Source organism: Neolamprologus brichardi, chromosome 7 (genome assembly GCF_056152115.1).
Source record: "Neolamprologus brichardi isolate AB-2024 chromosome 7, ASM5615211v1, whole genome shotgun sequence".
NCBI classification, from domain to species: domain Eukaryota; kingdom Metazoa; phylum Chordata; class Actinopteri; order Cichliformes; family Cichlidae; genus Neolamprologus; species Neolamprologus brichardi.
The window spans coordinates 60,950,701-61,211,675 of record NC_142110.1 but is presented as its reverse complement, the minus strand read 5'-3'; the positions used below and the strand labels follow the sequence as shown (position 1 = coordinate 61,211,675).

The window sequence follows — 260,975 nt, the reverse complement described above, 5'->3', positions numbered from 1 at the left end:
CGACTGTTTCAATCTGACCACAAACCTTTGAGCAGTAGTGTGTATTGTATGCATGTGTCTTTCTGTATCTGATCAGGATTTTGTCATCAGTGTCAACAAAACGCTCAATTTTTTAGCTGTGTCTGTCATCAAAATTGAGTTGGAGTGTTTTAACTCTGATGGCAATCTCTCCCTAACAAGTCCACTTTATTGCATGCTCATTTTCTCCTATTAGTGGCTCATAGGAGTCTAACCAATGAACTGTATGCATGTTTCCTAATCTGTCACGCTTATCAGTGGCTCATGGTCGCTTAAGGCCTATGTCTGTACTTGACCACAGAGGCAGAGCATCATTCAACCTGCCAGCTGCCTATCTTGGGAGCTTTTCAAGGATGACAGACTCCACTTTCTCTGCAGCAAGACAGCTCATAACTTTTTTACAGTGTCTCCCTGTCCTCATACTTCTATATATTCCTCTGTAATAGATAACTATACACTATCACACTATATTTATAACCATGTGATCGGTCCATACAGCAGTGATTGTTATGACATGCATAGGTTCTTTCTCTTCAGCACCCTCTGCTGGTCATAGTTGGAATAATCGCCAGCTTTTATTTTGGTGGGGTTTTTCTGTGTTCCTGTGGGTAGAGGAAACAGGAAGCTGGTCGCTTGTTAGCCTGCAGAATATGTTGTTGTTCTTTAAAAGTTTCTGCCTTGGAGAGTTATTGCTTTTGAGTGTTAATGTACAACATGTTTACAAGTTTATTTGGTGCATTTCTATTACATAGATTTGTTTAGAAACCAGTTATTTCATCTGCTATGTTTATCTTTGAGGAAGCTAAACTTGCTAAGTTGTATTGTGATCAATACTGAGTCGCTGTTGATTACACATACTATATAACAGTATAGTTCATATCCTAGAAGTGTGTGTAAAAAGGAAAAGACATCTTGTGACATTTACTTTGTGTTTGTTTTTAGTTTTACGGGAAGAAAAGGATGTCAATCATTGAACTACTGACGAGGTAAAAAGCCTTAAACTTACTTCTGTCTCCAATGTTCATTGAAACCGTTAGCTGTCTGTCAAGTTGGGCAAAGGGACGCACAATAAGGACAGAACAGTAAAAAAGCAGCTTCTCAGCGGGCAGAGATAATCAAAGACAGCAACCTCGTCTGCCAGCACGTCTCATCTCTACTACTGCTTACTCTCGCCACACAGCAGCATTGTGGGATGGAGGACATACAACCCACAAAAGAAATAACGCAGCTGTCGGCTCTAGAGACCAGGTCAGTGGCCTCTATAGCATCTAGTGGATCATCAGCCAGTCGAGCCGCTGCTGCAGCTCGCGCTAAACTGGAGGCAGCTCGAGCACGAGCCGATTATGCCAAAATAGAGTCAGAAATGATGATTGAGAAGGCTCGCATAGAAGCCAAATTGAACACTTTACAGTATGAAAAGGAGGTAGCAGCAGTTATGGCTGAAGCCAGCATCCTTGAGGTTGCAGCAGAGGAGTCTGTCAAAACTGAGAGGAAACCAGCCTTTGAAGAGACTGCTGAAAGGACACGGCAGTATGTGGAGCAGCATCTACAGCCAACTGAGAGCGCTAAACCAGAGGCAGAGCATAGAGAGTCAACTGTTCATGAGCTGAAGCCCACGATTCCACCCAGGCAAAGCTTTGGTACTCCATATGTTGAATCTCACTTTTTCAAAATGAGAAACAAAGCCATTCCAACATCAGGGTTATCTCAGGAACCAAAGTCTGGTATTTACCCCCACTCAACACCGCACCCACCAGAGAGCACAAGGGAAAGGTCGCCTGATCGAGTCACACCACAACTCCTACCAGATGGCAGTGCTCAGGTGGGTGACATAGCAAGGTACTTGGCACGGAGGGATCTTATTAATGCTGGTCTCACAAAGTTTGGTGATTACCCTGAAAATTACTGGGCGTGGAAATCCTCCTTTCTGAATGCAATCAGTGGACTAAAACTCAGCCCCAGTGAAGAGTTGGACCTCCTTATTAAGTGGCTGGGGCACGACTCAGCATGGCATGTGAAAAGAATAAAGACGGTGCATGTCTGTCGTCCTGAAGTTGGACTGGACAAAGCCTGGGAGCGCTTGGAGGAATGTTTTGGCTCTCCAGAGATAATTGAAAAAACACTGTTCAACAGGCTTACAAACTTCCCAAAGGTTAGTAGCAAGGATCCTGTGAAGCTGCGAGAGCTTAGTGACCTGCTGCAAGAGGTTGAGGCAGCAAAATCAGAGGGTTATCTCCCAGGGCTAAGCTATCTTGACACTGTACGTGGTGTCGCTCCAATTGTGGACAAGTTACCACACAATATCCAGGAAAAGTGGCTCTCTCAGGGTTTTAAGTATAAAGTTGACCATAGTGTCATTTTTCCGCCATTTTCCTTTCTCTGTGACTTTGTCTGCAGAGAGGCACAAGCCCGCAATGACCCAGGCTTCAGGCTCTTAGCATCTACAACAGACCACTTTAGATCAGATACTACAGTGAGGAAGCCCTATAAGGGTTTGGTCTCTGCTCACAAGACGGAAATATCACAGGAGAAAGCTGGCCAAGACAGCGTGAGAGAGCAAACCTGTGATGTGGAAAGGCAGTGTCCTATTCATAAAAAGCCACATCCCCTCAAGCGCTGCAGAGGGTTTCGCAATAAACCCATTGAGGAGAGTAACGGTGTGTTCACACCGAACGCGATGGACGCGAACAAAAACGCCCCAAACGCCCCTAATTTGACGCGTGCACATTCGCGCCTCAACGCGTGTCCAAGAAAAATCCATCGCGCGTCAAAATATGATATTTTGACGCGCGTGAACCGGAAATGTGGGAGGGATGTGGGAGGAAGTTGTGCCAGACCGGTATCTTTGCAAGATGGCAGCTGTCGAGTTAGCGCTTGAAGAGAGAGTCTCCCTTCTCTATGTACTGTGGAGAGCAGAGCAGCGGCGTAAAAGACGCCCTCGCCGTACCTGGGTCCATCAGGTCCTCCAGAGGCGTGAGCAGTTTGGTGAGTTTCACCATTTGCTCCAGGAGCTGCGCCTGGATGACGGCCGATTCCAGCGACATCACCGTCTTTCACTCGGCCAGTTTGAGGACCTGCTTCCCCGGGTCGGTCCCAGAATCGCCCGCCTAGACACCAATTACAGGCGCTCAATCCCACCTGCAGAGCGCCTGTCCATCTGCCTGAGGTTAGTAAAAGTATTTAATACGGTAGTCCTTTATTGATACCTGTGCTAATACATGCTAAACCATCCATTTTTACACTGCTAACATGGATGTGCTATGCTAACAGTGAATGTGGTACGGAGACGACTGTTTATAATATTTCTAGTGATACTCAGAAGGTCTCATCAAGTCCCGATTTAATTCGATTTATGCTGTTATCAGTGTTTGAATGATAGCATGTCTGTGGTGTCATATCAATGTATGCGCTCGGTGTTTGCTGGTATCAAACTGTAGCATTAGGACCACTGAGTTAACCTTTGTAGTGATACTCACTCCTTTTTATTTAGACCTGGTTTAATTCTGGGATAGTTGAATATTTGTATATAATCCCCGCAGACTGTTTTAGATTATATCTAATATATATCATGTAATTATCCTTATAATTACAAAAGGTTTTATGTAAGATTTATGTTTTGCAATTTGTAATTTTGGAATTTCAATAATGTATTTTGTAACTGCAGTACACATAATACTCATTTTAAACAATTTTGTCCAGGTTCCTTGCCAGCAAACAACTCCTCCAGAGAGGCTGTCCTGGTGAGGGAGAAGTTCATGGCTCACTTCTCGGTGGAGGGAGCTGTGTCTTGGCAACCAAAGGAGTAGCCTGTTTGAAGTCCGAGTGACTTCCCCACAACGGCTCTTTTAAGAGCCACCCACAAACCTCTAAAGAGTGTTCCTGTCTTTTTAATTTTTTCTTAATAAATGGAGCTCTACTCCAAAATAAACTAACCTCTTTTTACTCTCTTAAGTAACTTGTCTTCACTATGTTCCTATATACAGTGTGGTGGAAAAGTTTGGGCAACCTTATTAAAAGTCATTATTTTCCTGTATGAATCGCAGTTACAATGAAAAATGTCAGTTACATATATCATATAGGAGACACACACATTGATTTACACTAAATATTTATTTCATTTCTCTTTTTTTGTGTCGCAAATTTATGCACCTGCTTGATTTAAACAGTTATTGCACACTTTCTGTAAACTGCATTTCACTTCTCAAATATCACTGTGTGTGTCTCCTATATGATATATTTAACTGACAATTTTTATTGTGACAACCAATAATTTGTACAGGAAAATAATTACTTTTCACAATGTTGCCCAAACTTTTGCATCCCACTGTATTAGTATGTTTTGTCATTAGTATAATATGAAATAAATTCTACTTGTGTCAAGTCGGGTGCCAATATTTGCTGTGTAGTAGAACAGAGACATTAGTCATTATAAATGTTTATTTGAAAAAATATATAAATTCATTAACAAAAACATTTATCATAAATATATGAAATTTAACTATTTACAGAGAGACAGGAATAAAAAGGACCCAGCTTGGAGTGGAAGAGCCTCAGGGAGAAGGAGGAGAAAAATAAGAACATTGTTTCTGCCCTGGAGAGCCTGCTGCCTCATCAGAAAACTACTGATCATTAGGGTCCAATGTTTCCAAATTTAACACAGCTGTGCTGTTTTCAAAAACTAATTTATAAATTTGAAATTTCACGAATTCTCGTGTCTGAGGCGGCATGCTCTCCAGAACAGGAACAAGGCCGAGGAGGAAATGTTCTGTTGGAGACGGGCGTGGCCTCTTTAGGGACTCCAGGATGGCCAGCTCCACCGCCGATGGACCGTCCTGGGACCCGTCCCTCGCCCGCCTTCGAACTGTCCTCCTCTGTGGGCCTGTAAAACACAGCACAAAACAACACAAAGTAATGAGAAGGCTGCTACTAGATTTTCATTTTCAAAATTGAAAAAAACAGGATATAAACAGATTGGTTGTAGATATTTAGTAAAGGTGATCACAAGGGAATTCAAGCGAGTAAAAAGCTGTCAGTGCTTGATGTTCATACCTGTGGGTGCAGCAGCAGGAGCTGAGGGACCAGGGACTGGAGAGCCAGGAGAAGAGACAGTTGAGGACTCTGCTGCATGATTACTTGACTCTATCAAGACAATATTAGATGTTAACAGGTTGAAAACAACAGTCATAGAGAATATTATATTATTATATACTTATATACTTATTATTATTATATACAGTGGTCTCTCATTTATTGCAGCACATGAACAGTAGTCACAGTTCTCACAAGTTGATTCTCAAAGTGAAAACCTTTGTCGATTTTAAAACGTAAAAGTATTATGCCGCGCTTTTTCTCCGTCTGCGGCGCCACTTTTGTGCGCCTTTTTTGCTCCCGGTGCAGGTGTGTATTTCCGAATAAGGGTCATAGTTATGAGTGTTTTTGTGCTGTTTTTTTCTATTGGACGTGATGGTTATCAAAACCAAACATGATAAGTTTGGCAAGCGCAGGAGACACGACACGGAGGAGATTTGTCATTTGGGCTGCAGAATGCAATGCGCATCGTTGAAAGCTGTACGGTGCAATAAATAAAATCAGCGAAAAGGCGAGGCAGTGACGGATGAACAGCGGGACTACTGTATACTGTTTATTAATAAACAAAATATGTTCCTGTATGACAACACGCATAAATTAACTGCCTACATTAACTCATTGTAAACATACCTTCTGACTGACACTCCCCTGCTGCCTCTTCGGGCTGTCCCTGGTCCTCGGGGGAGAAGTTCTCCACGGTCCGCACCATATTACCGCTAGTCTCCCGCGGGGTGAGGAAGGGGTCCAGAAACCCCATGACCGCGAAGAACTTCCATTTTCTCCCCGATCCTGCTGCAGACCCACTCCCCTTCTCCTTCTCTGTCTTCTTCTCCTTATTATAAGAGTCCCTGAGGCTCTTCCACTTTCTCCTGCAGATGTCCTCTGAATAAACGCATTATCTTGTTAGCGGAAAGGTATTTGTACATCAGTGGGAAAATAGCGGGACAGTAGGCGGGCTTGCTAGCTTTTGCGCGGGTACATCGGGTCAGTCTGAAAATTAAAAAGAAGAAGGAATGAACTTACCAGGTTGCCCGATCTCCTCACTTATGTGTCTCCAAGCTAGGTCCTTTTTATTTCTGTCTCGGTAGAAGTAGTAGCTAGCATCATATAACTCCGGGTGATTAGCCACGGCTCTGATTAGCTTTTCCTCCATACTGAATGAAGAATGAAGGGCTTTGGCTGGATCTGCCCCTTTGACCTAGGTCAGAGCCACGTCACCAGGCTCCTGATTGGTTGTCGCGGCGCGATTTGACGCTGGAGTTCAGCTTTTTCCAACTCGAGCGGTAGACGCGAAACGCGCGTATGCACAAAATGCAACACAAAAACTCACGCGCGTGGTTTTATTCGCGAGTCAAACGCGCCAGACGCGCTACACTGACGCGCGTTTCACGCGTTTTGGCGTTTTCGCGACGCAAATCTGCTTCCGAATTTTCGCGGGACCCACAATCGCGCGTCATCGCGCTTTTCCATTGACTTTACATGTAAACCTGACGCTCTATTCGCGTCCATCGCGTTCGGTGTGAACACACCGTAAGACCTTCCTCAAGGACAATGGTATCTGTTTTAGATGCTGTTCTTCCACTAGTCACATGGCCAAGAACTGTAACACAACAATCAAGTGTACAGAATGTGAAAGCAGGAATCATATCTCTGCCCGTCATCCAGGACCACCTCCTGCAACTCTCTTTGGTCATGGCGGGGAGGGCACAGAAGAGACAACTCAGCCTGCTATAACATCGACTTGTACTGAAGTATGTGGAGAGGCTCAGAGAGGAAGATCTTGTTCTAAGATCTGCTTGGTAAAGGTTTTCCCAAAAGCGCAGCCAGAGCGAGTGACAAAGGCTTATGTCATGCTCGATGATCAGAGTAATCAGTCACTTGCCAGGTCAGAATTTTTTGACGTTTTTGGCATAGAGGGGTCAGAGTCTCCATTCACACTTCTTACATGTGCGGGAACGACAGAAATGACGGGTAGAAGAGCTATAGGCTTTGTAGTGGAGTCACTAGATGGAGCCACATCAGTCACGCTGCTGACAATAATTGAATGTAATAACATTCCGAGTAACAGAGCTGAGATACCTACCCCTGAGGTGGCAGCAGAACATGCTCATCTAAGGCCAATAGCCCATCTCATCCCACCACTCGATCACAAAGCTGAGATCCTCCTTTTACTTGGACGTGACCTACTTAGTGTCCACAAAGCGAGGCAGCATAGAAACAGTCCTCACAATGCCCCATATGCACAGAAACTGCACCTGGGGTGGGTCATCATTGGTGATGTCTGTTTAGGTGATGCTCACAAGCCTGCAGCTGTGGATGCCTATCACACTAATGTGCTTGAGAACAATCGCCACCCTATTTCAGACCATGTCCAAATATGGTTCATATCAAAGAGAATTATGGGTCCAAGTCTGAGCGTAAAGCCTTCCCTACCACCGAAACAACTAGAGTTAAGGCATGCACTCTTGGAAGCACCATCTTTGATACATCCGAGGACGATAACAAAATCGGCCTTTCTATTGAAGACAAACTGTTCCTAGAGATCATGAAGAGAGAGATGTTCATAGATGACAGCAACAGCTGGGTGGCGCCACTTCCATTTAAGGGACCTCGCCAGTGGCTGCCCAACAATCGCGATCAGGCCGTCAAATGCTTATCCTCTCTTCAGCGCACCCTTGAAAAAAGGCCTGAAATGAAGAAGCATTTCTTTGCTTTCATGCAGAACATATTTGATCGTGACCATGCTGAACTGGCTCCTCCACTTGAGGTGGACAAGGAGTGCTGGTACTTACCTACGTTTGGGGCACCATCCTCAGAAGCCGGATCAGATCAGGGTTGTGTTTGACTCAAGTGCAAAGTGCCATGGCGTCTCTCTCAATGATGTTCTCCTCTCTGGACCTAACCTCAATAATAGCTTATTGGGAGTATTGTTGAGGTTCAGACGTGAAAGTGTTGCAGTAACCGCTGACATTGAACAGATGTTTCACAGTTTCATTGTAAGAGAGGACCATTGAAACTATTTGCGCTTCCTCTGGCATGAAGACAACAATCCTGCCAATGACATCTGTGAGTATCAAATGAAGGTTCACGTGTTTGGCAACAGTCCCTCACCATCCGTAGCTATATACAGCCTTCGATGTGCAGCAGCTCATGGTGAAGAGGAATTCGGATCAGATGCACAACGCTTCGTTGAGAGGGAGTTCTACGTTGATGATGCGCTTATGTCAAGGCCCACAGCCAGTGAAGCTATTGATCTAATGAAGAGAGCACAGGAAATGCTTGCCACATCTAACCTTCGCCTGCATAAAATAGCATCAAACAGCTCTGAGGTTCTTGATGCATTTTCTCCAGATGACCGTGCAAAGGGGCTTAAGGAGCTAAATCTGGAGACTGATGTGACACCTACACAGCGAAGTTTTGGTCTGATATGGGACCTAAAGAAAGACGCCTTTACCTTTCGAGTAGCAGAGACAGTGAAGCCCTTTACAAAGAGAGGCGTCTTAGCTACAATCAATGGTCTTTTCGATCCCTTAGGATTTGCTTCACCGGTTACAATCCAGGGAAAGATGCTGCTGAGAGAACTTTCAAGTGAGGCCCTACACTAGGACACTCCACTGCCTAGAAAAAGGGAGGCCGAGTGGGATACATGGAAAGAATCTCTTGTCGATCTCAAGAATGTACATATTCCAAGAACCTACGCTTCTGCTACGATGTCAACAGCAATCAAAAAAGAGTTACACATCTTTTCAGATGCCTCCACTAAAGCCATTGCAGCAGTTGCTTTCCTAAAGACCACTGGCGAAAATCAGAACCATCAGGTGGGCTTCGTTCTAGGGAAAGCAAAATTGGCCCCACAATCTGCTCATACAATTCCAAGACTGGAATTGGGAGCTGCTGTGTTAGCTGCAGAGCTTGCTGAAGTCATCACAAGTGAACTGGACCTACATCTTGAGGCAGTTGAATTCTACACAGACAGTCGTGTGGTTTTAGGCTATATAAGCAACCAGACGAAGAGGTTCTATGTATATGTTGGCAACAGGGTGCAGCGAATCAGGAGGATTTCAGAACCAAAACAATGGCACTATGTCCCTACGAGGTCTAACCCTGCTGACATAGGCACACGCTCGGTGCCTGCTGCCATGCTTGGTGACAGTGCCTGGCTTAAAGGACCTGCCTTCTTGTTACAAGCTAGTGTTACAAGAGAAGCTGAAACCTATGACCTTGTGGACCCCGAGTTGGATGATGAAATACGTAGCTTTGTCACTCACACGAGTATTGATGGGTCTCTGCTTGGATCGCAAAGGTTCAGACGATTTTCCTCTTTGAAGAAACTTCTCAAGCCCCTTACCTTGCTCATTCATATTGCAAAGGTCTTCAAGAGCAAAGGTGAAGGTCCCTCTTGCAGTTCATGGCATCATTGCAAACAGTCTCACACAGCAGAGGAACTGACAAAGGCTGAGATTGTCGTCATCAAAAGTGTGCAGAAGGAAATGTTTGAGGAGGAACTTGCCTGTATTGCTAATGGTAAAGACATACCAAAACACAGCTCTTTACAAAAACTCAGTCCCTACTGTGATGATGAAGGACTCTTGAGGATAGGTGGAAGGCTCAAACACGCCAACATCGACTACAAGGAGAAACATCCTCTCATTATTCCAGTTGATAGTAGAACACCATCACCAGCGAGTAATGCATCAGGGACGGGTGTTCACAGAAGGTGCAGTCCGTACTGCTGGATATTGGATTACAGGAGCAAGGAGGCTAATCAAACAGATTATCCACAACTGTATCACCTGCAACAGACTTAGGAAGAGAGCAACTGAGCAAAGAATGGCAGATCTGCCTTCTGATCGTGTCAGCACCGAACCTCCTTTCACCTTCGTGGGTTTGGATGTATTTGGCCCTTGGTCTGTGGTCACAAGGCGCACAAGAGGAGGCCAGGCAAATAGCAGAAGGTGGGCTGTTCTTTTTACGTGTCTTAGCACACGTGCTGTGCACATTGAACTGATTGAGTCGATGGACACATCAAGTTTCATCAATTCCCTGCATCGATTCTTCAGTTTGAGAGGGCCTGTTAAGCAGATTCGATCCGATTGTGGGACTAATTTTGTCGGTGCTTGCTGGGAGCTAGGTTTCACACTGACAGACCCCGACGTGTCAAGCATTAAAACATACCTGGGAGAAGAGGGATGCACCTGCATCTTTAATCCACCTCACTCTTCTCATATGGGAGGAAGCTGGGAATGTATGATAGGGTTGTCCCGACGTATCCTGGATGCAATGCTTCTCCAAACCACGCACTCTCACTTGACACACGAGGTGCTTTCCACTCTAATGGCAGAGGTAACAGCCATCATTAATGCTAGACCTTTGTCTCCTATCACAACAGATCCTGACACACCCTTCCTGTTGACGCCTTCCATGCTTCTCACTCAGAAGGTGTGCACTCCTCTCCCCTCTCCGGGAAGTTTTATTGAGAAAGATCTCCATCGACAGCAGTGGAGGCAAGTTCAACACCTTGCAAACACATTTTGGACCAGATGGAGACGGGAGTACTTAGGGACACTGCAAAGCCGGAACAAGTGGCAAAGTAACCATGCAAACCTCAAGGTGGGAGATTTGGTGCTCATCAAAGACGCACAAGTGAGGCGCAATTAATGGCCAATGGGACTTGTCAACCAGATCTTCCCGGATACGGATGGCAGGGTCAGGAAGATTGAAGTGAGGGTCTCAAGAAATGGAACTATTAATACTTACCTGAGACCTGTATCAGAGACAATGTTATTGATGTCCCCAAAGGACTGAGAAGTATGTGTGTCATGATGGTAAACATTGTATTCAGATAGAATCTGTAAAATCTTGCAGTTTATGATGTTTCAGTTGGTTCATAATGGTATTTTACAATACCAGACGGGGAGTGTTATGACATGCATAGGTTCTTTCTCTTCAGCACCCTCTGCTGGTCATACTGGGAATAATCGCCAGCTTTTATTTTGGTGGGGTTTTTCTGTGTTCCTGTGGGTAGAGGAAACAGGAAGCTGGTTGCTTGTTAGCCTGCAGAATATGTTGTTGCTCTTTAAAACGTTTCTGCCTTTCTGTTATTGCTTGTGAGTGTTAATGTACAACATGTTTACAAGTTTATTTGGTGCATTTCTATTACATAGATTTGTTTAGAAACCAGTTATTTCATCTGCTATGTTTATCTTTGAGGAAACTAAACTTGCTAAGTTGTATTGTGATCAATACTGAGTCGCTGTTGATTACACATACTATATAACAGTATAGTTCATATCCTAGAAGTGTGTGTAAAAAGGAAAAGACATCTTGTGACATTTACTTTGTGTTTGTTTTTAGTTTTACGGGAAGAAAAGGATGTCAATCATTGAACTACTGACGAGGTAAAAAGCCTTAAACTTACTTCTGCCTCCAATGTTCATTGAAACAATTAGCTGTCTGTCAAGTTGGGCAAAGGGACGCACAATAAGGACAGAACAGTGATGGTTACTAAAAATGGGCCTATGTATAAGTGTGTAGACATTTCCTAATGCGTCATGGGTGATTTAACTTAAATGATTTATTAAACACACATCTGTGAAAACATTACTGGTAAACTTTGTGTAATATATATCTATATATATATATATATATATATATATATATATATACATATGTATATTATGTTAAAGTAAATGTAAATTATTGATTAAAGGACGACTGTTTCAGTCTGACCACAAACTTTTGAGCAGTAGTGTGTGTTGTATGCATGTGTCTGTCTGTATCTGATCAGGATTTTGTCATCAGTGTCAACAAAACGCTCATTTTTTTTAGCTGTGTCAGTCATCAAAATTGGGTTGGAGTGTTTTAACTCTGATGGCAATCTCTCCCCAACAAGTCCACTTTATTGCGTGCTCATTTTCCCCTATTAGTGGCTCATACGTATATAATTAGAAAACATGCATTAAGTGGACTAATTTCTTACACTTATCAGTGGCTCATGGTTGCTTAAGGCCTATGTCTGTACTTGACCACAGAGGCAGAGCATCATTCAACCTGCCAGCTGCCTATCTTGGGAGCTTTTCAAGGATGACAGACTCCACTTTCTCTGCAGCAAGACAGCTCATAACTTTTTTACAGTGTCTCCCTGTCCTCATACTTTTATATATTCTTCTGTAATAGATAACTATACACTATCATTGCAATCTACACTACAGCTCAAACGTTTGAAGTCAATTTTCACCTGGTTTATAACCATGTGATCGGTCCACACAGGAGCGATTGTTACTAAAAATGGGCCCATGTTTAAGTGTGTAGACATTTCCTAATGCATCATGGGTGATTTAACCAATAAAAGATTCATTAAACACACATCTGTGAAAATATTTCTGATAATTTTCATGTAATATTATGTTAAAGTAAATGTAAGTTATTAATTAAAAGACGACTGATTCAGTCTGACCACAAACTTTTGAGCAGTAGTGTGTGTTGTATGCATGTGTCTTTCTGTAACTGATCAGGATTTTGTCATCAGTGTCAACAAAACGCTCATTTTTTAGCTGTGTCCATCATCAAAATTGAGTTGGAGTGTTTTAACTCTGATGGCAATCTCTCCCTAACAACTCCACTTTATTGCGTGCTCATTTTCTCCTATTAGTGGCTCATAGGAGTCTAACTAATGAACTGTATGCATGTTTCCTAATCTGTCACGCTTATCAGTGGCTCATGGTTGCTTAAGGCCTATGTCTGTACTTGACCACAGAGGCAGAGCATCATTCAACCTGCCAGCTGCCTATCTTGGGAGCTTTTCAAGGATGACAGACTCCACTTTCTCTGCAGCAAGACAGCTCATAACTTTTTTAGTGTCTCCCTGTCCTCATACTTCTATGTATTCCTCTGTAATAGATAACTATACACTATCACTGCAATCAATCTACACTACAGCTCAAAATTTTGAAGTCAATTTAAACCTTGTTTATAACCATGTGATCGGTCCACACAGGAGCGATTATTATTAAAAATGGGCCCATGTATTAGTGTGTAGACATTTCCTAATGCATCATGGGTGATTTATCGTAAATGATTCATTAAACACACATCTGTGAAAACATTACTAAAATTGAGTTTATGGCAAACTTTCCCTAACATGTTCAGTTTATTGCGTGCTCATCAATCTACTCTACAGCTCAAAAAAGTTTGAAGTCACTTAGAAACGTGTTTTTTTCTTAAAAAAACATGATTTGCTTTTAGATTGTGTAAATTAATTGTGAATGCAAATAAATATTATTCCTTAAAACTTGCATAGATCACCAATTATGAATGATGATTGATTATATATTATATTAGTTTTCGTCTCTCTCAATAAGAAAGTCAAATCTTCAAACCCTAAAGCAATCTTTGTTTCTTTCAATCATTCCAATATTTTTCATCTCCTGTTATATAATTGCAGTTAACCAGGGCTTAGCTACTCTGATCTACAGTAATTTTGGGGGTGTGGATACCTTTTTTTTTTCACAGGTGCAGAGCCTTTTTCTACAAAATTACGAATAAACTGCATTTTTTTAAAGTACCATTAACATAAATGTAGACTGACAAGTAACTCAACCTTTAACACAGTGATCAATAGAGAAGAAAGAAAATAACCCATTTCAAAATGTCTAGTTCAGATCAAAATTATTGTTCTGATTAAGAAAACAGTAAATCTGGCTGCATTATTGTCCTGATCCTCCAATTTTCCCTTTCCAATGTGACTAAATAAAATTCAACTTTTTTTTAAATAAAAGCAGTTGCACACCCAGATATTTCTTACAGTAAGAATCCTCCAACAACCTTTCAAAAGAAACATTTTTTGTCTTTCCTCAATTTTGAGACCAACTGAACCCACAAACCTGAAGCTGCAGACCCCAAACTAACCAAATTTAATGTTTCCTTAATCAGCACAGTAAGTCTTTATGTGTTATGTTTACTCACAGTTTTGATGCTTGCTTCTTCGACTTGATCCACGATTAGCTCTGCACCATCGCTCTGCTGTTTCCTCTCTCCTCATGCTTCTCCTTCATGCGTCCTGTCCTCAGATATAATCCAACCAGCCTCCTTGTTTCCTCCTTGACTTGTATTTGCAAAATTTCCAGTTAAATTAAGAGTAATCCAGAAAAGTTTTCTTGCTTCAAAAGCTCTTCCAGTTGCCTGTCTTCTTGTCCTCCTTCAAATGTGCATTTTATATATTTGTATTTATTTGACTTCATATTGTCATGACAACACAAAAGCAGGTGGTTCTGTCCTCTGCTGGTGTTCCATAATGATGTAAAAGTATGTTAATCAGGCCCATAACAAAAGCCGAAAGTCAATTCTTAACTTCATGAAGGAACTACATTTGATTGACATCTGGAGACAGTTAAAACCTGATGATATACTTTTTTCTTGCCATTCAAAAACATTTAATACATATTCCAGAATAGACTATTTCTTAGTATCAGCGAGCCTCCTATCAAACATAAAGACATGTTCATATGACAGTGTATTAATATCGGATCATGCTCCCTGCAATATCATATATACACATAACAACTTAATAATGGAACATAGATGGTGCTTACACCAGAAATGGCTGAATGATGAAGGATTCCTCACTTTTGTAGGAAAAGAAATAGATGAATATTTTACTATAAATAGCTCACAAACATCAGCTAGTATTAGGTGGGAGGCATTTAAGGCATGTTTAAGGGGAGTTATGATAGCATATACTTCATCGAAATCTAAAGAAAAATGCAAAACAAGACAGCAAATGGAAAAGGAAATTAAAAAACTAGAGGAACTAGCGTTCAAAAGTAGAGACCCATTAATAGAGAAAGACTTGCTAATACTAAAAGCACAATATAATAAAGAATCGGCAGATAGAGCAGCTTTGGACATTTTGAGATTAAATCAGTCTTTTTATGAACAAGGAGAGAAACCTGGAAAAATATTGGCATGGCAAATTAAACAATTGGAAGTGCAGAAAAATATAACGTCGATTAAGAACAGCAAAGGGGAAATGATAATGGATCCGATTGAAATAAACAAGGAGTTTAGAAACTATTATGAAAAACTTTATGAATCCCAGGATAGATCAGATCAAAACTCCAGAAATGCGTTTCTGGATAAAATTAATATTCCTACTATCGCTGACGACGCAAAACAACAATTAGATGCAGAAATCACCGAAGAGGAAATAATCAGGGCAATTAACAACATGAGATCAGGTAAAAAAGCTGGACCAGATGGATTCCCAATTGATTTTTATAAAAAATTTAAAAGTAACTTAATGAAACCACTATTGGAAATGTATCGGGAATCATTAAGCAAAGGAAGTCTTCCTAAATCAGGAACAGGTTCACTAATCATTTTGTTACCTAAACCAGGAAAACCGAGTAATGAATGTGAAAATTTGAGGCCGATAAGCTTACTTAATTCTGATTTTAAGGTGTTGGGTAAAATATTAGCAACACGTCTGCAAGATACTCTCCCCTCAGTAATTCATAGAGATCAAAACGGTTTTATATTGGGGCGCCAAGGTCTACATAATGTAAGAAGAGTCTTTAACATTATAGACGGACTAAACGATTCTTCAGAGAGGGCCTTACTCTCCCTGGATGCTGAAAAAGCATTCGATAGGGTCGAGTGGCCTTATCTTTTTGATGTTCTGACTAGATTTGGTTATGGAGATGTGTTTTGAAGATGGATACAGTTATTACACTCAAATCCAACTGCTGAAATCTTGACAAACAAAAATATCTCTAAACCAATAAGGGTGAAACGGGGATGTCCGCAAGGCTCACCGATAAGCCCACTGTTGTTTATATTAGCTATGGAGCCCTTTGCTATAGCCGCACGTTCAAGTTTATCATTGACAGGAATTATGGTAAATGAAGTAGAACATAGGATTTCGTTGTACGCAGACGATGTAATAGTATATATCTCTAAAATAACAGAATCTATACCTGCTTAGATTGATAGGGGAGTTTGGTCAAATATCAGGGTATGTCATTAACAAATCTAAATCATCCGTTTTATTACTAAATAAAGAAGAAAGGAGAAACCCACCCATAGTAACATCTCATTTTAAGACAGTAAAGGACTTTATGTACTTAGGAATAATGATTTCGCCCAAATTAAGTGAGATCGTGGAAAATAACTATGAAAGACTTTCTAAAGAAATAACAGAGATAGTGGACAGATGCATATCTCTACCAGTTTCTTTAATTGGTCGGATTAATATATACAAAATGAGTATACTGCCAAAGGTGCTTTATGCGTATCAGAACATCCCCCTGCCGCCTCCTGTTGATTGGTTTAGCAGGATCAAAAAGCTTGTTCTCGGTTTTTTATGGAAAAATGGGAGACCAAGGATAAGATTATCATTGTTGCATCTACCATACAATGAGGGTGGTGTCATGTGTCCAAATATTGAGTGGTATTACTGGGCATGTCAAATCAGGTCTATAAGATACTATTCTGACTTAAATAACGCCCTGCAATGGTCAGAGATGGAAAGTATTAATTTGCATCCACCTTTACCTTTATATTTTTTCTCAGACACAGCAATAAACTTGATTAAAAAGGCGAAAAATCCAATGGTAAAGAACATGGTCAAAGTGTTGTATGATGTAAAAAGATATATGAAGGAACCTGTTGTATTGTCACAGTTTACACCGATGTGGGGAAACCAGGATTTCAGACCAGGAAGAGAGGATGAAGTTTTTAGACAATGGTCAATTAAAGGACTCCAAAAAATCCAAGATTTGTATGCAACAGATTCTCAAGATATGATGTCCTTTGATATGCTTAGAAATAGATATAATATAGATAGAAAGCAATTTTTCAAATATCTCCAAATTAGAAGTTACATTCGAGCAAATCAAAATAATACCTGCACCAAACCACCAAAATCAGAATTGGAAGACATAATTAGCAAAAGCAGTTCAAAAAAAGGGGCAATATCAGAAATATATAAATTGATTAGGTCCAAAACATCTGACAATTCGTAGGGAAGGTTGAACGCCTGGAAAAATGATTTAAAGAAGGACATATCCATGGAACAATGGGCATTGGTTTGCGCAAAAGCTCATAAACAAACTATTAATTCTAGACTAAGGTTGTTGCAATACAAATGGTTAATGCGAATATATGTTACTCCAGAAAAATTAAATAAGTACAACTCTAATATTCCAGACACTTGTAATAAATGTAATGAAGATAAGGGTAACTTTTGGCATTGTATTTGGGATTGCAGGAAGATTGGCTCCTTTTGGGTTGCAGTAACACAAACTATGAAACAAATATTATCCAAGGAGGTTGTTTTGGATCCTGGCTTCCTTATTCTGGGATTGTACCCAGAAAACATGAGGTACACAAAAAGTGACAGAATGTTTATTGATATGGGTTTGTTACAAGCAAAAAGATTAATTGCACTAAAATGGAAAAAAACAAGGGAACCGAGTATCACACAGTGGATAAAACAAATGATGGTGGCTTTGCCATTGGAGCGGATAACATGTATACTGAAAAGGAAATTGGATGTTTTTGAGAAGGTGTGGAGACCATTTGTGAATTTTGTAGAAGGATTTGTATTATCTGAGGAGGACAAGGACTGAGGGCAATGACATTTGATTTGGGATAATGACAAATTTAGGCCTTTAATGGAGTAATAAATCTGACGACTTTTTTGTTTTCTTTTTGCTGTCTGAGAGGAGTGTATGTTCATGTAGTATTTAGAATGTTGGACTGTTTGTAAGTCATTAAAATGTAAAAAATAATAAAGATATTGTTGGGGAAAAAAAGTATGTTAATAATCTTTAAACAGACACTCACTGATCCTGTAAGAGCAGGAATTTAACTACAAACCCTCATAGTTCCCATCAGTATCATTCATTCTGCTCTGCCTCAATGGTCACAGTGGCTGGTTTTAAGTATGTTTGCCCCATAGAAATCCACTGATGTTCAGTGAGTCCCTTTGATACATATTTAGACCTTCATAATTTTCAGGGTGCATGAGTGTTATATCTCCATCTCATCCTAAACATTTTACCAACATGTAAAAGGCATACGTCCACAAGATTTTGATTTGTTTGGTTTCAATTGAAACTTGTTTTTTTCTGAATAAATGTGTGAGATGGCCCTCAGGCCTCTAAATCCACATCCAGGTTTGGGTGACTACTTAGATTAGGGGAGTATTATTTAGAGCAATGTTTGTCACTTTGGTTAATTGCTCAACTCAGGCCGTTTTTGTTTTGGAGTGTTTTAACTCTGATGGCAATCTCTCCCTAACAAGTCCACTTTATTGCGTGCTCATATTCTCCTATTAGTGGCTCATACGTATATAATTAGGAAACATGCATTAAGTGGACTAATTTCTCACGCTTATCAGTGGCTCATGGTTGCTTAAGGCCTATGTCTGTACTTGACCAGAGAGGCAGAGCACCATTTAACCTGCCAGCTGCCTATCTTGGGAGCTTTTCAAGGATGACAGACTCCACTTTCTCTGCAGCAAGACAGCTCATAACTTTTTTACAGTGTTTCCCTGTCCTCATACTTCTATATATTCCTCTGTAATAGATAACTATACACTATCACTGCAATCTACACTACAGCTCAAAAGCTTGAAGTCAATTTTCACCTGGTTTATAACCATGTGATCGGTCCATACAGGAGCGATTGTTACTAAAAATGGGCCCATGTTTAAGTGTGTAGACATTTCCTAATGCATCATGGGTGGTTTAACATAAATGATTCATTAAACACACATCTGTGAAAAAATTACTGGTAAACTTTGCGTAATTTTATCTTAAAGCAAATATAATTTTACAATTAAGACAAGAATATTTGAATCTGACCACAAACCTTTGAGCAGTAGTGTGTGTTGTATGTGTAACATAGTTAAATAGATTTGAAGTTAAATCCCGCTAAATGGGACATTGGCGCCACCTACTATTGAAAAAGTCACCCTGCAATATTCACAAAGGGCAAGGGATTCTGGGTAATCCTCAGAATAATGGAGGATTCCTGCGAGGTAAGGAATGCCCAAATGTCGTTGGGAGGAAAAATCATATCGCAGGCTGTTTAAGTAATACAGTCTGACCCGATTATTTTTGTTGTTTATACATCATTTGTTGCGGGTTATTTCTCCAGTCTTTCTCCAGTGCACGTTTATGTGAGATTTCTTTATTGGGAAGAGAGGAAACAAAATGGGAGCATAGTTAGCTAACTCTGTTGTTGCTTTCCCGTTTAGATTTTGTGCTGATTGCTCATGACATTAAAAAGAGAGCATTCTAACCATTGCCTTTTTGTTGTGAATGCAGGTATGTGACTGTGCCACACTGTTTAGAAAATTCATATTGTTTCATGTACAGTTTTAAAATATATTTCTATATTCCTTTCATTTGGGAAATTTAACATGTAATGTTAATGGTGTTGAAGATTTTCTTTTTTGGTTGTATAAATTTACCACTATACGATCACACTGCAAGTGGAAATGTAATCCTCAGAATAATGGAGGATTCCTGCGAGATTTTGTGCTGATTGCCCACGACATTAAAAAGAGAGCATTCTAACCATTGCCTTTTTGTTGTGAATGCAGACCAGAGAAGACACTACACAGAGGTCACATTGGTGCCGTGACTCGTTCCTGACGCTGCTGAATCGGGCTGGTGTCTTCTCGTCGCAGCATCATCGTGGAGCATCAGCTTCCTTATTGTTTAGTCTGTTGGGTAACGGAATCAAACTTTGGGGACTGTTGGACATACTTTTATATTGGCTTTGTATATTGCCATATTGTATTAAGCCCACCTTAGCTCTATTAATATCCTGCTACATATGGATCTGAGTGACTCTGATGACACCCCAAATGTGACTCCCCTTGTTGTGGGTAGGGGTAGAGGGTTCACAACTTTTCCTTTTTCACTGGGTGACTGTCGGGTGGGGCATAGAGCAGCAGATAGTTCTTGTGGGCTTGTGGCTGAGTCGCAGTCAGTACAGTGCACTAAGGCATCTACCTCAGACCCCCCAATAACTGATGTGAGTCTAGTCGACCAAATGAGCGACATTGTGCAGCAAATTGGGCAACGCCTGGCTGATAGCATTCCTTCACACCTGACTACGCCACACACTTCGAGCCCTGCACCTGCTACATATACATGTCCTGAGGTGGCGCATGAAACAACAGATCTCCCCTCTGGCCGCTCACTAGATCTTTCTCAAGTCCAGCTGGTGGCTCCACGACAGGTTAAAGACCCACCTGTGTTTCGGGTGGAGAGTTCGGACTCATTGTCTGTTGATGAGTGGCAAGAAGCCATGCAGAGTTACATAAAGAAGAGTGGCATTCTCCCAGAAAACCAAGCTGAGGAGATTTTGATGCATCTGAGAGGCAGGGCAAAAGATGTTGTGAAATTTGGTGTGAGGAATGGTGGAATTGATGTCCAGCATAATCCACAAGCTATCTACAGACTTCTGCACAAACATTTTAGTTCAACTCAGTGCTCGTCTGTGCCCCTGGCTGACTTTTATTCCACCCTGCCGAAGGACCAGGAGGATCCATATGAGTATTGGCTGAGGCTGAACAAGGCTGCTGATGTTGTTGGCAACTGTCTTAAGGAGCAGGGGAAATCTTTTGAGAACTCTGGTGTGGAGGTTGCATACATGTTCATCAGACACTGCCCCTGCAGAGACTTGGCTCTTATTTTTAGAACCAAAACATGTGATAAATGGTCAGCTCGTGAAGTTCAGGAGGTACTGGATGAGTATCACCTGGGTAAGGGGTTCCAGTCTCCTCCACAGAACTGTGTCTTTGTGAATAAGGCAGAGGTTAGCACAAATGCTACTCCTTGCTTGGCTAACCATGAGCAGAGGCCAGCTGTGAGTCAGGATAGCTCTGCTATTGAGAGGTTGATCAGCATGCTAGAGAAGGTGCTGCTTCAAGCCCCAGGCTATGCTCGAGCTAATGCCAGGCGACAGAGTGCCCGACTGCCGAGAATACCGGGCTTAGATGACACACCATGTTCCATCTGCAGAGATAGCTCCCACTCCACACTCACGCACTGTCGGGAAAACAGATTGTGCTTCCTGTGTCACCTACTTGGTCATTCGACACGTAACTGCCCAGAGGGCAAGTGTACTCCTTCCAGTGGTCATCAGGGAAACTGAACGATCTGCGTGGACGGGAGGACAGCGCAGATCCAGCAAGTAAGCCTCCCAACTTGGACTTGACTGGTATTAATGATTATGACACTTTGTATTCCACTTACAGTGGCATTGTCCCGCCAAATGCAACACTGTTTGCGCAGGGCTTGCATAGGCTCTCAAACACTGATAGCTTATTCTACTCTGCAGTGACTACTAGTAGTGGACACTTTCTTAAAGCATTAGTGGACAGTGGATCTATGGCGTGCACCATAAGTGAGACAGTTGATGAGAAACTTTCACAATCGATACCTGATATTGAGCCCAGATATTGATACCCAGGATGATGCTTTTCCTCATTTGGCAACTTTGCTGTCCTATTCTGATGACTGTGGTGGCAGAGCAATGCCTCCAAGTTTTGGCACTGCAAAGCTTAAGAGACGCGTCACCTTGCAGCCCTTGTCTGAACATTTAGTGTGGGCTAAGCTCCCTGCTCCTGATGCCTCAGCGGTGGGAAGTGCTGTCATTATTGAACCCACTCAGTCTCAATCCAAACCTGCACAGATCCTAGTGGGGCGAGTTGTCACTTCCTTGTATGGGGATGGCTGGGTCCCTGTTAAAGTGGTGAATCCCTCCGACAAGCCCCTCACTCTCAGGAGAAATGCTAAGGTTGCTGATGTGTCCCCCTGTCTTTCTGTGCAGGACTTACGTGAACCTGTTCAAATTCGATCCAGTACACAATACACACAGAACTCGTCGCCCGCACCGAGATCAGAAGCGGAGATGTCACAGCGCTTGTGTGATTTGGGCCTGCAGGACCTGGATCTCTTGTCCTGTGAAGTTTCCCCAGAATGGAGAGATAGGCTGCTGCGACTCATTGAGCAGTATGAGTCCATCTTTTCAAGGCACAAAATGGACTGCGGTGAGGCTGCTGTCTTTGTCCACAGAATCCGCCTGGTGGATGACAAGCCCTTCAGACTGCCATACAGACAGGTCCCACCATGCCATTACGAGAAGCTTCGCACTGCTCTAGATGAGATGGAGGAGTCAGGGATAATCCGTAAGTCCCAGAGTGAATTCTCGTCCCCCCTTGTCTTAGTTGTTAAGCCAAATGGTGACCTGCACATATGCAATGACTTTAGATGATTAAATGCAAGAACAGTTAAAGATGCACATCCATTGCCTCATCAGTCAGACGCCCTCGCAGCACTTGGTGGGAATGTTTTTTTTTCTACAATGGATCTCACATCGGGGTTTTACAATGTCAGGCTCCACGAGGACGACAAAAAATACACGGCATTCTCCTCCCCATTTGGCCTTCATGAATATAACAGGATGCCTCAAGGCCTGACAAATAGTCCTGCTACTTTTATGCAAATGATGATGTCCATTTTTGGTGATGAGAACTTCACAAGTTTGTTGTGTTATCTGGATGACCTTATGGTCTATGCCCCATCCGAACAGGTGGCTCTTGAACATCTGCAGATGGTTTTCTCACGACTTTCTGCTAACAACCTGAAGCTCTCACCTAAGAAATGCCACTTTCTTCAGCGGTCTGTGAAGTTCCTGGGACACATCATATGTGGTGAGGGTGTGAAAACAGACCCAAGTAAAGTGCAGGCTATAGACAATGTGCAGGAAGCAGACCTGATGGAGACTGACGGGGTGACACCATGTGCAAGGAAAATCAGATCCTTCCTGGGGATGGTTCTCTACTACCATCATTTTATCGAGCGGTGCTCTGCAAAAGCTAAGCCACTGTTTGATCTTGTGGCTGAACCAGCTGCGCTACGCAAGAGAGGTAGAGGCCGTAAGCCTAAATTTAAAAGGGGCCACGTGAAGCTGTCTCCAGCTGACTGGACTGATGAGTGCAGGGAAGCATACAAGGCCCTAAAACATGAACTTGTGCATAGTGTCACATTAGCCCATCCAGATTTTACTGCGCCCTTTCTCCTTGCAGTTGATGCTTCCTTTGACGGCCTTGGAGCCGTCCTCTCACAGTTGCCCCCTGATGATCGCCAGACCAGTGGCATTCGCCAGTAAGACCCTGTCACACTCTCAGCTAAACTATCCAGCGCATCGTTTGGAGTTTCTTGCTCTGAAGTGGGCAGTCTGTGACAAGTTTAGCCATTGGCTGAAAGGGAGCCACTTCCCAGTGTGGACGGACAATAATCCGCTGACATACATCTTAACCAAGCCTAGGTTAGATGCATGTGAGCAACAATGGGTTTCAAAGCTTGCAGCATACAGTTTTGAACGGAAGTATGTCCCTGGCACCAAAAATGTTGTCGCGGATGCATTGAGTAGAGAGCCATTTGTCCAGTTGTGCATAGGCCACAGGCTAGTGACTGAACCTTATGCTGCCCTATTGAACCAAATGCACGGTCTGGTGGATGGGACTGTGCAAGATATGTTTCGGTGTGCTGCAAACTGCCAGTTGGCCGTGGATCAGTCTGAGGAGGAAGCTACCACTATCCTAGCTAACCCTCAGAGTTGCCTCTCGTCACAGGATGTTTCTGCTGTGTTGGCTGCACATGACACTGGTGGTATCAGCCATGTGAGAGGTGTGGGATCTGATATCCCTCAGGTCCCAACTATTGCCTGTCCTGCCTGTACACCGAGAAGTGAACCTGCAGGAACAAGATGAGGTTTTGGGCAGAGTTTCCTTTTATATCTGGCGTCACAAGAGGCCCACCAGGCATGAACGTGCTGGCGAGTCCCGTGGTGTAATGAAATTACTCAGACATTGGTCCAGACTCTTGATTAAAGATGGTATGTTGTATAAGGTGAAGAAAGACAGGAACATGAACGTGACGATTTACCAATTTGTTGTCCCAGACACTCTGAAGACTGAAGTTCTCCGAGGCATCCATGATTAGAGCTGGGCGATATATCGAGTTTTTAAAAAATATCGATATATTTTTATACGAGATATAAGATGTGACAATATCGTTTATATCGATATAGTCTATGTTACGTTATAACTAGTGGAGCCGCAAGTTTGCCTCTCTTTCGTCCACTTTTGTCTTTACGCAACATTACTCGGCCTCGCCCCTCCTTCACTGAACACAACTCCCCCTCCTCCCCCATCGCTTCACCTGCAGGAAGCGACAAGATGGACACGGCAAATCTCCGTTAACGAGTTACTGCGCATCGTTGGATGCCGTCAACGTGTTAGCTAGCTAACCACGCTAACAAGCTAACCACGCTAACCACGCTAACGCCATGCAGCCCAGAGGCGCTGCACAGCCTAAAATCCGTTCATTTTCTCAAAAGTTGACAGTGCGCCTAATGTATGAATTCTGGTTGTGCTTGATGGCCGCGAACCGATTTTATGTGGAACACGCTCAGCAATCTGTCAAAAAATGTTTTAGTACAACTTTGCTAAGCTACGGAGCTGCAGCGCTTGATGGATTGTCAGAGCATTACGGCTACCGAGGAGCCTCGCGGAGTGATACTACTGTGCTTCAACGTAATATTACCCTACTGTGTATAAGGACCATAAATGGCACCTGTTAAGAGACGTGGTTACGAAGAGGATTTCAAACTCCAGGCTGTCAGTCACGCAGTAGAAGTTGGGAACAGAGCAGCTGTGAAATCTGTCTTTGTTATTATGCTCAGCGTCTTTTAGTTTACATTTTGACTGCACAATTGTGAGCTTTTTGTTATGCACAAAAACAACATTGTTTTCTTTTATTTATGGAGCATTATTATTTAATAAATGCTCATAATTTATTTTTGAGTAAATTTTATGTACATCTATGCTCTATGTTAGTAAAAGTGCCTGTGTGACATCTGGGACACAGCTTTGACTAAGAACTCTCTTTTTGTTCTTACTTTATGGCTTTAAAAAAATATATCGAGATATATATCTTATATCGCCGTCCAGGTAAAAAATATCGAGATATGAATTTTGGGTCATATCGCCCAGCCCTATCCATGATACGGCGGGTCATCAGGGCCAAGTCCGCACCCTGTCTCTTGCAAGGCAGAGATTCTTTTGGACAGGGATGGAGCGTGGCATCATCAATCATGTGAAAAGCTGTTTTCGTTGTGTGGTTGGGAAAACCCCGGAGCCGAATGACCGTGCCACACTGGAGAGCATTTGTACCACTGAACCGATGGAGCTAGTCTGCATTGACTTCTGGACTGCTGAACAGACTGACAAGAAGTGCGTTGATGTTTTGGTTGTCACAGACCATTTTTCCAAATTAGCGCATGCATTCCCTTGTAAGAATCAGTCTGCCAAGCAGGTTGCTCGTGGAATGACTTTTTCTGTGTGTTCGGCTTTCCCAGACGTATACACTCTGATCAAGGAGCCAACTTTGAGAGTCAACTCATTAAGGAGCTCCTGGACATGGCTGGCATCCAGAAATCACACCACTCCTTACCACCCAATGGGGAATGGTATTGTCGAGCGATACAACAGGACCTTGGGGACCATGATACGGGCTTTGCCCCCCTTAATCCAAAGCCAGGTGGCCGCAAATGCTTCAGATGTTGACGTTCTGCTATAATTGCACTGAACATGAAACAACAGGTTTCGCACCTTTTTTTCTCATATTTGGGAGAATTCCTCGTCTGCCTGTTGATGTTGTTTTCCAGCATGTTCTCCCTGATGGTGCCGTTGTTGACCACGGTGAATTTGTCGCCCATTTGAAGCGTGACGTTTCTGAGGCTGCCCGCATTGCCAGGCAGAACAGCCGTATTGCCCAGGCCCGCCAGGCAAAGAATTATGACCGCAAGGCTAAGGGTGCGCCCCTCTCAGTCGGTGACAGAGTCTTGCTCGCTAATCGTGGTGAGAGAGGAAAGAGGAAGATCGCTGACGAATGGAAATCCACAGTTTTTGAGGTGGTATCTGTGAAACCTGACATCAATGTGTACCACATCAGAGACCCTGTGACACTCAGGGAAAAAGTTGTTCACCGAAACCTACTACTTCCTGTGAGTTTCATTCCTGCAGGAAACAAGTGCATACCAGTGTCAACCTGCCCCTCAGTTGCAGATAGTGGACAAGGTGAACCAGAACTTCCAGGTGATGTGCAGGATGGTGAGAAGAAGACGGTTCGCTGGCTCATGCAGATGGACCAAACAAGTGACGAGGACTCTGTGGTTGGTCAATCTGGTTGTTCTCTTGGTGTGGCTTTGAGCATCCCAACCTCTGAGGCAGAATTGACTGTGGCTCCGCCTGCTGTGTGTGACCCGTTGGTTTCCCGGTTGCCCTCCCCTGCCCCCTCTATTGAATCTGTTGTGTCCCGGAGTGCCTCCTCGCAGCTTCTGGCGGGAGATGCTCAACATGTCTATTCCCCTGGTCTTGTGACTGACACACACCTGAGTACAGAGGCCCATGTAGTGCATACACAGCCACCACCTCTTTGTACTAGATCAGGTAGACCTGTGAAACCTCCAATACGTCTCATTTGTGAGATCAATGAACAACAGGTTGATGATTCAGTGTCGACAGTTGACTCCTTGTTTTCATTTGTGCGAAATATGTTTTCAGGATAGATTACTAGCCGTTTTGCAAATGTGCTGTTACTCAGAACGTTTTGGGTAATACCTGCTTGGAGCAATGTTCACATCATGGGAGGTGTATACGGCATCTTTCATATCTGGGTTGGCAGGGGAATTGGCCGCTCTCTTGCTCGCCTTATTCCATATGGAAAGTTTTTTTAACTGACTTGAACTATATTGTGCTCCCATGGTCATACTGTTGTGTTTTATGCATTGGAAGTTTCTGTTTTTCTGTTGTCATGCCCCAATTTAGCAGGATTTAAGGGGTGTGTGTGTAACATAGTTAAATAGAGTTGAAGTTAAATCCCGCTAAATGGGACATTGGCGCCACCTACTGTTGAAAAAGTCACCCTGCAATATTCACAAAGGGCAAGGGATTCTGGGTAATACTCAGAATAATGGAGGATTGAGCAGGTATGTGACTGTGCCACACTGTTTAGAGAATTAACATTGTTTCATGTACAGCTTTAAAATATATTTCTATATTCCTTTCATTTGGGAAATTTAACATGTAATGTTAATGGTGTTGAAGTTTTTCTTTTTTGGTTGTATAAATTTACCACTATATGATCACACTGCAAGTGGAAATGTAATCCTCAGAATAATGGAGGACTCCTGCGAGATTTTGTGCTGATTGCCCACGACATTAAAAAGAGAGCATTCTAACCATTGCCTTTTTGTTGTGAATGCAGACAAGAGAAGACACTAAACAGAGGTCACATATGCATGTGTCTGTCTGTATCTGATCAGGATTTTGTCATCAGTGTCAACAAAACGCTCATTTTTTTAGCTGTGTCCATCATCAAAATTGAGTTGGAGTGTTTTAACTCTGATGGCAATCTCTCCCTAACAAGTCCACTTTATTGCGTGCTCATTTTCTCCTATTAGTGGCTCATACGTATATAATTAGGAAACATGCATTAAGTGCACTAATTTCTCACGCTTATCAGTGGCTCATGGTTGCTTAAGGCCTATGTCTGTACTTGACCACAGAGGCAGAGCATCATTCAACCTGCCAGCTGCCTATCTTGGGAGCTTTTCAAGGATGACAGACTCCACTTTCTCTGCAGCAAGACAGCTCATAACTTTTTTTTTACAGTGTCTCCCTGTCCTCATACATATTCTTCTGTAATAGATACACTATCATTGCAATCTACACTACAGCTCAAAAGTTTGAAGTCAATTTTCACCTGGTTTATAACCATGTGATCGGTCCATACAGCAGTGATGGTTACTAAAAATGGGCCCATGTATTAGTGTGTAGACATTTCCTAATGCATCATGGGCAATTTAACTTAAATGATTCATTAAACACACATCTGTGAAAACATTACTAAAATTGAGTTTATGGCAAACTCTCCCTAACATGTTCAGTTTATTGCGTGCTCATCAATCTACTCTACAGCTCAAAAAAGTTTGAAGTTAGTTACAAACGTCTTTTTTTCTTAAAAAAACAAGATTTGCTTTTAGATTTTATAAATTAATTGGGAATGCAAATAAATATTATTCCTTAAAACTTGCATAGATCACCAATTATGAATGATGATTGATTAAATATTAACTGGTGTATGGATTACAACAATAATAGCGAGTGTGTAGATTATATTACCTTTCCTCAGTTTATCACATTAAATCTCAGCTTACTAGTGACCCAGCAGTTTTCCAAGTACAGAAGCGCTAATCAACATATTTTTTTCAAGTAACATAAAAATCAATTTTATATATTACCTTTTTAAACATCCCATTTTTCTTTCTAATGTCATTAAAACAAGTTTGTACATTTGTATAACAACAGCTGGACCTCCAGATCTTTCAAGCTTTTAGTTTTTTTTTCTCAGTGTCACACATGGATTAGTTTTTGTCTCTTTCAATAAGAAAGTCAAATCTTCAAACCCTAAAGCAATCTTTGTTTCTTTCAATCATTCCAATATTTTTCATCTCCTGTTATATAATTGCAGTTAACCAGGGCTTAGCTACTCTGATCTACAGTGATTTTGGGGGTGTGGATACCTATTTTTTTTCACAGGTGCAGAGCCTTTTTCTACAAAATTACGAATAAACTGCATTTTTTAAAAGTACCATTAACATAAATGTAGACTGACAAGTAACTCAACCTTTAACACAGTGATCAATAGAGAAGAAAGAAAATAACCCATTTCAAAATGTCTAGTTCCGATCAAAATTATTGTTCTGATTAAGGAAACAGTAAATCTGGCCGCATTATTGTCCCGATCCTCCAATTTTTCCTTTCCAATGTGACTAAATAAAATTCAACTTTTTTTTTAAATAAAAGCAGTTGCACACCCAGATATTTCTTACAGTAAGAATCCTCCAACAACCTTTCAAAAGAAACATTTTTTGTCTTTCCTCAATTTTGAGACCAACTGAACCCACAAACCTGAAGCTGCAGACCCCAAACTAGCCAAATGTAATGTTTCCTTAATCAGCACAGTCATTTTTAAGTCTTTATGTGTTATGTTTACTCACAGTTTTGATGCTTGCTTCTTCGACTTGATCCACGATTAGCTCTGCACCATCGCTCTGCTGTTTCCTCTCTCCTCATGCTTCTCCTTCATGCGTCCTGTCCTCAGATATAATCCAACCAGCCTCCTTGTTTCCTCCTTGACTTGTATTCCCAAAATTTCCAGTTAAATTAAGAGTAATCCAGAAAAGTTTTCTTGCTTCAAAAGCTCTTCCAGTTGCCTGTCTTCTTGTCCTCCTTCAAATGTGCATTTTATATATTTGTATTTATTTGACTTCATATTGCCACGACAACACAAAAGCAGGTGGTTCTGTCCTCTGCTGGTGTTCCATAATGATGTAAAAGTATGTTAATAATCTTTAAACAGACACTCACTGATCCTGTAAGAGCAGGAATTTAACTACAAACCCTCATAGTTCCCATCAGTATCATTCATTCTGCTCTGCCTCAATGGTCACAGTGGCTGGTTTAAGTACGTTTGCCCCATAGAAATCCACTGATGTTCAGTGAGTCCCTTTGATACATATTTAGAACTTCATAATTTTCAGGGTGCATGAGTGTTATATCTCCATCTCATCCTAAACATTTTACCAACATGTAAAAGGCATACGTCCACAAGATTTTGATTTGTTTAATTTGAATTGAAACTTGTTTTTTTCTGAATAAATGTGTGAGATGGCCCTCAGGCCTCTAAATCCACATCCAGGTTTGGGTGACTACTTAGATTAGGGGAGTATTATTTAGAGCAATGTTTGTCACTTTGGTTAATTGCTCAACTCAGGCCGTTTTTGTTTTGGAGTGTTTTAACTCTGATGGCAATCTCTCCCTAACAAGTCCACTTTATTGCGTGTTCATTTTCTCCTATTAGTGGCTCATAGGAGTCTAAATAATGTACTTCATGCATGTTTCCTAATCTGTCACGCTTATCAGTGGCTCATGGTTGCTTAAGGCCTATGTCTGTACTTGACCACAGAGGCAGAGCATCATTCAACCTGCCAGCTGCCTATCTTGGGAGCTTTTCAAGGATGACAGACTCCACTTTCTCTGCAGCAAGACAGCTCATAACTTTTTTACAGTGTCTCCCTGTCCTCATACTTCTATATATTCTTCTGTAATAGATAACTATACACTATCATTGCAATCTACACTACAGCTCAAAAGTTTGAAGTCAATTTTCACCTGGTTTATAACCATGTGATCGGTCCATACAGCAGTGATGGTTACTAAAAATGGGCCCATGTATTAGTGTTTGGACATTTCCTAATGCATCATGGGTGATTTAACCAATAAAAGATTCATTAAACACACATCTGTGAAAACATTACTGGTAAACTTTGTGTAATATTATTGTAAGGCAGTGACTGGAATAGGTCATAAGGTGTCGCTGTTGAGCTGCATATATCTTGTAAATTTTAGCAATTTTGACCATTTGTCCTCTGCAGGACACCGTAGTTCAGATTTCTCATTCGCGCGTGCGCCATCTTGGTTCAGTGTCTACTGTGATTTGCAAAGGTAAGCACTAGGGGTGCAAAGATACTCGTATCGACATTGAACCGTTCGATACAGTGCTTTCGGTTCGGTAGGCATATGTATGAACAATACAACATTTTTAATTTATTTTATCAACTTTCCTTCTGACGGTGCTGTCTGTGTTGAGCGCTCAGTGGATCTGCGCTTGACAGTGCAGCCTAGGCGGAGTAGTCGAACGCAGATTCACTGAGCACAGGGCAAGCTAGCGAGACAGAAGTTAAGCTCTCCTTGCAACATGGCAAATTGAATCTCCCCCACCCTCATTCAGATCTGGCATTTGGAACTATTTTGGTTTTCAAGCGCATCATGGACTAAAGTAAAACAGTATGTTGGATGTGCCAGCAATGCTCAATTACATGGGTGGGAACTAGTGTGTTAGCGCAGTTAGCTCGTTAACGTGTTGGCCGTCCAGCCCCACACAGGCGATCCGAGGTAGCTCGTTAACAGAGATTTGCCTTGTTGTGGCGTTAACCTCATTTCAGATTAACGCTGACAGCACTAGTGGAAACACAACGAATATGACTGCACATTTACGCTGACATCATCCTAGTGCAAAGACAAGTGGAAGCAGACAAAAACAAGCACGCATGCTACAAACTTTACCCGAGTCATTTAGACAGCCGTTAGCACATGATTCTCCTTATGGGGACCTGATATGTTTAATATGCTGCTGAGAATATAGCCCAGAAGAAGCGTATAGTATAGCTTTTATTTAGGAAAGAGCCATTTCTCTGTAATAAACTCTCTTTTCCAAAGATGAGTGATTCCTCAATCAGATACAGGGCTCGCAAAATCGCTAGCCCGACGTCCAGGGGCTAGCGATTTTTCCAGTCGGGCTACCAAAATCTATCTCTGCCCTGCCCGTCGGCCTATCGTAGGAAGGAAAAATATATGTCAATGCTTTTGCATTCTTTCGGAAATGTAGCTGGGTAATTATGTCATTGGCATCGGTGAGCCACTGTCAATATGTGACATATTGAAATCCCGTTTGAATTTGCGCTTGTTTTTTGCTTTCACTTTGCAATCGTGAACTGTGTATAGAGAGCGACAGCACTGATTGGTGAGCGATGATAATTTGCGCACCAATTCCTCTGACATCATCTTATCAATCATTAGCTTACTATGCAAACATGACAAGTGAAATCTCCCGCAGCTTAAACATGTGAGAGGTTGATTGCGCAGAGAATCGCTGAGCGTTATGTGAGTGCATGTGTAAAAGCAGCAGGATATATATTTTAGTTCTGCTGAGCCAAATAAGACAGGTCAGGGTGAAGAAGTGACAGCCAAAGAAAAGCTTACCACAAAACAGAAAAGTTATGACAAATCAGACTATAAGGCGAAAAGAAAGTGCAGCTTTATGGTTTCATGGACAAAAGAATTTCTGTGGCTGCAATATGACAAGCTAAATAACCAGGGGTGCACATAAGTGGTCCGCAGGTGCGCATTCGCTGTCAAAATAAAAAACGCGCACAAGATAAGAAGTTGCAACCCGTGTTTGCGTACATAAGATTTTCCGGAGGAGGACAGACATTTGTTTAGAACTCTTAAAGATGTCGAAGAAGCTCCTTTAAGCAATTACTTTGGTGTTCCTCCACCTCCAAAGAAATGTCAGAAGGAGTCCGAACCACAAAAGAAGCTCGTATTCTCGGAAAAGTGGTTGCAGGAGGTGAGCTGGCTTCAAACAAATGATGAACGCACAGAGATGTGGTGCAAAATGTGCCGTAAAAATTTAATAAATGACAAATTAAAAAGGCATGAACATTTTTTTTTTGTATCGAAAAAATATCGAACCGTGACACCAAAGTATCGAACCGAACCGAACCGTGAATTTTGTGTATCGTTGCACCCCTAGTAAGCACTGTCAGTGGTGTACTGCATTGGTTTTTTGTTTAAAAATAAGTGTTCCACTGTGTAAAATGGCGGTTTGCTAAGCATATATTTTGTTTATTGAGAGGTTCATGTGCTGTCTGATGAGAGTATGAGCAGTTTGTGTGCATGTTCCATTTTGTAATTGTAGGAGCCATAATTGAATGTATTGAATTTTTTGATGATCACTTGGTTTTTCATTTGTATTGGTTGCTATGGAGATGTGTAATGGGAGTCACGTGGGTGCTAGCGGTGACATTAAGAGGGCGTTGTCAGTCTGTCATTCACTGGTTTTGATTTTGACAGAGAGGAGGGCTGGGTAGCCGTAGTTTTTGTTGACCGCTGCACAACATGTTTTGTCTTGTCATATTAGAACCTGTGACATTGTAAGAGTCCAAATCGCGAGATGACATTACTCTGTAAACACTTTAATAAACAAGAAAACAATTCCACCTTTCGCATTTTTGCGTAAACTTGACAGCGCGTCAGGCAAATAGGCGGGCTCCATCCCCGGCCTCTAGCGACTGTGGAAGTCGCTACATCTTTAGTCAACAAAAAACGGCATTCTGGAGAAGCAAGCCGCAAGCAGGATCAAAGAAATCAATCAAGGAACCTGAAAGACGCCAAGTAAGTGCAGCGCATCTGAATGAGTGAGCCAGCAGCACCGACACACCTGACGCAATTCTGAGGAGCGCAGGTAAGAGTACCTGTGCATGTCTGGTTGTGGAAAAGGAAGCCACATTGCATTAGCGCTGAGATGTTTCAAGAAGAGACACTGAATGGAATGAATGTTGGTTAAATGTGCAACGTTTTTGGCTGCGCTCTTGGATTGATGTCTGCGCTGCGTCTTATTAATTATGCTGCTTGGATGACGTTCAAATGGACAATTAAAGTGCCGTTACGTTGAAAGGATTTTATGGTCAAAGTCTATTGTGGCTTCCAGTGGATATGTTTTAATGGATGATCACTGAGGATTAAAATAAAAAAAAAAAAAAATCGAACAAACAAACGGGGAAAGTCATGAGTCAAACAGGTGGTGATGATTGTTCCTCTAATGATTTGGGGGGAAAGAGAGAAAGAAAAATGACTGGAAAGGCATTGTTGAATAAAATCGAAAAATTACAAAATGAATGCAAAATATATGTCAATAAAATGAAAGGACTAATACAAAAAATGAAAGCGCTAATGCAACACAATGAAAATCTTTCTCAAATTAAACAGTATGTGGTGGATCTAAAAGCACTGTGTGAAAAGGCTTCAAGTTCACATGTTGAGGTGTTGCCTTTGGTGCCAGAGAAAGAAGTAATAAAACAAGAGGAATGGTTTTCAAGTATCATGAAATACACCAGTGTGTTTTTAAATGAAATTCAAAACTGGATAAATCAAAGAGAACAAAACCCTGCTGTTTGTCCAAAGCAAATCAATTTATTGGAAAACAATGTTGCATCAAATACTGAGATAGAAGTGGAGGATGATATCAAGCCAAGTGATAGTGTTTCTAATGTTGAAAGCCACAAAACTTCTTCATCAAGATCATCAACTTCATCTGTTCGTATGAAAGCTGAGGCAGAGTTGGCAGCTTTAATGATAAAGCAGAAATTATTGGATGAAAAACATGTACTGGAAGAAGAGGAGGAACGTCTTCGTAAAAGAAAGGAAAGGCTAAAGTTGGACACTGTAATTGCTGAAAAAATGGCAACAATAAATGCCCTTAAAGCTCAAAGTATAACAAGCAAAAAAGGATCTTCAAAAGTTTCAGATGGAATGAATTCATACATTTCCAATGAAAGATCTAAACAAACCCTTAATGTTGATGTATTGGAATTTATACCTCACATTTCTGCAAGACAAAATTCATTGACTAATGCTGAAACTCAAAATAGGAGAAAAGAAAAAACCCAGGAGTGTGTCATGCAACAAGCAGTGTTGACTGAATCTTCTCAAAATAAGCATCCTCGACAATATTCAGTTATTCCTTCAAACCCATCTGATGCAAATGGACAAAATGACTGTCATACAAATGGTATGGTGGAACTGGAACCACAAAATGATGTTATTGGAATAATGACTAAACAAAATGAAATAACAACACTCTTAATCCAACAACAAAGCCTCTTTTCTTTACCAAAGAGAGAAATACCTCATTTTGATGGAGATCCACTTCAATATTATTCATTTATTAAAGCATTCGAGAATGCAGTTGAGTGCAATACGAAAAATAACAGTGATCGTTTATATTTTTTGGAACAGTACACAAGAGGCCATGCAAAGGAATTGGTGAGAAGCTGTCAACAAATGAACTCAGATCGTGGTTATCGCAAGGCAAAATCACTGTTAAAGGAGCACTATGGCGATGAACAGAAGGTCGCAGCTGCATATCTGGACAAGGCACTTTCATGGCCATCGATTAAAACAGAGGAAGTAAAAGCTCTTCAGAACTACAGTTTGTTCCTCAGGGGATGCTGTAATGCAATGGAGGAGGTGCAGCATCTGAGTGATTTGGACATGCCTTCTAATATGGTGAACATTATTAAAAAATTGCCGTATAAATTTAGGGACAGATGGAGAAGCCATGTTTGTGATCTGCAAGAAAGGCATAAAAGAAGAGCCAAATTTATGGATATTGCAGACTTTTTGGAGAAGCAAATAAGAATATTAACTGATCCTGTATTCGGTAATATTCAAGATTCTCCACTTTCTTTACCAACTAAAGGAATGAGTAAACCCAAGTATCAAGGCAGACCTGGAAATAAAGGAACAAGCTTTGCCACCACTATGCAAGCTGTGGAGAGTACACCTAAGCCTGTGGAAACGGAAATGAAAAATAATCAGGTTGGAAGGAACGTCTGTATTTGTTGTGGAGGAAGACACATGTTGGACGTATGTGCACAGTTGGGAAAAATGGCTCATGAGAAGAAGATAACCTTCTTAAAGGAAAATGGCATCTGTTTTGGCTGCTTGTGTATAGGACACATCAGTAAAGATTGCCGTAAGAGGATTTCCTGTTCCAAATGCAGCCAGAAACATCCCACCATCCTGCACAAAGAAAGTTCACCTTCTGAAAGGACCGACAGGAACACGCAGCCGCATGTGAGCACATTGGTGTCGAGTGGTCTTACAGGGGCTGGAGACCAGGACTGTAAACTGCCCATTGTGCCTGTCCAAGTAAAGTCAAAGAAAGGAAGCAACATTATTACAACATATGCTTTTTTGGACCAAGGGAGCACAGCAGTTTTCTGCACTGAGAGTCTCATGCGCAGACTACACCTTGAGGGAAGGAAAGGAAACATCCTCCTCAGAACCATGGGCCAAGAAAGAATTGTGAGCAGCAACACTTTATCAGGACTGGAGGTTGCCGCTTTTTGTGGTGACGAATTTCTGGAGCTGCCAAAAGTATACACACAGGAGTCCATGCCTGTACATAAAGGAAATATTACAACACCAGGAGATATTGAAGGATGGGCACATTTAAAACACATAAACTTGCCTCGAATAAATGCAGGAATCGAGCTTCTGATTGGAACCAACATTCCTAAAGCCTTGGAACCTCTGGAAGTGGTGTGTAGTGTTGATGGAGGACCGTATGCCGTAAGGACGAGGCTTGGCTGGACCATCAATGGGCCACTTTCAGGAAACTGTGAAGCTACAGGTGATCAGAAGCATCCACAAGTTACAGTCAACAGAGTTTCTGTTGTGACCCTGGAGGAGCTTTGGCAGCAACAGTTCAAGAACGACTTTCCTGAGAGTAAAGTTGATGAGCAGGTTGGATTGTCAAGAGAGGATCAGAGATTTCTGGAAATAGTGACTAACTCTGCCAAATATGTGGGTGGTCATATCCAGATAGCATTACCTTTTCGGAATGCCAGTATCAGTATGCCAAACAATAAGAAAGTTGTTCAACAACGTCTGCGCTTTCTAAAAAAGAGATTTGAGAGAGACGCTGTGTTTCATACTGAGTACAAAGTCTTCATGAATGAGCTCCTGGCTAAAGGTTATGCTGAAAAGGTCCCAGAAGAGGAGATCGATCGCAATGATGGCAAGCTGTGGTATATACCACACCATGGTGTTTACCATCCGACCAAGAAGAAACTCAGAGTTGTGTTTGACTGTGGAGTGAGTTATCATGGAACATCTTTAAACTCCCAACTCTTACAAGGACCTGATCTTACAAGCTCTTTAATAGGAGTGGTCACAAGATTCAGGAAGGAGACAGTTGTAATTATGGGAGATATTGAATCCATGTTCCACCAAGTCATGGTTCCAGCTGAGGATAAAGATCTATTGAGATTTCTCTGGTGGCCTAAAGGTGATCTGGAACAACCAACATCTGAATACAGGATGAATGTACATCTCTTCGGAGCAACTTCATCACCAAGTTGCGCCAACTTTGCACTCAGAAAGTGTGCAGCTGACTTTGGACATCTCTACAGTGAGGAAGCTGTGAAGACGTTGTTGCACTGTTTTTATGTGGACGATTGTCTGGTGTCCGTTGGAACTGATGAGGAAGCAGTGTTAATGTACCAAGAGTTGGTTTCTTTGTGTGCCAAAGGAGGATTTCTGCTCAAAAAGTGGATCACCAACAAGCCTGGAGTGCTGGAATCCATTCCTGAAAGTCACAGAGCAACAGGCATGAAAGAGTTGAACATGGAATTGGATTCCTCAATGATCGAGCGAGTTTTGGGTGTGGAGTGGTGCATAAAATCAGACTCCTTTAAGTTCAAGATTGTGCTTAAGGACAGACCACTCACCAGAAGAGGAATCCTTTCAATTGTCAGTTCTATCTATGATCCTCTTGGAATGCTAAGTCCTGTGGTCTTAACTGCTAAGAAAGTCCTAAGAGATCTATGCCAGGAAGGAATCGGCTGGGACGATAATGTACCAGAGCTGTTTTCCAAAAGATGGTTAACATGGCTCCAGCAGCTTCAGCTATTGAGCAAGTTTGAAGTGAGTCGATGTCTGAAACCTGATGGATTTGGAGAAATCACGAGTGCTCAGTTGCACCATTTCTGTGATGCCAGTGAGGATGCGTATGGAACAGTGACCTATCTGCTGATTGAAAACATCTGTTCAGAACGACACTGTGCGTTTGTTATGGGAAAGGCTCGTGTTGCTCCTCTTAAATCCTTTACCATCCCGAGAATGGAGCTCATTGCAGCAACCATGGCCAGTCGATTGGATGTACTCTGGAGGAAAGAGCTGCAGATGGAACTTCTGGATTCTGTATTTTGGACAGATAGTGCTTCTGTTCTTAAATACATCAGGAGTGAGACTTCAAGATTCAAGGTTTTTGTGGCCAACAGAGTTTCACAAATCTTAAGAGTTTCATCTTCCTCGCAATGGAGATATGTGGAAACAGCCAGTAATCCAGCAGATATGGCCTCAAGAGGAGTGAAAGTCGACGTTTTTATGAAGCATACAAAATGGTTGTCCGGGCCTCAGTATCTTCTACAATCTAGGAGTGAATGGCCTGTCTACCCAGATGACATCAGTCTGCTTGCATCTGATGATCCTGAGGTAAAAACAGTTGCCACAGTGAGTGTTGAGCAAGCTGGAGAAAATTCTGTTACTCGCTTGTTTAAACATTTTTCCACCTGGACACGTCTTAAGAAGTCAGTGTCATGGCTGTTAAAATTTAAGGACTTGCTTCTGTCCTTTGTGAAGAAAAGGAGAGAATTGTGTTCAAGCTTACCACAGTCAGAGGTCAGCAAAGAGCAACAGATATCATTTGTGGAAGACAAGCTGAGGAATTTCAAGAGGACATCTGTGATTAAGAATCTTACAGTGGAAGATCTGGACAAAGCTGAGGTTGTCATTATCAAGTTCTGTCAGAGGATGAGATTTTCCTTGGAGCTTGTGAGTCTGGAGAAGGGACAACCCATTATAAAATCAAGTCCTCTAAGAAGACTCTGCCCACAGCTGCAAGATGGAATTCTCAGAGTGGGTGGGAGACTCAGTAGATTATTGATGCCGGTTGAGGTGAAACATCCCATAATACTAGCAAAGGATCAACACATTTCCGAGCTCTTGCTTAGACACATACATCAGGAAGTTGGACATGGTGGTCGTAACCACATGCTGTCTAAGCTAAGAGAAAAGTACTGGTTGATTGGAGCTAGTACAGCAATAAGAAAAGTGTTATCTAAATGTGTCATCTGTCGACGTCTTAATGCTCCACCAGTGAATCAACAGATGGCGGATTTGCCCAATGAAAGAATCATTCCAGATGAACCTCCATTCACGCGGGTGGGAGTGGATTACTTCGGACCCTTCAGTGTGAAAAGTAGGAGGAGCGTGGTGAAGAGATACAGTGTTATAATCACTTGCCTTGCTATCCGTGCTGTTCACATTGAGGTTGCTCCATCACTGGATACTGACTCATTCATTAATGCATTCAGACGTTTCAATGCAAGAAGAGGTCAGGTTCGAGAACTGCGTTCTGACAACGGAACCAATTTTGTAGGTGCTGAACGTGAACTTAGAACTGCCATTGAACATTGGAACCAGGCGAAAATCAATGACGTCTTTCTGCAAAAGGGAATTAAATGGACCTTTAATCCACCTGGAGGTTCACATCATGGAGGAACCTGGGAGCGACTGATAAGACTGGTTCGCAAAGTACTTAATTCCATAATGAAAGTACAAAACCTGGATGAAGAAGGTCTTCATACAGTACTTTGTGAGGTTGAAGCCATCATTAACAGCCGCCCAATTACCAAAGCCTCAATGGATCCTAACGACCTGGAAGCTTTGACCCCTAATCATCTTCTTCTGTTAAAGACCTCACCAATATTACCACCAGGATTATTCCATTCCACTGATATGTACACACACAGAAGATGGAAACAAGTCCAATACATGTCTGACTTGTTTTGGAAAAGATGGGTGAAGGAATACCTACTACAGCAACAGGAACGTCAGCAATGGATTGGAGTAAAAAGGAATCTCATCGTGGGAGATCTGGTTCTCATCATGGACAGTTCGGCACCTCGAAACTCTTGGCCAATGGGACGTGTGATAAAGACTTTTCCGGACCGAAGAGGATTCGTTCGTCAAGTTCGGATTAAGACTCAGACTAGTTACCTGGATCGCCCTATTACCAAACTGTGTCTACTGCTGGAGGCAGATCGCAGTTAAAGACTTCTGGGTCCAATTATCAGACTTTGATTGTATTTGGACATAAAATGTCTCTCATTTTTCTTTAAAGATAGACTACCTATAGGATTCCTGTGGGTAATATTGAAATACAGTAAATGATTGACTTTTCTCTGCATGTTTTATGTCTCCTACTTGGTTAATTATGGGTAATTATTAGAAGGGATCCTAATAATTAGGGGCTGGTGTGTAGGAGCCATAATTGAATGTATTGAATTTTTTGATGATCACTGGGTTTTTCATTTGTATTGGTTGCTATGGGGATGTGTAATGGGAGTCACGTGGGTGCTAGCGGTGACATTAAGAGGGCGTTGTCAGTCTGTCATTCACTGGTTTTGATTTTGACAGAGAGGAGGGCTGGGTAGCCGTAGTTTTTGTTGACCGCTGCACAACATGTTTTGTCTTGTCATATTAGAGCCTGTGACATTGTAAGAGTCCAAATCGCGAGATGACATTACTCTGTAAACACTTTAATAAACAAGAAAACAATTCCACCTTTCGCATTTTTGCGTAAACTTGACAGCGCGTCAGGCAAATAGGCGGGCTCCATCCCCGGCCTCTAGCGACTGTGGAAGTCGCTACAGTAATATCTGCCACAATTTCGGGCTACATTCCCGCTAGTTGGCAGAGCACTCATTCGGGCAAAGTAATGCAAGATGAAGCATTAGCTTTTCAGCTACAATTTGCTGGTAGTCCAGCTATGTTAGTTTTGTGTCATACACATTCCTGAGACTGAGGAATTTTGTAAAGACATGATTATTTTTGCTTAATGTGTTTTTTATATATTTGTTGTTGGCTTTTACTATGTTGATAATCATGCAGTGTTTACTGTGATTTGCAAAGGGCCAGCAGCAGAGTTGGAGTGGTGTTTGCCCCAGCATCTGAATAAACGGCGCGGTCCGAGCCACAAATTGAATGCCTGTGTCTGACTGGTCTCTCTACTGTGCACCCCAATCCAACACAAACTTACACAACGCAGAGTCCGGGGTGTAGGGAGACCCCTGCACTGGTTGGGTTACATTATGTTAAAGTAAATGTAAGTTATTAATTAAAAGACGACTGATTCAGTCTGACCACAAACTTTTGAGCAGTAGTGTGTGTTGTATGCATGTGTCTGTCTGTATCTGATCAGGATTTTGTCATCAGTGTAAACAAAACGCTCAATTTTTTTTTTAGCTGTGTCCATCATCAAAAATTGAGTTGGAGTGTTTTAACTCTGATGGCAATGTCTCCCTAACAAGTCCACTTTATTGCGTGCTCATTTTCTCCTATTAGTGGCTCATAGGAGTCTAACTAATGAACTGTATGCATGTTTCCTAATCTGTCACGCTTATCAGTGGCTCATGGTTGCTTAAGGCCTATGTCTGTACTTGACCACAGAGGCAGAGCATCATTCAACCTGCCAGCTGCCTATCTTGGGAGCTTTTCAAGGATGACAGACTCCACTTTCTCTGCAGCAAGACAGCTCATAACTTTTTTACAGTGTCTCCCTGTCCTCATACTTCTATATATTCTTCTGTAATAGATAACTATACACTATCACTGCAATCAATCTACACTACAGCTCAAAAGTTTGAAGTCAATTTTCACCTGGTTTATAACCATGTGATCGGTTCACACAGGAACGATTTTTTTCTAAAAATGGGCCCATGTATAAGTGTGTAGACATTTCCTAATGCATCATGGGTGATTTAACGTAAATGATTCATTAAACACACATCTGTGAAAACATTTCTGATAATTTTCATGTAATATTATGTTAAAGTAAATGGAAGTTATTAATTAAAAGACGACTGATTCAGTCTGACCACAAACTTTTGAGCAGTAGTGTGTGTTGTATGCATGTGTCTGTCTGTATCTGATCAGGATTTTGTCATCAGTGTCAACAAAACGCTCAATTTTTTTTAGCTGTGTCTGTCATCAAAAATGAGTTGGAGTGTTTTAACTCTGATGGCAATCTCTCCCTAACAAGTCCACTTTATTGCGTGCTCATTTTCTCCTATTAGTGGCTCATAGGAGTCTAACTAATGTACTTCATGCATGTTTCCTAATCTGTCACGCTTATCAGTGGCTCATGGTTGCTTAAGGCCTATGTCTGTACTTGACCACAGAGGCAGAGCATCATTCAACCTGCCAGCTGCCTATCTTGGGAGCTTTTCAAGGATGACAGACTCCACTTTCTCTGCAGCAAGACAGCTCATAACTTTTTTACAGTGTCTCCCTGTCCTCATACTTCTATATATTCTTCTGTATTGGATAACTATACACTATCATTGCAATCAATCTACACTACAGCTCAAAAGTTTGAAGTCAGTTTTCACCTGGTTTATAACCATGTGATCGGTCCACACAGCAGTGATTGTTTCTAAAAATGGGGCCATGTTTAAGTGTGTAGACATTTCCTAATGCATCATGGGTGATTTAACATAAATGATTCATTAAACACACAACTGTCAAAACATTACTGGTAAACTTTGTGTAATATTATGTTAAAGTAAATGTAAGTTATTAATTAAAAGACGACTGTTTCAATCTGACCACAAACCTTTGAGCAGTAGTGTGTGTTGTATGCATGTGTCTGTCTGTATCTGATCAGGATTTTGTCATCAGTGTCAACAAAACGCTCATTTTTTTAGCTGTGTCTGTCATCAAAATTGAGTTGGAGTGTTTTAACTCTGATGGCAATCTCTCCCTAACAAGTCCACTTTATTGCGTGCTCATTTTCTCCTATTAGTGGCTCATACGTATATAATTATGAAACATGCATTAAGTGCACTAATTTCTCACGCTTATCAGTGGCTCATGGTTGCTTAAGGCCTATGTCTGTACTCAACAACAAATGCAGAGCATCATTCAACCTGCCAGCTGCCTATCTTGGGAGCTTTTCAAGGATGACAGACTCCACTTTCTCTGCAGCAAGACAGCTCATAACTTTTTTTTACAGTGTCTCCCTGTCCTCATACTTCTATATATTCCTCTGTAATAGATAACTATACACTATCACTGCAATCTACACTACAGCTCAAAAGTTGGAAGTCAATTTTCACCTGGTTTATAACCATGTGATCGGTCAACACAGGAGCGATTGTTACTAAAAATGGGCCCATGTATTAGTGTGTAGACATTTCCTAATGCATCATGGGTGATTTAACTTAAATGATTCATTAAACACACATCTGTGAAAACATTACTAAAATTGAGTTTATGGCAAACTCTCCCTAACATGTTCAGTTTATTGCGTGCTCATCAATCTCCTCTACAGCTCAAAAAAGTTTGAAGTTAGTTACAAACGTCTTTTTTTCTTAAAAAAACAAGATTTGCTTTTAGATTTTGTAAATTAATTGGGAATGCAAATAAATATTATTCCTTAAAACTTGCATAGATCACCAATTATGAATGATGATTGATTAAATATTAACTGGTGTATGGATTACAACAATAATAGTGAGTGTGTAGATTATATTACCTTTCCTCAGTTTATCACATTAAATCTCAGCTTACTAGTGACCCAGCAGTTTTCCAAGTACAGAAGCGCTAATCAACATATTTTTTTCAAGTAATATAAAAATCAATTTTATATATTACCTTTTTAAACATCCCATTTTTCTTTCTAATGTCATTAAAACAAGTTTGCACATTTGTATAACAACAGTTGGACCTCCAGATCTTTCAAGCTTTTAGGTTTTTTTCTCAGTGTCACACATGGATTAGTTTTTGTCTCTTTCAATAAGAAAGTCAAATCTTCAAACCCTAAAGCAATCTTTGTTTCTTTCAATCATTCCAATATTTTTCATCTCCTGTTATATAATTGCAGTTAACCAGGGCTTAGCTACTCTGATCTACAGTGATTTTGGGGGTGTGGATACCTATTTTTTTTCACAGGTGCAGAGCCTTTTTCTACAAAATTACGAATAAACTGCATTTTTTAAAAGTACCATTAACATAAATGTAAACTGACAAGTAACTCAACCTTTAACACAGTGATCAATAGAGAAGAAAGAAAATAACCCATTTCAAAATGTCTAGTTCCGATCAAAATTATTGTTCTGATTAAGGAAACAGTAAATCTGGCCACATTATTGTCCTGATCCTCCAATTTTCCCTTTCCAATGTGACTAAATAAAATTCAACTTTTTTTTAAATAAAAGCAGTTGCACACCCAGATATTTCTTACAGTAAGAATCCTCCAACAACCTTTCAAAAGAAACATTTTTTGTCTTTCCTCAATTTTGAGACCAACTGAACCCACAAACCTGAAGCTGCAGACCCCAAACTAACCAAATTTAATGTTTCCTTAATCAGCACAGTAATTTTTAAGTCTTGATGTGTTATGTTTACTCACAGTTTTGATGCTTGCTTCTTCGACTTGATCCACGATTAGCTCTGCACCATCGCTCTGCTGTTTCCTCTCTCCTCATGCTTCTCCTTCATGCGTCCTGTCCTCAGATATAATCCAACCAGCCTCCTTGTTTCCTCCTTGACTTGTATTCGCAAAATTTCCAGTTAAATTAAGAGTAATCCAGAAAAGTTTTCTTGCTTCAAAAGCTCTTCCAGTTGCCTGTCTTCTTGTCCTCCTTCAAATGTGCATTTTATATATTTGTATTTATTTGACTTCATATTGCCATGACAACACAAAAGCAGGTGGTTCTGTCCTCTGCTGGTGTTCCATAATGATGTAAAAGTATGTTAATAATCTTTAAACAGACACTCACTGATCCTGTAAGAGCAGGAATTTAACTACAAACCCTCATAGTTCCCATCAGTATCATTCATTCTGCTCTGCCTCAATGGTCACAGTGGCTGGTTTAAGTACGTTTGCCCCATAGAAATCCACTGATGTTCAGTGAGTCCCTTTGATACATATTTAGACCTTCATAATTTTCAGGGTGCATGAGTGTTATATCTCCATCTCATCCTAAACATTTTACCAACATGTAAAAGGCATACGTCCACAAGATTTTGTTTTGTTTAATTTGAATTGAAACTTGTTTTTTTCTGAATAAATGTGTGAGATGGCCCTCAGGCCTCTAAATCCACGTCCAGGTTTGGGTGACTACTTGGATTAGGGGAGTACTATTTAGAGCAATGTTTATCACTTTGGTTAATTGCTCAACTCAAGCCGTTTTTGTTCAGTCTTTTTCTAACTGAACTTTCACATTTAACATGCTAACTGATCTTTAGAGTCTGAGATGTAGCTCTTTTATTTTCTGTATTGTACAGTCTGACTTAGGGGTGAATTTGCTGGGATTGGTGACTGTGTTGCATGTTTTGAATAATCTTCTTCAGAGTAGACTTTTGGTGTAAGTAGGATTAGGGTTAGGGTTATAGCGATAGTGAATAAAGAAAACTATAAAAAGCTTCTGTGGTTTTAATTTTCCAAGAGAGGTAATGCACATAATGCAGAGACGAGCGCACGGGGGATATCCAAATTCTAGGAAGGCAGCCTGCTGCTGTACACAGGCGGATTCTTAACAACTTGACTGTTTTCTCCAACCACACAAAGAGTGCTGTTCCCATTCTGGGAGGTCTACTCATTGGTGTAGGCAGCTCTTCAGCAGTAGCTATATATGAGCAGCTGTATTAGCTTTGACTTAACATATGTTAAATATTATACTTTCCTGGTTTATAATTTATGATGGCTCAAAATTAAAACCTTACAAATTAAAGTGACTGAGGGAGGGTCACTGCTCGACATCTCACAGTGCAGTATAAGAGTCCCGCCACAAGGAGACACTAAAGGCTTTCAAACCAACAGTTTCTTCTTCCAAAGTGGCGCCAGCCGTCACTTATATATATACTCATCGTACTTATATAACATAGACTGTGGATGCATGTTTGAGTTGATACATCACTTAAAGCCACCACTGTTCAGGCATCACATCTGTCCATTAGGTTTCCCTTTCATACTCAACATTTTTATTCCTGGGTACTAACTTTTTTGTTTTTGCTGACTGTTTATTTATTTGTTTGTTTGTCTAATGCTCTTGTTGCACTGCTAAATAGGCTGTAGCCAACATGATTTATAAAATGATTATAAAATCTAAGAAATTACTGCATTATTTTACCTACTCTTATTAAACTCACTTTCCTAAAAACTGATTGCAGCTTCTACTTTGTTTAGTCAATGTTATGTCTTTAAATTATTTCATATCATTCATGGGAGATATGTTTGATAAATGAGAAGTTAACAAGTCACTGCTACCAGCTTAATCAATTCATTGGGGCGACGTGCGTGTTGTGTTGCATTGTCTGATTTGGTCATAGTGTGTAAACACCTCTAGAGGCCACTGTTGTATAGCTGCTGCAAACTGAATGTGCCCGTACCAGAGGTTATACTTAAAATGGCAGCTGCCAGGAAGTCTCTTTGGACATTTGTGTTCGCCCTTTATGAAATAGATATAATGTATTACAAGGTACTAATGCACCCTTGCATTGGTAAATTAAATTCTACTAGAATAGCTGATACTCCCTTACAGAAGATTTATTTTGACCTTTCTAAAGCCTTCTTTAAAAATGAGAAAATAAAATGAAAACAGGCATATCAAAACCAGCCTACTAGAAATACTACTCTGCATTACATCCTAACACTTGGCTAAATCCTAATATGTAATTCTGGTTTAATAGTTTATTACACTAAATGTGATTATGCACTAAAAAAAAATCATGTTGGGTTTACTTAATTCAATAGTGGACACTGGTTGCACACAGATGTTTTGCTTTGGCAGGAGCTTAAACAACTGAGGTGAATTAACACAATAAAGTTATTCATATTCAATAAACCTGTGCAATTTGTGTTGATACAATTTGATTGAAACAAAATATCCAATTTGAGCTCTTGGATATTTTAATCCTTCACAATTTTCACACTTTATTCCGACAATGTTCAGTAACTTTTACCCAAATACTATTTGGTCACTGAAATACTATATGTTATCTTCAAATTGCATGTTGGTATTATATTCCAAATACACAATTTTCACAATTTTCCTTATAACAGATTGTATTGTTCTCTTCCAAGATGGTTGCCAGCATCCACTAGTAACCTTTCAAAACAAAAACACTAATTTCACTATAGTGACAGTAGGTAAACCAGGGGTCTGAAACTCGCGGCCCGGGGCCGACTTGCGTGAGGCCCAAGTCACCCCTTGTCACGCCCTTGAAGTTAGTTTTTGTTACGGGGGATTTTGTTGTTGAGTGCAATGTGAAAATAACTTCTATAAAAAGCAAAAAATGATTTAATATGAAGGCAATATGAGCAGAGAGTAAAGCCATGTTGAGGGATTGGCTGTGTTAGTTCAGTGAGAGTTATTTGTAAAGAAAACAATTTTCACTAGCAGACGTAAATGTACACTTATGTCTATTTTGTTAAATAAAACAAAAATTATAGCAAAGTGCTGCCACATGTCTGAGTGCCAATTCTTTTTTATTCAATGAAAGGTTTTAGTTAGTTAAGAGTGAGGAAAAAGAATTTGCATTCACATTTGCAGTTTTGCCTTGTTATACAATATTTGAAAATTAAAACAAACAAAACACTACATTTTCTGAAATATTAGTGAGTTTTTTCTTGTTTAAAAACAAACGTTTTTATACTACTTGAACACTAAAGTGACCCTCCAATGTGATGACAGTGCCAGCAGTGGCCCACAGCTCATTTAATGCTTTCTCCTAATTGGCTCATAATAGTCTCTCATATGTATGAACTATGTAGGCTATCTCTATTTTGAAATAATGAGTGGGCAATGAGAGCATCTCCTCACTGTGTACAACAGGACAACAGTGAATACAGAGAACTGACTGAGGACTTTGTCAACTGGTGCCAGCAGAACCACTTCCAGATCAACACTCCGAAAACCAAGGAGCAGGTAGTGGACTCCACCTACACCAGTGAACATCCAGAGAATGGGCATTAAGATAGCTGACTCATATAAGAGATCTGATTAATAAACGGATCTGGAGTAACAACAGAGAGTCCATCTACACAAAAGGATAGAGACGGTTGTATTTGCAACAGAGAAGTCTTTTGGAAGGGAGCAGGGAGAGCTCCTGAAGACCTTCTCAGACGCTGTGGTGGTATTGTCCATGTTTTATGGTGTGGTCTGCTGGGGATAGCAAGAAATTGAACAGGTTCATCAAGAAAACTAGCTCTGTTCTGGGATGCCCTCTTGACCCAGTGGAGGTAGTTATCCCTGTCAGATAACAGCTCCCACCCCATACAGGTCACCCTGACAACACTAAGCAGTCCCTTCGGTGACAGGCTGCTGCACCCACAGTGTGCCAAGTGGACATTTTGGAGGCCTTTCCCTCCAGCTGCTGTCAGACTGTACACTGCACAACAGCAGTGAATGTACACCACATATGCACACACTGGGCTCTTTACATATATCAGTGTGCAATACCTGTTAATACCTATTAACACCCAAACACTGCACTGTGAAATGTTTCATTCTTCTTCTAATAGTAATCTGTATTATTGCATCATATATAAGTATATGTATGTATGTAGATATATATATATAGATAGATGGCTATAGATATAGATATATAGACTTACATATATAAGTACTTATCTATTTCTTAGTCTATATTTCTTCTATTTTTGCAAAGCATTATTGCTGTTAGGTATGCTGTGTGTGTTCATTTGTTCCTGCCTTGTGTACTCAACAATTGTGTAACAATTTGAATTTCCCAACTCTGGGACTAACAAAGGTTATCTTATCTGAAATGTATCTAAACCCAGCTGATATCTGGCTACATTTTCTGCTGAGCATCCAAATCACACTGAAGTTTACACACTGTATAATGCCTGATTTCTTGTAAATATTTAACGATGGCCTTATGAAATATATATTGATAAAATGTTTACCAGGCCACAGTGAACAATGAAAAATAAACAAAATTAAAACAAATAATTAAAAACACTGAAAAACACTCAGAAAAACACTTTAGAGATGTCTTAACCTGGTTATGCTGTACCATCCAGATGGAAGACGTGAGCCAAAGATCCTTTAAGTTTCATCTAATGAACTTACCTTTTCCTACATATGAGAAATGATCTGGTGTGAAGTAAATGGGGTTTGTATATATGTAGCCTCAGATGAGCATGAAATTTCATTTTTGACCTGCTTAACAGCAGTCTCAAATATTAAAGTCTTGGTGTTACAAAATCAATTAACATGTGCAGCAACTGAAATATGACACCAAAGGCCACTCTCAGAAGTCAGGTTGTCAAAAATCTCCTGTTCTGCTTTTTGTATTCTGAACTTCTTGAGTGGACAGCCAACAATCCAAAAATAGACTAGAGGATGTGCCTGAAATGTTTGTTAAAACAAATAACTGGGCCTTACTTGTTAAGCTCATTGTTCTCACTGCCACATGGAGACTTTCAGGTTGTTACACTTGTTACACATTTACTAGCACAAATGAATGTTTTTGACTAATAAATATACATTAATTTTAAGTCTAAAGTGTCTAAAATCTGTAGTGTTTGAACTTTGAATGTGGGATGACAAAATAAAAAACAAACAAATTATCCATGTGATGAAAGACTGGCATAATTTGATTCATAAGACTTTATTTGATATTCACATACTGTAAGCAGAAAACAGCTTTAACAAAGAAAACTTGGTGGAAAAGACTAACACCAAGCTTATCCATCTTTTCCTGTAAAAAAAACAGGATCTATTCAGCTGGGTATAAAAGTTATTATAGTTGTTCCAAATTCATGTAACACGTGTCATGTGGAATAAAAACTGTCTCTGGCCTGAAAATGATCAAAATAAGGGTGTAAACCTTTATTGTTTTGATGGATGGAAATGTGTGTTATACGAAACCATTTTAATGAAAGAAAAATAAATTCTGAATCAGTTCTATACACAATAAAACTGTTGTTCTGCATTCACAGACAATACAATAATAACATAAAAAGCAAGCATAAAAATAGGGGGTACAAAAGTTGCAAAACACTTGTTCAGCACAGTAGAAACTTTTCACTTCTGAGTTATCAAATATCCATTTTTTCATTTCAATGAACAAAGTCATTTAGGAATCATCTCAGCCTTCGTTTAACAATCAGTTTCCGTGAGTAAGTCGAAGGTATGGCATCCAAGAGTTAATGGTGGCACTGATGGCAAGATCATCATCCATGTTACACTCCACACAAACTGTCTCACTGGCACGTGAAAATTAAAATCTGGTAACACCGTGAGCATTAGAGAAGGTAAACAATCTACCATTGTAAGAAAAATTCTAAAATACTTTTCTAAAGTTAAGAACAAGTTTTATGTTGCACAGCAACTGAAAGAATAACGCTTCTTCCAAATGGCAACATTTAAAAAAGAGGAATAGCACAATTAATTTTACTTCATCACTTACACAGGGGTTTGAGAGGTACAAACATGGGACATCATATACAAAGACATTTATTCACTGTTGTGGAAAAATGGCTCCCTTCATTCAATGTGTCCATAGAATTTTGGGCAAAAATAGCACAGCTGGCATATTATTTCAGATCTACTGTCCTTCAGTTATGTGTCAGACAAGTGGATCACCAATTCCTCAGTCTGAGGAGCCTCACTTTCACCTAGTAATTCTGTTTCTGGCACTGCCAAGTCCTCGTTTTGGTTCAGTTCTTCCTCTGATGCCCCATCGGCCAATTCTTCATCGTTGGCCTTAGAGTCCTCATTTACCATTGCTGTTCTCTCTGTGGCAGAAGTGTTGGAAGGGACAGTGGTCACATATCCTGTAGATGTGGATCCACTGCCACTATGCTGAGAACCTGCTTTGGTAACCATTTGTTGTGGGTGGTGGATCTGCTGGTGTGGCATTGCCATCGGTATTTGCATGGGATAAAAGTTCTGCAGGTATGGGTAAGCTGGAATTGGGTGATATCCATTGACAGGGATGTAGAGCTGTGGGGGCACCATTGGCCGATGTAGTTGACCCTTTATTGGCATGAATTGGGGCTGATGGAATGGTGAGCTCTTTTTAGGGCTGGTGTATCTTGATGCACTTGTTGTATTTATGCTAAGGTTGCTAACAGGGCTGGTGCTAAGAGAGCTGGTCTGGGTAGTATTATTGCTAGTGCCAGACACCTGAGCAGAGCCATTATAGTTGGACAGGCTCTCCCAGGAGCGCAGACGTGCATGGATGTCTTTGAAGCGAGTTCTCCGGGCTGGGACTTCACTCCAACACTCCAGCATAAGGTTGTAAATCCAGGACGGGCAGTCATCTGGACAGGGCAGTAACTGGTGGCTACGCACCATGTCAATTACATCCTGGTTAGAGTAGCCACAATATGGCTGAAGACCATAACTGAATATCTCCCACAGCAACACTCCATAAGACCAGATGTCAGAGTCGGTGGAGAATTTGCCATGCTTAATAGCTTCTGAGGACATCCAACGAATAGGGAAAGGACTTGTTCCCATGAGACTGTAGTAATCAGCAGAGTAAACATCTCTGAATAGCCCAAGATCCAGGATTTTGATACCGAGTTTTTCATACACAAGAATGTTTCGAGCAGCAAGGTCTTTATGGACTATCTGGTGGCTGGAAAGGTACTCCATTCCAGAAGCAATCTGGGTGATAACATGAATAAAATCAGCTTGCTCTAGAGTGGATTTGATTGTCTTGTCGTCATCTGAGCTGCCAACATCTGAGTTAGGGGAGCGCATTACCAGATACTCATGCAAGTCACCAAGGCTGGAATAGGTGAAAATCATGCTCATTGGCTGCTCTTTGGTGACCACGCCAAGCAAACAAACAATGTTTGGGTGCTGCAGATGGAAACGGACCATAGCTTCATGGTGAAATTCCTCACAAAGAGCAGAATCTACCTTGTCCTTTAAAGTTTTTATGGCCACCACTTGGGTCTGCTCACCAGGTACTGTGCCATATAGGTGGCCCTTGTACACCTTGCCAAACCGGTCCTCACCGAGCCCCTCCATAAATCGCACTGCTGACATGTTAATCTCACGCAGCTTCGCCTGCAGCCATGAAACAATAAATACATGTCACCAAAGACTCTGGCCACCAGAATTCAACAATACTTAAACAAACGTATGTAAATCACATTTACTGTGACCATATTTAATGTTACCTTGTTATTATTATTGCTACCTGTTGTTTTTGATGATTCAGGGGTGACAGCTCCGTGTCCTGGGAGGGTGAGCTGCTGAGCTGGGAACGAGGTGGTGTGTCATTTGAAGCCTTATGTTTATTGCGACACAAGCAAACCAGAAAGAAGAGGCAAGCGATAACCAATGGGATGGCAACTGCAGGTATTAAAATAAACAGGATCTCCTTCCTGGGGTTTTCTTGTGGCTCTGAAATAATAACAGAAACAAGGTCAAATTATATCCAAAATGAAAATTATTTTATATTCACTGCCACTCGCGCAGTTAAATTCCTGGTGCGCGGAACTCTGGACACACGTGGAAGTGTCTGCTTTACGCATGCTGCTGCAGGTAGCTGCAACTGACTTTTAAATGTCTGGAGGCGGAGCCCAAAGGAAGGAGGAGTGTCCTAATATGATTGGTTATGATGGACACTTCAACGTGGCAGCAACATCAGCACTGTTTTACACCGCATTTGTTTACAATTTGGAAAATAAAGTGTGCCGAATTAGATATCAAAAGTTATTGTTTGCTGTGGAGCACGGGAAATACTGACAACTATCACTAAGAAGTCTTTAAAGCCGGAGATTTCAAAGGCATGTTCTTAACCATCCACACTGCTTTCCCATTAATCTGTTATACAATATTGCATACCTTTTATTATGATTTTTCTTTTAAATCATCATATTGAGCAGCAAACATCATTCTTAAGAAAAGGGAAAAGCAGTTTTCATAGTCAATTGAGTAAACTTAATTTTCAAAAATGAAAAAAAAAAAAGTGCTTTTGATGCTGCCAGTTGGTCACTAGGTGAAACAAATAAGTACAACTTCTGGCTGCAGAGCTCAAGTCACTGTGGATTCAGGCTCCGCTACAATAATTCATCTAGATCAGGGGTGTCAACCATTAGTACCGGGGGCCAGAATATACCCGGCAAAGACTCTAATCTGGCCCTCTGAACAACTTATATTTTTGGACAGCTTTTCCTCCTGACAAAGACCTCCCCCACAGCCAGCCACTATACACCAAAGTAGTGAAGTAAAAGATAAACAATGATATGACAGAAAAGCTCCCGTTTTTCACTGTCTATTATAGAAAGTTTGGTTTTATAAATATGGGACAGTCTGGGCAGTGAACTACCAGAACTTGCTCTGTAATTTTACACATTTATCATATCAAGAAAGTCAGTTGTACTTCTTTAGCCTATATTAAGAAATCTCAGGGATTAAATGTGTAGTTAAGCATCTTTATGTTGACAGAAAGTGGAGTTTTACCCGTCTGGCCCACTTAAAATCAAAGCAGGTTGTACGTGGTTTGAGTAGTATGGTATGAGTTTGTCATCCATGATTTAGATATTTTAGATTCTCTGTAACAATATTGTGTAACAATATTACACAACATCTTTGCAGCTGCTCCATACCAAATACGCTAAGTGTTATTCTTTGTGGTTGTATCTGTGCAGCTAACCAATCAGATTAACTTTATTTACGTCTGTTGTAGACCCATCACTCTAGTTTTCTGTCCTGAACCTAAAGACCACAGGGAAACACCACACATCTAAGGTTGATACGTTTATATTTTTGTTTATTTAGAAATCCAGAAATACTGTTCATAAAGAGACTAGCAAAAAAAAACATTAAAGAACTGATTTGGGTAGGTACTTCCATCTATGGTTATTGGTAAAATTATTGTTCACTGTTTTGAAAATTAGTGAACAAATGCTGATAAGTAACTTTTTACAATTGTGGAAGAAGTACACTAAATCCCATGCTTAATTATAAGCAATAATGCTACAGTATATGTTGTACATTTTGTAAATAAAAGTACAAAGGTTTTGCATTACAATATACTTTAAATTCTATATAAGAATCAGCACAACTGAGAACTAATTCACTGTAGCCAAACTACACCATCATTTATTAGCTCATTTGTATTTTATGCTAATCTAATTCTGATAAATGGAGTTCACAGTGAAATATTTGCCTTTGTATAGTATATCTTTTCATGTATAAATAAAAAATTTATAAGAAAGATTTGCTCTGTGATTCACATCAGAAACTTGTTTTCTCAATTAAAGTAAAGTTTGCCAGTCTGCACATAGCTGTTGTTTCTATTGTACTGATTTATCACTGACTTCACTTTGATGGTATGTGCAGTTACATGTGTCCGCTGCAGGCTGAGCAAAAACTTTTTGTTGGCAGGTTTAAATGTCTCTATTATTATCATTTCTAAGTACCTGGGTAGTTTTCCTTTTTTTAACTAGAATTTAATTTTCTGCTGACCCTTGAAATGTTGGAAAAATACATTAAAAATTATTTTCAGAACAGACTATTTAGCTAACAACAGCTTCTAACTTTACTTGCTTTCACTCTAAAAGAAAGATTTTTGCTCTAATCAAACAAAAGAGTGTCTGTTTCACACGTTCACTGAGGGACAGAGATGCAATAAACTGTTCCTATTCTACTGCTTAAAGACTGCAGCACCTTTTGTTCACACAGGTCATTTTTAACACAATTTGACATTCACACACAATCGACTGGTAACACTAAACTACGCTGCACACATGGTGACAAAAGATCGTTATATATAACTGCCCTATTAGCTATCATGTGCCTGGAGAGATTTGGACATGAGATTTACTACCATCATGTAGCTTTTCACATTACTCTGGCAAAATGCCAATACCCACAAAGACTAACCCCAGTTTTGGGGAAACACACATTTGTTACTTACCCTTTCAATACATGAGTACAGTACAGTCTTAAAACTGGGTTTTCTTGATGGGGTCTACATTGCAGAAAAAATGCTGCAGATTTCTAGTCATGACGATCAATGTTTTGTATTATTTTTCTTAATCCTACGTTCTTTTGTTATAGCTTTAAACATAATCTGAGAAAATATCTGTTTTGTAGAATATTTGTAATATTTCAAATATTGTGTGAATAAACATTTAATAAAAGTATTTAAGTATTTCTGAAATATCTGAAAAGTGTACCTGTCAAAATGAGATTCATGGAAAAAATCTCAAATGATGCAATATCAAAACCCATGTTTTTTGTTTTGTTTACAAAAAAAACAAATGATACCGCAGCACCTTCCATTTCACAACATTGTCCATGTCAGTGGGCTAATTCCTGTAAATATTTTTGGGGAATTTTGCTTTTGTCTGCCCTTGCTGGATTTGTTTGCTTAGCTGCTTCTCTTCCTGTGAATGAGAACTGCCTGCTTCTAGATTAAAAGATTTAGAACGTGATAATCCCCGAACGAGGTGGTGGACACAGAAGATGAAAAGAGCCATTAAGGAGAAGACGTCATCCTATCAGGCTTGGCTAGCCTTTGGGACTCCTGTGGGACTAGCAGAAACAAACATTTTGTTGGCCTCTAAACAATTCTGGTAAACCGTCTTAGTAGGGGTGACTTAGGAGTGGATGGGAATATGGAATATGGATGTTCTACAGACTTAAACTGAGGATATAGCCAAGTGGTGGAAGGAATACTCATCTCTTTAATCCCACATTCAAAACTTCTCTAGAGGAAAGTTTGAGGACGAGGGGATGCTTTGCTCATCACTGGAGGGAAGGTCAATAAGGGAGGTTAAAAAAACGAACAAAAAAAACTCCCTGGTGGCATGGGCCCAAAGGGGTGTATGAGATTTTCTTAAGTAAGTTTGTTAAAGCCCTGGGTGGGACATCTGTATTGTTGGTTACCATCTTTAAAAAGGAGGACCAGCGGCTGTGCTCAAGTCCTAGAGAGATTGTGCTATTCGGCCACCTTGATAAGGTATACACAAAGGTATAATAGGTGGAAATCATCTTTCAATTTCAGGAGGAACAGTTCGGTTTTCCCCTCGGCCGAGGAGCACTAGACTAGCTCTTTAGCCACTCTATAATAGGGTGCATGGGACTTTGCTCAACCAGTGTACATGTGCTTTGTGGACTTGCGGAAGGCATTTGACTGTGTCCTTCTTGGAACCTGTGAGGGATTATGTGACTCAGTGACCCATTTGATGCCTGCTCAACTACACAGAACTTGAGCCCCATTACTTGCAATGAGCCATGGATCACATCTACCTAATGGACTCCCAATTTATTAATGTAAATGGGGAGTCCTCTTCACACACAAAGTTTAATTATGAGCACCACGGGGTTCTGTGCTAAGACCAGTTCTGTTTACATTAAACATCATTTTTTTAGGCATATCATTCAAAGGTCTAGTATACATTTTGATTGCTTTGTACAAGATTGCTTCATTGACAGCTCCAAATGTCAATGAAACAAGATGACATACACCAGTTAGTTAAACTGTACAAATATCTTAAAAGCATAAAGATGTTGATGACAATGATGATGTTGATAATTTACTGCTTATAAATTCAGATAAAAGTAATGTTGCTGTACTCAGCCCTAAACATCTTAGAAACATGGTGTCGAACCAGATATTTACTCTGGTTCGACACCATACTGTGAAGAATCTTCACAGTCATAGGTTCTTCAATCCATATTAAACAAATATGTAGGACTGCTTTTGTGCATTTGTGCAATATCTCTAAATTAGAAACATCCTTTCTCAGAATGATCCTGAAAAACTAGTTCATACATTTATTGCCTCTCAGTATTGTAACTTAATATTATCGGCTGTCCTAAAAACCTACTTTTTTTATAAAGCATGTAGTTAGGGCTGGATCAGGTGACTCTGAATCCCCCATTAGTTTTTCTTACTCACTCAACTTCTTCATTCACTGTTTGTTTACACACCACTCTGTATTTAATCATTAGCTATTATTAATCTCTAGCTCCCTGCCCTCTTTAATCTCTATTGGGGTTTTCTCTCTCTTATTGTAGTCTTTACCTTACAATATAAATCGCCTTTGGGTGACTGTTTTTGTGATTTGGCACTACATAAATAAAATGTAATTGAATTGATTCTTGTGTCTGCCTTTTGTGCATAATGTGATTCTGTTGGCTCTGTCAGGTAGTGGCTTCAATCTCACACTGGGACAGTTTGCAGTCAAGTGCAAAGTGGCAGGAATAAGAATTAGCACCTCTAAGGCTGAGGCACCTAAGGCACCTCTATGAGCTCTGGATACACTGAAAGATTAAGAAGTTTTATTTGAAAAGTGGCTAAGGTGATTAGGCAGCCAAGGTTTCAGGTGAACACATTGTGAGACCTAGCACTATCTTATCTTGTGATTTAGTGAGATCACGTGGCCCAGGATGTGAGTTTGCATTAAGGCAACTGGGAAGGGATCTCATAACTGGCGTATAGATGGCAGACAGTCGTGTTGTAAACCCCGCCCTCTGATCAAAGATGGCCGTTCACAATGGACATACATGGCTCCACTCCTCTTTCAAACCATCTGTCTTCTCTGTCCAAAATGTGGACATTGGCATCCTCAAAGAGCGACGTTTGTCCTTTAGATGCAGATGTACAGCTGAGTCTTGTCCTGTTGAGGTGGCTCTTGTCTATGTTGTGCCATGCATTTATGAAGTGGCTGTTTGGTCTCGCCAATGTAGCATTCCTCGCTGCACTGAACAGCATATACTATGTAGTTTAATTTGTGTTTAGGAGTTTTGTCCTTGGGATGAACCAGTTTTTGTCTGAGTGTCCCAGTGTACTTCAGACCCAGCCATATACTCAGACAAAAACTGGTTCAAAAAAAACAGCCTCTCACAGTAGATGTCAGGTTCTCAGATCGATCATCCTTTTGACAGGAGGTTAATTTATTCCCACTGTTGAAAAGTGTTTGTTCATAGGAGAACATCTGATTGTTGGGTTTTACTCTTTAACAATGCAAGACCCTTACCTTGCAATATAAAATCACCTTGAGGCACTCTAAAAAAAACTAAATTACATTTAAATAGATAATATACAGACAGGTCAGGAAAACCTTGAGCCCTCCCATGAGGAAATCCGGTAGGTCCACTTTGTCACTTAGAGGGAAGGGTCATTGTAAATCAACACAGAGTTGTTCTAAGTGATCACCTGATGGTTGTAGCTTCTTGATGGATGATAATGGCCTCTTTCACAGAGCAGGAAAGCTCACTGAATTGTCTTATGAAAATGAAAATGATGTGATTCACATGCCATAGTAGTCTTCATAGTCAACTCATTTAAACACCAAGGTATTAAGAGAGCACTTTCCACAACCAGAATCAAAACACTAATGAGGGAATAACCTATGAAACAATGATGTTCCACCCCATCAGTATAGGTACTTTTAAAACTATGCTTGAAAAGTTAATGCCAAGGTGCATTGCAGCACTTCTGGAAACAAGGGGTGGCATAAAACCAAACCAAGACACTATATATTTTGGGATTTCCTTAATCAGCCCTTATGATACTTACTGCAGGGCTGGATTTCACACAGGTCCACCCTGACCAGAGGGTCCAGGGTGAAGCACCAGGGTGCCTGCATTAGGCCTCCTGGATTACGACAGAAGTTGTGACTTCCCCAGAGCTCAGGATACTCCTGGGACAGGTGGTGACTGTGCGGGTACTGAGCGCTCCATGGCTGGCAGTAGTGACCAGATTTAGTGATGCTGATTGTGCCCTTGTAGTCAACTCCACTTCCATTATAGCAGCTGTGATCTGAGGGGGAATCTGTAGAACGGACAATGACAGACAGACAATGAATTTCAGGTGTCTGAAATTTGGAGAATTTAATGAGTGCTAAATGATGTATTAATTATAATTTAAAGTAAAATATATGATCCTCTGCTCCTAGTTCTATGTTTACCCTTGCAGGTTATTTATTGACTCAATTTTTTAAAACAAAAAATTGTATTAATTTGTGAAATAAAATTAAAATAGGTGCAACATAATTTCTAAGGATAATGTGAACCGCTATATTTATGAAATGCATCAGTCTCCCATCAGTTGTTTAGACAAAAAATACACTTTTATTTAGGGAAATTTGGTGGTTTAAAATTAAACTGTGTATGCCACTGTAGACCTCTTGTGCATTAAAGAGATAACCACCATAACCATAATAACCAACCAGAATATAAAAATATATAAACAATTAAAATGGTACCTAGAATTACAAATGCAGGGCTGGAAGTTATGTCTATGATACAGCTTTGGTCAGTGTTACAGTGAGTGAACCTCCCTGCTTAATACAGTTAGGTGAGTAAGTTTTTTGGACAACACATAATTTTTTGTAATTTTTCCTCTCTACACTACCAGATTGGATTTCAAATCAAACAACCAATATGGGATTGGCTGGTTGGCTGGTTAACAGCTATGAAATGCATCCATATGAAATCATCTCTAGATCTTTTATCTGCTTATTTTATCATGTAATAGTCCCTGAAACTGCTTATCAGGTAGATGTCCAATTAGTTTGAAAATATGAGACTATGAAGCAAAATGGTGGTGTACAGAAGAATATTTACAAAAATAATGTCAGTATCTAAATATTTATGACCCTAACTGAATATAGTACGCAGTAATGGGGTGTATGCTTGCACATTTGTTTCATAACTGGGGTATTTTTACATATTTTTGTGTGTGCATTCATCCACCTACATGAACCCAATTTTTCTGGTGGTACTCCTATCCTCATACAGGAAGCTGCAGCAGGTGTTCCTGGCTGTGGCAGCAAGTGACAGCTTGGGAGCTTGAGCTGCATGAGTAACATAGGATTCGATCTGGCAATGGTGTACTCAGCAAGACAAAGGTCATTCTCCAGAGCCTCGCACTCATCTCTACAGAGTTGACGGCGCCGAGGGCCCCGAGATTGCTCATCACACAGAGGGAAGACATAGTAGCAGAAGGATGGGATGGCGAACTCAGAGCACTGATCAGACAGGTGGGTGGATGTTCCAATCATAGTGAGGGCAGCTTAAAAAAAAGTGGAAAAAGTTTTAACTGTTTGCTTGGAAATTTCAGATATTATTAAAGTTTAGAACTAAGGAATATATCATCCATGAAGGATGCCTAATTTCCTCACCTGTAATGCGGTTTTCACTCTCCCCTTGCATCTGCAGAGACTCAACATAGATACTGCGGTTACCGATGAATCGAGCACAGGCAATGCCTCGATATGGCTGGCAAAAATGTTTTTCACGTGACCTAAAGAGGAAAAAAAAACAGGTTTAAATGCTTTAAATGACTTCAGGAGAAAATGTGATGTAATATGATGTGCAGGGCCTTTATACGCCCTGCACATCTTTGCTGTTTGTGGATGTAACCTGTTGCTTCAAAAATATACGTAGTCTGTTGCAATGTAAGCTGCACATTACATATGCATACTGGTCTTCTGTAATAAGCATATTTAAATAATCCATATCAAGCATGAATGTCAGCTGATATATTATACAGTTTTTGTAAACTCTTAAACGTTACCCAGAAATTCAGTATAATTTAGATTCTTATAATTAACCAGGGAAATGTTTGGACAAACCTTCTCGTTTAATGTTTTTTCTTTATTTTCACTACTTTCTACATTGTAGATACTTACTGAAGACATCAAATATATGAATCATGATAAATGGAATTATGTAGCAAAGAAAAAAATTGATAAATAATTCTAAATGTGTCTTATATTTTAGATTCCTCAAAGATGTGAGATTAGAAATTAGACCAGTGGAAATCTTTGAAATCTGTGTTTTGGTCTGATGAGTCCAAATTTGAGATCTTTGGTTCCACCCGCTGTATCTTTGTGTGACAGAAAAGAACGGATGGCCTCTCGTGCATGGTTCGCACCGTGAAGCATGGAGGAGGAGGTGCTTTGCTAGTGACACTGTTGAGGATTTATTCAAAATTGATGGCACACTGAGCCAGCATGGCTACCACAGCATCCTGCAGCAACACGCCATCTCATCTGGTTTGTGCTTAGTTGAACAATCATTTATTTTTCAACAGGACAATGACCCCAGACACACCTCCAGCCTGTGTAAGGGCTATTTGACCAAGAAAGAGAGTGTTGGAGAGCTGTGCCAGATGGGCTGGCCTCCACAGACACCTGGCCTAAACCCAATCAAGATGGTTTGGGATGAAATTGACCGCAGACTGAAGGCAAAAGGGCCAACAAATGCTCAGCATCTCTGGGAACTTCTTCAAGACTGTTGGAAAACCATTTCAGTGCTAGTTAATGAGAACAGAGCCGACTAGATGATGTTGGTCCCTTAGGCTAGCCTGATGAAGTCTGTATGTTATTGTTTAGCCAGAGACTTTCACATCAGTGCCTAGTGGATGTCAATTTGAAGGGTTCTGGCAGTGCTCATCTTGTTTGTTCTGCCATCATGAAGGAGATGGACTACCTGTAAAACATCTTTAGGGTCCAAGTATCAGCTAATGATAGCAGTAGTGACACTAGCCCTAGCCAAATGCAGAAACTAGTGAAAAACAGAAAGGAGCAGCAAAAGAGGTCAGTGGCTTCCACCACTATTAATTTACCGTTCATACTTTGAGCTATTCAACCTCCTTATATAAGACTTTCCTCAACAGTAATTTCAGGTCACCTAACATTACAAAGATTTATGACACAAAAGTTTAATGCAACACAGTTGACAAAGTAGACAGAGAACGCGGTATTTAAGGTAAATGCACTTGGGGCAAAAGATTTATATACACTACACTCATCTCATGCTAATTTTGGGCTTTGAATTCTTTGAAATGTTCTTTTAGGGTGTAATGCTTGTACGGCATCCATTTTTAATCAACTTTTCTCTAATATTGTAAGTATGCATATATACTCAAATATATGCATACATTTTATATATTTTAATAAGTGTTGCTAGAGGTTGTACAGGTTCTTTTAACTTATCTAGACCAAGGTGTATTAACATCTTGTTAATGATAATGATTAACTACTAGTTTCTTTTTGCCAGCAGTTTGAAAGCACTCATTGGATTGACCAATACTCACAAAGTCCAAGGAACTCAGTGATGATCTAAGAAGGAGAATTGTAGATTTATACAAGTTGGAAGTTTCACACAAGTTTAAACCACTGCACATTCTGAGACCAGCAGTTCAAACAATTGTGCCCAAGTTATTCAGATGTGTCACCACATTGCCAAGGTCTGGAACAAGATCCAAACGGTCGCACTCACGATAGAGAAAATTGGTAGGGATGTTTACAAGCAAGGCTCACACCTAACATGAACTGAAAATTGCTGGGATACTACTGTCACTCTCCACAGTGACGTGAGTTTTACATCACCATGGAGTGAGAGTGTACTGACCATGAAAGAAGACCCTGCTCCAAAATGGACACCTTCAACCTTAACTGAAATTTGAATCTACCCAGAAGAAGCCAAATGCCTTCTGGAGAAAGGTTTCATGATCAGATGAGACCAACTTTGAGCTATTTGGCTGCAATGACAAAAGCCATCTCTGGAGGAGCAAAGGTGAGGTTTTTAAACTAGTACAAGCACAAATGCCAGCAACAATGGCGTCCACTTACAGCTGCAGAAGTCTAAATCAGACATTACTGGGGATCTATGCTTCAAGGGGAAATCTGCAATGTAGCTATGTAATAACTGCAAGCCCACAACCCCGCAAACCCATCAAAACATTGTAACTACATGTCCAGTCAATGCCGCATGTGGCTACTGTTATTGGCTTGGTCAGTAATGCCAATTTTTCTTGCGCATTTTTTCACTGCAGGTTTGGAATTTATCAGTAAGAGACAACAATCTTGGTCTTAATACAAGGACTAACAATCGTAGCATTGCTTGAGGGAGACTGCTGAAACTAATTTCAATTTCCATTAAATTTTACAAAAGTATGCAGGGAGTTCCTGAAGGACAAATAAACTGATACCATCTGGCCACGGTTGCTAATGTCCATCAGCGACTGTACAAACACATAAAGGCACTAACATCTTATAGCCACAATCTGTGTGCCATAGGTTGACACTTAAATTTCGCTATTTTTTTCTCTCTCGCTAATTTCTAAAAAAAAAAAAAAAAAAAAAAAAAAAAAAGCAAACAAACAAAAAAAACCCCAACAACAACAACCCAAACCCCAAAACAAAAAAAAATAAGACAAGCAAAAACTGTTAAGAAAAAATAAAAATACTTGATTAAAAATATTTACAAAAATATAAACACAAACAGACAAACACACATAACACACTATTAACAAGAAGGTGGCCACTTACGGTTCAGCTGGGCCTCGTGTGGGCATCTGTCCTATAAATCAGAAAGGAAACAAGTACATGAAAATAAGGAGTGACTGGCTCTACAGTCAGAAACATTGCAGTTTTTATGATTAGTAAAAGCTTCCTGCACAAGCCACTGACCTCACTGAGACTTGTGTAAACAGAAGTTGTATAAATAAACACTTAATATTAATTATTTAACCCATAAAGTTTAGGCTTAAAATTAAAAGTTATAGTACAAATAAACTTCAGTCTTACCTAGTTTGACATAAAGAACACCTGTGGCAGAAATGACTTTGACTGAGTTAGATGCAACACACTGATAATAGCCCGTATCTGTTGTGTCCAGGTCCTGGATGCGGAGCTTTGAGCCTGCCTCTGTCTTGCGGATGGTTAGGCGTCCCTGTTCCTGTACTACAGGGGCATCATTCTTCAGCCAGCGGATAGACGGTCGAGGATTTCCTGCCACTTTGCAATGAAGGGTGGCTGTCTGCCCCTGAAAGAGGGTGATGTTGTTGACTGGCTCCTGGAACTCCAAAAAATATCCTTGAAGAAGTAAAACATTGGTTTTAAGCCTGATAATAGCATTCTGTCTAATAAAACATCTGGAGCATCAAGTTTGTTGCATTTGAATGTTAATTGGTACAGTGTGTCTCGGATTTTATTCTTTGCAGTGAAACCTATTTTAATAATTGTGAGCACACAAGCAGACGGCTCCCCTGAAGCAGCAGCAAACTGGGATGCAGCCAGATCAACCCCTGAACCATCACATAATCATAGTATTACTGCTCCAGCTAGGGGGTGTGAGACAAGGGTATAGGAAGATGTTGGAACATCCTTTGTCCTTTCTAGTGTGGTTCTATGGAGAATCTCGTATTGGACAAGTTGTAAGTTGGGGCTTTAGTCGTTTTGAAGGTGTTTAAGCATATTTGTGTCGAGAAGTTTTGATCTGGATTGATGGAAAGACTTATCCGTGATGGTTTATTTTTCCATAAAAACTTTGTTCGTTTCAAAGCTCTGCAAAGCTTTGAACCATACTTGGGGTAATTGTCTTCATGGTATATAAACCCATGACCAATCAATTTTAGTGTAGAAGGGATGATGAAGCACTAAGATATTGTGGTAGACCATCTTGTTCGTGATACCATCAATTTTCATTCATTTGCCCATGAAGTTTACAGAAATGGAACTCCATTTCCAGGTCTTAAAGTCTCTTTGAAATGAAATTTGAATCTCAGTGAGATTTTTACCTGGATGAATAAAGGACTAATAATAATTTAAAAAATAATAATTCCACATTTGAATCTCCACTGTGTTTCACTGTGGGTGCAGGACATCTATAATCAAAACAGTCTCTAGGTTTACTGCGGACATAAACATGACAATGCTGACCAAAGAGTTTAAATTTGGACTCATCTGTTCAGAGCACCTTCCTCCAATCATCTACAGTCCAGTATTAATAAACCATGTACACAATTAAAAAAAAAAAGTAAATAACTAATGTATGGTCTTAGTTTATTGTTTATACTTTATTGTCTCCACTCACTTGGTATCATGGTAGCCTTAGTTCTTGTTATCTGTTTTGCTCATAGTAACCCACTACGAGACTAGCAAAGTAAACCCTAACTTCTGAGTTTTCCTTGATATCCCATTATATCAAGTCTGTGTTAGGTTTTAACTTCTTAATTACTTGTAGTTTTACTTTGAAAGTCTTTTGTCTTGTGTACTGAGTGTCATTTCCCTTTTTTTTGTATCCCTGATTTGTTCTCAGTGTGTTTTCCCTAGGCTCATTATCTTTTGTAGTTATTGTCCGATTCTCCGCTTGCCCCTTGTCGCATCGCCCCTTGTGGTTGTGTGTCCGTTAGTTCATGGGTTCCCTGATGATTCCTTGTATTATGATTCCTTGCTCCAGCGCTGCTAGGTCTTTTGTTTGTTTGTTTGTTTGTTTTGTTTTTTAATTCTTTGAATTTAGCTTTAAAGCTTCTTTTCTGAGTCAGTTCCCCTTTCTCGAGTCTTGCACTTGGATCCACATCTCGTCTGCCACACACCCACTCATGATAGAATTAAGCTTAATTTTGGAAGATGTTAAACTGTATTTTATGAGTGTTTTTGTTATTTAGCCCAATTTCACTGGAATAATGGGTGTGACAAAACAGAAACCCAATCCATGTGAACAGTCTCACAAACGGCAACTTTCAAAATTACCATAATTGCACGGTATATCAAGCTCCTTTCAGTAAACTAAAAATAGTTTGATTCTCTGGATAAATCTGGACTGAGGATATTTACAAAACATGATAGTTTTGTATGACAGTCTTCACTCTAGGAACTGTGAATTGTTGTACAATACCTCAGTTATTTGCTTATAAAAACACATAACAACAACAACTGATCTTACTGTCCCCCACCTGCTGCGCCCCACTTTTTTAAAAACACCCGACTGTACTCATTTTTCTGTTTAGATGTAGAGGCAAAGTCACCGGCCAGAATATACACAACAATAGTTCTTTTTTAAATTTTCTCTTTTCAGTGTGTCCTACATAATAAATTCAATCTTAGAAAATTCATTGAAGTTAGAAATTAGATTCCAATAACATTTGTTTGTTTGTTTTTTTGTCATAACATTTTGACCTACTTTTTACAGTCTGTATCACATTTCAGAGCCTGAACCTTTTCAGTTCTACTTGAGTAAATAAGTTGATTCAGGACTTTTACCAAAATATTTTTTAACACAAGTAAAGAAAGGGAATAAAAAGGAATAGGTGCAGAGATAATGATAAATACACACTAAGATTATGGCTATTGGTACTTCTGCTTTATGAGCAGCAGACAGATTCTGGAGTTCATGCAGTGGAAAAACAGATCTGTGGCCTATTTCCCATCCTGACACAGCACTTCTATTCACAGGCTACAGAAGAGTAATGTTACCATTTAAGCTCTTTAATCACAAATTGTTAATTTTTCTGTTATGAAAATAAGTGTGTAAGGGCAGCGTAGTTAGGAAAGGAGAAAAAAGCATTAGTGATTAAAGGAGTCAAAACAAAACTGCACAGTTGCCTCTCACGCCCCCCAAAAACAAAACCCCACACTCCCTTGTATGGGTCAGTCACAACCTCACAGTTCTTTTGACCATATCATTTTCATGCAGTCCTGGCTGCTACTCCAGTGACTGCCTGACTTGAAGTTGTGGTGTGACCAGAGGTCCCTGCACTATGACGGTCTTGGTCCAACACTCAATCTAACCTGTGCATAGTGTAAGGGCATCCCCGGCTTTTTAGGCTAATTTATTCTTTATTTTGACAAATGATAATCTGTCAAAAATACAAAACTCTGCTGCAATTGACAACACAAAAAATGAAAACGTTAAGGCCACAGCTAAGATTCCAGTTCAAGAGTGTTGCCGCATAACTTTATTGTGAAGCAACATTTTTAATTCTCTTATCAGTCACTTACAGAATATAACGTAGTCCAGCAGAGGTTGGGGCAGAAAGCCTGCCGGCCAACACTCAGTGATCCACAGGGCCATCATCATTCTTGGCTGAAGTCCAAACTACTTTGGGACTAGTAAGGTATCAAATATCAAAGCTCAAGTACTTGATTGATTAGGCTTATCCCTGCGAGACAGAAGTAATGAAAAGCAGCTTTCTGAAAAAACAGACTTTCCTGCAAGTTTCAAAAGCCTGGTCCACTAAGAGCAATAGCTTGTTTGTCCCAGAAACAACTACTCAAGGAATGCAGCTGATAACTGCACAGAGGAGCTATTCCTAAATCAAAGATACTGAGACAGCAACAGAAATTGTGAATTATAATGTTTTGATCTGCTGATGGGAGTCTGACATATTACTATGAAATAATTATTTAAATCTGCCATGTGCTTTACTCAGAGTTTGGGTTAGCTCAGGGCCTATGGGTCACAAGACAATGCTGTATATATTCTAATTAGGAATGGAAACACTCGACTCAGTCTTTCTGCAACAGTGTTGAATCGTTCCCTTAAAGTACTGACACTACTTGCAACATTCCCAACTAATTGTTAGCATACAGACCAATGGGTTCTTCCTTGATTAACAGTTTATCTGTCTACTCACTACTTCTGAGTAGCTCTCCAGATATAATCTACATTGTCAGATGTAGCTCGTGACCACAGCATTTGATTTTAGTCTCTAGACAAGCTCAAAAAGTCCAAATGTGACATTTTGATATGATGACAGAGGTCAGTAGGATGAAACCAAGTCATTGGGTGAAACTATAAAGTGATATTATGGCTTGGTGAGCTATGTCAAGCTTAAAGTCAGAGTTTTCTGTCTCTTGAATGTGGCTCTCTTTTAAATTGGCTAAATCACTGTGAAAATCACAACAGAAAGAAGTGCATAGCAACAGCAAACAGCAAAATACTTCTACAAGTCATTTTTGATATGGATTATACAAACAGTCCAATAGTAATTGAGCTTTAGGTGTGTACATAACTGACACAAACAGCATCAGAAAACAAAAGGAATTTCAATCTCACCTTCGACTGTTGGCGCAGCTCCACTCTGAGCTTCAGCCACACCACCTATGCCTACTGAGAGGCCCGGATTATCTGGAGGACAGAATTTGAGGGAATGAGTTCAAGTGAAACCTAAAATAAAAACAAGACCATGCAAACTGGTGGAGGTTCCAAGATGTTGCAAAGACTTAAAAATACAGACTAACATTTTGCATTCTATCCTTGAAATTTCCCACTCATGGGACTAATAAAGGTATATCTTTTCTTATCTTATCTTATGGTGGTGCTTAAAATTCTGCTTTGTCCCAAGTACTGAGAATGTAAAAGTGCCTCGCAGAATTTTAAATGCGGAACTTTCATTTGATGTAAATGAAGGAGGCCCTCTGCAAACTAAACTAAAGTGGATGCCTGCAAAACTGCAAAACCCCTCCACAACATGTAGCCCATGCAAAAATATGCTTGAGGAGGTAGGCATATCATTGTTAAAGGTAAGACGTGCCTTGATAAATGTGAATATATTTTTCATGGTATACCAAGATATAGTGACAAACAAACAAATATGTGCTATGTCTGTTCAACCATTTATAAAAATAAAATAAAATAAATAATAATAATCAGCTATAAGAGGGCCGTTGACCCACTATTAATCATGTGCTTCATCACATAAGTCAAGGTGTGAAAACAGGTGTGAGCCATTACCACTACAGGCTGGATGAGAGGTGAAACATCTTTGATAATTAAAAAGATGACTGATAACCTTCACAGACAAGCTAGTACAATGTTGTAATTTTTATTTTTTATTCCTGCACATTTGTGTCAAATGAGAAATGCCATTTCTGTTAAATCACATTCAGTCCTGAATTTACATTTTACATCATCCACTACAAGAAAGAAAGACAAAACCTTAGAAGACAAAACCATCATCATGAAAACCTCTAGGATCCACTTAATGGGGATACAGTCAGGTTTAATAAGTGCTGTCAAAGGTCTTTATAATTGTGTTCCGAGTAGTATTAAGGACTCTAATAAACTAATGTTTTTTGCTGCACTATAGTAAAAACCAAGAAAACCAAAAACTGAGTTAAGCTTCCTAAGGCCTGGTCAAACCAGGCAGCAGCTGTGATTGATTACATGTATCAAATGCCTTGGAAAATGAGGGACTTGGGGCAATGGGATGCTTTTCCATCCACAGCTGAATAGGGCTGCTGGCTGCTGCATTCCAAGAGCTTGCTGCCTCTGTCATGAAAAGGCCCTTTGAGCGCTAAGAGGCCAGGCTACGGCTCTATGTGCTGGGGTTTTGACTGAGGGCTGTCTGGCACACCACAACACTTTCCTTCCCTCTCCTGGCTATCTTGCTGAAAATGTGTGTGCTGATCTCCTCCTGTAGCATAGTGTATTGACCCTTGTCTTTGTTATTCTTCATCCTACACTCATCTACACTTTAATCCCTTTTTTATGCCCTACACTTATTCTTTGAGATTTCTGATATTTTCAGAGAGCAGGCTGGAGTTCTACAAAAATGTACTGAAAGCAGAGCTACTTCAGAGAGAAGTTATGTTGCTAGTTGAATGAAATCTCAAGTTTAGTAAGGAGAGGTAAATAACCACAGCATCAAAGGAGGAAATCATGATTTGAAATCTAATCACTGTCTTCAAAGAATGAAGACAGTGTCGATTTCATGCAGAAAGCCTTTAAAACCGATCAGCTTAGGTTCATACCAATCGCTGTGATCTGTTTCCTTTTCATCATCGTTCAGCAATTTTTGATCTGCAGTCTGTAAGTCCATAAACTCTCCCAAATAATCATCAAATGTTTTCATGTGTTCATCTATGGAAGCTTTTGATTCTCCAGCATCAATGAGAGCATTAATGTCATTTCGTTTTTTGTCAGAACGCCAAGTTTCGCTCTGCGTTTTTTAATCAAATTAAAAAGCTCTCTTTCTTGTTCCTCCATTTTAACCACAAAATTCGTTTCACAAGGTCCAAAAGATAATTGTTTAATACAAATGTTTCATGTTGCAGCTCAGCGTCTCGGCTTATCCAAACAAAGTTTCGCATTTACTCACGAACTTTGCGTCATTTTTTCAGTCCATTCTGCGAAGATCCAATCTTGCATGTTTTTCCCAGCTTCCAAGTTGACATCCAAGCTGGAACGCACTTTTGAAGTTGTTAAAGCAAATTGAGTTAACTTTCATTTAATTTTAAGTTTTAAGAGGTTATTTGGTTGATTTTTCTTTATAATTTTCCACTAAATAAACGGCATATGATTTTTAAACAATGGAGTCAGAAGTGCGTTCTAAAACAAACCTCCCGTTGCCACCCACGGCCTTTTCTTGGACTTTTTTGGTGTTTGGAACATAAAAGGCCGTGACATTTAAGTCAAAAAATCATTTGATTCGCTTGGATGTCAACTTGGAAGCTGGGAAAAACTTGCAAGATTGGACTTGGAAACATTTGATGATTATTTGGGAGAGTTTATGGACTTACAGACTGCAGTTCAAAAATTGCTGAACGATGATGAAAAGGAAACAGATCACAGCGATTGGTATGAACCTAAGCTGATCGGTTTTAAAGACTTTCTGCATGAAATCGACACTTGGATAAATGCAGACCCTGATCCACAAAAGGATGATGTTGCAGCCTCTAATGTTGAATCAAAGGTAGCGTCTCATGACAGTGACATTGTGCCGCATGATAGTGTCTCACAAGTAGCGCAAGAAACGAGCGACATGATTTCTGAACGAGTTGCTAAACCTGTCAGCAAGGGCTCTAGTAAAGCGCCCAGTAATGTTACTGCAGCCTTAAGTTTAAGGAGTAAAAGCTCGCGTGCAGCTTCAATGGCGCTGATGGAAGCTGAGTTGGAAAGAGCCGCTTTGAAAGCGGAGGTGGACGCACTGCAAGAAAAACATGCGCTCGAACTGGAAGAAGTTCAATTAAAAGCAAGAAAAGAAGTATTGGCTCTAAGAACTAAGTTGGTTATGGCAGATGCAAAAATGCAAATTTTCACCTCTGCTCAGGATCAGCAGAGCCTTGATTCCAGGGCTGAGGTTGAATCAGAAGGCAGGATTACAGCTCCTTCTGGAACATCTACTGAGTTCATACCTGCTGCTACAGCTCAAAAGGCTCCAAAAACAAAGAAAGCCCCTTTAGTTCACTCACCTTTGCCAATGCAAATGTGACATAAAAGGCCGTGACAGAATGCTTGTGGTTGAAGGAGTTCTGCAAAGCCACAAGGAGCATACTGAAAGTGCAACAATACATATTTTTGTTTAATTAATACACATTCCAGAGAGCTACTGAGAGCTGTTGATCAGCTAGTATGGTGTCATCTTGTCACCACCTGATGAAATTGTCAAGAAGTGATAATGTCAGCTAAATAAAAAAAAATAAATAAATAAACACACGCCCAAGGACAGAGAGGAAACAACAGCAGTCGGTATGGTGAGTCACATGGTGAGGATGTCCCCATTCCCATCACGGCCACCCAAATCACCAAAGACAGAACACTAAAACATATGGTGGTGACAGACAGCCACAAAAACCTAGAGACCTCAGGCCTTGCGACCCACAGTAACGATCAAGATCAAACCCAAAACACCCTCACCAAGATCTAACAGAGGCCAGACAGCTCATCGAAGACCCACACAGGAAGCACAAACAGCCTGGAAGAAAAGTCCAAAGCACTGCAAAGAGCCAAGAGACAGCTAATAAGAGCCCAGGAAGGACATCATTTGGCACAACCATGGCCGCGAGGCACAACCCCATTCGTCCCCGGTGACCCTGCCATTAGGGGAGGGCAAAAGCAGCATGAGCAACACCCCGGCTCTAGGCCAGCCCATCCCATTCACCCAGCATCCAAGGGAGCCTACAGCCCCAGTCCAGCAAGAGCAAATTGCTCTTGGAATAAAAAGTTCTTATCAGCTTTATATATGAATGAGCATCATGCTCTTCAGTAAACATTGACACTGTTGTTACTTAGATCTGTAAGGTTATGTATATATCACTTTGAACTCAATTAAATTAAATTTTAGTGATGTCAGCGGTAATCTCTGCACGGGGCTAACCACGTTGACGCCATGCAGTCCCGCACAAAGGCCGATCTACGCTAACTCACTAACGGAGATTTGCAGCGTTAATGGGGTTATAGCATTAACGTCATTTTAACAAGATTAACGCTGACAGCACTATTCAATTTACATAACACCAAACCACAACAATAGTTACCTCAAGGAACTTTCTAGTGTAAGGTAAAGACCCTACAATAACCTACAGAAGAAAAAAAATGGGGAAAAAAAACAACAAAAAAACGGAGAAAACATTGACAATCAGAAGAAACACTATGCTCTATCTATAATCATTGTCAAGAAGTAAAGTTTTAGCCTAACTTTAAAAGTAGAAAGGGTGTCTGTCTACCAAATTCAAAGTGAGAGCTGGTTCCACAGAAGAGGGGCCTGAAAACTCCATTCCGCTTTTAAATTTCCCAGGAACTACAAGTAAACCAGCAGTCTGAGAGTGAAGTGCTCTATTGGTGTCATACGGAAATATGACGTCTTTAAGATAAGCTGGGGCCTGATTTTTCAAAACCTTGAATGTGAAGAGCAGGATTTTAAATTCGATCATGGATTTAACAGGGAGCCAATATAGAGAAGCCAAGACAGGAGAAATATGCTCTCTTTTTAGTCCCATGCAGTACACTGGCTGCAGCATTTTGGATCAACTGTAGGCTTTTCAAGCAGTTTTTAGGACAACCTGATAATAATCAATAACAATAATCCAGCCTAGAAGTAATGAATAGATTGACCAGTTTTTCAGCATCACTCTGAGACAGAATGTTTCTAATTTTAAGGATATTGTACAAAATGAAGCAAAGCAGTCCTGCATATTTGAAGTACAAGAAAATGACTCAAAGGTTCTTCAATGTGACTGGAGGCCAATCTAAAGTACATATCTGGTTAGACACCACGTTTCTAAGGGCCAAGTGCAATAACCCCAGTTTTATTTGACTTTAAAAGCAATAAATTAGAGGACATCCAGGTATCACTATTATTAATGGAGGCCGAGGAGTGGGTAAACATCTTACACACTGAGCAGGAAAGGTACATGAGGGACAGGTTAATAGACCATCAGCTATGAGCTGTGAATATAATTAGCAGGTGATTAAAAAGAGTTTGCATTGGATAAAGTATGTGAAGATTGTAATATAAAATACAAGCTTTTACATAAAAAAATTTATTTAAAAAAAAGATTACACAGAACACCGCTGTGCATTGTAACAGAAACATTAAGCAGTACTTTACCGCAAAGAGAACCGGAACCAAGTCTGGTTACATGATTTTATATACATGATGTACAGTGACTAAGGAGAAGGTGCATGACATCCACTAATCAAAGGGTCCATAGGCACTAATAAACGCCAAATTGTCCGTGATATATTTACTAAGGTTTAGCATTTTAAAAGGTAAAAAATACAAAATAAACAAAAAAACCTGTTTGAATATCAGTCCATTTACTATTTTGATCAAAGTAATCATACAAAAGCCTCAAAGATGCTACTTTGTACAGTTTCTTTCTTCTTTTTCAACATGTGCTACAGGCTTAAACTAACCTCTGTAAATGCACTCTTTTTATTACCTCACTCACGCTGCCCAATCTTAAAAGTTTTCCATCTACTAGAGTTTGAAATGCTTATAAAATACACCATTAATACTAATATACTATCCATCCATCCATCCATCTTCTTCTACTTATCAGTGGCCGGGTCACAGGGGGCAGCGGCCTAAGCAGAGAAGCCCAGACCTCTCTGTCCCCTGCCACCTCTTCCAGCTTGTCCGGGGGAACACCAAGGCGTTCCCAGGCCAGCCAAAAGATATAATCTCTCCAGCGTGACTTGGATCTGCCCGCTTTTACACACTCTACAGGTCTGGTGATACGATTGCAAAATCGATCATTGACCTGCGGCCTAGCGTGTCCTGGTGCCACGTGCGCTTATGGACACTTATTTTCAAACATGGTGTTCGTTATACCAAATTATGGTTTGCACAGAAGTCCAACAACAAAACACTGTTTGGGTTCAGATCCAGGAGGCCATTCCTCTCAGTCACGCCCCTCCAGGTCTCATTGCCATTGCATACATGAGCATTGAAGTCTCCCAGTAGGATAACAGAGTCCCCAGGCGGAGCACCCACCAGCACCCCACCAAGGGACCCCAAGAAGGCCGGGCTCCAAGAAGAGTGGCGCACTGTCGTCATCACTTATGCGCCGAGTGGCACATAAGTGCAGACGACAGTCAGGACCCAGTCCCGACCCGAAGGTGCAGGGAACAAACCCTCTTGTCCACTGGGAGAAACCCCCATGTACAGGCAGCAAGCCGAGGGGATACTAGGATACCCACTCCACCCCACCGCCAGGGGCAACTCCACACTGAGACCAGCCCCTCTCCAGGAGACTGGTTCCAGAGCCCAAGCTGTGGTGAGCCCAACCATATCTAGCCAGTACCTCTTAACTTCACGCATCAGTTCAGGCTCCTTCCCCACCAGAGAGGTGACACTCCGTGTTCCAATTGCTAGTCTTGGTAGCTGGGGATTGGTTCGCCAAGGCTTCCTCTCCTGGCTGTGCGCAGCACACAATGCACGCAAAAACTACGGCACCTCCTGTGGGTAGTGGGCCTGCAGGAGGTGGGGCTATGTCCCTTTTTTGGGATGTGCCTGGCCTGGCCCCATGGACTAAGGCCTGGCCACCAGATGCTGGCCCTCGGGCACCCTCCCCGGGCCTGGCTCCAGGGCGGGGGCCCCGGTAACGCAATCCTGGGCAGGGTGAACTGTCCCCTTGGTGTTCTGTGTGCCATGGGGGACCCTACCATGGGTCAGAAGCCCCCGGACAACATAGCCCCTGGGATCCCTGGGACACCCAAACCCCTCCACCACGATATGGTAGCAATTCACGGAGGGCTAGAATAATGACTTACTAATACAAAGAAAAAAGAAAAAAGAAGAAAAAGAAAACAAATAAAATTTGTGTTTAGGACATTAACAAGAGGCAAAATTATGTTTTGTTGTTTTCAGCCTATTTTACATCTCCAAGGCTAAAGACTTATATGCATTTACACATATGGCACAACAGTGGCAACTTCACAAATTACTTTTAAAAAGTTATCCTGATCACAATCTAATAGCATCAGGCAGGTGAACTAAGAAAGAGTGACAGTTTAATTTACAAACTGTGTGTTCATTTAAGCATTTTGATTTACTGAAATTAACACCATTTATTATTTACCTATAATTACATACATAACCACACATACTCTATAATTAAAGCAAATGCCAAAAGAAAGAAATCTTCATTCTGTCAATATTGTGGGATAACGCTTTGAGTACCCAAGCCAGCAACGTTATGTATACTTGGTATGTATCACATAAAGAAAACAAACAAACAAACAAAAATGGTTACATTGTAAAGTTGGTTCTCTGAATGAGAGGCTCCCTCTTCAGTCAGTTACATATTCCATAGGTATGAAGCAACTCTTTAAGGCACCCAGAGAGGAAAGAGTACTGGTCAGCTGGAAGAGTAAAAGGAGTGAAGACATAGAAGATAGTCAGTGACCCCTAGCCACTTTGATTTACTGAAAATCCTGAAAATGTTCCAAAACTCTTGACCATTAGTCTAAGTTAGCTGTTTAAAACTACTCTTTCAAGAACTTTTCAAATAAAAGGAAGGTTGGAGATTCACCAGTTAGCTAGAACATCTATGGCTTTTTAAGTAATGGTCTAATTACTGCCACCTTAAAGGCCTGTGGTACATAGCCCATTAATAGAGATGGGTTGATCATTGGTAGGTCATCTTTAAGCATCTTTGGCAGAATGGGGTCTAACAAACATGTTGATGCTTTGAAAGAAGTAATTACTGAAGTTAACTAACTAACGATCAACTGAAGACAAAGAGTCTAGATAAGTATCAGAGGCAATGAAAGCAGTTGTATATAATGTAAATGGATAATTGATGGAACCCGTCTCCTAGATATTACACATTGAACTGAACCTATCACTTTCCATTTCTGGTAACAATACAAATCCAATTATATCTATTCAAAGCACCCGTATACCACAGTTATTAGGTCATCCATGGCTGAGTAAATATAACCATCATATTGACTGGACTTTTCGAAAAACCTTTAGCACTCTCGCTCCCACCACGCTATAGACCTGTTTCCTAGTGCTTCAATTCCTACAAGCGGTCTTCATAGATACTTCCAAAGACAAAATTCTCCCTCAGTTCAGCACTACTGGCTCCTTAAGATGGAAGCACAAATCTCTGAGGAGAGTTCATGGATGGCATGGTCTGCTATCCCTGACAAAACCAGAGGCATCCCGATAAGCCAGTGAGTTGCTGGGAATCTCCTATAATGAGGAAGATACTGTCATGGTTCCCCAGTCTAGAGCCTTGCATTGGGACTGGGATCAGACCCAACGCACATTTTGCAGGAGCAGTTATAGGGTCACCACAGGCGGTAGTAGGCAGCTAAAAATAGATAGCAGGTCCCAATATTGTTAGAAGGATGGAGAGTGCAACAGAAATTTAAGAGACCATAACTGCAACAACATTTTTGGAGTATAAAAATGGAGAGGTTGGAGAGTATAAAACTAAAAAAAAGAGGAAAATTGGATATTTGGAAAGGTTTTTAAATTGCTATAAATCAAGAAGGCAAAGAGCTAGACATTGTCACATTTCTCAAAATACACAAAGTTCAGCCATGTGACGAGCTTGCTATCTTGGTGGGCAAAACTACTTCACCATGACCGCAAATAGAGGACAGTCAGTAGTACTGCAGGACTACAGTGTATTTTTTTTCACCTGTCTCGAGGCAAGAGTACTTGGATCATCTATCCATGGAGGAAAAACAAAGATACGAAGGGAAAACATAAATTTTGCGGTCTTGTGATCCATATTCTGCCCCGATAGCTTTAATTAAATCCCTGAAAGTGGCAACATCCCTCCCAGAGCTCCTTGCTCAGTAATATCTACATGTATGTTGTAGAGAATCCCATCTTTGTTGTTACTGTTGTTGTGTTACTATAGCCAGGAGCTCTTTGGTTAAAGCTGTAACCAGAAGCTGCTCTGTATATTCATTTAGTGACTTAAACTACTGCCAGGATGAAAGCTAAAGTACCGACAGCTACTTGCATTTTTGATCTGAATGGGTAAATAATGCCACTATGTAGGAGGTAAAGAACAAGGAATCGTTCATCCGTATATAAAAAAAGATAAGCGCTACTTAACTAGCTTAAGCAAACTACCAAACATAAATCTTACATTATGTTTGCCTGGACATTTACAGTTTAGGGCCAGGAAAGTTCTGGTAGTATTAATTTTTTTTACATTAATGTTGTGCCATAGCTGTAAGTTGACCAAGTATTTTTCTCATGTCTGTAGATCATTTCTACAGTTTAAATGAGCCACCACTGACAGTTGGGGTCTGTGCAGTGGTCTTCTGGCTTTGATTAGTGTGGAGAGATACTGTGTGGACTGGATAAACATGTTTGAACATGTACCTAAGTGTATCACATACATCTAGATTGAAGATTAGGTAACCACAGGATCAAGAATTTTCCAATGATTATCATGAGATGAAAGATCTGTTTGATCTTTTGTTCATTTTCCCTCATTTTTTTGGTAGAAACTGGAGCAAAAGTGCTGTGTAATTAGGGTAAGCACACAAAATGGGTTCAGCTTTGATACTGGTTAAAGGCAGGAAGCAAGAAATGGTCATTTACCCTTCCAAATTAAAAGGCTATTTTTATTCAGAAGTCATTTACACACATGCAACATCCAAACTGCTGAGCTGAGCTACCAGGGGACGATGGTAAAATCAAAAGCCAAATTAGACAGGGAAAAAATGAGAGCGGAAATCCAAAATTGTTACTCCCCTAAGCCAACTGTAGACTGGAAACTCCGAATCTAACGTGCCAGAATGTGTGGTAGTACAACAAATCATTTCACTGGTCAAACATTTATCGACTCACCACTGAGAATAAGGACACATAAATGATTATGATAATTCATAAAAGTTAAAGGTTAGTGTGGCTGACAAACACACCACAATACCCTGAAGCATCATACCAAGTAGCCACTCAGTCGGGTTGCTATGTGGCTCCAAAAGAAGACACATCTATTAAAAAAAAAAAAACAAAAAAAAAAAACACTACTGTGTGCATTCATGGTTCTGTTGCTATGTACCATGACAAATTACTACTATTATTGCTACTATGTCATAGCAGCCTGTTTATTATTTGCTGATTGTTAATGTCCAATTGTTTAGTAAATTCTATATTTAATTCATCTACTTCTACACACACTGGTAGATAAAGCTAATTTAAGTTCAATCTCTGATCACTGATTCGGGCAGTTCATTTAAAGCATTTTATCCAAATCACTTTAATTTCCGTTGTCATTAAAGTTGACAGTTGTGATTCTTTGTGTATTGTTCGCTCTCTTTATAAGAGAAAACTGCAAAAAAAAACAACAACATATTTAAGCGAATTAAATATTTTACTTTTTAAATCTGAAATCTATTTATAATGGTATTTTGCTGTTGATATTAGTTAATTATTGCAGGTGAATAATTTGCTCGTTTTTAATCCATTTTAAAATGTATACTATACAATAAAGATGTGTGCAAAATGTGAAAAGGGGATGGAAACTTTTAGACAACTGTATATTGTAAGCACTTTTTGAGATTGTAGGACTAAATTCAAACTGGAAATCAAAGGTGGTGAAGTTCTTCTTTTGCACAAACTATATCCAGATGTGACCAACAGGGTCATTCACGCTTATCATCTACACATAAACATGTATGAAAAACTATGTTGCAGTCTCTCTCACATAATGTATCATGGATTGTCAGATGGTATCACTTGCCTGCAATGGAATTTCCCCTTTCTCTGATGCTATCTTTCCACGCTACAAGCCCTCATCATTGAAGCTTACACAAGAGTAACTCCATCCCCGTGACTGAGTTAAAACAACAAAAGACAACTCGTTTGAAAAAAACAACAACAACAACAACAACAAAAAACACCAAAGAGTTTTTTTTAATTTATTTTACCGTTTGGGTAATCAAATACAAGACAATACATGGCACTGGGAAGGTTGTGATGAGGACTGAGCTGAGTTATTTCCATTTCATTGGATCTTAGATAAGTAGGTGCATACCATTTTGGCTCTGTTTAAAAGCCAGAGTTAGCTGTGGAAAAGAGGCCGTTTTGATGCACATGGAGCACTACTATGTGCCAATTGTTTATCTTTCTCCAAACCAGTTATTAGTCATTCTTTCCTTTCCATCCAAATAGTTTGAGGGAAGAACAGTAAAGCAGAACTGAAAAGCAGCAGCAGAATTTCATTTAGTTGTGAATGAAACTCCTATTTTCTTTAAAACCCTTTGGCCCAGTCTCTGACCTATGATTAACTAAGCATCTGCTGGATGTTTTGGAAGAGCAGCAAGAAGAGGAAGCATCCTTTCTACATTCTACAGACTCCTGACAGACCTCCTGAGAGTGTGGCAACCACAGGATTTTTCAGCTAGAAAGGAGAATTCATGATTGACAATGATGTCCTTTTTATGCAATTTTGTGTTAGTTTTCCACCATCCAAAAAGTTCTTTTTCCCCCCTCTCTCCACAGATTATTTTCCCACAAGTCTGTGGGATCATCAAGATATTTATTTTAAGAAATGTGAGATAATCCTTTGGATTCTTTTTGATTAACAGTGGTTTTTGACTCAGGACTGTCCGATGGATCCCTTTTTACCCAGCCTCTTTCTTTCTTACTGTTGGGTCATGAACACTGACCTTAACACGGCCTAAATTTTAGTCATCAACTAATAATTATGCACCTCCATGTGTACATCCACATGCCTGCCCTTTTTTCTGTGATCGCACACTTTTTTCCATGCAGAATTTACATTATAAAGGACTAATGCACCTCAAACAGAAAAATTCAAGCGGACATCGAAGTTGAATAATAGGAATAACTTCCTATTGGGTTTCCAGTTGTCCATGTCAACAATAGAGTTTAATAGCTGGAGTAAGTTAACATTCGTTTCCGCTATATTTAATCAGGCTGACAACAAGACTTCGTTATCATAGGTATAATAAAAGCTTACTAACAACAGTTACACCAAACCAACATCCTCCTAGCATCTTACATAAGGTCTCTGAACATCAATAGAGTGAAGGTAAATGAGCAAAGAAAAAACAAAACATCATCATTAGATCTTTTGTGTCTCTTGTGTAAGCTTACTTTGACCATTTTGCAGTTAAGTGAAAGACTGTAAATATATAAAAAGAACCTGTTGGTGTAGCAGTCGGAAAAGCCTCGCAACTGTTATTAGCGTCCTCCATTAGCTCTGCCACAATATGCTGTTGACTTTTGTATAAGCAGAGTTGTTAATATTACTATATACTAATCTTGTTAATAATTTTGGCTCCTCACTGCGTATGATTCTGGATACTGTAGATCCTGTGAAAAAGAGAGCCTCAAATCACAAGTACTTGGCTCCCTGGTATAACTCTCAAACACGTACCTTAAAGCAGATAACTTGTAAGCTGGAGAGGAAATGGCATATGACCAATTTGGAAGATTATTTAGCCTGGAGAAATAATTTGCTGCTTTAAAAGGAAGCCCTCCGTAAAGCTAGAACATCGTAGTATTCATCATTGATTGAAGAAAATAAGAATGACCCTACGTTTCTCTTCAGCACTGTAGCCAGGCGGACAAGATGTCAGTGCACTGTTGAGCCAACCATTCCTTTAACATTAACTAGAGATGACTTCATGAACTTCTACACAAATAAGATTTTAACCATTAGAGAAAATATTACTCATATTCATCTTACAGATGTAACAACCTAACATTCTACAGCTGCTTTCAGTACCATTGACATTCATTTAGTCTTTTTCTCCAATTGATATTTGGGAGTTAACTTCAGTAACTACTTCCTGCAAACTATCAACGTGTCTGCTCAAAGAAGTCCTAACATTAATGCTTCAATCTTTAATAGTCAGCTATGTAGCACAGACCTTAGCGCTGGCAGTAGTTAAACCGTTACTTAAAAAGCCATCTCTAGACCCAGCTGCCTTAGATAATTATAGGCCAATCCCCAACCTTCTACTCACCTCAAAAATTCTTGAAAGAGTAGTTGTCACACAGCTAACAGATCATCTGCAGAGGAATGGCTTATTTGAAGAGTTTCAGTCAGGTTTCAGAGCACATGACAGCACAGAAACAATTTTAGTGAAGGTTACAACTGATCTTCTTATGGCCTCTGACAGTGGACTCATCTCTGTGATTATCCTGCTAGACCTCAGTGCAGTGTTTGATACGGTTAACCATAATATCTTATCAGAATGATTAGATCACGCTGTGAGTATTACAGGTAGTGCGTTGCAGTGATTTGTATCAGATCTATCTAATAGACTCCAATTTGTTCACGTAAATGAAGAGTCCTCTTCAAACACTAAGGTTAATTATGGAGTTCCCTTAGGCAGTATCATCAGAAGGCATAGCATACATGTTCACATCCAACTTTATCCATCCATGAAGCCAGATAACATACTCCAATTAGTTAAACTGCTGGATGACCTCTAATTTTCTGCTTGTAAATTCAGATAAAATAGAGGTTATTGTATTTAGCCCCGAAAATCTTACAAATATGGTATCTAACCAGATTCTTACTCTGGATGGCATTACCTTGGCCTCCAATAACACTGTGAGAAATCTTGGAGTCATTTTTGACCAGAATATGTCCTTCAGTGCACATTTTAAGCAAATATGTAGGATTGCCGTCTTCCATTTACACAACATCTCTAAAATTAGAAATTTCCTGTCTCAGAGTGATGCTGAAAAAAAACTAGTTCATGCATTTATTACTTCTAGGCTGGACTACTGTAATTCATTATTATCAGGATGTCCTAAAAACTCCCTGAAAAGCCTTCAGTTAATCCAAAATGCTGCAGCAAGAGTACTGACAGGGACTAGAAAGAGAGAGCAGATTCCTCCTACATTTGCTTCCCTTCTTTGGCTCCATGTGAAATCCATAATTGAATTCAAAATCCTGCTCCTCACATACAAGGTCTTGAATAATCGGGCCCCATCTTATCTTAATGACCTTGTAGTACCATATCACCCTATTAGAGCACTTCACTCTCGCTCTGCAGGCCTACTTGTTGTTCCTAGAGTATTTAAAAGTAGAATGGGAGGGACAGCCTTCAGTTTTCAGGCCCCTCTTCTGTGGAACCAGCTTCCAGTTTGGATTCGGGAGACAGACACCATCTCTACTTTTAAGATTAGAAAAAAGGACATTTTTAAGCTTAAAGCATATAGTTAGGGCTGGATCAGGTGACCCTGAGTGTTCCCTTAGTAATGCTGCAATAGGTGTAAGCTGCTGAGGGATTCCCATGATGCATTGAGTATTTCTTCTTCGGTCTTTCTCACTCACTATGTGTTAATAGACCTCTCTGCATTGAATCATACTTGTTATTAATTTCTGGCTCTCTTCCGCAGCATGTCTTTTGTCCTGTCTTCCTTCTCTCACTCCAACTGGTCGTGTCAGATGGCCGCCCCTCCCTGAGCCTTGTTCTGCTGGAGGTTTGTTTCTTCTTGTTAAGGAGGTTTTTCCTTCCCACTGTCACTAAAGTGCTTGCTCATTAGATGATGATTATTGTTTTTTTTCCCTGTATGTATTATTGTAGCGTCTACTTTACAATATAAAGCACCTTGAGGAAACTGTTGTGATTTGGCGCTATTTAAATAAAATTGAATTCAATTTACCGAAAGTCAAATGTAATCAAAATACTACAGTTCTGATAACCTTTGACTTCAACTGACAAGTTCATCAACTTAAAAACTTAAAGCAATGAGTTCCTTAATGTTTTTAGGTTCTGCTAACTTTACCTGACAGATTTTCAGTGGGACTCAAGCAAACAGAAACGGTTTGTTCGTTTGTTTTTAAACCAGGATTAACATATATTGCGGGTCATTGTCATGTTGGAAGACAAAGCAACAACTCAAACTGAATTCTACTGTTTACTACTTGAGGTTTTTTGTTTGTTTGATTGTTTTGCGGTATTTTGTTTTATGCTGCGTTTCAGTGTGGGGAATGTGTTGTTTCAGTTGTGTCCTTGCCTTTCTTTCTCCAAACATAAGCAGCGTCTCTATGGCCAAACAACTCTAGATTTATCTCAGGTGACCAAAAGACGCTTTTATACATAATGTTTCTCCAGATTGTCCTTAGCATACTTCAGTCTGGTTTAAAGGAGTCTCTTCTGCAGAAGTTGAGCTTTTCTTGGTTTCAGTTTTTCAGGGGACTAATAATATTGACCCTGGTAATTTTTTGTATTTTTCTAAATAATTATTTTATTGTGCAAAGAAAAATAATGTATGTTTTCTAAAGAAAACTAATATGTTCAGAAATGCTATGTTGAAAATCCCTTGCTCTGTTAAAAACTCACAAAAGAAAAAGAGTTACAAAGGTAGAGAAATATGCACCATAAAAAATAAGAACACATCCTGGGACACTTTAACAGGATAATTACGAACAGGCTCAACAACAGTGCCTGTGGCTCCAAATATCTTACAATGTAAACAGACATTGGCCGGGCAGATGCTGGACTTCAGCAAGACTGAAAACATCCGTAATCTCTTCCTGGAGACACAGACCTGACAATCCACATTTCAGTTCCTACAAGCAACATATTTTTAATTGTGTGTTCTGATAAGATGTCATACACATTCAAACTACTTCACAAAAGCTCTGGCCTTGAATAGATGTGTTGATGGGATGGACCCTCTCTTACTTAACAGACAGATTATGTAGCACATTTTAACAGCTGATCCAGCCAGGTAACCAAAGAATTGAGAAAACCTCCCAAATGCAATAAGGGAGTATAATCTATGATGTGTTGCTCTGCTGCAGACTAAGTGTGTATGGCTAAGGAAATCAAGCCAGACTAAGAAATACATGCTCTACCTTCAAGTCTCAGCACTCTATAGATATATTTATTTTCATAAAGAACTTTCTTGGGAGGAGGGGTGCTGGTGGAAAATCCACTGTAAACTAGAAAAATCTAAATGATATTTTAGTTAAAGGTTCGTCCAAAGCCCAAAGTAAGAAATCCATCTGCTTACAGCCTCTTCACCACCACCAGCCCCAATTTTTGCCAAAAGCCATCACATTGAATGTGACTGAAGACCCTCACCAACTTTAGTGGGGTGGTCCAAAAAAACATTTATCCATTTGCAAGAAATATGTCTTTGGTGCACAGCTGTTGTACATATTTAGCAGCACAGGTAAATGAAACTTTATATCATTGTAAGTTGGAACCTTGAATCTTTGTGTAAAAGAAGATTTGTGTTGTCTGGATATTGAACTGGTAGCAGTTGGAATATGCCCATATTACATAAATTATTATCATTATTACCCTTGACTTTAAAAATGTGCTACGGGACAGAACTTAACCTTTTAGCAGTATCCCAGCTGTCCCACTAAAGAAAACAGAGTACTAGACATGTATTCATGTATGCCACCAATGCAAACAGTGCCATTTCAATCCCTCCTTTGCATTTCTGACCAGTCTAGTCCAGCTGACCCCAAAGTATGTTCCTCTAGTTAATTGAAAAATCTGTATCCTCAAGAGTTGCTAGGATGTGAACAAATGAAACTATTGGGGCACTGTAGGAATGTTTTGAGTACCTACTCAACTCGGCTTGACTCTTTCCTTTTCCTTTAAGTGGTACAACCTGTTACCAGGTACTTTTTTTTAGTACCAAGGTTTTTAAGGCCAAGGTTCCAAGTGATCCGAAAATGTGACATCAATAGACTGCATGCCACCTATTGGCTAGTCACTGATGTCACTCAAGTCATGAGAGCAATGCATTCACAAAAATCAAAACCACCATTTAAAAAAAACAAAACAAAATACAACAAAAACACAAAACAACGTAGTGGTTCCTGAGTCTGACAAAAAGCCATACACCTAGCAGCAGGTATAGCATCGCCTTGATGTGCTCCATTGTTTTGCTGTATTTGTGTCCCGTGCAAATGACTTTATGGACTTTTGCCCGCATTGCTAATAACGACATTAGGTGGTACTCAATTGTAATATAAAACAGCCAAATCAGAGTAGAGCCGAGTCGAGTCGAGTAGGGAATACTGGAAAAGGGCTATCTGTGAAACACATGAAGAGGACATTACCAGTTTTACTGGATCTCTAACAAAAAATATGAAATTCCGTGAACACAAACTCATACCAGCTCTGACTGTTGTTTTGAGAACAACAATCCCTGGATCACCTGGATCAAATTCATAGACTCCTACAGGAGGAAGCGGGGGGCTAAATTTGAGCCAATTAGCACAAGGGATTTGTGGAATTTTATTTTATTTATTTATTTATTTATTAGTCCTGTATTTATCCAGGTAAAAAACTGATTGAGATTAAAAATCTAGTTTCCAAGAGAGACTTGGCATCATGGCAGCAAAAGTCAAAGTGTGAAATAGCCTGAAATAAATGACTGGGTTTAAGGTGAGAGACACCAGTGAGCAGCCTAGAGAGAGCAAATAAGCTAAACAATTTCTTTAAAAAAAAAAAATCTAACAGGATTAGTTCTGCCTCCTTCCAACCACACACCTCAACTGCATTCAGTGATTTTGACCTTTTCCCCTCAAAGTGAACAGATTGTACTGGAAGGCCAACACCAAAACTGGGGTTGTATACAAGAAGGGAAAGATCCTTCAACATGTGCACTATTGCAGATTTTTTTCATCTGTCTGTTGTAGCAAGTTCTGCAGTCTGCAAGGAGAGCAGCACAGAGGCTGACGTCACCAACAAACTGAAGAAAAGACAAATTTATCAGAAAAGCTGTGCCTTGTGGTTTCTAACAAACTGGATACATTTGATGATGTGGTTGACGTAGCGACGACTAAATTATGCTTCAGCAGGAAATCTATGTCATAACCAGAAACCCCTTTAAACACCACCTTCCACGTACCCTGATGTGCACCTCCTGAGAAATGTAAGGACATGTCAGGTCAACGCAGCCTGCAATAACCGAATAGCACGGAAGGTTGCGGTGTAGGGTTAAGAGGGGTTTCCAATTACCTCGCAAGTTACGACGTAGATTTCCGCGTAAGTCTAAACTGGGTTTAACTCTCTGAACAACTTACTGGACAGTCAGCAGGGCACTTCCCATAACAGGCTGATATAGCAATGGGGCTACAAGGACAGCTACAGGAAACTTTTCATACCTACTGCAATAACTCTGTACACTGAAGCACATCTGTTTGGCAGATAATCATCTGTTCTTTCAACCAAGCCACAAGTGTGATTTCTCATTTGTATACAAAAAGCTCCCTACTTTGGGAAACTTTCTTTTGCAGCCTTTTCATTGTTCCTGTTAAACTAGTCAGTATATTCCCTCTGATACAAAATGTCTTCCTTGTTTATACTCCACACATCAGCACTCAGACATATACAGATTGCTGAAGCAACACATTTTAGCATTAGGCCTCAACAGTCTGACTATTTCATACTGCTTTCACTACTACAAACATGTGTTTTCCTGATCCTCTGGTTTCACCTAGTCACTGGAGTAATGGGGAGATGTGAATATTATACTTGCATGGTTCTGTATGTCTGAAATAATTAAAAAAAAACAAAAACACACAACTAACATATGGACCGATACATCTATTTTTTTTAAATAATCAACCATCTTTATCCAGCTCTTAAAAGTCCTGTTGTATTATTCTGTCAAGAACAATGAATGACGTGTCCATCTATATTTAAGGATCTGACAATTCAATCACAAATAAAGATCTTTAAGCTTCTGAATCTGTTGTATTTCAGTAGAACAAAATGTTTTGTGGCTAGAATACATTTTTAAACTGTCATTTGACATGATTTGTTACCATGACAACAAAAGAAAGAGAACTGTCCACTCCATTTTATCTAAAACTGCATGTTTTCTAATCTTAATCAAGTGGGTTTGGTACCTTGATAGCACCGAACAACTAGTAAAACACACTTTTGTGGAGATAGTATAGGGCTGTTTTTTCTCCAACTGCCATGAAAATAGGGTAAATATTTACTGAGGATATTTAAAAGATTGGTTATGATTGTTTGTAGTTTATTTGCTCACATCTCAGCTTCTTTTACGTGAGGTTGCTATCAATTAAATAATTTTTTATGAACGTTCACTCCAAAAGTGGTATCAGTGATCATTGGCTGCAGGCTAAAAACATGTCCAATTTTATAAGAAATGACCTGCCTGCCTTGAGGCCATAGTAGGTTTGAAATGAATTAGGTTTTGTTAGCGCTTACAACACCTAACTAAAATTATGGTTATGGGTGGTTCTATGCTTTCTGAAAGACTACAGAAGATGGCTAAATTAAAAATGTACAGAATGATTTTAAATCATTCTGTAAGTTTTACAAAACAAATTCAGAGGCTGTTAGCCGATCCAACAAACACTGTTTCAAAGCACATTAAAGTCTTTACACCTTTTACTTTCACAAGCCTGTTATCAATGCATCTGTGGACTCCTCTTAGTCTCAGTAATTCCAAGCATGTCCCTTTTCAGCCTCCTGTGTTTAACTTTAGATAAACAGCCGGTTCATTTCATACAATCCCTGCTCTCTCCAAATATGAACTTGAGAGACATGAACTGTTAACATAGGATACATGTCTGTAGCTCACTTTGCAGTACTGCAGTATAGATGCAATAGGGAGGATATTTCAAGTCCTAAACTTTACACTCATTTTCCTTGTAATACAGCTGTTTGACAAGGAGAGGGGTCAGAGGGCATCAGACTGACAAAATAATAATGCAACCCTGTAGTGTTTCTGAGGATTTGGTATGGCTCGTCACCCTAAAATGCATCCAACTTAACTAAAGACCAGGAGTTCAAGTTTTTTAGCCTGACATCAATTAAATATGCTTGTGGATGTATCTAGAAATGTAAAATTGAACTCTGCTCTGCGTATTGTCAGAGAGACTGAGATTCCCATAATGAAATAAAATATAGCAGTTTTTCTGTTTCTTTTAAATTCTTCTTTGAAATCTGTTCAGTATCACATGCATTGTTCTTAGCACATATGAAATTCCTTAAGAATGTCAGAAAATATATCGTAGTATGGTTAAAGCAGGGATCCAACACATTGCAATGCCTCCATTTTAAAACTTTAAAAAGTCAAGTTAAAACAAGAACAGAGTAAGTCGAGGGTTATGTATGTACAAATGTATGAGTTTTAAAACTACTAAATGGAAAAAAAGAACTCATTTTCCTTATCCCCACCCCACGCAAAAAAAGAGAAAATCCTTAATGTTCTCATCTATTTATTTATTTATTTATTTTTAAATCGGAGACCTCTGCGCAGCTTCTTCATCCTAGTAGCCAGAGTTAAAAAGAAATGCCGCGACAACGCCAAACAGCAGAGAGCAGGAGGAGAATGTGCTAATCATTTAGCTCTCTGCACCCCACCCCCACCCTTTTCCCTTAATACCAAATGGTAAGTCCTCAGAGCGAAAGCTGAAAACAGGAAATCTGCAGAGCTCTCACCTCCCACAGGGGGAGTAAATTAATTAGCATGACTGACAAAGACGTGAGATCACCTCGAGCTATGCGTTCAATTAACATGACAACTACATAGTGGTCCTTTGAGTCCAACACAAGCACCCCTTTTTATGAAGACTAGGAGCTGCAAGAACACACGTCAACAAGCTGAAAGAGGACAAAGAGTGCTTAAGTGGTCACAGATACTTACGGGAGACCCCCCCACCAATCCAACACACACACACACACACACACACACACACACACACACACACACACACACAATCCTTCCATTTAAAATCGTGAAACGTGTATATTTAAAAAATATAAATACACAACTACAAAATTCAACCAGCATAAAGGGCAAAGTTCGAAAAGATTAAAGGAGAGAATGTATAAAAAATATTTAGAGAAGAATCTTCGTTATATTTACTGTGTGTGTCCAAGTTTGGGTAAAGTAGGAAATTTAAGCGGTAGTAAGCCATCCGTGCTCTCTGCGAAAATATTGGTATTCTCTTTAAACAACGGAAAGTCCATTTCTAAACAGATCTCTTAACTCGGACTGCAAAAGCGGTCAACAAAATCTATTGTGTGTGGAGGAGTGGAAACAACGTGGAAACATCACAAACTCAAGCCAGAGAATTCTAAATGTGTAGGACTCTTAAGCAAATCTTTACCTACTGGCCGGTCTTTATGTTGTGTAGCCCATCACTTCTCACCTTAATCCAAATTCTTTTGGAGTTTGAAAGAAACTCACCTTCACATTTCAGACTGGGCGACAACACAAGTATCCAGAGCAAACTCCTTAGGAAGGTGACCATGGCGTACGTTTTCACTAAGGAAACTTTACAACAAGACTGATAACTTTATTATCCCACTGTTTGAGCCGATGCTCTTCTTTTGACTTCTCGTTTTCTGTCCACAGTCGTAGCTGGAGAGAAAGCTTACTTTCCAAATCGTCAGAGAGTCAGACGCGAAGGTGCGGGACAGATGCGGGTTCGGAGAGGGAATCAGGCGGTCGTTCATCCCATTTACAGTCCACAAGAGAGACGGGCTGAGCGGCTGCCTCTGAGCTGCTAGTCCTGCGTTGGCCTCTGTCCTCGCGTTGAAATGCGAGCAGTGACGCGCACATGAAGTGCAATATGGCAAACCACGTTTTAGGAAGAGTGCACCATCTAGAGACAGAACCCAAGAATCCTAACAACCAGACTGCCAGATCTACAAACCTTATCCTGTTAATAGCCTATTTACAAATACAAACATTAACACGGGGAATCTAGAGTCTGCAGTGCTCATTTTGGGAAAGCAAATATATTAGACACAGCGTAGCGTTCAGACCATACCTTTGCTTGTTACAACTGCTGGACAGACCAGGTTTAAAAAAAATCTGGTAAATATTTCATGGTTCTATCATTTTGCATTATTTTAACTCTATTTTATAGTTTGGCATCTGAGTTATGTGTAGTAGTTTCTTGGTCAAGTCACAGTTATTTTCACTGTAGTTCCTGACTTCTCCTTTAGATCATTAGGTCTCACTTCTATTCTTTGTTCTTGTCATTTCTAATATTCATATTTGTGGATTTTCTTTGTTTCAGTTCTCAGGTTCTGTTTATTTCCTTGTGTCATTCTGCCTCCCCTTTGCCTTGTGAAGTCTCAATCACATTTTTTGTTATTTTTATTTCATGTGTTTCATGTTTAGCTTTGCTTTCTTTCTTAACTGTTACCAGCTGTTTTTCCACTGGCTTCCTGACCACTTGTTATCCCATACTTGTATTTATTGTTTCACGTTCCCTTTGTTTTTTGTTATGTCCTCCCTCGTGTTGTGAACTCCATGCATCTGTATTGATTCCACACATCTCAGTAGTGATGGCAGAGATAGAACATTATTTTGAAACATTTTAAACACATCACTTATTACATATGGTGACCAAATAAATGTGATTTAAAAACATTGCACTCAATAAACTGCAATGTTTTTGTGTGTCTTGTGTCTTTTTGTCTCTAACCTTTGTGTCGGTTTATAGTATTATTTCTATGGATGGATATTTTATTTGAACCAGTCAGTATTTGCATGGGGCTCTTCTATATATTTGAGTATTTTTTATTAAGAAAGACAATCTGTTCAACAGTACTCAAGCTGAGAAGGTTTCATGTCTTGCACTCTCCTGCTTTGGAGAATATTCTTTCACAGGGGGACTGATGTGGCTGGAGTGGAAAGCTATGTCTTGATCAGGTGGAATAGATGAGAGAATATGGTGGCATGCTGGGTTCAGTAATCTAGAGGGTTATCTCCTCTTGGTAGATATGAGGCTGAGGGATAGTGCTGAACCTCAACAGAAGCATCAGCAGTAAGACTCTGTTTTTGGTTGGTTTCATCTACCCTGCAGTCAAAAACGTCCCACGGCCTCTCTTGATGATGTTCACTTGCCTCTTGTACTATAGTGGCTGATTTTGATGGTACACAAGCACTTGTTTGCGCTTGAGAAGTTGACTGTTTCTTGGTCAGCACTGTTGAAAGGAGTCAAAGTTGTTTTCAGGGAGGACAAGGCTGCTGCAGCTCGTTCACAGGCGCTGAAACTTATTTAATAATAATAATAATAATGGATTGGATTTATATAGCACTTTTCAAGGCACCCAAAGCGCTTTACAATGCCACTATTCATTCACTCTCGCATTCACACACTGGTGCAGGCAAGCTACGGTTGTAGCCACAGCTGCCCTGGGGCAGACTGACAGATGTGCTGTTCCATCTAGTCTCAACTTCCTGTAGGAGAGTTTCTTAAATGGTTTTTTTTCACAAACAAATTCAGTGTGTGAGCAAAATAAGGCATGTGTCACACTTGTAAAAGTTGTGCACAGGCTATCATGTTGAGCACATCATCAGTGATTTAACATGTAACCTCGTTCTGTATCCCCCCATGAATGCAGAAGAACAACCTTGGCTTCCTTCAAATGCTCAGTGGCGTGCATCACCAAATATGTTAATTGAGGTCCACATATACACTACCAGCCAAACAATTTAGAACACCCCAGTTTTTCAAGTAGGGGTGACGTGGTAGTGCAAGTGGCCCCCGGGCCTCAAGTTTGAGACTCCTGATGTAGAGGAAGTGGCTGATGATTGTGCCAGTAGTCAGTATCTGTAACCAGTCTTGTCAGGGGTGTCACTTATGCTCAGGCCTATGCAGAACAGCAGTGGGGACTGAGCATCTCCTGGGTAAATCTAACACTTGGTGATGACTTGTGCTATTGTGCTAACTAGTGTTTTTCGCCACATCCCCACTGATTTCCTGATGAAGGATCTTAAGGGCTTGTTGATCTTATACAGTTCTAGGCACTCCAGAGTTCATGTGTGAGTCATAGACTTTCTTGTAAGCAATCCAAGAAATGTTTTGCCCCTCTGTTTTTTCTGTTAATTCCTTTTTGTGCCCTGCTCATGTGTTGAGTCATATGCCTATTTATCTTAGCCGCTATGATGTCTGAAAGAGCTCCTACTGAGTCAGGTTATTGGCTGGTATGTAACTAACTGCAGTTAGCTTCTTTAGATAGGAGGTGTAAATCATATCAGGGCCTAGTGCTGACCAACTCTTCATGCTTCAGACCCTTTCTTGGATGTCTGGCACTGTTCAGAGAGGTTGCTGTTATGATCTGCTCTAAGATCTGCAACCCACTGAACATTAATGTTATGGATGGATTACTCCATCTGAGCACTTAAAGCGCTTTACACAACTTGCCTCACTCAGCCATTCACACCCATTCACACAAGCAGTTTTTTTCTATGCTTTGTCTAAGTGCTTTCTATCTAACATTCACATGCATTCATAATCTGATGGATGCATCAGAGAGACTTGGGATTAGTATCTGGCCCAAGGAATTTTGGCATGCAGACTGGAGCACACGGGGATGAAATCACCAACCTTTTGGTTAGTTGGTGAACTACAGCCACCTCAGGATTATGGCAGGAATATGCAGGCAGTCCCTGGAGTATGAAGGAATTGATATCATGCATGATATCAGATAGTTAATCCAATAGCTAATATAATAGCTAATACATGAGCTAACAGGAAAGGGAAAAGAGAGTAGAATTTTAAATGTCAGAAATAAATCTTTGATTTGATTTTTTTAATTTGGAATTCAAAAATGGTTTTTGAAATGAGGTTTTTATTGAGAGTTTTTTACTGGTATTGGGTGGGCTCTGAATAGCCACTTGAAGTGTTCACTTCACAGGAGTACTTTACTCCCTGGTATAACTCACAAACTCACGCCTTAAAGCAGCAGAGGTGGCAAAACGTACAGATACTTTTGTCAAAAAATTACTCTGGTAAAAGTTGATTCAATTACTTTAGTTAAGTAAAAATGAAAAGCACAGGCTCTGAAATTTACTCTAAGTAAGAAAGTAAAAAATAGTTCTTTTAAGGATGTTTCTACCAGCAATTTTTGTGAAAAGCTAACTCAACCTTGTGCTATATAAATACAATAAAAGTGTGGCAGGCTGTGCTTTGTGGCTCAGCTGCAGGGAAGTGGTGGAGCAGCGGGTTAAGGGTGTGGTGTCAGGGGAGGCCGAACCACATAGCTGTCCACCATCACCAGGTTATGCCTATTTCAGTGACTGAATCTACGCATCATCAGCTTAAATTCAAATGAATCTCTGCTATCCGTTATATAACCCAGGAACACCGCATCCATAGTACACCAGTATAACACACGGTTCTTTACTTTAAATTGCAGTTACATCACAAAACAGAAAACTAACCTGTTTATATTGCATTAATCTGCAGAGTATTTTCATGCAACCCTTCAATAACAAACAGTTTGTTATATATTAGTGTGTGTGTGTATATATATATATATATATACATATATATACACACATATATACACATATATATGTGTGTATATATATATATGTATATATATATATATATATATGTGTGTGTGTGTATATATATATATATATATATATATATATATATATATATATATATATATATATATATATATATATATGTGTGTGTGTGTGTGTATATATATATATATTCTAAACTTCACGCAAAGAGTTTGTCTGTTTGCTGATATTTGTTGAGCAGACAAACATTGCATTTGATATTACCTGCCATGTTACTTCCTTTATGTTCCTCTTTTTTGAAACAAACTAAATGCTGGAGTCATTTTGCTATCTGGGTATACATTAAATATATGATTTTTTCTCTTCTCTTTAGGCTCAATTCAGTCTGATGTTCTAAGGTCCGCAGTCATGTTGAATAATAATGCCGTTTAAATGTCTCAAATCAAAAGTAAAAAGTTGTTAGAACAATAAATGTTGAGGTAAAGTACAGATAGCTAAGGATGGGAATAGAGTACTGGTTCTTGTAGAGAATCAGTCCCCAGTGGTTCACTTCCTTGGAATTGTTCATTCCTATCAATCGCCCTTATTAGTCTTACTTGCACTTGCAGCTGATTTCTGTCATGGTCTGGTGAGTCACAGTATTTTTCCACACTGTCTGCTCTCCTTTTCGGGGCGGAGCAGTCATCGCCCGTCCAAGTATAACCACCTGGAGCTGAATTTGAGCTGTATTTAAGACCAGTGTTCTCCACCAGCCTTTGCTAGACTGTCTGCTAACCTATGTTAGTTCATGGCTTCATGTGTCTCGTGTTTATTCATAGTTTTCATACCTACCTTTGCTCTCGTCTTCTCAGGTGTTCCCCGGAAAATCATTCATCCTCGCAATTTAATTATTCAAACTTGCTTTAATAAATAATAAAAAGAGGAAGTGTTTTACTGGTGATTCCTCAAGGTGGATAAACAAACACCCCGTCTCAGAATTAAAAATAAATATGCTAATGCTAATAAAAACGATTTTATTACTTCTAGGTTGAATTATTGTAATTCGTTATTATCAGGTTGTTCTAAAAGTTCTCTGAAGAGCTTCTAGCCAGAAAAGTTACAGGACATTTCTATTGGATTCCTTTTATTGGCTCCCTGTTAAATCAAGAATTTAAAAATCCTCCTTACATACAAGGTCTTGAACAATCAGGCCCAATCTTATCTTTAAAATCATAGTACCATACCACCCTAACAAAGCAGTTTGCTCTCAGACTGCAGGTTTACTTGTGGTTCCTAGAGTATAGAATGAGAGCAGAGCATACAGCTTTCAGACCCCTCTTCTATGGAACCAGCTCCCAGCTTGGATTTGGGAGGCAGACACTATCTCTATTTTTAATATTAGGCTTAAAATGTTCCTTTTCAATAAAGCATATTAATTAGGGCTGGATCAGATAAACTCTGAACGAGGGATAATAAATCACATTTAGGCAAATGCTGTTGTGATTTGGCACTTTATAAATAAAACCAAATGGAACTAAAATGGTTGCACAATTGAGAAAGGTGAACTATTGTATAAAGAAACCATAAACATGTGAGAAGACATCTAAAAATAAATGTTCACAGGTAGAAACAACAGCCAGTCAGTTTTATCTGAAATATTTCAATTCAGCACATCAAAATCTTTTAGCAGTTGGGCACTGTGTCTTCAGTGATGCTATTTTCTGAAAAACTGTTGAATAGTGTTATTAGCAATAAGAACTCAGTTTCTACTCCAGTCTTCTATGGATGTCCTCTCTGTCTCAGTTTGGGCCTTGAGAAAACTCAAAGCTAGTATTTTCACATGTCACATCGAGTCATATGCTGGACTCCAGGCAACATCGAGATTTCTCTTTGAAAACAAAGAGCTTTCCAAAATCTGTTATGCGTAATCATAAACTACACAATGCAATCATCTCAATTCTCCTGAAAATGATCCAAGGTGTAAAAATCTGTATTTATTTGTTACAAAAGTGGAACAACTGTGCACAGTTCAAGTAGGAGTAGACTGCAGACACAAATCAATCAAAAAGTACAACAGGCTTTTTTGGTCATTAATTAGAAAGGCAACAAGTCATTTGTTTTGTGGAAATCAACTTTAGTTCTAACTGAAAATGTTCTCTAATAGTGTTTGGGGGCATTCAGAGCAGAAAGGCCCACACTAACTTTCAACATGTAGAACATATAACACAATATTAATAAGGAAGAAAATGAATCATTAACATTCATTCATTAGTAGAGATCTCACGAGTCGGTCCGCATCTTGCGGATCAAACTGTTGTTTTACCCAACCAGTGGTGTAGACTTCTGTTAAAGCTCCAGTGATGTCTGCTAACTTATGAGGAGCGCTGAAGCTGCCTCTCTGATACAAGCCACAGCCTTCTGGATGTCTTCCTCTGTTTGTTCAATGGTGACCACCACTCTGATACTGGAGACACACAGGTGGAGCAGTGAGACACACTGAGACTGTGTAAAGGTAATGTTATTTACACAAATTATTTCAATCAAATGTTTGAATGCTTCAAACAAAATCACCCTCAAATGAAACTTTAACCCATCAAATAATAAAGCACGTACAACCCCAACGGGTCGTGGCAGATGGCTACCCCACGCTAAACCTGGTCCACCACCAAAAAAGCTATGGACCATTGAGATACAAATGTATTACAGTACTAAACAACATTAAACCCCATGACAGAACTCATAATGTGCCAGGTGCATAGAAACGTAGGGTCTTTTACCTGGGAGGTGGAAGAAAGCGCTCCTCTTTTTCCAGATACCGAGCTAGGGTCAGAGCCACGTGTCTTTCCATACACTATGACAGAAATCATGGAAACTCGATGAGAAACTAAACATATTTTTATACAGTATTCCATCACGTGATCGATGGGAACGCGAAAGTGAATTATAAGAATGGTCTGGGCATAAGACAATACAGATACTAAAAACACTGTGTACTACTGATCAAATGATGAAAGCACTATGCAGTCGCATCCTATTACTATGTAGTTCCAGTCTTAACCATATACCATACTATTCACGCAAGTGCTTACTGGGTTCATATTATGCGGAGCAATAAAACCAGCTTTTCTGTCAAGCTATTGGCAATCTACAAAACCATTGAAGAGTGTGAAATAATAATAATAATAATAATAATAATAACAACAATAACAATAATAAACATGATAATAATAAACATGGTATGGCAGTACTGAAAAAAGCAAAATAAGTAAACAGGTTGAATTTGTTAAATTTCTCTTTCCTCTTTTAGTGACTACCCCTGATCATGTGGTCCACAGGTACAAGTGTATTATGAAAACATACCAGAAAGCCCAGAGTCTGTCGCAGAAACAACAAAGTAACCAGTGTGAACAAGACAAGCCTAACACATACCAGCATCACTGTTGGCTTTTTAAAAAAACAAAACAAAACTATATTTGTAAAGTTATGGTACTATCTTGCTGTCATCTAAAATAATATGTGCCAATAACATGTCCATACTTTTTCGTTTTGATGGGGACACACCTTAAACTTAACCCCATTGGGGATTAAGTGCAAGAAGGTAGTTACAGTGAATCGTTTCATTGTTTCTTGTGTATTTGTGCCTTAGTGGAGGGTTTTACAGTGAAAATTGTTTTATTGTTTTCTGCAACAACCTGACTTGTTGTCTGCAAAATGCACACAAGTACAGGGTACTTGCGCCTTATTCACAGGTCATGTTATTGGATTTCATCTTGACTTTGACACTCTCAGTCTGAAGTTATATATGAAATCCCACAACGGTCTCCAAAAACTTTAAATAACAGTTTCAGTGTGCGTCTGATGGAATCATCTGGTACTGTTAGACTTACATAATCGACAACTGAACGGAGCTGCTTCATGTCAGATTCCCTGGAGCCAGAACTTCTCTCTAGCTCCAAGTGAAGAGCTGGGGCCACTGGAACTCCAGCTAACTTTAGACCTGGTGTTCTGTTTCACATAGAAAATAAAGCAAACATATACCAAAACACAATTTATTATGGACACTGTAAAGGAAGACAAAGCCAGAGTATAATTTGAATGTAAGCCAATGTGTTTCCTCTATGTGTGAAAGGCTGTAGGGTCTGGGGATGCAAATAATGATGCTGAATCAGAAAACTGATGTGGAGGGACACCTCCCCCACCCACAGAAGGAAAAAAAGAAATCACCATAAACACAAACATACTCTTGTAAAGCGTTGTAGACATGTTTGCACTTGTCTCTGAGGACTCGAAAAACATCTGCAAAACAGAAGAAAAAAAATTACAAAAATTCTAATAAAACATGCTTCCTAATCAGTAAGAAGTAGAAATGGAATGCTCAATCTCCAAGAACAGGTTATCAGCTGAGATAATGTATTTTTCTGGAGCTGGAGTGGATGAGAACAGATTGTGTACCTGGGTCCTCCTCCATGATGTTGAGAGCCTCGATAGCAGCAGCAGCCAGCATGGGAGGCAGAGAGGCAGAGAAACAGTAGCCTTGACCCGAGAGACGCTACAAAATACATTAAAAAAAATTTAAAAAAAGTTTTACTAAATCATATCTTCATGATTAACGCGCTAAAATTGATCACCTTAAAAATACCCATTGATTAATGGAATAACAAACCAGCAGTTCTGGCCCATATCAGTATAATCTCAGCTTACGTTTCCCCAGATTCACTTCACTCAGCTAGGTGTAATGACTGAGGTCTGAGTTTACAGTTAGGCCTAGAAACTGTTGGCACCTTATTAAATGTGTCTTTAAACATTTCCCAAAAGATCTGAGAACACATCCACAATGAAAGTAGTTTACTTTTGTTTCATATTAAAAGAATTTAGATACCATCCAGGAAAAGTACAGAGCATTATGCAATAATAATTATGCACTCATTATAAATGTTCATAAAATTCGACCAATTGAGATGGAATGAGAGGAGAGACACCATCCTGTTCTCGGTGCTCGCTTCAAAAGCCTGCATCTCTACTTCACCTATTAAGACAGCAAAGCTTCATAATAGAAGAGTTCTGGTGCTTAACCGGCCTTCTTGTAGTCCAGACTTTTCACCAATTAAAAACATTTCGCAAAGTCACAGCAACTGGTCTCCTCAGTTCACAGACATTTGTGGCGCTGCTACACAGTAGGGGTGATGTGGGCCGCGAGTTTGAGACCCCTACTCTATATCGATTAAAATATGGGTCAATGAGATTTGCAAATCATTGCATTCTGTTTTTATTTAAATTGTACTTTAGTGTAAAATGTAATTAGGCTTGTAAATAAGTGAAACGTTACAAAAAAGCAACAGATATATACTAGATATAATGATTTGTCAAGCATGGGATTAATCACTAATCTTGACAACGACATGTAAAAATGCTGGCTGATTATCTGATGATGCATTACAAGACAGACTCCCAACACGGCTGTTACAGTACCTGGTGGTCGATGACAAAGGAGCGGCCGCAGCAGAAACCTCCGATGGAAGCCAGAGCATTTTCCATGTTAGCACTTATCAGGTCAATGTCATCTATCTGCAAGAAACAGTTTTTTTTATTTTGCTAAGATAGATTTAAAATGAAGCAATCAAAGTGAAATTTAATAACAAACTGTCTATTAATTTAAGTATTATTATTAAGTATTCTACACATTTTATTTTTGCATCCTTGTGAAATAAAACTATACACCACTCAAAACTGTCACTAGCTGTCTTTTGCAATGTGAAGTTTATTATTAGTCCCTCTGCAAAATACAAGACTGTAGAGGATGGATTTAAAGTTTTTGTTATATTTTAACAAGTCAATTCTGAGCAACTGATGCATCTATTGATCTATCTGTCGTGATTCACTCCCCTTTCTTACCACTAAAATGAAAGTTTGAGACTTTTATCTTTAATAGCTTTTGAGACATTCATGTTTAAACATTGCCTCAGATTTCAATGTGGGAGGAAACTGCCTGAAAGTAGGCTGACAGAGCATTTTTCAAAAATGCTCTGTCAACCGCACACACACGCACGCACACACCAGATACTTGGACCACAACATTTTTATGGCAATCAGAAAATGGTTGAGCAGAAGGCCCACATTAGATTCACTAATCTAAATGAAGCAGGCTATCATTAGACCTAGCCAAACATCTACAGGCCTACTAAAGAAAGTTCAGAAACTTTAAGCGTGGCTGTAACCGACTGGTACACCACGGTACGCCAAAGTGCTAGAAGACAGCTAAAATAGATGGCTGCATAACTTTTCCCTTTGCAAGTAAAACCCCTTCATAACATACAGCCAAGTCAAGAATACTGGCGAAGAAGAGGTCCACATAAATGAGGAGACACACATTTCTGTCTTTTCTCTTTTTCATTAGTGCAAATCACTAGTCTGCTAACCTGCTAAAGATTCAGATACTGCCATTAACAAAAATGAGTCCTAAAGGATTGTGCATTTGTGCAAGAAGCTCAATGTAATGGTAAATCTTACAAAGCTTTACAGCAAATAAAATTCAGCATTTGATCATGTCCATAGATTCCAGACGTTACATAGCCATTGTCTGCAAAGAAACCTTCTATTTATATTTCAATCACTTTTATTTATTTGATTGCATCAGCTGACCTAGACTAGTTTGACTATGGTAAAGCTACCAAGAGAGAAAGATAGTAACACATTTTGAATCAGCTGTTAAACTATTTACTGCCAGTATTAAGTATTTTTGCATTTCAAGCTAAACTACTCACATTGACCCCAAAGTGTTCTGTGACTCCTCGGCCATGGTCTCCCAAAACACCAAATGACATGCTCTCCTCAAGAAAGATCCGCACCTTGTATTTGTACTTGAGTTTTACCTGGAAGTTAGAAAAACATAAAAAACAAAACATAAAGTCAATAAATGGCAAAAAGTATCTATGTGTACACTATCTGGTATAATCAAGAATCAAGCGAGTGGTGAACGATGTTAAGCCATAATATTTGCCTGTGCTTTGGTGAGGTTTTTAACCTTTTTTTCTGCAAAACAAACAAAATTAAATTGGAAACAAAATTGTTTTCCATTTACCAGTTCAGGCAGAGGACAGATATCTGCAGTGTTGATGTAGAGCCCCTCCACTACAATGAACTTCCGGGTCACTCGAGCTTTGCGAGGATTCTGCAAGAGAAACATTCTTATTTGGAGATTTTTTAAAAACCCAATGAAAATAGAGAGAATATGGAAGCATTTAACATCCTGTACCACCTGTAACACCATTACAGCACATTTGTGACACTTGAGTTTCTCAAACGGTCCTAACCTTCAGGTCCTCTAGCTCCTGCTCCTTAAGCAACCTCTCCAAGTCCTCCATGTCATTGTGTTTGAAGTACTTGATTAAGCTGCGGGATGCCTGAAGACCTTTTTGTATAGCGAAACAGGCTGCTTCATCTCTGAACAGAAAATAACAGAGAAAACATTAAACTATGGAACCAAAATATCACACACTTGGAGTCAGTCAGACTTACACATTTGCAGGCAGGTAAATCAGTCTGTGCAAACAAAATCTGACTGACAATCACTTCATCCAGTCCATCAACATGTCTATGAAACCCCACCCCTACAAGACTCCTCAAACAATTCTTAATAGTAATTACTGCCTTTCAGTATTATCAGTTTATCTTTAATAACAGGTTACATATTACAGGCTTTTAATGTGGTTAAACCATTACTTAAAAAGCTCTTACATAATCCAGCTTAGTCAAATATAGATCAATTTCACAGACCAAAACCTAGTGAAGCTTAATAATCGTCTTATGGCTTCTGGCAGTGGCCTGAAAACGGCTTGTCCTGTTACACCTCATTCAACCGTTGATCACAGCAGTTTACAGAGACTAGCAAAACACTGTGCTGTTGTCTGACAGATTAAAATTTGTACATTTAAAGAAGAAGTCTCCTTCACATACAGAAGTTAGTCTTGGAGTTCCACAGAAAACTTTATGTTAGACATGCTTTTCTTAGGCAATTTATTTAAAAAACAATTTACACATTTCTGTTGCTGTACAGATGATACCCAGTTATTATCATCTAAAATGTGATCCAAAAGTTTTGAGCAGCCCATGATTTGAATGATTTGACTTTTTTTTTTAAATTATTTTGTTTGATCATATTGGTTCCTCAAAAAGCCCATCCTCGACCTGGCGGTAATTATTCATTTTTTCATCTAAAAACACTCCTCTTTTATTGATTGATCAGTTACATCTAGCTCTGGCTCATGTTTACGTGTAACTAGTTTCTGGGGATGGTATTACACTGACCTCCAGTAACACTTTGAGGAGTCTTAGGGGCGTTTTCTTGTCTAGGATGTGTTCTTCCATATTCACATTAAACTAGTATGTAGGAGACTGCTCTAACACCTCTATTTAAAGCTTTCATTTGAATCACAATGTCACAGTAAGGGTACTAACATGGACTAGAAAGACACCTTAGACATGTTTCCTATTTTAGTTTCTTTTTGAGTCCCTGTTAAATCCAGAACTTAAAATGGTAAATGGCCTGTATTTATATAGCGCTTTACTAGTCCCTAAGGACCCCAAAGCGCTTTACATATCCAGTCATCCACCCATTCACACACACATTCACTCACTGGTGATGGCAAGCTACATTGCAGCCGCAGCCACCCTGGGGCGCACTGACAGAGGCGAGGCTGCCGGACACTGGCGGCCACCAGTAGGCAACGGGTGAAGTGTCTTGCCCAAGACACAACAACCGAGACTGTCCAAGCTGGGGCTTGAACCGGCAACCTTCCGATTACAAGGCGAACTCCCAACTCTTGAGCCACGATCGCCCCATCTCTGAAAATCTCTGTCCTCACAAAGGCCACATAAAATAAACAAAACTAAAGCTAACTGAAGATTGGTTTAATTGAGTGAGGGGTGTTATATTGGTTTAATATTGGTATAAATATTATGAGAAACAACACTCACACAAAGATGATGTCACCCCTCTTGGAGTAGGCAGGTATTGCACTAGCAATAGTCGCAAAGCCATATGAATAAAGAATGGCCTCTTCAGTCTTCATGAATTTGGAGAGACGACTTTCCAGCTCCAGGTGAACATCTGGGGGCAGGGAAACAACATTAGTTACTAATTGGTTACATTTTTTAGATGTCACTTACCATTACCTTTAGTATTTCTGAGTTTTTAGTGGATGTGGTTTAATCAGAGGTGAAAAACTACTGCACTTTGAAAGAAAGACTGTCAAGACACCAAACAACAGTATGATTTTAAATATTTGTGCTTGACTGAGAAAAGTCTCAGTTCATCACTTAGCATTAGATACATTCACTTGCTTATCCCTTGACAGCTTAACAAGGCTCATTAAAAAATATGATAGGGCTGTCTATCCCATTTATCATGGCAGAAAGACTTAAGGGTAATGACAAAATTATAATACCAAGAGAAAATCTGAGAAACTGCAAACTCCAGTGAACTTAATAAGATATACTTGGATATATAGTTGCGCGAGTGACTCTAAAACTATGGTTTGCTCTGAACAGTGAATGTTTCTTGGTGTGTGAAAGAAGTTGCCGCGGTGATGGAAAGTAAATGTCCATACTAAGGTAGAATGAGTATGACTATTGGTATTTGCTTTACTACTGAGGTTTCACTAATTCATTTGAATTAACTTGTTGCATGATCTGATGATTGAGTCATTAGGTCTTTTTCCAAAATTATCCTCCTTGTATTATCCCCAGACGGCTGGAATTTCGATTGCAAATCAACAGCTAACATATAAATGCTTAAGCTAACATAACGTAACTAATGTCATGCCCTGTAGTAATTAGGCTACTCAGCAGCCATCCTAATATTTCGGTTTTTGTTGTTTCAAAAAAATATAATGTTAAAATCTCAAATAAATAGTCTGACACCAATATGTCACAGATTTAAAAACGATCTTCAGTTTTCGTGTTTGCAACATCTTCTGAAAACCTGACCTCTGACTTTAAGGTCGATCCAATCTAAGACTTCTAAGAAATGGTGTCAGTTTAAAAATCCAACAAAAGCGAGTGGCCATGCCGCTCAGTCGTTTAAGGCTGAGCTATAACTGCAGAAAAGAAGTTGTCCTATAGTTAACCCTTGAGGTAAGCCACATTTCTGTATAAATGGGTTTGATTTCTCTGACAACACATCGTTTTACGTCAGCGATATTCATTCAAACCAAGAAAAGAATAAATTAAGGGTATATTTAGGAAATAATTAGATTATCAAAGAGTTTAATTACTTTTCTTGCAAGTGTAGCTTAACATCAAATGGTGGAATGTTAATAGAAGATAAAAGTACCCCATCAGCCTTTTACAGCTGAGGGGTGAAAAGCTGAACTCACCAAAGGTCCCATAGAAGCCTCTTGGACCACAAGTGCCCACACCATATTTCTTCAGTGATGCCAAAGCCTTTTGCTGTAATGAAAAATGAGCTTATAATTCTAAAATTAGAACAAATTCAAGTTTTAATAAAACTCATTGACTGAGGCATACTGTCAATGTCATGGTAAATGGTAAATGGACTGGTTCTTATATTCATTCATACTCCGATGGATGCATCGGAGAGCAATTTGGGGTTAGTATATTGCCCAAGGATATTTGGCATGCAGACTAGGGGAAGCCAGGAATCGGACCACCAACCTTCCGATCAGTAGATGACCTGCTCTACCACCTGAGCTACAGCCACCCCAATGGCTGTGTTTGTGCATAATTCAAAGAATTATTGTTGCTAGCAATAATACAACTTAATAGTTGCTTCTGATAAAAACTGCACTGCCCACTGGGCAAGTCATTCACTGGGCACACCTAGCTGTGTGTGTGGCTGTATTAAATGAGGGATTTTCCCTTCAAAACATAAATGTTGCCTAGATAAAGATTTAGGTATAACAGTAAATGGATAATTTAGCACATTAGAGGAAGAACATATCGTACTGAAATTACAAGGTTGCCTTTAAATAATAAATACTGACCTTAACCCGCTCATTATCAAGGAGACCCAGGAAGTTGAATGATGCAAAGTTTATGCAGTCTTTTCCATTGATTGTGATTTTGTGGCTGGGAGGGCTGTAACAAAAATTTTTGCATTTGAATCTTTATTTTATCATCTTACATACTCAAGGCACAAATCTGATATTTACAAAAATCTGATATTTTCATTTTCATCCAAGCTGTCAAGATGTAATTTAAGTTCAGATTGATTTTTTTTTCCTTTTACTTTTTCTCGAGTATATGAAAAATATTATCATTTAGTTTGAGATCAAGTAAGTGACTCAGTCATTTACAAGTATTCAATTTTTGCCTGAATAAGCCCTTGGCCTGCTTTTGTGAAGGTAATTTAGCTGAATCTCAAATGCTACAGCCTTCGTATTATCCTGCTACTATCAGCAGACACACAGCAGTTTTAGATATTATATAGCAAAGACTAACCCGGGCTTCCTGTTCTCGAGCATAAGCAGTGGTTTACACTTTGTTTTAAATCTTCATTCATTATAGTGACTTTTGATTATAGACTTTGGAAAAGATATGCTCTCTACATCGAGTATACTATTTGAATAGATAGTGTCATGTTTTTTCTTAACCAAGGAAAGACTTCTCCAGTGATGCTCTTCATCTTCTGTGGTCTTTTAGACATTTCCGTCTGTCTGAGCTTGACCAGCTTCCTTGTTTGTATGAATGTGCTAGATAACTGATTTGGCCACTTTAAATTTTTGGATATCTACCTGATAGATTTATTTGGGGTTTTCAGCTTAGGCATCTCTTGATACAACTGCCTATTACTTACAATTGTTCCTTACTTCCCTACCTGTTTTTATTGTCTTTTTGATATAGCCCTGTTGAAATCTTGTACCATTTCTGATGGGTATGTTTAGCAACTTAATTTTAGGTTCTTACCCTTGCATAAGCTTTGGACTGCATATTCAAAGCACCTATGATCACCATGTGTGGAAAGGCAAAAAGATAAAAACTATCGTTGTTCAACTGCTTGTGGAGATCCCTAGCAGATTACCCATAATTATATTAAAGAACTTTTTTTTTTCTTAAGAGTATCAATGAAAAATCTTTAAAAGTAATTAGGGAGAGACGTTTCTCAAGATCCCAGAGCAACTGCCAAGACACTACTGAATCACTTAGCCAAGTCAAAAATTGTAGTCTTAAAAAAGGCAATCACTTGAACCCTGAACATAAATGAACTGCAGATCAAGAAAACCCCTGCTTCTGCAGAAGAAACATCTTCAAGCTAGACTGACACATGCTAAAGATAACCTGGAGAAAGGTTAATCACACTGGAAGTACATCCTTTGGTCAGATGACTAAGGTCCTTTCCAGAAGACCATAAAAGAGTTTGAGAGATTTGCCAAAAAACAATGGGATGTGATTGCTTAGTAGATAAGTGCAGGACTGCTTGAAAACAAAACAAAACTGTCACTAGGCTGTCATCCAGCTAAAAAGAAACAAAATTAACTATTAGCATTTTGGGTGGGATAATTCTGTTGGCAAATTAATGTAAGCATGCAAACTGAAATTAGTATATTTAGAAAAGTCATGCTAATCCTGGTTCAGAGGGAAAAAACCTAATAATACTATTTTCACAGGGGGGCTAATATTTCTTTTGTCATCTGACTCTTATAGACATTTAAATTTAGTGAATACATAAAACCTGTAAATAAAGCAGTGAGGTAACAGAGTGTTTACCCTGTGACAACATCATAGTTGAGGGTGGGATAGTCTTTGGAAACGGGAGGAACTAGCGCCTCTGGCTGCCATTCCTCAATCAGTTCCTCCTTTTCCTGTAATGTAGAATCATGTGAGAGGAGTTTGGTAACAAAAAATAACACTGTTTGATTTTCACCGCACGGTTTACCTTCTCTGTCAGTTTATACGTCTCATGAAGTTTGTAGGTCTTAGAGAACAGAAGCCTAATTATCCACAGTATGAGGATCCCCTCCAAAATAAGGTGGTAAGCAGGAGCCTGAGGGGAAAAAAAAATACTTGTTTTTGAAACATGCTCCAAAAAAATGCATTTTTACATAGGAAAGAATTAAAATAAGTGGAAACATTTCAGAAACATTGCAAATGCCTGAATGAAATTTAAATGCAACATAAACAACTAAGCTGTAGAGAACTTAATACATCCATCGGATAGCTGTATAAAATCCCACAAAAAGCACGTACCTAGCCAAGAAATGGGCCTTTTCAAACATTTACAAATGAATGGGTTGCTCTAACGAGATTACTGAATTGAGCATGGTACTGTAATGTCTGTGAAAGTTCTCAGTCATCCAGGTCATCGTAGTCAAATGAGCTTGCAAAGAAAAGCATCTGGACTTCTTTAAGTTGCTTGAAGACGTTTCACCTCTCGTCCGAGAAGCTTCTTCAGTTCTAAGGTCAAATGGTCCATGGTCCATTTGACCTTAGAACTGAAGAAGCTTCTCGGAATTAAGTAGCAATTAAGGTCGCATTGCCACAAGTGTACAAAAAGCAAGTACCTCGCCAAGAAATGGGCCTTTTCAAACATTTACAAAAGAATGGGTTGCTCTAATGAGATTACTGAATTTGAGCATGGTACTGTAATATGATGTAGCAATTAAGTTTGTGAAATTTCTTGCCTCTGAGATATTCCATAATTAATTGTAATCGGTATTAGTGCAGAGTAGTAATGTTTATAAACCAAAGAAATTTAGCTGTGACGCTGCAGACCATGTAAAGTTCTAGAGCGGTAGTGTTACGTGCTAAGGCACACCACTTGTAAAAGTTGAGCATTCCAAACCTCCTCTTAGCACATGGACTGTGCATCATTCATGGCATGTATTTCCACGGCCAAGCACCTCTTATAAATGTAGTTGGCCCAATACTTTTTGATGTAGTAAAACAGGACATGTAAGGGGTAAGTGTAACAGAGTACGATGCTGACCAGGAGGATGAGGAAGAAGAGGAAGATAACTGAAATGGCAGTAAAAACAAGTTCAGCACTGTTGAACACTCATGTCTTCAACCCAATCATGCTGGCTGCACCACCATGTGCAAGGTTACAAAAATTAAGAGGAACACAATCAGCTAAAACAACAGTGAGGTCCAAAGCATACTGCTGCATTTTTTACTAGGGCTTCAACAAATAAAATAACTCAATTATAAAAAATCCTCAACACAAATGTTTTAATCCAATGCTTCGTTTAATACATGGCACTGTAGTGTGCAGTTGTTACCATGTAAACGTGAGCTTTTCACCCATGTTTGTGACTAAAAATAGACTTGCAATAGGAACATATCTAAGAACAAGCATGTGAATAAGTAGTATGAAGACATTAAGCCTACGCAGCCCCCAATTTTTCAACGAAAAGACTTATAACACAACAGCAGCAGTGATAAAGTCAGGAAGAGTGAAATAAAACGTTTTTCTAGTGTTCAAAACAGCAGTGCTGCTCCTGTAATTGCCATTGAAACCTTTACTGGGAAAGGGTAGTGGTCCTTAATGAAAGCACCTGATCAACAAACTCTGACATGAAGAAAAGTGAAATTTGTAGCTTCTCCATCCACCACTGTTTGCTTTATACAGCGAGAAGCTACAGTAAAGCTGCAGAAATTATATTAAAATATGCAGATGAACTGTTAACTTAGTCTGACACATGTTTAAATTAGGCAGCCTGTTGAAGGCTGATGGCAGCCTTTCTATCGCAGTGATAACTGCAGCAAGCAGGGGGGAGTCAGTTGACAGTTGACAGTTGAAATGTCCCAAAATTAATGTCTTATGTTGGACACTGAATTATTATTAACATTCTTTATTAACCTCATACACCATCATAACAGAAAAATAAAGATATGAAGATGTGACAAACTGAGGATGAGGATACTTGCATGTCCAAGTCAACATTTTTCTAACTGCCTAGATTGGGAATCTAGAGCCTAACTGACATAAAGAAAGAAAGAGGCAACAATTCACAAATACAGCCAATTTAAAATCAACAATTAATGTAGCTTGCATGAATGGACCGATTCTTATATACTGCTTTTCTACTCTCTCTGAGCACTCAAAGTGCTTTATACAACATGCCACACTCACCCATTCACACAAGCACTTTCTTTTATGCTTTAAGTTCTTTCTATCTATAAGCATTCACACACTCAAAGTAACTTGGGGTTAATATTTGCCCAAGGATACTTGGCATGCAGACTGGGGCAACCTTCTGATTAGTAAGTGACCTGCTCTACCTCCTGAACTACAGCCACCCCACAGGACCATGCAAACTTCTGCAGAAAGGCCACAGCTGGCTCTCTTATTCAAATCCAGAGCCTTCCTCTGAAGTGATAGCACTAACCACTGTTCTACTTGTCATTGCTTAAAAAATGTAACATGGACACGTGTGAATAGTTGAAGAGATCTCAAAGATAAAGTATGCTCCTACTTCATTCCATCATGACGGTGCCCTACGAAATGACGGAAGAGACGCCCTCTACACACACAACTAGCCGATCACTCTGATAAGTTTCCCCGATTACTAACCAAAAACATGTGAAGGAAATAATAACAACAATAATAATATTAATAATAATAAAACAGCCAATCATAGCACTGATAAACAAAAGCTACAACACCTCCAAAAGTTGATTCTGTTCATTTGGACGTAGCGTTTTGTGAACAGAATCAACTTTTGGAGATTTACTTACCTGGATGATTTAGCGTGCATCAAGACGTTAAAAAGCTACAACGGTTAGCCTAACATCATCAGCATAATTTGAAGCGCTTATCGTAGCAGCTCTATCGTACTATGTGCATTTAGAAACTTAACTCCAGCGCTGTAGCTCACCTAATGTGTAAGTAGTAGCTAGCTACTACATACTTCCTTGATGAGTTACCTCTTCGCTGAACAGCTACGGGCTGAGCCTTTCATCGGGTCGTGACCGAGAACTTTACAGTTAACAACCTGGGACAAATTTAACAGCACCAACGTATAGCCAAGCATAAGAAAAATCGAGTAAACGTCAGGGAATAATTCGGCCCAACAACTGAGGAAAAGAAACACTTACCTCATAAAACGCCTGGACCATTTCCACCAACACCCATTGCTGTCCGGTCGCCATGTTTGACTTCCTAAAACGTCACTCGCAATCATGCCACACCCCTATTACGTCACCCACCACTGCTATGACTTTATTTTTATATTTCTTAAAAAATAATAATAATAAAATAAAATAATTAAACCGCCCACGTATAATTGCACAGCTTTTTATTATAATAAAAATAAAAAATAAAAACTCTTACTCTATGCAATACTGTACTAAATGCCACTTTAAATCTTGTACTGCTCTAAAAATTTGCACTGCTGCTCACTCTTGCCACTTTATCTCATGTGCAATCACGTTGTCCGACCCCACCTCAATACATGAATATTGAGGTAAGGTGGTCCATTAATACATTTCTATTTTCTTTTATTTCTTGGAACTGTAATTTTAGTGTTATATTGCATTATAATTTTAACTTGCAGTGCTATATTGTACTATGCTGCTGAGAGACTTGTCTTCTGCTCGTCTAACACATTTCATTGCAATGTTGACCCTGTGCTAACTTGCTTATGACAAATATAGCTGAAAACTGAAAATATCAAAAAGGTGATTGAATGATTAAATTTAATTAAAATGAATAACTACATAAAGCATTAGTGTGATTAATGAATTTAATACTCGAAACTGACTGACTGTACTGAAACAAATTATCAAAGAACAAAAGTAAAGTTTAGTAAATGCTGGTTTCTACAAGCAGTGCTTTGGCACAGGATTTGAAAAACAAAAACATTCCAACAAACTAAATTTGGGTCAGAAACTTGGGTCAGATTTGTTTTAGTCCAGACGCAGTAATGACACACAATATTATCTCTCTGTGATTGATTGTAGATACAAATTCATGCAAAATGGCTCATGGCTAACAAAGTGTCCTTTATTTAGCCCAACAATTTTCTGTGGCAAAATACAAAGAAAACATACAAAGAGAAACTGCAGCATTATCAGAATGCACCATCAGAAGAACATCTCATGCGTGAAAGACGCCAGCGAAAAATAGTTTTATTACAGGTGCTAGAGGTCTGCCTGAACTGACAGGAACAGGGGTGCCTCAAAATATTTACACCAGAAAGTGCTGCATAATCAGTCAACCAATCAAAATGCTTGGCCAAGAACTCACCAACTTCAAGCTTCAAAAACCAACTGTGTGGAGCTGTGACATCTGGTGGAGCGCTTTGTTTTGCCACCAGTGCAGGCAGAGCCTTTTGGGGCACTCTTTTAAGACCGTGCAAAAACTAGCAAGTTAAACTAACTGTTGTAGTGGGCAAAGGAAGGAAATAGGATGACACTCAAATTTCAGTTGGTTCCAGATCACTGTCTTGAAAACTGAAAAGTTGATTTTTTTTTTTTCCATTTGTGTTTAATTTGAGCTTTTCTAGAGTCTGTCCTAATGACTTCTGTAGTCAATCAATAAAGGATAATCACACATCTTCTATTAAGAATTAAAAGTCAATCATTTACACTAAGGATAATTACAATAAAAATGGTCAATAAAAGAATAAAGGTTTTTCAGAGCCAGCTAAATAAACAGCATTCACACTTTGCATTTCCATATGAACATCATTAAATCAACGTGAAATAATTAAAAATTGAATTTTCAACCAACCCTGTACTAGATTTACCTCAAATGTCTAAATGATTTTAAAGGTCACCCAATCATTGCTTAATCAGTCAGGGGAGAAAGCCTATATTTAATTCAGAAACAGGACTTCAGTCTAAAACAAGATTTAGACATTTGCTTATATTTTACAATCAAATCTCATTTTTATAATAAATACTACTGCTTATATCAGCTCTAGAGTTACAGAGAGCTATAAACTTTATGCTGAAATTGATCTTGAACTGTACAAAAGTTAAAATGTCTGTTTTGAAATGCAAAAACTGTTTGGTTAGCATAGTACTGTAATTCTTCATATTAATAAAACAATACCTTGCCATCTGGCTGCATGGCAAACTTAAAGTGCATTATAACACATAATTATCTAAGCTCATAAATGCTGTGTCTGAAATTGTAAGATGCTGATTTGTTTTGCAGAAAAAAAAAATCTTTTTTTGTACATGAATAAGAAAGTATTGTGAAAGTGGTTATCCTGCCTTTAACTGAGTATTTTATTTATTGGTAGGTAGTGCATTCCACTTTCAAGCCTTTAGATGCAGCGTGTCACTTTACCTTTGGTTTAATCACAGAAATTATTATTTATTTATTTATAATGTAAAAATATAAGTGTGATGGAGGTTCAGGGGGTAGTGCCAGGGAGGCTGGCAGGCCAGCTGAGATCAATTCGTTAATCACTCTCTCCCTATTTCAGTGATACTGGGACTTGGAGGTGGCAACAACTGGGAAGCTGCTGGGACAGCAAAGTGAAAGGCACAGTTGTACATAAACACACACAACATGCAACGCTGAGTTTCTCGGGTAATTCAGGTGTTTACAATAATTTTTAATTTATAAAGCTATAATATCATTTTTCATTGGTATTTGATTTAAGCTGTGCCTACATTTATTGTATGCATCCTGGGTAACTGAGAATGAGGTTCTGTCTTAGTGCATCTTCCTAGGTTTTGATTGAGTAAAATGATGGCAGTGAAGCTGCTGAATTATGATACTCTAAAATTAATGAAAGCAACATTATATTTAGACTTGAGACTGGAAATAAGACAGCTGAGCAAGACTTATTTCTAGAACAGAAGCATACAAGAAATGTGGACAGACAATAACTACACAGGCTCAGCTTCAGCTTCTGCACGAGCCTATTTCGAAACTGCATTGGGAGATTAAGGTAGATTAGTTTAGATCAATACAGCAGTACCAAATCCCTCACCTAAACATACATACAGATTGTTTAGCGCAGCACACCATGCTGCTCAATGAGAACTTATGGAAAGAAACAACAAATTATCTAATTCACTGACTCACTGAGTTGTAGGCAACATAATTGTTGTAGGCAACAATTATGCTACAGACTCAAACTTGTAGCAAAGTAAAACATCACTCTATGAATAACTTCCAGCATTTACAAATCTCACTTACCATATCAATAATTTCTGTTGATTTCATTTTCTGATAGTACTTTTTAATTGCCAAGTATTTTGAATAATGCAACTTGTTCTTTGGGTCATTTAATTAATTCCTCAACTTACCCAGATTAGCAAGTAGTTAATTTATACCGGTATAAAAAGGAGACTAGTAGAGAGTGATGCATAACTGTACAAATAACAATCAGCTACATTTAGCTATTACATATAACAAATATTTCTTTTTCTAATTTTTTCCAATTTTCCAGCTGGTTTGGAAGAAAGTAAAGAAGCAGATAGTTGGCCTTGCTTCTGCACTAAATTGGGTGCAGATCTGTTCTATCTCCTTTTGGTGTCTTCAACATTGGTCTATCTCCTGCTGGTTAAGCTGTGTCTAGTACCGTTTCATTGGTTAGAGTACACTCAGTTTTAGAGACCTGACTGCTTTGGGCACCACAGTGCATAGCTATCTGCGTTTAAGCAGAACAGAAAGTAGAGGAGTCCTGGAAGGTTGAAGTATCAGGATGAAGTTCTGTTATAGCCTACCTCTATGTGTTTCTCAAGCCACATCTCTGCTAACTGCACAGCTGATGCAAATGCACTTGCTCTTGACCCAAGACACATTTTATATTGCTTCTGTTCAAGGCTTGAATTGCAATTGATAGGATGATAAACGTGGACAATTCCTGGTTCTTGACTGCGTAAAACCTTTAAACCAGAATTAATAACCTTGGTGTAGAAGTCTACATCTTCCAACCCCCAGCCTAGGATGGATGTATCAAAACCTCCAGCTTTTAGTAAATCGCTCTTAAAAACACAGGTGGTTCCAAAGCCATAATCACGCCAAAAGCCACTTTTCTTGGTGAGCACAAAGTTGTTTTCACTTGGGGCTTTTTCACCGTACACAATCTTAGGGCTGTATTGGCTAAAGATAACAGGAAAATAGACCTGTCTCCCTTGAATAGCATTATCTCTGCAGCGCTGCAGAGCCTCACCACTAAAGATTAGATCAACATCGCAGAGGAACAGTAAAGTGTCATTATCAAGCTGTGACGAACCCAGCTCTAGAGCCAGCCCTCGTGAAAAATTTCCTGTCATGGGGATTACAGACATATCAGCTTTAGGATACTTTCTCTTATAGTCCATTATTAAATGAATATGCTTTTTTATATTCTTATTGTTTACATTGTCCACCAAAATGATGCAGAGCTGAACATTTTGTTTAGGTATCAAACACACTTTCTCAAAGTTCTCCATAAACCGAATAAAAGTGCCATAGCGACCAGACAGTGGGACGAGAATGCTGATCTTTTTCTGGCTTTGCTCCCACATTTCTCTTGTTGACTCATAGAACTGGAAAGGTGACAAGAACTTCAGAGAGTTGGATAGGAATGACAGGGATTGGGATTCAGAGTTGATGGCAGCCATAAGTTCTGAAACATTTAGATCTTCAGCTTCACTAAAGAAAGGTCGGCTGAAGGACTGTTGAAGGTAAGCATGCCGCCTCACAGGCAGAGTTATTTTACGTCCCTTGTGTTTTTTGTACAGAAGCAACAAGTCTAAGACGTATTCTGCACCATGTATTGGATCCACCCTGTAGTAGCCATACTGAATCTCTTTAAAGTCAATTACATGGCCACGTGTCTTTGAATTTTCATTAATCATTTCCATGACCTCTAGTATAATATTGTCTTCAAGGGCAGTCCGAAGCAATTTTCCAAGGCTTTGCCTAGCCATCTTGTTTTCAATGGCAGAATAAATATGTTGGCCTGTCAGGAAATCCCACTCAGTGACATCATTTCTCTCACTGGGCACATAGCGCATGTAGGAAGGTGGAGACCCCAGCTGTTGGTCCTCCCACAGTATTTCTGTATCACTAAGATAACTCATATGTAGGCCTTCACGATGGAGTAGGATTGTGCGGTAACGGAGCCTTGAGATCTCACAGCTAAGCATGTAGTTGTGGAGCCGGTACTGGTAAGCAGGACTTTTGTTGGGATGGAGCGTAATGGCATTGTGGATCTTGCGACTGTGAAGTTCTTCAATGAAGCCTTTTTTGTTGTGTTCATAGTTTTCATAGAACAGTTGCTGCATCTACGGAAAGAATTTAAAAGTAATAAGAGTATGGATGTCCAAGCATCAATACACACAACATTGTTGACTAAAGCTGGATGATATATATCATTAGCAATTCAAATTTGTTAAACAACAAGACAATTATTTTTCTTTCACAAAACAAAATACATTCCATATCCTAATTGCTTGCTGGCCTTGGTATCTGGGGATTGGTCTGCCAGCGTCTCCGTCCTGGCTGCCACCCAGCACACATTGCACCTGACGGCTATGGTGCCTCATGCGGGAAGCGGGCCTCCGGAAGGGGGGCCTATGTCCCTTTTTCAGGCTGGGCCCAGCTGGGCCCCATGGACTAAAGCCTGGCCCTCGGGCACCCTCTTCGGTCCCAATCTCTAGTGCGGGGATCCAGCAACCCTATCCCGGGCAGGATGAACAGTTCCCTCAATCTTCTGCACATAGGGGTTTTTGAATTGCTCTTTGTCTGGTCCCTCAACCAGAACTAATTTGCCATAGGAGACCCTACCAGGGCAACACAGCCCCTGTTATCCTTGGGACACACAAACCCCTCCACTATGATAAGGTACCATTTCACAGAGGGACAGTACAGTTGGGTGACCTCCAAGAAAATATCAATTAATATCTGTGATATCTGTGAATATATAGGAAAAAACTGACTGGAAAGATCACTCACAGATTTTAGAAGTCTGACAAAAAAGAAATAATCCAATATGCTAAGAACAGGGGTGGATCTACATGGGGGTGTGAGGGGCACACTGCCCCTCTGCTGTAGAGGCCGCCACAACTTTTATGTCTTTAAAATACTTGTAAAAACTAATAGTCTAAACCTACCTACTCAAAAAATGTCTTTGTTTTCTTAGAAGAATGATATAGCAAATAGTTTTAAAGTGTTTTTGTGGATATTTTGTTGACTCCATGTACATATAGGGGATTTTCACATACCCCACTGAAGAAGTGTGTGCCACTCTGCCTACACCTCTGCCCGTCCTTTGCCTCCCCATGTGAAGTTTTCTCGATCTGCCACATGCTAACGATCTGAAACACAATCTCTCACACATACACACACGCAGATTCAAGTCTTACCTCATAAGACCATACACACTGTGTGCCTCCAAAGCGTCGTACACAACGCCCTACTTCCACATCCTCATGGGTGGTGTACATCTCCCTTAGACAGGTACTGATGTGAGGGACCATCCTGCGTAACACCTCTCTACTAAAGATCATCCCAGGACCTCCCATGCAAAAGTTTTCTCCGGGTTCTAGAGCCAGTCGTCCTAATTCTTCAGCTGTGCCCAGCCCTGTCTGGCCAAGGTAATGGGGCTGACTGCTGTTGAGTGACCGCAAGAACAATTCCAGCTTCCCACCTAGCAGAAAGTGAGTTGTAAGAAATAACTGTTATCAAAAATGGTAAAATGTATGTATTCTAGACATGTGTATGTGTGCATGCTTAAGTCTTTATCTTACTTATCTCTCAAGATAAAGACTCAAAGTATGTAAGCATGTAACCCACTGTTTGTTTTTTTTTATTAAAACACTCTTTTTACACTTTGTAGCTGGATGAAAAATATTAACATCTTAGCAACTTGTACAATCATAGCTTTGGTTGCCTAAAATGAGACAACATTAATTTATCTCAGTAATGTCAAAGAGATGTTGTTTTCACTAAAGCCACACAATATTGCATAATGCATAGCATGTTACATTTTACTGTGACAAATAAACAAACTGCACTGGCATCAAATTCACTCCCAAAATAAGCACCTCTTATATAAACATCATCATCTGCCCGCATGAACCACTCGTATTTATCCAGGTAATGGTCATGGATGTACTTTAGCATCATGAATGATTTCTTCTGTGGTGGATAGGAATCATCAACACCTGCCAGTGAAACCACAGGGAGGGGAGCAGGCGCGTGGACGGTCCCAGACCCAGCGCTCGAGAAGAACTCCACCTTCCCGGGTATAGAAGCCGCCCATGTCTCATACGCAGCCTGTGCTCGAGACGTCAGGTATTTTTTGGCTGTCATCACGCCAACATAAATGAAACGCTTTGGTTTGCTTTGGGTTCTGCCTAAATATCCACTGCTGTTCTTCGTACTGAATAACCTGTTCTCCTGCGCACTGTCCAGATCTTTGACTGACACGGACTTCCCGTGGATGTCAGCACCTATAGCAACGGCGGAGTCACTGTAGTACAAACACATGGCAGATCTTTTCCTTTTACTTTCCAGAACCTGAGGTAAAATGAGCCAAGAGGACGCTGTGAATCCGAGAAAGACGCCGAAGATCACGGTCGTCCACGATCTTCTGGACTTAACAGCCATTTTCGTATCCTACGAAGAGTACAGTTCTGCGGTTAACGGGGACCAAATGTATGATTGCTGACGCTGTAAGGGTGGTGCTAATCTGTGAAGCATGCTATCCCTATGGAGCACGAAGTTTCCGTTTTAGTAGCATAAGTCACGGAGCGGGACATGTTAGCCTGTCCAAAGCCGTCCCAGGACGTCTGTACTGAATATTTGTAGTTTAGTTTCTTTGGGGGTTAAATGATTTTGTCCTCATCTGGGACCGCTATCTTGTCGCCCGTCAACAAAAACAAATCGACTTCCAGTCGTATTTCCTTTTCAGAATAAAAGCAAATGTCCATAAACTTGCAGCAATAGTTTTCTTGTTTGTTTGTTTTAATAAAAACCAACTGATTAACCACGACATGCAAATTACAACGGTGTATAAAACCTTCAAAAAATTAACATTGGTCTAAGGAGTAACAAATATAACAAAATGTCAATACTTTTGTTTTGAAAGTTTCCTTTTCTCTAACAACTGTTAAAATGATTGCCAATACAAAATAAAAGCTTTATCACCGTACACTGACGAATCATACAAATATATATTTTCTCTGGTATTTGACGTGCATGAGCATTATAAGACCTTACCACGCCATAATTTTATAACCATCTCTTCACAATAAACCCGCAATATTCCAGTTGGTTAGGCTGAAAAATAAACGCATTATCAGCTGTGCTATCGCGCAGTCCGTTTCATTCGTGCGGAACTGGTCGGTTAAATGGAATGGTCGAGGCACAGGGATCTGGTCTCATTTCAGCGGATCTGGGCTAAAGCAGATCCGTTAAATGGAAGAGTCGCGTCATCTCCGTTTACTCCAATGGACCTTTTTTCCTTCCTTTCTTTCTTTTTTTAAACTGCAATTGCGGATCATGGAGCCTCGTAATAGATCCAGTGTTCCAGGTGGTTCCAACTGGTTTTTATATTAACTGGTTAGATTCGTTTACATATTCCACTCTCAGTGTTTCAGATGTTGGATCCGCAGATTCGTCATTTTTACTGAATGGGCTTCTGTCTGTCAGTGTGTCATGCGGTTTGTCAAGAGTCATTCCTTTTAAATTCCGTTTGGCATTTTTAAATTAGATCAGTCGGTCTTTTTTTTTTTTTTTTTTTTTTTTTTGCTGATTTTGTGCAGAATTTTGCCATAACATCACGTTATATAGAGTAGCAGCTGCCCACGTAACATTTTTACATCACCAAGTAACGTTTGCGTGTTTCCTGAGTCAGTCAACTCGAGGGACGAGTCGAAAAAAAAAATGTTGGCTCGTTTTTTATGTTATAGAAAGACAGAGGTAGGAGACAGCAGAAGACCTTTTGATTTAAAAATAAATAAAATAAAATAATTTCATTGTTGCCTGAAGATAATATTTGCATGAGCTGGAGACCTCTTGTCAAACCGCATGACACACTAACAGAGAGAGAGACAGAGAGAGAAGACCAGGATCAAACATCTGGAACTTAGAGCATGGAATATGTAAACAAATCCAACCAGTTAACCTGGAACACCAGATAGGTTTTCTGTATTTAATCTATCACAACACCTGTGGCTCTCACAGATTTAAATATATTAATCATTCCACATCAAAAGGAGCCAGTTGAGGTGGTTCGGACATCTGACAAGGATGCTCCCTGGGCACCTCCTGAGCGAGCTGCTGGCCTGGGAACGCCTTGGTGTTCCCCCGGATAAGCTGGAGGAGGCGGCTGGAGAGAGGGAGGTCTGGGCTTCTCTGCTTGGGCTGGTGCCCCCGCGACCCGGCCCCAGATAAGCAGAAGAAAATGGATGGATGGATGGATAATCTTCCTTACTGTATTGGATTGATGAACAAAAATATAATTATTAAAATATAGTCACTTTATTTTCCACTCAGATTATGCGATTTTGATTAAAGTTTTTGTGTTTTGTTAAGAAAAGCCAAGCACTATGCCTTCCCATAGTTTTTTTTGTCAAGCTATTGACAACCTACAGAACCAATGCAGATGGAGAAAATGATTATACATGTTCAGTTGTAGAATCAAATCTGTGAAACATACCAAAACAAACAAAAACAAGTGTTTAATTTTTGTTTCTTCTTATAGATCTTCTTATATTTATTTTATTTCCGCAGGTACAAGCGAATTATGAAAAAACACTGAAAGTCTGTTGAATGTATAGTCCATTGTTTTTGAGGTTATTTAAAAGACAAAAGAATGCTGTACTCATAAATATACATAGATTAAATGGTAAGTAGACTGTTTCTCATATAGGGCTTTGCTACTCTCCCGGAGAACTCAGAGCGCTTTATACAGGATGCCACATTCACATTCTTCTATGCTTTTAAGTGTTTTCGAGCTAACATTCACACCCGGAAAGATACATCAGAGAGCAACTTTGGCTTAGTATCTTGCATGTCCCAAGGATATTTGGCATGCAGCCATGGATCAAACCACCAACCTTCCTATCAGTAGATGTCCTGTTCTACCACCTGAGCTACAACCACCACAGATCAGCATGCAATTACATCTTCCAAGAAAATGATGCACCTTCATAAACTTTGAATTAATCCATTAAAAATACAATATTTACTCTCTTTACTCTTTACTCTTGCTCTTTAAAAAAATATTTTCTAATGCTTGTTTGACTAACTTTGCAATCCTTCCCTAATACAAGAAAGTGTGGTATGTAACTATGTTTAAACCAAAAATTGTGCCATTAAACTATGGGCATTCCTGATTATGGTTATTGATTAAAATGGAAAAACTGGATCACTCCATAATAGCTGTACTGCCACTACCTGACTACAGTTCATTACTCCATATTTATATATATATATATATATATATATATATATATATATATATATATATATATATATATATATATTATAGAAACAAAATCAGTCATGATAAGTATAGTTGTATAGTTCACCAGTTATAATAAAAAAGCATTATGACAATATGTGAAATGACTATTAGTTAGAGAACCTATCTCAGCTGACATACAGCAAAGGCAGGGTACATCCTGGATAGGTTGCAACTCTATAGCAAGGTTAACACATAGAGACAGACAACTTTTAATAAAATTATTTAGCTACAAAATTAGATTTTTGCTTCTAGGATGGGTTAATAACATACAGCTAAGTTAAATTTTAAAGTATTACCTAACAACAAGCTTAGAGACTTGCCTTGCACAGCATAAAAATTAACCCTGTAACTTTTCTGAATTGTTAAATGATTAAAGAAATATTATTAAATTCAGATTTTTCATGTCTAGAAAAGAAAACTATCAAATACTGTTGCGGGGACTCTGATTGTGTTATGGAACGGCTGTGTGCAGACAGGAATAGGACCCAAAGTGCAGACTCCGGAGACAGACGTGAACTCAAAAAAAAGCTTTAATGCTGAACTCAAAGTAACAAACTTCCAAAGTACAAACATTAACGCAGGCAGGAAAACCAAAACACACAGCATAAGTGAGGGTAGATAAGAGTAGATCGCAACACTGACAAACTGAAACACAGGGCTTAAATACATAGAGGGAGCAATGAGGGAATGGGCAACAGGAGGGAGACACAGCTGGGGCAAATCAGGCCTAATGAGACAAGCAGTAGCGGTTTTAGATACGGGCGACACGGGCGGTTGCCCGGGGCGGCATCATGGTGGGGGCGGCATCACGGCTCGTTCTCATGCTGCCCCGACATCATGCCAGCGCATATTGGGAATGGCATTGGTTTTCTATCGCCCATTTGCTGGGAGTAAGGGCGCCCTCCGTTTGCGAGGTGCGCCTGCTGCTTGCGGCACAGGGAGGAGAGGGCGGGGCGGCGGGGGATGCTCTCGCTGGCTGGAGCAGCAAAAATGACCAACTCGCAAAATAAAACAAATTACAAACAAACCAACAAACACGAAAACACCAGACATCATGATACAGACTTATAATTTGCACCGATGTTTTTTCAAAATTATATACGCGAAAAGTGAGCGCGAGAGCGCTTTGTGCGCCAGCTTGCTGCTGAAGTCAAAGTAAACTTTATTGTCATCTCCGCTACATACAGTCCAGTATATAGAGAGACGAGACGACGAGGCTCCAGTTACAGCAGTGCAAGTAAACAAACAATATATATAAGAAGAGTAAGAAAATAAATATACACTTTAGGACCAGGGGTAAAGGGATCAATAACAATTGAAAATGTATATTTTATATTTTGTTGATCTAAAGTCTCACACACAACCCGTTTTTAAACTCTAAAAAAAGAGAAAAGAAGAGGAGGAGCGTAGCGACTTCCACAGTCGCTAGAGGCCGGGGACTGAGCCTGCCTATTTGCCTGTCAACTTTACGCAATAATGCCAGAGGTGGAATTGCTTGCTTGTTTTATAAAGTGCTTGAAAAGTTTACAGAGCAATGTGATCGGCTCGCGATTCAAACTCTTAAAACATCACAGGCTCTAATGCAACAAGGGGAAACTCGTTGTGCTGCGGTCAACAAAAACTACGGCTACCCAGCCCTGCTCTGTCAAAATCAAACCAGTGAAAGACAGACTGACAACGCCCTCTTAATGTCGCCGCTAGCACCCACGTGACTCCCATTACACATCACCATAGCAACCAAACAAATGAAAACCCAGTGATCCTTAAAATTCAATACATTTAATTATGACTCCTACAAGGAGAAACGAGCAAAAGATACAGGTAAGCAGATGTGTCATTGGATAATGGCAGGTCATGTATCCTAAAACATTAAGAATCAGAATACTTTCTTAATCCCTAAGGAAATTATGTGGGTTACAGTTCCTCCAAGAAGAAATGGTAAAAATAGTAACAGTAACAGACTAAACTCCAAACAATATATACAATAATATAATATTAATTAGTCAGTGTCAATTGTTGATTTGTCCTGTTTTCATTGTATGACGAATTATGATGTCTGTTTAGTAGCCGTTTGCATACAACGTTTGCATACAACGTTTGCATACAATGCATACTCTGTCTCTCTCTTCGTGTGTGTGTGTGAGGGGGGGGGGGGGGGGGGGCGCCAGAGGGGGTGTTTGCCCAGGGCGCCAAACAGGCTAGGACCGCCACTGGAGACAAGGGGAAGCAAAAGCAGACGCATTAACATGAGACATGGACTTTCAAAGTAAAACAGGGAACAAAACACAGACTCACAGGCAAGCACTATAACAAAGGGAACAGAGACGTGAGACCAGGGCAGACACAGACACTGACTGGACGTGGGGATACTGCATACAGGGGAGACAGCAACTATGGAACACAGACAGAAAACCAGAACACTAAAACTCTAACCAAACCCCACCCAGAGAACCTAAACTAAGAATAATCCTTAAACCCATAAAGCAAAGCTAGAATATAATGAAATAACAAAATCAAAGAACCAGAAACACAAAACACTGGGTCGATGACCCAGGGACCCTAACAGATTGTGACGCCATAATACGACCCATGCCCCCGAAAGTACAAGGTACTTACAATGTAATTATGTCATTGTTTCCTGTAAAAACCTGACTTGCCACTTGATATTATGTACAATTACAGGATACTTATGCATTAGTTGCATGTCTAACAGTGTCATTTTTTCAGTATTTCCCGTAAAAACCTGACTTGTGACGGAAAATTACATGTGGTTATAGGGTACTTACACCCGAGTTGCAGGTTGTATTAACACATGGTAAACATCCAGGGAAAACAGGAGCTGCGCAAATATACAGAAAAGAAGAAGCCAGGGTTTCACTGTGTAGCTCAACAATCAACAATTCAGCAAAGATTGACTGCCAGCTGAATTGCCAGAGGGAGAACCCTGGATTAGTCATGCCCATAAATGCAGGCAACAACAGCAACAGACAGAGAGGGAGTGAGAAAGAGAGCGATAACCAAAATGGAGAGACAGAAGGAAAACAAACCGGGCAAAACCAGCCAGGGAGAACGAGGGGCTATCTGCTTTACAGCATTAGGCTGTTATACCTTATGTTGAGAATAGCGTCCTTCTTTCTCCACAAAATAACTGCAGAAAACAGCTTCTGTGTTTACTGGGAAATCTTTTAATTTGAGTTGACAAAATTCCTTAGAACTATAGCAGTAATTTAACCTGAAACATAAAAAGGGAAGAACAAACTTTGATTTCCAAAATTGAATGTCTCATCACTCCAAATGATATCTCCTGAAAAAGAAGACGTAGCTATTTTAAATGACCAACTTCACAACCTTTATCTTTATAAAGGCAAAAGCTCTGTGTGAGCTCTAGAAGGCAACGGTTAGCAGAGGGAGACCGAAGCACAGCTTATTTATTTTGTCTAGAACAACAAGAAGCACAATTTCATTCTTTCTAATCTGCAGCTTACTGTTTACTAGCAGATTACTGTTTTGCCTTTTACAGCAAACAATGCAATTCCATCTACTAACAATGAGGTTTCCTTTATTTTATGATTAATGTTAATATTTATTTATTGAACACATAAATAAATGTGATGCGCCACTTACTCTGATCAATGTCAAAATGCATATTTAAAATATAAAAAACCAACAACTCTCTAGGTTTAGGCTGTTTAAGTGTGTTGAATTTTAAACATCATTCTCTGATTTGCTGACAACAGAGACTATACGCACAATTTATTGAGCAAGAAATTTTACCTGGTGCCTTATTACATTAAAGCTTCTACCACTGGGATATTTCTTCTATCCCTGTTATCTTTGGGAGTAATTATATCAATAGAATTAAATGTTTTTTATTTCAGTATATCGTGTAAGATTTAATTATGCTATTGTGAGCCCTTGGTTTGTATTGTATATTCTGTTTGTGTTCCTGTTCTGTGTAGATGAGACGTACTCATCGTGTGTTTCTAATGGGATGGTGTTTTGCGGCAGGTGGCAGCAGAGTCAAAGTGTTGCTACACAACCCTCAGAAAGATTCTGTTGATGCCGCATCAATGACGTCACATACTTGGTCACCAGTATTTTGACGATGGGAAAAGTTTATCGCTCTGGCGACGAAACGTTGTAGAAATCTGAGAAAACGATTCGACTAATGCGCTTTCCACTAGTTATTTTTAATTTCAGTTTATGATTTATTTCTTATGCGGTTTCAGGGGGATAACACTTTTTTCTTTTCTTGTCTTTTCTTGTCTTTTTTTTAACTACTGGACATATCAACCTCATACACCGAAGGACGGATCGACAGCCGTGGCATGATCGTGTTTTGTTCATAGAAAAGGTAATGTATTGTACTGATTTGTGTGATATTTTTATGTAATAACTGTAAATGACTGGACAAGAATCTGCTATAGATAAAGTTAAAAAATATTTATGAACAACGATATTTTTGATGTGTGCTGGCCAGCTGGCAAGCGATACAGATGTTAAATTTTCTTTTAAGATCTTCAAAAAAAAAAAAAAAGAACTTTATTCTTTATTCTTTATTTTATTTTATTTTATTTTATTTTATTTTATTTTATTTTATACTTTATTCCTGTTGTGCTTTCAATTTGGACGTCTTTCATAGACCTAAATGCTGTTGGGGTTTTGCAATCTTAAACTCTAGATTTGAACTATATCTTGCAAAAGGAGGACAAAAAATAGTGACCGAGAGATGTTAATGGGTTTAATAATTTGCACCTCTCAAAATCACCCATCTCCATATACTGCAAAGGTTACTAGCTGTAAACACTGAGTAATGATCAGATAGGAACCGTTTAGAGTTTCAGACCTATTTGTTTACATGCTTATCTTTGACATCTTCAATACTTTCACAGTAGGTGAAATCAAAGTACAAAGCTCCTAGCTTCGAAACTCTCTCTTGGTGTTTTTTTTTTTTTTTTTTGGTTTGTTTTCTTTTGTTTTTAAAGAGTAGTACACTGAAAATGCAAAAGTACTGCACTAGCAGTACTGAAAATATGTTCTGACGACAGACAACTCTACGGCAGACTTGGGTGCTATAACTTTAAAAACTTTCGAAATTAATTAGCTTAAAGAAAACTTAAGTATAGTGACTGCTCATATTTATACATCTCATTTAGTTCCATTTACACCAATTCTAAAAAGAGAGAATTTACGTCAAAATTGCATGTGTTTGCAAATGAATACTGTGCTAAAGCCTGACTGTTTTTTCAGGGATTTCAAGTAGCAGATCTGCTTTTCTGGAATTCCTTTGTGCATAGAGAGAGCCATCAATGCTGTGCTGCCTGACTGCTAGTATATGAAAGTTATGCAGCCTAGCTTAATCCATTTCATTAGCATTGTGCCTGGAGCTCTTTCACGCATACAGCATTGCCCTTATGTGCGTAGCAGTGCAGTTGTCTTGGGGTGGGGAGGATTTCAGCATTGGTCAGTGCAGCTGTGCCCACTTTCAGCAGAATGAAATCAGAGATGACTGGCTCCAGTATCCAATACACTGCCTGCACAGACACAATGTTACTACCCATACAGCTACTAGAGACATCTTGTAGGCTTACTCCATTAGCCAGTATTTTTGAAAGAAGGCTGGCCAGAAGTGTTGACCTCAAAAGATTTTGCTTGGCCACCACTGCCATGAAGTGTGATGCGCTGATCATTTAATGTCTGTGTACTATTTAAAAAGGTCATCCATACTTAATTTGGACTCTTATACAAATTCTAGAAACTCTTAAGGAGATTTTAACCATTGATACTTTGAATGAGTGTTTAGCACAATTTTGGTTCACTGATCTTACACGATTTCTTTATAGTATAGGTTTGAGTTGAGGTTGATGTTCAGTATTTAATTCTAAATTTTATTAGTTTAGCTAAACTGACGATACTTTGTGTTATGTGTTTTAAATATAGTTAGTGGTGGGGAGAGTTGAAGGGAAGTTTAAGCCTAATTTCAGTTTGACTACAAATAAGTTAAAAAAATAATGGTGTGTTTGCAGGCTACAACGCTTTCTCAGGTCCTTCCCATTTGAGTATACTGTAACCCAGGTCTTTCTTTTTTTGGTCCCCTAAATGTGTCACATGATGTTGAATCATAAAGTTTGTGTTTTGCAAGGTGGGTAGCTATAAAGATCATTAAATATTTGTGATTACTGTGTGTGAATTGTGCCTGTGCAGAAGTGGCACATTTTGAGTTCTAACTTTCTCGAGAACCCAGATAACAGAAGGTAGAGCTAAAGTAATTTGTCATTAATTTGTTTACAGACAGCATTCACAAAAGGAAACATAACAATATGTCGACTCATTTCTTCTGAGAATCTGATTAACTTTTTGTGACATGAATAAGGACACACACACACACAGCTTGCATGTTGCTAGATGTTTTATTGTTTGGGATTTTTTGTTGCAGCCTTTCAGCTGCTACATACACACAATGCACCATTTCAGGTCCCAGCACATCTTTTACATGGGAGACATGATCAGCTGATGGAGCTGAGGTGTGCGTCAGCCTCCCCTGACACCACACCCTGACACCACTGCTCCACAAGACTTTAAGTCTTTAAGCCACACTATCCCAGTCATTTGGGTTTGCCTCTTATATGTGGTCCAAGCTTGCATCATACTATGTGATGCTCGTATGTGCTGGATAGCCTCCAGGGCACCCTTGTACAGTTGGCAGCTTAGATCCAGTCAGCTGTGGTAAACGTCTGGATCTTGTGTTTAGGTTCTGTTCTTGTGCTGCTATTATCATTGCCTCTGTGCTGGCCTCTAAGCAAGCCTTTTCTATCCACTGGTAGGATTTCTTTATGTCAGGGATTTCCTCTATGTGTCTGTGGTACATTTTATGCAGCGGCTTAGTCATCCATGATCTTGGTCTTGTGGTGCAAAAAAAACAATGGTACAGAAATAGAATATATGGTATTTACAATATATATAATATATACATCTCAAAATAAATATTAATATAAATAAATACATTAGGAATATATACTAACTACCTACCTTAAGAAATGTGTGTGTGTTGTTTGTTTGTGTGTGTGTGTGTGTGTGTGTGTGTGTGTGTGTGTGTGTGTGTGTGTGTGTGTGCATGTATTGAGTCCAGTGGGAAAGTTATTGTAGCCTGAGTAAATAAGTGTGTTGTTGTAACATGTTAAGTGAGGGGGTGTTGTTACGCAGTCCGACGTCTTCTTGTGCCATGAGGTGTTGGTTCTGATGGACCACAACCTCCTGTAAAAGGGAAATATCCCAATTTATGCCCGGGTGAAGAGTCAATAGCAATCCTGATTGCCTGTCTCACTTGCATGAAGGAGTACATGTCTTGTAGGCAAGGCGGATTGCAGTCATTCACCTTTTCAGTGGAGTGGATTACATGCTGTAGTCTGCCTTTGTCCTTTGCAGTGGCAGCAGTATGCCAAAGTGTTAAAGGAGGTGAGAATAAATTCAGTGATGGAGCAGCTAAACTGCAATCTGTGATGGTGAGCAGTCCATGCCACATGCTCCGTGTGTCGCCCTGGTGGAAGCGAGACTCTATGCGCTCCCGATACCGGCGTTTGGCATCCGTCACCATGCGCCAAATGGCGTATAAAGCCGCTTTGTAGGCGCGTATATCTCCAGTGGCAAGACCAGCCTGGCGGTCCTGGTTTTTGAAATAGAAATTCTTCAACAAGATTTTGAGCTGTCACTTGTTTGTTTGTTTTTCATCAAAAACAAAAGAAATCAGTTTAGACTTGAGAAATTTGTTGCTGCTCACAATGTAATAGATTTATATATAGAACAACTTGTCAGAAGAACTGACAAGATGCTAGAACTTTGATTGTAGGGTGTTTACCTTACAATATGAAGCACCTTCAGGTGACTGTAGTGATTTATGACAGTATGAATAAAATTGAATTGAATTGAATTGAACAGAACCCTGACAGGAATGGATTGTGAAATTGCAGACCAAGAGGAAAAACTTTTTTTTTATACCAGTTGAGACTTCATTGTCATTAAGACTCAACATCTCGTTTACAAGTTCACATTATTTAAAAAAAAGGGGGTAGGGATAGCTCAGTAGGTAGAGTGGTTGCCCCATGATCGGAAGGTCGGGGGTTCGACTCCACTGAACAGCTACCCTTAGGTACCCCTGAGCAAGGTACCGTCCCTACACACTGCTCCCCGGACGCTGCATTGGTGGCTGCCCACTGGGTGAATGGGTTAAATGCAGAGGAGTAATTTCCCTATGGGGACTAACACATACACATTATTATTACATTATTATTATTATTACAAGAGAGACCTGTTTCAGACAGCATAATAAAATTAAAATTAGAAAACCACATTAAAATAGCTGAAAGAGTCATATTAAAAACAAGAGCAAGTTCCCAGTAATGATGTCAGAAAATCATTTAACCCTTTGATGCATGAATTATGACAACTTCAATCAGGATTTTTTCTTAAGTATTTTTTTTTTCACCTTAAGCCTTCATTTTTTTAAACATGTACTTTTCAAAGAGTTTTTTTACATGTCCACTTAGGTGGACAACATCACCTTTGGAGTGGCTGGCAGGGTATGGATTGACGCACCAGTGTCCAATGTAGTGGTTTATGTGCAAGTATACTATCAACACTGACACAAATACAAGAAAACAGCACCAAAGCATTCCCACAGCTGCACCAAAGCATTCCCACAGAAAACAGCTGTGCACTGTAGTGACCACTGTGTGTGAAAGGGTTAAATGTATTTTAAAGTCTGCATGTGAAATTAATTGAGAGAGCTGCAAGTCCTTCCTTAGTACGCTAAGAACAACCTGGAGAAAGATGATGCATACTGCAAGTGCCTTCTTTGGCCCATGTAAAAACAAGAGCTCTTTGGCAGAGACACTGCTTATATTTATGTTTAAATAGGGGAGAGGTGTTCAACCGAAAGAACAGCATCCCCACAGTGAAACACAGCAGTGGGAGGATTATGCTGTGGGAATGCTTTGGTGCATCTTTACACATCAAAGTGTAAAGAACCATGGGGAAAGAAAATTGTAAAGATTTTGAAAGAAAACCTCAAACAGTGATTTAGCAAAAACTGGGTCTGGGTTGTTTCCCTGCACAAAAGAAATTTTCATAGGTGGGCAAACAATCTTGTACACATCTGTATCAGCTGAAAAGTTCAGATTCTGTATCTCAAGCATTTGGTTGGAATAGCTGATTAAAACAGCATCTATGTTAAAGTCAAATTATGTCAGTTACAATATAATTAATCGTGTCAAATACATGTTCATACTTCTGGTCAGAGGAATACAAATTTTTAAATTAATCTTTTTTTTTCTTTAAATTTTCACACTTGTTGAATGTATTAGGAATTGACAGTGATATTGGATTTGGAAATTTCAGAATGACATAAGTACAAAAATAAGTAATTGCATAAATAAATACCCCGAGGGATTGTTGGTAGCTTACAATCATCAGAGTTTATGGATTGTCTTTCAGACAACAGAAACTTAAATGGTGTTTTCTCCTCCTTCCTTGTCTTAAGGTGCAGCCCTCACAGAGATGACTACATCACTGTTGCTCCACAGGACAGTCTTGCTGACTGTAGTCTTCTGTAACTTGCCTTGCATCGCTTCCTCCCTCAACCTGGAGGATCCCAATGTCTGCAGCCACTGGGAGAGGTTAGTCAAGATAATAGCCCATGAAGGGCAATAAAGGCATTCAGCCTTAGGTGTCCTTTACCCGCCTCCAGACTATACTAACCATCGCCGTAACATTACGCCCCTGATACTAACATTACATACTAATGCACTAACAGTGGAAATGTGTTATCAACCTGATAACTTTCTTAAGCTGTGTTTAAAGTCTCAATACTTAGCAGTCTGTTTTTTCCATTTGCAAGGATGAAAAAAACTTCTATGTTCAGGACTATCCCAGTAAAGCTGAGCATCGCTCATTTTCCTAATTATAGTACCATCATTCCACTGAATGCTAAAGACACAGTTACTAGAGTTTGTGCACACACAGACTTACCTGTAGAGGTTACTGATGAGACTTACATGACTTACAGAGAATCTGTTCTGTTCAGCCTCATAACGCAGAAACATGTCTTCAAAACAAGGCTGAACACAAAAAGTTTCTCTGTCAAGGTTTGTCAAAACTTGCAGAGTACTTTGTTTGCAGAGTACTTTGTTTGCAGAGTACTTTCAGCTTTTGCTCTCTGCTGAAACCGAAAGCTGAAACCTGAGCTTTTGACTGGCTCACTTTAATATATAAATCCAGCACTGTAACAGTTTGCATAAGATATTAGAAACCATATGCATTTCCATTGTTAAACAAATGACACCTATTTATATTTCTATATGAAGGCCAATAACCTCAATTGGTTGCCCTGCAGGCATAGCATAAAGATGTTATGACCTATAATTTTTTATCTTATAAACTATTTATTGTATCATTATCGCTTCTAAGAAAACAAAGCTTTTGGACAAACAGGCAATTAGTTTTTACAGGTATTTTAAGGACATAAAAGTTGGTTGAGTGTCAATCTATTGTGTGTCAATCTCTTTTGAAGTAAATCAACTAATCGAACAGAGACGATTAATGAGGCAGTCATGAACTATCATCAGCCACACACTGGTTTCATGTCTGATATCCATTTTTTCACTTTCTGTGGTTTCAGTTACTCTGTGACAGTGCAGGAGTCATATGCCCATTCTTTTAATCAGATTTATTACACCAGCTGCACTGACATCCTCAACTGGTTTAAGTGCACCAGACACAGGTAAGAACCAATTAAAATGATACCTGATACGCATGGAAATGTGTGATGATAATGGGTTTGATTAAATGGCAGTACCACAGTTTTTCCCTGTTGTTTTTTTCTTTTTTTGTTTATTTAAATCAGACATTGTCATTGTATATTTACCTCATCCTCTTGAGGTAAATATACAATGACAATGTCTGATTTAATCCTTTGTCATCCTTCTCATCCTTTGTCAGTGTCAAAAACAAGGTCTGAAAGTGGCTTACCCCCTTTACCAAATACAAGTTGTAATAATAAAGACAAAATTTACAGAAGAATGTAGACATGCTAAATGGACTGGAACTTAAATAGAGCCTTTCATTCACCCAGTTACACTCACATTCATACAGCACTTTTATCTAACAATTAAGACAGTCACATGCCAATGCATGCAAATTGGGGTTCAGTATTTTGCCCGGGGACATGTCAACATGCAGACAAGAGGATCTGGGAATTGGAGCCTTGAACAAGACTATTTTTTTGAATTCTGCTCCCACCAAATTTCTGACCATTACTGTCTGCTCCCACTGTCTGTCTCTGTCACCTGCTTTTACAATATTTGTGTCCAATCCTGCCTGCATCCACAGAAAGCATTGTAAGTTGGTGAAAGATGTACCCTTAAGCCCCCTCCTCAATTCAGAGATGGTCTTTCTATTTTCATGTAAACAGCCTTGTTGACTCCCTGCTCAAACCAGCATTCCTCCCTGTCCAGGATGTGGGATAGATCCTTATCACTGAAAGAGTGTTCACTGGCCTGTAGTAGTAAATAGACCGCAGAGTCCTGGCCTGATGAGTTAGCTCTTCTGTGCTGTGCCATCCACTTAGCCAGAGGTTGCTTGTTATCCCTGATGTATAATCATAACAATCCTCCTGGCACTTAACACTGTTCACTATATTACTGTTTGTGTGCTTAAGGGTACATCTTTCAATATCTTACAGTGCTGTAATTGCAGCCATTCCCCAACTCTCGATGAATGGCACTCGTCATCATGACAGTTTGCATATTAATGATAAAGAAACTGAGCCCTATTGTTAGTCAGTGGTGTTAGTTTCAGCTTGTTTCATGCAAATGTACTGTTTAGAGGGTTGGGGAAACCTGCAGTCAGCTGAGACTGAAGAAATCACTTGAGTGATTGAGGATGAGTGATTAAATATTTCTTCCACTGAAAAAGTTACGTCCTGAGAACAGAATAAACTTTTGGGATTTACTTACCTGGATGATTGAGCATGCATCAAGTACTGTGGCCCTAGCAACTACCTGGTATTTTGGCTAATGGATGCACTAATCACCATTTATTTACACCTTTCAGAAGGGAATAGAGTATGGCACCAACATGTGAGCACACCTCTCATAATCCTGCCTTACAGGACAAATTGCACCAATCCCTGCTTCTCCACAGGAACACAGGTTGTCAGTGGCGGCTCATTTAAACTGTAGAAATTATTTACCAAACATCGGAAAACTTAGGTCAACTTTAGTGTTATGACACAACATCAATGTAACAAATTAATGCTACCTTAACTTCTCTGGCCCTGCACTTTAAATTGTCAAAGTCAACAAAATGTAAGATTTACCTGTGGTAGTGTATTTAAGCAAGTTATGTACCTTTGCTTTAACAATGAACAATTTCTTGTTGCTGTCCATACTGTGAAACCTTTCATTCTGGCTACAATGTTAGGGATCCTCTACAAGACACATGTAGATGTGACCAAACTGGAGCTCTGGGAGAGAGGTCACTCTATATACAATACTTTGAAAAAGTATTGTATATAGAGTTTTTCTAGTCTTACTCACTGCTTTTAATACACAAGCCCAACTCAGATTGGAAGATGAGCTACTAGTAACACTACATAGAGTAGATTTTGCAGTAGTTTTGCTCTCTTTGGAGAAGAGTTAGAGTTAAATGCTTTTGGTTGTTAATGTCAACGATCCACTTTACACATTTTAATAATATAATAAAAGCTGAAAAACAAAATAATTGGTTACTCAGTGTCTAATTTTGTATGTGACTTAAATTCTTTTCTGCAGGATGAGCTATAGAACAGCATATCGTAGTGGGAACAAGACCATGTACCGGAGGAAGTCTCAGTGCTGCCCAGGCTTCTATGAGAAAGAAGAGATCTGTGCTCGTGAGTAACACACACACACACACACACACACACACACACACACACACACACACACACACACACAGCCAGACATGTTTCTATCGCTTTAGAGGATTTCAAGCTATTTCCTTAAACACTAAGAGAGTCAGGAAGACATCTTATACAAGTTTCAGTGCTCTGTGAGACAAATAGTGATTTTGCTTAAGGTCAGCTGTTAGTAACACTTTCCTTACAGCCATTTATCACACTTATTAAATGCTGTAATTAATATTTCTTTTCAAATATCTTGTCACACTTACCTTCCCAGTAAGGCTATTACACAACCCACATCCCTCCTTTTTAATAGGCAGTGACAGGTGTTACTTTGGCAAAACTAACAATTGTAACAGCAGTAAAAAAAAAAAAAAAAGTTTCTGTCAAGACAGCCTGTTCTCATGGTGGAAAGAGTTGGTGATGAAAAAGTTATGTGTGCTGTGGTGGAAGGGAGAAAACAGTTAATGTCCCCCAGGAATTTGTTCTAGTGTGAAAATACTCTGCTTTATAAGTAGCCTAAGCATCACATGCTGCTCTGAGAATCACATTTAATTTGCCAAACACTTTAGGCAACATGCCGTTTCCTGTTGAAGTTTTATTGGAGAAGGAATCAGTTATATTAAGGATTTATTACTTTTTGTTTGTGTAAAGTCAGAGAAGAATCTGTTTGTTTGAAGTGGGTTAATCAATGCAAATCAAGCTTTAAAAAGAGTAATAATCTTTAAAATCAGTGGCATTTGCTTGGTATTAGTGGACAGTGAAAATAAATCATAGTCTTGATGGAAGTTGTCTGTTACAAGGACTGTATTTAGAGTTTCTTGTAAAGAAAAATATTTGTTTGCATGAGGAAAAATCTGCTTGAAAAGCTCTTTAAATCAGTCTGCTGTAGAAAACACAAAGTAACTAAAAGAAACATTGACATTTTATTGAAAAAGCAAACAATTTCTAAAAGTCCAATTCTGTTTTTGGCCACAAAAACTCTTTAAAGTGTTAAGCCAAGTCAAGTCACAGAGCATTCAAAAAAGAATATCAAGTTTCCATCTCACAAATCAGATTTATGTCTTAGACATGAACATTTATGTGATTACTACTACATGACTAATTCTAATGTAGATGTGTTTTGATGGGTTATTTTTTGGGGGGACCGTGCTGATCCCTGGCCTCTCTCCCTGTCTCCTCGATGTCTAGCTCATTGTACAGAGAGCTGTATTCATGGCCGTTGTATGGCACCCAACACCTGCCAGTGTGAGCCAGGCTGGGGGGGCTCCAATTGCTCAAGCGGTAAGTCCTCCAGCTGTTGCTGTCTGTTCACAATAATGACTTTGTGAGTGGGATTGGTTTTCTGTAAAAACACTCTGAACTCACAAGAGGAGAATCAGACTGTTCTCGTCTTACTGTACCACACCAATGGCTAGACATACTGCAGGGCCAAAATACTGATGTTAGTCACAACACATGCCAGTCAAAAGTTGGAACGTGAGCATGTAGGAACTCTGGAAATTAGTGGATTTAGTTTTGATAATCAGATGTTCTTACATAGGAACTTGTTATAGGATTTTAACTACCTGTCTTCCTTAGACATATTTTAATTTCACAGGGAATTGGGGGGTTTTAGTGGGTGGCAGATTTTTTATGTAAACAGACCAGTTTAGCAACAATACTTTTTGTGCAACCTGGCTGCAGCAATTGATTAATTCTCTAAATGTTGACTTAAAGCAAGTTCCTAAAATGCTAAAGGTGACATGATGCACGGATAATAGTTTTGAGTCAGTTTTGTTTGATTTGGATTTTGCACTCTCCTCACATGGAGCATTTCTTATCAGTAAGACATCAGGACTATATCACTTGCCTCTACTTCACCAACACTGTTGTCTGTACAACGCGGGAGGCATTAAGGAAGATTTACATAGCTTACTATGTGATATTTATAAACCACGTGCTTATCATCTTCATTCACAAGAAAATCACAAAACAAAAAACACACAGCACCTGAAATACAAAACAGGTAGTATACAAACAAAAATACAATTTTGCTGTGGTGTATGTCTGTGTGTGTGTGAAAGAGAGAGAGAAAGAAAGAACAATTGGAAAAATTGTGAATCTCTGTGTATGAGCATTTGTCATGCAACATATTTGATAATGAGGGTCAGAGAATGCAATACAAACCCCTGGGAGCCAGAGGCAGACAGTCAAAGACTCAGGAGAGCTGCACTGTACACAGACCCCAGAAGTGCTGAAGACCTGAGGTCACACACCTAGACGAAAACCATGGGTCCAACCCAGCAGGGGGTAGAGGGAGGACCTGGTGGAGGACTTGGTGGAGGGCCCACAGCCCAAGGGCAGGAGTGCCAGACAACCAGAGGCAGCAGGCAGCCAACTGCGGCAGAGGCCAGCCTTCCCAACATGAGCAGAGGATGGGAACCCAGGCGCGAGAACCTCCTGACGGAGCCAACTTGATGAGAGGTCCAAGCCTCCCCATACCACAACCCCAAGGGAGCAAGCCAGCCAACGCCAGTGAACCTGGGACGCAGGCAGACTGGCCCCAGATCAGCAGCCAACCTCACCACCAAAAGACAGGGTGCAGGAAACAGGGGTGAAGGCCACTTTTAACAGTTGTTAGTGTCAAAGGTAGGCCTTTTGGGTCCATGTGTTGGTGCACGTCACAGTACGAGTAAATAGTCAGTAGGACTGTGTGAAATCTAGACTAAACCACTACTGATGAGGGAACAGATGCGACATGAGAATGTGGCAGCTGGTTAACTCATCCAACCAACTTTGGCCCACGCGGCACATGTTCCATCCCTCCCCACGACCCTATGTGTAAAAGTGACTGATAATCAGAGAAGGTTGAGGAGGATAAGGCATGGGATCTCTAAGACCAGTTGACTACCCTTGAAGGAGAAAGCCACTTCTGCTGGCTCAGTAAGCACTTCTGTTTCCTCTATGACACTGCAGGGCAACAAAAAGTGAACCAGGGGCCCGTGCAAATGGCGCAGCCTACCACCGCTGCACCAAAGGCTGGCACACTGCTGACGCCACTATAAAGAGTATTCTAACATGTGCAGACATGCCCCAAATCTGGGGGCCCATCTGCACATGGAGCCAGTAACCCGCTCAATCAACAAGGACAAGAAGGGTCAAACTGAGTCTGAACGTAGCCACTGCTCCTACCCACCCAAACTGTGTCAACCACTCCAGAATGCCAGAACATTCGGCCACTTGCTCTGGAACCAACAAGTACCAGCATACCAGGGAGGGGCATCAACATCAAGCAGGGAAAAATAGGGAGGGGTAACCTCACCCTCCATGACCTTGTCCCACAAAGGCTCAGCAAGCCCCAGACCCAGACATTGACACACACACAGACACCCAGGGAACCCTCTTTTGATGATAATGTTGAGTCTCTTGTAAATTCTTTTAATGAACATTGCCTTTCTATTATGGATTAGGTTGCTCCTTACAAAATTAGATATAGTTCTGTTGTCTGTCTCTCTCATCCTTATTAAATAGTGATCCTCATGGTTAGCAGAAGACAGAAAGACTGTAGAAAACCATGGTGTGACTGTCTATAAAGAATATTTTAAAGAACTTCTTTTTTCTTACAATATGGCACTGAAAGAGGCAAGAGCCTCATTAAAAATCATAAAAATAATCCCAGGGTGTTATTTGACACCATTAATAGCATTATATCCTCCCCTCCTCCACATGCATTGATAGCCTCTGACGATGACTTTAATGTATTTCTCCATGATTTTGTAAATAGGGTGATGGACTTAAGCTTGAAATTCTCCTTAGGTTCCTTGCCTAATGGGGATTGCCCTCAGTGCTTTGATTCATTTACCTCATTCTGTTCAATTACACTAAGTCACTAAGTTAGAATAATGGTTAAGCTGAAACCTTCATCACCCTCTTTAGGGATCTTGCATCCCTCTGTTCTTTCTGGGTCCTTCATTGCTTTCTATCATTAACAGCTCAATGAAGCGAGGTTGTGTTCCATCTTACTTTAAGCATGCTGAGGTCCTTCCATTACTTAAAAAACCTAGTCTTGATGCCAGGTCTCCTAGTAATTACCGGCTTATTTCAAAATTACCATTTATTAGCAAATTATTAGATAAAGTTGTCAAATCAATTTATTTATTTATTATGCAAACTACAAATTTCTGACCCTTTTCAGTCCGGTTTTCAAAAGCAGCACTCCACTGAAACTGTTCTTTTAAAGGTCTGTAATCTTTTTGCTTTGTGCTTGTGTTGCTTGACCACAGTGCTGCCTTTGATACTGACCATAATATTTAATTACTAGGCTGAAGGTTTTGGTTGGTAACTCTCGCTCACCACTAGATTGGTTTTAATAATAATGGATTGGATTTATATAGCGCTTTTCAAGGCACCCAAAGCGCTTTACAATGCCACTATTCATTCACTCTCACATTCACACACTGGTGGAGGCAGCTACGGTTGTAGCCACAGCTGCCCTGGGGCAGACTGACAGAAGCGAGGCTGCCATATCTCTCACTGCTGGTTTAACCTGTGGCATTCCTCAAGGTTCCATCCTGGGTCCATTGCTATTCTCCTTTCACATGCTTCCTTTAGCTGGTATTATTCGATCTTTCTCGGGCATTTCATATTAATTTGATGCTGATGACATTCAACTGTACTATGTCTTTTAAGCCTCATCAGCTGGATAGGTTGTCTACCCTAGTTGACTGTTTATCTCATTACTGACTGGCTTTCCAACAATTACTTTGTTGTAAACCCTGCAAGACTGCCATGATTACAGCTCCTCCTGATATACAATCAAGAATCAGTCAAATGATTGCTTCTTTTTACTTGGTAATTTTGGTGTAATATTTGATTCCTCCTTGAACTTTGACTCAAATATAAAATTTTGCTTAAGATCCTGTTTCTTTTATTTAAGGAGTATTTCTAAATTGCAACCTATAGTTTCCTCCTATGAAATGGGAAAATTTTTTCATGCATTTGTATTATGCGCTTAGATTACTGTAATGCCTTTCATTTTGGCTTAAATCATCTCTGTCACACCTCAAGCAATAAAAAATGCTGCAGACAGATTCCTGACACACTCTCGTTTTATTTTCTCAATATTGGCTCTTGGTTGATATTAAAATTCATTTGAGGAGTCTCACAATTGCATACAGAGCAATAAATAGACAAGCTCCGCACTATTTGTCCCAAACATCTTTTTAAACACACTGCTTGTTGCCTCCATTCACAAGCTCAAAATCTATTAGTTGTACCTCATACGAGAGTGAAGACTAGAGTGGACAAAGCTTCCAGGCTATGGAACAGTTTATCACTCCAGCTCTGTTTAGCTGACACTGTGGAGTCTTTTAAGGAATATTTTTTCCATTTAATCAGGTTTTTTGCTGACTTTCTTTTGTTGTGTGTCTGCTGTGGCAGACATGTGGAGTGGAGAGAGAGTGGACCCAAATGCAGACTTCGGAAATGGACTTTTTTTGAGGCAGAAAAAAACACAAACAAAAGCACAGTAAGAGGCGATCGTGGCACAAGAGTTGGGAGTTTGCCTTGTAATCGGAAGGTTGCCGGTTCGAGCCCCGGCTCGGACAGTCTCGGTTGTTGTGTCCTTGGGTAAGACACTTCACCTACCGCCTACTGGTGTCGGCCAGAAGGGCCGATGGCGCGATATGGCAGCCTCGCTTCTGTCAGTCTGCCCCAGGGCAGCTGTGGCTACAACTGTAGCTGCCTCCACCAGTGTATGAATGGGTGGATGACTGGGTGTGTAAAGCGCTTTGGGGTCCCTAGGGAGGACTAGTAAAAGCGCTATACAAATACAGGCCATTTACCATTTTACCAAGAAAACGACTAAACCTAATCGGGGAGGAAACTAGAAGCAAGTCTAAAGAAACTAAAAACCTGAGTCATGGGAAATTCAGTGGGTGATATCCAGACAATCCAGCAACAAACAGAGGAAGACAAAGACTACGTGTACACTAATCAGAATAAATTTGAAAACGGCGTTTTAGTCTAAAAATGCTCCGCGTCCACACTACTGTTTTCAATTGTTTTCAGCCACACTGAAAACTCTTAATTCCTGTACTACGCATGCGTGAAACCTGTGTCATTTCTGCCGTGTATTTACTTTCCGGCTCTTTGAAATGTTGGGGCAAAATGTCGAGGAAAAGAGGAAAAACTGATATTATTCTTTAATAGGGCTGCCAAAATTGAGAGCAAACAGTACTGCTGTACAGTACCAAACACCATCTTAGTTGAATTGGTCACATGACTGCATCATATGACTAAAATGCGTCATCGTCTTCGAAAGCCTCAGTTTTCGCAGTCCACACTGCGATGTGAAAACAGTGTTTTCAAATGTATCCACTTTGGAGAGCATTTTCAAAAAGCTCCATTTTCCTTGACCAAAAACGGCATCTCAGTGTGGATTGAAGGTTAAAATGGAGAGAAAAAGATGTGTTTTCAAACGAAAACGTATTAGTGTGGACATGTCCAAAGCGCTTAAATACACAGAGGGATAACGAAGGAATGAGACCCAGGAGGAGAGCAGAGCTGGGAGTAATCACACACAATAAGAATGGAGGAAGCAAAACTGAAAACACTAACATAGCACACGAGACTGTCCTAGTAAAACAGGAAACATGAGACAGGCACTTGAAACAATGCGAAACACAGACATGAAAAAATAACTTGACTAGACGTAACACAAGGACCACAGGGGAAGCACAGAGACAGACACCAAGAAATCCAAGACATTTGTTTTTAAACATGGTTCACTGTTGATACTGTATCTTAATTGTCGTTCAGCGCTTTGTGACTGTTATGCCTGTGAAAGGTGCTAGATAAATCAACTTTACTTACTTACTTGTGGCTCAACGAAAACAACAAAAAGCGATCATCTTTGTATCTCATTGACACCGAGGTCTAATGTATGATTTAAAACACATCAAGCATTCCTATATTCTACTGTTGAAATAATGATCATGATCTTTCAAAAGCAAGTAAAAGTAATAAAGAACTATAACACCTAAATACTTCTACAGTTACATGCTAAATTGATCAACAGGAATGGAAATGTCATAACTGAAAAAACTTAATTAGAAAGCAATGGTTTTGTCATAATTTTTGAAAATCATGTGTCTGTGCTGCTGCCAAACTCTGAAATGTTTGGCCTGTCTACTTTGTCTCTTGTTGATTTTATCTTCTAACTGTGGAAATTCAATTTTTTGACTGTGTAAATTGGGGAAGTATTTGACTCTTCTCTCTTTTGTGTCTTCATCAGTTGACACACCAAAAAAGTCCCAAACGTCATAACAGCAAATGTTAGTGCATCTGGTAAACTAGCTTGAGCTCATCACTATTTTGAGACTGTTGTTTGTGTTTGTTGCTTTTAACAGTCATTTCCCTAAATTTTGTTGATGCAAACTTACCAAGAGGTGATTTTTGTTCTTATGAATCTGTAAATGTGCGTTCATGCAGACTGAAATACTGAATACTGAAATGGAAGAGGGCCTCACACGGTGTGTCCCATCGTCTTCAGTTTCACCCTGTGATAAAAGAGCTTGTTGTGTCTGTCCCTTAGGGCAGGCCTGTCTGCTTACTGCTCACACACACACACACACACACACACACACACACACACACACACATTTTTCTTTGTGGATAGAAGTGTGAACAAATTACTTCAGTTATTATTAAGTTAATTATTATTTCTTTTTCTATTTTTTGCTTATTCATTTTTTAAATCTTAAAATGTATCTTGCACAGAAAGGCAAACTCAGGTGTTATATTTGTTATATTTTATTTGAGGGATAGGAATGACTTGATAAAAAATGTTGCAAACCCAGGAGACAAGTGAGGGAAAAATATGTGGTTAAAGTTACTGCATTGAAGGAACAGTCAAGTTCAAACACAGTATCTTGCTTTGTTTTTATCACTTGCACATGAATTTTGGTGGTTTTTGTGCAAAGCCATTTCTTTCTTCCACAATTAACCCTGCAGTAGTTGCCCTGCAGTCGTCCTTCACGGTCCATATCCATATTAAGATCTCTTACTGAAAACCATTGAGCTCTTTGTGACTAACCCTTAAATCTTTGTTCGACCTTCTTTTACAGCTGCACAGTTAAAAATTTAAGGCTAGAATTAGGATATTTATGAACTCAAGATTCAAGTTTTTTCCAGTTAATTCTCAACCCTATCTTGGATGAAATAGATTCAAATTACACCACCAGTCACCTCAAGGCGCTCAAGATTGAGGGAAATATTTTCCATCAGTAATGACAGCTATTGTTAGAAAATGATTTTAAGTTTTTAATATCTGATGGACAATCTGTTTTGCATTTGGAAGACATGAATAATCGTATCAATAATCAATAAACACTGACATGTTTGACTTGAAATAGGTGCTGAAGCAGGGACTAGGTTTTTCTGTAAAATGTAGCAAAAATAGCTCAGTATATGGAACTAGTCACTCAGTTCATATTCATGTGGCTTTCTGTATTAAATGGCCTGAAGATCAAAGAAAGACTAATCTGTTGACTGTCTCATACAGGTCAGTGAACCACAACAATATGTCTGAGGCTCAATTTGACATACGAAGAACAGGAAATGGCAAAGACAATATGTGCTGTGTGTGTGTGTGTGTGTGTGTGAGAGAGAGATTATGGGTGGGGAGGGGTGGGTTATCATTAGGAGTAATAGCAGGAGGAGAAAATTTTGTGGGAGGAAATGACCTGAGGCAGTGGAGCTTGTGATTTAGTACACATGATAATAACACAAGATCCTCAGGAGGGGCTCAAATTCAGCTGTGAAATCAAAGTAACATCAACATTATGGACTATATTTCACTGTCTATGTAAAAAATATTCTCTTTTGTGTTCATATCAGTAGATCACTTTGAACTCTTAGTTGTCAACAAAGACTCTCAGTAGTCCACCAATGACAGAAATTATTAAATACAAATATTTTGTATACTACCCACACATAATATGATCTGAGCCCTAAAAGCCAACAAAATGCTTTATAACGAATTACAGTATTACTGTTATTTAAATTATTCAAATATTTAATTAATATTGAAATCATTAAAAAAACGTTGCTGTTGCTGTTTGAGAAATGGCCTCACTTTGGCTCAAGAAAACTTTGGTATACAGTATAGTTCATGGTTGGCTTTATGACTGCAAAGTGCCCAGGTGTTGTGGCCCTAAAACAAGCCCAAATCATCCCCTTTTAGACGTTTTATCTGATTTAGTGCTCAGCTCAGATAAAATAATTAATTGTAGGTGATTTTTAACATTCATGTAGATACTAAAACTGACAGCCTGTAAAGAACCCACCACTTTAATCACACTCTAGATCTTGTTTTAACATGTGGCATAGAAACCAAACATTGAACAGTGTTTCCTAAAAACCCTCTCTTGTCTGATCATTTCCTTAAATTGTGAACGTGTCTAATAACTGGTTTGATTTACCTGTCTACAGACATGTTTAACAAAATAACGTGACAATTAAAAACTCTGGAGGATGAGAGAGGAAAACTGGAGGAATGCTACAGCTGTTTCTTCTCACTGGGAATCCTTCGTATTAGTGTGACAGTGCTTTCTGTTCCCATGAGTGCACCATTTTTGGCAGGCTGGGTAATCACTAAATAGATGGAAAAACATCCAGGCTCCCCAGTGTGAACCCACTCTGAACAACTGGCAGTCACTGGCTCCCAGTCTTTTCTCTACTCACCCAACTCTTTTATACTCTTTCTTGGTTTGTGATTAGAAGAAGCTTTTAAAATTTATCTGATGCAGATTCAAGTGAATATACATAAAACAGTCGAATTTACTGTGGCAGAAAGTGAGAGCTCAGGATAACAATGTGAGGTTTGACAAATCTTTCTCATGTTGAACATTTTAGAAAATAAAATCCTTAGGATCCTATTTGAGACTGTGATGCAACCAGCGTTGTGACAAAACCGTGCCACAGTATTTTTCCTGCGTGTGTGTGTGTGGCTGTTTTGAATAGGCTGATGAAAGAGAACAATCTGTTCTCCGGGAAGTAGATGAAGAGCCCTAAGCTCCTGGAGTTGAGCTTTTATTCAATCTAGGTCAGGTTTCAAAAAGGTATCGTGATAGTGGACTTGAATGGAAGAGATTTTTATATGTACATGTTAGTATCTTTATTCTCCTCCTCCCCCTTCAGCCCCGCTGCTGTTTGTCACACAAGGCCAAACCGCCGGAGGTAAGAGAGTATGTACATTTTATCAGGCCAGAGTGAAGCGCACTAATGCAGAAGGAAGAAAAGGAGCCTTTTAATCACTTGAACAACTTCAGAATAGTGGAGTAGCTGGAAATGGCAGCATTACTCTGCATGCCAGGCATATAAATGCCAAGCTGTTTGTGGTAGTCGAAAGAAGGAGCTCGACCTTAAATAAAATGTATTGCTAATAAAAAAAATAAACAAATTATTTATTTTGACTTAAAATGTAACTGAGAGCTATACCTTCTCACCATCAATTCAAGTTGTATTTGCAGTATTACTACCTTTTTATTGACATTTTACACAGCATCCTATCTTTTTTAAAATGTCAATGTTCAGATTTGTGTTCAACTATTAAAGGTTTTGGACTAGTTTTGACTCTCAGTCATCTCAGTTATTTTTTCTGAAAATCAAGCAAGATGACACCAAAGATTTTCAATTTTATACTATAGGTGCATCTACTAGGAGGCTACGATAGCACTGGAAACCACAAGATTTTTTGAGTCCCTGAATTTTTTGCGGTGCTTCATTGCACTACATATTAATACATACAGAAATAAAGTTGCTTGTAAAAGGATACAACTGCAATCAGTGTGTTTTACTGTGGATTTTTCACAGCCAGCAGCTTTTCATTAGTTAGCAGATACACCAGGCTTTGGTCATGCACTGGACTGATGAGATTTGTAGTCAGTTCTTGTAGGCAATTATCAGTCTTTAAACATAAATTAATGAGAGCTTGACAGGTTGTTGCTTCATCCCTAGTGGATATGTTGTCTTTTTGTTCATTTTTAGTTGAGACTTTCCCTCTGCAACATTATATGCTGACCTGGCACCTAATATGCTGCCAGGTCAGCATATTAGGTGCCAATCCTCAGCCTTTTAGCAGTAGGCTGAGGATTGTGCAACATTTTAACAGTCGTTAACTTTGCAGATGTAATTCACAGTTATACATCCTGGTGCCAGTACTCTTAAGCCACTTGATTCTATACATCACAGTTCTTAGACTTCTAATAACTGTCATGTATAGGACAGATAGAACAAGATTTACTAAATCAGTCATAGGAATTGACAATGATAGGAATTAGAGCAGGCACTGCAATAAGGCACAAGGGATGTTGGAGGCCAGGAGAAAGAGGTAGGGAACAAATAACTTGAGAACAGAAGAAGAAATGTGAATAAACAGAAAGACTTTGACACCAACACCAGCTATATGTCAATTTAGCAGGACAACCACAGGAAATTGGATGATAATAGACAAATCATGGATATAGGACAATGAATAAGATGAATAAGTTACTGCTAATAAATACTCCATGTGTTGACCAATGCAGCAAAGCCTTGCGTAGCTTAAATGGCACCTATTTCTTTCTATCTTTCTTTAAATTTAGATGTGTGTGTATAGTATACAACAAAAAATGAATATCTTCCTGACAGCAGAATATACAGAAAACTCCAGTATTCCACCCACAAACCATTTGGCCTGATAGAAACCCCCAAAACCTGTAGATGGTGCTATATTCATGAAGAACCAAAGGCACAAGACTATACTATGACGTGCCAGAAAAGGATATTCTGTTCCAGGAGGAGCAAAGATTACACTTACACACTTACACTTAAGATTACACTTACAACTCAGATGGGGGAATTCAGAAATAAAGCTGCGCTGCATTTATTTATTTAGGAAAGCAATTAGAAAAAAAGAAACTCAGAAACTCAGAAAGCCCAGAAACTCCACACAACGCTGAGCACATTGATTTTTCATTCGAGAAAGGCACACCTAAGAGAGCCTGAGGCATGTTGTAGTGAAAAATGATGAGTAGTTATTATTATTATTATTGTTATTATTATTGTTATTATTGTTATTATTGTTGTTGTTGTTATTGTTATTATTGTTGTTGTTATTATTGTTATTATTATCTTGGAAGTATTTGGTGGCACATCACATATTGTAAACATTTATGTCACTTATTTTCTCTGCTATTTTACTCCTAGACAGCTTTAAAAGTAATAAAAAATAAGAATTATAGCTATATTTAAATCGACTTCAGCACTCTGGGGGACTGAAAAAAGATCTGGACAGTGATATTGATGAGTGTTTTGAGTGAGTTTTTATGTGCAAGCCGAATAAGGTGCTAACTCCCTATAATAGATTTTACTTGCAGACTCTTGCATCTCTAACTTAATGATCTATTAAAGCTCCGTATGCAATTAGAAATGACAATCTATGTCCAGTTCTGTGACACATGTCAAGTAAGATAAACATGAAAGATAAAAAAGATGTATTTAGATTTTTTTCTTTCTTTCTTTTCAGCTTGTGACAATGATCACTGGGGTTCCCACTGCAGTAACAGATGCCAGTGCCAGAATGGAGCTCTGTGTAACCCTATCACTGGAGCTTGTATCTGCACTCCTGGATACAGAGGTTGGCGCTGTGAGGTGTCGTGTGCAGTAGGCACCTATGGGAATGGATGCCAGCAGAAATGCCAATGCCAGAATGGTGCAGCCTGTCATCATGCGACCGGAGAATGCAAGTGCCCACCGGGATACACTGGTGCTTTGTAAGTCAGGAGAGCTCATTGGTTAAATTGGTTTCCTGCTTCTAATACCAACAGTGACATAAAAGAAAAGGTAGGCACCTATAAGAATGGATACCAGCAGAAATCGTACATTAGTGCTGCCTGTTATTATGCAACTGGAGAATACCAGAGTGCCCACCTCCGTCTAATGCCAACAGTGACGTAACATTAAAAGCCTAGTATCTATGGTCATGGCAATTTCATTTATACAGCACATATCATTATTCTTAAACATTTTGTGCACACACTGGACGGTTCTCTGAACGGTTAAAAGATTTGCATCATATGAGAAGTCTGACATGGTTACAGTGCAAGTCAGAGACCAAAGCACTGAGAGCTTTACAAATTAATAGAAAGATTTTAAAGATAATTCTGAAGTGACTTCAGTAATGATGCTAAAAAACTAGTTCATGCATTTATTATTTCTAGGCTGGAGTATTGTAATTTATTATTATCAGGTTGTCCTAAAACTTCTGCACTGACAGTACTGACAGGGACTAGAAAGAGAGAGCATATTTCTCCCATAGTGGCTTCTATTAATTGGGTCCCATTTAATCCAAAATCAGATTTAAAATCATTTTCATCACATACAAGGTCTTGAATAATCAGGCCCCATTTTATGTTAAAGACCTCATAGTACCGTACCACCCCAATAGCGCACTTTGCTCTGAGACTACTAGTTTACTTGTGGTTCCTAGGATATTTAAAATTAGAACGGGAGGCAGAGCCTTCAGGTTTTAGGACTTTCTTCTGTGGAACCACATCCTAGTTTGGATTCACTAAAGACACACTCTGCATTTAATCATTAGTAAATATTAATCTCTGGCTCTCTTTCACAGCACGTCTTTTGTCTTGTCTTCCTCCCCTCAGCCCAACCAGTCATGGTCACCCCTCTCTGAGCCTGATTCTGCTGGAGGTTTCTTCCTGTAAAAAGGCAGTTTTAACTTCCCACTGTCATCAAATAGGGCATCATAGGGGTTCATATGATTGTTGAGTTTCTCTCTGATCTACCTTACATTGTAAAGCACCTCGAGGTGACTGTTGTTGTGATTTGGTGCTGTATAAATAAAACTGAATTGAACTGAAATTTAATTGAATGTAGAAATTATGAAAAAGATTAGAAAAAAATGTGTGGCAGTGCTGAATAAATAACAACAAGAAATATTCTTCCTTTTACTAGAAACTTTGTTGTAGTAATAGAACATTTATTAAGTTCAGACACTAGTGTTTTGGAGGAACTGTCCATCCATCCATCCATCTTCATCCGCTTTATCCGAGGCCGGGTCGCGGGGGCAGCAGCCTAAGCAGAGAGGCCCAGACCTCCCTCTCCCCAGCCACCTCCTCCAGCTTATCCGGGGAAACACCAAGGCGTTCCCAGGCTGGCGTGTCCTGGGTCTGCCCCGGGGCCTCCTCCCAGTGGGATATGCCCGGAACACTTCACCCAGGAGGCATCCTTGTCAGATGCCCAAACCACCTCAGCTGGCTCCTTTCGATGTGGAGCAGCAGCGGCTCTACTCTGAGCCCCTCCCAGATGACCGAACTTCTCACCCTATCTCTAAGGGAGAGGCCAGCCACCCTTCGGAGGAAGCTCATTTCCGCCGCTTGTATCCACGATCTCGTCCTTTCGGTCACTACCCACAGCTCGTGGCCATAGGTGAGGGTAGGGACGTAGATCGACCGGTAAATTGAGAGCTTCGCTTTTACACTCAGCTCCCTCTTCACCACGATGGACCGGTGCAGCGTCTGCATTACTGCAGCTGCAGCCCCAATCCGTCTGTCGATCTCCAGCTCCCTTCTCCCATCACTCGCGAACAAGACCCCGAGATACTTGAACTCCTCCACTTGGGGCAGGAACTCATCCCTGACCCGGAGTGGGCACTCCACCCTTTTCCGGCTGAGAACCATGGCCTCAGATTTGGAGGTGCTGATCCTCATTCCCGCTGCTTCACACTCGGCTGCGAACCGTTCCAGTGCGAGCTGGAGGCCCTCACCCGATTAAGCCAACAGAACCACATCATCCGCAAAAATCAGAGATAAGATTCTGAGGCCACCAAAGCGAAAGCCCTCCGCCACTTGGCTGCGCCTAGAAATCCTGTCCATAAAAATTATGAACAGAACCGGTGACAAAGGGCAGCCCTGGTTGAGCCCATCACCCACCGGGAACGAGTCCGACTTATTGCCGGCAATGCGAACCAAGCTCTTGCAACGGTTGTATAGGGATCGAATGGCCGTTAGCAATGGGCCAGACACCCCATACTCCCGCAACACCTCCCACAGGACACCCCGAGGGACACGGTCGAATGCCTTCTCCAAGTCCACAAAACACATGTAGACTGGTTGGGCAAACTCCCATGCACCCTCAAGTATCCTTGAGAGGATAAAGAGCTGGTCCAGTGTTCCACAACCAGGACGAAAACCGCATTGTTCCTCCTGTATCCGAGGTTTGACTAGTGGACAAACTCTCCTCTCCAGCACCCTGGCATAGACTTTCCCAGGGAGGCTGAGGAGTGTGATCCCCCTGTAGTTGGAACACACCCTCCGGTCTCCCTTCCTTCTGTGGAGGAACTGATTAGTTTATTAATGGATGATAATAAAAAGGAGTTATACTGATCATTTTTTAATTTTATGTCATTGTTGAAGCACAGAATTTTCCATTATATAGATAGAAATATAGTATCTACAGTCAGGGGAATAATTATTTGATTGCCCACTGAATTTGTTAGACTGCTCACTTATGAATAAATGAACAGTCTCTAATTTTTATTTGATCACCAAGCAAAACCTGACTTACTAACTGATGGAGAAACCCTAGTCGGGAAGCACAGTAGTAGGACATTACTTCTAGTTTCCCTAAAGGTTTACACAAAGGACAGATTTTGTCCCACTTCTCTTTACAGAAACTAGGACACACTGTGACTTAAGTGTTGTTCTACTTTAGCCACTCCTTTGTTGCCTTGGTGGGATTTTTTCCATTATTGTAACGCTGGAAGACCCATCCACATGTTCTGGGAAAGGGAAAGAGGTTCTCGTCCAAGATTTTACAGTACAGAGCCCAGGTCTATTGAAGTTGTCCTGCATCATTAGCAAAGACTAATAGTACTCAAAGTACAGTCTTTCCATCTCTGTGCTTGACTATAGGGATAGTGTTCTTTTAGGTAATATTTGGCATTTTTCTTCCATCAAACACGGCAGGTCGAGTTGATGCCAGAAAGTGCAACTTTAAAACAAAGTTTTAGTGAAAGAAGGGTCAGCACAATTTTACTTTATACTTTATAATTTTATATCTATAAAATTACTAGTTGTCTATAATCTCAAAGAAAATTCAGAATTGCAAAGATGTACCAAGTGTTGTTTTCTTTTTCTTTCTTTTTTTTTGAAGGTGTGAAGAACTCTGTCCACCAGGTAAACATGGGCAGCAATGTGAGGAGAGATGTCCATGTCAGAATGGAGGAGTGTGTCACCATGTAACCGGAGAGTGCTCCTGTCCAGCAGGATGGATGGTACAAACACTAACTGTTCCTTAACTCTTTAAGAAAATTCAGCTCACTAGACATGCTAGTATTTTATGGTAATATGCAAGCATGAGCTAAACCAGAGAGAAACCTTTCATACAGGAGCTCTGTGAATATTTTCTAGGAAGAGAATTTATTTTTGAAGTTATAATTATTGAAGTTATTGTTGCAGATTCTGTATACGATAAATACATGTTTGTGCTGTTGTCTGCAGGGAACAGTTTGTGGTCAGCCATGTCCAGAAGGGAGATTTGGAAAAAACTGTTCCCAGGAATGTCAGTGTCACAACAATGGCGTTTGTGTGTCATCTACTGGACAGTGCATCTGTAGCCCTGGATACACAGGAGAACGGTAAGAGAGACCTTTACAACAAAGCCCCACAGTACAGTACAGGGTTTTTTATACCCAAAAATCAGGATATCCTCAATACCAAACATCTCCATAACTAATAATTAAAGCTCAGAGTGTATAGAAGGGACCTGCAGAACCTTAAGTATTTGAAGACTGTGTAGAGGAATGGGCCAAAATCATACCTGAGCAAAGTTTCTCCATACATGAGGCATTTTATCATCGCCAACAAAAGCCTTTTTTTAAGTATTAAATAAATTTCAGTAAGCATGTTCAATGCTTTTCCTTGTGCCATTTCTCATTATTAAACAATTTAATTTATGCACATTTATTGTTTGATTTCTTTGGATGTGTGGATTGGATGGGTTGCTGTTACAGACATCTGGTGAGAATTTCATGTCACCTTTAGAAATATATTTACTTGTGTTCAATACTTATTTTACCCGTTGTACAAACTTGACACAGACAAATGATAAACAGAGACATGACTGACTGGGGAGAGAAGACTAATTTGACACAACTGAACAGGGAGAGCAGACAAATACAGACAGAGAACACAGAACTAGACAGACACGGGAAACAGAGAGGGATCAAAAATGGGAATGACCAAACACAGAGGAACAATGATCAACTACTATCAGAAAACTAAAAAAGCTAAAGATAAGTTCTTTCTCAAAATCAAAACAGATCATGAGCTCACAAAAAACTCAAAACCCTCGGTCCAAAACCCAAGGACCCTGACACCATGAGGTAAAGGATTGAAATGCAGGACTTAGTGTAAAAATTACAGTGAATTTATTTAGATAGTAAAGAATAGGAATACTCAAGGACCTCCTTAATCCCACTGGCACGTCATCCGTGGAGGAAGCGGAGTATCTGGTCTTTAAGTGATGACGTGATGAATCCTGCTTCCGGGCCCAAAGTAGTCTGCATTTAATAAGGCTGTTGTGTTTTTAACATGTTTTAATGCTTTGTATCTTGTGCTATTTAATCTCAACAAGCACCTAAAAACTGTCAGTGATCACTGTCGGCTTCTGTCAGTTTTCATTACCACTAATCATTTTAAAACTCAGTTTTTAAAACCTTACGATGTAACTACAGCCCAGCCCCTGTAGCAGTATATTAATGACTAACCTCGTATTGTGGATGGATTATCTCAGTTGTTCTCCTGACTGAGGTTTAGTCCGTTTACAGCATCCTGCCATGCGATGGCATTTGCCCCTAACCATTGGAAGCCCTCACATTAACTTTTATCGAGTGGGAAAAATTCCTACGTTCGTTAGCATTTGTCCTCCAGATTTACTGTTTAAGTAATGCTTACATAGCTTTGTCGCACTAGCGATCACGTAGCACATCATTATATACCAGCTAGCCCAACTTCAGTAACCTTACAAATGTCGCTGCTGTTTAGTTTCCTGTCTTCATTTATGTTGGAAGTGATAGCAGAGCTGTACGTTTGAATTTGTTTCATAAATCCCTCAGTCAGAACATGGTTAATTATATTTAGATGGAAGCTAGCAAGCTAACTCCCTGCTAACTTCTAAAGCCGTTAAATGTCATAAATTCTGTTTTCATGGATGCCTTGATGTTAAACTTAATTGTTACACCTGGTAGAGCAGAACGCTGATCATTTTATTAGAGAGGAAAGAATTTAGACAGTTTTTCTCTCGCTCTCAGTAATGCTACAGTGATCATTTGAGTTAGGGACCTGCAGTGGAGTTTGTGCCCAGAAATATCTAATGATGTCAGACTTAAAGACCGGATAGGGACAAGGGGGACAACTTGTCTATCTCTGGGGGTGAGGTCCCTAAGGTACAGTGGGGCAAAAAAGTATTTAGTCAGCCACCGATTGTGCAAGTTCCCCCACTTAAAATGATGACAGAGGTCAGTAATTTGCACCAGAGGTACACTTCAACTGTGAGAGACAGAATGTGAAAAAAAAATCCATGAATTCACATGGTAGGATTTGTAAAGAATTTATTCGTAAATCAGGGTGGAAAATAAGTATTTGGTCACCTCAAACAAGGAAAATCCCTGGCTCTCACAGACCTGTAACGTCTTCTGTAAGAAGCTTTTCTGTCCCCCACTCGTTACCTGTATGAATGGCACCTGTTTGACCTCATCATCTGTATAAAAGACACCTGTCCACAGCCTCAACCAGTCAGACTCCAAACTCCGCCATGGTCAAGACCAAAGAGCTTTCGAAGGACACCAGGAAAAGAATTGTAGACCTGCACCAGACTGGGAAGAGTGAATCTACAATAGGCAAGCAGCTTGGTGTGAAAAAATCAACTGTGGGAGCAATCATCAGAAAATGGAAGACCACTGATAATCTCCCTCGATCTGGGGCTCCACGCAAGATCTCATCCCGTGGGGTCAAAATGATCATGAGAACGGTGAGCAAAGATCCCAGAACCACACGGGGGGACCTGGTGAATGAAATGCAGAGAGCTGGGTCCAAAGTAACAAAGGTCACCATCAGTAACACACTACAACGGCAGGGAATCAAATCCCGCAGTGCCAGACGTGTTCCGCTGCTGAAGCCAGTGCATGTCCAGGCCCGTCTGAAGTTTGCCAGAGAGCACATGGATGATACAGCAGAGGATTGGGAGAATGTCATGTGGTCAGATGAAACCAAAGTAGAACTTTTTGGTATAAACTCAACTCGTCGTGTTTGGAGGAAGAAGAATACTGAGTTGCATCCCAAGAACACCATACCTACTGTGAAGCATGGGGGTGGAAACATCATGCTATGGGGCTGTTTTTCTGCCAAGGGGACAGGACGACTGATCCGTGTTAAGGACAGAATGAATGGGGCCAAGTATCGTGAGATTTTGAGCCAAAACCTCCTTCCATCAGTGAGAACTTTGAAGATGAAACGAGGCTGGGTCTTCCAACACGACAATGATCCAAAACACACCGCCCGGGCAACAAAGGAGTGGCTCCGTAAGAAGCATTTGAAAGTCCTGGAGTGGCCTAGCCAGTCTCCAGACCTCAACCCCATAGAAAATCTGTGGCGGGAGTTGAAAGTCCGTGTTGCTCGGCGACAGCCCCAAAACATCACTGCTCTTGAGAAGATCTGCATGGAGGAATGGGCCAAAATACCAGCTACTGTGTGTGCAAACCTGGTAAAGACCTATAGTAAACGTTTGACCTCTGTTATTGCCAACAAAGGTTATGTTACAAAGTATTGAGTTGTATTTTTGTTATTGACCAAATACTTATTTTCCACCCTGATTTACGAATAAATTCTTTACAAATCCTACCATGTGAATTCATGGATTTTTTTTTCACAACCTCGGACACCGGAAGCACAATGTGGTTTTCGATCTGGTTGCTCATTATCTAGTGGTGGTTTAAAAAAACTGATTTTAGTTTGAATAATGAAATATCAATTCATTACATTTTTTTAATATAAATGTATTCTGCCAGAAACAATTTCAACAACTGCCAAACAGCTAAAACAGCAAATGAGATCAGGTAAATGGATTCTGCAAAAAGATGTAAACACAAAGCACCTGACGGGCATGGATATGCGCGTGCTGAAAGCCGACATCTCACAGAATCTGAAGCTGCAGGTTTCATCACTCTTTGTTTTTATACATAGATATAAAATATGGATATGTACTGATAAATGATCTGAATTATAATATTTCTGACTGCCGAGAGACAGACAACCACACATTCCAGATTTGCAGCCAGTAAAAAACAAATTAACCATAGGCCTCTTTCCATAGTCACGCAGCTAAATACGCAACAATTCATATTTCATTTGAGAGAATGGTCATTGATCACCACCTCTTTTTCCTAATCACTGTCTCTGGATATTTCTGTGTCTCTATAAACAGGTGCCAGGATGAGTGTCCCCTTGGTACTTATGGTGCTGCCTGTGCAAAGACATGTAATTGTGAAAACAACAGCAAGTGCTACCACAGCAATGGAATGTGTCTTTGTGAGCCAGGATACACAGGAAAGACATGTGATGTCCGACTGTGTCCTGAAGGAATCTATGGCCTGCGTTGCGATAGGAAATGTCCGTGCTATGTCCAAAGCACTCGTGGGTATGTAGTAAATCATGTTGTCATCTTTGACAAACTTTGATCTGCAGATCAGGGTCAGTTTGAAGCCATTTGATTAATGCTGCCTCACGGTTCCCCGAATTCCAAAATATAACTCCGTGTTTCCTTTGTATCTTTTGGGTTTTAGCAGTTTGACATGTTGCGTGTATAGATTTGTGTATATGACCGCTGTGTCTGTAGACAACTGAGTGTAGTGATCAGTTAGCCTAGCACAGCTGGTGGGCTGCATGTGTCATTGCAGATAACAGCTGTTCTGCTTCTTTCTCAATGGGACTGCTGTGTCAGATACACCATCTGTCATTCAAACTCTGTTACTATCAAATATAGCCACATTTCACCTGTATTACTACAGTTAACCCACACACTGAAAAATGAAAAAAGTCTTCCTCGGGTATATTGTAATTCATTTTTAGATTTAGATTTTAGATCGTTTGATTAGGTTTTTTTTGTTTGTTTGTTTTGTTTTTGTTTTTTCAGATTTAGACCAAGACAGCTAGAAGAAACACTTATGGCCTGATTTGCCTGTTGCCACTGCTGTTAGGCTTTCAGTATGCTTCCAGTGAGCACTGTTAGGATGTAGAGAAGTTGTACAAGCTAAAAGAAAAGCTAAAGCTCAGTCCCACAGGGAAGCATGACAGTGCACTTTATATTTGTAGCTAACTGCAGAAATGCTACTAGTGTGTTAGCTAACCTTTGGGATTAAATACTAGAGATAGTCACTGATCTTAAAAAAAAAACAGGTCATAGAAAAATTTGTTTCAAGCACACTAAATACTTTAAGTAGGAAATAGTGCTGACTAGTAGGAATCTTGACTGTAGGAAACACCTCAACAAAGTTTATAACTATTATCTTTTTCTCTCTTGTCACCAGCTGCCACCCGATATCAGGGGAGTGCACATGTCTGCCTGGTTGGTCAGGTCTCTACTGCAATGAGACGTGCACTCCAGGACTTTATGGCGAGTCCTGTCAGCAGGTGTGCCAGTGCCAGAATGGTGCTGATTGCCACAGTGTGACCGGAGAGTGTATCTGTGCTCCAGGCTTCACGGTAAACCCACATATTAGTATGTGTAAATGCCAGTGAGTGTTTTATGTCACAAATCATAAATATGTGATACATGATATCAGACCTAAGTATACTGCACGTGGTACATGCAATATTGTAAGACATTGCTGTAATCACATTGCATGTTTTTTGAAAAGCAGCAATGTGATGCATTACTGTCTAAATTCAGTAATCACTGTAGTTAGTAAGTAGCATAAACAGAGCTGCAAAATGCAAAACCGTCTGTTTCCAAATAATAACACATTAATAACCTATAAAGCTAGGCTGTGCTAGGATGCCACCTGTCATGAAATTATTCACTTCTAAGTATTCCACATAACTATTAGAACAAAGTGTAAGTGATTAGGAACAACAGCAAAAAAGTGGTGGGCCACATAAAATACTGAGGCATATAGATCACCACTTTTAATAATAATAATAATAATAATAATAATGATGGATTGCATTTACATAGCGCTTTTCGGGGCCCTCAAAGCACTTTACAATTCCACTATTCATTCACACTCACATTCACACACTGGTGGAGGCAAGCTACAGTTGTAGCCACAGCTGCCCTGAGGCAGACTGACAGAAGCGAGGCTGCCATATCGCGCCATCGGCCCCTCTGGCCATCACCAGTAGGCGGCAGACTGTCCGAGCCTTGACTCGAACCGGCAACCTTCCGGTTACAAGACAAACTGCCAACTCTTTGAGCCACGATCGCCCCGCAGAGTCAGTAGCTACAGAACTCCAAATTTCCTCTGGCCTTCAGATTAGCTCAACAACAGCAGATAGAGAGCTTCATGGAATTCCTTTTTCATGGCCCAGCAGCTGCATCCAAGCACAACGCAAAATGTTGGATGCACACTGCCACCAGACTCCAGAGCAGTGGAGACATGTTGTCTGGTGTGATGAATCGTGTCTCTTCATCTGGCAATCCGGTGGACAAGTCTAGGTTTGATATTTGCCAGGAAAAATGTATTTGGTCTAACTGCATTGTACCAAGTCTAAAGTTTGGCGGAGGGGCATTATGGCTACCTTCACACTGCAGGTCTTAATGCTCAATTCCGATTTTTTTATCAAATCCGATTTTTTTGTCTGCTTGTTCACACTACAAATAAAATGTGACAGCAAACGCACTCTAGTGTGAACCCTCAAAGCGGCAAAAGAAGACGTCACACACAACGCGCTCTGTTTAGACCCAGACCAAACAGTATTGTTTGACTGATGGCCGTTAATATAAAGACTTGTTTTGGACTTTACATTTCCCAATTTTGCTTTAAGTTATAAAGTTATTTTGTTATTTGCAAGTGGCTGTTTTAGAGAGGAGCGGTGCTTCAAAGGATAGTTGCAGATTTCTGTCAGAATCTGCAGATTATGCAGTACAAATAAAATCTTCACGTTTCTCCAATACTGTCTTCCCAACAGATTCACTGACATCTACACTGGATGGCCAGGAAGCGTTCACGATGTCTTCTCGGGCGCTTCTCCGCCACTGAAAATTGGCGTCTGTCTTGTGTCAGTGATGTAAAAGACGATTTAATGCGACACGACCATTCAAACAGCAGTCGCTTTCTAAAACATCAGATATGTATCGGAAAGTGACCCAGGTCGGATTTGAAAATGTTTACACTGTCATACCATGATTGGATATGGGTCGCATAGGGTAAAAAAAGGATTGGATTTGACGCGCTTTCGCCTGCAGTGTGAACGTAGCCTAAGTTGTGGGGTTGTTTTGCAGGAGTTGGGCATTCCCATAAACACCTTTATAGAGGCGTTGAAGCTGTTATAGGTGTAAATATCAGCTGTTATAGCTACTGTAAACCCTATGCATTAAGAACGGGATGTGAAGGCATAATTCTGGCAATTTAAATGGGAGTTATTTGGCAATGAAGGAAATGTTGCAGTAATGCAAGCAGTATTTTCTGCTGGGAATTGTTAATGCATGTTGTTCATGGGAAATCTATTTGCCTTTCTTAAGTAAGATACATAATACAAGCACAAGTTATACTTCCAAACGCTGTGTGGGCCCATTAACCCGCCTGACTGCCTTATTCACAACCATCATTCCAGTATAGATTAATGTTTCAAAAATTACCAACAAACAAATGGATAATGTGAGACTCTGCCCGTACTGTTATTGCATATGTGGCTTTGTAGAAAGATCTAGTGGCAACAGGTTGAAACGTCGACAAAATGTGCAATTCTGTTTTCAGAAAAAAAGCTTTTAATTATTTTCCTTTTTCACACACGTACACATGATAGTTTTTTTCACTGTCTGGACACAACTATTTTGGGACTGTTGAAAATTTTAGAAAATCTAAATATTTGCTTCCTTTCCTAGAGTTTGGTTTCCTACTTACTTGTCTCCTACTCTGTAAGTGAAAGCAAAATGGGTTAGCTTAGCAACGAGTGTAGTCAAAGCCCAGAATTATTCCTCACAACATCAATTCCTTTGAATAATGTAGCTTGTGAGGCTACATTATGTGCTTAAAGAATTGTGTCAAGGCAACCAGTTCTCCAGCCACAGTAGTCGTATCCAAATAGATTCAGTGAGCAATTGTTTGCATTTTGGGTTCTATATAGATGTGGCAATATGATCCTCATCTATACAGAATCCAAAATCTTAAATCTCCTGCTTATAATATTCTAAGAAGCTGATAGGAAATAGTTTGTTTCATTTTTGCATGTATTACACTGCCATGAAAAATAACACCTGAGAAGTGTTTGGTTGCCTCTCTTTAAGTGGCTATGCAGCTACACTCAAACATTTTAAACAGCCATAATGAAGCTATCCAAAATTACAAATGTTCAGCTATAAGGCATGCAGAAAAGAAACAAGAGTAAAAGAAGAGTGGATCAGAAGTCTTTAATGTGCTGTGTGACTATGTCAAATACAGTTTGATGAACTGTCCCTTCAGGTCTGTTAATGATCAAACTTTACATAAAAGACAAAAGCAAGCAAAGTTATCAAAAAATGAAACTGTGTTGTTTTCATCGTCACTTTTAGCATTTTGTCTGTTAACCTTCTCAGGGTCCCATATGTTCAGTGCCATGCCCAGCAGGAACATTTGGTGTGAACTGCTCCTCCAGCTGCAACTGTAAGAACAAAGCTAAGTGTTCCCCCATAGATGGATCCTGTTCCTGTAAGCCAGGTTAGTTACTATTAATATTAATATAACCCCTGGATTTGCTACAAGTTACAACCATTTCTCTATATAGTTCCCCTGGATCGGTTATTAATATCCTTCTGATAAACACTTGATGAGTCAAACGTTTGACTCATCACATCTAAAATATTCCCAGGTCCATAGTGCATTGTTGCTGAGATAAAGCAGTATTTGCTCTGAATGATAACTGAATATTGGAATCCAAGAATTTAAACTAAAGTCAAAGGATTGCAAAAGTTAAATAAGTATTGTCCAAATTCATGAGCACTGCCTGTAGAAGCCTAGAATGAAAATGTGAGGTCAGAGACTTTGCCTTCCTAGTCAAGCAACACCTTTATCTCCTCTGCACACACATTAGAGCCTGCAACACATTTTGCACGAATCTCAGTTCGTGTGTTATATTAATACAGAAATATTTTGATCTTTGTGCTGCACTGAATAAAATGTTTTCATAAGTTAATCAAAAGTAAGGTTTACATGTGTTCAAATATAAATTACCTTGTCTAATCAGGGTGGCATGGGTTAGACTGCTCCATCAACTGTCCCAGTGGCACCTGGGGTTTGGGATGTGGTTCCGCATGCATTTGTGGGAACGGAGGAGCGTGCAACCCACTGGATGGTCACTGTACCTGTGCTCCGGGCTGGAGAGGAGAGAGATGTGAACTCCACTGTCAGGTGAGTTATAGGATTATATGGAAGCTCCCGAAGTTTTTTGAAAAAGAAAATCATTGTTCTATGTTTTATCACTACTTTTAAAAAAGTGGTATCTTATGAAATTTGTAAATAGAATTCACACAACAAAAATATAAATCATTTGAAGTTTATATTTGAATAAAAGACAAAATCTGATATTGAGAAGTTTGAACGTTTTTGAACTGTTTTTGGACCTCAGCTTTTAATAACACTAAACATCTGTATTTTGAAACGGAGCCAAACCACACCTCAGTTGGTTTTCAGACCATACACCATATTTTTGATTATCTTGATAACCAAATGCCACATGTCATATGAGTGAACATGTTTCTACATTTCTTCATGGATTGCCTTGTTTGTTTGTTTTCCTTTAGGATGGTACCTATGGTCTGGATTGTAAAGAACGCTGTGACTGCAATCATGCTGATGGATGTCACCACGCTACTGGTTACTGCCACTGTTTGGCTGGATGGACGGGTAACACCTAATTACAATGTGCCATGTGTCATAAACTGGTTGTGAAGCAGGCAGCGTAGGACCCAAATGCAGTCACAGGCAGAACTTTAACAAAAAACAAACAAACACAGCTTTTATTATAGGATATAAAATAATACTGTCACGGGGAGTGAGATGAGCCGTGTGGAGATGATAAAGGCAGGAACTTGTAAAGGTGTGAAGGTGGTTTATTGAACACAAAGTACAAAATAGAAAAACGGCAAACAGGTCTGCAGACTGTCTAAACTGAGAACATGAAGGGGGATGGGCAGAGATAAGTGACGATGGACAGCAGGGAGAACAAACAGATGAAACACGGTGGATACACAGACGGACCAGCGGCTACTACAACAGAAGACACGACTTAAATTAAGTCTGCATACTAAGATTGTATTTAAAATGCGGAGGTCTGCATTTAACATAGTTATTGACTATGTGCACGTTTGCCTTCTTTAGGAAGAACCAGTATTATGGCCTCTGTCCAGGATGGGGCCATTGTTTTTTTACTGTAAGGCGTAATTAAAAGCTTATGATGCCTTAATCTCCCTTTTTTTCTTCTTTTTGTCATCTTCACCGGGGGGGTTGGCAGGGGGCTTTGCTGCTGATCCTCAATTAGACCTTCTCTAAAACATAGCCATGGACTCACTTCTCCTTTAGCATCAATAGATGTTTTGGTTTTTTTCGTTCACATTCAGGATTGCAGTCTTTGATAGTCAAATTAATGTAAGAATGTACTGCAATGATGGAAACACATCTGTGTGTGTGAACAGGTATCCACTGTGACAGCGTGTGTGCAGAGGGCCACTGGGGTCCAAACTGCTCCCTCCCCTGTAACTGTAAGAATGGAGCATCCTGCTCTCCAGATGAAGGAACCTGTGAGTGTGCTCCAGGATACAGAGGCCCAACCTGTCAGAGAAGTAAGTCCCACATCAACACCACACAATACTGCAAAATTATCACATAGGTTGTGGTGAGCTAAAATGATATATAGGTTTATTTAACCTCACTCTGATTTAATAGTTATTATAGTCACCAATAGTCATGATTAATATCAGTGTTGTTAAAAAAAAGTCTGGAACAGAAATAAACTTTGGGTTCACATTTGGAAGAGAAAATGAACATCAAAAGCAAAATGTGATGTGATTAACCTGCATCTGATTATTTAAACTAGGGGCTTTAAAATATTTCGACATGGTTCAATTAAAATATTTGTACTTATTATCTTAACTCATTTAATGTTAAAATATATAACAGGAAGGTCCATAAGTATTTGGACAATGACACAAATGATGACACACGAGTATTTTAAGATGTAGTAGAACTACAGATTTTCTGTTTTAATGTAAGGAGTTTAACGAAAGTATTACACTAACTGTTCAGGAACTGCAGCTTTTCATATACATAGTCAGATATTTTTACAGGCTCAAAAGTGATCTGAGCATTTAATGACAAGAAGTTCCATGACCAAGTGAGGCCTGTTGGCTTATTATTCCATGTGAAGTTGAAAGATGTGGAGCTGAGAGGTGTCAATGCAAATAAAGTCAACATAAGGTGGAAAACCAAATTTTATCAGAAACACCAAAAACTTTAGGAGCGATCAAATGAATTAACTTTAGTTAATAAAAGCTAAAGCGTGAATGTCTGCCAGGCTTCACAACACTTACTCAAGTCATGAACATTCTTGAGGAGGTAGGGTATCATTGAAGCCAATCTTCAAAAAAGAAATTTAAAGACCTTCAAAAAGTGTGGAGAAGATAACTTCTTTGGCTCCTTTTAAGTAAAATATAAATACATTTAAGGTGGCTCAAGAGTTTTGCACAGTACTGTAAAATCCACAAGGACGGTGGACAGAGGAATAAAATTACCACAAAAAAATATCCCCTCGCTGTCCACAAATATATAATCCAAAAATGTTATAAATTGCATGTTGTGTTTGCTCTGTTTTGCTCGCAGTCTGCTCGCCAGGTTATTTTGGTCACCACTGCAGTCAGACCTGTCCACAATGTGTCCATAGTAATGGACCATGTCACCACATCACAGGACAGTGTGAATGTCTGCCAGGCTTCAAGGGAGCACTGTGTAATGAGGGTGAGTGACAGGCCACATACTGTTGCTTCCAAGAAACAAATGCTGGTCACGTAATTCAACTAGTGTAGGTAAAGGGTTAGTGGTCAAGCTTCCTGTTAATGTTAATCTTTGATGTAATATTCTGAGTAAAGTATGACACATGTTAATCAAGGACTGAAGACAGTCATTAGAATAACTATCAATATTTGTGTGCATACACATTTTAGTTAAAGGCAATAGACACTAAATGTTCAGAAATGTTTGAACATAATCACATGATGCAATGCACTGCTCAATAAAGCACAGTTAATTGACACAATATTGACGATTTGTCTATAACTGAAAAACACAATGAACCCAATCACCACAATCCCAGGATGCCAGAGAATAATTACACAAATACTGTGCAGTTAAGGACAGTGTTTAACACATGTCTATTAGGGGTGGGGGGAAAAATCGATACTGTGTAGTATCGTGATATTTTGTTTGCTAATAATGTATCGATACAGGGACAACAGAAATCGATATTTTGTTACATACAATTTTTTCGTGGACTGGAACTGACTTCAGAGCATGTTGATCCTTTTTCTGAGCAAGTATCCTGACATTCCTTCACTGTCCAAATGTGTTTAACTTTTTTATGGCAGCAATAAACATGACAGTTTACTTATTTTAATTTAAGACATGTTTTATTTTAATTAAGTTTAAAACGTTTTTATTTAATGTAAAATTATATTTTGTTTTAATTTACTTTCAAATTCTTCAGTTGAATTTGAATATTGCAAAATATTTTTAAAAATTGCAATAATATTGTATCGTGAGTTGTATGGTGATTCCCACCTCTAATGTCTATACAGTGTGTCCCAGTGGCCGTTTTGGGAAGAAGTGTGCCCAGAGCTGCAGCTGCACAAACAATGGAACCTGTCATCCTATTGATGGCTCCTGTCAGTGTTATCCAGGATGGATTGGCAGTGACTGCTCTCAATGTGGGTTTACTCTGGAAATAATTATATATTGCAATTTATATATGCTTGATAATGTTACCGCCCTGTATTATTCTTGGTTATGAAGCACTAACATTTGATTATCACATTTTGTAGCTTGTCCAACTGGTCACTGGGGACCCAACTGCATCCATACATGTAACTGCCACAATGGAGCATACTGCAGCGCTTATGATGGAGAATGCAAGTGCAGCCCAGGATGGACTGGCCTCTACTGCACACAGCGTCAGTCAAATTGCAAACACACATACACATAAACACACACCTAAGTTATGTCATTTAGTCCAAATTGTAAATGGTTAAGAGAAAGACAAATTTTTGTTCTGCCATTGTCGAGCATTGCCATGCTCAAACTGAAAAAACAAACGATAAGAAACAATCCAAGGGCGCAAACCTTTCTTGGCAGTTTTTAATTTTTTTATTGTATTTCTATATATTAATTTCGCTTTCTTTCTTTGTTTTGTTTTTTTACTTTAAGAAAATACTTTAAGTTTGTAGTGCAGTAAAAATCAGATAAGGGTGGCATGACAGATGTTTAGACAAACATTATGTAGGAGTAAGTAAAAAGTATTGATTTGTAAATAACTGGACATGGAAAAGTTGTTATAAATGTATATAAATATAACTTGTTATATAATATTATACTACAATTTTTCTAACTAACTTGCACCTCATTCTCTTTCTTTTAGCAATACTTTCTTTAAAGATTTAACACATTTTTTTGTCAACTTGAAAGAAGGGTTATGTATAGGATGTGTACTGTAAAAATGAGATCGGAGGTCAAATGGGACAGGATATTTGGATGCAAACTCTAATGTGATATGTCGAATCCCCATATACCAGTATTATTTCCTAAATGTTTCCAATACAAACAAAGGTAGTTCAATAAGGAGAGATAATTTGGAAGAAATGAACATGATTTGTTGCAATAGAAAAATTAATGCATTTGGCAATTAGATACGATGACTCATCATGGCAGAACAGAATCCCAGTGACAACAGGATTTAGGACAGGACCCCTTGGACTTAAGGAGCTTTGATGGTGCTCTGAGTGACTCGGGTGAGGTGGAAATTTGAGGATGCTGGCTGCATGAATGAGAGCATGAGAGGGAGAATGACAGGGCACTGATTTTTAAACCACACAAAGTGGAAGCTAATACGCCTAAGCTTCATTAGAATTTTAAGCATAGTTTAAAAGATAAAAGACATTTTAGAATTTTTATGAAACTTGCGTTTATTTGACTTTAAAGAGGAGTGACCTTAATAAGAAGTGGGCTACCGGAACAAGAAGGCAAGGGACGAGAATAAGGAGCTGTTGGAATGCTGCTATGCAAAGAATTCCAGCAAAAGGGGGTTACATGAATAGGATGTGGGACCTATGGCTTCTTTGTCACCCAACTTCTAGATTAAGAGTGAATCAACTAATAGCGCAGTGTTCCAACACCCAGAAGAAGCAACTGCTACAACTAGAGATTGATGAGGTACAACACAAATGCTATGGCAAGGGTTGGCCAGGACCTCAGGCCATGGGGGAGATATCATCATCTCTCTGAGATTGGGTACCAAACACGATGAACAACTGATCCATTGAAGGCTTTGAGTTTGAAAGAAGCTGAGCTGAAAGAGAAGCTAAGCTAAGAGATGGCTAAGTTTGAAACCTGGACCCTCCGTGGCCGATTACCAAGCCTTGGCTACCCACTTGGAATGGTATACCAGAGAGAGCTAGGAGAAAAAGCCAGCTGTTCTCCACTAAATAATTCAATCTGTACTATCAGTGGCAGAGGAATGATATGAGCAATGCACCACCAAGACTGGAGACGGCGCAATACTGGAATAGCATATGGAAGAAAGATGCTCAGTGGCTGGTGTAGCTAAGAACAGAACTGAGGGGATTGCACTACATGAACAGTTGAACATTACAGTGGCAGGCATACAAGAAAGATTGTAAAGCATGAAGAGTTTGACAGCACCAGGCCCTGACATGATTCGCACCTACTGGCTAAAACTAACTGGAATCCATGAGTTTCTGACAGCACAATGGAAAAGCTGCTAAGTGATGAGATGCACCCGGACTGGCTAACTTAAGGCCAGACAGTCCTGATCCCCAGAGGGGACCAGTCACATCTAAATACGATGGGACTGTTAGAAGCCACTGTCATCAAGACAAGTAAGGTCCTTACTGCGAGGGACCAAGCAGCCAAGGCATAGAGGACACAGGAAAAAATGTCTTCAAAAAAGGTTTTCTTTATTTTAACCCTCAAAAAGACAAAATTCCAAAACAGAATTAGCAGGCCCATAAAAGAGGTCAACTAAATATAACTCTACAAAAAGTAATTTCCAGAAACTTAAACAAACAAAGTGGACACAACTTAACCCACAAACTGACCTAATTACAAAGACACATGAGGGTAGCTTTTAAAGTGGTTTGGCCAAACCATTTACACACAGTAGGGGGGAAAACAAAAACACACACTAATATTAACTAAGCACAGAATAACATAAGTAAACCTAAAACACCCCTGTTCCTGATAAGCACATGGTTGGTCCTGCTGAGCAGGCATTTTGTTCTCAGAGTCCTGAGCCAAGACAGGAAACAGCCACCGCCCAAAACCAGGTAACTTAAAGAAAGAGAAACATAATTAAACAGAAAACATTTTTAGAAAAACCCCACAATGCTATTATGCGCGCGCCTCATAATATCAGTGTTAGGTTTAAATAAAATGATTAATGAATTATATTAATGAAGAAAACTGCAAACCAAACTAATAAAGTGAACAAATGGACTTGATTTACCATGTGTGGCTGATGCCATTACACTTACCATGAATGGGGGCTTTCATCCCAAATCCAGCACCCTGAGTGACCTTAGTGTTAAAGGTCCAAGTCTGATCCTATGAGTATTACCCAGTAGACGTGCCCATGAGTACCCCGCTTATCTCTGAGTAACTATTGTCTCTGAGTAACCTTGCAGGTCAAGCGAAATTTCTCAACCTCACCTGTTAACAGCAGAGTCTATATTCCTCATATATAGGCATATAGTCCATGCTATTGGTAACTGACTGGGTTAAGATGGAAGCACTTTTTCCAATAGTACCTACTCGAATCGACTCGACGCAGCTCAAGGCAATACAACTTGGCTTGACTCTATTTCTGTTACAATCGAGTACCATCTTATGTGTGGTGTCCTTATAGCAACACGGTCAAACGTCCTGTGAGGTCATTTGTATTCAACACAAATGCTACAAAATAGGTGGATGTCGAGGCGATGTTTGTACCAGCTGCTGGGTCGATGGCTTTTTGTCAGACTCCGGAAACATGGTGTTGTTTTTGTGACGTTGACAGGTTTCAAAAATTGCAGTTTTGGTTTTTGTGAAGAAGACGCTTTCATGACTCATTGAGTGACACAACTTTCAATTCAGTTTCATTTATACAGCTCCAAATCACAACAACTGTTGTCTCAAGGCACTTTATATTGTAAGGTAGACCCTATAATAATACATACAGAGAAAAACCCAACAATCATATGATTCCCCCATGACCATAAGACTGACTAGCCAATTGATGACATGCATTCTGTTGATGTCATACTTTTGGATCGCTTTGGATAGCTAGCTTGTAATAATACTCATCGTTCTTGTATTGACATTTGTGTCCCAGTGGCAGGCGGGTCACATGTTGGCCATAACACAAATGACTAGGTAGCATTAGCAATTTATAGCCAACGACCTGTGTTGTTTATTTATTAACAAAATTTCGATTAGAGTGAAAATATAAGATTAGGTGGGCCCCATGTGATTTTTTTTTGGATTTTAAGGGGGGTTCAGCACTCTTCTCTTTGGGAATGGCTGATCCAGATGATACTGGTATAATCTTGGATAAATTTGTCAAAGGTACTTTTTTAATTTAAAAAACGGCATATTTTAAAAGTACAGAATATAATGACGATAACTTCTTTGCAGGCTGTCCGTTGGGTTTCTTTGGGAAGGACTGCTCTCAGACTTGTCAATGTAGGAATGGAGCTGACTGTGACCACATTTCTGGACAGTGCACATGTCGAACTGGTTTCATGGGGAAATACTGTGATCAAAGTAGGTTACAAGATATTGCTGCCTGTTTTGTTTGCTTTTTTGTGTTATGTTTTTTTTTTAATCATATTAAGTTTCAGTTTTTCTTTTCTTTTTGTTTTTGTTTTACTTTAATCTTGTCTTATTTTTCAAGTTTTTAAACAAAAGTTGGAAGCTGCACTATCCTGTCCTTTGTTCAACTCACTTGGCAGGTTTTAATTATTTTCTTTGTGCATTCTTGATTATCGATATAGCGTTATATTGCAAAAAGTATTTGCTCGTTTGCCATCACGTGCATGTGAACTTGAGTGACATCTCATTCTCTCATCCATAGGGTTTAATATGCTGTCGACCCACCTTTTACAGCTCTAATAGCTTCAACTTTTCTGGGAAGGCTTTCTACAAGGTTTAAGGTTAATGGGAATTCTTCCATAAGCGCATTTATGAGACCAGACACTCATACTGGACAAGAAGGTCTAGCTCTGCTTTAATTCATCCCTTTCTGTTCTTTTGGGCTGAGGTCAGGACTTGCTCACCCATGTCTTTATGGGCCTTACATGTGCACTGGTATGCAGTCATCTTGTAACAGGAAGGGGCAATCCCCAAACTGCTCCCACAGAGTTGGGAGAATGAGATTGTCCAAAATGTCTTAGAGTTTCTTTCGCTGGAGCCAGTCCCAATTCCTAAAAAGCAACCCCACACAATAATCCCCCCTCCACCAAATTTTTAACTTTACACTGCTCGGCCAATGAAATTTCATTAATCTAATCTAAAGGCCAAATGAAGTTTGAAGGTCTGTAGCGACTGACTGCAGAAAGCTGGCGAACTCCGCGCCTAAGCATCCGCTGATCCTGCTCTGTGATTTATTGTGTCCCACCACTTTGTGGCTTACATGCTGTCATTCCTAATCACTTCCACTTTGTCATAATAATGATGTTGATTGTGGAAAATGTAGCATCGAGGAAATTTCATAAGTATTTCATATCTAGTCTTGTTGCACAGGTGGCATCCTGTCACAGTACCATTCTGGAATTCACTCAATTCCTGAGAGTTAGTTTTATACACCTGTGGCCATGGAAGTTTTTGGAAAACCTAAATTCAATTCGGACAGCACGGTCGCATGGTGGTTAGCACTGTTGCTTCACAGCAAGAAAGTCCTGAGTTCAATTCCACCATCAGGGTTTCTGTGTGGAGTTTGCATGTTCTTCTCGTGTTTGTGTGGGTTCTCTCCGGGTACTCCGGCTTGATTCCACAGTCCACAGACATGCAGTTAGTGGGGATAGGTTAATTGGAAACACTAAATTGCCCATAGGTGTGAATGGTTGTCTGTCTATGTGTTAGCCTCGCGACAGACTGGTGACCTGTCCAGGGTCTACCCTGCCTCTCGCCCTAAGACAGCTGGGATAGGCTCCAGTGACCCCGTGACCTTGAAAAAGGTTTAGTAAATGGATGGATAAATTCGGTTATTTTGATGGGTGGGGCAAATATTTTGGCAGTATAGTGTACATTGGGGTTTTTTTTGGGATCTTGCCCTTTTGCCTCCCTGCCTTGGTAGATTTTAAGGTCCATGTCTGTTGTTAGTTTTGACAAGCCACAAATGCAGTTCTGCAGCTTCTTTCCTACCATCCTTGATGGTCCATTATTTGCAATACTTATACTGATTTAGAACGTGGCTAAAGTCAAACCAATCCTAAATAGCGCTACATCCAGATGAACAGAATTAACCTTTTTCTTTTCTTTTTCTGTTTTCCAGAGTGTCCTCCTGGTTTATATGGTTATGGTTGCCATCAGGTCTGTGACTGTCTAAATAATTCCACTTGTGATCACATGACTGGTTCGTGTTACTGCAATTCAGGTTGGAAGGGAGCTCGATGTGACCAAGGTGAGAATGTACTTCAGTAAAAATGGAATCAAACGTTGTTTAATGACACAAACTACAAACCTAATTCACAAAAACAAAAAAGTTGTGATGCTGTGTAAAATGTAAAATAATCAGAATACAACAATTTGCAAATCAGTAATGAACTTATCACTCAAAGACTTAGATGGAATTTTACTTTTTCTGAAGTCCTTAACATTAGCCTTGTCTGTCCTAATAGGAACAGGCCATATTGATGTGCTATCCTAGACCTAAAAACAAAATGAAGACTTTGGAGTGGCCTAGTAGAGGTCCTGACCTGAATCCAACTGAGATGCTATAACATGACCTTAAAAAGATGGTTCACGCTCAAACACCCTCCAATGTGGCTTAATTACAACAATTCTGCAAAGATGAGTGAGTCAAAATTCCTCCACAGCACTATAACGATAAGGCTCATTTTCATTTATCGCAAATGCCTGATTGCAGTTTTTGCTGCTAAGGGTGCCGCAAGCAGTTATTAGGTTTAGGAGGCAATCACTTTTTCACACAGGGCCATGTAGCTTTGGATTTTTACATTTTATTTACATTTTATCCCAAACATTTAAGTGTTCAAACATACAAAAAAAATAGGAAATCAGGAAGAGGGCAAACACTTTTTCACTCATCAATAATTCAGTAGTGTTTTTCAGCTAGATTTCAATTTGTTTGTGTAAATAGTGAGTCTTCTTCACTCAAAAGTTAGTCACATAGTTCCACAGGGTTCTGTGCTGGGACCAATTCTATTTATATTATACATGTTTTGCTTAGGCAATATTATTAAAAAATACTGCACATACTTTCATTGCAAATGATTGCTTTCTGTTTTACTTTGCATTTTACACAGCATCCCACCTTCTCTGGGATTGAGGTTATAGAGGTTTAATTTAATCAAATTTACTGATTTCTCTAATCACTCTCCATTAGAAAAACTAACTCATTTAAACCTAACAGACTCAAAAACATCTAACTCTTATTCTACATTCCCTCCCCCTCCTGTGTGCAGCTGGTGTGATTGTGGTGGGCAGCCTCAACACTTTGACTAGTGCAGCGATGCATGTAGACTCTTACCAGATTGGAGCCATTGCAGGAATCATTATCCTTGTGCTGCTTGTGCTCTTCCTTCTGCTCCTCTTCATTATCTTCAGGAAAAAGCAGAAGGGCAAAGAGCCCACCATGCCATCTGTGACTTACACTCCTGCTGTGAGTGTTGCTGCTGATTACAATATAACAGGTACATTTACATATTTACTTGTTTTAAACTGCAACTAGGTCTCATTGTGCTGTACCAGCATTATTTCGTCTACTATTTATACTGTTTTCCTTGTTTGTTTTATTGATTTTAAATGGTTAACCTCACTACAGATTTACAGTTCTAAACCTTATATTGCTAAGCTTATATTGTTAAATACCAGAGGTGTAAAATTCCTTTCATAGTAAGGGAAGGAACACTGGTTATGCGAAGCTAAAATTGCAGGAGTTGAGTTGGTTTTTCTTGCTATGTGGTAAAGGAATTACATTTTCACAATGCACTCTAACTCTTCATCATCACACATGTTGGATATGGTGACAAGCAATAACATTTTAGCTGTTAAAAGTATAAATGAGGTTTGTTTGTTTGTTTTGTTTGTTTGTTTTATCACTGAAGAGTTGAAGCCCCTCATACATCTCAGGGTTATGAGATAACCCCAACATCAGAACTATATTCCAATGAGAGCCTTCCAGAGGCAATTGCTTCTCCTTTCCTAAACCCTGTACTATAATGCAGGATTTTGGCTTATCTTGGTGTAACTTCAAGGTTAACCTTGGGGTTTCTGTACTATGAAGATGTGTCACTTCTTCAAGGGGTAATTTAGGTTGTAATTTATACTGTGAAACTAAACTGCTGCAGTGCAGGTTAGATTTGCAACACATATTAGGTTAGGTATAAAATCACTGCCTACTGACCAGTTAATTCCCCACAAAACAGCACCACCATTCCTGGAAGATCCATAGACGTCTGCAGGTAGAGAAAGAGATCTAAAAATGTTAGTATCATCTTAATGTTTCCTTCATGCGTATCATGAAAGAAACATTCCTTCATGATGTATGTTGCATGAACAATATCATGAGAACAATACAACAATTGTATTGTTCTATAAGCATTAATATATGATCCTAAGCAGGACACCTACACTGTCCTTGCTGATCTCATATCAAATTTGTCCATAAAATAGCTGTACTAAAGTAAGCCTATATGAATGTTGAATTTTGTTTTATATTAATCTTTACTCAACATCACTGAGTCTGTTGCTGAGAGAATCAAAACAAAAAGTGTTAGTAGAAGGTTATGTTTCAGTTTAAAATAGGATGTGTGCCAAGTTTTCATTTACAACATCTTTTTTGGCCTTTTTCAGCTTTATTTGATAGACACAGTGAAGAAAGGACAGGAAAGCAGGAGCAGAGAGAGACAAGGGGGAATATGCAGCAAAGGGCCAGACTCAGCGCACTGAGCTAAACCAGCACCCTCTGTCACAGCATAATTTAAGCACATTAGAGATTCTCTGCTGGGGGAATGCCTTTTATATGTGCAGATTATTAAGCCATAAGAATTACAAGAAGATACAAATATAAATAATAATGAAGCCAAAAACCAAATAGAGAATATTTAACAATAAACAAGAAATCAAAGTCCAAGAGTTAAGAACCCTGGGGTAAAACCAATGACTGCGACAAGATTTACTTTGCTCCTCAATTAGACAGCTAACAGGTCTAAGTTAAGTAAGCTGTCTAAGTGAGCTACATGTTCACTGAGTACTTCAAAAGAGTCTTTCCACTCCTTCCTTTCCGGAGTCCAAGTCATTCCGGCTGAGTTTAAGCCAATGACCCAACAGTGTCCTGAAAACTTGTTTTTACTGGCATGATCATCTCCAGTGACACTCTCCCTCCTCCCACGCACACAAGCAAAACTGTTTTAATTACCTCTGTTTTTGAATCTGCTGTAACTGTTACAGTTGATTAGAGTCAGTGTTCTTCTTTTCTTCAAACATTCTGTCTACAATGTGGGCTATAAGCACAAGCAACCTGTAATTATCATTATTGGTGATTTATTGTTGAGGTCTCTTGTGCTATCACTTAAGCCTTGGTTATACTTTATCCACAAGTATGAGGTGGATATCCATGGCCCCAGATAGTAGACTTTAAAATATGATCACAATCAAAATGTTTAATTAATCCCAGAAGAAATTATGTAATAATTAAGAGACAAAGAAAAGTATGGAGAAAAAAAAACAGGAGCAACTGAAACCGGCTGCATGCCAGCTTACGCATGCGCATTCACTTGTGTACAACAGGAATCTCTCCAGCTGTCTGTATCTGTGTCCACAGAGTATTATCAAGGCTTAACTATCTCCATGGTGGCAAAGTGGCAGATATGATTGAAGTTCTGCCATTATTCACAGACTTCTCTCTACTCAGACACTAATTTTTCCAGTTGGTACCAATGACGTCATGGATGAACAGTCTCTTCACTCCATGACTAAGTTTTTGGCAGTAGCAGTCCTGGAGCCTGAAGAAGAACATGTGTTTTTCTGTCCCTAACCCTATACTTTTAAAAGCTCTGAACATTTCCTTATGCATGAATTGCTAAAAAGAAATTGGTAAAATGTGTAGTATTGTTATAGTATTTCATTCCTCCTTGAACTTTGACTGGAAAAATTATTTTTGATATTCATCAAAAGTCAAAACTATTCACACACCAGATTTAAAAGAAGCCATTCACAGGTCTTGGTCCTGAAGTTTTCTTTCTACTCACAGCACTACAATCCACAATCATCCATTTACTCTATACACTTTAATTACTTTATTACTTTTCTAAATGTTTTCTAAACTATATCCATTTAGTTTAATATCATGCACATACGCAGCTCAAGAATATTACACGTGAAGTTGATGCACCTGAACATAATCCAGTTTTTCATCGCTAAAGGTCTTCAATACTCTTTAAATTAACCTCCTAGGACCGGGCGTCCACATACATCACATTTTGGGTCGTATAGACCAAAATAATAAATTATGCTCTACAAGGGCCTGATGTCCACTTACGAGGACATTATACTGCCACTATTCTATTGAAATTAAAAACACATGTTCTCATATGTGAATCACAGTTTTCTCAGAAGCAAAAATTTTTTTTTTTGAAAAAATCAGGTAATTCTTTGTTCTTACATTCATCAGGTCACAATCAGCCCAAATAGCAAAGAGAAATTAAAAATGCATGCCATGAAAGAGTTCGGGTCTTATGAGGTTAAATTTACTGCGATTATGAAAAAAACACATTTGTCTTCTTGATTCTTGAGGAAATGAAGCTTTCACATTTTGTAATGTGAGATGTATTCTATGAATAAGTGTGAATGCATGGTAAATGCAAATAAACAACAGACGATGGGACAGATGTCTCCGACATTTGAGTGAAGCTTAACCAACAAAATGACTGTTTTACAGACTGCCCCAGACAGCAATGACATGAAGAAATGATATATATACATGACATACTTTGTATCTAACAGCTCCTGTAACTTTTCAGGTGGTTATCCAGCAACATGTGAGCCCCATCTAAGCAATTATTTCTCCAACCCTAGTTACCATACTCTGACCCAATGCATCAGCCCCCAGCGTGGTCCAAATGGAAAGGTAGAGATTTAAATCCTCTAAGACAGAAGAACAAGGAGATTGCAGAGTACAATTTCTGTTGACTGTCTGTAAAAGAACATACTAAGAGCTATTTTTGTGCCATTTTTAGGCGAAGAACAACCAGGTTTTTGTAAACGTTAAAAATATGGATCAGAGAAAATGTGCTCTTCTTGTTGATCATACTGGCACACTACATGCAGAGTGGAAACATGGGGACTGCTTAAATCAACTGGGTGAGTTGTGGATTGCAAATATTATAATCAGCTGCTGTGTGCGTGCGTGCGTGCGTGCATGTGTGTGTGTGTGTGTGTGTGTGTTATCATTATCAAAAAAACAAAAAATTAACATTGCATGATTTCCTACTCCACATAACTATATTGTGACAGACACGAACAATCTAGGGTAGGCTAAATTATTACATTCACTTTGAATGAGGCTGCTGTACATAGAGGATCCAGGTTGTGTGATGTGCATTTTTGACCTACAGTGAGTAGATTCTTGCTTGTATAGTTCTGGGTGATCACTTACATATTATGTGTGTACTAAGCAGCTATAAGGTAAGAAAACATGTTAATTTCTTTAGGTCTTGTCTATGAATTCAGTTTTATGTTGCTCGCTTTAGACATAAGATGATAGAATTATATTATAATTTGTAATAAATTTTACCAGTTTAGGATGACTGGAAAAATATTGTGGTCTACCACATGTGTAATATGATGTTTCTGTAAGTTAAGGTGTTAATTGGTGCACCATCAGTGACTAACATACAATATCTGGTTAATGCCACCAGGTGGGGCTATATTAACAGAGAAGTCTGAGCTAATATGTCAATTTTATGAGTTTGTTTTGTGTAGATGCTTATTTGAGTTGGACAGTTGGTCAGTGTTATGTGATCAATATTTGTCTTGATCTAATATTCAACATTTGTGAAAATAATTTAGATCTTGCTTGGTACGTTCACTCATTGTCTTTCTAAAGTCCAAAGACACAACTATTGTGAGAATTCTAAGTTAACAGCAGGTGTGAATGTGAGTAACATTGGTAGGATAAGCCCCAGCTGCTCTGTAACCATGAATCAGATAGGAACTGAATCGATGTAACACAAACACTGTCACTTTACAGTCACTAGTCCACATACCTAGTGCTTGTGGGTAGAGTTATGTAATAAGACTTTATTAGCATAGTGTTTGTATTGACATTAAAACTGGTAAAAAAAAAAAAAAAATTAAAAAAAATAGAATACTTTTGCTCTACTTCAGCCCCAGCTCTTAATATTATAAAAGATTTTTTCTATTTAGTAAAATTTCTCACATTATTTTTACTTTTACTGTTCAGTTATTGATCTACTGATTTACACTTTTTGGTTTCAGGAGCCTGTGGAGGTGATAGAAGTTACATGGAGAAATCTTTAAGAGGCAAGTCCTATACATAACTACGAACTGTCATTTTTAATGCTGATATTCAGTTGTCACTGGATCCTTTGTCTGTGCTGTGCAGATCTGATGAAGGGCACACCCTATCATGCCAGCTCCTGTTCGCTCAGCAGCTCTGAAAACCCATATGCCACAATAAAGGATCCTCCCATGCTGATAACCAAAAACACAGAATGTGGCTATGTGGAAATGAAATCACCAGCTAGGCGGGATCCACCATATGCTGAGATTCGTAGCAGAAGCCCAACCAATAACCAGAATGTCTATGAAATTGGTGAGGACTGAACTCTGTTTGTTATCGCTGTCTACTTTCTTTCTGCAATATTAACTGCATAACTGCTATGTAGAACTAGAGATGGAGAATATGACGTAATCTTCAAAATATAGTATTTATATTACACTATTTTTCTACTGCACTATGTTAACATTTTAACACTTGAAGTGAATTGTAGATGTAGATTGCAGATTCATCAGTTATCAGTTCATACAATGTGCAATAAGAAAACATGGTAAATTGATTTATATCATGCTAATAAACATTTTAAAAACCCATTCAGAGTGAAAATAGCAGAACTATGCCCTTGCAGGTAGAACAAAATTGCTGGTTGTACAGTAATTGCACTGGATTATTTCACATTTGGTGACTGACTGCAGCAACTGGTCACCTGTAGTTTGGAGTCGAGGGTTGAGGGTATTGTGTTTTCACAGTCTTGACATTACATTTTTCAGCAATGCAGTAATATAATGCAGTAATCACTTTACAGCATAATTGGAACTGTAAAGGTTCTTCAGTTATCTGTGCACCAGGCAGGTAAAATAAATATTTAATTTTCATTTATTTTATTTTATTTATTTTTTTTATTTTATTTGTTGTTGTTTTTTTTTTTTTTTTGGGGGGGGGGGGGGGGTGGTATTGTTTTTTGCTACCATCAGCTTATTTTTGCTAATAACAAAAAAGTAGCCTCCATTTCTAGCTGTTCATGTTTCTACAGTAGAATAAGCATAGCAAACCTGGCACATGGCAAACATGACAAACAGCAAGGTCACTTATATGATGGCAACCAGCTGTGAGTGGCCACAAACCTGGTCACACTTTGAAGCAACAATTTGAAAGATTGCAAGTTGGTCACAGTACTTTTTTGTCCCAGTTTCCAACCAGTATTTTACTTAGTGTGGCTGTACCATTAAGCACATTCTAACTATCATGTATGAACTTATCAGGGATAAGGAAACTTTAGCATGCAAACATAAAAACCTTCTTTCATGTGCTGTGAGTGTCTCGTGGCAATTTTTATGTCACATCATGTGTCACATGGGCCGGTCATGAACCTCTTGATTTTTGTAACATGGCGCTAGTCTCACCATACTACGCATACATACACTATAAAAACAACTGCTTTGATTTGTATTAAGTTTTTCACAATACTTTCATGGCTGACATTTTCATTTACACTGTGTCAAGAGCCTGTGGAGGTAAGAAATATTGTCCCAAAAAATAGAAGAACTGAATAGACAAATTGCCACAGTTCCTCTCTGATTTAGACTTTCTCACTGTTTCTGCGTTTTTATCAGACGTTTTATTTCTATTTGTATAAATGTTCGATCAAATAAAAATAGAGGTACATGATTAAAATTAAGCATCTTAAAATAGTGTTCTGGTTCTTTATATCAACAGTTTTGTACCTTATACTATGCCAACTGATATTTCTTTGATTTCAGATTCAACGGTAAGCACCATCCAGTCCACAAGAGATGGCAGTGGCCATGTGAAGTTCGGGCAGGATCCATATGATTTACCAAGAAACAGCCACATCCCCTGCCACTACGATATCCTGCCATCCAGAGAGAGTCCTTCCTCAGAGCTCAAGAAGCTGGACAGTGAATAATCCCACAGAAACTCTGAACCAAGATTAGGCCTTACCACAAGGCTGTAGCTTCAGCACTGTGTCTTCTACAAACTGGCACACTATGTACTCATAAAATGCTAGTCCTTATGTGTTATTTTACAATATTATTATAACTATGGATTATGACTACAAGTTGGATATATACAATTGTGGTCAAAAGTTTCACTCGTCATTGTAATTATGATCTTTTTATTATTTCTTTGAGCTGTCTTTTTTCAAGGGTAAAATTATCATACAGCATAAATCTTTAATGACTCTAAAAACAAGACGTTGGTGCACAAGTTTGTATTTATTTGGGTTTTTTCTCAGATTCACACAAGGTCAAAATTATACATACAGGATCAAATATATAAACCTCCTTACCAAGTAATACCTTGACCATTTTAAATTGGTTGGTTTCCTGGTACAGAACTGACCTTTATGTGTAGTCCACTGTTTTCAATAGGGTTGAGTTTGAGGCTTTGAAAAGATTATTCCAGACGCTTTGATGGAGTTTTGAAGAGATGGAATCATTGTCTTTCTGACATACCCAGTGGAATGTGGTGAGGGCAATAGCTGAAGCAAAAACTCACGAGTGGGAGCAGTTTGGTGAGGGCACGGAAACAGACTTTCCGTCTGCATTTTTGGGAAACCACCAGTTGGAGAAAGTGGTATAGTGTGGGTGGGTTGTTGTTGACTTCAACAGGTTATGTGACATAGTTGGGTGGTAAGATACCTTCCTTAGTGGCCAAACTGCCAGGAATCTATGAAGTTTGCAGTGAGTTCCTAAAGGCCCTGGGTATCGAAGGGTTGTCCTGGTTGACTTGTCTCTGCAATGTTGCATCGAGATCTGGGGTGGACTGACAGACCCTGGTGGTGGCCCCCATGTTTAAGGGAGACCGGAGAGTGTGCTCCAACTACAGGGGTTCAAGCCCACTAGGAAGATCTATGCCAGGGTACTGGAGAGGAGTGTCTATTAACTAATTCTTGGATGCAGGAGGAAAAGTGAGGTTTTTGTCCTGGTCATGGAATGCTGAACCAGGAGTTTGCCTTACCATTTTACATTTGTTTTGTACTTAGAGAAAGCATTTCACAGTATCCCTCAGAATGTTCTGTGGCAGGTGCTTTGGGAGTATGGGGTATACAAGGGGAGGCGAGAAGCTGGTCTGGGAACGCCTCAGTGTTCCCCTGGATAAGCTGAGAAGACGGGGGCATCCTTGCTTGGGCTGCTACCTCCACAACCCTAGATAGCACTAGATAAGCGGTGATGAAAATACACTTCACTGTGGATAGTGACACTAATATTCCAGCTGTTTCCCGTTCATGGCAGGTTTGTGTTTGGTGGCTCCTGAGTTGTTCATGAACATTCTAACCAATTTCATTTCCTCTGAGGGTGACAACTTGGGTCTTTGGTGGTTACACATCGAAATTATTTGAATTTATCTATTGTTGTTTGAAGCACTAATCTTGAAACCTGCAGTTATTTAGAAATGACTCCAAAGATCTTTCCAACTTGTGTAAATCTACATTTCTCCTCCTTAGATATTCACTACGTTTATTGGTTTTCCATTCGTCTCAGTATTTTGTTGCCCAATGAGTACAAATCCTTTTTGTGCTATCAAAGAGAAATTATCTGTTGTAGTCAATTATGATGACCAACAAGAATTTAATTGGCCTTTGACTTGCCAATTAAAAAAAAGCATTGTAGAACCTTCAGCCCTACATGCATGCCAGACAATGGGGAGGCCTAATGAGACAGCAGATGGTGTCCTGAGGAACCTCCTCCTGCAACTTGGTAGCACTGAAATGACTGACACATATTGTCCAAAAGGTTTTATAATGGACGTACGTCAAGCAAGCATGGGGGCTACTCACTGGTATCAATTCCTCCATCCTCCCGGAACTGCCTGCATACTCCACCAAAATGCAACAGTGCAGGGTTGGACAATGGATCCCATGATTTCACCTTAATACCCAGTGGCAGTCATTGTACTGTTGCCTAGCCTGCAGAGGTCTGCACATCCCTCCACGGAAATGACTCCTTAAGACAGTCAGTGACACCCCCCCAAATTGGTGATGTTAAACAGTTTTACAAGTAGCAGCATAATGTTCACATCTACTCAGGGTGAACCTGCTCTCATCTGTTGGAGTTGGTCTACCTGTACAAATTCTGTAGGGTTCAAATATCACCTCATGCGACCAGTAATGACACTAACCCCAGCCAAAGGCAAAACTAGTGAAATTAAACAGTCAAAAGTTGAAAAGGGGAAAAAAGATCTGACCTCCACCTGTAAAACCATTCCTGTTTTGAGGTTTCAATGTTGTCTTTCTAGTGCACCTGAAACTGATTAACAACTCCCTCTGCTACTTGAGTAACTGGATCAATATGCCATAAGTGTAAATGATGTGATGCTATATTCTCAAGTGTTCCTTTATTTATTTTTTTAGCATTGCATTTCACCCTATATTGGAGGTTGGTTTTCAGGCTTTTTTGCAGCTGTCGCTGTAATAACCATTGACCTGCAATCATTTTAATTAACATAGGCCTTCCCATAACTTTCAAAATCTGATGTTCACAATCCCAAACAATTCCAGGGTACGCTGCTAAAAAATGTGAGCACTTTGTTTCAAGCTTACTGAAGTAGCTGAGCTGTAGCTCAGGAGGTAGAGCAGGTCACCTGCTGATCGGATGGTTAGTGGTTCGATCCTGGCTCCTCCAGTCCGTCGGAGTATGAATGTGTCTGAATGTGGTTAGGAAGCAGTATAAGTATAGAAGAAGGTGATTGTAGCATGTTGTATAGAGTGCTATGAGTTCTCTGGGAGAGTAGAAAAGCACTCTATAAGATTCAGTCCATTTACCATTGCATATGACATGGGATACTCATCAATTCTTTTATTTTATTGCAATAGAATTGTATATGGGTTATTTGATTGAGTTTAAGCAAATTTCTGAAAGGTTTCATGATTGGTTTTTAGAAGATGAAATGTTGAAGATTATAGCAGCTGAAAATGTATTTGATGTTTTTATATAGAAAACTGGTTCTTGTAGAGAACCTGCTCCAGTAGTCCAATTCATTAGAACTGTTAGTCTGCCTGCCCATCGATCTCACTTACCGGTTCCAGTTGCACTTGCACTACAATCAGCTGATTTCAGTTTGTGTGTCAGACAAGGAAAATAGCAGCACAATCTACAGCATGGATGTGGACATTTATTTTTATTGCACAAAAGGACAAGAGTGTGATGGTAAACTTTAAATTATATCAAGACAAAAACAACCATGCTAACACAACTTTGGCCTGCACAAAAAGACCTGCACGGACAGCATGCTAATGCTAAGCTAGCCAAGAACCAAGAGTGAAAACTGAGTGAATGCCGACCCAGCACCAAGACCCTTAACATCAACAGTAACATACAAATGAGCAGTCAGGTTGCAGTTTCCATTTCTACCATGTTTGAATCACGGTGGTCATTACTTTAACGTCTCTTCATGCCGGTTTTCATCTTTGCTTTGTATTCATACCTAAATACTAAGAGAAAGATCATATGTGTGTCCTCATTAGAACATGTATTTGTGTTGCTGTGTTGAGTTGTAGTATCAGGTTTATCTTGTTAAATGGTAATTATGAGAGAGTGTGTTTCAGCTATTTTACAGAGAAAGTAATGTAATGAGTGGTACAAAGAATTACTCTCTCCTGGGAGTAATTAAGTAACGTACAGCATTTTTTTTAAAGTGTGAAAAATGTTCTGTGTAATATGTGTAATAATTACTTTTTGTAATACTGAGCTGGGAAAGCCCCTCCCCCCGCGACCCTGGCAAGAATAAGCGGAAGAGAATGGATGGATCCCAATACTGATCACAAAAAAGAGCAGAAATATCTCCAACATGCACAAACATTTGCAACATGCGCACACTGTGTGGTGAATAGTGCACACGTGAGATGTGATATATTTTTATATGCTAGCAATGGTGGTGACTCTCAAAGCAGAGCTGATGAAAACATATTGATAAGTTTTGAACTTATTGAACTGATAAGGAATTGAATCTATAAGTGTTATCGATAATGAAACAGGGATCACTAAATTCTCAGCATTCCTATCGCTAGTAATCCTAGCAAATGCAGTCAGTGTTGTATCAGTACACAAGTAAACCAAAGTGCCATTTAAAAAACATTTTGTTTTTCTGTTTGCTTTTTTGTTTGTTATTTTTTTGTACATAACACATGAAGTTTTGAGATTCTCATTCTAACAGTGTTTTGAATACTATGATTTTCAGTAATTTACCACTAATTATAGGATATTTTCTTTATGGTGATTAAATACAGCATGTAGGAAAAGGTGATTGCATTGCATTTAATTTCAAATTGTAATGATTCATTTGTGATTATTCTACTTCATAAATACCATCAGTTATACATATTGCACAGCAGTCACTTTCATTACTCTGTGGCCCCTGTTGTCATTTACAACTTTTCTGAGCTAGATACATGGCTATTCTAGCTGTTATACACAGTTTTATTTTAAAAAGTAACTTGTTGCCCACCCTGCTGCTTCAGGGTCCATGTCGCTTGCTTTTAGCATGTGATGTTTAGATATTTCAGTGATAAAATATGATTGATTTTGAATGTGTAACAACCTTCTTAAACCCGACACTTTTTTGCATCACTTTATTGCATTTGTACACATAACCATGATTCTCATTGTAAGAAAATGTAAATACAGGAAATTATTATTCCAACACTAGAGTGAAAACCCTGACTTTGATTTGAAAGTCTGGGTCAGCTCAGCTGGTTCCTCAATAACCTTGATGGAAAAAGGCTGTATATGCCAAAACAAATGTCATTTCTTACTGGCCTCTCTGCTATTTCATGCTGTGGGGAAATAAATGGAACCCATTAAAGGGAGTCATACCATTGGCCCATCACATGACACATGACCAAAATTATTAACCTGTAAAATAAACCCATTCTTCTTATATAAATACACTATTCAATTCAATTCATTCCTATAAAAACAGGTGTAATTTCCTGGGTAGTAATCAACATTTGGAGGGGTTTGTGGTTTTACAGATGGGTAAAGATAGTGCAGCAGTTTGCAGGTTTCATTTGGGGGCAGCAAACAACTTGAACAACTTCAGCATGCGTGCCAGGATGGCTGAACTATTTTCTGATGTGAGTTGAAATTGTGGCTAGGGTTGGTCTAACGGTTGTGCATGAGACATTTGCTTGGTAGGCGGTCCAAAATATCCAATCTAACCATTCATTTTTTTCAGTGTAGCCTGTTTCATTTCTAATATCTTTTCAGTATTTGTTATATTTAGGGTTGTTACTCCTGTGGTGTGCCTGTTAATTTCTTCAGTCATCCAGGTCATCATAGTCGATGGAGCTCAGAAAGAAAAGCATCTGGACTTCTTTAATTTTCTGGAAGATGTTTTACCTCTCATCTGAGAAGCTTTAGTTCTAAAAGCAATTGGTGGAGAGTCCCAGATTTTAAGCCCTATGGGAGTGTCCCCAAGAGGGTCATGGACCCTCTGTTGATTCATTACACCACTGGTTATTTTTGCTTGCGCTTTCTTGCCTTCACGTTACACAAAGCCTTAAAGAATGACCAAAAAATACAAAACAGATAGCAGATAGCAGTCACAGCTGTGTAATACCCAGAGAGACACAGACAGCTAACTATAATATTTATGAAAACTGGTTCAGCCACTTAAGGGCAAAACTGGTGGTATCACAGTAAAAATTATTTTAACATTAACTAAAATGGAAAGCTTAAGTCATGTTAAACCTAAATAACGATTATTTAGAAAATGAGTCAGCAAAATATTCCTGACTTGTCTGGAGACAGCCAAAACCTGTTAACAGATAAATTAACAATTCTTTCTAAATAAAAATGCGGAGTCTTTTGAAAAACATAATTTTAATAAAAGAAAACATGAGTTTTAATACTTACCACAGAAATTTGAAGGCAGTTTCTCCAACTCCAGAGTCCAAAATCCAGATGAAGCCTGAAAGAAATCTAATGGCTGCTCTTGCTCTTACTTTTCCCTCCTTTTCAGGTTATTTTTCGCACAATGCATTGCAGTAGTTGAGAAATACAGAAAAATACCTGTAAATGACTAAAATTAACTAAAATTCCTTCACGTTTATGCAGTAGATTGTACTGTATTTTTACGGATTTTTTTTACAGTGTAAGGTAGATTCACCTTTTGCTGGAGGTTCGACTCAGACATTTCCCCTCGTCCCTGGCCTGCATTCCCCCAGTGAGCTGACTCCTTTTAAGGGCAGTGTGCACAGCAGATCTCCAACAGATTATCTTCACTCATGTGGTGGTATTCAGGCTCCTCTGTTTCAGCTTCTTTACTTAAGTAAAGACTCACAGACTACAGGCTGTGAAATGTACTCAAAGTATAAAAGTAAAAGTAGCCCTTTTAGTAGCAGCTGTCACACCTGCCATATTAATGACAGGTTAACATCAATCTATCCTCTTCTACTTTACCACTTCAGGGTCATGTGGGGCTGCAGCCACTGGATGAGTCAAGGTAGAAAAAGATTTTTATTTTTATTTTTTTCAATGCATACTATCTGTATATGTATTTACATTACATTAATGTATTTAAAAAACATTACATGAGAAAGTGTGTCCACCTTCTCATGTAATGTTTTTTATTTATTTTTGCTACTTTTTACATTGTAGATACATACTGAAGACATCAAATATTGAATTTAATAAAAAATAAAATTGAATTGAATTGAAATATATACAGACAAATGTAAGTTTGGGAATACATTTATTGAGATATATACCCATAGCATGCAAAATATCACACAGAAAGTACTTTTTAAATATTTTAAAAAACAGTTAAAGTGATGCTTGTTCATAGTCAGAAACTTACATACAATCACAATTAAGTCATCTGTGTATACAGTGGCATTTGTATACACACACTAATTCACAGAAATGAGTCATACTGTTTAAAAATGCAAGCTTTTGCTTTCAGTGAATGTTCATAGTGTCTTAGATCCAATTATTTACCACCCAGTACTAACACAGGAGTGACTAAAGTCAGTTTTCATCCTATACGAAGAGTTGTAACAGTTGCAACACACTGCCGTTACTTCCTTATTAACAATCAATATATATTCATCAACAATCATGTAATATTTTCAGTTGTTTGTAGTCTAGTAAATTGTTGCCAGTCAATGAGAGTATTTTGTGTTATGTAATTGGAAATTTTGTCCACATAAGGTCCAGATTTCTGAGAGCAAGTATATCCTTGCAGTTCTGGGCAACTAAGATCCTTTGATTTCCTGTTTTAGTTTAACAGGATGATATAGAACTTTTACAGCTTACCAGACCAGAAAAAAATGAACCACTTGTGGCTTTTCTGTAACTGTATAAAAGTCAACAAAAATAAAATGACACAAAAAGAGAAAATGTTAAGATTTAAATACAGATTCAAGAAAGAAAGTTCAGAAATACAGTTCTGTTTGATTTTTGGTTGTTCACATGAATACCTACAGAAAAAAATTAATGCAGTTTTAACACGCAGTTATGCATTTTTGCTGAAATTTACAACAAAAGATAGAAAAATAGTTTTTGTGTTACAGTTGGCAGCAGAGTGGATGGGCTCAGAGATGATAGTAATGAGGAGTGGTTGGTGCAGCCAAGTCACATGATTAAGCAGGCTGTCTTGGCAGTGTGAGGCACTCTCTGCAAAATCAACCAAATCTATAATCAGACTGTTTTATAGCACACATCGGAAACATTCATTTTTTCAAAAACTTGTATTTTGTTAAACTGTACCAAATCCCAACAAGTGTGACCCAGAATACTAGACTTGTCACATACATAGTTTTAGTTTGAAAGTCTGATACACAAAAATTATTCTAGAAATCCACATACATATGAAGTGACATGAATCATGTCAAACTTGCCTCAGTTCCACTGTTTTGAAGGCAGATGAATTTGCCACCTCTGTCAATCTCATCAATATAGATGGGTCCTGTGGCTGAGGCAGTGTGCACTTTTGACATTGAGCTGCTGGCTTTTTGTTCCCCTATGTCAACACGCTTCCGCTTTCCCTGAGTGGTGCACACACTTCCACTGCTGGATGAGCCTCGAGACATGGTTTCATGAGATGAAGGACTTTGAGACAGCTTTAACCTAAAGAAAAACAAAGTTAAAGAGTTCTGCGTTATCAAAGCTTTTCAGAAGGGATGTCAAAAGATGAGCCAAAGTGTTTGTTTCCTCACCTTTCTTCTTCTCCTTCCAGAAGCTTACGATAGATGTTTATCTCCATGTCCAGAGCAAGTTTAACATCAAACAACTCCTCATACTCATGAAGTTGCTGCTGCATCTTTGCTTGGATCTCAGCCACCTCACGTTCTTTGTCTGCTAGCATTTTGCAGCTCGTATTTTTTTCCTTTACCAATGCTGCCTCCAGCTCTGCTATACGTTCACGCCAACCATGAGTCTCAATATTTGCAAAGAAGACAAAGGTGAACAAGCAAGTCCACAGTGTCATTCAGCAGTGCTTTAATTTTGTTTGCTTTGTGATCTGCGTAACAGCATTGTTCAAATGTATTTGGTAAATTTTTCTTAAGGATTTAGGTTAGGTCTCAATACTAATCAGTACTGAAATGTAAGTAAGTTAGGATGTTGGGTTTTTTTTTACTTTAACTTTACTTTAACTTTTAACTTTAAACACAGGTAGTTTCGTAGAGCCAGATTCTTTGGCATATAAGTTATATTTTGGCATCATTTTTTTCATGACATCTTAAAAATGTCATAGGATTGGATGGGCTACAGTAAAAAATAGAATTCTGACATGATCAGTATTTATGTCTCTAAACTTCTGCAGCTATTATGTCAATGTATAGAAGACAGTTATAAAAACTCATACTGATAGCTATCGAGACAGTCATTATATGACATCAATCTTCTAAATTAAGAAACATTGAGGCAAACACCTATTGCTTTACTAAACTCAGATCATTTAACATCCTTCCTGGAATGGAACCATGGTCTGTACTCACACTTAGCACTAAGAAACACATGCATTTTGGCTGACAAAAATTAAAGCCTTCATACGTAAGATAAAAAGCCAACCTCCTTCTGCAGATCAACTAGCTGCGCAGTGAGGCTCTCAATCGTAAGGGCAGACTCTCTGAGCTCCCCCTGAGCCATGTTGGTTGATGCTTCTTTCATCTATGATAAACGATGCAGATCTTCTGGCTGGAGACAAATATACAAATGTTTCCAGATTCAACAACAGCAACAGTTTCACACCCTGAAAGAGGAACTAAGTGCTGTCAGTGACTTCCTGACATACAGGAAGTTATGTTTACAGTTCTCTTCGCTTTCTTATGGGTGCTACTTTAACATGTTACTTTCTCTGCATGAGCAGACTTCAGCTGGTATCAACACACCGCATTGTGCAGTATATTGTCAATAACTGTTTAACATTCTGGTGTCTACAGCAGATTGCATTCAGTTGATTAGATCTTCAGATCTTAAGATTTTAATTAATCAGACACAAGTTTTCTACTAAAGTAAAATACTACATTTGAAAAGCCCTTAGAAAAGACAGCAAATAAGAACAAAATTTGTTGTATCTGCACATAAAGAGCCTGATGTAACCTGATAGTCCAGTAGATTCCTTCACGCAACAGCTTGCATGATAGCTAATATACAGGACAACAGCTTCAAGCACAGCTTAATAGTAATGGTAGTAAGCAAATCAGTTTCAACTATGAAGGGAAGACTTCAAGCTGCAGGTTTGACAGGATGAGTTCCAGCTAGAAAGACATTGGTAAGACGTCAGAATAAGACAGAGAAGCTTGCCTGGGCCATGTACCACCACCAGTGGACTTCTGAAGACTGAATGAAAATTTGAAATCTTCAGTTCATCACGCAGGATCTTTGTACAGCATAGAGTAGGCGAAAGGATGGTTCCACAGTGTGTGGCCTCAAATGTCAAACATGGAGGTGGAAGTGTGATGGTCTGGGGCTGTTCTGCTGGATCCAGGGTTGGTTCTACAGAGTGAGAGGCACCCTGAACCAAAACGGCTACCACAGAATTCTGCAGTGCCGTGCAATACCCTCTGGTATGCGCCTAGTGGATCAAGGGTTCATCCTACAGCAAGATAATCGCCCAAAAGTCCAAGCGATGCCAGAACTACTTCGGGAAAAAAGAACAAGATGGTAAGCTTGAAAAAATAGAGTGGCCAGCACAATCTCCAGACTTAAACCCCATCAAGCTGGTTTGGGATGAACTGAACAGAAGAGTGAAAGCAAAGCAACCTACAAGTGCCACACATTTATGGGAACTTCTGCAACAAATATGGGAAGAATGCCACGGGTGTTTTTCAGCTGTCATATCTGCCACAGTTGGCTACTTTAATGAGTGAAAAGTTTAGAATACATTTCGGTTTCTAAATCGATTCCATGATTTGTTTTTTTAACTCCAATTGCTTATTTGTACTATGCTTTCATTTCAGAGTGCAATGAGACAAACTGCATAATTTTCAATAAAAATATGGAAATATTGGGGTGTTCTAAAACTTTTGACCAGGAGTGCACTTTAAGATTACCATATCCAGGTAAACAAGTTCAATTCAATTCGGTTCATTTAGTTAATTCAGGTAAAAACAGGGATTACTAAAACTTACAAAACCAGTTAGTGTTTTGCAGCCAACCAGTTAACCATGACTATTTCCTGATTTTGTGCCTTAAGTCTTCTAAGCATCTTTTTCAGTTGTGAGTGAGGGAGCAACACATCTGTAAACCTTTTTATTTTTTGTCCTTGAGGCTGCAGTATGGAGGAAATATTTAAAACATATAGTTGTAAAGGCCCTGTGCCAAACTGGTGATCTGTCCAGGGTGCACCCTGCCTCTCGCCCTATGATAGCTAACTTAGGCTGCAGCTATAGACCTGCAGTCTGGCAATCTGACTACAGGTCTAGAGGATATATCCTTCAATTCACATATTAAACAAATATGTAGGCCTGCTTTCTTCCATTTGCATTTTATCTCTAATATTAGAAATGTCCTGCATCAGAGTGATGCTGATAGGGGCCGTATGATTGTTGGGGTTTTCTCTGTTATTATAGGGTCTACAAAACACTCTGAGGCAATTGTTTTTTTTTACTTATTTGGTGCTTTATAAATAAATTTGAATTGAATTGAAAATTGAATAAACATCTTGCTTGCATCGTTTCTGCAACTTTCTCCGCTGCACATTTTCACTCTTGATGTCCCATTTTTGGGGCGACCATGGCTCAGGGAGTTGGGAAGCGTATCTGTAACCGGAAGGTCGCCGGTTCGATCCCCGGGCTCTCTGTCCTGGTCGTTGTGTCCTTGGGCAAGACACTTCACCTACCGCCTACTGGTGTTGGCCAGAGGGGCCGATGGCGCGATATGGCAGCCTCGCCTCTGTCAGTCTGCCCCAGGTCAGCTGTGGCTACAACTGTAGCTGCCTCCACCAGTGTGTGAATGAATAGTAGCATTGTAAAGCGCCTTGGGTGCCCTGAAAAGCGCTATATAAATCCAATCCATTATTATTATTTTTAAACACATCACATCACATCTAGTGACTGGGAAGTTCACTGAACTCACTGCACTCACTATCATGTTCATTAAATCAGTTGAAGATAATGTTTGATGGTAAACTTTGGCCATTATTGAAGAATGATCTTACTTTCCATTGCTGAGAAAAATTAAAAGTAGCTCTTTTAAATATTTTGCACTCACTCAAGTTCACTCAAGCATTTCTCAAGTAGAATTCCAAAGAGTGCATCCCTATAGTCTATCTACAGAAAATGAATTTGAATATAAGTCAGATTTAATGTAAAAAACAAAACAAAAAAAACAATATCAAATAATACCATGTTCTAGCTATAAAAAAATAAATTAAAAAAGAGAATAATTACAGTCATTATTATCTTCTTTTTAAGTCTGAATCTTATTGTCTTCGTCTTAGTCTAAATTTGTTATAGTATTACAGCAATAATTGTTCTGTTATGGAGAATGTATAGACTTTTACCTCGGTTACCTTTACTAATCAATTTGAGTTCATCTTCCAATGCTGACAGAAGACTAACTGCTTGGTGCCATTCTTGTGCTTCTGTAGACTGCAAGCAAAAGCAGAGTCCTCAAGTTTTTTACTTAGTGATTTCGAAATCATTTGTACTCTGGGGCTAGGGGGCTTCAGTCATGTGTAGCTGGTAGGGTGTAGATATGATATAATATGATGTTGCTGTTGATGAGTAGGTACATGCTTTATGTGTTTTTGTGCATTCAGGTTCATTTAAAGAATGATCGTAATAGATCATTAGTGTTAAAGGAACATCACATCGTGGACCCCACCCAGCAGGGTCATATCTTCTCTGAGCGCCGCATCATAATGGAGGTCCACAGTCCATTTATTATCCGGTCAGACTGACCTTTCATAGTGTATGAATTATTCTGATGCAATTCAAAATGTGCTACGCTGTTTCAGAACATCAACATTATTCTCAAAATGATCAATAATATTTTTTTTCTTGATGTCGCAATCATACCCCTTCGTTGAGTGAGACAGCCGATCTATGTTGACTGTGAACAATCAATGAACAGAGGGCTTACTAGAACAACTGACATTGCCTACAACTGACATCACCTACAGTGCTGTTTTGAGATCCCTTCCCAGACGCCTCAACCCCCACTCATATCTGGCATCAAGTGATCTCAATCTATAGACCAGATAAGATGCTTATCATTATACAAAATTATACAGAACAATTATACAAACATTATACATTATACAAACGTGTAAAACAAAATTTTAGTCCACTCTCAAGATCCAATTGAATCAAATTCAATTTTATTTTTTATAAAAATAAATAAATGTTTTTTATCCTGTGAAAAGTGCTATATAAATAAATTGATTTGATTTGAATTGACTATTTATGCAGCGGCAAATCACAACAACTGTCACCTCAAGGTGCTTTATATTGTAAGGTAGACCCTGCAATAATACATACAGAGAAAAACCCAACAATCATATGACCCCCTATGAGCAAGCACTTTAGCAACAGTGGAAGGAAAAACTCCCTTTTAACAGGAAGAAACATCCGGAAGAACCAGGCTCAGGGAGGGGCGGCCATCTGCCGCAAACAGTTGGGGTGAGAGAAGGAAGCAGGACAAAATACATGCAGTGGAAGACAGCCAGAGATTGATAACAAGTGTGATTCAGTGCAGAGAGGTAACATAGTGAGTGACAAAGAAATACTCAGTGCATCATGGGAAACCCCCAGCAGCTTATTGCAGCATTACTAAGGGTAGCCCTAACTATATGCTTTAGCAAAAAGGAAAGTTTGAAGCAGAATCTTAAAAGTAGAGATAGTGCCTTTCTCCCGAATCCAAACTGGAAGCTGGTTCCATAGAAGAGGGGCCTGAAAACTGAAGGCTCTCCCTCCAATTCTACTTTTAAATACTCTAGGAACAAGAAGCCTGCAGTGTGACAGCGAAGTGCTCTAATGTGGTGATATGGTACTATAAGGCAGGGGCGATTTTAGCCCAGTTTTGGAGGTGCTTCAGCACCCCCAAAATGAATCAAAGCACCCCCAAAGATGTCTTACTTTTTTTGAAAATATTTGCTGTTTGTGGGACACACTACTAAAAGTATAAAAAGCATACAGTACTTAATTGAGATGGAACATTTTAACAACAAAAGTATAGATAACCCCTCCCCCCTCCCAAAATGGTTTGTTCCAGCTCGGCTCTCTCCTACTTGCTCTAGCTCCGTTGCTGCCAGAGCGATGGTGGCTGAGACGCAGCGGAGCAGAGGTGGAAGTGCCTGGCTTAAAACAGGACATATTAGCTGCATTTAACTTTCAGTTACTCTTTATATAGTTAGGTAGGAGTCAGACCATGTTTCTTTTTAACTGAAAAACATTACACCATGTAACCTGCTGTGTTGAAAATAGGGCTGCCACGATTAGTCGACTAGTCACGATTACGTCGACTATCAAAATCATCGATGACTGATTTAATAGTCGACATGTCGTTTGAAGCTTTGTAAGATCACAAAAGATGCAGGAACAAGTAGTAGAATTTTTACGGACTGAAACAGAAGATGGCAGCACTGCATGTACAAGGATGCCAGCTGCCGTTAAACCCCTAAGAAGAAGAAGGAGCTGTGTCCCAGAATTCATAGCGCAGCCCAGCTCAGTTTCCAACAATGGTGGCAGCTAGTTAGTTTTAATATTACTCTTATTATTCTTTCTGGGTCACAAAATAAACGTTTAACATATTTTCAGGCGAGAATGTAGCTGTGTAAACCTCAAATATCTGCTCAGTTCCGTTGTGTTTTGGAGTTTGCAAGTGTTTTGGAGTTTGCAAGTGTTTTGGAGTTTGCAAGTGTTTTGGAGTTTGCAAGCGTTTTGGAGTTTGCAAGTGTTTTGGACTTTGCAAGTGTTTTGGACTTTGCAAGTGTTTTGGAGTTTGCAAGTGTTTTGGAGTTTGCAAGTGTTTTGGACTTTGCATGTGTTTTGGTATTGAACCCAAGGTACTAACTAGCTAACTGACTGGATGCCCAATAACCTTATAACTCCTGTTGTGTGTGTGTGTGTGTGTGTGTGTGTGTGTGTGTGTGTGTGTGTGTGTGTGTGTGTGTGTGTGTGTGTGTGTGTGTGTGTGTGTGTGTGTGTGTACAGATTGTCAGTCCAAAGAGGGAGAGAGGAAAGAGGGGAACATGAGGACAAAGTACGAGATCAGAAAGTACCAGGTAAGAAAACAGACAGGGAGTACTAACAGGCAAAACAGTAACTGTTAAACTGGCAAAGAAAAAGACTGACAAACAACTAATACAAACAACTCATACAATCTGGAAGTTGTGTTCTCCCTATATTAAAGCTGCTATACAGAATCTGCAAAACTAACTGGGTTGTCAGCCCTGGCACTGCATTACCATATTGAGCTTCAGTCAGAGGAAGTCACGGTTGCCAAAGACTTTATAAAGCTCAAGAGTGAGGCTGGTGCCATTCCAGATATGTTAACATTGTACAATCTTCTGGATAATCAGATCTTCCTCAAACTGAAAACTGTTATTCAGGTTGCCCTAACAAACCCAGTTAGCAGCTGTAGCTGTGAAAGGTCTTTTAGTGTCTTGAGTCAGCTCCATACCTGACTGAGAAGGACCATGGGTCAAAGCAGACTCCAACACCTGGCTGTGATGTCAGTTGAGAAAGAGATGTGTGAGAGACTTGACCACCAAAATGTGATAGACAGATTTACCAACCTCAAGGTGAGGCGACATAGGTTAAAAGAAAAGAAAAAATCTGCAGAGCCATAGTAGTATCTGCAGTAAAGATCTTTTCATACATTGTATACATTGTACCAAAGGCCAAGTGTCTCCATTTTCTAATAATATTTTGTATATTTCAAGGACTCTTCTATTTTTGGAGTGTATTTTTTAATGTATCTGTATTGTATTATACATACACTTTAGAAGTGAATCTCTGTCCAAAAAATGCACACAGTTTACTTTTTACTCACTATGAGCATCATAGTGAGTTAAGTTTGTATTATGGCAGGGATAGCTCAGTAGGTGGAGTGGTTGCCCCATGATCAGAAGGTCGGGGGTTCGACTCCACTGAACGGCTACCCTGAGGTACCCCTGAGCAAGGTACCGTCCCTACACACTGCTCCCCGGGCGCTGCATTGGTGGCTGCCCACTGCTTCACTGGGTGAATGGCTTAAACGCAGAGGAGTAATTTCCCTACGGGGACTAACACATACACATTATTATTATTTATCATTTTTCCCCAGTAAGTAAGGTTAGGATATGTATTTTTTTAAAATTCCAATCCATTCTTCTTTGGCAGCATTTTAACAACCTTGATCAGATTTGATGGTTTTGTTACAGACTTTTCAAAAAAGTGTTTTGCTTTCACAAATGTGGGATTAAATTGTGTTAAAATGTACAAAACAGTGATGTCATGTTTTGTGACGAGGACCCAGGCACAGAGAGACTTGATGAATTTAAGAAACTTATGATTTAATAAAGAAATTTGCAGACTTGCACAGAGAGGGTAAAATTATGATGACTGATAACGGAGATGAAGACAACAGACGATGAGGACAGGGAGGAACAGGGGTTTAAATGCACCGGGGAGGCAGTCAGAGAGAACTCGGGACAACTGGAGGCATTTAGGGATGCAGGGACTGACAGAGACGGGGAAGAAGTCTCATTGTGACGAGTAAAGTTTACCTTACCTGGATGGGCAGCTCTCTGGGTGCTCAGCACCCCCAAAGCTCTGATCCTAGAATCGCCCCTGCTATAAGGTCATTAAGATAAGATGGGCCTGATTATTTAAGACCTTGTATGTGAGGAGCAGGATTTTGAATTCAATTCTGGATTTAACAGGGAGCTGAAGGGAAGCCAATACAGGAGAAATGTGCTCTTTCTTCCCAGTCCCTGTCACTACTCTTGCTGTAGCATTTTGGGTCAACTCAAGGCTTTTCAGTGAGTTTTTAGGACCTCCTGATAATAATGAATTACACTAGTCCAGCCTAGAAGTAATAAATGCATTTTTTTTTTTTTTTTTAGCGTCACTCTGATTTTAGAGATATTGTGCAAATGTAAGAAAGCAGTCAATCATTTTTTGGCAAATACAGGAAATCAGTTTTTGTCAGCCGATCACTTTTTGGCACAACACCCGGTCGTGCACGTCTTGATTTCTGTTTCAAGGCACTGCAGCACGTCGCATGTGGGTGAGAGCCCCTCTCCCTCTTGCCCAATTAAATTACTAAACATAATTACATATTGACATAATTAGAGAGAGATTCAAGTCAAATAAATAGCTGCTTTGACAATGAGCCACTGCTGATAGCTAGAGTGTGTGTCTGTTTTGTTTTGACTGATCATTCATGCTGGGGCGCTTACGCCAAGAAATCCGTTTGTTTGTTTTTTGTCCCAGGCCAGGCCCTTCGACCAGCCAATCAGATGCTACGTTACGTACGCACGCACGCACGTACAGCCTGAGTACGTACCCGGTTGCATGGTTTGTGCTTCCACTGTTTTCTATGTTGTCGCGTATTATTCACCTTCTTATGGGTGTTATCTCGTGTTTAAGGAGCTTTGGAGCGTAGCACGACTTGAATGTGGCGTGCGACAACAGTTAGCCCAGTGAAAAAGATGTGATAGGCAGACAGGCTAACGACTTGTGAACAAGCTGCTAGCTACTTTTAGCTTGTTAAGCTCAGCTGGAAAAGTCCGGTTCTGCCAAATATGGTTAGAAGAATCACTAGTTAGCAGCAAGGTTACTGCTGTTCTTGGCGTTTTAGTGCTGTTCTGAGGAGATACTTTACTCGGACAGTTAAATCTTAACGTCTTCATCTTGCAACACGGGGCGAGCGTGGTGGTGACCGTCCTTGGCAGCTGTGTGCGCGTGGATCTCACTTGACTGAAACATCTGTCGAGTACTGACAGGAGTCAGTATGTGCGCTCCCTAACAGCTGCACTACGCAGGACCCTGAGTAACTCTAACCGGACCTTTGTGAAGTTTTTGGTTGTAGGTTCATTTAATAAGGATGGCTCGCCGTTCGGTGCTGTGCCACGGGAGTCGAGCCATCAGCCTGCTGTATGGAAACACTCTTCGCCCCCTCCACGCTTCACTGTGCAGCGCATCACCACAACCGAAAGCTGGGTTCAAACCAGAAAAGGTAGCAGTGGTCACAAAGACTACGCGGTATGAGTTTGAACAGCAGCGGTATCGCTATGCAGGAGTTTCTGAAGAAGATCTCAAGCAGTTGGTAAGACTGCATTCATGTGACTACCACAAAGCAAACACGCCACTTTACATTCTACCCTTCACCCAGTGTTTTACTTAATCTGTGTTCTACAGCTTGCTATGAAGGGCTCCAGCTACAATGGCCTGCTGGAAAGACACAACATCCACACTAGCAATGTGGAGCACATTGTGAAGAGCCTGCAGTAAGATACCGTCCAACAGCAATGTTTCTTAGAGAAATGGGAAGTGTTTGCAGCTGGGACTCTCTTTGTATTCTGTTTGTTTTCAGGAGAGAAGGCATTACTGTACAAGTGGTAAAAAGAGGAGAATACAATGAAGATGTAGTGCGGTGGGCAGATTCCATTATCTCTGCTGGAGGTAGGAATATTTTGTCATCCCAGGTATCATTTGTACAACAAAGCTGTCTGCTTGGGACAGTAATTCATTGTAAATGTAGAACATCAATAACGGCTTATATGGTCATTACCAGTATATATTCTGTTAATGTAATAACCACAGAATAAAAGGTTCTTCCTTGTCTTTCACTTTCTTTGTTCTTTAACAAAATCCAAGTTCATCAACTGGAATTGTGTGGGGGTTTTTTTTGTTTTTGTTTATTAGGTGATGGAACAATGCTACTTGTGGCCAGTAAGGTTTTTAGCAAAGACAAACCAGTCGTTGGAGTTAACACAGACCCTGAAAGGTAAAGCACAGAACAGACCATTGTTGGATATGAATTGTATTGTTAAATTAAAGTGGACCTATTATGTTAGTGATGGGCTAGTTCTGCATAGAGCTGGGCAATGTAGACAAAATTATTATCACTATTAATGTTTTTTTTCTTTATTAAACAATTCTGGTAATTATTGATATAGATCTAGGTACATGTTAGTATTCTAAGCTAGCTGTTTGTTTTAGTATTAATAACTAATAGGATACAATTACCTGAAACATGGGGAAATTACTGGTTTACATGCATTAAAAAATACAATTAACTCAAATTAACTGGCAGTATAACACTGTGCTGTACTGTTTAACAGTGCAGGCATAAAAAATGTAAATTAAGTCTACATCTAAAAATCTTCAAGTAAAAACACGACATAGAGACTAATGTATTGTATCTGAATAATTGCACCTGTACCTCCAATTAAGAAGACTAGCCTGTTCACGGTTTCAAGTTTAATAGACATTGTCAAAGGAGCTTGCAAAGAAAAGCGTCTGGACTTCTTTAAGTTACTTGAAGACGTTTCACCTCTCATCCGAGAAGCTTCTTCAGTTCTAAGGTCAAATGGTGGGGAGTCCCAGATTTAAACCTAGTGGGAGTATCCCCCCGCAGAGGGACAAAAGGACCCCCTGGTGATCCTCTAATCGCCTGAGCCAAGGTGTGAAACTGGGTGTGGGTCCCAATCAGCCAGAGTTTAATAGACATTCTTTTGCATATTTTTGAAAGTAATGAAAGAGGTGTGTGTCATTTTACTGAACTTTGTCAGGACCTGTCGGCGCTGTGTCTTTTAACCTGTCTATCTGTGCTCAGTCTGAATGGAGGAAACTCAACAACTTCTGCACTTTTGCCTTTTTGCGACTTGTATTATCTCTTCCTGAGCAGCTGGCTTTTCGGCATTACTTGTTGGGTGCGGCCGAGTATTAGAGCCACGTTAACCTGTTGAACCCCATTGCCCCTGGTACCAGGGTTGAGAGGGAGAACATCTATTGGCCCGATAAGCCATGTGTATTGATTGAATTTATCATTGTCATCAACATTTTTAAAATAGCGTGATCGTTTTGTCCTCCAGCACTAGTTCTGCATGGTTTGGAGACGATCTTTATCGTTAGGCTGGACCTTCGTCCGCCCCTTTAGTTCATCCTCTGTCTTACATGTATTGGGGCTCTTCACTGTCGCAGAGCCAGAAGAAGGGAAAAACTGTCTGAAAATGAGTATTTAGAGCAGCCATGAATTTTTTAGCTCGCAATAATTATTTGTAAGTACACTGACTTCATTCTTTGAAATTTTGGCCACATCCACTGTTGGAACAGTGTATATATACACAACAGAAAGTAAATGAAAAGCATAGTAGGTCCACAATAATAAAGACTGTGTGTTTTATTGAAAAGTCATTAATGTAAATTTCTCAGTGCAGTGGTGTGTAAGTATTTAAATAAGTTGACATTTTCATGGGATTAAGCCAGCCGATTGCTGGTTAACATGTCCAGGTGAGTATATTGAAGTTTTGTCTTTCTACTGAAGGTCAGAAGGTCATCTGTGCCTGCCTGTGCGATACACTCGTGCCTTCCCAGAGGCACTGGAGAAGCTGTGCCGTGGTGAGTTCAGGTGTGTATTTTTATCTACAAATGCTGACTGCTCTCACGCCTTCCTCAATGTTAGCAGCTTTTTCTGGCTCAGTAGTGACGATCTACAGTTATGGTCCATAAGTATTTGGACAGTGGCTGAATTTTTGCAGTTTTGCCTCTGTGCACAACCACAGTTGCTTTTAAATCAGGTAACTTACCAATGGAAATGGGGGAATGTGTATGAAATGAGTGTAGTTAAACAGTTAATGCAATACCTTTGTTAAAGTGTAAAGTACCTTGAGTTAAAGTGAAAACTCTGCACTTTAATAACATGTTTGATTTAAAATGTACTGTGGTTCTGCAAGGTAAAAATGCAAAATTGTATCATTGTGTCTGTATTGAAGGCCCTGACAACTGCATTATGTTATTAACTAATACCAGTGGATTATTTTATGTTCAAAGTTGTACAGAAAATAGTCCATAACTCTTTGCTGCTGGCTATAGCGTACTGAACACCATGGAGTTGTTGACATGTCATTAGCTTATAGTTCAGGAGTTTAAATCTGTGTGTCTGGGGAAAAGTCACATGATGTCTAAAACCCCAAAGCTGTGTCGGATATCCTAAATCCATTTACACTGTCCTGCTACTAGAGTTCACTGCTGCCCACTGTCAAGAGTTTTGGGAAAGGTGTCCAGTGAAAATGAATATGGTGATATTTGGCATGCTGTCTTAGTGTCACTGTTTTATTTCCTCAGATTCTGTAGTTATGTTTCAAAGTAGACCTCCTCTTCTCATAAAAGTGGTTTAAAGAGGATTCAGAGACAAATATAGAAAATGGAGAAATGGCGCACACACAAGGCTAACGCCTCTTGAGACTGCAGATCTCGTCCCCTTACATTTCCCTGGCTGTCTTCAGGTGGCTGTGGCGTCAGAGGATCCGTCTGCACTTAGAGGGCACAGGAATAAATCCCAATCCAGTGGACCTCCACGAACAGCAGCTCAGCCTGGAGCAGCACAACCAAGCTCACCGCTTCACCTCCATGGACAACTTAAACAGTACGACCCACTCAGCATTAGGACTGCCACGATTAGTCGACTAGTCACGATTACGCCGACTATCAAAATAATCGTTTGTGGCAGCCCTACTCAGCATGCTTGTCTGATCCAGTCTCTTTTCTCCAATGTCACTCAATCCTGAGTTTGGGCAAACATGGCGTGAGATTGGAGTTATATTGATGTTTTCTTGATTTCTTTCCCTGCGTCCTTTTCCAATTCAATTACTCTTTCTAGGGACAGGAACACTACATGAGACCTTCTACAAGCCTAGCCTTCTTCCTGTTAGAAGCTTAAATGAAATCTTCATTGGAGAATCTCTGTCTTCCAGGTACCTTAATCACGGAAACAGATTCTTACTCCCATCTAAGCATGTTTGCATATTGTAATTTTCATAAATCCTCAGTCCCTTCACTGGCATGCTGCACGCTTTTCCAGCACTCATCAGGAAAAATCTCTGTCCACCACAGGGTGAAGTTAAAATCCTTCAAACCCCATGTTAACCTCTTGCTCCATAGGGCTTCCTACTACGAGATCTCTGTGGATGATGGCCCATGGGAAAAACAAAAGAGTTCTGGACTGAACATTTGCACAGGAACAGGATCCAAAGCCTGGTACACAAAACAACTTTAAATGTTTAAAAAAGTAGTTCCTAATCACCTTCCTGCACCAGGAATAGCTCTTCCTGCACCATTTAAAGCTTTGATGCTTGAGTCAGGTGCAAATGAACCTCATAGGTTCATAGTCTCTTCACATAAGTGAGCAAATTCTTACTGGACTGTAAAAAGTATGATGTGATGGGAAAAGTTTCAAGTCACTGGAAAAACCTAGGTTGTAACAGTAATAATAGCCAGTGGGCCTTTATCATGTTGTGTGGATCAACCAAACTTAAGTAAATTTCTCTTAGTTGGCTCCAAACACTTGAATCATCTTTGGTTGGTCTGTGAAAAGCTTTTAATATTCAGATTAATATTATTAAACTTCACCTAACATTGAAAGGAGATGCAAGCAAGACTTAAACACACACAGATAGATGTAAAATTTATATTGGCCCAGTTGTGATTTACTACTAAAAATGCTGATTCTTTACTTAGACATTGTTTTATTTTTGTCACGTTTTATTTTTCCTATAAATGATGAAAGCCATTGATGTAAAGCGTGATATTGCCTTACAAATAAGAATGAAAAGAATCGTGTCTTTACACTTGTCAGCTCCCTCACAATCTTCTCTCTTGTGCTCCACAGGTCATACAACATCAATAAACTTGCTGAACAAGCAGTGGAAGAAGTTCTAAAAATTGGTACGTACTGTACATGTGCAAATTTTGAGGTGCAAGACCCGCAGATATAGGGATGGGTATTGATAAGATTTTCACGATTCCGATTCCATTTTTGATTCTGCTTAACGATTCGATTCTTTATCGATTCTCTTATTGATTCTTTTAAAAAAGGAGAACACTAAGGTCGATTAGCTTAGAACTTTGTTTTATATCTTCTCTTTGAACAAGATAGAAATTTAGGAGTAACATGGCCTTACAAACCCAACAGTGAGATCTTAAGAGATCCACAGCCTACGGCTCTTCAATGGGGTGTCACAGGGTCCCCAGGAAAAAAAAATTGTAAATGTAAAATAATAAAATAAATATTCTTCTGTAGCAATAACAAAGTATAACATACATTATTCTGTAGCAAATACACAAGAATATCCAGTAATGTCCCTGCCTACAATTAAACACATTCACTTACCGAAAATCATCTGCTGTGGCAAATGGGTGCAAACCTTTGACCACAAACTTAGTCACTGCTCGGTGACATTCGTCTATCCTGGCCTGAAAGGAGACGCTAACGGTAGACTGCAGTGAGAACTGCCAGCATCTGAGCCAGACTCTGTCTGTCTCTCTCATCATGGTCACCTAAATGCACAGTAATGGCAGGTTTTGTAATAAGGCAGATCGCGCTAACATAATATGCACTGTTAGTTGATTATTTACCTGCCGTATTAACGGGAGAGGACGTGCAAACGTTACCGCTACTGCTGGGTTGAGATTCACGAGTCGAGCGGAAATAAAAAACATGACATTCATTTAAGGTCATCGCATGTTTTGTGAGCAAATGCTTTTGCATATTTGTAGTGTTTCCTCCCTTAAATGAAATATCTACTTTGCAAGTATTGCAAGTTGCCCTGTTGTCATCCGTTCTCGTAAAGTATAATCAAACTTTTGAGCGTTTGAGCCGCTTAGGCGCTGTGTTTCCTGCCAGGTAAATGACGCTCCGCAACGTGGTGACGTCATTCGGGGCAACTGGAATCGATAAGGGAATCGTTTGCAAAAATGGCAAACAATTCCAAGGAATTGAAACAGTGGGAACCGGTTCTCAACAAGAACCGGTTTTCGATACCCATCCCTACGCAGATATCATCATAACTTTGCAGAGTAGCAGGCAGAGACTTGCAAGATGTGTCTGTCTTAATGTTGCTTATCAGCAAATGCAGCAAAATAGTAACACCTAAACTCTCAAGAAGAATGTGTAGTTCCATTTGCCTGGTTGTCAATCTAAACAATTTGTGTATATTTGAAAAAGAAAAAGACCACTTTCTTTATTTGCCCGATGCAGCCGCTCTCTTACTCACTGTCAACCACTCAGTCTGAAGCCCTTCACCTCCTCAATTCAGCTATGGTTCCCCCACTGCTCTGACACACCCCAAAATTCCCTGTGATGAATAAAACTGTAATGATATATTGATGATTTTTTACATTTATTTATCACAAACTGATTAAATATAAAGTTCAGTTTTTATTTATTTATTTAGAGTTACATGATTTTTGTTTTTTAATGACCCCTTGGCAGTTGTACTGCTAAAGCCACCCTTCCCTTTAACCATCTTTTTCTGAATAGTTGACCCTTGTAAGCAGGAGCTTTAAACAGCAGGTGGGTGTAACATTACCCAGAGCTGTGTGCCTGAGGTAAACATACTGCACATTCTAGTGTCAAATAGACAGTGTTGGGGAGTAACGGAATACATGTACCGCCGTTACGTATTTAAAATACAAAATATGAGTAACTGTATTCCGTTACAGTTACCGTTTAAAAAGGTGGTATTTAGAATACAGTTACTTTGTTGAAATAAATGGATTACACGGCGGTACTTCCCTGTTTCATATTGTGGCGGGTCAGGACTGTTTGGGTTTTGTTTGACAGCTACGTTCTGTTGTTCCAGGCGGCAGCGTTACGGTTGCCATGGTTACAGGGTGACGCTCTCTCTCTCTACGTGTTTCCTGGGTGAGAGAGGCCTTTTTGTCCTTGTTGCGCTAAGCTAATAGGCAGAATGCTACCGGTATAGCTCTAAAGAATGTAGCATCATAGGCAGTGCAGTCCGTGCTGCAGGGAGAATGGACTGCCATACCCGTTATGTGTCTGTGAGCGAGGGAGGGAGAAAAAGGAAAAGTATGAGCTGTCGAGCAAAAACGGGAGCTGGAAGCATGTAAATATAATAATAACCACTGCAGCCAAGAAGAGAGCCTGACGAGCCCAGTTGTAAGTAAGCTATTAAGACTCGACTGTACACCGTGTTCGTGTTTTCCTCCAAAAACAATAAGTTCCGTTGGAGCAGCCTTTCAACGCCTCTCTCTGTCTCTCGCTAGCAAAGTTGACCCAGACAACAAAGCTAGTTTTCGGCTACGAGCCTGACACAGAACCCACCGTATTAGCCAGAGGTCCCTTTACTACGGTTCGGAGCCGCGGACCTTCAGTAACAGTAATAAATCACAGCAATTGTACATTCATGTAGTTGTAAACAGCATGATAATATATTAAGTAATCCAAAGTATTCAGAATACGGTACTCTCATTGAGTAACCTAACGGAATACGTTACAGAATACATTTTGGGGCATGTATTCTGTATTCTGTAATGGAATACATTTTAAAAGTAACCTTCCCAACACTGCAAATAGATCCGTACATACTAAATTGTCTCGAGTTTTTAGGGCTAAAGCACATACACTTACCACATAACTTAAAACTGTGGACAGGGGTAACACTGAGTATCCACCCAAGGTTGTTATTATTATTATAAAGGAAAGAGCCTGAGTTTTAGTATGTGTTAGTCTGGTAAAGATTCTATTGATACTTGCCTGCCTACAAGAAATGTTGCCTCTGACTCTCCACTTCATAGAATAATAATGTAAAAGACACTGAAACAAATAAAACTAAACATTCCACTCTGGAAGCTGACTGAAACTAAATTCAATTAAAAGCAAAAAGTCCAAATAATAAAATATGAAAATGAAAAACTCTAATAACTGTGGTGTCCACCACTGGAACAGCATTCATGACATCAAATAAGGGGAGGTACAAAAGGTCCACTTTCCACCAGCATGTGGATTAAGAGGGGAGAAAAAGAATAAAACCTGGTATTATTTTATTAGTAATGCTGAGGACCTTTCACTTAAACTATAACACACCCAGTAAGGTTAATGCTAAACTTCCCAAATTTTCAAAACAAAAGTTAACAAACTGCAGTCATCCCACTTACCTGGAATCCAAAATGTATTAGATAATATTTGGCCTCTATTGTACTGTTCTGGAACTGTAGATTGTAACTGGTCCTTGCATGCATAAAACCCCATTTGTTTCCTAAATGCCTTTTTATTTTCTTCCAGGGAAATCCCAGTCAGGTCTGGATATCCCCCTTAACCAAGAATTAATTGAAAAAGGTGAGCTCCTATTTCTCTTGTCATTATTGTTGGTTTGTGTAGTTTTATAGCCTTTTTTTTAATCTTGCTCTTGTGCCTGTGTGATCAGTTACAGAGGAATACAACAAGTCTCTGGTGTTCAGCCCAGATGACAACCGTTTGTTCTACAGCGTCAGGGAGCCCATCGTGAACAGGGTCTTCTCCAGCAGTCGACAGAGAGGCTTTGCCACAAAGTCAGTGGTGATCACCAGTCTCAGGCAGAGCACAACGTCGATGAGTCTGTGCTGTAACTGAAGCCTTTGATCGTTTTGGGTTTTTTTCTTTTCTGCCTTCAGGTTGTGTGTCCGTTCCCGCTGTTGGGATGCTTGCATGGTGGTGGATGGTGGGACTTCCTTTGAATTCAACGATGGTGCTATCGCTACAATCAGCATGAGCGAGGAGGACCAGCTCCGGACTGTTGTGTTAGAAAACTGAGACAAGTCTGAATATCTCTCAAACTAACAGTGTTCACAAGTGGATGTGTTCAAAGGGAAGTATTTGTCCTTTGCTTTTGTTTTATTATACATATTTTTCAAAAAAAAAAAAAAAACATTTACACTTTCTTTTCATTTTTAATATTTGTGTCACTATTCCAAGCTACAAAGATGATGATTCATTATTTAGATACAGTTTCTGATCATATTTACAGTATATCAGCACAAGCCCTAAAGTGAGCAGTGAAACTAAGGCCAAGATGAAAGAATGTAAAAACTCTTTGTAGACCTAAAGTCTTTTGGAAACGTCAGACATAAAAGCTACACTGATCCAGCAGACTGTTTGTGAATATTGCCCCACACTGAAACATGACAAAGATTTTGATGTGGTTTCACACTACTGAGTGAGCTTTAAGAATATGGGCAAAGTTATTCAGAGTTATTGTTGTCAACAAATCCAAATTACTCTGCCTCAAGTTTATAATTTATTGCTGAATACACAAAAAACCTTTAAACAGAACATGGCTGCAGATTTCTAAGGAGTTCAAACTTCTGACATTGATATATCAGATGATTCTTTTTATACATGCATTACGATTAGGACAGTGTCACACTTTGACTTCCTGATTATCACCACTGATAGCATAACTTGAGCTGATTATAATAAAATGCTTGACTCATGTGAGGAGCTTTCTGGGAAATTGAAGATGAAATAAAAGTGCAAGAACATGGGGAGAGTGTAACCATAAATGTACAAAACCGCACAATAACACAATTGTTATTGAATGTATCTAATGACAATTGGCATTTCAGTTTTTAATTTTTGCTTTTTACCATGTTACATCTCTAATCTTTATATATATATTATGTAGGCTAAAAGGAATCATTATTTTCAAACTGATTAGTAACTTACTGCACAACCGTCTGGCTCTGTGATGTTCCTGTTACATGTGATGCGCAGTGCTAAGAGGACTGTGGAAGCAAAGCCCCCTGCTGGTCAAACTGTGACAGGGTTTTTAAACACCCCACCAAAACAAAACAGTTTTTTAACACTCGACATATGTGCTGATGGCACAACTAGCACGAAGTTCTTTTCTGTTCCTACAGACCACTCAAAGCACTCCATTTTAAAAATATATATATCTGGATATGTTGTGTTAAGTTATTATCAGCCAATACTATAAGCAAGCCAACTGTCTTCAGTGGTGGATTAATCCACATTTCCTACTCATCCTACTATCTACTATCCTATAAATTGAGGGGGAAATAATCTACAGGATGTCTTGATGGTATTGAAAGAACATTCACTAATGCATTTAACCTAAGTTTGTGGCCAACTGTGGGATATGCTCCATCTGGCTTTGGTACAGTATTTGTTACCAGGAGACATTCTCTGTTGGTTTCAGGGCCTCGTTAACACTAACGCTAAATCTAGATTCATCAATCCTGTCCTTTCCAAGCATATATTCAATTCCACTGTAAGTTTTATAATTGTAAATGTATGCAGAGGACTTGAAGCACAGCAGCTTGCTGAGTAAAGATATTTTTGGAATATAGTGTCTATTTTTCCTTGCTGTCTGAGCCACACAGAACGGTACGTTTTAGAGAAGAAAATGCAGAAGTGAGAGAAGTGCAGCAAAGAGAACTCAATGTTTAAAGGGTTGTTTTTGTTTTCCTCTGGTAGAGTTAAAGGGGCTGTTTCTTGACACCTAAGACAGGAAACAGTTTTGTCTGTGGTGGGCATGGCTAAAGTTATAGGTGAAACAGTATCTGATGGATACAAAGTTATTTTTAACCCAACAAATCTCTTGACTTGAAGCGTTCTTGCAAAAACCATGTTCTGTTTGAAAAGTTATCTGCAAAGTGTAACATGCACCATGCCAAAGGCAAGTTTCCCTGTGGAAACACACTCTACTGGAATGTGTTTTGTTTTGGAACTCGATAAAGTGATATGAACTACAAGTGCTTCTGTGTGCTGCTTTTGTTTTTTTCCCCCCTATTAAGCTCATCTTATTACCTTCCTGTCCTCATTGTATCAAGCAGGTTGTTTTTCGTTGTGACTTTAACAGGAAATTAATCATTTTTAATAATTAAAAATCTGGAGGCTGAAATAATGGTCCAAATTGTGGGAGGAGTCTTAATTTAAAAAAAAACAAAAACGCAATCAGATGAAGTTGTCTGCTGTAAGAAATGCTAAAAACTATCCCTCTACAGCAACTTCCCTTGCCCTTGATACATTTTGTTATGCTCAGTGCATTTAATCATCTGCACAGTGTACCATTTTAGTCCGTCTGCTGTAACTGCAGAAGAACATCATCCGTTTCTTGCATTGTCAGCACTGCAAGTATGTCACAGTTGATGCCATACCCACAAATGTACACTGTTCACTTTTATTTATATAGCGCTAAAACACAGCAACAGTCGCCTAAAGGCGTTTTATACTGTAAAGTAAAGACCCTACAATATTACAGAGAAAACCCCAACGGTGTAAGCACTTTGACAGTGAGAAAGGAACACTCCCTTTTAACAGGAAGGATCCTTTAACACTGTTTGGGGAGAGGCAGCAATTTGCTGAAACTGGTTGGGCTGAGGGAAAGAAAACCGAACCAAAGAGCAGAGTGGTTCGTAAGCACAGAGAGAGGGAAAGAAGAAATACTCAGTGCATCACGGGAAACAGCCGAGGCCTATTTGTTACTCATCCGAGTAACTTCTTCAGTCTCAGCTGAGTGCAGGTTTCCCCAACCATATAAACTGCACATGTATGTGTTGTAAATGTACTGTTTATAAAAGGTTGAGGAAACCTGCAGTCAGCTGAGACTGAAGAAGCTACTCGGATGAGAGAGAAAACACGATCCAGATGAACAGAATGAACCTTTTGGGATCTCCAACAGGTGTTTTATGATTTTTCAGGGTTTTCAATTTATTCACATCTCTTCACTCCTGTCGGTTCATACAAGTAGCAATCAAATTCAAGTTTAGTACAAGAAATCTAAAATATCTGCTTACTTCTGCACTGTCCAAATACTTTTAAGCCTTAAAACTGGACAATGTATTACAACTGATTTCTCTACAGGAAAAGCAAAACTTTTTAAAACTTAAATCAAACTTAACATTTGAACATCAATCGCATCTTTATTGATCTAATAATCCACTGATGCTGCAGGGGCAAACATTACATAAACATGTGGCACAAACTGTACATTTCCTTATCTTAAGTTTCCTTAAATTAAATAAATCCCACAGAAAAATTCAATAGCTTTTAGTTTAAAGTGGTTTATGAGAAAGGACTGAGGTGAAAATAAGTCATTCACATGTTCCTCTAGAGTTAAAGCTGACACGAGGGCAAACACATCCACGCTATTGAGCTACTTTGATTACTGCAAGCAACACAGATTATATGGAAGTCCATAAAAGGTAGTCTCTTTAGCAACAATGTGTTAAGACAGATCCACATATATCAGTTGTCATTAAAACTGGTTCAATTAATAAAATCAAATGTTCTCTCATCCTTACAGCTGACACACACAAAACACTTTACTGTTAAATGTGTCAACAGCTGGAGGTAAGGATGCAACGGATAAATGTTGGATTACAAGTTAAAATTATTTGGACAATAGTCAATTATTGACTTTTCTAAAATAGAAGATGCCGTTTTAAAATCATTAAGCTTATCAAAAGATCTGTGATCATTTAGGCAGCACAGTAAATGCCTCATTAACATACCTTCATTATGCATTTACTGATTTCCAGATATTAGTGAGCAAAACTAATAAGAGTATTTAGCCAATTAAATCACTTTACCCCCTTGTAAACCATGCTTAATACATTTTTTAAATGAATTAAAACATTATTAGAACCTAAAACAATGTAACGTTTCACTTCACAACCCTGACACTTCACAAGCTTGCGTGCTCTGCATTTAAGATCACACAAATGTGCAAGCAAGGCTAGAAAGCATATTCTTTAGCAGCAAACACTGAAACATTGTTCCATTACTGCACACCAGGTTAGACCTGAATGCATTGGAATATTGCAGGACAAAACTCTCTGCGTTACAAACTAACTGGACTAAAGAAATAAGAAGGAGCCATGGTTGTTACAGTCCAAACCGCAGTCGACACTTCTTGTTCCACATGGTGCGGTCGCTGGTGGATCCAACAAACCTGCTGGCCGGTGTGGGCCGGGCGATGCTTGAAAAAGGTCTGGAGTTGATGCTCACATGAGGCATCTCCCTCTTCAGAGAGGGCAGCTGGCTATCTTGCACCAGCCCAAACACATCCAGCTGGCTCAGCACAGGGAACATTATACCCACGTCACTGCAATCACACCAGCTAAAGTATTAATCGTGATTTTCAGCTATTCAAATATGATTCTGCATTCTTTTTAGAAAACTATAAATTAAATTTAACAGATTTTCCCCGTTTAGGGCCCAAATAAAATCTAGACCAGCATTTAGTTTTCAGTATTCACTCATGCAAACAAGTCCCAAACATAGAGCTCGAGGTTAGAGCAGAGTTTTTGTATTAATAAAATCAAACTGTAAATGAACACCACACCTAGCACTAGTTACCAAACAGACTAGTGCTGTAATCATCATCCATTTACTTTACTAGTACCTTAGACAGTGTGTTTCCATCTGAATAATAATCACAAACAAACATCTATATACCTGTGGCAAAAAAAAATAAAAAATAAGCTAGAAGATCTGATCAGATGAGGCACACCAACTAGCAGTGACATGGATGGAGGTGGGACAAAAACTTACGTGAGAGCAGCAAGGTGAATGTGATAACAGCGGCTCAGGGACAGATGCAGCAGGTGCTTCAGTTGTTTGAGGACAGGTAAGCAGTCAGCTGTCAGCAGAGTGCTATCACTGCGACACAGAAACACAGGTTTTAAACTGCAGTCATCTGTGGCCACAGTAAAGACATTTTTCCATCCATGACTATTTAATTTGCAATAGCAAATAAAACGAGACAACTTAAAGAAAAACCCCACAATTAAATACCAAACATAGAACGATGACTAAACTTTTACCTCAAATCTAGAGTTTTAATCTGGGGGCATTTTTCCACCAGCACCTTCACATCTAAAAATGAGAAATAACACAGACACACGTCAGAATGATGCAACTCAAACAATCTTTAAGATATAGGTCTATATCTAGATCGATCTATCTATAGTTTTCACAAACTACGGTAATTTCACTTCAGCAGTATGCACCCTCAGTGTTACCCTTCAAGCTGTCAAGTGAATCAAATTACTCTATCATTATGCAGTTTGTTCTGTGTTACATCATTCAGGACAAACCAGCTGTGTTTGTTAGTGTTGAAATCAGTGACTTGAAGATCTCCACCACTCACCATTTAGGGTGAGGCTCTCTCTGTAACCGCTGAGGTTGAGATGTGTAACACTGGAACTCAGATTATCAACGACGCTCTTTATGTGATTATTATCAAAGGTGCACCATGATAAGTTCAGCTGTTGTATACTGAAACACAAAATAATTGCATTAGTAAATCTGAGGCAGAGGAGAAACTGAAACTGTGGTTACAAAGTAAATAAGGACTGAGCAGCTGACCGGGAACAGGATTTAAGCATCCTAGCGAGCACAGGAGCAGAGAAGGCAGAGCAGCCGCTGAGGTTGAGCTCCTGTAGGCGGGTGTTCTTTGCCAGACAGCTGAGTAAAAAAGATTAACAAATACACCCAAACATGAGCTCCAAACACAGTACAGATTTAAGGCTCAAACAGATTCGGAAAATGCATTTACTGAGAGGAATTTAGTGTTTTGCCAGTTTACAATCGACAGAGCACAACTTTTCCATCTCTGATGAGGCTCTACTACAAACAGCATCACTGACTTTTCAGACAAAGGCATGTTTCCCTCAGCATCTGAAGTCAGGAAAAGCTCAGACATATTTTTGATAAGAGAAAAGCAGCTCCAAAGACACTGGGAATCAGTGACATCCCTGCTGCACTAATCAGTAGCAAATGGTTCAGATCTCACCTGATGATGGTGTCAGAGAGCTGCAGACCCTCCAGGCTCAGACATTCTAGCAGTCTGCAGCGACAGATGATGTCTTCCAGAGCCAACGTTGGTATGATTGAGCTTGACAGATCCAGCTGAACCACCTGCAAAGAGCTGTATAATGGAAAAGAAAGAAAAGAGCATTTTTCTACTTAATAAGTGCCACAGAACTTAATACTTAGAGCTCTTTGGTGTGAAGGAAAATTAAATAGTTAGACATTAGATAGTTTTCATTAGATTTTCGCAGGCAAGGAAAACTCAGAGTAAGTCTTCCACTGAAGAAGAAAATCAGGACACACCACGATATATATGACTAACCCTCTGACTGTTAAGTGCAACTCTTCCACAAAGGAGCGGGGGCAGCGCAGTCTGCGGATGCCAGTCCTCAGCACCTGCTGCAGAGCCGGAGCCGTGTGGGTCATCCCCTCTAGATCCACACTGTGCCACAGAGACTCGTCAAACCTGTGATGAATGCACAAGCAAAGAGGTGTCATGGAGGCAAACCCCTACAGCAGCCTGCAGCAAATAACCTGCACACAGCAACCCGTTCTGTTAAATGTGAATGTGGGTTTCACGGTGCGTGTCATTGAGAATATCAAGCAGCACAAACTCGTTTGTCAACCAGTTTGTCAGAATTTAATACTTTCGAATGTGATGGTGTGCAAGTAGCTGTGACAGCTGTTTAATGGATGAACTAGGAGTGATCCTTTAATGAGGAATCCACAGGGCCACAGATTTCCATATTTTTGAATACTGTGATAAGTGTCACGAGTTTAAACACACAGATGTGAGAAAGAACCAGAGGCGTGGTTTGAAGTATGCAAACTCAATCTTTAGGATCCGCCCTGCACTTAAAAAAAACATTTTAAGCGGGAAGAAGCAGGGCCAAAAATTTTGTTAATGATCATTATGACTCACGCCAAACGTTGCCAGCGCTTGCAAACTACAGATATTCTGACGAGGTCCCGCGGAGGAAGGCAGAAGAAAATCCTAAGAACAACCTCGTCTGGTAGTTGATCCCATGAAATGTCTGCAGAGGGAAGGAGAAAGGGAAAAAAGTTAAGTTGATCACAGGTGAAAGTCCTCATCTTAAACATCAGAAAACCATCTGCTCCTACTTGGTGAGGAGTCTTTCCTCCTTGGTCTCCTGCTAAGAACAAATTGATTGCTGTCATTCTCCTTCCCCTTGCTGAAGAGCCGCTGTTTCTTGCGCGGTGGTGTGAACTGCAGGATGAAATCTGTTGGGGTGCACTCAGTGTCCAGGCCCTCGCTAAGAATGCCTCTGGACTTGCTTTTCCTGGGCTGAGTCAGCATGGAGTCCTGCAAATTTAGGCAGGGACGATCCTGCAGTGGGACACTGTTGGAAGCAGAGGTTAATCAGACATGTGGGCATCGTTAAACAAGGCTTCATCATTACACAGACACCCCACAGAAAGGCTACCTAGCGGCCTAGCTTCCTCTAAAGAACCCCTCCATGCCCGCCATATTGATGTAGCTACCAGCGGAGTGACCGCGCAAACTGACTGCAAAACCAAACGACAGACACAGTCTCCTGTCTTTCAGTACACAGACACATGCAGGTGGTCCAGGACGTCCACTCCTGCCCTGCGGTTAGCTTACAGTGTGTACTCCGGGAAGAAAAGAGCCGCTGACAGGCGTGGAGGGAAAGCGCGCTATCGGTACAGTTTTACACTAACGACGCTGACGATCAACCGAACACACAATTTCGCATAAAAACCGCCTTATTCACACCGCTTTAGAAATGGAAAGTTTTGAATCGGGACAGTTAAACAGCACCAAGCTAGCCTTGGGATGGCGGCTCGTTTTCACATGTGCAACACATCTGAGAGATAACTTATGCACCGCTATACCTCAAATATGTTTAGTAACAGAAAGTAAGAATCACTGAGGACGATACCTGTCGCCTGGCATTTCCTTTAACTCGAATCAAATACAATCCTACACGAAAAGTGCAAGACTGGATCGCAGCCCTCCAACCGAGACTTTAAATTCGCCGCCAACACCGGGGCGCCCTCTTATAGTTACGTCACGGACGTGCTGCACGTAGATCGCGTTACGTCATACGCATTAGTGATTTCGCCAGGTGGCAGTTTTTTGAGTTATGTTATGTGCCATATTATTGGCTTTAGAACGGGTGGTAGACAGATTTTCAGAAGTAATAATAGTGATTCATTGTCAGCATTGATAAGCATTGAAAAATCGTAGATTTTGTGTGTGAAAAAGCAAAATTATAGTAATAACGTGGACTCCCGCTAATATAAGTATTGTGGGTAATGAAAGAGCAGATAGGTTGGCCAAAGAAGCTATTAAAAAGTAGATATTGATATGCAGATACAGTTGTCGAATTCTGAAGGGAAACGTTTGGAAAGAAATTGAGAATTTATGGGAAATGGCGTGGGATAATGAAGTAAAAGGGACAGTACAAAACCGTTCACGTTACAAGAAATAGAAGAATAAGTAGGCAGTAGGAGGTAATTATAATTATAAGTAGAATAAGAAGAGGTCACTGTTTTCTAAATGACACTGTTTTTAGGAAAGGGAAACATCTTACTGATTTGTGTAATCGGTGTAGTGCTATGAAAACGATTGAACATGTGCTTTTTCGTTGCAGGAAGTATGTCAGTCAAAGGAGAATGTTGAGGGTAGAAATGGGTATTACTACCGAACCCAAGTTTGAAATGGTGGTTGATCAGTTAAGTCATGATGAAGGGAAAGGAAAGACTTTGTTATTTGAGAAATACTGGACTCATCGAGAGGATCTAAAGATATGGAAGTGATGTAGCAGTAAAATCCAGGAGATGGAAGTAGTGCAACATCGTTGGATGCAAGCTGCCGTTAAAAATGAAAGAAGAAGAAAAGTTCTATTTTTAGGCAGTAGGTATTAGGTCTCGATTATTAGCAGGTCTTTTTCCTTAGTCGTACTTTAATAAAACAGGGAAGCACTTGTGTTACCAATTGGTTCAAAAGACGTATGAAGTAAGATTAGGGATGTGTGCGACAAGTCGACTAATTGCGCTATTGTCACTAGTTGGTACCAAACTTACTAGTTGTTGTATCCTAAATGTTATGCAGCCATTTGCCACCAGACGGTTGTTGAGAAACACCATATATAAGTTAATATAGCCCTTTGGTAACCCTATTAGAATGAGACTGCAGATACAAATGGCAGAAAATAGCTTTTTCCTAAAGGTGAATGGGCTTTGCCTTAGTGACAGGGTGTGGGGTTCAGAATAGAGCCACTATTCTTCCACACCAATCATCGGTGTCCAACCTAACAACCCTCAGGTCAGTGGCCCAGTGTTTTACTGTGTGTTTTATTTTATTTTATTTTATTTTATTTTTTCTTGTAAAAAAGCTTTTATTTTTATATTTTAAATATTAATGCAATTTATATTATTTCACTTTCAATCTGAAACATTTTATGAAAGCCTTGAAATTAATATGGTCTAGTGTCTTGATGCATGCTCAATCATCCAGATAAGTAAATCTCCAGAAGTTGATTCTGTTCATCTGGACGTAAGGTTAACTTGGTCTGATACTATGTTTAGCCACATGGGTGGCTGTAGCTCAGGTGGCAGAGCAGGTCAGCCACTAATCTGAAGGTCGGTGGTTCGATCCCAGGCTACCTCCTAGCTGCATGCCAAATATCCTTGGGCAAGATACTAACTAACCTGGTGGTGGTCAGAGGGCCCGGTGGCGCCAGTGTCCTCGCCTCTGTCAGTGCGCCCCAGGGCAGCTGTGGCTACAATGTAGCTTGCCGTGGATGAATGGGTGAATGACTGAATGTAGTGCTATACAAATGCAGGCCATTTACCATTTAAATTATACAGCTTGATCATGGCTGACAGCAGCTGTCCGATTTTACATGGAAGCAAACAGAGGTGATAGTAAAGAGGGGCATGATGTACACTAGACCATGTTTCCAAAAGTTGATTATCTTCATCTGGATGTAGCGTTTTCAGTGGGAGAAACGTTTGGTCACTCATCCAAGTGACTTCTTCAGTCTCAGCTGACTGCTGCAGGTTTCCCCAATCTTATAAACAGTACATTTGCACAATGACTGAAACCAGCCCACTGAGGAACAATGGGCAACTGCATATTTTAATACAACTTTTTGAGACTTACTGGAGATTTCTCTCTGTGTAAAACGGATGTTGGTCGGTGGAGCAGCTATACAAAGTTTGCTTTTCTTCATGTCAGAGTTTTGTTGATCAGGTGTGTAGATGAAGGACTCCAGCAGCTTTTTCCCAGCAAAGCTCTACCCGAGCTCACCACGATGTGTAAACTGACTCCGGCTCCACATTAAACTGTGCCAATGTCATCAACACTGCTACTGTTGTGTTATCAGTGTTTCTGTTCAAATCTGGGGGCTGTGTGGGCTTAATGTTGCCACAGATTTTATTCACACACTATTTAGGAACAGTATAACAGAGCCATGCATTAAACGGAGCATTGAAGCAAAGGATTTGTGTCGAGAAGTTTTTATAATCAGATTATTCGAAATATTTAATGAATCATTGCGGCCAGTGCAAACAAAAATCACCATCCCTCTGAGTGCTGAATTCACACAAATAAATCCAAATTTTAATTTAAATTGTGGGCTGAGATGCATTGCAGCAGTATGTGTGCACCTTCCTGTGGCTGTTCTCCTGATGAGACCATGCACGTGTCACGTTTCCACATCCTTCAGGTTGCAATCTGCCCTCTATCTATCTCCCCTTCTTCTATCTCTTTCTCTCGGCTATCTCTGTAAATGAGTGCATATATGGCTGGAACTAACCACTGTTTTTCAGGAGTAAGCATGGTCCAGAGAGCTCCCAGGAGGTGCACCTGTTCTCTAACCTGCAATCAGTGATAGTACCTAAGCCCAGTCTTCTACACCACCTGTTCCCAGATTTTTGATCTACAACAGTGGTATTGCTGCTCAGGCAATTTATGATTCAGCAATTTAATTTACTTGTTTGTTTTCTTTTAATGGCCAGATGACCAGTGCTTACCTGCTTACCGCTCATTCTTCGTAGTGAATCCTGTTTGGTGTGCCAGCTAGAAGTCCATCCCGAATGTCTGCCTAATCTACTCTCTCACACGCTCTTCAGAAATATTTTGGATTTTCTCTAAACCGTACAGGCTCAAATATATACACACGTCTCCCCTTCTTTCGGCTTCTCCCTTTAGGGGTCGCCACAACATGTCATTTGCCTCCATTTCAGTGTGTTCCACACACACATTTCAACCTATTTAAAGTTATTTATCCATCTAACAGTGTCTCAGAGGCTGTCTGTGATTTTGAGTATGGATATATAAGTATGGGAAGCACAAATATTTATAGTTTGGAAAAAATGATGTAATTCCACCTCAGGTCATATGTGCGTAAGCTGCTATTTATAACTCTTGACCTTTCTCTCTCGTTCTCACACATACACGCAGTTTTGCACAAAGGTAACAGTCCCAGACCCTGACAATGACTAACAGGAGGGACAAGGTGTGCCAGATTTTCAAAATAAAACTTTCTTATTGGAAGATTAGTATGCTTTAAAAATGTGAAATGTTCAAAATAAAAGCCCTCAGTTACAAAAAACAAATCTCTGTGTGATTTTTTTAAAATAAAAGATAAGTATGTTTTTAAAATAATGTAATTTTGTAGCCCTAAGTCACAGCAGACAATACATTGGATGAAGTTTGAGCAGCAGCAACTATCCCTAACTATTATGCAACAAATTACATAGTCTTGTGAGCATGGTTCCACACTCAAACATATCTTTGTTTGGTTAATAATTTTGATGCATACTTAACAATATTCCAACCTGACAGGTTGATAGAAAGGGAAATGCTAAACAACCTAAAATAAACCATAATCCGTCGAGATAAAACATAATCAAAGCCAGAAACAAAGAAAACTAAACTAGGAAATATAATCAAGATCAAAACAACAATAAACAAACACAGAACTATGACAGTTTAGACTTGGGCCTAAAAATATATTCATCTGTGTTATAAAAACATCTTGCACAGACCTGCTAAGCCTAAAGGCAAGAGGGTTTTGTTAAGCTAAAAATGAGAACAGCACATTTATCATTCTACTTACAGGAGATTTATGGGAGGTGAAAAAATGGCTGGATTTCATTTGTCTCTTTAGTCATTAATCATAATATACATTAAAATGCTCAAGGCAAGATGTAAATATATGATATAGAAATTACTGTGATGCAATTTTTCCTTCTACTTTTTTTTTTTGGCTGCTGCCTTTAAGGGTCACCACAGCAGGTCATCTGCCTCAAAATTACCATGTCTCTATAATCCTCCCTTTTCACATCAGCCCTCTGCATGTCCTCCTTCGCTACATCTATGAATCTTCTCTGTGATTTTCCTATTTTACTCCTTCATGCCTGCTAACAGTATATCCATTGTCCCTGCTCGGGATGCCCAAACCACCCCAGCCTTGCCTCTCTGACCTTGTCTCCTAAATGCTGAGCTGCGATGTACTCAATTATTTTCTGTCAGTTCTCATCAGTCACCATCAAAATCTTAGCATTTTCAACTTTGCAACCTCCAGTTCTGCTTCCTGGTCACTGCCATCGTCCAAACCATATGCCATAACAGGTCTTACTATCATCTTGGAAATCTTCCCTTTCGCTCTTGCTGCTATCCTCCTGTCAAACCCCTTTCCACCCACCCCACACTGTCGGCATGCTCTTCTTCCTCTCTCTTATGCACTCTCTGTTGCTTTGGAGATTTGACCATGGATATTTAAATTTTTCCACTTTCAGAAATTCTATTCCTTGTACACTTTTGTGCTGCTTTTTGAAGGTGAGATGCTGTATTAGAGTAGTTTGCTTTTATGGTGTAAAATTTGATATGTCCCTGCGCGGGATGCCGTGGTGTCCACATCTATGTTGTATGTATAGTCTGAGGAGACATGCTGCACATGACTGATTATGCCTCGCAGGTATAATATTATATAGCACTAGATAGTGTAGAGGGAAGACTCAAACACGCAGCTAATAGGCCAAATAGACGGCATAAGACCGCACAGCCAACTCTGTGTTCTGGGTTTAACTCATGACTGTGTCAGCTTATAAAGCATCTGCCTCCTTATGCTTTTGTTAGTTGTTATATATGTAGCCATTCTGTGGTTGCACCATGTATGTTTAAGAATAGTGCTAAAGGGATGTGTTAAATGTAGCAAGAATTGTCCATAAATGGTCCATAAATGTTGGGAATGAGATCAGGTTTCTTGATATGCATTATGCTACGTATTGCTATGTATTAACAGACCTCTCTGTGTTGAATCATATCTGGTATTAACCTCTGTCTCTCTTCCACAGCATGTCTTTTATCCTGTCTTCCTTCTCTCACCCCAACTGGTCGCAGCAGATGGCCGCCCCTCCCTGAGCCTGGTTCTGCCGGAGGTTTCTTCCTGTTAAAAGGGAGTTTTTCCTTCCCACTGTCGCCAAAGTGCTTGCTCATAGGGGGTCATATGATTGTTGGGTTTTTCTCTGTATCTATGAAGCGCCTTGAGGCGACTTTTGTTGTGATTTGGCGCTATATAAATAAAATTGAATTGAATTGAATTGAATTGATATGAATCAAAGCAGCAGGCTGAAGACAACTTGCCACAATGCTGTTCACTGAACACTATCAACGTGTTTCTCTCAGTTCACTCAGCACCTCCATACAAACCTTTTTTCTTTTATAAAGCTTGAATTCAAAAACAGGAAAATTAGTTTGTTTTTGTGTAAATACAGAACTGGTTTATTCACATGAAATACCCCTGAATATAATGGTAAACAGAGAGTTTATATAAAAGGCACATATGCAATGATTAAAATTACAGCTAACTGTCCATGCTACGATGGACTGCTGTTTTTTTGCAAGCACACCAGTGTATTTTACAAATCATTGCAATCCTCAGTGTCCTGCACTGTTTATTACAAAAAATAGCAAACAGTACTGAATACAAACTAAAATATGTAATATCCATAAAAAATATGCATTACTGTAAGTGAACCACAGTTTATATCACAGAGACTTTTTGTTTTGTTTACGTTTGTTTATGTTTTTAAAAAAATTCACTCAGTGGTTTTCTGAGGAATCAGCAGACAACCTTAACACTGAAAAGAGCAGATGTGAGGCATGTGTCTGTCTTGTCTACAGAACCTTAAGTAGCACCTTAAAAATCTAAGATTAACCACAAAGCTTCATTTATTCTGGATACTATTTAGTTTAGTTAAAAAAAAAATAAAATGGATAAACGGGATTTGCAACACAGGCTGTCAGTGCCACACAATGCAAAAGCAAACCAATCGTTTCTCACATCAGGCCAGCACCAGAACAACAGTTTACCTCTGCTCAAGCTGAATAAAAGGCTAGAAATTGCTTTTGTGAACAATTACATTATTATAGTAATGCATCATTTCCTGGCTGGTCCTGATTCATTTTCCGAGGGGCTAAATGGCCCGTGGATGAGGTCAAAGGAGAGTGAAGCAGTAAAACCACTAACCCAGTTTCTCAGGGCCAGTCATACACATGTATGTACAAAGCCAATTCCAAAAGGTCAGGATATTGTGTTAAATCTAAATAAAACAGAAAGTAATGATTTATACATCTTACAAACCCATATTTTTATTTGCAATACAATATAGGACATATCAGCCCTTTAAACTCAGAAAATGTACCTCTGTAAGAATGTTGGCTCATTTTGAGTTTGATGCCAAAAACATGTCTCAAAAGGGTGGGACGGGCAACAAAACGCTGGAAAAGTAAGTGGTTTTAAAAAAAATTAGCTGGGTTAATTGGGAACAGGTTACAAACATGACTGAGTGTAAAAGAAGCATCTTGGAGCTGCAAGTAAACATGGTCAGAGGTTCGTCTATCTACAAAAAAAAGTCTTCAAGTTGTGGAACAATTTCAGAATAGATATTGTCAGTGTAAAACTTTGAATATCTCATCATTTTCAGTAAGTTAATTATCTGTTGTGCGAAGAAGGAATCATATGTGAGCGTGACCCTAAAGTACCAAAGCTAAGATAAAATGGACTGAGGTAAAGTGAAAAAATTCAGAACACTTTGAAATACGTTTTTGGAAACATGAACATACGTCATGTCCTCTGAGCTAAAGAGGAAGGAGGAATATCAAGCTTTTTATCAGTTGAAAGCCTGCATATCTGATGGTCTAGATATGTATCAGTCCCTATGAAATTGGCATCTTGCACAGCTGGAAATGCTTTATCAAGCATATATCAAGGTTTTAGAGTAACGTGTGCTCCACCAAGATTACGTGTTTTTCAGGGAAGGCCTTGCATGTTTCAGTAAGAAAATGCTGAACCACATACAGTATCTGTTTCAGCAGCATCGTGGTAGAAGACTGCAGATGTCGAACTGGCACACCTGCAGTCCAGGCTTTTCACCAACTAAGAACATTGGGAGCATCATGAAGTATATGGCAAAGAAGACCCAGGACTGCTGAGCAGCTATAATCCTCTATGAGACAAGAACGGGACCACGTTCTGCTCTCCTCAGCTCCCACACATTTACAGAATGTAGTGAAAAGAGGAAGGGACACTACACAGATGTAATTATGCCCCTAAGTTTTCTGAGATGTGTTGCTCCCATTAAAAATACCTATTTCTTAAAATGGTACATTTTCTCAGTTTAACCATGTTTTGTATCTTCTACTTTGAATCATTTCTGGGTTTATTTGCAAATGTATTTGATATTTGCAAATCATAATTCTCTGTTTTCATTTACATTTTTCACAGTTCTGTAAAACTGGATTTGTACATGTTTATATACACAATGCCAACACACATTTGGGGACAGCTGAGGGGGAATTTAGTTAAAGCAATTTTTCTCAGAACTAAACTGTGGTTGAAGTTACTACTTAGGAAAACCTTTACATTTTTATTAATTTTTTATTCTACTCAGAGAAAAATTTATTTTAAAAAAAGACATATCAGAACTTGTAGTGGCCAGTCCTCTGTACAATCCATGCAGCATTTGGTGAGATACTTGAACCTGCCATCTGTAGAGCTATTCTATTAGCACAGCTATAACCACATCTTATAACCACTTTTCCAATTAGTAGATTACCTGCTCTACCTCCCGAGATGTAGCCATCCCTAAACACACATGGTCAGATATACACATATATACCACATGACCAGAATACAGTGGCCCGGGTTTGAATCTGACCTGGGACTATTTGCTGCATGTCTTCCACCCTCTCTCTCTTTGCTTTCCTATCTGTCTCCACTGTTGCTATCAAATGGCAAAAAAATGGCTCTGCAAGCAGAGGAGTTGCTCCCTGCTGAACATTGGAGTAGAATTTAAGATTCAGGCACATCCACACTAACTTCCCTCTTCAAACCAGGAAGCTATATCTATCATTTTTAGATGCAATCTGTGGTTGTAAGCCAACAAACAATATAGTTGGTGGCTCCAGTAGGTGTGTATGGTTAATGAACAGCTAACACAACAGGAGAATACTCTTAAATATTTTTAAAGCGTGTAAATAACCTTGAAAGTGAGTTTGAAAATTTCAATCAAATCAAAACTACACATTTTTTGTTGTTGTTGTTGTTTGTTTGTTTCTACCACTGACGCAACTCATCAATAATGCCAGACTAATGTGAGAAAGTGTTTGCCTTAATCCCTTAATTAAAACTATTCAAACACTCAAAAGAACAGTTTATGAGTGTGTGGGTTTTGAATACTCAGTGCATGAGTACTATGAGTTATAATTTTAAGCAGTTCCAGAAAGTTAATTCTGTTTATCTGGATGTAGAATTTTCAGTGGGAGTTTTGTTCATCTTCCAAGTGACTTCTTTCATCATTGATCAATAGCCATGATACCAATTACAAACAGGGGCCTGGGAAACAGACGAACATGACATCAAGAAGGCCCTGAGTAAATGTGGTTATCTCAGCTGGACATTTGTCAAAGCTGGGAAGGCACCTAAAGAAAGCTCCAGCCAATCCAGGAGAGAAGACAGACAACTGCTGCCTAAGCAAAAACCCTTAGTGAACCCTTATGTGTCATGAGTATCGGAACAACTGAGATGCATTTTCCCAAAACATCATGCCAATTTGCATAATAATGACCATGAAACTGACCTCACAGCCCATTGTTAGCCACTGGTGCCAGTTTTAGTCATTATGCAAACGTACTGTTTATAAGGTTGGGGAAGCCTGCAGTCAGCTGAGATGGGGGAATATAAGCTTGGATCTGAAGTTTTTATTGAACTGACACTAACAATTTTAACTAGCTTTCTCCAGACTGTATTCTGACACTGACAGAAATATTTCTGGCTCTGCAAAAGGCAAATACAGACACTTGCTTTAGAGTCAAATTCATGAAATCTATCAGATTGAATATATCCAAAACATCTTGAGTGTTTTGTATGGGAAATTTAACAGAAAAATTGATCTGTAAAAGTAATGCAGATGTAACTTATTTGGACAGAGAGGCAGAGCAGCCAAAGAAATCCATGCCGATGCTCCGGGGATAGCCTTCCAGTACCTTCAGTGCCACAGGGTCAAACTTCCAGTAGTGCATTCCACTCAGGAAATTGGCATAGCCTGTCAAAGGGCAAAAGAATGCAACAGTGAACTCCACATGTACATGTTAAAACCTTCTCTAGACCTACAAGTCACTAAGTCAGAGGCAGAGATTACACTCCTCACCATATCTGTCCAAAAAGGCTCCATCGATGTGGCTGGGCATTCCCCTCCACTCGTAAATGCTGTGGGGGTGTAAGTCATTAATTCGATTATCCTGAATATTGAAGGACCAATAGTAACTCGACTTGAAGAAGTAGACTTTCTCAGTATGGTCCTCTTCCCACTTCAAAGCTGCTTCAATGTGTGTTACAGGAAGACCCAGCCGTCTCACTGAATCTGGCCCTGTTATCTTCCTTTCAGCATCAAAAATCCAGTAGCTGTCACCTGATAAGTAATAATTCAAATTAATTATAATAATTAATTAATTACAATTAATAAATAAACAGGATGTTGTTTCTAGAAATCATCCCTGCTGAATACAAGTAAAGCACATCCTTGTGAAAAAGTACAACCATGTAACAACAACATTCAAGGCTACATATTTCTACCATAAACTCGTGTGTCACTGTGGTGAAGATTATTATTATTTTTTTAACCTTTTTCCTCATGTTCCCACGTTTCACCAGATTTACCGTAATTGTCGGGCTATAAGCTTTGAACCCTGCGGCTTTTAGTCGGGTGCGGCTTTTCTATGGATTGTCCATTATTTTTGTCATATGTAAGACGATTTGTTTTGTTTGTTCCGCTGTTGTACGGCACTACGTTGCCTGGCGGAAGGGCATGTGATCAGACACACAGTATCGGGGTTCAAGAGTGGTATGTTGGTCACATGTCCATCCACCAGGCAACATAGTGCCATACAAGTAGCGTGAAAAACAAACTTCAAAGTAGTGCTACCGGCGGCAATAAACTTGCGAAAAGCAAGTTATGCTCAACTCCACTGGTGGAATCTGACAGCGTGGAAAAGTGTGAAAACATCCACCAACGGATTTCGAAGGGCTGGACTGCTGCATGATGGAGAGGAGGACACCGCCACGGCCCTTCTGAGGGTGTTCGACTCTGACACTGACAACAAGGATTTGTTTGCAGTGTTGCCAACTCCTCAGGAAGGAAAATCGCTATTGGCTGTCCTAAAAGTCGCTATAAGTCGCTAAATGACATCATCGCCTAATTTGCATAATTGGTCATGCTAAATATAATTGTAACCTACATTGTTGGAGAAAGAAAAAACATTGTGGAAGAGACATAAAGTGAGTAAAAAAACGTCCTAAATGCATTTAGAGTTTATTTAGAACTACGAATTAAATTTATTTTGGCAATTATTGTTTTTTTGTAATGTCACAATTCCAACCCTGCTCCTTTACCCGGGCGTGGACCGGCAAAAGTGACCCGAAATAGGCACTCTGGTGGAGTTACTGTGTGTGTGTTTATAAGTAGTTTTAAACCTGATCCACAAAACAGCATAAGAGTAAAAGAAGAATTGACTGCGTTACAGTCAGTGCGGGAGCAGCGGCTTCGCTCATGCGCGATACATTTGCAGTTCGGACACACAGGTGTGAACGTCTCCTGCCCTGATAGCAGCTGGGGGAGGACTATCCTCCACCTGTGAGCGCTTTGGCACGGGTGAGGTGCTCAAGGCAGCACCGCTGCTTGTTGAGAGTAAAAGCGATACGCGCTTCACGTCAAAAAGTCGTCATAAATAAGTCTCCAATAACACCAGAAAAAGTCGCCAGATTTGTCGCTAGTCGCTTTTTAGAAAAAAAAGTCGCTAAGGGGGTCTGAAAACTCGCTAAATATAGCGACAAAGTCGCTAAGTTGGCAAAACTGTTTGTTTGGTTTTGAAAGTGACAACGAAGGAGAGAAGCGGAGAGTGGATGACGAAGCCACCCTGAGCCTGATCGTATCCGACACTGGAGAAGAGGACTTTGGTGGTTTTAGTGCGCAGGAAGAAGAGAAAGATGGTGGTGAATGACTGACTTTTCTTCTTGTTAAAGCCGTGTCACTGCACCTGAGCCTAAAAGGTAGTCCGAATCTATTTTTCTGGTGTGCTGTAGGTTATTGTTATGTACTATATTTGTTACTCATTTATGAAGCACAGTACATGTTTCGTACTTGTAATTACCGCTACTTGTACATATACCTAAAAAGTTATGCAAATATGAACCCATAACCTGTTTTTCAAAATATTAATAAAAGGGGTGTGTCTCCAAACAGCCATCTCTTTCCTGACAATTCACTTTGTGCATATTCTCTTACATATGATAAGTCAACAGTGAAACACCTGCGGCTTTTAGTCAGGTGCGGCTAATGTATGTACAAAACAGGATTTTCCCCTGATTTTAGCTTGTGCGGCTAATATTCAGGTGCGCTTTGTAGTCCGGGACATACTGTACCTCATTTCCTCTCTTGACTTTCTCATCACTGATTGGCTCCTGAGTATCTTTCTCCCTTAACTGAACTCACCAGACACATATTTTATAAAGGCTTCACTCCCTTTCACTCACTATTTTAACTTCCACGTGGCAGTTAAGAATTTTACAGTCCATGTGTATCTTCCTTTAAGGTAAACTACATTTGCAAAGTCATTGATAGCTGTTTTCTTTACATTCTGACTGCCTAACAATGTTAACTTTCAGCTTCCTAATTAGCAATCCCTACATATCATTAAAGTTATCAAAATCACTTTTGCTTGACTAGTTTTGAGGAACAAAGGATATTTTGTGGAAATACTTGTTTAATGTGTCCTTCCCCCATGTCCCCCAGAAAAAAAATGTCTAGTTCGCGTCTGTACCTTGGAAGAACCAGATGTTGCCAGACTTGTCTTCAAATGCAGCATCAATGTGTTCTGGAATTCCTTTCCAGTGGCGTGATGATAAAGCTGGATAGCCAGCTTGTAGCTGCCCGTCACGTATTCGCCAAATATATTGAGACTTAAAGAAGAAGAGCTCTCCCCTGATCATGGATACAGCATCAAAGTTTGTTTTGCAAGCATTTGGCTGGAACACAGCAACAAACTTAGTCTGAATATTTTTGTCTATGAACTATCATGCAAAGCAGCAAAATACAGAATGGCTTATATTTTTTAAGTAAATACATGTATTTTCAAGGGCCTCACCAGTTCAGTCTCAATCTCATTGGTCTCTGTCATCACAGGTGGCGTGTGCCGAGGGGATCCGTATAGATACTGAATGCCCCTTTTGTCATCCTCACTCAGCTGCAGAGGGTAAGCGTCACTATAGAATGGGCACATCACAGCATCGGGCTCAAGGGAGTGCTGCAGGCCCAAAACATGGCCAAACTCATGAGCTGCCACTTGGAGGAGGTCTGTGCCTAAAAAAGCAAACAGAGGAGGGCAGTCAAACTTAGAGTAGTTATTTTTGGTTCCAATCAGCTCAAAGCTTTTCAAATGTACTTACCAGCATTATTGCCCACTGTCCAGTGCTCATCATAGTCAAAGTGGACTTCTCCCTCTCTCTGTGTCTGGGGGAAATAGGCGTGAGCAAGGATTCCTCCTGGACCATCGAATGGTAAGCTGTCCCCATGCCAGTACCTACACAATCACTTCTTTTAGAGGACAAGGTAAACCTACCACATATCATTCTTTTGATGCTCTTTCTCTATGCTAAGCATGTTGCAAATTGAGTACAGTGTAACTCTTAACTCTAAGTATTAGTTCTAAATCGCAGTGCACATCATTCGGTGATTCAGCTAATACCCTTATACACATCCAATTGGCAGTGTTGTGCAGATACATAAATCAACAATCTTCCTGTGTGTGTGTGTGTGTGTGTGTGTGTGTGTGTATTCTACTATACTTGTGAGAACCAACAGTCACTTGTGAGGACACACTCACCGGTCCTCACCAGTTTGAAGGCCTTTTTGAGGCTCAAAATGTGGTTTTAGTGTCAGGGTTACAATTAGGTTATGGCTAGGTTTAGGGTCAGGGTTAGGCATTCATTTTTAATGGTTAGGGTTCACCCAACTGCTGAATGGCAGTACTCATCCACAAAAATATTTTGAAGCACAACATTTAATGCATATGTTGCCATATGACAACAAAAGGATCATTTTGTTGTCATACGGTAATAATGAGAACTCCTTGTGTCCTAAATTAGTTTGCTTTTAGTGATATTGGTAAATGCTAAATGGCCTGGTTTCAGTTATTGAGTCATCATGTTCAGGACTCTGAAACAGATTCTGCAAGGCATGAAGACATGTGTAAGAACAAAATTAAATATTTATTTTACTTTCACAATAGGACATGACTGGTATAATTAAATATGCCAAAAAGTGAGTAGCTGTTAAAGGGAATGTCTGCTTGTAGAATTATACTTGGATTGCATTATTTAGCTAGAAGAAATGATACGATGGTCAAATGACTTTTTATGTGGACTTGTTGACTAGTTGAAATTTCAGTGGACCAATGTTTCTGTAAGAAAGCTATGTAGGACATGCTTTGACATTAAAGTATGTCAATAAGCTACATATCAGGCACCCAGTAAACTAGTGGCTAGCCTATTTTAATGTCTACAAAGTATGTTATACAAAAAATGGTAGCGTGATAGATTTTAACCGAGTACATAATATTAAACACAATATAGCAGTAGTTCTAAAAATGACTCATGAAAGTAACTTGTACACATGTTAGAACTTGAATTGCTGACAAAGTGAAGTGTGGCAGGACACTGAAAAACAGGAGAGCTGTTATGACATTGTAAGTATCATGAATCTGATGCCAAATGACTCTTCTGATTTGATACAATATGTAGCCAGAGGCATGCTATTAAAAATCCCACCAAACAAGTCCTATGTTGCATTTGTTCCATAATCTTCTCTCAGTCTTGGCTGGGAGACATCTGGTTTAGTGTTTCCTGGTTTACTATGACAGCAGGAGTCGTGCCTAAGATTTATGTCTGGGTCTTTAAAAAAAAGTTGATTCTGTTCATCTGGGCGTAGCGTTTTCGGTTGGAGAAATGTTTCATCACTCATCCAAGTGACATCTAGTCTCAGCTGACTGCAGGTTTCCCCAACTTTTTAAACTGTACATTTAAATAATGACTGAAACCAGCACCACTGGCAAAGACTGGGCTATGATCCAGAAACTGACTTCACAGCCCATTGTTCGCCATTGGTGCTAGTGCGAGAGAGTAAAAGGTCTTTTATGTTTAAACTGATAAAAAGTGCTATAACAGACCTCCTCCATATTTGCTAATAGTAAATCATCTTTATTCCTAACTAAAGATATAATCAAAATATAAGTTTGATTAATATGTTGAATGAGAAATGCAGTTTGATTAATGAAAACTATTCTAATGTCCAGATTGTGTCTGCACAGACATGATCCAGGTTTGACCTTGGCAGCTTAGAGTCTGTCTGTGTGTGTCTGGAAAATGCCTAAGATTTATGTGTGTCTGGAAAAACGTGAAAGATAAGAAATGTGCCGCCAACCCATAATTATACATGATTCTGAATAAGATAAAGTAAGAGAAATGTAATTGAAGAGAAATACCATAACTTAAATAAGGCATGAAAGGAAGCATATTCATGTGTGACTGAACATTCATATGTGCTGGAATTATTGACAAATTAAGTACTGCATGGAAAAGACAAGAAAAATAATGAAGTGATTTTTAAAGTTGCTTTAAATAATATATCTGGAAAAGCCAGATAGAGAGAGAGAGGTTAGGTGAAAAAGTGATACAGGGTTCTTCCCTTTGTCTTCTGCGTGATGAGCAGTTCAGAAGATCAGACCTAAGATGTTGAAGATTCCAGCAGAGACCCCGAAGGGATCGACCACTGGACTGTGAACCTGCAAACTGTTTGTTTATTTTTTTGGCTTTTTCTCTGCTCTTTTTACCATGTTAGAATATTAATTCAAAAGGATTTGGATTTTATTTGTTTCCCGTTGGTGTGTTTCCTAATGGGTCATACCTACATGGAAGAGATAAGGACATTGGTGCTCAAGGCACGCTCATTCCCCCTAACCTCCTCCCTCACAAGGATCAGCATTAGCTCAGAGTTGGTTAATTAGAAAAGTATAATTCTGCCGATTTTAATATTATTTCGTGATTGTTATTAATTGATGCTTTGCTCTTGATAAATTGCTTTAATAAAATGTCCTGCAATTAAAATCTAAATTATAGACATTCCCTTTTCAACCCTTTGTGAATGTGATGGCATCAGCCACACATGGGTAAATCAGTCCATTTGTTCACTTTATTAGTTTGTTTTGCAGTTTTCTTCTTCAATATAATTCATTAATCATTTGGTTAAACCTAACACTGATATTATGAGGCGCGCACATAGTAGCATTGTGGGGTTTTTCTAAAAATGTTTTGTTATATTAATTATGTTTCTCTTTCTTTGAGTTACCTGGGTTTGGGCGGTGGCTGTTTCCTGTCTGGGCAAAAGGCTGGGTGAGGACTCTGGGAACAAAATGCCTGCTCAGCAGGACCAACCATGGGCTTATCAGGAGCAGGGGTGTTTTAGGTTTACTTGGGTTATTCTGTGCTTAGTTAATAATAGTGTGTGTTTTTGTTTTCCCCCTATTGTGTGTAAATGGTTTGGCCAAACCATTATAAAAGCTACCCTCTTTGTAATTAGATCAGTTTGTGAGTTAAACAAACAAAGTGAGACACAACTTAAGTTTCTGGAAATTACTTTTCATAGATTTATATTTAGTTGACCTCTTTTATGAGCCTGCTAATTATGTTTTTGAATTTTGTCATTTTTGAAATTTTTGAGGGATAAAATAAAGAAAACCCTCTTGCTAAGCCTCTGCCTGAACATGCTAGCATTTGTTTAGGAAGTATGATTTTAAAAATCTTAAGGCAAATTTTTGGTAAAAAACATAGGTTACTTAGTTTCTTGCTTTTTGTTGAATTGTACCAGCTAGTTTCTTACCTTGCAGTTGCTCTGGAGGTGTGCCTGTGTCTACTGTCTGCTTAGACTAGCATGTGTGCTCACCGTTCCACACCACAGCTACATCTGGGCAGGCCAGAGTTTAAGTGATTTGATATCTAAATAGTGATGCACTAGTTTTGTTGTTTATCGCAATTCTGAAACTGCTTAATGCTGATTACGATTTGGGGGTTTTAAAGGGCTAGAACATGAAGAAAAGTGCAAACACATCATGTGTGATTACTGTACACATTGTTAATGGTCAAGATTTCATCTATACAAATGTTTAAATCTGAATACTTGGAGCTGTTTCATTCGACACACATGCTTAAGATGGCTCATCTAGAATTTGGCCAAGAAACAACAAATCACAGAGTTCCTTTATCACAGCTTTATTTCTGCTGTATCTCGTCTTCCAGCTTCACATTATTGACAGTATATATCAAAAAAATCTGAAGCTGAGCTTGAACAGGATAATCGTATCTAATCATACGAGCCATTGCATCAGGGAAAAGTTAGAAAAGTTGAAGTTGAGGTTCATGAAATGCCCTAGTCAAAGTTCAGATTTGAAACTCACTGAAAATTTGCAAGTGGATTTGAAATAGGTAAAGCATGCAAGAAAGCATTTAGCATCTTGCAACTGGGGGGATGTGCAATGGTTTCGAGGATTGCTCTGTATTTGTTTTTCATTCCTGTCAATATTTTTGTTGAATAAATGAGTGACAAAGCAAACTGTCCTCGGGTTGTTGTCTTAGGTAAATCAACGTCTCAGTTTAGCTGAATTTCTATTCTTAAAGGCCAGTGTTGTGTTGCTCACTGGTGGACATTTCTCACCTGTTGAAATCAATGATGATGTCAGCATCCTCACTGGTTACTTCACTGAACCTGAGAGGAGTAACAGCACCCCACACACCAAACGCTTCCTGGAAAACACTCCGCACTTTGTCCTCACTCATCTGCCAGGGAAAACGTATGATCCTGGTTGGCACAAACACATTAATATCATGTTTTATTAAGCTTTAACATACATTTAATATATATGTTCATGTGGTATGCTAGACTTCTTAAACTCTTGGAAAGAAACTGGTCCAAATCCATGTGGATCAATAGTATTAATCAACATCGCTGCCTTTGGCTCGTCTCTGTCTATTTTTGATTTGCATATGATTGCTGGTGTTCTGTCCCTGGTAGGCCTAAGAGTGGATTCCCTTTGGAGTCTGTTGGGGTTTTTATTTATTTATTTATAATTGTGGTGTCCAAAGCTTCTGCTTTTGGTCCTTCTGTGTCAGTTTTGTGTATTTGGGCAATAGAGTAGAGCTTTGTTTCTGTTAGCAATACCAATTAAAGGCATGCATGTTTTTCTGGGGAATAACCCGGTAGTTAGTCCACCACCCCCAACTGTGACGACTTGTACGTCAAGTTCAAGTTCCTTTTATTAGTACCCTTGTTATTTATTTTGCAATTATGAAGTGGCACCCTGCTCAAACACAGGCACTAGTAAATCTGTACAAGCACCACACTTCTTTAAGGCTACAAAGAGCTGTCATAAATAGGTAAGTTCAGGTTTAAACAAAAAATTGAATAGCTTAAGAAACTGTATCTTATATAAAAAGACCTACCTTCTCTTCAGTTGTCTTCTTTTAGCAGTCCCTACTCTCACCTCCACACTCCATTCCTGCCTTTCTTTCTCTTGTGCTAACTCCTAACATGCCTTCCTCCTTTCCTCTATGTTTGTCTTTGGCCACCAGCACCTTGTTGGATGTTGTCTAAAGGGCTCGGAAAGCTAAAAAGCGTCTGGACTTCTTTAAGTTTCTTAAAGACATTTCACCTCTCATCCGAGAAGCTTCTTCAGTTCTTCTCTGATGAGCAGCTAAGATAACCTGGATGACTGAGAATTTTCACAAACACGGTGGATGTTGTTAACAACCTGGGCCCCGACTGCATGTTTTATTTGGCCAACATTTTATGCAAGATGCACTTCTCTGATACACCCCTCCCTGTTTATCCGGGCTTGGGAGTGATATTAAGAGTGCACTGGTTTGTGGCCCATTTTTCAAACAGTAAATTTGAAAATTCATCAATAAAATACATTTCTTAGCAATAAAAATATTATTCTGATTAAAGAGCTTGTGATTATTGGTGGATAAACCATTATAGGTGCTTTGTCCTTGATGTAAATATATAAAAATTGTGTATGTTTCTGTTCTGTGTCTTGTGTACTGTTTGTTTGTATATGTGTCTTTCTTGCTGCTGTTACACCCAAATTTCCCCTTGTGGAACAATTATAGGATTATTCTATTCTGTTCTATAGAAACATAACAAGTTATTATGGTAATTGCCAATACTGTACATTTAGGGCAGTTATGGCATAAACCTAATACTGGTTGGTGATGTAATAAATTTGCTAAGCTTAACGTTCCAGTGCTTCCACCATTTATAAGATAGCTGCCAGTTCTTTTGACAAATGAAAACTAAAAACAACGTCTTAATGTGAAACTAAACAAACATATTTGTTTCATTAGATCCCCATACTAAACTAAAACCATCAGCTTTGCGTTCCACTCCTGCAAATTATGGTCATGTAGGCAGCCATGTAACACATCAGTAAAACAAACAAACAAGTCACTGTATTTAGAGACTTTTTAGTGTTTCTTACTTGTAAGTTAAGTCTGTCTTCTCCCATCGCCTGCCATAGAGCGCAAATCGCTTCCTGCGCTGCTGTCTACTCAGGGTGTCCCTCCTCTTTTTCACATTGTTGTATGTCGTGCTGAGCTGTGTTAATGTAGGATAATCTGGGACTCCACAGCGAGGACGATTCCACAAATCTGTGTCATTTGGGGACTTGAAATCGTACTCTTCATTTAGTGTGTCCTGTTCATGACTTGGCCTCTTCTTCAGACCGGCATGACTGTTGCTCCATTTCTGGGGGAAAGAAAACAGAGTCAGAGTACTTTTTAGTTTTAATAGATACATAAAGATGTAATGTTGGCTATGTACCATTTCTGCTACGTTTCTACTGGTAAATTCCAGATTATCCTTGGCTTTTGACTTCATACACACTTCTTTGAAAGTAAATCATCACCAAATACTGATGGTGATGACATAACATTCATAACGTTCACACCCTCCTGGAGAATTCAAAGTACTTTCTTTATACAAAATGCCTCATTTTTCACGTCTTTCTATGCTTAAGTGCTTCCTATCTAACATTCACACATATTCATACTCCAGTAGATGCATCAGAGTGCAATTTGGAGTTAGTGTCTTAATGCATGCTCAAACATCCAGGTAAGTAAATCCCAAAAGGTTGATCTGTTCATCTGGATTTTCAGTGGAAGAAACACTCCATCACTCATCCAACTGACGTTTTCAGTCTCAGCTGACTGCAGGTTTCCCCAACCTTATAAACAGTACATTTGCACAATAAATGAAACTAGCCCACTGAATGAACAATGGCCTGTGAGGTCAGTTCCTTGATCATTAATATGCAAATTGTCATGACTATTGATCAACAACTACTGATCAAAGCCAAAGACCATTGATCACTGATCAAAGTCTATTGATCAATGGCTATGAGTACCATTCACAGAGAGTTGAGGAATGGCTGCAAACACGGCATTTTAAGATGGAAAAAGTCAAATCTCATGATGTACCACAATTCACGGATCACATTAACTCGGTGGACCAACAGATCAAATTCACCAGGGGAGATATGAAAAGTGGCAGGTTAGCCTTCTTAGACTGTGAGATTTCCATCAGTAATGGGGGACAGTTAAAAGTTTATGTGTACTGCAAACTTATGCATACGAATCAGTATTTATGGTCTAACTCTCATCATCCACTGGAGCACAAACTGTGTGTCCTCAGGACGCTACAACACAAAGCAAACACCATCCCCAGACACAGCGGCCAGGGAAGCAGAATAACATCACATCAAGAAGGCCCTGAGTAAATGTGGTTATCCCAGCTGGGCATTTGTCAAAGCTGGGAAGGCACCTAAAGAAAGCTCCAGCTGATCCAGGAGAGAAGGACAGCAAAAACCCTTAGTGATCCCTTATGTGTCAGGAGTATTGGAACAGTTGTTACAGTTGAACAGTCTAAACACCGGGTCTCTGTGGCTTTTAAACCTCAAAACATGCTGCACCAAAAATTGGTCCACCCCTAGGATCGAGTCCCCTGACACAAACAGAGTAATGCAGTGTACGCTGTTAAGTGCCAGGAGGACTGCCATGATTTTTACATCGGTAAACCAAACAACCTCTGACAAAGCGGATAGCACAACACAGAAGAGCTAACTCATCAGGCCAGGACTCCACAGTCTATTTACACCTACAGGCCTGTGGACACTCTTTCAAGTATGAGGATGTACACATCCTGGACAGGGAGGAACGCTGGTTTGAGCGCGGAGTCAAGGAGGCCATTTACGTGAAAAGGGAAAAGCCATCTCTGAATCGAGGAGGGGGCCTAAGGGTACATCTTTCACCATCTTAGGCTACGTCCACACTAATGTGTTTTCGTATTCAGTGGTGCTGGTTTCAGTCAATATGCAAATGCACTGTTTATAAGATTTGGGGAAACTTGCAGTCAGTTAAGACTGAAGAAGTCACTTGGATGAGTGACGAAACGTTTCTCAAACTGAACACGTTACGTCCAGAATCAACCTTTTGGGATTTGTAGTTGGTATTTTTCTCAAGGATATTTGGAATGCAGACTGGAGCAGCCAGAGATCAAACCATCAGCCTTACTAGATGAACCTCCTGAGCTCCAACCACGAAGGGCATCAGTGTATGAGCTTCAGCTCAGTTATCCATATGATGTTTGAAGTGTCATAAGGTGCTGCGCTGGGCGTCTGTCACACTCCCTCATTACATGCTGACGTCAACTGCTGGCTCACTTGTGTTGGTTTTTGTTGTCTGATGTGAGGGATGTAAGTTGGCCCAGGCCAGCCTATGATTGTTGGTACAGTTCAGTTTCAGAGTTGCTGAGTGGCCTGTTTTTCACTGAGAAGACAGTTAGCTGTGCTAATATGCTGCTGTGACAAGGAAAGAAATCTGTCAGCAAGACTCTGGACATAAAATGTAATAAATAAATGTGTAAAATTGCAAATAAGGCAGAAAATTGCTATTATTAATGAAAGGATGAAAGTCAAAGTAAGAGGCAATTCAGTTTTTCAAACGTGAAGTGTACTTTTGGTCTACTTCTGCTGCTGGTTCAGTAAATTTTGATCGGAGTGATGAAACCTGCAGTTTGAAATTCTGTGAGGTGTTTGCTTTCAGCACCAAAGGTATGTCCATGTATATCGGGTGAACGGTGGGATCCACGCATTGTGTTTACATCTTGCACTTACTTGCTTTTTAATCATTTGCCGTTTCAGCTGTTGGTGGTTGTTGAAATGACTTTGTGAGTTTTTAGCTGAGATTCTGATGTTTCTGTGGATACCACACGTGTCTATATTTAAAAACACATCTTACAGTACATCCCATTAAACCAGATGTTTAATAGTATGTACTGTATGCCTCCAGTACCGGGAGCATTGGGGTTCAACAGGTTAATTGTTTATTGCTTAATTATGTTGTGTGGCATGAATGGCTATAAGGGAGGTTTTTGTCAGTAGGAAAAGCTGCAAAACTTATGAAAATACAGTTAAAAGTTCAACATTTCAGCTTGTGCTTGTTTGCGGTGAGCAACAGATCAACAAGTCAAGAATTATAAATTTCTTCAAGCACTGTAAAACTCATTTAGACGATCAGACACCCAATATCACTGAAATGCAGCCAGATACTGCTCGTTTTACGTTTTCACATGTTTTTTCACTTCTTCTGACATGCTTGCATTTAAATCCGGCTCCTCGTCTCCCTGTGTAGGCCATGTCCCTCAACTGTGAAAGGGTGGAGTGCTCACTCCGGATCAGGGATGAGTGCCTGCCTCAAGTGGAGGAATTTATGTATTTCACAAGCAAGGTGAGAAGAGAGTGGGAGATTGGCAGGTGGATTATATCAATTGCAGATACTGAGAGAAGCTGTTACTATACCAGTCAATCTGTCGCCGCGCTCACCTATAGTCGTGAGCTGTGGGTAGTGACTGACAGAATGAAATTGCAGATACAAGCTGCATAAATGAGCATTCTCTGAAGTTTGGCTGGCCTCTCTCTTAGTAACAGGGTGAGGAGTTAAGTCAGAGAGCTACTGTTTCTCCACATAACAAGGAGCCAGTTGAAGTGGTTCGCAGATCTGACAAGGACGCCTCCTGGGTGAGGTGTTCCGGGATGTAATAGGATGTATTGGAGAGAAATACCTCTTAGCTGACTTGGGAATTGCTCAGTGCTACCCTGGAAGAGCTGGAGGACGTGGCTGGGGATGGGGAGGTATGGACTTCTCTGCTTAGGTTAGAAAATGGATGGAAAGATAGACTCAAGAATATACTTTCCCTGTCAATTCTGAAGCTACATTGATCTACATTGCTTTTTGGTACTCTAGCAGAGTCCAAGTATAAAGTTCAGTTCAGTTTTGTTCAGCAGTGCTGAACCACTGCCACTGCTTTAGACCTTTACTTTACAAAAGACCTTGTTGTTTTTGGTTTTTGAGGCTCACTCACAGCAAGCAAAGCTGTTAATCATCAACATCAAATGTCAGGTCTTAATCTATTAACTATACATTCAAAAACTTTAATTGTGCTATTTGATTTTAAACTTATAAAGGCCATTCAATAAAATAGAGACCATTTAATTCCACCTTATACTAGAGATGGCACGATACCACTTTTTTTATGTCTGATACCGATACCGATATCATAAATTTGGATATCTGCCGATACCGATATGAATCAGATATAGGGTTTTTTAATCAATAAAACTGTTTTTTTAATATCTTGCTGCATTTTGTATAAGTTCATACTCAAGTTTAAATAAACAAAACACTAAAGCTATTCTGTTATACCTGTATGTAAAAAATACACTGCACCCAAAATATTTCATAGTTCAGCAACACTGATCAATCTAATAAACTTAAACCTACTCAATCCTCCCTATTCTGGTATTTTAAAGAGTACTTAGCAGAAATCTTAAGCAACCTAACTAATAGGGTTGCAAACTCCCAGCAAAAAAAAAAAATAGGGAACCACCCCCCACCCTCCACCTCATGATGCTTAATCGATGTAATCAAATTTAATTTGATGCAGTGTGGGAAAAAAATGCACAGAAATAAATTATTTTTCAAGAATAATTAAATAGATTTAACATCTTTCTTCAACAGAACTGCAGACTGCACAGATGGTATCTTCCCAAAGGAAAAAGTACTATAGCTTACTAGGGTATATTAGACTTAATAGTTACTATATACAGTAATGGACTGCTATGTATTTTACATAAGATTAAAACTTTGGGTGTAAGATTCAGATAATTATTTATTAAAAGCTAAACATTTTAAATGAGAATAAGAAAGAAAAGTATGTCTTTGTGCCCCCCTTTTCCCTGTTCATGCCCTATTGCCCCCCCTGGCTAAACTTTGCTAGATCCGCCCCTGGACAGTTACCAGCGTCAGCTACGTAGAAAAGGATCCTGGTGTAGAAAGTAATATTAAATAAATTTTAACAACAGCTTATCAAGGTTAAACGTGCTGCTGTTGTTCAGCCGCTGGTTCCCTCTTTCTGGCGCGAAGTGGGCGATAAACAGACAAGAGAAACAGAAAAGCCAATCAGCTGATCATTGAGCAGTTTCAGGATTGAAGTAGCAGCAAGAAGAGGGAGAGGCAGTCTCTCCAGGTATTGGTTGTTAAGCTTAACGCGGTAATGCTTTACAAACATCCAGAGATGAACTTACACACTTTCTTTACTTCTCTCTGGGAAAACTTCCTCGGAGATGAAATGCTGGTTTGGTAGCAGGCTACAAATACACACAGCAGCTCTATCACGTGAGCACACTGCTCCGACTTGCTATGGTTATGAGCCGAGTTACGCCATGTCGCAAGTTTTGTGAGGTGCTTTTTTTATATTTAATGGATCGGATTACATTTTTTTATTTCTCTCCGATATCCGATCCAGTAATTTACGTCAGTATCGGACGATACCGATAATATCGGATTGGTCCATCTCTACCTTATACTGGGTGGAGAGCACTTACTAACATGACGGAGGTTGACTGAAATGAATTCTTAAACTGACCCTTTGTCTTTTAAATCAGAATGTCCCTATTTGCTTTGCAGAACAAATAGCATTTGTGTTTGTCTTTGCTAACAGATTAATTGCTGCTAGGGCTTTCCTGCTATAGGTTAATACATCATAACTTTAACCTGACAGGCAATTTTTTACAGTAGTTCAATCCACTGAAACTGTGGGAAGTGCAACAACAGTTGAAGACTGCAATCATGTCTTCTATTACTAATATACTAAAATGTAATGTGATCAGTAACTGAAGATAAGGATTCACTACCCCTATTTGGAATTCAGTCATTTTTACCTCATACCTTATTCGCACATCAGTCTATCGTTGAGTAGTGTTGTTGGCCACAGTTTTGTTTTTTCCCCCAAAAATGCCCTCTGACGAGAAAGCCTATTTTGTTCCATTCAATACCCAAGAAATTTCAGTTTTCACAAATTGCATAGCTATGTGTCTACTAATAAAACTTCTGTAACTTTGTGAAAAACTGAAAAGTTTCTATTTTCTATTTTCTACTATAGAAATTTCAGTTTTTTACAACTACAAAAAACAAACAAACTGGACAATCTAAACTTTTTCTGAAATTTTACACATTTATTTCTTACATTTTAAGTCCAAAGAGTCATGGTCACAGTTTCTTTCCTTGTCACAGCAGCTTTTTCTTCATCATGTAGAAAAAAAGTTAAATATGTAACTTCTTTATACTGTCAAAAAGGGGATTTTCACTGGTCCGGCCTGTTTAAAATGCTTTAAACTCTTAAAATGAGTTTGGCACCCCAGGCTTAGACAGTTTGAACAATGCTGAAGCCAGAGCCATGCGGAGCTAGCAGATCGTTCAATTTAGGATGAGTGACAAAACTATAGTTTGTTCTGTAAGTATATTGGCAATGAGTACAAGTTTGCTTAAAAGGCATAACACAGAGTCACATGCCACTAAAAGAAAGCATTGTGTATGTTTGGGAATCCTGCCGATGGGGCCAACATGTCCCCACAGGATAGTGTGATTCCTGCTTCCCAAATCAGTGTGCCTGAGATACAAGCCACGTGTACTGCTGGGCCCATCTGCAGAAAGGAGCATTATAGTTTTATCTAATAGGTGGTTACACTGAGGACTCTTTGTTGATGATGTTCAAACATGCAACTACACGTATATGTGCAAGTATGAACCTGCACACAGAAAAAATGTGCACACACACAAAGATACAAAAAGCTGCATCACACACAGTGAGCAGATGTCTGGAAATTCCCTCTTCAGTCATGACATCAGGTCACCTGCACTATAATACCGGGGGTGTTTTATGGGAGGTTGTTAAGGATGGTAATCTAAACATTAGCGAGAATTATCATTTTTACAGTGACACAAAAAACAAGCAGGACTTGATTCAACTCCCTTTTAAACACGTGCAGTGAGATATCTCACAGATATCCCTTGGCAGATATAAAGTAGCCAAACTTTAGATAAATGATGCACATAGTGGGAGAAATTTCTCCAGGGTAAATATTTAACTACAAAAAGCCCTGAATATCAGCAGGCTGTAAGTGTTTTGCACACAGAGAGCTGACTGCGCTAAGTGTGGGGAATGTTTGCAGGATGAAGGGTATTAGCATGAATAGAGATGAGAGGCTGCTTCTCCAAGGTAAACATCTATCAGTAAACCTTCAGTCAACAAGCCCCATCATACTCTAGATAACATCAGCTTTTCCATAGGAACCTTTGAAAACATTGCAGTTTCTGTGTGTTGTGGTTTCTAATATGAATGGTTAGTTTTCTCTGTCCTTTGTGTATTTGATGGTTTTCCCCTCTTCTGTTCTTTCCGTGTGCCTGCGTCTGCCTTTCTCTCAAATCCTTTTTAGTTTACTTCCTGTATTATTTTAAAGTTATTTTGATTATTACATATTTCTGTCTGATTGACCTGATTGTTGCCCTATTACCCCTCTCTCCCCGGTGTCTATTTAGTGCATGTCTTTTCCCTCATTCTTTGTTGCACTTCCCTAACATGCCTCCATCGTTTCTCCTGTGTGATCCGTGCTTTTTTGGATTGTTTTTTTTTTTTTTTATTGGACTTTCCTGGCTCACTACACAGGGCCTGTCATTAAACCAGTCATTTGTTGTTTTTATTTCCCCCCATGTACTTGCAAATCTCTGTTGTCTGTATATTGGATGCTCTTGTAAAATAGACCTTAACAAACTTCAGCAGATTTTAACCTTTTGTCCTCATCCCACGCTGTTTTCGGTCACTCTTTTGGCCATGTGTGGACAGGAAAAAACTCAGACGTTTGGAAACAATCAAGCAGGCATACAGTTTGCTTTTTGATTCGATTTTATCGGTCCCAAACTCCTTTGTTCAGGGTGGAAATTTATGAGCGTACCACGCAGACCCTGCCGAATTCCTTTGATAAAAGTCCTCATCCATAATTGAGGATGTAGGGCAGAGTGATTTCATTTGAAAACAGTTTCCAGATAAAAGTGCATAAGTGTGATTATAGAAACAGTGAGAACTACTGTCTCCAGCAGTGAAAGTATTTGGGTCTGTGATTGGCTCAATACCAAAATAAAACTACTTCTCTATGTCTTGCATTCAAAATACCATGATAATATATCATCCAGATGATATATTATCATGAGTAGCAAAAATACTAGAAGTGTCTAAAATGAGAGGTACTGTAATACAATGAGCAACTTTTTTCAGTTCTTGAAGTTAGACTTAGTTTTAGCTACTTTATAAGCTCCATCCAGTGTATACCCAGCTCAGCAAAAGCTGCAACTCCATTTTTTTCATTGTTGATTAATTTGTGGAATATCTTCTGGAAACAATCACTTAATTATTTGATCTAGAAAATGTCAAAATACATCTTTTCTTATTTTTTCCAAGAGTCCAAATTGATGTGTTCAAATGTCTTGTTTTGACTAACCAAAATAGCGCACCTCTCTCACCAAGGAAACAATTAACAAGTCCATTTTTAACAGTCAACAAATTAAATCATTTCAGTTCTGGTCGAGGTTACTTGAAAAACTCAAATAAATCTAGAGTACAGAGGAATGGAGGGAAAAAATTAATTTAATTCATATGTTTAAAGCTAAATTTACATTTAAAACTATGTTTTCTTGTTTTCTTTTGTCCTTTCAGCTTCTAACATTCTAACATCTTCTGAACATTTTGGTGAAAGACCTCTAAAACATGTCAAGAGGCCCAAACAAGACATGGCTTCAAGGGCCACAAGCCAAACAGCACGATTATCCCACTTAAACTGCCTCTTAAAATATGTGAGTGAAAACAACATGAAAGTAAAGCAAACTAAGATTATGTTCTGCATAAAAGGGACAACAATATTGCTTGTTTTTATAGATGCACACTGTGGTCTGACGCGTCTGAACAAGCTAATGTGTTTACATGATCATAACAAAGAATATTAGAGCATACGATGTTACGTTGGATAGTCAGGGAACTACACAGAAACTGCAATTATAAGTATCACTAAAGTGGATTTTGGTATATTAATCTACTTTCATAAACTGTGACTAAAAAAAAACATCTTTAAAAAAACTTTTCTTTATTTTTAAAGTTGAGCTTTTGCCTTGACTGTTATGAGCAACAGCTCAATAGGTAACAGGGTTTGTATAAAATGCTAGTATTTGACTTAATGGTTCTGCTGCTTAACCTGCAGATAAACAGATTAATTCATCATTGACAGTCCAGAAGGAAGCCTCCCACACAGAAGAATGTCAGGGACTGATTGTTTGTTAGTAACATGAATCTGTCACAAGCAGCAGGTCTGCTTCAGCTATTATGATTAGTCACTGGACTCAAACAAGGAATAAATAGGAATGCCAGACAGCTGCACAGGGTCCTTTTTGCCAGGGCCGGTTCCTGTCTGTGGACACTTAAAGCTTACAAACAAGTCTTGGTGGTGTTACTCTGCTGCACACTGCCTGTTTACCTCGTGTTTCTGTCTTTAAGTAGTTATCTGCGTTTTTCCCCTGAGTCAGCAAATAAGTAGCGTTTGCACCGGAGTTACCAGGTGCGTGCCTCTGCCTGCATAATCTGACTCTCACTCACCGGAAAGCAGCTCTGGCACCCTCCAGGGTACAGTACACAGTAACAACAATAAAACTTCTTTTTTCTTTCTTTCTTTTTTTAATCCTTCACAAACAGGACCGACCGTGTTATTCCAAAACAGAAACCCCACACTGGTAATCTGAAGATGTTATAACTATGAAAATCATAGTTCCCTGAGTCAGTTGTGACAGAAACTCAAAGAGACTTCACATCTCACAAATCTCAGCTGTTCAACCATCAACAGCTTTCAGTGAGAACATTGATGTCTTTAAGGGCAGCGCATGCAGAATCATTAAGGTATGCAGAACAACAAAGGAACTTACAGCAGCATCGCTAAAACGAGTGGATGTGACGATACATGCAGCACAGTTTTGAACACACACACACAATATCAGGTAACTTTGACATGTTTAATTCATTTATTCATGTCAACTTTTGTATTAATGGATGTTTGTTCACCATTGCATCTGTGAACACTTTCCCATTCATAAGGATCTCTGAAAAGTGCATTTACGCTTCAGATACTTTGACTCACCTGCAGCTGCTTGGCGGTCCTGTGGTCGTGTACCGGCAGAGAACAGACGCAGAGGAAAAGGTACAAAGGCAGGATGCTGCCGTAAAACTCGGCACCTCGCAGCATCTTTTCAACGCTGTGACGGCGACCGTGCAACAGAGCGGAATGAATGTCGGCCCCGGTGTCTTTGTCCTACTCGGGTAACAGGTTTACCACACACGTGATTTAACCCCTTACACTCCCAGCGGTGCAGCTCATGGGTTTCGCAAACTGCTGTAAATCAAAGCGAGTATTACACTCTGCAGAGGAGGATAAAGACCACTGGGAGGTCTTTTGGATTCTTTTTTCCAGAATTCTAAGAAAAAATTCTGCATTTGAGTTTGTTTGTTTTTCTGAATTCTGGAAGAAAAACAAAATCCAAAAAACGCTCACATTTGTTCCTCTCTCCGGTCGCCCCAGTCCTCTTCCGTAGCACTCGGACTATACGATGTAGATTCGGAAAGAAGGGAAACCTGTGCGTCAGAAACATCCTTCGTAATCCTTCGTTCTTTTAGATTTTCTCTGGGAAAATGTGCAATTTCTCCCGCTTTTGGCGGAAATCATTTATGTAAAGACATTCTTTATTACTCTCAGATATTTTTTTTCAGCTTCCCCGTTAATGCTTTTCAGACACAACACGCATATGGTTATGATTTACCTGTCTGTCTTCCTTTGGTCCAGAGGAGGACGTAACTGTTCCGTCTGATATCTTTTCTCTGTTAGTAGTACCAAATGTGTCACGTATTCACACCAGCAATGCATTCCCTTAAAATTACAAACCATTGGTCTATAATAGCTCAGATGTTTGCACATGTTCAAAACTTTCCAAATATGTTTCAAATGCATGTTCTCCCAAATCTGAGCAGTAAAACTAACAAACTGAAATCAGTGACATGAACCATTTCTCTTGTTTGCAAGTATATATCTCGCTACGATTTTTTTAATCGCGGAAAAAATGTCTTTTGAGGATTTATGGATTCATTTTATTTTTGTAAAACAAATATCCAGGATCTCAATTTAATAATCATTTAAATCCTTCAGATTTGAATATTTACTTAAAGAGGGTGCACCTTAAATTCTTAAATCTTACCATAACCTGGTTTAAGTTGTTATAATCACGTATTTAACAGTTGCTTTAAACTAGAAATAGCATTGACATTTCAATATATTTCTGGGGTTTAATGGTGAATTAAATCAAAACTACTGTACTTAACTACAAGGAAATTACATTCAAGATTCAAGATTGTTTCAAACTAGTAATTTGTTAAGGAACAGCTGATTAGATCAAAGAAAAAAAATGTTTTAAGGACTGGAACATATTTGCTGTTCAAGCCATCTGTTCATCACAAATCTTCCTGCAACAGACTGAATTACCTGCAGCACTGCTGGCGAGTGGAAAACGTGATTCTGTCTCCCGTCCAGGTTTCCCTTTGTGTTGCTCATCTAACTTTGATGCATCTGTGACTCATTTTATGGATATAGGTGTACTGTCTGAAAGGGACACTGTGTAGGCTAATAATATAAGACTGTCTCATAGTTACAGGACTGCAAATGTCCGACTGCTAATTGCACATTTACAGAAACAGTTCATCATGCACCAACGCATGCACTGACATTTGATTGTGTTCGGTTTAAAAGAGTGAGGACATTGTCTAATTACTGGAGTTTAACACTAGAATTACTGAGTCTTTTTTCCCTGGTGCAAGTCCCTACTACTAGATTTACTAGCCCTGCGCAAATTTGCGTAAATTCCCCTGACCCTAACACCTCTTGGAACCCCGCTGAGATTTTCACAGGCCTTCAGCTCCATTGTTCTCCTGCTTTTGTTGTGCAAACACACCCTCCCCCAACCCCCAACCATGAGAGATTCAGGTCTTTCCTTACCTGCAAGGCTACTTTCCTTCCTTACCTGCAGCGTACAATACACCATGGTAGTTTCTATGTGCAATCTTTCTCATATGCAATATTAGTTCTTGTCAATCCTTGTCACTACATTGCATGCCTGTCCATAAACATATATACACAGAGTTGTACACATATTTATATAGCCACACCTTAATGACAGGTTCAGTCTGTACCAGCTACATCTCACATTTGCTAATTTACACACTGAACGTTAATATTAAGCACCCATTTCCAAACTAGTAAATTATTAACTTAATGTTTGTCACATGAATATGTTAGCTTCTTGTTCAAATGAACAGTTTTCTATTGACCTAGGTGGAAATGTCTGGTTGAAAACAACAGTCAGGCAGGCACCAGCTCACTCAAGTGTGAGCTGATGCTCATATATACATGAGTCTAATGAAGCGAGGCTCTCTGGCATTCTGTATTAAATTCAAATAGATACTCTAGTCAGTTCTATTTATATATGACCAAATCACAACAACAGTTGCCTCAAGGTGTTTATATTATTGTCACAATGAGAAGCATAGAAAAAAGTGCTTGTATAAATCGATGTGAATAGGTGAATGATGCAAGTTGTATAAAGTGCTTTGATTGCTCAGGAAGAGTAGAAAAGCGTTGTAGCTATAAGAACCAGTCCATTATGTGTGTGGAGTTTGAACCCAAAATGCAGACTCCATTCAAATAAATGAATACGAATCTTTATTTAACGGTGAGCCTGCAAACCCAGACAACAACAAATGAGAATGTACAAAGAAGCTACACTGGCAGACAACAATACAAACAGTATTATGCAACAAAGGGAAACTGAGGGCTTAAATACAGACATGTGGTAATCAGGGAGATGGAACACACCGGGGGACACAGCCGAACAAAATCAGGGAAAAAGGCAGAGGGACACAAAACTGAACAACACAAGAGAAAGACTAATAAAATAAAACAGGAAGTAACAAAAGATAGAATCACAAATGGGGAAGATGACTTGGCAAGGAATGGAGAGCACAGGGAAAGGTCGATAAATGAAATAAGGGCATTAATACAAACCAACAAATGTCAAGAATATAACCCAGCAAATCATGATATTAAGCACAGACACATAAATTATCACTCTAAGGAAAAACCAGAAATACCAAATACGAATGAGAACACAGCCTAAGCTAAAATATAATATTAGATACACTCAAAACAGAAAAACTATAACAAACCAGGTCAAACAGAGAATATCAAACAGAAACTGAAAGTCCAAAACTGAAAACACTAGGTCCAAAACCCAATATCATGCAGTGCCCCACCACCCACCCACTGTCCCACTGTCCAGGGAGAGATGCCAATGCTGGCAACTCAGTTCAGCAGGTCTGCCAGCAGGCAGATGGCTGTGATGAGATCGGCATCAGAGACAGAGCAGATCGGGGGGTCTGGCCAGGTGGCCTCAACGGGTTGAGGAACAAAACCAGAAACTTTGAGATGTTATAGGTGACCTAGTTGATCATACAGACAATTGGTCTTAAAGGTAAACCCTGTTTATGTATCTTCAGTAAACCACACAAACTTGGTGTAGATTAAGTATTTTCGCCACTGAGCACTGACCTCACAGGCCATTGTTCATTCAGTGGTGCTTGTTTCAGTAATTGTGCAAAGGTACTGTTTATAAGGTTGGGGAAACCTGCAGTCAGGTGAGACTGAAGAAGTCACTTGGATGACTGACGAAACGTTTCTCAAACTGAAAACGTCCAGACGAACAGAATCAACTTTTGGGGATTTACTTGGATGATTGAGCGCATCAAGACATTCAGGATGGTTGTTTGAACCATTTATAGTTCGAACAAGGCCAAAAAGGACAAACTGCCCTTATAAGAGCAAACAATGTAAATGTTTACACTCAGATAAGCAGCATGGACATTGTTGTTGTAAAAACAAATATAGCTAATTTCAAGATGATTTCTGCATTGTATTGCTCTCATTATTTATTTATTTATTTATATATTTTTTGATTATTTCTTTTATATTAAAACTTTATTTGTATCTTTTAGTTGTTATATTGTTTTATTATTGTGTAATTAATATTTTTTTGTTTTTGTTTATAGATTTATTTGCTGTGCAGTACTTTGGTTGAAGTCTGTGTTTACATGTGCTACATAAACATACTTTTTTTTTTACTTTTTTAAAGTAAATTTAATATCTTAATAAATGTAACCTGTAAAAATGTGTAAAAATACACATTTTATGTAAAATCCCTTCTGAACACTCAATTTGGAAAATTTTAAACAGGAAAATTTTAATGTTTTGTTTTGTGCAACCTAAGGATTTTCATCCACTCGTTTTGTGGTGTTTTTGTTGTCATCCTTATTGACCTACTGTCTTTTGAGATTTCTCTCTCTTGATTTGTTCCAAGTGCACAAATCTATTAGATATAAAAGATTTTTATGTAATGCTACATGCAGTGGCGGAGCGGGGGGTTGGGTTACTGGGCTTAAGCCCGGGTTGTTTTTTCAGAAGCCCGGGGTCTTTTGGAGTGTAATTTTTTTCATAGTTAGATGCCTTGCTGACAACTGTATAAAACAAAAACTACACACAATATTCGAAACACATAGTGCACACTGTGGGAATTTACGACTGTGCGTAAATCCCCCCTAATATTGGTATGATCCGAGCTCAGACACTAAGCGACTGAGCGAGGGGGCGGGGCAGCTGCTGCTTGCGAGTGCGCTGTTGGAGAAACGCAGCGAGGCAGACAGAGGAGAACTGAAGTTTGACCAGGTACCAAAGCAAATCATTCGTACTGTACAAATAATGTAAATATGACGGTGAATCACGAAAGATTGATATCAAACTGATCACTTGACCCATATTACGTTACACTCGCTTCAAGTGAATCAACAAATGAAAAGCCGAACAACAACAATTCTGTTTCTTTACAGAGTCTTAGCTTACATGTGTGTTTATTTCATATTTTCAGTTGTTACCCTCCACGGCTAAATAAATCGGTTTCAGTAATGCAAGGAATTTCTATACATAGCAGTATATTCACAGTTTAAACCAGATACTTACATACACTTTATGGAAAACACAATAACATTTTTTACTGTACAACATCAATTTAGAGTAAACTTGTTTTGTTTTGGATAAATAAATATTGAAATATCTTTTGAATTAGTTAAATGTCAGAATAAAGAGAGACAGAGCTGTCTGTTTTTATCACTTTCATCAAATTTAGGAGTACATATACACTAAGTTTATTGTTAATTAATAAGAAAACTGCAGACGATTCATTTCTAAGCTGAAGAAGCTTCTGATAGGTTAGTAGAGTCCATGTGAGTAAATTGGTGGCACAGCTGTGGATGCATATGAGGCAAAACACAGAGCCTGTTTCTTTGACATGGGAAAATCAAGAGATGTCAACCAAAACACCAGGAAAAGAATTGTGGAGCTCCATAAGTGTGGCTCAATTTTGAATACAATTTGGTGCCATTTACAATTAAGAAATGCAGACAGTTTCTCTCTTTACTCTTAAATGTGTGTGAATGGGTGAATGACTGGATGTAGTGTAAAGCGCTTTGGGGTCCTTAGGGACTGAGCAAAGCGCTATACAAATGCAGGCCATTTACCATTTACCATTTAAATTTAACAAGTATGTTTTTTATATTTATCAACCTAAAAAAATAAACATTTAGTCTGATTTGATGTTACACTTAAAAAAGTGTATCTGTTTTTATCCGAAGAGTATGTAAATATCTGTTTTCAACTATATATTTGATGATGTTGGTGTTTGGCTTGATTGTCAGCACAGAGAGAGAGAGAGAGGAGAACGAGGACAGAACAGAGATGGAACAAGAGCAGGTGAGACAGACATGTTAGTCAAATGGTTGTTTACCAAAAGTATCACCGTATCATAGGTACTCATGTATCTCGTACCTAGTGTTTCTTTTTAGGTTTGTTATTTTTCAAATTCTATATTTGGAATATATAAGCATCCAGTATCCGTAGGTCTCCCGATCTGACCCCCTTAGACTTTTATCTTTGGGGTCATCTGAAGGCAATTGTCTATGGTGTGAAGATACGAGATGTGCAGCACCTAAAACTACGGATACTGGATGCCTGTGCTGGCATTTCTCCTGCGGTGTTGCTATCAGTGTGTGAAGAGTTGGAGAAGAGGGTTGCATTGACAATCCAACACAATGGGCAGCACATTGAACACATTTTATAAGTGGTCAGAAACTTGTAAATAACTCATGAAAGAATAAAGTTACGTTGAAACCAAGCACACCATTGTTTTTCTTGTGACATTACCAATAAGTTTGATGTGTCACATGGCCCTCTTCCTATTGAAAAAACAAAAGTTGTATCCAAGATGGCCGACTTCTAAATGGCCACCATGGTCACCACCCATCTTGAGGAGTTTGCCCCCTCACATATACTAATGTGCCACAAACAGGACTTTAATATCACCAACCATTCCCATGTTATTACAGTGTATCCATATAAATGGCCCACCCTGTAGTTTTAAGACTGACAAAAAGTCTTGCTGCATGTTCTCACCAAGCTTTTGCTTTAGCATTCCACTTAGCTAGCTTCTCATCAGCTGTCATCTGCCTCCAGAGTCCCACAAGCTATCGAAGCTTGACCTGTTCTAGTCTGATGTCTCTCTTCGCCTCAAGTCCACGACAGTAAAAGAAAACTAACCTTCAAAGTCAAACAGAAAGTAATCTCTGTCCTCCTCTCTCTGTCTTTCAGAGATGAAATAATAATAGATGGAAATAGATAAAATAAACAGAACAGAGTACACCGATTGCCACCGATTTTAATGGTTAAATCATACAAATAAGCAAAGGAAATTCGTCTTTTGTTTTTTAGACACATGTGCACAGCTGTTTTAGTAAACATAAGTGCCTCAAAGCTACTGCTGTTACGATCTAGTGCTATATAATTTAAAGTGAATGAAAAAATAGAAATAAATAGCTTTTTTCTCTGCATTTTTCATCCACAACTAAACAGATTTTTTGGTCTCTGTAAATGAAGCTTTTAAAAAGCTAATTTGCGGTTTACAGTTTTCAGAAACTTCAGAAGCTTTTGCAATTGTTTGTAGACAAAGAAAACAAAGATTTTAATCATGCAGCATGAAGGGTTTGTCATGGTCCTGGGTCGGTGACCCAGCGCTTTAAGTTTATTATTATCATTTTCTAGTTTATTATTATGATGATTATTATTGTTTGAGTTCTCTTCGGTCTGCCTCTGAGTCTGCGTCTGTATCTCTGTCTGTCTATGGTGTCACCCCGTCTGTTTGTGAATCTGTCTGTTCAGTTCAGCGTCTTGTCTGGTTCCCTGTGTCCGAGTTTCCTGTTTTATTGTGAAGGTCTGTGTCTTATGTGAGTGTGCTCAGGTTACCTCTCCCCTGTCTCGTTAGCCTAATTTCTCCCAGCTGTGTCTCCCTCCTGTGGCCCATTCCCTGATTACTCCCCGTGTATTTAAGCCCTGTGTTTTCCTGTGCTCTCTGTCGCGTTGTCTGTGTTACTCTGTGTCAGTCTTCACTACTCTGTGTAACCCGGTGTTCATTCTGTGTCTCTCTGCCATCCTTCTCTGTGCATTTTTCCCCTCCTCCCGTGAGTGTTTGGTTTCTGGTTAGTTCTTTAGTTTTCCCCGGTTTAGGTTTGTTAACTCCCCGCTCTGCTCGTCCTGTTTTTGTCACTTCTGTAAATAAACACTCACTCGCACCCTAGCCAGTGTCTGCATTTTGGATCCTTTTCTCAATACACCACACGACCGCTCCTCAGCTGTGACAGGGTGTATGCATTCATCTCATTTTTTTGTTCTCTTATTGTTTGGAGGCGCTCAGGATAATGTTTTGTCCTTGAAGTAAAATTGCAAAGACTTTCTAGATTTCATCATCTACAGTACATAGTATCATCTAAATATTCCAACAATATAATTTAGATAAATCTCTGAGCACAAAGGACATGGGTCGCCCTGCCTGCATTGAAATAAAAAATACAACCAAAAAGAGCCAGAACTGCTGAGAAACTAAAATCCTCCATCAGACTCCCCCGAAGTGCAGCAGCTGCTGTCCTCACTTCCTACACTGTTGTTAAACAGGGGATACAAAGTGTGAAACATCGATGCTGTTTTTTTCCTTCAGCTGCATTTTCTCACTTTAAATATTTAATCTGTTTTCTACATTCTCTTGTGAATTAAATATGGGGTTATGAGATCTGCAAATCATTGCATTGTGTTTTTCCTAACATTTGAGACACCTTCCAGCTGTTTTTGGAATCGGACCCATGGTTCACATCATTACCAGCATAAACCAGTCAACACGCTTCCTAGCGTAGAAGGTCCAATCTACATTGAAGCACATTCCAGAAGGAGGTTTCCAGGAACATTATATCTTCAACAGTCCAAGAAAGGAAAACAAAAACAAAAACAAAAATTCAAAAGTCAGTCAGTAAAAAAAAAAAAAAAAAAAAAATCAGCTTTATTTATTTCATTTTTTTTTTAAAAAAGAATATTGTGCTTTGAAGGCCTGATCATTTATTTTTTACAATTTCAAATTAAGAACAATTTTCTTTTACTGCTAAACTGTTTCCCTTAATGTTAGGAGTACAATACCCAGTATTGTTACTGATTAACCTCATTAGAGGAGATGTTCCAGTATGCTAACCTTAGATAAGGAAGTCTTATTTAGATTTTAGTCCACAAGTTCAGATGTACTTTTAAGTTGAGAAAAAATGCAGGGGTGCGGGGGTGGGGGTGTTGTCTGTGGTCAAACAGTCTCATATTCAATTGTCCCAGATTTCCACGGAGCTTTCAGAGTAGAAGATATCCACAGCGTGGTGAGGTTGTAAGTAGAACTGTACAGAGTGACAGACTCTGCAGCACTGCAGCAGGCTACAGTGAAAATCCCCAAAAAACTGTTCAGGCAAGCCCTCCCTCCTCTTGCATATTTATTTATGTTTTCCTTTGATTTTACTTTAGAATAAATTGCTGATGTGACACAGCAGCAGTCTGTACATTATCAGCACAGGCAATAACTCACCATTAACCCTGCTCATTCCCCCTCTATAACCCCTGATTCCACCTCAACTCTGTTTTCAACAAGGCTGACTTACAGTGTATCCACAAGTGTGTGTGTAAAACACGCAGTTTAAAAAAAAAAAAATGGCTTACTTAATGAGAAAAAAAGTACACAAGAGTGACAGTATAGATTAAAAGTTTACAGTTTTACCACCAGATATGTTCAGTGCCACCATCTTGGTTTGCTATCTCAAGGTTTGTTGATCTGTTTCGACTTTCCAGTTGGGAAATCTGAGTTGATTGGGTGTTCCACATAACATCTCTGACTGGGAACTTGGACTTTCCAGTTTCCACGCACCAATAGGCCTGAGCTGCTGAGGGACTTGCCCTCTCACTGAGGGTTTCTCACTCTGCTCGTTTCTCACCTGATGTGTTTATATGCCTTTAACTTTTATCTCCCACAGTATGTTATGCATCCTCTGTTTAGTTCTGTTCTTTTTGCCCTCATTCCCTAACCAGCTGACACAGATAACTGTGCCCTGCCTCTATATAATTAAAATTAAAGCCACCCTGGGGCGCACTGACACAGGCGAGGCTGCCGGACACTGGCGCCACCGGGCCCTCTGACCACCACCAGTAGGCAACGGGTGAAGTGTCTTGCCCAAGGACACAACGACCGAGACTGACTAAGCCAGTCACGTCATCCCCTGTGTTACCACTGCTCTCAGTCCCCTCACGTTTTCAGATTTGCTAGTTGTAGTTTCAGGTTCGCGTTACTTCATTCTTAGTTTTCCCAGTTTAGGTTTTGGTAAGTTTTCTCTGTTTGTAGCTTTGTTCAGCTCAGTTCAGTAAAGGCTCACCTTTTGTGATCATCCACCTTTGCCTGCATTTGGGTCCACTCCTGACTCTTTCCACACGATTTGGCTCTACAAATCGTGACAGAAAGTTCTGAAATGCTGGTAAAAATAAATAAATAAATAAAGCTTGTTTCCTAAGAGAAGAGGTAGTAAACATATCCCTGTCCTATACTTTTTCAAGCATGTCGCTGACATCAGTAAGCGAGCAAAGGAGCTGCTCGCTGCTTTTTCTCATCACACCTAAAGAGCTGAGACGGCTGCCATAATAAAAACTTGTGCAAACCAGAAGTAAATAAGAATCAAGCTGCTGATTGAAGCCTTAGTCAGTGTTAGCAAATAGGAAAAGGAGCTAACAGTGCTTGCTTAGGCAGATAATTAACACAGTGTCACCTTTCTGCAATACTGCGATTGCTGTTGTTTGTTTGTGTGCATGATGCTACATGGGGATACTCATCATTCTCTGCCAAAGCGGTATTTGAAGGCTGGAGGAGGACCTCTAACCTTGAAATGCTGTTCCCCTTTATCTTTGTCTGATGAGACGCAAATATTGAAATGAAGTCTGGGCACTGGAGGCTTGAGAAGCAGCATGGGAGCAGTGGGAGAGTTGCTACATAATTAGAGACATCATTTCAGCTCCTGCTTGGCCCATTTTCATTCAGCATTACCACATCTCCACAGGTAAATTGCTCCCTGTATTCCTGTGATGATGGTAATGAGAGTAAAAGTATGATATTAGGTTGGCTGATGGAAAGAGGTACTCACACCATCAGAGGTGTGTTATCATTTGTAAAGTCAACTCTTCTTGGAAAAAAAACTTATTATGCAGATAATAATATATGAAAACCATATCAGCTTTGGTGGTGGCTCTGGCTTCGTTTTCTCAGATCACAGCCTGTCACTGCATTTTGCTCGCTCTACATTTCAGCTAATTGTGCACTCGTTCAAACAAGAGGGAAAAATCAAATTTGATCTCCTCCTACAAGAGTATTCGTTCGACGAGACATTTCATTGAATCAGACATTAGACTTTCTGATGTCAAATCTCTATTTGTCACAAATCATTAATAATATCAAAAGAAGTTAATCTTCTGTGAGTGTCTCGGTTTTTGTTCCACAGCTCAAAGCAGGGCCGTGTAGAGAGGTTTAAAGGGGCGGGTGCTCAAAGTTAAAAAGGGGCACATTGAGCAAGGCTGAATAACAACAACACACATTCATCAAGAATCTAATATGGGAAGGGCAGGGCTGTGTTGATCTGAGACTGTAGACATTAAAAAGTCCATAGGAGAGATGGTAGCTGATTAAACAAGTGTCATGAGATAATAACAAAATGCAAAGATTGGTGACAGCGCTTGGAACCATAAGGCAACAAAAAACTGTGAGAAATAATTTAGGCTCTGCCTGTGAATCACTCTTTGCTTCTCTTCTTCCTTCCATCCCATCATTTCATATATCACTCTCCACTTGCTGTCTATGTGAGAACAAACCACAACTTGCTATTGCAAAAAACTATGATCTAATTATCCACACCTAACAACTCTTGCACTTAATCTATAATAAAATGATGACAGAAAAATGTTATAGCACTGCCTTTAGTAGCCTCACACAGCTCCTACTGTTTCCTCCTCATGTCCTTACCAGGCATGTCTGGACATTGTTATATCATGAGTAATATATTTTTTTTAAAAATCCATCTAAATAAAACACACACATGCACGAACACACAGTGACATTTTAGACCTTCTTCAGAATACTGTATATACTATGGGCATCACGGTGCTGATCCAGAATCCTTACATTATTATTTATTACTAGAGCTACAATAATAAAGCAATGAGGAGGGGGAAGTAATAAATATGAAATAATGTATTTATGATGATTCCATTTGTTTCACTATCCACTCTGTGCAGGGGTAAAGCTTATTACATTTTTAAACTGTAGAGATACAATAATTTTACTGCTGTAAAATCCAAATTTTGTCTTATTTAAAATATAAATCTAATATAATCTGCTTCTTAATGTATGTTCTTTAAAATACAGCATGTGCTTTTTAATATATTATAATTATAATAATGCATAATTATGTGGACATGCATATTAGACCGTTTTTTAGTGAAATTTAATCCCTCCAGAAAGGCAGGAAAAGCCCGGAAACTTACTTTAAAACTAAATATGTTCCCTAAAACGGTGGACAGAGCTACAGACCCATGACAGCCTTACACAGGTAGCCAGCAGCTATGACCAGCACTACTTGTGCAGTTAATAAAAGGACAGGTAATGTTTGTCACGCTGTTGCACACACAGCACGCTCGTTTGTTTCAGTTCGTCAGTTGCAACAAGACAGCTTACCAACGTGTACGTAATAAGCTAATACTCCTGTGTGCTATACACTACAGTGTACGCTGTACACCTACTTACTGGTTTTGTCGCATCAGTCTGTGTCTCTGAGTTAACTTGTGTTTCTCCTACAGCTCTGGACCGCAAAAAATGCGCGTGCTCTTTGTGAGCTCGTTCCCGGCTCGTAACCAGCGCGTTCTGCCGTCAAGGGCGATCATTGGTTAAATGTGATCATGTGACAGATGCAAGCCAGATCCTTTTATTTAGCAAAACTGTGATTAATAGTTAAATATTATTGTTGAGGGGCACAGACAGGACTCCGCACGCACACACACATTAAAAAAAAAAAAAAAAAAAAATTAAAAAGTTGCCTCAACAAAAGGGCACTTTAGGCACCCATCAGGAAAGGGGCGGGTGCTCAAGCCCCTCTAGCCCCCCCCCCCTCTGCACGTGCCTGGCTCAAAGCACCAATCCTTTAATAAGATTGGCTACATGTTTCATAAGGACTTTTAATTGGGTTTGTCGTGCTTCTCAGTAAAATGCATCTTCAACTCTCGAGGCAAATAGACAATAAGGAAAAAAACAACACACAGGAAGCCAAAGAAGAGAAATGTGTGTACGGTTATGGCCTAAGCACTGAGACTTGAAAGTTAACTTTGATTTTACTGTAACCCTATAATGCCCTATGTATCATCTTTAACACATGAGTTTGTGAGACCTCTTTCATCAACATGAACAATACTTGCCATAATTTCAAAATGTTACAGACAATTTCTTTGTCTAAAATTGACATTGTTGTTAACAAAAAGTTGCCAGAAACATCCACTGCATCAAAAAATATATAATTAAAATATAACAAACAACATGATATAGCAAAAAAAAAAAAGTTTGTGGATTTTTTAAATAAAGGATAATAAACATCTCAGTTCCAAAAAATCGGAATTTTTTCAGCTATTTTTTGATGGGTTGGGTCTTACAGGGTTAAGTGATTGAATGCACGAAGCTGCTTGAGCTCAAAATGATATGAATGCGATAGTACTTACTGCCACATGCCACATTACCTTGCTGCACATGGTGATGGTACTATTGTGGGTTTTTAGGACCCTAAAAACAGGTAGTGTAGAAAAGTACTGTAGATCATCTGATACCAATACTTTTTAACTTGTAAAGGCAACTTGAGCAGCGTGTCATGATTTATGAGATGAATCATCATGAATGTGCAAATTCGGAACACACTTTAATATAAGAAATGTTAGCACTTGTCAGCATAGGTTAATGAAAGAAAACACACCTTTCAGCGTTTCACGTATTTTAAAACTAATTTTCAAATGTAAATATAAATGTGTCTGTCTTTAAAGCACTTTGGGTCAGCTTCTGATAAAACAGACTTGACAGTCAACACAAAAAGGTTACTCTTTCAGACATTTTTCTTAGTTAATTTAGAGGTAAAGAAAATAATAAAATAATTTGTTTAACCTAATTCAGTGGCTAATTATATTATTTTGCCTGAATAGACATGTAATCACGGTTCACAGGTAATCAGTCTGATAAATGTTAAGTAAGGCTGAAGAGGTGACCTTTGTCTCAAACGTCACTTTCATTCCTATAAGAGCTCCCTGGATGTTCTTTACCTCTGTGTGCTTTGGCCTGTGGGTCTGGGACAAAGCTTTTTTCTTTTTTTTTAATACTCTGTCATGTCTTTTTATATGGTAGAGGTTGTTGCCACTGCAGAGACTTTTCTTCCAACATGCATCACTGTTTGCAGTTGTAAAGTATTCCTACACAATGCTTTCTCACTGCAGCCTGTGCGCTCTTCCTCAGTGCCACTGAGTCACATGACTGCAGGACAGCTAAAGACACCTAGGCATGGAGGAATGTGTAGAGCAAAGTGTGCCTGTGTGAGACAAGCACAGACATGAGTACTATAACACCGATGAGTGGGAGCAGTGTGTTGAACTTAAAGACACAAACTAAAGCATGGATCCTATTGTGCTAGTATCGATCTGATACAATATCATTTTGGTATTGATATTTGGATCAATCCACTAGCTCCTACTTCCTATCGCTAATATATCCAGCTTCTGAACAATCATCCGAGTATTTCTGTTGGTGGCATGACTCAGAGATGTTCTGAAAATCTGAAGTATGAAGGTTCAATGGGCATCCATCAGGACAACCAAGGCAAGCAGTGCTTGCCTTTTCAAAACTAAAAATAGACATATATTAAAATGTACCAAAGTAAATCATTCTCTCTCTCCTTTCATCTTGGACACTGCTGTCACAAACTCCTCACCTGTTTGCACCCAGCTTCTACATTACTGCCTGTGAAGTAGTCAGACTCAAACGTCAAGGAAGGTGGTAGGGAGTTGTCTTAATACCTTTGATCCCCAGCAATCTATAGACTTCTCTCATGAAGTTAGATGTAAAGTTGGACCCTTGATCAGTAATGATTTCTTTTAGGATGCCTACCCTCCTGCATCTGGGAGAGACTGGCTTTAAATAGGGCCATCAATTTCCCTCCAATTGCCCAGCCAGTACCACTCACTCAAACTGAGGGATCTAAAACTCTACCCAGATGATCGAAAAACACAAAACCTCTACACACTTCTAACATGCACATTTACACAACTAAATGGCAGTATTAACGAAAGGAAAAACATTCAACAAATCCCTTTAAACCTTAACACAAACAAAAGGAAGCATCTCTATGGAAAGAGAAACCCCTCCACTTGGTTTGACCTGCTGATGTCATATGTGACATCATCAGGACTTTAAAATGAAGAAATGCCAGGCGGGCGTTTCCCCTCACCTGACCCTTATGACAACTGAAAAGACAAACAAAGTAAGTATAAACAAATGACTTAATCTGTAACATAATAAAATATAAAGAAACATAACTTAGTATTTGTCTTAATTTGCAGAATGTTTGATTTGCCGGCAACAGAACGCTTACACAAACAAACCCGGGATAGTGAGTGAAGCAATGTTACTTGACAAATAGCAAATCATAGCAAATACATAGAAACAGAATGTGTACAATGTGCAAAAAAGGTAAACACATATGGGACAAATGGAGAGCATTACAACTGCTCCTCCACTTTGTCACCCCCCCCCCCCCCCCCCCACCCCCAATTAAGGCAATCGGCCACCACATTCTCAGATTTTTGACTGTTCCCACTCTCCGTCCTACCCACTATTACTGGGGCTAATTGTTTGGGACTTGCATAGTTCTTTAGTGGCCGACGGGCTGCAAGAAAAGCGTCAGCCAGCTCTGCTGCTTGCTTAGATGTGGTTGGGTTATGCTCCTTTATCCACGTGCACAGTTCAGGATTGAAAACCCTCAGGAACTGCTCTAAAACAATGACATCACCAATTTCGTCTTTGGACTTTTCTTTTGGAACTATCCACTTATCGTACAGTTCTTTCAAGTGTGTCCTTAACTCTTTAGGTGTCTCGCCATCGCCCAACGTAGTGGAGCGAAATCTGAGTCTGTACGTCTCTGCACATATTTCAAACTTTTTGAGAACAGCTTTCTTCACCTTTCTGTAGTCCATAATCTCATCAATGTCCATGGCTACAAAAGCAGCTCGTGCCTTACCAGTGAGAAGTGGAGCAAGATGTAGCCACTGGCACCCGCTTGCAATCCTCTCAAAAGTTGTTAGGTAATGCTCAATGTCTTCGTCCTCGTTATAAGGCTGCATTTTAGGCCCTTTCCAAGCTGGTGGTCTTGTTAAGGAGGCAGACTGAGTTGCTGTTGCGGCCTCCATGACGTTAGATTGTAGCTGAGGCATTGCTGGATGCTCCACAGTAGGCCTCAAATGCGTCTCTGTATCCGCTGTTGCACCTTCCAACAACAGCTGGTGCTCTCGACGTTCTGATTGCACTTCCTGCTGGAGCTGAGTGAACTGGTGCTGAATTTTCCGCCAGCGATCTTCCTGCCGCTGCTTCTCCAGTTCCCATTGGGCCTCTCTGTCATTTTGTTGCCTCATAAAACCACGCAGGAGGTTTGAAAGTTCAGCAAGGTTATGCAGTTCAGTACCTTGCTCTTGCTCTGCTTCCTCTAGCTGATTGAGCACTGGAGGCTCCTCACTTGCAGAGTCCATTGGCACTTGGTGCTTTTTTTGGTCTGGCCCCTTTCTGCATTGCTGCTACCTACTGGCCTGGAGCCACTGCTGCCACCATTTGTGAGGTAGTCAGACTCGAACGTCAAGGAAGGTGGTAGGGAGTTGTCTTAATACCTTTGATCCCCAGCAATCTATAGACTTCTCTCATGAAGTTAGATGTGAAGTTGGACCCTTGATTAGTGATGGTGAGATGAAGCCTCATGATGAACTGAAGCTTTCCACCCAATTGGTCGACTCATGGTTCGAAGCATTGTGATGATTCATTTGCTCTACTGCGCCATCAAGTGGACAATTCAAGTGAAGCGGGCTCTGTGATTATAATGATGTGTAAACCTCTAAACTGAATAAATAAATTGTTTTCATGATTATTTATCCCAAATATTGTCTCAGTGTGTGTGATACAAAAGAGAAAGTGGAAACTATCAGGACAGAGTTTTGGTATGATTGTGTAACTGTTAGCCTCAGACAGTCAGTCAATAGTATAATTCAGATCATAGATCAGTACATTTGCATATTTTTATAACTATAAAAAGAAAGCTGACACTTTCGAGACTTTATCTAATGTGTAAGCATCACAGCAGATGCCTTTGTGTCAACATAGCTGAGGCTAAAACAGAAAAACGATTTTATAAAAATATTCAGCAGTAGATCAAAACCGAAAGAAAACAATTAATCAACAAATGAACATTACCTGATGCTGCTGAAGGGAAGCAGAGCAAAGCTACAGAGCTTTTATTAGAGACACAGCTAAGCGTTTTGCAATTTTGCATAATTTAAAGTTTACATTTGTTCAGTGTTGAACAGCAGAAATTAGGCTTTCTTTTCGGAAGTAAGTAAAAGAAAACAAACAGTGGCTGACAGCGCTGCAAGCAACGGTAGACTGATGCGTAACAAGCAAGCGAATAATGCAGAAAACGGTTTAGACAGGAAACTGTTCTTGAAGTATAGTACTGAGAGAGAGCTGTGCATGAAGTCAGATTTTTATCGTGGTGGAAGCAAAACAGCAAAAGTAAGAGGGAATTCATGACGATGTTTATGTGAAGCGTAGTTTGGATCTTCTTTTGCTGCTGGTTCAGTCAATATTGTTTAGAGAGAGAAAAAACCTGCAGCTTCAGAATCGAGCATAAAAAGAGCGTCTAAATTATGCCACTGAGGATCGGTTCAGAGCCATTGCAGAGTTTCTAGAAAGTGAGTTTTTTTTTCTGGAGAGACTTCTTAAAAGAGTGTCTTTTTGAATGAGTCTGATATTAATACAAGCTATATGTAATAAAGGCTTCAGCTGGTGAATCACAGCATTGCCAGCCTCTGTCAGTGCGACCCAGGGCGGCTGTGGCTACAATGTAGCTTGCCATCACCAGTGTGTGAATGGGTGAATGACTGAATGTGTAAAGCGCTTTGGGGTCCTCAGGGACTAGTAAAGCACTATACAAATACAGGCCATAGCTTATTGAGGCTTATGTTGTTCCAAACCAATGACTGAAGTACATATGATTAAAGGGGATTTCATGGTCTGATCAGGCCTAAAGCACTTTGTATATCAGAAAGTGTTAATGTAGGAACTTCTTTGCTTTAAACACATTGTTTTCTCTCCCTTAACCTCCTAAGACCCAAACTCTTCCACTGTGTTACGTCCTTCTGCAGCCTCTAATCTGCTCAGTGTGTTCAGCTGGTGCTAATTGGCAGTGTTGGGAAGGTTACTTTTAAACTGTATTCCATTACAGAATACAGAATACATGCCCCAAAATGTATTCTGTAACGTATTCCGTTACGTTACTCAATGAGAGTAACGTATTCTGAATACTTTGGATTACTTAATATATTATCATGCTGTTTACAACTACATGAATGTACTATTGCTGTGATTTATTACTGTTACTGAAGGTTCGCGGCTCCGAACCGTAGTAAAGGGACCTCTGGCTAATACGGCGGGTTCTGTGTCGGGCTCGTAGCCGAAAACTAGCTTTACTTTGTTGTCTGGGTCAAGTTTGCTAGCGAGAGACGGAGAGAGGCGTTGAAAGGCTGCTCCAACAGAACTTATTGTTTTTGGAGGAAAACACGAACACAGTGTACAATCGAGTCTTAATAGCTTACTTACAACTGGGCTCGTCAGGCTCTCTTCTTGGCTGCAGTGGTTATTATTATATTTACATGCTTCCAGCTCCCATTTTTGCTCGATGACAGCTCGTACTTTTCCTTTTTCTCCCTCCCTCGCTCACAGACACATAACGGGTATGACAGTCCATTCTCCCTGCAGCACGGACTGCACTGCCTATGATGCTACATTCTTTAGAGCTATACCGGTAGCATTCTGCCTATTAGCTTAGCATAACAACAACAAAAAGGCCTCTCTCACCCAGGAAACACGCAGAGAGAGAGCGTCACCCTGTAACCATGGCAACCGTAACGCTGCCACCTGGAACAACAGAACGTAGCTGTCAAACAAAACCCAAACAGGCCTGACCCGCGACAATATGAAACAGGGAAGTACCGCCGTGTAATCCATTTATTTCAACAAAGTAACTGTATTCTAAATACCACCTTTTTAAACGGTAACTGTAACGGAATACAGTTACTCATATTTTGTATTTTAAATACGTAACGGCGGTACATGTATTCCGTTACTCCCCAACACTGCTAATTGGCCACACCTAGTCAGGTGTGAATAAAAGCACACCTGAGGCAAGCTTCCCAGGGAGCTCACTTGTCTTTGCCTTGGTGGCAGCAGCCATTTTAGCCAACCTAGTTTTCCATTTTAAGATAAAACCTCTTCTCACCCATACTCTGGTATTCATCTCCTTTTTTTTATGTTGCGGCTTTTGAGCCGGGTCGTAACATAAGTGGGGGCTCATCCGGGAGCTTTGGACATTTTAGTGGAGATTGAATACCAGTTTGTTTGACTTTTAAGTGGGTGAGTGAAGGTGCTCACTGTGATTGAGCAACGTCCCTTTAGTGAGTGTGTTTCAGCTGGGTGGCTGCGCTGCCCTTCCATCGAAGCACTTGTTTGTTGTTTTGCTTTGTTGTTTTAATTTGTTGTGTTTGGTGGTTACCCTGGGTGGGGGTACGCTTCAGAGTTTGGTAGGAGATCATATCCCTGGTCTGCTGCCTACCCTTGAGTTAGCGTTTAAAGTTGCCTCGAGCCCGGTACACCACTGAAGACTAGACGGGTAAAGTTTTATTGTGTTTTAGCGTTTTAGGGAGTTGCTCATAGTAAACCAGTGGTACCAAACTTGGAAAGAGGTTTGAGTCCATTATGGTCCTATGGTGAGGCAGGTAGGCCATTTTTAAGTTTGCATAGTGTGTACACCATGTGTGCGCATCTGTCTGTGTCGCTGGATGCTAATAACATCCTCATGAGATGAGCGTTTTGTGTTGTGACCTTTAGTGTTGTGGGGAATATGGCTATTTTGTTGGATCACTTGTGAGTGTTGTTGGCCAGGTGATGGCACTAACACTGTGGGGTGCTGAGCCACCCTTGATGTGATCATTGTGTGGCCATAGCTCTCCATTTTGTGGTTGGTCACTAGTGTGCTTGATTTACTGAACTTTGTGGATTAAAGTAACTTGTTGTGGTATAGGGCCACTTGTATGTGACTGTTTGTGTGGTGGAGACAACAGATCACCTAGTTGTGATTATTTGTTGCTACTTTTGGTTTTGTGTTGTAGCGGATCAGGTAATCATTTTGGGTTTGACTGTTGTGCTCCTTTGTGTTGGTCACATGTTACTTTTTGTGTGTGTTCAGTGTGGCAACTTCAAATCCTCATGCCCATCCATGCTTGGAGATGCCAACTATAATGTGAACACTGTGCTTCTGTTAGCTCTAACTTTTATTCCAGGTTTGTGGGTCAAGAACCTGAAGGCTTCAGAGGGGCTTTTAATAAATTTAGGGGTCCTAGAGGAACCCTTTTAAGGGAGGAGGTGTTATGTCCTTCTGCAGCCTCTAATCTGCTCAGTGTGTTCAGCTGGTGCTAATTGGCCACACCTAGTCAGGTGTGGATAAAAGCATACCTGAGGCAAGCTTCCCAGGGAGCTCACTTGTCTTTGCCTTGGTGGCAGCAGCCAGCAACCTAGTTTTCAATTTTAAGATAAAACCTCTTCTCACCCATACTCTGGTATTCATCTCCTTTTTTTTATGTTGCGGCTTTTGAGCCGAGTCGTAACACACGGCATGCAGCATTTTTAATTTCTCTTTGATATTTGGGCTGACTGGGACCTGATGAATGTAAAAACAAAGAATTACCAGATTTTTCTTTTACCTATTCTTTTGTTTCTAAGAAAAATGAGAGCCACATAAGGATATTCCTTTAAAATTTCGATAGAACAGTAGCAGTATAATGTCCTTGTAAGTGGATATCTGGCTCTTGTAGAGCAAAATTGAGTATTTTGGTGTAAATAACCCAAAATATGATGTCCACATATGTGGACGCCAGGTCCTAGGAGGTTAAATAACAGATCTTTTGCACCTTTGGACACACCCTGCATTCCTGCTGGGTGGGATCCAAATTGTGTCCTGGTACATGGACTGCTACTTAACACTTTTCTACTGTTACAGGGTGTGTTTTAGCCTACAAACCAAATTCACTCATTTAGATAACACACATTAACTCTAGTGGATCAGTGTTAGTTTGGGACGCTTCAGTAATGTGAGCAACTGACCTTCATGTTAAAAGATGATTGGCTTTACTTCCTGAGCCTCACTGTAAAACTTCCTCACTGATATCATTTTTATTATAATGGGTAATAAATATATTACTGACCTGAGCTTGTGTGTGTGTGTGTGTGTGTGTGTGTGTGTGTGTGTTTTGTTGTTTAGGGGACTGCACATTTAATGCAAGCAAGAGCGCTTCTCTGTGTTGGGACCACATTAGAGATGGCATCAGCCTAACAGCTGAAATTTCAAAGGTAGAAAACGTAATCTTTGTTTTTCATTTTTCTCTTTAAAGGCTTTGTGATGGAGAGTGATGGTTGTTTATTTGAGCGAGGAACTTGACGCCCATCTGAGAGAACGTAAGTCACAAATATGTCACTTTTGTTTTTCCCCTCTGGGGTAAACTGTAATAAGAAGTCTTTAGCAAAACAAACTAACTGGCTTAACTTTATTGTGTAAGCTTTGTCTCAGATTTGACTTTCTCTGAAGAAATATTTGAGCAATCAGCAGCCACCTCTGGCTCCAACATGCCAAGCATCTCTTCCTTCCTGTGTGAGGAGTCTCCTTTCTTCCACCGAACCACTAGAATTAAATTTGTGGACATAGAAACTGTGGCTTCGTCTTCAGTCAGGTACCAGATTTCACTTAAATATTTCCAGGTTATGTTACAATATTCATTTAAACATATAAGACAGTTTTATGGGTTATGTTAATCCAAACTTCCTCGTGTTATATTATCTTATAATATACATGATAAAAGTCCACAGGTTGTCATCATTTCGTTGAAAATCTTTACCTTTCTGATCTGCTTAATTCACACAGCAGTTCCCCTCTGGAGGATGTAATGAACACACCGAAGTTTCAGCTGAGGAAAGTGCAGCGACAAATGATCAAGGAGCGAGACTACCAAGATGGTTTGGAGAGGGAGCTGGCCAGCAAGATTGCACTCATTGAACAAAGAGGTACTATCTGTTGAATGTATGGTTTGCATTTTGTTAGACTTATGTGAGAAATGGCAAAACTTCTTATTAAAGTACCACTCCATATTTTGTCTAAGATTGTTTGCATTTTCATTTAAGCTTTTTATACATATCATATTTTCAAAATGGGTTTCATGCTTTGGTTTTCTTTCTCTCT

At 39.5% G+C, this 260,975-nt stretch overlaps 9 protein-coding genes across 11 annotated transcripts; 3 read left to right on the top strand and 6 right to left on the bottom strand.

Annotated features, from left to right (window-relative positions):
• The first annotated feature begins 2,673 nt into the window (after positions 1-2,673).
• LOC148102272 (uncharacterized) lies at positions 2,674-3,896 on the top strand. Its single transcript, XM_087844521.1, has 2 exons — positions 2,674-3,184; positions 3,718-3,896. The coding sequence occupies exons 1-2, from the start codon at positions 2,832-2,834 to the stop codon at positions 3,842-3,844; spliced, it is 480 nt and encodes a 159-aa protein (XP_087700647.1). The 5' UTR covers positions 2,674-2,831; the 3' UTR covers positions 3,845-3,896.
• Positions 3,897-49,454: 45,558 nt separating this feature from the next.
• ror2 (receptor tyrosine kinase-like orphan receptor 2) lies at positions 49,455-89,198 on the bottom strand. The gene is made up of 9 exons (XM_006797381.3): positions 88,859-89,198; positions 67,525-67,596; positions 63,273-63,560; positions 63,015-63,045; positions 59,859-59,980; positions 59,435-59,749; positions 58,253-58,507; positions 51,914-52,119; positions 49,455-51,780 (listed from the first exon to the last, which is right to left on the bottom strand). The coding sequence occupies exons 1-9, from the start codon at positions 88,920-88,922 to the stop codon at positions 50,320-50,322; spliced, it is 2,814 nt and encodes a 937-aa protein (XP_006797444.2). The 5' UTR covers positions 88,923-89,198; the 3' UTR covers positions 49,455-50,319.
• Positions 89,199-94,897: 5,699 nt separating this feature from the next.
• sptlc1 (serine palmitoyltransferase, long chain base subunit 1) lies at positions 94,898-109,046 on the bottom strand. Its single transcript, XM_087844037.1, has 15 exons — positions 108,977-109,046; positions 105,816-105,923; positions 105,647-105,741; positions 103,924-104,017; positions 103,297-103,369; positions 101,897-102,029; positions 100,234-100,363; positions 100,002-100,091; positions 99,685-99,792; positions 98,393-98,488; positions 97,376-97,472; positions 97,165-97,219; positions 96,811-96,928; positions 95,701-95,774; positions 94,898-95,387 (listed from the first exon to the last, which is right to left on the bottom strand). Exons 1-15 carry the CDS (start codon positions 109,028-109,030, stop codon positions 95,291-95,293), a joined length of 1,422 nt encoding a protein of 473 aa, XP_087700163.1. The 5' UTR covers positions 109,031-109,046; the 3' UTR covers positions 94,898-95,290.
• A 734-nt stretch (positions 109,047-109,780) lies between these two features.
• LOC102784264 (chondroitin sulfate synthase 3-like) lies at positions 109,781-116,587 on the bottom strand. Of its 2 annotated transcripts, none has more exons than XM_006797379.3 (3): positions 115,877-116,587; positions 115,196-115,479; positions 109,781-114,115 (listed from the first exon to the last, which is right to left on the bottom strand). In XM_006797379.3, exons 1-3 carry the CDS (start codon positions 116,439-116,441, stop codon positions 112,541-112,543), a joined length of 2,424 nt encoding a protein of 807 aa, XP_006797442.2. In that variant the 5' UTR covers positions 116,442-116,587; the 3' UTR covers positions 109,781-112,540. The 2 variants fall into 2 exon arrangements, with proteins under 2 accessions (XP_006797442.2, XP_006797443.2); XM_006797380.3 differs by having other exon boundaries at positions 115,997-116,587.
• Positions 116,588-123,404: 6,817 nt separating this feature from the next.
• Positions 123,405-180,367, top strand: megf10 (multiple EGF-like-domains 10). Its single transcript, XM_087844036.1, has 25 exons — positions 123,405-123,658; positions 128,840-128,975; positions 129,977-130,078; positions 132,129-132,229; positions 133,430-133,522; positions 144,789-145,035; positions 148,433-148,553; positions 148,780-148,916; positions 152,762-152,974; positions 153,864-154,038; positions 157,070-157,190; positions 157,717-157,880; positions 158,273-158,375; positions 159,164-159,310; positions 160,347-160,481; positions 161,318-161,446; positions 161,561-161,689; positions 165,423-165,551; positions 167,281-167,409; positions 168,431-168,658; positions 171,989-172,095; positions 172,205-172,328; positions 173,466-173,510; positions 173,593-173,802; positions 175,248-180,367. The coding sequence occupies exons 2-25, from the start codon at positions 128,857-128,859 to the stop codon at positions 175,412-175,414; spliced, it is 3,375 nt and encodes a 1,124-aa protein (XP_087700162.1). The 5' UTR covers positions 123,405-123,658; positions 128,840-128,856; the 3' UTR covers positions 175,415-180,367.
• A 2,883-nt stretch (positions 180,368-183,250) lies between these two features.
• LOC102783992 (lamin-B1.S-like) lies at positions 183,251-184,639 on the bottom strand. The gene is made up of 3 exons (XM_006797378.2): positions 184,524-184,639; positions 183,668-183,888; positions 183,251-183,578 (listed from the first exon to the last, which is right to left on the bottom strand). The coding sequence occupies exons 1-3, from the start codon at positions 184,620-184,622 to the stop codon at positions 183,335-183,337; spliced, it is 564 nt and encodes a 187-aa protein (XP_006797441.2). The 5' UTR covers positions 184,623-184,639; the 3' UTR covers positions 183,251-183,334.
• A 7,800-nt stretch (positions 184,640-192,439) lies between these two features.
• Positions 192,440-203,683, top strand: nadk2 (NAD kinase 2, mitochondrial). Of its 2 annotated transcripts, none has more exons than XM_087844035.1 (12): positions 192,440-193,211; positions 193,304-193,392; positions 193,479-193,567; positions 193,811-193,892; positions 195,435-195,518; positions 196,396-196,535; positions 196,770-196,863; positions 197,051-197,146; positions 197,778-197,833; positions 201,192-201,245; positions 201,334-201,457; positions 201,560-203,683. In XM_087844035.1, exons 1-12 carry the CDS (start codon positions 192,990-192,992, stop codon positions 201,696-201,698), a joined length of 1,269 nt encoding a protein of 422 aa, XP_087700161.1. In that variant the 5' UTR covers positions 192,440-192,989; the 3' UTR covers positions 201,699-203,683. The 2 variants fall into 2 exon arrangements, with proteins under 2 accessions (XP_087700161.1, XP_087700160.1); XM_087844034.1 differs by having other exon boundaries at positions 197,003-197,146.
• Positions 203,684-204,588: 905 nt separating this feature from the next.
• skp2 (S-phase kinase-associated protein 2, E3 ubiquitin protein ligase) lies at positions 204,589-209,765 on the bottom strand. Its single transcript, XM_006797377.3, has 10 exons — positions 209,645-209,765; positions 208,845-209,083; positions 208,645-208,756; positions 208,045-208,188; positions 207,706-207,840; positions 207,279-207,377; positions 207,061-207,188; positions 206,735-206,786; positions 206,463-206,570; positions 204,589-206,013 (listed from the first exon to the last, which is right to left on the bottom strand). Exons 1-10 carry the CDS (start codon positions 209,656-209,658, stop codon positions 205,794-205,796), a joined length of 1,251 nt encoding a protein of 416 aa, XP_006797440.1. The 5' UTR covers positions 209,659-209,765; the 3' UTR covers positions 204,589-205,793.
• Positions 209,766-215,502: 5,737 nt separating this feature from the next.
• On the bottom strand, positions 215,503-239,074 carry LOC102779285 (stromelysin-3-like). The gene is made up of 8 exons (XM_087844033.1): positions 238,951-239,074; positions 228,862-229,127; positions 227,040-227,183; positions 222,722-222,855; positions 222,421-222,635; positions 222,097-222,301; positions 219,429-219,689; positions 215,503-219,323 (listed from the first exon to the last, which is right to left on the bottom strand). The coding sequence occupies exons 1-8, from the start codon at positions 239,053-239,055 to the stop codon at positions 219,196-219,198; spliced, it is 1,458 nt and encodes a 485-aa protein (XP_087700159.1). The 5' UTR covers positions 239,056-239,074; the 3' UTR covers positions 215,503-219,195.
• Positions 239,075-260,975: the final 21,901 nt, after the last annotated feature.

Coding starts and splice junctions, on each gene's coding strand:
- LOC148102272 (XM_087844521.1), top strand. CDS start 2,832: ATGTGGGAGGAAGTTGTGCCAGACCGGTATCTTTGCAAGATGGCAGCT. Junction 3,185..3,717: donor CGCCTGTCCATCTGCCTGAG/GTTAGTAAAAGT, acceptor AATTTTGTCCAG/GTTCCTTGCCAGCAAACAAC.
- ror2 (XM_006797381.3), bottom strand. CDS start 88,922: ATGGTCACCTTCCTAAGGAGTTTGCTCTGGATACTTGTGTTGTCGCCC. Junction 52,120..58,252: donor GTGTGAAATCCAGCCCTGCA/GTAAGTATCATA, acceptor TTATTATTTCAG/AGCCACAAGAAAACCCCAGG. Junction 51,781..51,913: donor TGAATCATCAAAAACAACAG/GTAGCAATAATA, acceptor TCATGGCTGCAG/GCGAAGCTGCGTGAGATTAA.
- sptlc1 (XM_087844037.1), bottom strand. CDS start 109,030: ATGGCGACCGGACAGCAATGGGTGTTGGTGGAAATGGTCCAGGCGTTT. Junction 97,473..98,392: donor CCTTTGTCATCGACCACCAG/GTACTGTAACAG, acceptor TGTATTTTGTAG/CGTCTCTCGGGTCAAGGCTA. Junction 96,929..97,164: donor GTCTACAACGCTTTACAAGA/GTATGTTTGTGT, acceptor TATGTGAAACAG/AACACCAGGTCTAAAGTTAG.
- LOC102784264 (XM_006797379.3), bottom strand. CDS start 116,441: ATGGCTGTTAAGTCCAGAAGATCGTGGACGACCGTGATCTTCGGCGTC. Junction 115,480..115,876: donor TGATGATGTTTATATAAGAG/GTGCTTATTTTG, acceptor ACTTTCTGCTAG/GTGGGAAGCTGGAATTGTTC. Junction 114,116..115,195: donor AGTGTGTATGGTCTTATGAG/GTAAGACTTGAA, acceptor TTCTTTCCGTAG/ATGCAGCAACTGTTCTATGA.
- megf10 (XM_087844036.1), top strand. CDS start 128,857: ATGACTACATCACTGTTGCTCCACAGGACAGTCTTGCTGACTGTAGTC. Junction 148,917..152,761: donor CCTGGATACACAGGAGAACG/GTAAGAGAGACC, acceptor CTCTATAAACAG/GTGCCAGGATGAGTGTCCCC. Junction 152,975..153,863: donor TATGTCCAAAGCACTCGTGG/GTATGTAGTAAA, acceptor TCTTGTCACCAG/CTGCCACCCGATATCAGGGG.
- LOC102783992 (XM_006797378.2), bottom strand. CDS start 184,622: ATGAAAGAAGCATCAACCAACATGGCTCAGGGGGAGCTCAGAGAGTCT. Junction 183,889..184,523: donor TAGTTGATCTGCAGAAGGAG/GTTGGCTTTTTA, acceptor GCAAATATTGAG/ACTCATGGTTGGCGTGAACG. Junction 183,579..183,667: donor CTGGAAGGAGAAGAAGAAAG/GTGAGGAAACAA, acceptor GTTTTTCTTTAG/GTTAAAGCTGTCTCAAAGTC.
- nadk2 (XM_087844034.1), top strand. CDS start 192,990: ATGGCTCGCCGTTCGGTGCTGTGCCACGGGAGTCGAGCCATCAGCCTG. Junction 193,393..193,478: donor CACATTGTGAAGAGCCTGCA/GTAAGATACCGT, acceptor GTTTGTTTTCAG/GAGAGAAGGCATTACTGTAC. Junction 193,568..193,810: donor TTCCATTATCTCTGCTGGAG/GTAGGAATATTT, acceptor TTTGTTTATTAG/GTGATGGAACAATGCTACTT.
- skp2 (XM_006797377.3), bottom strand. Junction 208,757..208,844: donor GAGGAAAGACTCCTCACCAA/GTAGGAGCAGAT, acceptor TTCCCTCTGCAG/ACATTTCATGGGATCAACTA. Junction 206,014..206,462: donor ATTCACCTTGCTGCTCTCAC/GTAAGTTTTTGT, acceptor GTGTGATTGCAG/TGACGTGGGTATAATGTTCC.
- LOC102779285 (XM_087844033.1), bottom strand. CDS start 239,055: ATGCTGCGAGGTGCCGAGTTTTACGGCAGCATCCTGCCTTTGTACCTT. Junction 227,184..228,861: donor AAGACAGACTTAACTTACAA/GTAAGAAACACT, acceptor TGTGCCAACCAG/GATCATACGTTTTCCCTGGC. Junction 222,856..227,039: donor ATCATCATTGATTTCAACAG/GTGAGAAATGTC, acceptor GTGATTGTGTAG/GTACTGGCATGGGGACAGCT.